The 238,335-nt window shown below is 39.2% G+C and overlaps 2 protein-coding genes across 10 annotated transcripts; one reads left to right on the forward strand and one right to left on the reverse strand.

Moving 5' to 3' along the window:
- Nucleotides 1–5,613: 5,613 nt before the first annotated feature.
- On the reverse strand, nt 5,614–79,817 carry IFT57 (intraflagellar transport 57). Its single transcript, XM_027567269.1, has 11 exons — nt 79,477–79,817; nt 75,565–75,727; nt 74,722–74,840; nt 61,278–61,368; nt 54,759–54,827; nt 38,140–38,262; nt 13,011–13,082; nt 11,594–11,725; nt 10,217–10,279; nt 7,400–7,466; nt 5,614–6,352 (listed from the first exon to the last, which is right to left on the reverse strand). Exons 1-11 carry the CDS (start codon nt 79,686–79,688, stop codon nt 6,174–6,176), a joined length of 1,290 nt encoding a protein of 429 aa, XP_027423070.1. The 5' UTR covers nt 79,689–79,817; the 3' UTR covers nt 5,614–6,173.
- Nucleotides 79,818–80,008: 191 nt separating this feature from the next.
- Nucleotides 80,009–237,180, forward strand: HHLA2 (HERV-H LTR-associating 2). Of its 9 annotated transcripts, none has more exons than XM_027513479.1 (12): nt 80,010–80,195; nt 80,618–80,775; nt 114,938–115,017; nt 116,017–116,071; nt 194,904–194,979; nt 221,055–221,144; nt 222,904–223,242; nt 224,226–224,495; nt 231,068–231,385; nt 233,640–233,765; nt 235,770–235,828; nt 236,457–236,576. In XM_027513479.1, the coding sequence occupies exons 6-12, from the start codon at nt 221,081–221,083 to the stop codon at nt 236,538–236,540; spliced, it is 1,260 nt and encodes a 419-aa protein (XP_027369280.1). In that variant the 5' UTR covers nt 80,010–80,195; nt 80,618–80,775; nt 114,938–115,017; nt 116,017–116,071; nt 194,904–194,979; nt 221,055–221,080; the 3' UTR covers nt 236,541–236,576. The 9 variants fall into 9 exon arrangements, with proteins under 9 accessions (XP_027369530.1, XP_027369280.1, XP_027369341.1 ...); XM_027513540.1 differs by having other exon boundaries at nt 80,663–80,775; XM_027513729.1 differs by having other exon boundaries at nt 80,009–80,775; nt 231,146–231,385.
- The last annotated feature ends 1,155 nt before the right edge of the window (nt 237,181–238,335 follow it).

The following is a 238,335-nucleotide window of genomic DNA, read 5'->3' on the forward strand; positions in this document are numbered from 1 at the left end:
GAATCAGAGAATTACATGTTTTCTCATTTTCCTTCACAGATCCACCTGTTCTAATAAAAGGTTGGAAAATAAGATTTGCACACTGATTTTCATACCCATTTACCTAAATCTACATTCTTAAAGGGCATTCTCAGTGAAGAGGGTCTGCTGTTACATTATTTGTGAAAAAGAAAAGGAACTACATTTGCTGCTTGCAGATTCACAGTGTAGATGAGAAGTCCTGAAGAAAATGAAACTTGTTTAATGTTTTTCAAATTTACTGGTTATAGAAACATTTGCTTATGTTTAAACTCATGGGAAATGCTGACCTAGGTTAATTAAGAGGGCAGTAGAGAAATAGTTCTTTAGAGGTGTCAGAAAGTTGTTCCTACTTCATCAATGAATAAATGATTATGTAAGTTTAAGACATGTTCAGTGGGCCATATAATTTTATTGGAGAGGTCATACGATTCACACAAGTTGCCTATTTGAATCAAAGGGAGATTTACTTTATATGAAGCATATCATTTCCAAGAACCATCATTTTTTTAGCTTTATACTTTGAAATAATTTCAGATTTATAGAAAAGTTCTAAAAATGCACAGTGGATTTCTATATATTTCTATATATTATTCTCTCAAATCTCAAAATGTTAACCATATTTTAAAAATCATTCTTCTTCTCTATGTGTGTGTGAATATACAAATACACACACAAGTATACATTCTTTTCCCTGGACCATTTGAGAGCAAGTTGCTGACATGATGCTTCTTTGCCTCCAAATACTTGTGTGTATTGCTAAAACAAAGGACATCCTTTTATATAACTCCAGTACAAATAGCAAAAAAATAATGTTGATTTAACACTATTATCCAGTCTATAGATCTTAATCTTACCTGTCTCAGTAATGTCCTTTTCTAACAAATAAAGGCTTTTTTATTTTTTTTGCCCAGTATTCAGTCTTGAATTGTTTGTTGCATTTAATTATGTCTCTTTCACCTCCTTTAATCTGGAGCAATTCCTCAGTCTGTTTTTCATGACCTTGGAATTTTTTTTTTTTAATTTCACAGCTTCTCTTGATTTTTTTAAAATTTATTTTTAATTGGAGGATAATTGCTTCACCATATTGTGCTGGCTTCTGCCATATAGCAGTATGAGTCAGCCATAAGTACACTTTTTGAAGAACATAGGCCATTTTGTAAAACACCCCTCCATTGGATTTGTCTGATGTTTTCTCATGACTATTAACAGATTCAAGTCATACACTTTCAGAAATGTGTGCTCTTTTCAGGAGAAACATGATATCTATTTGTTTTGCTGCTAGTAACGTTAACTTTTGATCCCTTAAAGTGATATATCCCAGGTTTCTCCACTGTCAAGTTATGATTTTTCTCTCTGTAGAATATCTCATGGGCTTTGAGATTATGTAGATACTCAGTTTTTCATTAAACTTTCACCTACTAGTTTTAGCATTTGTCAGGAAATGGCAACCCACTCCAGTATTCATGCCTGGAAAATTCCATGTGCAGAGGAGCCTGGTGGACTGCAGTCCATGGGGTCACAAAGAGTCGGACACAACTTAGCAACGAGACAACAACAACGTACATAAAGAAGGAAATTGAGGCCAGTTCAAATTACTGGTAATACTGTGCCATTTTTCTAACATGCTTTGGAAATGCTTATTTCATTCTCTGTGCTTCATTTGGGTAATTATTAAGAAAAGTTAATTCTTCAAATGTTTACTATTATTATTATATGATCAGTGATCTTTTTTTTTTTCCTTTTTGGCCATGCCATGTGGCATTTGGAATCTTGGTTCTTGACCAAGCATTAAGCCCATGCCCTCTGCAGAGGAAGCATGGAAGCCTAATCACTGGAACACGAGGAAATTCCCTGATTAGTGATCTTTTTTTCCTCCATCAAATTCCTTCTTATTTGCTACTCAAGATAATTAGCTATTATCCAAATTTGTCTCTCAATTTTCTGCTTGAAGAGTACTTTTCCTTCTTGACTATTTAAAAAGTACCAGCAGAAGTGGAGACCTTTCCTCTCCCCTCCTTCCTGTCTATCCTTTCTCAACCATCCTGGGAAGTGAAAAGTGAAGTGAAGTCACTCAGTCGTGTCCAACTCTTTGCGACTCCATGAACGGTAGCCTACCAGGCTCCGCTGTCCATGGGATTTTCCAGGCAAGAATACTGGAGTGGGCTTCCATTTCCTTCTCCAGGGAATCTTCCCAACACATAGATCAAACCCGGGTCTCCTGCATTGCAGACAGACAGTCTGAGCCACCAGGAAAGTCCACAATTTATTCACAGTTAAACTTCTTGTTCACAACCTGATGAGTGGGCCTTGATTCTATTACTATGACTTGTAACCTCAGATGATGGTTAGCAGTTTTTAGCAATACACTATTTTTTAATTAAAATATATACAATATAGTACAATGTAGTTTTAAAAGACAATGTTATTGCAGACAATAGAGACTACAGTTTATTGTGAACATAACCTTTACATGCTCTGGGAAACTAAAAAATTCATGTGATATACTTTATTGTGTTATTCACTTTATGGTGGTAGCCTGGGATTGAACCTGCAGTATCTGTGAGATACACCTGCATGGCAGTTGCCAGATGGTGATTTCTAAATGCCATATTTCTTTTACTTTAGCTGTTATTGTACCGGGAGGACCCTTCTCTTCTGCCATTGATTCATTTATCTCTACCTGTATGGACTCATCGGAGAAGACAATGGCACCCCACTCCAGTATTCTTGCCTGGAAAATCCCATGGACAGAGGAGCCTTGTGGGCTGCAGTCCATGGGGTCGCTAAGAGTCAGAGATGACTGAATGACTTCACTTTCACTTTTCACTTTCATGCATTGGAGAAGGAAATGGCAACCCACTCCAGTGTTCTTGCCTGGAGAATCCCAGGGACGGGGGAGCCTGGTGGGCTGCCGTCTATGGGGTCACATAGAGTTGGACACAACTGAAGCAACTTAGCAACAGCAATATGGATTCATAGTTTGTTGTTTTATTCTCTGGGTTATAACTTATTACTATAATTATTTGTTTTGATGCTCAGTTGTCCCAGATTGGCTAGTATGATATTCTACAGTCTATGTCCTTTAGCCATATCCTCATCATTTCTTTGCACATGTCCTTACTATCTGGCAAAGAATTCTGGGCTCATCTGTGCTTTCCCTGACCTAGCCCAGGAATTAGTAATTTTTCTAAGAAATCTGTTTTCATTTTTTTTTTCGTTAAGTAGAAAATTTAGAAACCAAGATCTAAGTGCTAGGTATTCTCATTGCTATCTACTGTGACTGTTTCTAGACACTCTTAGAGGACAGAACTAGTAAACACATGTATATATGTATTTGTATTTCTATATCTATAAATATTTATATTTTCAATTAATCTAAATGTATGAAAAATCCATGAGTTCATACTAATGCTGCCAATTCCAATCCTGGACCTATAATTACTGCCTTGAAACTGTGTCAGATCTCAGACTTGGTAACATTAATCTGCTGTAGAATAGGACCTGCAGTATACTCTGGAACTGCACGATACATCTACCCATTCACTTACTAACTCACACCCTATGTGCTAGGACCTGGTTCAGTTCAGTTCTGTTCAGTCGCTCAGTCATGTCTGACTCTTTGCGACCCCAGGAATTGCAGCACGCCAGGCCTCCCTGTCCATCACCAACTCCTGGAGTTCACTCAGACTCACGTCCATTGAGTCAGTGATGCCATCCAGCCATCTCATCCTCTGTCATCCCCTTCTCCTCCTGCCCCCAATCCCTCCCAGCATCAGTCTTTTCCAATGAGTCAACTCTTCGCATGAGATGGCCAAAGTACTGGAGTTCCAGCTTTAGCATCATTCCTTCCAAAGAAATCCCAGGGCTGATCTCCTTCAGAATGGACTGGTTGGATCTCCTTGCAGTCCAAGGGACTCTCAAGAGTCTTCTCCAACACCACAGTTCAAAGGCAGCAATTCTTCGGTGCTCAGCTTTCCTCACAGTCCAGCTCTCACATACATACATGACGACTGAAAAACCATAGCCTTGACTAGATGGACCTTTGTTGGCAAAGTAATGTCTTTGATTTTGAATATGCTATCTAGGTTGGTCATAACTTTTCTTCCAAGGAGTAAGCGTCTTTTAATTTCATGGCTGCAGTCACCATCTGCAGTGATTTTGGAGCCCCCAAAATAAAGCCTGACACTGTTTAGGAACACAGAAACAAGAAAGATTTTCTCCTTATCTTCAAGTAGCTCAATCTATTAGAGATGATGGAGGAAAAAATAATGACAATATAGTACAAGTTCTGTTATTCACAGGGCTCTATGGGAACTGAGAGGAGGACCACCTGGCCCAACCTGAGTAAACTGGATTATTTCAAAGGAAGTAAAAATAGGTTGCTTACACTAGTTATTGGAAGTTCTTAGATTATTGCATTTGCATGAAATAAAGAGTGTACTTTGTTTCTGAGTAAAAGCACATTTTATGGAGAGCTCTCATTTATCTAGAAGGGGTCTTTGCATTGATTGAATTTGTCACATTACTATTTAGCCAAGACAATACCTATGCAAATAAGTTCCAAGGAAACTGCTGTTAAGTTTGTGGGTCCAAATGTTAGGTTTTGGTCTTTCTGTTCTGTGCCTCCCAGTGACCATAAAGGACGGGAAAAATGTGGGACTTCATTTCAAACTACCTATTATCCCAAATTAAATAAACTGACTTTGCCACTGTATTGATTGCCACCCTCTTGAGTAATGGGCTTCCCTGATAGCTCAGCTGGTAAAGAATCTACCTGCAACATGGGAGACCTGGGTTTGATCCCTGGGTTGGGAAGATCCCCTGGAGAAGGGAAAGGCTACCCACTAAAGTGTTCTGGCCTGGAGAATTCCATGGAGTGTATAGTCCATGGGGTCACAAAGAGGCAGACAGGACTTTCACTTTCACTCTTGAGTAAAAGAATAGTTTATGCATACTGATTTATCTAAATGTAATCTTAAACTAGAAAGTTTGAAAGAAAATGATTTGTGTGTGTGAGGGTATATATATGGAAAGTAAAGGCTAAAAATAAAGCAGGGTGGAAATAAAATACTCGAATGAAAAATAAGGGGATTTTATTTTTTCTGTCATATATATATACATATATATGCATACACACACACATATATATAGTATTTTAATAAAAATTTATCACTAGATCCTTGTTTCCCCCTTATTTTCAAAAAATAAGTGTGGGCTGTCTTCTGGTTTGAGCACATCTCATCAGTTTCCCCCAGTTGCAAGTCTGGTCACTCTCATATTGCTTATGTCACCAACTTAGAAATCCCAGATGAGAAAGTTGCTCAGTAAGATATGTAAGTAAAGACTGCCAGTACCAGGAGGATGATTGTGACATGACTTGCTATCCTTCCTTCTGCTACAAAATGATTCTTTAGTATATCTGATACCACAGAAGAAAGTAGAACTGAGAAATGTATACACCTTTTAATTCACTACAGAAACATAATCAAACATGACTGAAATATTTATTTTTTATCAGGGAACCTTAGATCATAGTAGATATAAAATCAGTTTAGTCATGAAATGGTCATGGTAAATAATAAACTTCAAATGTTAATAAAGATACTGAAGTTTTATTCTAATGCTTTTTTTAAAAAAATGTAATTTTAGGTAACCATAAAGTTGAGGCAAGGGTAGTTTGGAATTTTGGAAAGAATTCCCAGCCATTGCTGGCTGCGTCTGGGAGCAGAAGCACTTGAGATGACTGTGTGTGTATCAAATGGAAGGGGCTGGCTTGTCCCAAAGGTCCACGTGCTGACAGCAGCAGCAGCACCTGCAGAAAGCATGGGTCCTACCCACTCTGCACCACGTTCCTCTCTCTCAAATGCAAGGAACCATAAGAACAGTGAGCCACCAGGTCAGGGCTTTACTATATGTAATGATTAGTGAAAGCTGCTTTGAAAGTGAGAATTTTAAATTACTTTATTAAATATTATATTCAATTTAAAAGTTTTGACCATCCATAATCATCATGATACAATATGTGTGTATATATGTAAAAAAATACCCATCAACATGCTTTAAGAGGAATAACTGTGCTTTGTAATCTATGCAACATGAAATATGATTTTCTATAAAAAACCAATAATCAGAAGCATGATAAATGGTATGTTTTAATAAGAGCCTATTGCAGATTCTGGAATGATTGTGGCATGCATGTCTCTTGTCATGTTGGACTTTTCCTTCAGTTTCGACTGGAGTAATGTGTGTTCCACAACACCGATTCTAATGTCCATCTGAACGGTTTCTTGCTTCAGCTTTGTTAAGCTCTGTTTAATCTTCACCAGAGGAGCTGCAGAATGAAAATAACATGGAATAAAAATTTTCATTTGGAGTATCAGTTTATTACAGAATGGTATGACATTTTCCTCACTTTGTCTTAAGCCAAAAATAGGGTTAAAAACAGCCAACAATTTACTGACATTCACACAGTTTTGCTGTGGCATTTTAAACACCTGAAATTTCTAGGCTGGGAAATGATGTAGCATTTGATGTACTGAGGCTGAACTTCTTTTCTAGAGGAAGAATTGCTAAAGGGGTGTATAATGATTTCTTCAGTATTTTTTAATGGGCTAGTATATTTGTCTAAGGAAAAAAGGATACTATGGGAGAAAGGAGATTAAAAAAGGGATGCAAAGGGAAAAAAGAATTACTTTGAGACACAGCTAATGGGCTCATTCAAACATACTGCAAACCCTCTATACATCACCTTTTGAAAGATCACTCAGTATGTACCATTAACACTCTAAAATCTTTCTAGAACATAGAAAGGCCTTTGGGCAATCACCACCAGGCCATGTCAAAGTAACTAGCTCACAATGGAGGATGATTACTGTCGGAATATTAATTCTTCCCTATCTGACCCTTGACTATCAGGCCTACTGAGGGTGAGTGAAAAAGGGAGTCATCACATTACCACCTACACTGACTGTTTTTGTACCATAAAATGGAATGATGAATCTCACTGGATGAAAACAGAACAAAATATTACTTTTTTTTTAAACAGGCATATCCTATTTCTTTCTTTCTTTTTTTTTTAAAATTTTATTTTATTTTTAAACTTTACATAATTGTATTAGTTTTGCCAAATATCAAAATGAATCCGAACAGATATAGTTTGAATAAAATCCTGAATGATAGTAAAAATGACTCTTCTCAGCTCATTTATAAGGAAAATAGTATACTGATTATCAGACATCATTTTTGTACCATGTACCCCTCCTTCAAACAAATTCATTTTAAAAAGGAGACTTCCTATTTATTAATACCTTCTAAAAAATACATTTCTTAAGGAGAGACACTTTTGCTTATTTTCTTCTTAAAATTCGTGTGTACTTACCACCGTCGGTCATACTGCTGCCTTTTTCTTCCATTTCTTGTTTCACCTTTTCTAGCTCTTCTGTAACCTTTCATTGAAAACAAAAGTTCTCATGAGCATTGGATTTTAAAGAAACTTCCAAATTTTTGAATGACGTATTAAGACAAATAATTCAGACATAATACACACATAAAGGGATACAAAGATATTAGCAGTATCCTGGACATAATTTGGGCTTCCCAATTTGAACAATAAGATAAAGTATGCAGACATGCTAAGCTTTTTATCTTCTAAGCATGCTCCTATTGTTCAGTCAGTTCAGTGCAGTTCAGTCGCTCAGTCATGTCTGACTCTTTGCGACCCCAGGAATTGCAGCACGCCAGGCCTCCCTGTCCATCACCAACTCCTGGAGTTCACTCAGACTCACGTCCATCGAGTCGGTGATGCCATCCAGACATCTCATCCTCTGTTGTCCCCTTCTCCTCCTGCCCCTAATCCCTCCCAGCATCAGAGTCTTTTCCAATGAGTCAACTCTTTGCATGAGGTGGCCAAAGTACTGTAGTTTCAGCTTTAGCATCATTCCTTCCAAAGAAATCCCAGGGCTGATCTCCTTTAGAATGGACTGGTTGGATCTCCTTGCAGTCCAAGGGACTCAAGAGTCTTCTCCAACACCACAGTTCAAAAGCAGCAATTCTACGGCGCTCAGCTTTCTTCACAGTCTAACTCTCACATCCATACATGACCACAGGAAAAACCATAGCCTTGACTAGACGGACCTTTGTTGGCAAAGTAATGTCTCTGCTTTTGAATATGCTATCTAGGTTAGTCATAACTTTCCTTCCAAGGAGTAAGCCTCTTTTAATTTCATGGCTGCAATCACCATCTGCAGTAATTTTGGAGCCCCAAAAAATAAAGTCTGATACTGACATCACCAAATTACTTTCTCATTAACTCTCTCAGGTTATAACATGATAGAATAAAAAAGATCTAAGTTGTTTTTTTTTTAGGCATTAGGCACTCAAGCCTTGCAGTTATCTCATAGCATCTACCATGCAAGTCTCTAATGACTAGTTATTAATTAAAATACCATAAACATCCTAAAAGCTTTGCTAATTCTAAAGATTTACTAGGTATCTTTCTTAATATTATAGTTTTGTAAGAGAATATGCCACCTCTTCCACTATAGGACACTAAAAATAACATTTATGCCATATGGCTATATGTAAAAATATTCTAACTGCTTTATCCAAACCATGAACTCCAAGAAGCATACTGTGCTGCTATACTGGCCCTTATATATACTCTACATCATACTCAAAATTGTACTATAGTCTCTGTTATTAGCAAACTTCCAAACTAGAATTAATATTGGTGGAAAGTATCACCTTTAAAAAACTGAAAAATTTTTGATACAATTTAGAACCAAACCATAATTATTGTAACTTAGTAGTCTTTATTTTTTATCATACTGGTGAGTAAAAACTTCCTTGGGAATAAAGTGCACATCCAAGTAAAGCAAATTAATTTTGTTCAGGCATCTGAAATGTTACAACTGGGGATAACTACATACTCCGAAAGAACTAAATGGTTCCCTGGACTCCCTTCCAGTGTTAATTTACCTAATGTAAGTGAGCACTTTAGTTCTGTATAATGTTTTATCTGCCTAGAAGCACCACAGGACTACAGTCTAAGTATTTCTAAAGTAATATTTTTATTATTTTAAAATAACTATTTACTCCTCAAATAATCTCCAGGAAGAAAGCTTAATTCTACTGTATAGAAATGTGTGTGTGTGTGGGTGTGTGTGTGTGTGCGTGCTCTGTTTGCTCAGTCATGTCAGACTCTTTGTGGCCCCATGGACTAGAGCCCACCTCTGTCCATGGAATTCTCCAGGCAAGAGTCCTGAAGTGGGTTGTCATTTCCTTCTCCAGGGGATCTTCCCGACCCAGGGATTGAACACGCATCTCCTGTGTCTCCTGCACTGGCAGGTGGATTCTTTACCACTGAGCCACCTAGGAAGCCCACTATACAGAAAAGTTTGTAACAATTATACTTGAGTATATCCAAAGATAGTCTTAGATTTTAGTCCCACACTGGCTACTGATCTTTTCAGGTCTTTTTTCCTCTCAGCTCTTCAGTGAGAAGTGGGAGTATATATTATTAATATATATATATACACACACACACAAATATTTAAAGGTAAGACCTAATACATAAAATATAATACATGTATTATTAATATAACTAATATATATTAGGTCTTCTGTTTCTTGCAAAATGATGAAAGTAAATACAACAATGTATGTAAACATTGTAAAAAGTCTTCTTTTTAGACTATTCTAAAAATACTCTAAAAATCCCTTCTAAAAAGTCTTTAGAAGGGAAAGGGTTAAATGCCCGTCTCAATTTGTGGACAGAGAAATAGGATCACATACAAGTTATCAACAACAATCATTTAAAAAATTATATCTTAAATACTAATATTAAAATTTACTATAGACATTTAAGTAAATACTTAACTCTTCTATATATTAATTATAATTATTATGTTTTTAAAAAGATTAAGGAAGGTTATAAACGTGCTAATATCATCAGCATATTTTACATTACATTTAGTAAAACAATTTTAGGCATTTTGTGGAAATAAGTAGGTATATAAATATCTAACTGATTCATTGAAAAGAAAATTTAGGGATTTTTCTCCTGAAGAAAAGGATTTAGAGCCACAGGAAGCAATTACTAAAGTAAACAACTGTGGCTGTAGCAGTATTAACCCATCCATGGCTGTCAACAGCAGGGCCCTGCTGCCAGGTGAGAATCTGGGTGAACCGTGCGTACCTCAGACAGGATTCTGGTCCTTTCAGTTACTCCACCGTTTCCCTGCTGGTAACGCTCCCTTGCCTGAGGGAGAAAATATTTTGTTTAATGGCAAAATCAAAACAAGCAGATTACTTAAATATGACCTCTTTGTATTTACAATTTCTGCATATCATTCTATGACAACCCCTTCCTTGTCTGTGAATACATTTGTGAAAAGCGACATTTTAACAGCGGCTATTTGAATGTTCCTAACAGGCACCATGTGTTTAATGAAAACACTATATAAGGCTGAACTACCTTAACCACCATGTACTGACTGTGTAACACTCAGGGCCACAGTTCACAATAAAAATTTGTCCTCAGCCATTCCTCAACAGTTTAGACAATGGCTCTTGGTTGATCTAATCTGCCTGCTATGCAGAGAAAACTCGTTCTCAGAAACAATAGAACATCAGAATCAGTAATTAGTAAGATTTAACAAGCAGTATGAGAATACAGAAATGTTCTTGGGAACTAATTTAACAATTATTTAGTATCAGTGTTTGAGAAATACAGGGTGGCTTTAATCAGAGACTTTTTACAGCATTTTAAAAATAAAAATACCCATGAATACGTGTGTATATGTGCGAACAGTTAATTAAACAAACAATAAAAAATGTGAAGGTTAGCTTCTGCTTCATCTTTGAGAACTCCTAAAAGTATTAATATAGAAGTATCTCCAGTTTATTCCCATTCTTTTCTCCTTCTAACCTTGTCTGCCTTCAACTGACATTGGTAAGTGCTCTTAGTGGTCTTCCTCAACATCAGGAAAGTGGGGAGCATAAATCCCAGAGAAAAGTCATTAGATCCCTACCGTTGGAACAAAGCATGGCTGCTTTCAAAGGATGAAGGTTTTTATTTTATTTTTGGTTGAAATTCTAAAACTTTGACAGGATCAAAAAATGTGCTCATTTAATTAATTAAACTGCTGTCTTTGAATGTGTCTTGCTTTCATATCCCTTATTATGTGGTTGTAAGCCATTATGGCAAGGCTGTCTTTTCCCCCGACACATGTATATGCATACTCTTCTACTTCCTCCTACTCAGACAGTAAATTAACAGCAGACTTAGAAACAAAACCAGGTGTCCTGACACCCTGTTCCTTTTCTAAGGAATATATGACTTCTTTTACTTCAATCAGATGAAGAAATGCATTTTAAAGACTCCTAGGATGTCATTTCTATCGCACGTAAAATGGAGATGACAAGTTCCGTTTGCTTCCAAATGCGGGCAGAGAATTACTGTGCTGCTGTTTGTGAAAAGTACTGCATGACCCTCTAGAAGAGAAGTGCTGTGTCAAGTTTAGGGATCAGAGTCATGAACTGGAATGAGCCCCAGGCATCACTCTTCAGTTACCTCACTCAGCTGGGCTTGAGCCGCACGATATTCCTGAACCAAGTGCTCCAGCTGATTGTTGATGTACTTTTCTCGGCTGCCAATCTTTTCCAGAGTCCTACTAATTTCATTATGAAGTCTGTCCAAAAATCCCTAGAAATTTCATGAAATTTTAATAGGCAAAGAATGCACAAATATGATTTTCCAAAGTAGTTTTAAATGGGTTAAATCTCCCTCTGTTCAGCCCACAAATTCTTAGTTACAAATAAAAAAGATGAAACAGTTTGAAATTTTCAGTAACAAAAAAGTCTGCAAGGAGAATTATTTTAGTCACACTCTGCAGAATGTTAAAATTAAAAAGCACCTGGTAGTGTTAGTTGATTTATTTGTCCTTATGCAAATCCAAAATGTGTGTGAGTGGAATTTGCTTTAAAGTTCACAATCAAAGTAGGTAAGGGAATAACATGATTTTCTTATAAGCACAATTCAAAGATGACTGGAATATTGCAGCTGGAAGTAGATCATTAAACTTATCGCTCTAGTCTGCAGTGACATCATTGGGTGACACAAAAAGGATGCCAGTTTTGAGTGGTATTCAGAGGGAATAAGGGGTTCTATAGCAGATTCATACTTAGGCATGAGCAATCTTACTATGATTGAATTGTGTTTTCCGAAATTAATATGATGATGCCTTCCTTTCCCCCATCTCCCCTCAAGTGACTGTATTGGAGCCTTATAGGAGGTGATTTTGATTAAATGAGGTCATCAGAGTGGAGCTCACAGAACTGGTGTTGTTATAATATGAGGAAGAGATATCATAGCTCTCTTTCCCCATGTGAGGACACAGTGAGTAAGTGGCTGCATGTGGCCAAGAAGAGAGCCCTCCCTACAACCTGGTCAGCTGGCATCCTGATATCAGTCTTCTAGCCTCTGCAACTGTGGGAAAATAAACTTATACCGTTCAAACCAAACCAAACCAAACTTATAGCTCCAGTCTGGGAACCAGAACCTTACTCCAGCTTGGCTTCCTTGTGGTAGTCTCCAAAAGTCCCTATTCCTGGCAGGGCAGCAAGCCTGGAAGCTGTAGGTTCTAGGCATTGCTGGCCTGGCACTCTGTTATTCTTCGGGATTCAAAGAGGAAAGAATGATGAAATGATTCTAACACGCCTACATATATAAATAAACTATATCTATACTATAAAGTATGCAATAAACTATATATATATATATATATATATATACACACCCACATCTTTTAAATAGTTACCTTTATTTAGTTGGTTTAAATCTTAGGGCTGCTGAAATATAATATGGTATATTTGATCAGTAAACTCCTCAAGGGTAAGGACTGCGCCACTTTTCTTTCATGTCTTCCCTTAACAGGTACTTCACAGATGAATAAATGGACTCACGGACTCATCTGAAGTAAGTCACATACCTTGGTTTCCTTTAGAGCAGATTCAATCCCACTTTTGTGCTGGTGCATTTGGTCAACATGGATTCTCCAATCCTATAGGGATAAGAGCATAGAGAAACAAGTGAAAAATACATTTCCTTCTTTCTTCTACAGTTTTGAAGCTATATTCTTTATTTTAATTACTTTGGTTGCTGCTCTGTTTCAGGTAGGAGAGGCCTATATATAGCCTGCAATCAGATTATAAGGAAATATGTGTAGAGCACTTCAGGATAAAAGGTTCTAAATAAATTTAAATTATTTTATGTGTTCACAGAGTGATGTCTGACAATTTGAATATAAATCATCCCTGCACTGCTGGTGGTTAATATTTATGACTACCCATCAAAATAGAAAAAAAAAAACAAAACTAATTACTAGAAAAGAAATACTTGTTTAAACAGTAACAATTATGTATAACAGAAGCAACTCTGGAATCAAGTTTTTTTTCAGTTGCTAAGTCATGTCCAACTTTTTGTGACTCCATGGACTGCAGCACGCCAGGCTTTCCCATCCTTCACCATCTCCCAGAGTCTGCTCAAACTTATGTCCATTGAGTTGGTGAAGCCATGGAACCATCTTGTCCTCTATTGCCCCCTTCTCCTCTTGCCTTCAGTCTTTTTCAGCATCAGGGTTTTGTACAATTAATTAGCTCTTCACATCAGGTGGCCAAAGTATTGGAGCTTCAGCTTCAGCATCAGTCCTTCCAAAGAATATTCAGGGTTGATTTCCTTTAGGATTGACTGGTTTGATCTCCTTGCAGTCCAAGGACTCTCAAGAGTCTTCTCCAACAGCACAGTTCAAAAGCACCAATTCTTTGGCAGTCAGCTTTCTTCATGGTCCAACTCTCACAACTGTACATGACTACTGGAAAAATCACAGCTTTGACTAGATGTACCTGTGTCAGCAAAGTGATGTCTGGGCTTTTTAATATGCTGTCCAGGTTTGTCATAGCTTTTCTTCCAAGGAAGAAGTGTCCTAATTTCATGGCTGCAATCACCATCTTCAGTGATTTTGAAGCCCAAGAAAATAGCCTCTCACTGTTTCCATTGTTTCCCTATCTATTTGTCATGAAGTGATGGGACTGGATGGCATGATCTTAGTTTTCTTAATGTTGAGTTTTTTTTTTTTTTTTTTTTTTTTAATTTCCAGGGCGGCAGGACGGAGTCTGGGGTGGCCATCGGGCCCCGGGCTTCGGTCCACAAGCTCGTCCAGGCTGTCGTCATCCATCGCTGGACATGGGCGTTCAGCTCCGGAACCGTGCGCCCCGCCGGCCGTTCCCCGCCGCTGCCGCAGGCGCCGCCACAGCAAGAGACACAACTAGGCCCGACCGCCACCGCCGCCGTCGCCTCCGCCGCGCGCTCCTTGACCCGGAAGTTAATGTTGAGTTTTAAGTCAGCTTTCTCACTCTCCTCTTTCACCTTCATCAAGAGGCTCTTTAGTTCCTCTTTGTTTTCTGCCATTAGGGGAGTATCATCTATATATCTGAGGTTGTTGATATTTCTTCCGGCAGTCTTGATTCCAGCTTGTGACAGATATATCCATTGCAGCATTTCACATGATGTCCTCTGCATAGAAGTTAAAATAACCAGGGTGACAATATATAGCCTTGACATACTCCTTTCCCAACTTTGAAACAGTCCGTTATTCCATGTCCGGTTCTAACTGTTGCTTCTTGACCCTCATACAGGTTTCTCAGGAGGCAGGTAAGGTGGTCTGGTATTCCCATCTCTTTCAGAATTTTCCACAGTTTAGTGTAGTAAATGAAGCAGATGTTTTTCTGGAATTCTCTTGCTTTTTCTATGATCCAATGGATGTTGGCAATTTAACCTCTAGTTCCTCTGCCTTTTCTAAATTCAGCTTGTACATCTGGAAGTTCTTGGTTCATGTACTGCTGAAGCCTAGCTTGAAGGATTTTAAGCATTACCTTGCTAGCATATGAAACGAGCACAATTGTAAGGTAGTTTGAACTTGTATCATATATCAAATATTAGTTTGTCCCTTGAAATTAAAATGGGGCTCTCTTGTTTAGACTTCAGAGTCTCTCTCTTAAGAAATCTCTATAATGATTATTAGAGTTCATATATTTGAGATATATTCTACTACTTTGAGACTGATCTAAATTTGTGTGCATATTTAAAATCTATCCCAACATTTTAATTTCCTAGAAGAGATTCTCAAAATTTTTGATTTATATTACTAAAGGTAACAATTTTAAGACTTGAGAAATATTCATCAGAAGAGAAAAAATATTAAGGTGAGTTGAAGTAAGTGATGGGGCCAGGCTATCCTTCAATCACACATACCTTCCTGCATTTTCTCCCTTCCTGCTCCCATTTTATATCTACACCACTTTATGAAGGAAAAACTCTTTTGTGAATAGTTCTAGTGTAATAATTTCTTAACTTTGAAACGTGTCTGTGATTATATGGTAAAAAATCCTTGGATATTTCACACATATCAATTATGAAATTACATTACATCTGCAAAGAAGCTCAAAGAGCATCTAGCCTGACCTTCATCATTTCACAGATAGAGCAAACAGACGCTCGGTGACAGAAAGGGCCGTGTCCAAGGCCCCAGAGGTAGTGGTGCATGTGGATCAGAAGCCCAGTGTACTAATCCCCACACAGTATCTTTTGGCAGTTCAGAGTTAATAAAAGGAGAAACTGGTTGCTTGACATCAGTGAAGGTGCTAGTGAAAGAAGTGTTTGTTGCTCAGTTGTGTCCAACTCTGCAACCCCACGGACTATAGCCTGCCAGGCTTCTCAGGCAAGGATATTAGAGTGGGAAGCCAGTCCCTTCTCCAGATCTTCCTGACCCAGGGATCAAACCTGGGTCTCTTGCATTGCAGACAGATTCTTTATTGCCTGAGCCACCAGGGAAACCCTAGAGCAGAGAACAAACAGCACTTTGCTGTGTCCTTAAGCATTTTTTCTGTCTCATGAGTGGAACGTATCTCAGAATACAAGCGTGGAAAGAATCTTGAAGATCATTGATTCACCCATCTAATAGTCATCTATAGCAATGCCTGGACTGCTCATGACCTATGACTATGGTTAGACAGACGTGACCTGGAAACAGGCCCCTCCAACTAAGCCAGTCAACAAAGGAAAAGGAAGGAGAAGCAACTGGCTGACCTCCTGCAACTAGATCTAATGTGGTTAAGTTTTAAAATGGGAACCTGTTTAAGCTCAAGCAAGCATCTTGATGAAAGATAATGAACCTAACAAGTATCATTATAATAATTTTGTAAAGAAGTACTCATCCTGCCTGATTAAAAAAAAAAATGTTAGAAGCTTAATAAACATCAAGCTCAAGTATTCCTATCAGTCTCTGTCTCTGTCAATAGATATATATGTATATGTGTGTATATATTTACATATATAAATGTATAAACATACACATATATTTATACATACATTTAAAATTTAGTGTAACTGGTGTTTAAAACAGTTTTGTGTTCTACTTTTTTCTACCTAGCACTGTTTTCGATCCAACAAATGTTTAAAACATGCATTTTTTTCATGTTTTGATATTCAAAGTATTTTGAGAGAAGCAAACATGCCTGACTCATCTGTGCATAACTATGATAACTTACATTGATGTTAAGCTCCATGGAGGAGCTGGCGTTTCATTGGAACCTTGAAACATGAGCACTAGCATTTCAACTTGCTGAAAAGGAGGGGGAGAGGAACAGTATTTTAGGCTGAGGGAGTAACAAGAACAAGGGAAAACAGAAAAATATATAGAGAACAGTAGGCCAGGCTGGCTAGAATATAACACACAAAGTTCTTAGGGTGGGGTGGTTGAATCACAAGGAAACAAAGCTGGAGATGGTAGGTTAAATTAGATCAAGGGCTTTAATTAAGGAGTGTGGATTTTATCTTGTAGAGATAATGGAGAGCTATCAAAGATTTTTAGTTTCAGTTTTAAAGACAAGTCTGTGTTTTGAGAAAGTAACAGAGTGAACGACTAATTAGAAAGGTTGAGATTGAAGGCAGGTAGCAGACCAATTAGAGAAGGCAAAGGCAACCCACTCCAGTACTCTTGCCTGGAAAATCCCATGGATGGAGGAGCCTGGTAGGCTGCAGTCCATGGGGTCACTAAGAGTCGGACACGACTAAGCGACTTCCCTTTCACTTTTCACTTTCATGCACTGGAGAAGGAAATGGCAACCCACTCCAGTGTTCTTGCCTGGAGAATCCCAGGGACGGGGGAGCCTGGTGGGCTGCCGTCTGTGGGGTCGCACAGAGTCAGACACAACTGAAGTGACTTAGCAGCAGCAGCAGACCAATTAAGAAGCTGTGTCATGGTCCACTTGACAGATTAGCAGGGGTTTATCAGAGCAGTGCTTGTAAGAATGGAAGGGAAGGGGTGGATTCCAGGGACGTTGCAGAGACAGACTACAAGTATTTGATTACTGACTCAGGGGAAGTGTGTTGATTACTAACTCAGGGGAAGTGTGAGGCGGCTGAAGGGGAGGTGGGCAAGTAGACAGATGTGGGCAAGTAGACAGATGTCTGCAAGGTTTCTAGCCTTAGGAACTGAGAGCATAGTACAATCACAGTGTGACAAGAACAGAATAGATTTCAGGGGGTCAGAAATACTGAAGAATTTGGTTTTGGACTTTCTAATTTGATAAGCTAATGGGACATTTGTGTATTCTTATTGCTTTTTAAAGTGGAAAACTAGTAATGATCTATAATTATCTGCCAGGCAAATTTGAATGCTTGTTTTCTTAAAATCTTTGAGATGGACACATTTCCTGACATACAACTATTTTTATAAAAGCCTTATAAAAGTGTTCTTATACTTTAACCCAGCAATTTCACCTCTAGAAATTATTCCCAAGGAAATAATTGGGATACACACAAAGGCCAATGTATAAGCTCTGTGTAAAATAGTAGAACACTCTCTAAATATCTTAACAGTAGAGGACGATTTAAACTAATTCTGCAACATATATTTCATTCCTAAAAACAACATCGTATGGTAACGTTTTTATAAAGCTCACAGCAAAAGTCAAGGATACACTATTTGGAGATGTACACACATGTTGTTGTGTTAGTCGCCAAGTCATGCCCGACTCTATGTGATCCCATGGACTGTAGCCCACCAGGCTCCTCTGTCCGTGGAATTCTCCATAAAAAAATACTGGAGTGGGTTGCCATTGCCTTCTCCAGGGAATCTTCCCGACCCAGGGATCAAAGCTGGGTCTCCTATATTGTAGGTAGATTCTTTACTGAGCCACCTGGGAAGGACACACATATATGTGAAAACACTAAAAAGGAAAAAAAAAAAAAAAAAAGAAGAGGCAGTAGCAGCTACTGGCAGTACACAAATCAGAGGACAGTGATTACCTATGGGGTGGGGGTGGGGAGGGGCAGCAGCGGGGCAGCACATGGACAACTTCCAGGGTATTGTAATGGCCCAGTTCTCTCTCAGGTTGGGTACTGGGTTCATAAGTGCTCATCACTGGATTTTAAAATTCCATATGATTTTATATTCAATTATATAACATATATACACACACACACATATATATACAATATATAATATTGTATATTAAAATGTTAAATTCATATCAAAAATATTTCACAGAAAAAAAAGCCTGTTTTTCACACATGTAGCATACAGTAAGGTGAAAAAACACTGCCAATAGAGTATATTCATTAGTTGTCCACGTAGTAAAAATTAATATCTGTGTATATTTATATGTGTTTATTAAAACAGGATTTGAATATTGGTATTTTAAATTTCTTCCTCTTCTAACAACACTTTCCCAATTTCCTATAAGAGAATCTTGTCAGTTTTAATCATCAAGGGAAAAAATGTCAAAAACTTTCTGGGTGCCCAAAGACATTTCTGAAAGGGGTTTAATATAGCTATAATAGAGGACATAAATAATTGTACTTGTAACATTTTAAAAACATGAATGTTGTTGTTTAGTTGCTAAGTTGTATCCAACTCTTTTACCCCATGGACCGTAGCCCACCAGGCTCCTCTGTCTTTGGGATTTCCCAGGCAAGAATACTGAAGTGGGTTGCCATTTTCTTCTCCAGGGGATCTTCCCAACTGAGGAATCGAACCTGTGTCTCCTAAGTTGCAGGCAGATTCGTCACTACTGAGCCATCTGGGAGGTCCCAAAACATGAATACATAGCTTTAAAAAACTACAAGTGAGAGAGTTAAAAACTTTAGAAAGGTTAGTGGTAAGAATGGAGAATATAGGTTTCAATGATATGTTAGGATCCAATCCTCCAAATAAGGAGCAGTAAGAAGAACTGTTAAACAATAACAGCAATTCTTAAATAAGAGAGAATCCATTCGGTTATGAGGCACTTTTAAATACTTTTCTCGTCTGAGACAACGTTTGAGAGCACTAGTAGATATTCCTTGTCCCTTCTTTTTCACCGCTCTCCTTGCCTGTAATAGGGTTATGTGACTTGCTGCTGGCTGTGGGGGAAGTGCACTTCATTGCTCTAGTCATGCTGGCCTTGCCCACGTGATTCTCTTTGGCCAGTGGAATGATGACGGACAGGGCCTATGCCAGGACTGTGCAGAAAATCTAAGGGGTATCGTCAACTCACTTGCCCTTTCTTTCAGCCATGATAATAGGCAAGCCCCACAAAGGGTTTATCTTATAGGTCTGAGAATAAGAAACATGGAAAGCAGATGGAGCAAAGCCACAGCTGAGCACACATTGGCAGATGCATATCTTGAATGAGAATAAATGTATGTTATTATTGTTGTAAACCACTGTGATTTGGGGGTGGTTTGTGATACAGAAATCTGACTATATATACATAATTTATAGGGAAGAAAAGAATCAGGTTAAACGACCTTTCCAAAGTTTCATGTCTGGAAAGTGGAAAGCATTCCATGCTGGTGCCTCTTAACATACTACATGCTGCTTTTCTTTGTCATAAACTGAACTACCAAAGAGTACTTAAGGTAAACCAAGACTTCTTTTGGTTACGTGTCAAGTGAGATCACACGGACTATGAGAGGTTACTGGTCACCTGTTCCAAAGTGCTCCATGTGTGTCTATTAAGCATCATTTCTCATCGCTATTGAAGGTGACCTTTTCATCTAATCTAGCACATTTCTTCTCTCTATGGAAATGAGAAAACTAATAATGATAGAGAATATAATTTCTTTAGACTTTCCTTCTATTTTACAAATCCTTTCATACAAAATCTTGTGTGTAGTTCTGTCACACAAAATCTTGTGAGGTAGATGGCAAAGGTATTGTTGAAACTATAATCCTCCTCCCTGTTCCAAATTCTTGAGTACCAAATTATATATCTCCTTTTTTCAGAAACTGGAGAACTGTGATAACATCTCTGCAGATGGTGATTCACGGTATACCATAAAATCAAAATGCATGAGATCTAGTTACAAAAGTTAAGGTGACTGGAAGACTACAGATCTTTGGGTTTTACTTCAACAGAACAACACCTAAACAATTTCCTTTGCATACATAGAGACATTTTGTTTTTTCCCAACTTAGTGCTTAAAGCGCCTCTCTGAAATAGCAGGGAAAAGAGAGTCTGAAACATGAGCTAGGGATGGCAAATGAAACTTTTATCTGTGTATAAGTTCTACTAATTTACAACTTGTGAAATGTCAAACTCTCAGTTTTTTTTTTTTTTTCCACCCAAGTTTGAGCTTCTTTATGTGTGGAAAGGCATTGTGCCAAAGACTCTTGATATAGAAAAGCTGAGGCAGGCACCTTCGTGTGTAGTGGGATGGTTTTCTTACAGGCTCAGGAAAAGTCCACGCCAGGGCACAGCTGACTGATCTATGGGCGCCTTTCGCTCCAGCCCCCAACGGCAGGGGCAGGCCCTGATGTCTTGAACTGCTTTCCATCACAGAATGTTACTTCTGCTGTATGTCCCACCTTTTCCCTCTATTCTTATTGTTCCTCCCTCAATTCTGTTATGAATAATTAGTGATGAAATCTTCATTCATTGTTCTGTTTTTATAGTTTTATTTTAATGAATATAAAACCATTTACAACAGCTTTTACGGGCTCCCTCCATGAAAAGTGTCTAACCCATTTTTTCTTTTTAAACCTTTGTTTCAACTCTGAATTCACTTTCTCTGGGAATTTTTAAAAATCACTCTGGGGAGGAAATCCTATGTACTTTACATCCATTCTGAGATCTTTTTAAGTCTAATAATAGCAACTTCAATGTTAATATTCAAGGAATGCTTTATATATGTCAGGCACTATGTTAAACATTGTTTCTAAAATGATCACATATGATTCTCTTAAAAACTTCATGAGGATATTGAGATGTGGCTACTTCAAAGTAGGCTGCCCAAGCTCACACAGGCAAATTGGGTAGAGCCTAAACCTCCGAAGACCACCACAGGATATCAAGTCGTGTCTCTGATGAAATGCAGTAAAGCACAACTAAAAATTTTATGGGGTGATGGTTAAAGGAGTCTTTAGTTTTATATTTAATATTTGAATTTTTATAAGAATGTATTTATATATCAATAGTATAATGAAAAAATATGAAACATTTTAGGATAAACATATGTAATTAAAAACTTTTTCACAAAGAAACAGCCACACCTACATGCTTTGCCTGTGTGTCTCGTTTTGTTTTTGGCCATGCTGCATGGCCTGTGGGAGCTTAGTTCCTCAGTCAGGAATTGACTCTGCGCCCTCAGCAGTGGAAGCTGGGCAACCAGGGAATTCCTATAGCTATATGGCATTATCAGTGAGTTTTCTCAAACACCTAAGAAAGAAATAACAACAACCTTATGTGAACCCTACCAGAATATAGAAAAAAAAGGGATAGCAACTGCCAACTTGTTTTATAAGAACTTCAGAGCATCACACGAAAACCTGACAAAGACATTTAAAAAACAAGAAAAAAAATACAGATCAGTATCTTTTGTAGAGATATAAAAACCTAACAGCCAACAGAATCCAGTAACATACAAAAAGATAATATAACATGATTAAGGTACATTAATTCCAAAATGCAAGGTTAGTTTAATACTCAATAAACCATTATAACATGAGAGAAAACAAGAAGAGAGAAAACAAGAAGAGAGAAATCAAATGGTCATTTCAATAGATGAATAAAGAAAAAAATCACTTGAAAAAATTTAACATCCATTCATAATAATAACTCAACAAACTAGGAACAAAAAACAAAGTTCCTTAACCCATCTTATGATATTTATAAAAGTCATAAAGCTAACATCATCCTTAATGGTAAAACTGAAATATTGAAAGCGTTCTCCTTACTAATGCAACGTATATCCAACATAGACTAGGATTCTTAAACAGTATATTTCAGACAAGATAAAGGAAATAAAAGGGATAAGGCTTATAAAGAAAGAAATAAGATGGATGTTATTTGCAGATAATATAATTGTATACACAGAAAATGCAAAAGAGTCTACAGGCCTACAGTTAGAATGAATAAGTGAGTTTAGCAAGTTTGCTCGAGATGTGTACAAATACACACATACACAGATAAATGTATTTTTAAATAGCAGCAACAAATAAACAGAAAATAAAATCTAAGAGATACTACCTAAACAAACAGACCAATGAAATAAAACAGAATGTCCAGATACAGACCCACAAAAACATGTTCTCTTTTTATGACAAAGCAGAGCACTGGTAAAAAGAAAATTTTTAAAAATAAATTGGGTCAATTGCATAAACATATGAAAACCAAATAAATCTTGAGTTCTGCCTTACACTCTCACACTGTATATAAGAATAAATGTTAGATGGACTGCAGATCTCAATGAAAAAGGTAAAACAATACAGCATCAAGAAGAAAACAGGAGATTATCTTTGTAATACTGGGAAGCAAAGATTCTTAAACCTAGATTTAAATAAAGATTATTGAAACAAAGATTAAAACACAAATATCAGCCATATGCCACTCTCTCCAAAACACATCATTTTGAGTATATTACAATTAAGCCATTTTATCACAGTACACCAATAAGAGTGAAAAGAAAGCCAAAAGGTAGGTATTTACAATACATATTAATATATCTGACAAAGGACTCATGTCCAGGGTATATAAAAAAAACTTCTTTAAATCAAAAGAAAAAGCAGGTAACCCAACAGCAAAAGACAAAAGGGAATACCCAATTGCCAAATAAGCATATGGAAATGGGCACAACTTCATCAGGCATCAGGAAAAAGCAAATTAAAATGACAATGAGACATCACAGGCAACTCACCATGGTGATTAAAATAAAAGAGACTAAAACTATACTAAATGCTGAAGAAAATGGGGAGCAACCGGAACTTTCAGACAAGGCCGGAAGGAGTATAAATTTGTATAATTACTTTCAAAAACTATCAATTATCTGGCAGGGTCTGCTAAAGGTGAGCACACGCAGACACTATGACCCAGCAATTCCATTCTTAGTAGAAACCGTAGGAGAAATGTGTACTTATGTTTCCCAAATGACATGTTCAAGAATTTTCAAATCAGCATTATGTATGTAAGTCACAAACTATAAACAACTCACATAAGCCAGATGTGGGTTACCCTGGCAGGGCATGAGCTTGGGTTAGGCAGCTCTGTATTGAAGGAGCTGACAGCTGGAGGTTGTCTGCAGACGGCACTCTCTGAAATTGGGCAGCAAGGCCTTGCTTGGAAGGGGACCTGGACAACTCATCTGTGTTTTAACCAGAGGGAGACAGACCTAGTTATTAAAATGATAACTGTCGTTGCAGTCATACAGAGATAGGGCCAAGGGTGAGCTGTGGTCCCAAAGCGATCAGTCTCAAGATTTCACTCTGGAATACTGATGTTCCTGTGACATGTTTAATATCCCATCCACAGTCAATGACAAAATTCTCTGGTAATCTGATAGCAGGAAATCAGGTTAAATCAAAGAGGCAGAGAAGACAGCTTGATAGAAGGAGCTGCATATGGCCAAGTTCACTGTAGCAAATATTTTTGGAATAGGTCAATAATTTATCATACTCTTTGCAAGGATATGAGCAGCATATTTCCCTCCTCCACCCAGAACACTCCCTACTCTAATGACAAAATATTATCTGTATTCTCGCTTTTTGCACTCTGCACAAGCAGTTTTGCAATTGCTTCTTCCTGTCCTAATTGTTACATTAATTTTCAGCTTCATTACTGCTCACATTTATGTATTCGTGTGTGTATGTGAGCGAGAGAGAAAAAGAGAGACACTGTGCATTAAATTAAATAATTTTTTCATGAGATTAAATTACTTCCTTAATGAAAAATGCCCACCAGGTTGCAGGATAATTGCAGAATGTGGTTGCCTTGAATTTTTAAATGGGAGATTTTTCTTTAATTGTCAGCAGCTTAAAGTCTTCTGTGGTACACCTTTTTGGTGTGGAAGCAGGATTTTTCTAAGTGTTCAAAGAACTAACCATATGACTTAGGAAGAGTTCAGTATGTATGTTCGGTGTATGCTATATGCTGCAGGGGGTGTGGGAATCATGCTAGAAATATGTATTTCCTTGGGAAAGTTCTTGCTTCCTAGATATTCCTCTTGTACAGAAAATAAGACGTGCACATAAAGGGTAAGCAAAGGCTATCATAACAATCACTGGGATCCTCACACCTGACTGTAATTGCACTGAAACTGGAGATCCATAATCTCTCCATAAAATACCTTGTTAGATAAAAAAATAACATCTCTAATGTGTGCTCAGAGATTATCTTTACTGATTACCATCTGCTACTAAGCATTTTCATACGTTGACTCAGTCTTATTATTCATGCTTACTCTATCCACAACCCTTTTAAAAGTCCAAATCTTCTGAATGAAGGCTTCCAAACTTTAGATAGAGTCATGACATGAGCTTTGAGAAGAGATTTGGCAAGGCAGAGAAAGGGGCTCTTCTTAAAATGCAGGAACACTCTCAGGCTGACTCAGAATGTCATTATTTCACAGGACGCTGAGGAACCATGGTGGAGGGCCAGAAGGGATGACCTTGCCAGTCCCTCTCAACCTCAAGAATTAATCATCAAAACTTTGATCTCATACTGATACTCAAAAAACAAAAACGGAAGTCATCTACATATTTGAAGAACTAAGAAACATAAATCGATACCATGGCATAAAGAAACAACCACATATAATGGGATAAAGACTATGGGGGTAACAATCTGTACAAATGTTAAGAAATTTGTAATAAAACATTCTGATGGTGAGAACTGCTCTATTGATTGGAAAAATGAGGCAAGGCAATTACAAAATGCATTTCATAGAGAGGTCCATATGATAAATGGTTTCTGCTTCAATTCATATTTTATATTAAGTAATTAAAAGGAAACATGAAATTATACTTTGCAATAATGAAATATTTAGGCAGTCTAGAAATTCCAGTTATAATCAATGTGTATTAACTCCACACTCTCAATCACAAACGTCTACCTGAGGTATATCTGCCATGAGGCATGAATCACTTTCCTCTACAGCATTTACATAACATGTAATTTTTATTGGTTATTTACTTAAAAATCTACCACTGTTGATGTTCTTTAGTTAGAGCTGATTGTAATCTCTAAAGCAAAAACTGTTTCAAATTGTGATAAAGGAAACCTTTCGGGATCCAGTTGAAACATTTATCACACTCAGGGTAAATAGGAAGGAAAGCATCATCAACCAAGTTTAAACACAGAATATCCTGAATGTTCAGCCACAAGCAGCTAAAAATCATTTCCAGGTGCCTAAGGATGGCTAGATTTTCCTTCGCCCCTTTGTAGTATTTTCAAATGCATAATTATGCCTAGTATACTTTGCTACGACCCTGTCCACGACCCACAAGCTACAAAGAAAAAAAAAATACAGCTGACCTTGAGAATACAACTTAAAGTCCACTAAATGACACCATTTTTTAAAAACAATACAAAAATCCAAAACAGTACTCTCTTTCGTGTAGTCTCCCTTAAAGAAAGTGTGCCTGTAAAAAAGTCCGTCAGTGAATATTTCCTTTCATTCTCTGAGACAACCTGCAGTTGAGTAATCACACTGGCTGCTCTAAAAATGTATGTGTGTCTAGTTAATTTAGGCCGTTTATTTTGATAGCATTCACCTCTTTTTGATTATAGTAGGTGTTTCAAGGATAAATTTGCTGAAAATTGTATTTTGTTTAAACAACAGCAGCATGTACATTTATGGCCTTACTATATTAAAAGGCATTTATTGTCTGGCAGCAATAGATACAATTACAAACATTTGTGACAGTAATTGGAGCTATTACTCCTGCATGGAGCCTCATGGAGATCAACTTATTGCTACCTGTATTTACATGTATTACTGGTAATTGCAAAATTTGGTGCCTTATTTTTTAAAAATTTTGTGAATATTTTTCAACAAAAGGTCTACCAGAAAATCTGTAAGAATTACAACTGTAGTTTCTCCATTATTCAAATAACAGGCAGAATCACATCTTCTGACAAATATGTATGTAAAATGTATTCCTGTATCATAGCTCACAGACTGTTCAAGATGGATTTAGAAAACGCAGAGGAATCAGATCAAACTACCAACATCCTGGATCATAGAAAAAGCAAGAGAATTCCAGAAAAACATCTATTTCTGCTTCATTGATTGATTACACTAAAACCTTTGACTGTGGATAACAATAAATGGTGGGAAATTCTTAAAGAGATGGGAATACCAGGCCACCTGACCTGCCCCCTGAGAAATCTGTATGCAGGTCAAGAAGCAACAGTCAGAACCGGACATGGGACAACGGACTGGTTCCAAATTGGGAGAGGAGTATATCAAGGCTGTATACTGTAACCCTGCTTATTTAATGTATATGCAGAGTACATCATGCGAAATGCCAGGCTGGATGAAGCACAAGCTGGAATCACAATTTCCAGGAGAAATATCAATAACCTCAGATATGCAGATGACACCGTCCTTTTGGCAGAAAGCAAAGAGGAACTGAGGAGCCTCTTGAAAGTGAAAGAGGGGAGTGAAAAAGCTGACTTAAAACTAAACATTCAAAAAACTAAGATGATGGCATCCAGTACCATCATTTGAGGCAAATAGATGGGGAAGCAATGTAAACAGTGACAGACTTTATTTTCTTGGGCTCCAAAATCACTGCAGATGGTGGCTGCAGCCATGAAATTAAAAGACGTGTGCTCCTTGGAAGAAAAGCTATGACCAACCTAGACAGCATATTAAAAAGCAGAGATATTACTTTGCTGACAAATGTCTGTATAGTTAAAGCTATGGTTTTTCTAGTAGTCATGTACGGATGTGAGAGTTGGACCATAAAGCTAAGCCCCGAGGAATTGATGCTTTTCAACTGTGGTGCTGGAGAAAACTCTTGAGAGTCCCTTGGACTGCAAGGAGATCAAATCAGTCAATCCTAAAGGAAATCAGCCTGGAATATTTATTGGAAGGACTGATGCTGAAGCTAAAACTCCAATACTTTGGCCACCTGATGTGAAGAACTGATTCCTTAGAAAAGACTGTGATGCTGGGAAAGACTGAAGGCAGGAGAAGGGGCCGACAGAGGATGAGATGGTTGGATGGCATCACCAACTCAATGGACATGAGCTTAAGCAAGTTTGAGAAGCCTGGCATTATGCAGTCCATGGGGTCGCAGAGTCGGACATGACTGAGCGACTGAACTGGACTGAGCTGAGCCCACAGAATATATAATACATTTTTGCTCATGTTTACAAGGATCCTTTCTAAATGTTGAGCTTTAAGCCAACTTTTTCACTCTCTTTCACTTTCATCAAGAGGCTCTTTAGTTCTTCACTTTCTGCCATAAGGGTGGTGTCATCTGCATATCTGAGGTTATTCATATTTCTCCCGGCAATCTTGATTTCAGCTTGTGCTTCTTCCAGCCCAGTGTTTCTCATGATGTACTCTGCATAGAAGTTAAATAAGCAGGGTGACAATATACAGCCTTGATGTACTTCTTTTCCTATTTGGAACCAGTTTATTGTTCCATGTCCAGTTCTAACTGTTGCTTCCTGACCGGCATACAGGTTTCTCAAGAGACAGGTCAGGTGGTCTGGTATTCCCATCTCTTTCAGAATTTTCCACAGTTTATGGTGATCCACACAGTCAAAGGCTTTGGCATAGTCAATAAGCAGAAATAGGTATTTTTCTAGAACTCTCTTGCTTTTTCGATGATCCACTGGATGTTAGCAATTTGATCTGCGGTTCCTCTGCCTTTTTTAAAACCAGCTTGAACATCTGGAAGTTCATGGTTCATGTAGTGCTGAAGCCTGGTTTGGAGAATTTTGAGCATTACTTTACTAGCGTGGGAGATGAGTGCAATTGTGCGGTAGTTTGAGCATTCTTTGGCAGTGCCTTTCTTTGGGACTGGAATGAAAACTGACCTTTTCAGTCCTGTGGCCACTGCTGAGTTTTCCAAATTTGCTGGCATATTAAGTGTAGCACTTTTACAGCATCACCTTTCAGGATTTGAAATAGCTCAACTGGAATTCCATCACCTCCACTAGCTTTGTTCATAGTGATGCTTCCTAAGGCCCACTTGACTTCAGATTCCAGGATGTCTAGCTCCAGGTGAGTGTGAGTGATCACACCATTGTGATTATCCGGGTCATGAAGATCTTTTTTGTACAGTTCTTCTGTGTATTCTTGCCACCTCTTCTTAATATCTTCTGCTTCTGTTAGGTCCATACCATTTCTGTCCTTTATCGAGTCCATCTTTGCATGAAATATTCCCCTGGTATCTCTAATTTTCTTGAAGAGATCTCTAGTCTTTCCCATTCTATTGTTTTCCTCTATTTATTTGCATTGATCACTGAAGAAGGCTTTCATATCTCTCCTTGCTATTCTTTGAAACTCTGTTTCCGAATGGGTATATCTTTCCTTTTTTCCTTTGCTTTTTGCTTCTCTTTTTTTCACAGCTATTTGTAAGGCCTCCTCAGATGACCATTTTGCTTTTCTGCATTTCTTTTTGTTGGAAATGGTCTTGATCCCTGTCTCCTGTACAATGTCATGAACCTCTGTCCATAGTTCACCAGGCAGTCTGTCTATCAGATCTAGTCCCTTAAATCTATTTCTCACTTCCACTGTATAGTCATAAGGGATTTGATCTAGGTCATATCTGAATGGTCTAGTGGTTTTCCCTACTTTCTTCAATTTATGTCTGAATTTGGCAATGAGGAGTTCATGATCTGAGCCACAGTCAGCTTCTGGTCTTGTTTTTGCTGACTTTATAGAGCTCTATCTGAAAAAATATAATCAATCTGATTTCGGTTTTGACCATCTGATGATGTCCATGTGTAGAGTCTTCTCTTGTGTTGTTGGAAGATGGTGTTTGCTATGACCAGTGCATTCTCTTTGCAGAACTCTATTAGCCTTTGCCCTGCTTCATTCTGTACTCCAAGGCCAAATTTGCCTGTTACTCAAGGTGTTTCTTGACTTCCTACTTTTGCATTGCAGTCCCCTATAATGAAAAGCACATCATTTTTGGGTGTTAGTTCTAGAAGGTCTTGTAGGTCTTCATAGAACTGTTCAACTTCAGCTTCTTCAGTGTTACTGGTCAGAGCATAGACTTGGATTACTGTGATATTGAAAAAGTTGGCTTAAAGCTCAACATTCAGAAAACTAAGATCATGGCATCCGGTCCCATTACTTCATGGCAAATAGATGGGGAAACAGTGGAAACAGTGGCTGACTTTATTTTTTTCATCTCCAAAATCACTGCAGATGGTGATTCCAGCCATGAAATTAAAAGACGCTTTGCATTGATCACTGAAGAAGGCTTTCATATCTCTCCTTGCTATTCTTTGAAACTCTGTTTCCGAATGGGTATATCTTTCCTTTTTTCCTTGGAAGGAAAGTTACAACCAATCTAGATAGCATATTAAAAAGCAGACATTATTTTGTCCACAAAGGTCCGTCTAGTCAAGACTATGGTTTTTCCAGTGGTCATGTATGGATGTGAGAGTTGGACTATAAAGAAAGCTGAGCATCAAAGAATTGACGCTTTTGAACTGTGGTGTTGGAGAAGACTCTTGAGAGCCCCTTGGACTGCAAGGAGATCCAACCAGTCCATCATAAAGGAGATCAGCCTGGGTGTTTATTGGAAGAACTGATGTTGAAGGTGATACTCCAATACTTGGCCACCTGATGCCAAGAGCTGACTCATTGAGAAGCCCCTGATGCTGGGAAAGATTGAGGGCAGGAGAAGAAGGGGACGATAGAGGATGAGATGGTTGGATGGCATCACTGACTCAATGGACACGAGTTTGGGTGGACTCTAGGTGTTGGTGATGGACAGGGAGGCCTGGCGTGCTGCAATTCATGCGGTCGCAAAGAGTTGGACACGACTGAATGACTGAACTGAACTGAACAAGGATCCTATCAATATAGCCTATCCAGCAACCAGAGTACAAGTCTTAAGAAATGCTCTTTATTCCAGAACTGTAATAACTGATAAATCTGTATAGGTAAGAAATATTTAGAAAGCTAAATTTTATTAACACTCTTCAACACACTGATGGCAGAAGATCAAAGCAAGTTGACCTTCCACTGCTTTGGAATGGAAAAAGTACCCTCTATTGCTTCCAGGTACAGATTTGTCTACAAGACTACAAAGAGAAAGCCTAGCATTGTACACTTCTGCAGGATTTGGCTTATAATACGAAGAGACTTAGAAATAATACAGCAATTCTGTGGTCCCTTCAGGTTCATTTAAATGGAATTCCACCTCCTGATTAATGCAGGCCTCTCTATTGCTTTTACGTTTTAGCTAGCACAGTGACTGGAGAGCCCAAGGGCTCAAGACTATTGTAATGATTCTACCCTTAGCACAAAGACTTCCTAAAAGGTTTCTTGCTGTGAATTACCCAAGGCAACATCTGTATGGTTTGTTTACATTAAAACAAAATCCAATTGCTTAGAGTTGAAATTTAAAGTTTAAGGTTCTTTTTACAAGTGCACCCTGACAAAGCCTGACTCTGAAGAACAAGTAAGGATGTAAAAAAGCAGTTCAGTGAATCAAAGGCTTGAAATAATTAGAAACACATGCTGCAGTACTACCTAAGCTTTAAGTAAAAAATCATCTCTTTATCTGAATTCCTTGTAATGAACCTGAAGATTTACATAATGACTAAAGACATTTTGGTAGAAAGAAGGGGTACCTAGCCAACTATCTTTTAAAGCAACAAAGCAGGAAACATTTAATTATAATTTGGAAAAAAGTCTATTTAAGTCATTAATCAAAATTCTAATTACAATATTCATAGGGCATTAAAGCACGATAGAACATTTGCTCACTGCATTAAATACCTAATATTAAATCATTCTAATATACAATCTTTTAGGAATAAATACTGCATAATTGAAAAAAAAGAATCTGTGTAAGGTTTAGTTGAAAACTGATTTCACACTTGCTGCTCTTCCTTATTTGTGAAATAAATATTATTAATGATTACTTGGATTCTACGTAAAAACTCTTGACTTGAAAAAAATCATTCTCCTGATAAAGATTAATAAGATTGATCATTTTAAGAAGATACTTCCCTTTGATTCAATGACTCAAGTTGAGAAACTGAACATACAAATGGACAACAGATAATAGCCAGACCATTACTCAAAATAGAATTCTGACCCACAGTCTGTGGCCACTACTTCAGGAAGCCAAGCCACAACCTGTGTACAAGTGACCAAAATGGTCAGCACTTAATAACTGTCGGCTTCTCCGATTTTTGGCCCCCGCTGCCACCCCATTTCTAATGTAGGCCCAATCAGACAAAGCCAAATATCCTCCCCTAACCGATCACGAGAGGCCCTGTTTCTAGTGACCCTGCCTCCAAATTTCCAGTCACATCTGAACATTTGAAGCCTTTCCTTTTTTGTACTATAATTCTTTTAAATATTCCTGCATGCCTTAAATTCTCTGCCAAATGCAAGTGGTGGTGGCTGATTCCTTGCTATAGTAAGCTCTGAATAAATAGACTTGCTCTCATTTAGGTGGGCTCTGTTTATTTTCATAAAGTCAAATAAAGGCTTGCTTTTCTATAGTAAAAAGAAAACTAAAAAAAGAATAATTCTCCTTAAGAAATGGCATTAAGTATTTCCTTAGCAATCAAAATTAATCAAAAATACAGAAAGTGAAATCTATATGAATATGCATGCAATTTTCTATTTTCCCAGAAATAGAGGACATGCAGTATTCTTTGGCATCTCAGCTTCAATTATTTTATTATTCAACGCAACAACTGTCAACTGATTCACTATGGCAAAAATCATCACAATACTGTAAAGTAATTATCCACCAATTAAAATAAATAAATACATTGTAAAAAAAAGTTTAAAAATTGCTATCATAGAAATTAAAATATTTCGATCAAGTAGGAAATATTATCCTTCAATAATCATCATAAAGTAACCTGGAGAAGAGCCCCTCACACAGTTAAAAACAGATAACAGCAGTTACAACCCATAGGCTTTTCTGACTGTACATTCTTGCATCAATAAGTAATTATGTAAGATTTCTAATTTCATTTTCTATTTAATCATCATTGGCTTTCTGTTCTCCATGTTTTCTCTTTCAACTGGATTTTCTTATTCAACAGCCACTTGTTCTCTAAAATGACTCACTAGCCAATCCACTTCCAGCTAGTGGATTGTGTTCTCAGATCTTATGGTCCTTAGGCTTGCCCATACCCTAACCACTAGCTCTTGTGTGACACTGCCCTGTCATTTCTCCACCCAGATCTTAGACCTCCTGGTTTGATCCTAACGTGCTAAACTTGGCCAAGCCATCTTGCTACCTGGTGCTTAGCTGGACAGTGATGGTAACCTTCTAGCACTACAGACAATCATCTAAAGTTATGCTTTATAATTTTTAAGAATATGTGGAAATATATGATGAAATGTTAGGTGAAAAAAAGAGGTATAATTTCAACACTATACACAAAAAGCACACAGCAACATGTATTAAGTGATTCTTCTGGCACCATTCTAAGTGCTTTAGATATGTTAATTCACTTAATACTTTTAATAACTTAGGGTTTATAATCGGAGAAGGCAATGGCAACCCACTCCAGTACTCTTGCCTGGAAAATCCCATGGACACAGGAGCCTGGTAGGCTGCAGTCCATGGGGTCGTGAAGAGTCGGACACGACTAAGTGACTTTACTTTCACTTTTTACTTTCATGCATTGGAGAAGGAAATGGCAACCCACTCCAGTGTTCTTGCCTGGAGAATCCCAGGGATGGCGGAGCCTGGTGGGCTGCTGTCTGTGGGGTCGCGTGGAGTTGGACACGACTGAAGTGACTTAGTAGTAGTAGTAGAGGGTTTATAATGAATTCCATTTTACAGACGAGGAAACTGAGGCATAGAGTGGTTAAGTAACCTACCCACAGGGTCCAACCGCTAATAAGTGTTAAGAGTCAAGATTATTATTCAAGCATCCTGGATTCAGAATTTGTGCTTTTAAACCAGTGTGCTATATAGTCATTAATTGAATAGGTAAGAACCCAGGTTGGAGGCTCAAATATTGTGTCTGTCACTTACTGCTGCTGCTGCTAAGTCGCTTCAGTCATGTCAAACTCTGTGCGACCCCATAGACGGCAGCCCACCAGGCTCCCCTGTCCCTGGGATTCTCCAGGCAAGAACACTGGAGTGGGTTGCCATTCCCTTCTCCAATGCATGAAAGTGAAAAGTGAAAGTGAAGTTGCTCAGTCGTATCCAATTCTTCGCAACCCCATGGACTGCAGCCCACCAGGCTCCTCCATCCATAGGATTCTCCAGGCAAGAGTACTGGAGTGGGGTGCCATTGCCTTCTCCACTGTCACTTACTAGGCAGAGGCAAATAACTTCTCCTTGTTTCAGTTTCCTCATCTGTATTAAAAGGTACCTGCATATCATAGGGCAGTGGACAGGATTAAATGAGTTAACAGATGTGAAGTGCTAAGAACAGCACGTGGCACAAAGCAAACACTGAGCAAATATCATTTACTACTATTATTTTCATCATATTATATATACCTTTACTAGGGAAAAACTAGAAAGATTTATTACAAAAATAATATGTATATGAATCCAACTATATCCTATTAAAAAATATAAGGCTGACAGTAATCAATATTCCTTAAATGATGGAAGCATTAGTGCAGAAATTTTGTAAACTCCTCCTGAACACTGATACAGACACAAAGAGGGCTATGATAGAACACAATAATATTACAAAACAATGCTGTAACATAAAAATAATCAATATTTATTAGGCAATAACTATGTGTCAGATACTGTTCTTGGTGCTTTACAACAACTCCACGAGGTGAGTAACATAATTAGTCCCTTTTTAGAGATAAGGAAAAGAGGAACAGAGAGGTACAGTAGCTTGCCCTGGATCACACAGATATTAAGTGGTAGAAATATGAATTTCGGGTGCCCATGGAAGGTGTGTGAGATAGGCTCCATCGTCCCTGGGTCTTTATAACTGCCACAGTTCTATTAAGTTTCTGAAACTTTGTTCAATAAAACAGGATTTGATGGTGGGACTAAATGTGTTCTCCCTAGCTTCTAATTCACAGCACACTGCTTGCCTCCTCTCCCCCTGAAATATTATTTCTGTATTACTTATATAATTAAAAATAAAACTTTATTTTAAAAAGACTCAAGAGATTAGGATAATTCTTGAGCAGTTACAGATTTAAGTCTAGTCTGAGTATAATCACAGATGTTTGCTCTTAAAGTTTTACATTCCATCCAAGTAGGTGTGCAACAGTTGTGGGCACTTATTATTGGATCTAATAAAGAACAATGGTGGCTTAGTGGCTAAGTCATGTCCAACTCTTGTGACCCCATGGACTGTAGCCTGCTAGGCTCCTCTGTCCATGGGATACTCCAGACAAGAATACTGGAATGGGTTGTCACTTCCTTCTCCAGGGAATCTTCCTGACCCAGCAACTGATCCTGGGTCTCCTGCATTGCAGGCAGATTCTTTATCGACTGAACTACCAGAGAAGCCCAATAAAGAATAAAAAAATAAAAAACACAGCAGAAAGGAAAGATTAGAGAAATAAAGAGGAAAAAAAGAACAATAAGATGTAGAGTTGCAGACTAATAGTTGTAGATAATTTTATTAGGTGGCACCAACATCTACTCTAGCTTAAGTGTCCTCAGACTGTCCTTCTAAGGAACTGATGCCCTAGCCTTACGCACTTGGCCCTAAATGAAGCATTAACTAGGGCTGAACGACCCAGATTTGGCTGAATTTATTGACTCTCTTGGCAGAACTTCTGACTGTGTCTTCAGACATATTTTTCCAAGTTGAGGTAGATCTGAGACGGATATACAGCTACTCTAGAAGTAATCACCAGGAGCAGTCTCTGTATCTAGCTCTAAAAAGGGAAACCGCTCATACAGGCCATTCAAGCCAGCATATGACAAAATCTTTTATCTTCAGTTGTGGAATATATTATTTGTAGTTTTGGCAACATATTTATTTCCCAATTGTAATTTGTTTAAGCTAATATTAAAATTTATTTGCTTTCTTTGGGAACTGGCAATAGTAACAAGTAGTGCCAGAAACAAGGATAAGCTAGTCTTGCAATAAAAACCTGATTACAAGATGACACATATACAAAATAAAATATTGGTGTATGACAGGATCTCATCAAGCATACAGACTGTCATATGCAAAAAGAACAGAAAAGATTTACTTTTTTTGCAGTTGTGAAGCATACAAGGAATAAACTGAACTTGTAAGAAAAAAAGCAAAACAAATGCTTGATCTGGTGCCAAATAAATATGCAACTTTTTTTACTTATAACACCAGGTCATTTTAAAGAAATTTATAATGGCTTTAAATAATGGAAACTCTGCATTACTTATCTCCTACATCTCTATGCTACTTAAAACTTAATCTAACAGTGATCAGTAAAACACATTGATCTGAAAGTAATTAATTTCTCACCACCCACCGCCAAACATGAAGTTGAAATCTTAAGAGGTCCTAAACAGCCTGCAGATGAGCAAAAGGTTATTGTTTTGTCCAAAAGTAAAGGGGAGGTTTTGGTTTTAGTGGAGTCAGGAGTTGAGGAAGAAGGGGATCTACCATGATGCTGGAGTCAACCTCTCCTGAAGAAGGAGGATAATGAGTCCATGAGAAACCACATATATTACCAGATTACTTTACTTTTGAGACATGAAAAACATTTCTCTATTCATTAGCACCTTATTTTCTCAAATCAATGTATAATTTTATTTTTCTTAAGTGAGCTGAATAAAGAATTGACCTTAAAGCTGCAATTCCCATTTGCTACAGCTGAAATACTTAGGGGAAAAAAAGGGTTTATGAACTAACTACTGGACACAAAGACCAAATTATCTAGAGAAGAATTCAGGAAAAGCAATCAAACATGATTTTACATCAGTATGTTTTACCACAAAAATCTAACTCAAAATGATAATTCACATATTCTAAAAAAAATACCAACCCCCCTAAAAACTTTATCTGACATTTTTGAGTATTGCCTGTAACAGGGATTGTATAGATAATTTAACACAGTATATCCTCGTAAGGTCAAGGCTGGTAATGAATGGCATGAGACTCAGTTTAACTCTGAACTAGTTAATTCTTCCCCGATTTTGTAAGAATCCAGGATTTTGATTACTGCTATACTGGTTTATAAAACCATACAGGTTAGCAGTTACATTTATATTCTCTCGTTTTTTATTCAATTACTTCTATTATATAGTGATCAAGACCATTAGTGTGGTCCTATTATTATCCTATCAAACATTCTATTGTGAGATGTTTGATTTCAAGAGTTTACTTACCTTGAAAGTAAACAAATTAAACTTGTTTACTCATGGAACTAAAATGTGCTTGAGAGCTCCCAACTACACAATTATTTTAACATGTTCTAATTACAGTCACAATAGTAGTGATCTTTAATTTTATGAAGAGAATTTGTTCTGACAAAACTAAAAAATGAGAAATTACATTTTAAGAAAAAGTTACATTTTTGCAAATTATGACTTTCAGCAGAGATCAAATCAGGAAAGAAATTCTTATTAATATGTATTTATATATAAGATATATAAACAGGAATTTACCCCCGATGTATGCAAATAAAAACTGTCCTCCATAATGACTGGGTAAATATATGGTAAACAGGGCTGCAGGATTTGCCATCTACTCTAGAGAAAGCTTGTTCCACAGCCCTTCACAGTCTCGGAAGATCTCTGAGGTCCTTATTTTAAGACTGCCCTAGGAGTGGACTGGCCCTAGGCCCCGTCTTACCTTCTCCAGGATTCAACTCTACAAGCCCAAATCCAGACAATCTAGTATGAATTAGCTTCCCAGAAACTGAGAACAGCAGTCTTTGCAAGGCTTCTACTTTGAGGATAGACACACAACCACATTTGCAGAATGACAAGTTTCCCTGGAACCTTGTTCCATAATTCTGGAGCTTGTCTCAGGTTCCAAAGATGAAAATCCTTTCTTTTTTATTTTTTTTTTAACCTAGATGTCTCTCTAGCTCTTTTTAGAGATTACTATATAGTATTGTCTAAAGAATAGAATTGTCTAGTCACTTATTAGCTTGTTCTGAAGTTCTTACTCATAAATTGTAGGTAAAAAAGCAGAAACTTTATTAAATGGGCTGGTTCATTTGGCCTTATCTTCAAATATATTTTGCATATGATTTCTTGACTATTTTCTTAATATTTAACTTTTAGTCACGTGTACTGAGTAGATTATGTAAGGTAACTTCCAGGACGTCTTCTGTTTTGCCATCCAGCAGAGATCTAAAACCACTTTTAACTCTACTCAGTTAGTATACAGTCACAGAATTCCAATTTCATTCACTATTCACCTAGACAAAATATGACTGCCAAGAAAATATATCAAAATATATTGAGAAAATACACCTTACTCCCAGGGAAACGTGATATATTCCAAATCATTTTAAAGATATATTCCTTGATTTGTGGACCATATAATGTTATATATTCATTCAACAACAGTTTACTAAATCTCTACTAAAACACTGGAAACTGAATCCCTTCTTAAATCATTTGTATAAGTGGGAGTACCTTTGATCCTAAATGGCCATATAAAAATCTATCTGACCAAAATGTGTTCTCTCTTCTATACCTTATTGTCAGTCCTGATCGTGACTTTCAGTTGTGGTAGTACACGTTCTACTTCCAGACTCCATTCCGCAGCATCTGTTGTAGATTCCAAAATATCTTCTTGTTTGGCAGACTCGTTCATATCCTAAGAAAGGAAAGATATCACAGGATTGAGAGTTTATAAAAAGAAATGGTAAAATTTTGAGGCATTTTAGCAGCACTGCACAATTTATATCAAGCACGGTAGTGTTAAAATTATAGCAGCAGAAGAAATTCTTTTCTGTCCTCCTATCCATGTTGAAAGAATATAATGCACCAAGCTGGTAGAATAGCAAAATAAGTATTTAGAATTATAAAGAAGCAAATTTGTGATGTAACTATTTTTTTTTACAAAGAATAAGGCTTCTGAGATATCAGAGTGAACTCAATAGGAATACTGTCAAATGGACAAGCCATTTAGGTATGTTAATAACAGTTGAAAAGATACAAACACTCACATGTTTGGTAAGAAAACACTGTCTTAGATTGAACTCACTGTACTGAAATACAAACCCCAAATCTGAAAAACAAGATAAAATTCCAGAAGCAAAGGGCACTTGATTTACAAATTTTATATTTATAAGGTGATATTTTGGTTAGGTTAAACCATAATAAGCTTAAAAATGTGATTTAATGCAGACCTATTTGAACTCAAATAGGGTCAACTTTCTGCATTTGATTTCTGCTGTTGAGTAATAAGATCATTCATGCCTGTTTTCAAATCAGAAAAGGAAAACTTTTCCTCCCCATTTTATTAGCCCTATACACTTCAGCATTAAGTGTGTATGGATCTGAAAACATACAGAACATAAAAACTAATGATTTAAAGATAAAGCTTATAGTCAAATCTATGGTTTTTCCAGTAGTCATGTACGGATGTGAGAGTTGGATCATAACGAAGGCTGAGCGCTGAAGAATTGATGCTTTCAAATTGTGGTGTTGGAGAAGACTCTTGAGAGTCCCCTGGACGGCAAGGAGATCAAATCAGTCAATGCAAAAGGAAATTAGTTCTGAATATTTATTGGAAGAACTGATGCTGAAGTTGATGCTCCAATACTTTGGCCACCTGATGTGTAGAGCCAACTTATTGGAAAAGATCCTGATACTGGGAAAGACTGAGGGCGGGAGGAGAAGGAGGGACAGAGGATGAGATAGTTGGATGGCATCACTGACTCAATGGACATGAGTTAGAGCAAACTCCGGGAGATGGTGAAGGATGGGGAAGCCTGGCATGCTGCAAGTCATGGGGTCAGAAAAAATCAGACATGACTGAGCGACTGAACAACAACAAAACATAAAGCTTAATATGTTAATTTTGGTAGTATTTTTCCTTTTATGCTCCCTTGAAAAATTATTTTAAAAGTAAGGAAAAATGTTAATGTAGAAAAAAAGAAACTTGAGGGACATAAACAGCCAAATACAATGTATAGACCTTCTATGGATTCTAATTTAAATAATCTGTAAAAGGATGTTTTTGAGACAATCAGGGAAATTGGAATGTGGGAGTATTAGATTATATTAAGGAATTATTATTAATTTTATAGGTATGATAATGGCATGGTGGATATGTTTTAAAAAAGACTTATAAATTAGAGATAAGTGCTAAAATAAATATTTTATTCAACAAGTGAATTGATGTAATGTCTGAAATTTACTTTAAAATACTATGGGGCAAAGAAAAAAAGAGGCAGGGGCTTCAAAGGAAACACAATCAACCAAATGTTAACTGTTAAACTGGGTGCTACTGCCTAAGGGTTCATTATCTCATTCTAATTGTGTATATGTTTGAAATTTCCCAAAATACAACATTTAAAAGACAAGACTATATAAACAACCTCACGGTGAAATTACACTCAATGTGAATTTATGTCACTAAAAGATATTTTTATCCAGTCTAACACCAAGTATAAGAATAACCTTATATCGGGATTTGATTTTATGGGGAGCTTGAGGTCTTTAGGGGCTTTGAACTCACTCCTGACTGAGTCTCTAGGGCACTGCTAACATGAGAAAGCCTCTCTCCCTCTCCTACCTCCTAGTTCATATCAGCAAGTTCGAAATAGGCTAAGAGCCTTAAAAGGAGCATATACTGCTTTTTGTTCAGAAAGTCTGGGGGCTATACAGTTCTAACCATGCAGTTAGAGGATGGGTAACTAATATATGCTTTTTCACTTCACAATATGTGGTCTGAATTTATTCAGTTACATTCTACTTTTAAAAAACCCAGAAAGTATGAAAAAATACAGGTATTACATTAAGAAAAGTAAAATGTGGAAACTCTAATTGAAAAATGTTCAAGATCCTATTTTAAACATTAAAGTGCTCATTTAAATATAGAAACATTGTATTATATTGAGCACCTAATATAATGCTATATATCTGTAAAAACCAAACCCAAGGTAGCACATAGCACCAAAACTGGGGAGTGGCGGTGTATTCACAAAACAGACATGTGTGAAGTTATATAAGGATGTATGTGACAGCATGAGAAGAGGTACTGGATCTCTCAGGGGAAATGTAAAGCCACAGGAAATGTTCTCAGTCATGTAACTCAACACAGATACTCATTAACATTCATATACTTGCACAATTACTGGCACATTCCAGTTCCCCTCCCTGGCTCTAGGAAGCCCAATTCTGACCAACTCATTGTCTGTAACAAACAGGGTGAGGTCTTATGAGGATGAGGGTGAGGGTAGGAGGGTGGATGCACTGCCAGTGGGATATGACCCCTGACATCTGGGGCGTGTGTATGGTATATACACAGGCTTGCTCCTGCCAGGATTACGAGGCCCCCACGTCCCAACCCTGCAGAGCCAGGTTGAGTCAAAAAGGGACATGTCCTCTGAAGCAGCAGTTTTTCTATGATTCTTAATAGATGTTCTAATCAGTGATTTAAAAATCAGTTGCTTTACAGACCCACTGTCTAAGTGAACTGAAATTGGTATTCTTGATGAAATACCCGAGCCATTGCTCCCCAAGACTATCCTCTCATCCCCATGCCCCCTTCCTCCTTTCCTTACAAGGAGGGTGGAGCCCAGAATCACCAAAGCCATCCACATTCCCACTTTCTTCAGGCCTGAACATAGGATTATTCAAGTCGTGCATAACATACATAAAATTTTTACTCAAGGAAGGGCACATTTTTCTGATTTTCACAAAGGCAAATGGGTTAGCATGGGCCCTGTCTGAATCAGACTCAGAATCCAAGAGTTAACAGAATACATGAAGATCAAACACCACATCAAGATAGTCCAGTGCATGAGCTACTATTTATTTTACACTGGGCCCTTCAGTAAGCTGCATTTACCCTTCTTAGCTTATTATTTGGTTCTGGTAAGCAATGATTTGCTAACTCCTACTCCCAATATCCTGAAGTGATTTAATGTAGTAGCTTGAAAGTTTTCACTCAGTCCTAGGCTATAGTTAATATACTTGGGGAAATAACCTAGGTTCCTAAATGAAAAAAAAGCAAAAAAAAAAAAAAAAAGCACATTAGATTTGGTAGAGTAGCATTAACGTATTCAAACTATACAGTCTCTTTCTACTTCCATCTTTGCACATATGTTTCATAGCTTTGTTCCTCACTCAAAATTTCCTAATGCCTAATAAGTGGATACATTCACTGAGCAAGCCCTACATATGAAGTATAAATCATTTTAACCATGCCTTGGTTATAATACTTTGAGAAAATCTTTCCTTTCTAATTGTTTCTCTGATAACAAATGGTATTTTATGTGAAGCTATTAGTAAAGAGAAATAAACTGCTGTTTCCACTTAATCAAAATTTTATATCATCATGACGAAGTCCCTCTCTGAAACAATATTAACTAAGATAAAGGATGCCTCTTGGGAAATTGCATTTTCTAGTTAATGTTGCTGAAGAAACAATTAGAAGCTCAATAATACATAGACTATCCTGAAGTCTCATTTATAATTAATTAATTTACCAATAAGCTATCTGTTAAGCTTCTACAACATGCAAAGTAAGAATCCAGGCACTGTGCTTAGTATGGGATGACAGAAGGATTTAATTCCTGCCTGTAAAGAGTTCATAGCCTATTAGAAAGCATCTGAGGCTAGTTAATGCAGGTAATAATTGGTCCTAAGAAAGAGAAACTGATGAGAACTGACCCTAAGACTGCCAAAGGAAGAAATGAAGATAACAGTCTAAGCCATCCCATAATGTAACCTTGATGCATATCACCCAAAGTCAGTTCAAGGATCAAATATGCAATGGTACTAGCCTGCTCTGAATCCTATTCCATAAAATAGTCTCCCCTTTGCCCAGAAATATGAATGGCATAGTTTAGCATCTGAAGAAATACTATGTTCTCTGTGTGTGCATTTATGTACACACACACACAAATATATACAAGTAGATGTGGTTTTGGTCATATGATGATAGAGAGGTAATAAGGAAAGGCCCTGCATATCAGAAAGGGAGATCACATGAGGGTAAATAAAGCTGTTGGATGGGTAGACCTGAGAGTGAAGCTCAAGGCTCAGGCACCCATGAGAACACATTTCTGATAACAGATACCTCAGGTCAGACACCACAGAGAGATCACAAGTTCAGACTGGAGCCTGCTGAGAGGACCTAGATCATGAAGGCCTGGGCAGAAACTGGACTCACCGACTTCCAGGTGAAAATGGGAGATGAAGGGAGATTTAGAAGATCCCAACACATAACTAGTAGTGAAACAAGAGCATGGGGAGGTGCTTAAGCCTGCAACTGCTGCTGCTACTGCTGCTAAGTTACTTCAGTCGTGTCCGACTCTGTGTGACCCCATAGATGGCAGCCCACCAGGCTCCCCCGTCCCTGGGATTCTCCAGGCAAGAACACTGGAGTGGGTTTCCATTTCCTTCTCCAATGTGTGAAAGTGAAAAGTGAAAGTGAAAAGTGAAAGTGAAGTCGCTCAGTCGTGTCCAACCCTCAGCCACACCATGGACTGCAGCCTACCAGGCTCCTCCGTCCATGGGATTTTCCAGGCAAGAGTACTGGAGTGGGGCACCATTGCCTTCTCCGGCAACTACCAAGCCCAAATCACTGCCTCTCAGGAAGATCAGACACCACTGTCAGAATGGATTTCAGATACGGGGAATGCTAACATGTACTGGCTGTAACTATTAAGTTACATAGTCTCTTATTGTACTATGCTGTAATACAACAATGCCTTAAAAGCAGAGAAATCTGGACTGACTGATCCCACACTAAACAATCCCAGATAACTGTAAGTTTTGCTTTCTAATGTCTGCTTTTAAATTGTTCCTAGAGCTGTGTTTATTATGATGATGCCAGTGGTCACCTGTGGCTGTCTTCCTGCTTGTCTGTAGCACCTCTCCCTTCTCCTAAGCTGCTGTGGATTTAGAAACCTACTAACCAACCTTGTTAGAATTTGGGCAACGTTGGGCTTCTCAGGTGGTGCAGTGGTAAAGAATCCACCTGCCAATGCAGAAGACTCAAGAGACCTGGGTTTGATCCTTGGGTCGGGAAGATCCCCTGGAGAAGGAAATGACAACCCACTCCAGTATTCTTGCCTGGGAAATCCCATGGACAGAAGAGCCTGGTGGGCTACAGTCCTTGGGGTTGCAGAGTTGGACATGACTGAGTGACTGAGCACAAGAATACAAGAGAAAAAAGTGAGCATTCAGGGATGAAGGGTAGTGAGGTTAGGACTCTTCACAGAAAAATTTTAAATGAAGTGTTTATTCTTATTTTGGTTGTTCAGGGGTCTTTTTTGAATTCTGCCTCATTTGCCGCATTTCCAAGATAGGCTAGATGGCCAAAAGGCTAATAGAGTATATATAGTATTACTATGGATTAAACAGGGTTTCTCCTAAGGGTATCTAGTGCCCTTCTTTCCCATCTATCAATAAAGTTAGAGAAAGGGGTAAATAAGTTATTGATATTTCAATCAGAGTATTTCCTCAAAATCTAATGATTTTAACAAATTATATTTAAGGCAGAGATAAAACCATTCATGTCGCTACAAGTCAATTCTTCTTCATGATTAAAGAAGCACAAAATGTGAATCTAATTCATTATTTTCTTTCCAAATTAGGTTTTACATGATTTAACACTATATTACTGTGAAGAAAAATGTTTAATACCATACAAAAAGTATCTTCAAATTTGCTCTGAATAACCAAATTAAACCCTGGCTAATCTATCAAAAGAAATAGACGGTAGCCTCCATCTTGAAATATATGAAGTTCACAAAAGTTTTAAGTTCAATTTTAAGACTATCAAAAGAAATTTTATTGAGTTATAATGTGAACCAAGACTTGAACAAATTTTGTTCCCATATACCCAAAAGGGTAAAAAGAAAGCTCCCCAAATTAACACAAAATAAATTTAATTTTCCAATAAAAGATCTGAAATTGTTTTTGAGTGAGAATTTAACCTCCAATATTATTTCTGTTTAACACATCAAACTACCTTTGCTACTTTAACTACTTTAGCTACACTGGTATACTAAGTGCTAAGATAAAATCATTTCCATAGACTTTTTATTTTCTCAAACTAAAACTAAAGAAAGTAACACAGGAAGTGCGTCTGGAGGAAATAATGTAGACATTATACTTGGTGTTGCAGAGTATGTAAAATAAGTCTAACTTTTTATGGCATAAACATCTGTAAGGCTTCTTTTCTTTGAGATGGCAACAACATGGATATATCAGTGCCCCAATACTAGGTGTTGCAGAGTATGCAAAATAAGTCTAACTTTTTATGGCAGGAATTTCTATAAGGTTTCTTTTGAGACTGCAACCACATGGATATACCAGCACTCAAATACATTTGAAGAGCTCAATTCAAACCTACTGAGAGGAATATTAAAATCCAATTAATTGTCAAGATTAAATATTCCCAGGACTCAGGGAATTAAGTTGTCTTAAGAATCACCACAGTATGACGTAAATGTTAAGACAATGAGTCAGGCATCCCATCTCTGTTCAAATTCCACCTTCATCACTTACTAGCTGCTAGTCATTAAATCTCAGGGTCCCCATCTGTAAAATGGAAGTAATAATTGTACCCTCTCCACATTGAAAGTGTTGTTATGGGGATTAAATTAAATGATGCATTTGAAAGGCTTTCATAATACTTGATACATAATAAGCCCCCAATATATGTTAGTAGTTATAATTACCATCACCGTTATTATATGCCAAGCATGGTATTAGACGCTTTTACACATAGGTTAAATGCCCAGTAATAAGACCATGAATCAAAGGAGCCTTATTCCCATTTTTTTGAATAAGAAAAATGAGGTAGAGAGTAGTCACGCAATTTTCCCAATGTCACATCATTAGTAAGTGGCAGGGCCCAGGCAAGGTCACCCTAGAGCACAAGCTCTGAAGCACCTTACTATATGGCTATCAATCCTTTGTCATATAAGTTACAACTATATTTGCCCAGTTTCTTACTTGTCTTTTAACTTTATGGTATTTCCCATCCCTCCATATATAAGGTTTTAATTTTTATGCATTTAGATTTATCAGTACTTTTCCTTTATGGTTTTTAGTTTTCTCGCCATGCTTTATCATGCCTATTTCAACCCATGAATATTACACTTGCCACTCATATCTTAGGCCTCATCAGTTTTTAATTTGTTGATCCATATGAGGTTTATTTGGGTGTAAGATATGAGGGAGGAATCCATCTTTTTTCTCGAAATGAACAGCTTGTTATCATCACCATTTAATTGAATCTCTGATTGATTTGCATTTCTTCATATACTAATATAACCATATATGTGGATTATTTTTTAACTCTGTACTACTTCAGTAATCTATTTTTGCATCAGTATAATTTTTTTCAGACTTATAAAAAATCACACAAATAGCATTAAAAATTCACATATACCCCTCATCCAGATTCACTAAATGTTAGCATCTCACTTGACGTCAGGGCAATTATGTGTAAAGGGATACAATGTTTATATCTAGGTGCTGAGATCTGAAGAAATTTTTAATTTTTTCTTTGTATTCTTTTGGGCTTTCATTTAAAAGAAACAAGGAATATATTTTACCTTTAAAAAGAATATAAAGTTTTTTTCAATAAAAACAAGTAAAAATGTAAGTTTGATTAACTTCCAAACACTAGCTGGTACAGGGGTGGTAAATGCTTTAGGAGTCTGAATAACAGAGAGAAGCGCATTTTAATGGCAATGGTGAAATTTAAGTTTAACTTTACAAGGATGTTTGGGATGTAAACAGGCAGAAGAGGCAAGTCAAGCATTTACATAGGCAGGAAAGCATCATAAGCCAAATATGAAATATGGAATGAACATAGCTTGTGAAGATCATATGAGATGAGAGACTAGGAGATTAAAAAGCTAAATATTGGGAAGCAAAAGAAAATTGAATATATCGTGAAGACCTCAGAGGCCAGGCTGAGGAATGTGAATTTTGTCCTCTAAGCCAGAGGACAAAGAAAAGTTACAAACAAGGTAAAATAATTTAATCTAACAAATCTTTATTTACTACCTACTAAATACCAGGTACTGTTCTACTCCAGGGATAGTGAATAAAATGATAAAAAATCCTCATAAAAGAATATTTTAGTTTTGTTTTATGAAAATTTATAGCTTGTAGATCTGTGAATCATAGGATTAAATGGAGCTGGGGTGATAAGGAAAGGTATCATTAAGGAGGCAGGATTTGAGCTGAACCTTAAACATTGAAGGGTCAGGTAGACAGATGACGGGAAGGCATTTTAGGTAAGAGACAAAAGAGGATGAGATAAGAGCAGATATACTCATGAGGTTACCTTGAAACCTCATGAGTCTACCTGGAAAAATTATCCCAGCAAAAGAAAATAAAGTTGGCTATATGGACAGTTGTCAAATTGCTAGGGGTTTTGAAAGCCAGACCAAAAATGTATTGCTTTGTTACCTGTCTAAACTTAGCTGTAGGCAATGAAAACCCAACAAAAGTTATTGGATTCAGAATGATCTGGCAAGTCATGTTTGGGGTAGTAACGTCAAAGAGTAAGAGGAAATTCTAGTGGTCCAGTGGTTAGGATTCCATGCTTTCACTGTCGAGGGCCCAGGTTCAGTCCCTGATCAGGGAACTACGATCCCACAACATGGGGAAAAAAAAGATTGAGGAATAAGAGGAAAAATATTTCAGCAAAGGGTGGAGATGGGGAAGGTGAATATGAGAGGGATTTCAAAGGCACCATCTACAGGTCTTAGTAACTAACTACATGTCCTGGATGAAAATGAATCAGTTGTCAGATATTCAAAGCACTAACACTCTGAGGGGTAGATGGGTGCAGGTGAGGGTTTTTAAGAATATAGGTTTATAGAAGAGCGAACATTCCGGGTACACATCTAATGTACTGAATTTTATAATAAATTACATGCTATTAGTGTTGACTAAGGAAGTAAAACCCATCCATTCATAAAATGACTGCTTTCAAATGATTCCTAGAAAAGATCCTAAAATTACAATACTTTTCATTAGATTCCCCTTAGTCATCTCTATAGAGGAGATCCTATGCGACAGCAGACTGAGTCCAATGGGCCTTCAGTAATAATCCAGCGACAGATAACAAAATTAAAGCCATGCTATCACCAGAGCTTCCTAATTTACATCAAAATGCAATCTTCCTTATAACTTACATGCTATATAAGCTTCTTACTCAAAAATATTCATGGTGGTCTAGAAATTTGTATTGTGAGACTGGGGCTTTTTTCTATTCTCCTATAACACCTAAGAATGTTTATAACTAATTACAATCTCTAAGAGAGGTGAAAATTATACAAAATAAGAAATTCATCAAACATACACTCTCTGCCAGCACCATGCTAGGTGTGGTCCCCAAGTTCTATTAATCTTAAAACAACCCTGGGTTGAATTATGTCCCCACCTAAAGATAAGAAATTGAGTTAGAGAGAGGATAAATCATGGCCACGTGGTCAGGATTTTCTATCTAAGGCTGCTTTTCCACTGTAGCACTGGCCTTAAAGGTATGGACTCAGAGTTGGAAAAGACCTTGAAAAGTCCTTGCTTCCTCACAATAAAACCAGGATGAAGATGAGGATCTTTCCTATTTCAAATGTGGATTCAAAAGCAACGCTAAAGATCAAGCAAAACTCTCTTTTAAACCCAGCAAGAACTGCCATTTGAGTCTCCTCTGAGCAGTGAGGGGTGCAGCTTTTTTCTCTAACCTACATTTCCTATTCACCTCCAGATGTGAAACTGCTGGGGTGGTACGGGTTAGTTAACAGAGAAATAAAAGCATTTGCTCAGCCATAACGCATTCCATCACACTCAAAACATGTGGCGTTTTAATTGTTTCTTCTGTGAAGTACCAATGATAGAGCACAGGCACAGCACAGAGAGGAGAACTCACCCCCATTGTTTTAGGAAAGGAGAAGAAAGAACATTTTCCTCAAGCAGGAATCAGAACCAGGGATAAACTATGGGGCATGTCATGTTGTAGCATGGTGTATTTTCCCTGGTATTACTCAGAAAGACACTTTGTTGAACAGTAAAGTGTAAACCATATGTAAAGTGAAGAAAATGTAAAGTATTTAAGCTATTACTCAAAGTAGATCTATCTTCTTTCCCTTTTTTATTACAATATTGCAGACTTGCCACAGTGACACCCTAAACTACAACTGAAATGATTTTTATCCTAAGCCCAGAGCTTTACTTCCTTACAGCTTTTGCCTTTTAAGCCAAACATTCTCTCATTCTTGCTACAATGAATTTTTTGCTAAGTAATTAAAAACCAATTGTGTTTAAACCTTTTCAGAGAGTTGGTTTTGTGCTGTATAACTTAGGATTTGGTTTCTAAAACCTTAAATTTAGCATCTCAAGGAAGAATGGTGTCTATGGCACGTTTGAAAAAAATGTTTTGAAATGAAGTGATGGGCATTTAAAAATAGAATTCAGAGAGTGTGCAGCTTCCCTCCCATTTTTTTTTTTTTTTTTTGCTGGGGGAGAAGAATGAGACATCTGCATTATGCTGCCAGATCGCTACTGCTGGGATTCTGTTGAGCTATAGAATGGAGAGGTTTTTCAGAGACCACTCATAATTACAGCCTAGTTACCATGAACATGCAGGCACTTTCCAATCAGCATGCTCAAATTTCAAATGGTAATAACCAGAACACCTGCCGAACACCTTGCTTCCTTCCCTGCTCCCACTCCTCACATCTTTGAACATTCTACCACATCACTAACCCTCACAGGCTCTGACCAACTGTCAGAGCTTCATTCCCCACTAGTGTCCCCCACTCCATGGCCAATCGCACAGATGCTTTTAACTCAATTTCAGACTTGGAAAACATTCGGAAACCACAGGGACTAAGAGAATGTGGAACTCCTGGGGGCTAGCATTTTTTTTTCTAAGAAAAAATTCAAAATTTAGACAAATAGCCTGCAAATCAAACTCTGGAAAAATAAAGCAATTCCTTACTAGTTTCAGGAATTGTTTTCTTGCACAGTATGGGCATAAACCTCTGTGATGTTGCAGGTTTGGCTTCAGACCACTTCAATAAAGTGAATACCACAATAAAGCAAATCACACAACTGTTTCCGTTTCCCAGTACGCATAAGAGATATGTTTACAATACACTGTAGTCTGTTAAGTGTGCAACAGCATTATGTCTAAAAAATAATGTACATGCTTTAATTAAAAAAGATTTTATCAATAAAAATGCTGTCATCTGAGCCTTTAGCAAGTTATAGCGGTAACATCAAGATCATTGATTAAAAAAAAAGATCACTGATCACCAATTGCCATAACAAATATAATAATTATGGAAAAGCTTGAAACACTTCTAGAATTATCAAAATATGACACAGAGACCAAGTGAGAAAATACTGTTGGAAAAATAACACCAGCAGACTTGCTCAATGCAGGGTTGCCACAAATCTTTGATTTGTTAAAAAAAAAAAAAAGGCAGTGTCTGCAAAATGCAGTATCTGCAAAGCACAATAAAGTGAAGTATCACAAGATGAGGTATACCTGTGTTATTGGTAAAACTATAATGCGTTAAGAGACTAGAGGAGGAAATCACAGCAAAAAATGGCTTCAAAGTATATTTTTTAAACCTCAAAGTAGATAACTATTCTGAAAAACACCTGCTTCCACACAAGCCAATGCCATCACCGCAAGCATTCATGATTGATAGGAAGCACCATTTTCTTAGAACCCCGATTTCAGTGTTCATGAAATGCTGCTGCCGCATCATGCTCTGATTAGGCAGACATTGCAAAGTTTAGTCAGTGGGCATATAGCATCTCTTTACAACTTCTTCAAATTAGCAGTTATAGGCTTCAGCTATTTAGTGGGAGTAAGGACGCTGGACCTTTGGATTTCTTTCAAGGAAGGACTTGGGCTCAGCTGGGCAGCAAGTGGCTTTCCTGCTGTCAGCTCCCTCGGGCTCTGTCCTACATGCAGAGCTACCGATCCTGGGGGTTGCCTCCTTCCCAGGGCAGCCTGCCTCCAGAGACCAAGCCCAGCAGGCAGCACTTCTCCACAGCTTCTCAGCAGGCTGGCCAAGGCTTTATCAGGCCTAACTCACAGTTCCGTCCACCCTCAGCCCAATACCGCTTTCTCATCCTGTCTTTTCACCATGAACATCTTGCATCCCAAACTGTCTCAGTGTCTACTTCCAGAGAACACAATCTACAGCGTATATCTGTTTCATTTGCCTTCTCTCTTGTTCCTACCACAAGTCTCAGGAAAATGCTCATGTAGAGCCAGCTTCTTGAGTTACCACCATCCTTAAAAGCAAACTTCTCAGGGTCTAGACTATGCTTTATTAAATGAACGAAAGGAATATAAGTAGATTTCTCCCTGCACGATCCTACATGGTACATAGAAGAGAACCCAATTATTGCTGAGAGATTCTCTTCTCTATGAAGATTAAACTATACTTTCTCATAAAATTATAAATATAAAATAGCACCCATTCACATGTGTTTTCATTCAATATTATTCAATATCAAGCATGTTCTACACAACAGGCACAGGTAGGTGAAAAAGCAGTTTAAAAAGTTTCTGCTCTAGAGGAGTTTGCGTTCTACTGGTTGAGACAGACCATAAACAAATCAGATGAGTGTGATGCTAGAGCCTGTGAAGAACCATAAAGCTGGGGGAGGAGACAGAGAATGACTGGAGAAGCATCTAATGTTTCAAAACCACAGGTAGAGGGGACTGCTGTAGCCACATGCTGCTGGGCTGGCATAGTCACGTATACATTAGGAAATCAATTTCCTAGACAGAATCCACCATTCTTGTTCTAGCGACGAATTCATCGCATCAACTTGAGTGACATAATATTTCTTCTGCATTGTGAGCCCACCTGCTTCATGAAACATAAAATCTTAAATCTGTGTTACTAACTATACAGCAGCTCTGTCTTAGGGAAAGAGCAGCCTGAGCCACTGAAAGCTCTAGTCAGATACAGCTGTCTCAGGCAGATGGCTGTAGTGGGCAACATCATAAACTTGCCAGATTTTTTAAAATATGAAAGGGTTTTCTGCCTCATTAGTACTTCATGGCTGACCATCCACAAACACCTGGTGTTCAGACTTTCTCCTCTTGTGAAAACACAACCATATAGTCTTAGCTCAAAAAAAGTACAGGTTATATATGAATACTATCCACCAAAGGAGCTAATACTTAGATCATTTATAAAGTCACTGGTAGAGCAAAAACCCATCCTTACACAGTTTAATGGAGGTGGAAAATTGAAATTAGGACCAATCAGGACTTAGAGTCATGGTAGAGGCAAGTTAAATTACTTTGCTCCTTCCCAATACTCAAACTACGTAGTCTAGAGAGAATCACAGGTGGCCTGCACAGGCTTCTATTTACACCATCAATATAAGAATGAATAGTACAAACAACAAATTCTTTATAAGAATAACTGTGTATGCAACTCTCCTTTTGTTTTTTTCTTCACACTTTAGAACTCTGTCATCACATCTTCATCACAAGAACACCAAGCACCAAAGCATCCTTGCTTAAGTTAGGAATCTATGCCATTGAACTCTTTGTTATAAGGTAAAGGAGAAAAAGCAATAGACTTGGGAGTTTGAAGAAACTGAGCTAAAATTAAGGCACTGCAATTTATTTGCTTTTTAAAAGATTAAACTGTCTCAAGGTTAGAAATTTCAGTTTTTGTATCTGTAAAAGGCAGAGGAACCAGAGACCAAGTTGCCAGCATCTGCTGGATCATCGAAAAAGCAAGAGAGTTCCAGAAAAACATCTATTTCTGCTTTACTGACTATGCCAAAGCCTTTGACTGTGTGGATCACAATAAACTGTGGAAAATTCTGAAAGAGATGGGAATACCATACCCCCTGACCTGCCTCGTGAGAAATTTGTATGCAGGTCAGGAAGCAACAGTTAGAACTGGACATGGAACAACAGACTGGTTCCAAATAGGAAAAGGAGTATGTCAAGGCTGTATATTGTCACCCTGCTTATTTAACTTATATGCAGAGTACATCATGAGAAACACCGGGCTGGAAGAAGCACAAGCTGGAATCAAGATTGCTAGGAGAAATATCAATAACCTCAGATATGCAGATGACACCACCCTTATGGCAGAAAGTGAAGAGGAACTAAAAAGCCTCTTGATGAAGGTAAAAGAGGAGAGTGAAAAAGTTGGCTTAAAGCTCAACATTCAGAAAACGAAGATCATGGCATCTGGTCCCATCACTTTATGGCAAATAGATGGGGAAACAGTGGAAACAGTGTCAGACTTTATTTTTTGGGGGCTCCAAAATCACTGCAGATGGTGACTGCAGCCATGAAATTAAAAGACGCTTACTCCTTGGAAGGAAAGTTATGACCAACCTAGATAGCATATTCAAAAGCAGAGACATTACTTTGCCAACATAGGTCCGTCTAGTCAAGGCTATGGTTTTTCCTGTGGTCATGTATGGATGTGAGAATTGGACCATAAAGAAAGCTGAGCATCAAAGAATTGATGCTTTTGAACTGTGGTGTTGGAAAAGACTCTTGAGAGTCCCTTGGACTGCAAGGAAATCCAACCAGTCCATTCTGAAGGAGATCAACCCTGGGATTTCTTTGGAAGGAATGATGCTAAAGCTGAAACTCCAGTACTTGGGCCACCTCATGCAAAGAGCTGACTCATTGGAAAAGACTCTGATGCTGGGAGGGATTGGGGGCAGGAGGAGATGGGGACGACAGAGGATGAGATGGCTGGATGGCATCAATGACTTGATGGACGTGAGTCTGAGTGAACTCTGGGAGTTGGTGATGGACAGGGAGGCCTGGCATGCTGCGAGTCGGACAGAACTGAGCGACTGAACTGAACTGAACTGAACTGAAAACGGAGGTAACATCTTCTCAAATACCTTAAAAAGTCAGGAAAGGATGTGTTTTAAAGTACTTTGAAAACTATAGTGATTGGCAAGTATATTGTTATAACTGAAGCTTGGCTGTATTTAAATGTTAACAGGTTATTTTGAAATAATTTTCAATTGGGCAAGAAAAGTTTATTTGTTGATTTAAGAAGCATTTAGTCAGTACCTTTTGTATTACACTATGGAGAATATAAAAAATGATAGTTATTCCTGTTACCAAGGAGCTTATACAAGTCAGATTTAAGAGAAGGAATGTAGGGGGAGGTGTGGTTTTGGTTTTTGCCAATAACTTGTAAGTACTTTCTATGTGCCAGACAGACATCGTATAAATGCTTTATGTGCAGTAACTCTTTTAATCTTTAAAAAATCTTTGTTAAAGGTAATAGTTTTATTCTGATTTTATGGATGATGAAGATACGGCATAAGAAAATTGGAAACCTACTCAAAGTCATACACCTAGTAAGTACTAAAAAGTCTCAAAGACAACTCACACAGTCAGGCAAGATAGCCACATTATATTACATACATCTCAAGTTGGGCAGAAAACACACCCATATTGTTAATAATAGTTACAAATGCTAACAATACTATGGCATTGAATGATAAATGAAGAGACCACCTTGGGGTGAGGTGGCCAAGGAAGTCTTCATGATATGTACCCAAAACTAGGTCCAAATTTGTTTGCAGAATTAAGATAAGAAAAATTAAATAAAGTACAAACAAGATTTTGTTTCATACGTATTTTTGTGGCATGCGATAAGTATCATTTTATTGAAATATAACATACATATAGGAAAAGACAAAAATCCAAACTGTACTTTGAAATTATTTCATTAAGTGGGTTCTCTTTTATAGACTGGGCTTATTTCCTAATTAAAATAAAGCAAAAACTGACTTGAAGCAACTGACCATCTATTCATATACCAGTCTTAATATAATCCATTTTATTTCAAAGAATTACCTACAATTTAAGTATTTTCCTATAATGAAGACCATTACGGGCCATTATAATGGAAAATAACTTGAAACTGACCCTGAGTTGATATTTCATGATATAGACCAGAGGCTGTTTCACCTGCCCCTCTGAGTTTTATATTTGCTAAAATAATTTCAAGAGCTACTTTTCAAATGACACACAGAACAATGGCCAGAACAATGATTTCTGCTTGCTTCCATTCCCAGCACAATACATGTACTGACTGCTTGTTGGTCCTGCATGTATCCTGTGTAACTCACCAAGCGATAGGTCTGGGCCTTCAAAACGTTGAGATCAATAAAGTTTTCTTCATTGTCTGTCTCCTCTTCCTTAGGAAAATAAAAGAGTTTAAAAGTTAATAATTATAAAAGTTGTAATTAAAAAATATATTTCCAGATTTTTTTTACAGTAGGTCCTTGTATGTTATATATTTTAAATATAGCAACGTGTGCATGTCAATTCTAAACACTTATGCTAAGCTCAACAGGAAGACTAAGAAAGGACATTTAAAGCCTAGTAGTGTGCATAAAGTAGGGCATTATGTTATCTGTTTTTTGAGGTTTTGATGATGCCATTTAAAAATAGGACCTGCTTTTTTTTACAATCACTTAAGAAAAAAAAGAGCTGTGAAACTGCTGCTGCTACTGCTGTTGCTGCTGCTGCTAAGTCACTTCAGTCATGTCCGATTCTGTGTGGCCCCATAGATGGCAGCCCAACAGGCTCCCCTGTCCCTGGGATTCTCCAGGCAAGAACGCTGGAGTGGGTTGCCATTTCCTTCTCCAATGCGTGAAAGTGAAAAGTGAAAATGAAGTCTCTCAGTCATGTCCGACCCTCAGCGACCCCATGGACTACAGCCTTCTAGGCTCCTCCGTCCATGGGATTTTCCAGGCAAGAGTACTGGAGTGGGGTGCCATTGCCCTCTCCAGCTGTGAAACTAGGGATAAATAAACATAAGAACAGAATAAGCAACAGTTAATGGAAATTTTGAGTAAGATGACTAAAATGGACAAAAATAAGAGGTTGATAGATATGGAATACTCTCACCTACTCCAGGGACCAATCACAGTAATGTATATTTTTGACATCTCATCTTCTATATGCTTAAGTTTAAAGATATTAAATATTAATTCTATATAAGGATGTAAGATATTAACTTTGTATCTTAGATATTAACTATCTAACAAAAGGATAATTCAGGTAGATTCCAAGCTGGTCCTGATTCTAAGCCCAACTTGGGGGACAGGGTCAGAAGAGACCCTTTGACAAGCAATCTCCTCCCCAATACACAGTAAATACAGAGTTTGAGCAGGCTGTATAAGCAGGTAGGACAAAATGTTAAAATGTCTTTGTGGTGACAAGTGACAAAGTGGGTGGAGCAATTTTAACAAGAATATCCAAAGCTTAAAGACATGATAATGAGGCCAATAGAGCTTGGTTCTAAAGTCTTGTAAAGAAAAACAAAAAAAATAAGTGAGAGTTGTTTGGTGGACACTTTCACATGTAGAGCTGCACAAAAGAGGCAGTCGTAGATTTCAAAGATAACCCTTGTCATTAAGCACTTAGAAGTATGTAAGACAGTGGTTCTCAAAATGTGGTTCTTAGATCAGCAGCATTAGTATCACCTGGGAGCTTGTGACAATGTAATTTAACCATCCCAGATCTACAAAGAAACTCCTAGGGGTGGGGCCACTAAGCTGAGACATTAGAACTATGTTAATCTTTGAGAAATTAGAAAGATTATAGTAAAATATGAAACAATATAAATGCAAATAACATACAATCAAATAACGTTCATTTTTTTAGGGATGGAGGCAGTGGGGCCTAGATGTGTAGACAAAACTGATGGGTTTACATCTTAAATCCTAAGCATATATGCACAAGCACATCTTTGAGAAACAGCTCAGTCTATCCTGTGTTTGCACTAATGATGGTGTACTTAACCAGAGCAAATGATAGAGATGCCAGTGACTCAGTGCCGATGGGAGAAGAGACGAGTTTATAATGCTTTTATAATAACCTAATCAGTACTGTTTACATAGGTGATCAATAAGTACTTGTTGAACTGTGGTCGATTGAACACTATTAGGCAAAAAGCTTTAAGAGTAGGTACTAGAAAAAGAATTTAAGTTATTAAAAATTATTAAGAAAGCAATCAAAATGAATTTGAATATAAACAGACTCAAAAAATAGCTTTAAATGAAGAGGATTTTAATCTCAGTAATTTAAAAGGTACTCAATTTCCTGTCATTTCTTTGCCTAATATGTGTCTTCATTCTCCTACTGCCAATCACTAAGGATATGACTGTATACTGTGAGGACATTCTGTGAGGACATTCTGTGAGGACATTCTTTGAGAACATTCTGTGTCATGATCCCAATCCTCCCTTCTTCCCTCTCGGCCACCCTCCCTCTCTCCTCCCTCCATCCCTCTCTCTCACTTTTCAGTTATCAATGTGTCCTAACTTGATTTGACCAGTCTAAAATGGAAGCTTTTGAGTTTCTTGTTGATCACAGAAGAACTTTACTTTGTCAGAAATGATCTTTGCCATCTGTGAGCTATCCCACAAACTCTGGCACCAAATTGAAGTAATATCGCACCATCCAGAGGCTTTTGGCATTGACCCAGCTCTCCTTACTAAGAGGAATGGGAGAGGTAAGAGGCCTCCTTAGAATAATATAACAACAAGGAAGAAGGAAAAGGAAAAAATTCAAGAGACATGATATAAGGGAACTAAGAGCCTCAGACACAACGCTTTGAGGAAGGCTTCAGCTTGGTCTTATGACAGCAGAAGGTCTTTACTTCACAGTTGGCAAGAAATGTGTGAATAGGATGCTTTCTAGTTTGTTTCTCTAATTTATACAAACAGCAATCCTGCTTTGAACTTTAAATGGTTCTCAGGAAAAAAAAAAAAAAAAAAACCCTCTATTTTGTAAAAGTTACAAGCAATGTTGTGACAGATGATTTTTTGTCAAATATTTAATGAACAGCTACTATGCACCAGGCATTGCATAATAAAATGGAGACAACAAATGTGCAAAATTGGTTTATGCCCTCATGGAGTTTTCCTTCTGATTAGTTGGTTTTTGTACTTTTTTTCCCTGACTAGCTGTTTTGAGTTATAGGTCTTTGAAGCTAAATATTGATGCATTAGGACCAGGTATCTGTAGATAAACTATTTACTACTAATAATAAACAGTAACTAAGAAACAAGATGAGGAAATATCTGAGTAAAATAAGTGAGATGAACAACAGGGACTGAAAGGAAAGATTTATTACACAAAGAATAAAGTCTAAACTCCCTAAAATGACCAAAATGATCTGGACCTGGTCTTTCTTCCCCGCTAACCCTGGAGACGGGAATGGCAACCCACTCCAGTATTCTTGCCTGGAGAAGTCCATGGGCAGAGGAGCCTGGCAGGCTATAGTCCATGGGGTCGCAAAGAGCCATACAAGACTGAGCAACTAACACACACAATCTGAAGTCACTCTCCTCCTCACTCAGGAGAGCTGGCAGCAATGATTTTCCCTCAGTTCCTTGATCATGGTAAGCGCCCTCCTTCCTCTGAGTTTTTGTACATGCAGCTCCACCAGGGTCTTGCCCAGTGCCTGCTACATAACAGGTGCTCAATAAACACATGAATGACTACATTTTTACCTTAAGTTTAAAAATTTATCACATTAAGAAAGATATCTTTTAAACTGGTTTTACAATGGTCTTTTTCTTTTTATAGATAGTAATCATCTTTTTTAAAAAAAATTTATTTATTTTAATTGGAGGCTAATTACTATATAATACTTGGTGGGTTTTGCCATACATTGACATGAATCAGCCATGGGTATACATGTGTCCCTCAACCCGAACTCCCCCCCTCCTCCTCCCTCCCCATTCCCATCCCTCTGGGTTGTCCCCGTGCACCAGCTTTGAGTGTCTTGTTTCACGCATGGAACCTGGACTGGTCATCTGTTTCACATATGGTAATATACATGTTTCAATGCTATTCTCTCAAATCATCCCATCCTCGTCTTCTCCCATAGAGTCAAAAAGTCTTTTCTTTACATCTGTGCCTCTTTTGCTGTCTTGCATATAGGGTCATTGTTACCATCTTTCTAAATTCCATATATATGCATTAAGAAACTGTATCGGTGTTTTTCTGACTTACTTCACTCTGTATAATAGGCTCCAGTTTCATCCACCTCATTAGAACTTATTCAAATGTACTCTTTCTAATAGCTGAGTAACATTCCATTGTGTTTATGTACCACAACTTTCTTATCCATTTGTCTACCGATGAACATCTATGTTGCTTCCATGTCCTGCTGCTGCTGCTAAGTCACTTCAGTCATGTCCGACTCTGTGTGACCCCATAGACAGCAGCCCACTAGGCTACTCTGTCCCTGGGATTCACCAGGCAAGAACACTGGAGTAGGTTGCCATTTCCTTCTCCAATGCATGAGAGTGAAAAGTGAAAGTAAAGTCACTCAGTTGTGTCCGACTCTTAGCGACCCCATGGACTGCAGCTTACCAGGCTCCTCCGTCCATGGGATTCTCCAGGCAAGAGTACTGGAGTGGGTTGCCATTGTCCTCTCCATGTCCTATTTGTATGGAAATACAAAAAACCTCAAGTAGCCAAAGCAATCTTGAGAAAGAAGAATGGAACTGGAGGAATCAACCTGCCTGACTTCAGGCTCTACTACAAAGCCACAGTCATCAAGAAAGTATGGTACTGGCACAAAGACAGAAATATAGATCAATGGAACAAAATAGAAAGCCCAGAGATGGATTCACACACCTAAGGATACCTTATACTTGACAAAGGAGGCAAGAATATACAATGGAGAAAAGTCAATCTCTTTAACAAGTGGTACTGGGAAAACTGGTCAACCACCTGTAAAAGAATGAAACTAGAACACTTTCTAACATGATACACAAAAATAAACTCAAAATGGATTAAAGATCTAAATGTAAGACCAGAAACTATAAAACTCCTAGAAGAAAACAAAGGCAAAACACTCCCTGACATGAATCACAGCAGGATCCTCTACGACCCACCTCCCAGAGTAATGGAAATAAAAGCAAAAATAAACAAATGGGACCTAATTAAACTTACAAGCTTTTGCACAACGAAGGAAACTATAAGCAAGGTGAAAAGACAGTCTTCAGAATGGGAGAAAATAATAGCAAATGAAGCAACTGACAAAAAATTAATCTCAAAAATATACAAGCAGCTCATGCAGCTCAAAATCAGAAAAATAAGCGACCCAATCAAAAAATGGGCCAAAGAACTAAACAGACATTTTCCAAAGAAGACATACAAATGGCTAACAAACACATGAAAAGATGCTCAACATTATTCATTATCAGAGAAGTGCAAATCAGAACCACAATGAGGTACCATCTCACACTGGTCAAAATGGCTGCAATCCAAAAGTCTACAAACAATAAATGCTGGAGAGGGTGTGGAGAAAAGGGAACCCTCTTACACTGTTGGTGGGAATGCAAACTAGTACAGCCACTATGGAGGAAAATGTGGAGATTCTTTAAAAAACTGGAAATAGAACTGCCTTATGACCCAGAAATCCCACTGCTGGGCATACACACTGAGGAAACCAGAACTGAAAGAGACACATGTACGTCAATGTTCAGTGCAGAACTGTTTATAATAGCAATCATCTTTTTTACACATATGGTTTAAAATATTTATACTACTGACAAAATACATTAAAAACTTTAAAGACAGAAAGCATGAAGAGAAAATAATCATCCATAATCCTCCCCACACATAACTAATGTTAATATACTGGTGTTAACTGTTTTTCTGTGTATTTTACATAGTTGAGTTTGTGCATAAAGTATGTTATCATCCCCATGTCACTAACATTTCTTTTAATGGCTATATGACATTCTACCATATGCATATGTCTAATTTATTTAATGGTTATTTTCAGCATTCACTATAAAATAATGCAGTGATTAGTATCTTTGCAGCCTACAGTAGCATAATAAATTACTTTTAAGTTAAAATACAGACTGTATGTATTATCTATTGATTAAAAAAAAAATCACCTGAAAAATGTAATTGGTCTATGACAGTAAAATATACTACAACATTTTTCTTCTCCACCATTTTCACTTTAAATCATATATACACTTTCTAAAATACTAGTGTCAACTCATCTCTGATTCTGAGGAAGAACTCTTCTTCTCTACCATTCTCCTAGTCCAGTCTGTTATAAAGATATGATCATTTAATTTCACACTATAGATAGAATTTTAAGAATGAGAATATGCCCAGAGGTTGCCAAACAACTTAAATAATGTTGATATTTATAAGTATTTTTTAATGTTCCTGCAGGGTAGGGTACTAATCATCTTAATTTCAGAAGCATAAAGGAGTTCCTGAGAAATGAATGGTATTCTTATGAAGCAGACTGTATTAATTCAAAAGTCTATTGCTGTCTTCTAAATTCTCTATTATTTATGGTCTATTTAAGATCATGAATGGTTAACTGTTTACCTATATAACTAGTGGTCGACCATTTTCTGTCTATATTTGAAGAACCTCTGCTAAATTCACACCATAATCATTAGTGAACATGAAAATTAATTTAACCAAAGGTTTAAATTACTGATATTTGGCACTCTATTCAAAAGCTTTTTTTTTTTTAATCTACAAACAATGAAATAAACTAATCCAGATAATGGAAGTCTAGGGGAATTCAGAGAAGGCAAATGAATTCAAAGGTGAAAATGGACAAAAAAGTTCAGCAACACACATACCACAAATTCTTCATCCACTTTATTCAATGTTAATTCTGCATCATCTTCTGCAACAGTTTCTTCTTCTAATTCTTCCACTGGGTATGCTGGTCTAAAATAATAAAGCTTTACATGAGATGAGGGAGAAGGCAGTGGCACCCCACTCCAGTACTCTTGCCTGGAGAATCCCATGGACGGAGGAGCCTGGAGGGCTGCAGTCCATGGGGTCGCTAAGAGTTGGACACGACTGAGCAACTTCACTTTCACTTTTCCCTTTCCTGCATTGGAGAAGGAAATGGCAACCCACTCCAGTGTTCTTGCCTGGAGAATCCCAGGGACGGGGGAGCCTGGTGGGCTGCCGTCTATGGGGTCACATAGAGTCGGACACGACTGAAGTGACTTAGCAGCAGCAGCACATGAGATGAGAGGGAAAAACAAAACATTTCAGCAGGGCAAAAAGGTACAATGTGAGTATTAAGGATCCTCCCCACTCTACGCCAGTTCTGGTTCTTTTTCACCTGCCCCTCTTCCCATAATCAGTTAAATGTTTCACGTATCCTTCCTGAAACTCTCTATGTAAAGAAGCAAAAACATTTATTTCCAAACTTGATGATTTAAGTAGTAATACATGAATGGGATGGTACCATGCATACTATTAGCCAACCTACTTTCTTCACTTACTAATATACCATATTTAAGTACATATACAGTTGACCCCTTGGAGAAGGCAATGGCACCCCACTCCAGCACTCTTGCCTGGAAAATCCCATGGATGGAGGAGCCTGGTGGGCCGCAGTCCATGGGGTCACTAAGAGTCGGACATGACTGGGCGACTTCACTTTCACTTTTCACTTTCATGCATTGGAGAAGGAAATGGCAACCCACTCCAGTGCTCTTGCCTGGAGAATCCCAGGGACGGGGGAGCCTCGTGGGCTGCCATCTCTGGGATTGCACAGAGTCGGACAGGACTGAAACGACTTAGCAGCAGCAGCAGCAGCAGCAGCAGCAGCACAGTTGACCCTTGAACAACATAGGTTTGAACTGTGTGGGTCTATTTAACACAGAGATTTTTTTTTTAATCTATAGTAAATACTAACTATTACATGATTCTTGGTAGGTTAAATCTACACATGTGGAACTCTGGATACGGAGGAACAGCTTATAAGGAAGCCCTACCCACTCCAGGATTCTTCAAAAATCCAAAGGACAGAGAAGACTGGTGGGCTACAGTCCATGGGGTCACAAAGACACGACTGAGTACCTGAGTATAAGCACAAGCACACTAAGTTACATGTAGATTTTCCACATCCTTAACCCATGCACTGTTAAAAGGTCAGTTGTGCATCTCTCTCTCTCCCTCCTCATCTCTTTTTCTTGCCCTCATGCTAGCTCTCTCTCTTAACATATTTGCACTGTTTTCAATCGAACAGCAGTACCATAGCAATATAACTAGCAACTTATGGATGAACATTATTTTTCATTTCCTTACTAGTTCAGTTCAGTCGCTCAGTTGTGTCCGACTCTTTTCGACCCCATGAATTGCAGCACGCCAGGCCTCCCTGTCCATCACCAACTCCCGGAGTTCACTCAGACTCATGTCCATCGAGTCAGTGATGCCATCCAGCCATCTCATCCTCTGTCGTCCCCTTCTCCTCCTGCCCCCAATCCCTCCCAGCATCAGAGACTTTTCCAATGAGTCAACTTTAGCATCATTCCTTCCAAAGAAATCCCAGGGCTGATCTCCTTCAAAATGGACTGGCTGGATCTCCTTGCAGTCCAAGGGACTCTCAAGAGTCTTCTCCAACACCACAGTTCAAAAGCATCAATTCTTCGGCACTCAGCCTTCTTCACAGTCCAATTCTCACATCCATACATGACCACAGGAAAAACCACAGCCTTGACTAGATGAACCTTTGTTGGCAAAGTAATGTCTCTGCTTTTGAATATGCTATCTAGGTTCATCCTTATACATCAAGTATAACGGCTGGGCCAACAACTATGTATATTTTGTTGTTTTGTTCAATATTACTAAAAACAACTTCCAAAATGTCACCCTAATTTAAACTCCCAACAGCAGTGATGCCTTTTCCATACATTTGCCAATATGGTAAATAAGCTTCAATTTTTGTCAATCATTAAGGGAAAAAAATCCCACTCTTATTTTAATTGCATTTCTTTCACATGAGAGTGGTTGAATGCCTTTTCATGTTTTAACTGGTTATGTGTTTTTCAGTGAAATGCCTATCAACGCCCTCTGCTTTTGTGTATATTAAGAAAATTAATACTTTGCCTAACCCTGTTAGGCACTTCCCTTGTAGCTCAGTCGGTAAAGAATCTGCCTGCAGTGCAGAAGACCCACGTTCGATCCCTGGGTTCGGAAGGTCCCCTGGAGAAGAAAATGGCAACCCACTCCAGTATCCTTGCCTGGAAAATCTAAGGGACAGAGGAACCTTGTGGGCTGCAGTCATTGGGTCGCAAAGAGTCAGGCACGACTGAGCAACTAACACTTACCCTGTTAAGATATTTTTCTTAGCTTATTACCTAAATATTAGCTATTCAGGACTGTTATAATTATTATTACATAGACTTTGCAACGTTTTCTTGCATGAATCCTAATTTTCACATCATATATCTAACATCCCTTCGTGGATCACAGTCTTGCTGTGACAAAGGGGCTTGCATAACTCAAAGAAGCTATGAATCATGCTGTGCAGGGCCACCCAAGATGGACAGGTCATAATGGAGAGTTCTGAGAAGATGTGGTCCACTGGAGGAGGAAATGACAAACCACTCCAGTATTCTTGCCTTGAGAACCCACGAACGGTGTGAAAAGGCAAAAAGATAGGACACTGAAAGATGAAGCCCCCAGGTGAGAAGGTATCCATTATGCTACTGGAGAAGAAAGGAGGGCAATTCCTATTAGCTCCAAAAAGAGGGAAGTGGCTTGGCCAAAGCAAAAACGATGTTAACTGTGGATATGTCTGGTGGTAAAAGTAAAGACTGATGCTGTAAAGAACAATATTGATAGGAACCTGGAATGTTAGTGTCATGAATCATGGTAAATTGGACATGGTCAACTTACCATCTTGTGTGGTCAAGTAGGAGACAGCAAGATTGAACATCTACATCTCAGGAATCAGTAGACTAAAATGGACAGGAGTAGGTGACTTTAAAACAGAGGATCACTATATCTACCACTGTGGGCAATAATTCTTTAGAAGAAATGGAGTAGCCCTTACAGTCAACAAGAGTTCGAAATGCAACACTTAGGTACAAACTCAAAAACAACAGAATGTTATAGATTTGTTTTCAAGGCAAGTCATTCACAGTAATCCAAGTCTATGCCCCAACCACTGATGCTGAAGAAGTTGACCTGCTCTATGAAGACCTACAACACCTTCTGGAACACCAAAAAAAATATCTTATTCATCATAGGGGATTGGAATGCAAAGTAGGAAGTCAAGACATACCCAGAATAATAGGCAAGTATGGCCTTGGAGTTCAAAATGAAGCAGAACAAAGGCTAACAGAGTTCTGTCAAGAAAATATGCTGGTCATAGCAAACACCCTTCTTCAACAATATAAGAGATGACTCTGGCTGTTCTTTGTAGCCAAAGATGGAGGAGCTCTATACAGTCAGCAAAAACAAGACTTGGAGCTGACTGTGGCTCAGATCATGAGCTCCCTACTGCAAAAGTCAGACTTAAATAGAAGAAAGTACAGAAAACCAGTAGGCCGTTCAGATATGACCTAAATCAAATCCCTTATGTTTGTACAGCAGAGGTGATAAATAGATTCAAGGGATTAGATCTGATATACAGAGTGCCTGAAGAACTATGGATGGAAATTTGTGACACTGTGCAGGAGGCAGTGACCAAAACCATCCCAAAGGAAAAGAAAAGAAAAAAAGCAAAGTGGGTGAGGAGGCTTTACAAATAGCTGAGGAAAGTAGAGAAGTGAAAGCAAGGAAGAAAGGGAAAGATATACCCAACAGAGTATATTTTTGAATGCAGAGTTCCAGAGAATATCAGGGAGAAATAAGAAGTCCTTCTTAAGTGAACAATGAAAAGAAAGAGGAGAAAACTACACAATGGATAAGACTAGAGATCTCTTCAAGAAAACTGGAGATATCAAGAAAACAAATCATAAAAGGATGGAGCAATACAGGACAGAAAAGGTAAGGACCTAACAAAAGCAGAAGATACTAAGAAGAGATGGTAAAAATACACAGAAGAACTATACAAAAAAGGTCTTAATGATCCAGGTTACCATGGATGGTGTGGTCACTCACCCAGAGCCACAAATCCTGAGTGTGAAGTCAAGTGAATCTTAGAAAGCATTACTATTAACAAAGCTGGTGGAGGTGACTGAATGCCTGTTAGCTACTTAAAATCCTAAAACATGATGCTGTTAAAGTGCTGCACTTCACACATCAACAAATTTGGAAAACTCAGTAATGGGGACAGGACAGGACAAGGTCAGTTTCCATTCCACTCCCTAAGAAGGGCAGTGCCGTACAACTACTGTAAAACTATGCTCATTTTACATGTACGTGATCAAACTACCATACAACTGCACTCATTTCACATGCTAGAAAGACAATGCTCAAAATATTTCAACCTAGGCTTTAGCAATATGTGAATCAAAAACTTACAGACTAATATGCTAGATTTCAAAGAGGCAGAGGAACGAGGGATAAAATTGCCAACATTTGCTGGATAGTGCAGAATGGAGAAAGCAAAGGAGTTCCAGAAAAATATCTGTGTCTGATTATTTAACTTATATGCAGAGTTTGGTTCAGTTCAGTCACTCAGTCGTGTCTGACTCCTTGCAACCCCATGGACTGCAGCAAGCCAAGCTTCCACATCCATCACCAACTTCTGGAGCTTGCTCAAACTCATGTCCACTGAATCGGTGATGTCATTCAACCATCTCATCCTCTGTTGGTCTCTTCTCCCGCCTTCAATCTTTCCCAGCATCAGGGTCTTTCTAGTGATCAAGTTCTTCACATCTGGTGGCCTAAGTATCGGAGCTTCAGCTTCAGCATCAGTTCTCCCAATGAATATTCAGGACTGATTTCCTTTAGGATTGACTGGTTGGATCTCCTTGCAGTCCAAGGGACTCTCAAGAGTCTTCTCCAACACCAGAGTTGAAAAGCATCAATTCTTAGGCACTCAGCTTTCTTTATATTCCAACCCTCACATCCATACTTGCCTACTGGAAAAACCATAGCTTTCACTATGACAGAGAAGGCGATGGCACCCCACTCCAGTACTCTTGCCTGGAAAATCCCATAGACAGAAGAGCCTGGTGGGCTGCAGTCCGTGGGGTCACCAAGAGTCAGACATGACTGAGCGACTTCACTTTCACTTTTCACTTTCATGCACTGGAGAAGGAAATGGCAACCCACTCCAGTGTTCTTGCCTGGAGAATCCCAGGGATGGGGGAGCCTAGAGGGTTGCCCTCTATGGGGTTGCAGAGTTGGAGACGACTGAAGCGACTTAGCAGCAGCAGCAGATGGATCTTTGTTGGCAAAGTAATGTTTCTGCTTTTTAATATGCTGACTAGGTTGGTCATAGCTTTTCTTCCAAGGAGCAAATGTCTTTCAATTGCATGGCTGCAATCACCATCTGCAGTGATTTTGGGGCCCAAAAAAATAAAGTCTCTCACTGTTTCCATTGCTTCCCTGTCTATCTGCCATGAAGTGATGGGACCAGAGGCCATGATGTTAGTTTCCTGAATGATGAGTTTTAAGCCAACTTTTTCACTTTCCTCTTTCACTTTCATTAGAAGGCTCTTTAGTTCTTTTTCACTTTCTGCCGTAAGGGTGGTGTCATCTGCATATCTGAGGTGATTGATATTTCTCTCAGCAATCTTGATTCCAGCTTGTGCTTCATCCAGCCCAGTATTTCGCATGATGTACTCTGCATGTAAGTTAAATAAGCAGGGTGACAATATACAGCCTTGACGTACTTCTAACCAGTCTGTTGTTCCATGTCCAGGTCTCACTGTTGCTTCTTGACCTGCATACAGATTTTTCAAGAGGCAGGTCAGGTGGTCTGGTAAAGAGATGGGATATCCCATCTCTTTAAAATTTCCAGGTTGTTGTGATCCACACAGTCAAAGGCTTTGGCATAGTCAATAGAGCAGAAATAGATGTTATTCTGGAACTCTCTTGCTTTTTCCATGATTCAGTGGATGTTGGCAATTTGATCTCTGGTTCCTCTGCCTTTTCTAAATCCATCTTGAACATCTGGAAGTTCTCAGTTCACACACTGTTGAAGCCTGGCTTGGAGGATTTTGAGCGTTACTTTGCTAGTGTGTGAGATGAGTGCAATTGTGCGGTGGTTTGAACACTCTTTGGCATTTCCTTTCTTTGGGATTGGAATGAAAATTGACCTTTTCCAGTCCTGTGGCCACTGTTGAGTTTTCCAAATTTGCTGGCATATTGAGTGCAGCACTTTCACAGCATCATCTTTCAGGATTTGAAATAGTTCAACTGGAATTTCATCACCTCCACTAGCTTTGTTAGTAGTGATGCTTCCTAAGGCCCGCTTGACTTTGCATTCTAGGATGTCTGGCTCCAGGTGAGTGATCATGCCATCATGCTTATCTGAGTCATCAAGATCTTTTTTGAATAGTTCTTCTGTGTATTCTTGCCACCTCTTCTTAATAGCTTCTGCTTCTGTTAGGTCCACACCATTTCTGTCCTTTACTGTGCCTATCTTGCATGAAATGTTCTCTTGGTATCTCTAATTTTCTTAAAGAGATCTCTAGTCCTTCCCATTCTATTCTTTTCCTCTATTTCTGTGCACTGATCACTGAAGAAGGCTTTCTTATCTCTCCTTGCTACTCTTTGGAACTCTGCTTTCAGACAGGTGTATCTTTCCTTTTCTCCTTTGCCTTTAGCTTCTCTTCTTTTCTCAGCTATTTGTAAGGCCTCTTCAGACAACCATTTTGCCTTTTTGCATTTCTTTTTCTTGGGGATGGTCTCGATCACTGCCTCCTATACAATGTCATGAACCTCCATCCATAGTTTTTCAGGCACTCTATCAGATCTAATCCCTTGAATTTATTTGTCACTTTCACTGTATAATCATAAGGGATTTGATTTAGGTCAAAACTGAATGGTCTAGTGGTTTTCCCTACTTTCTTCAATTTAAGTCTGAATTTGGCAACAAGGAGCTCATGATCTGAGCCACAGTCAGCTCCTGGTCTTGTATTTGCTGACTGTATAGAGCTTCTCCATTTTTGGCTACAAAGAATATAATCAATCTGGTTTGGTATTGGCTACCTGGTGATGTCCATGTGTAGAGTCATCTCTTGTGTTGGAAAGTAAAAGTAAGTATTGAACACTTATTTCTCTACCAAGATTAATGACACATAGGGCACTGGATCAAGATGCCAGAGTAACAGGATGTGCAGTTATCTCATCCTGCGAGGGCACCAAAATTGGAACTAGCTCTTAAACTACCATCAACAGAATGCTGGAACCCACCAGAAAAGACACCTCATGTCTAAAGACAGAGGAGAAGCCACCACGAGATGGTAGGAGGGGTGTAATAATGATAAAATAAGATCCTATAACTGCTGGGTGGGTAATGCACAAACTGAAGAACAATAATACCAAAGAAGTTCTCCTACTTTTGTGAAAGTTCTGAGCCCCAAGGTAGGCTTCCCAGCCTGGGGACCCAGCAAAAGGATTAGGAATCCCCAGGGAATCTGACTTTGAGGACCAGCACAATTTGATTATAGGACTTTCGCAGGAGCGGGGGAAAGAGAGACTCTACTGTTGGAAAAGAGAAACAAAATCCTATGCAGACCAGGACCCAGGGGAAAGGAGTAGTAACCCCATGGAGACTGAAATAGACCTATCTGCTAGTGTTGGAGTGTCTTCTTTGGAGGCGTATGTAAGCAGTGGCTCACTGTGGGGATAGGGGGACTGGCAGCAGCAGTCATGGGAGGTGCCCCTTGGGTGAGTCTTCTTGGAGATCTCCATTAACCCTAAAATAGAGCCTACAGACCCCAGGCCTGGGTTTCCTCAGGCCAAACAATTAACAGAGAGGGAATGCAGCCCTACCCATCAGCAGACAATCAGATCAAAGTTCTACTGAGCTGGGCCCTGTCCACCAGAGCAAGACCCAATTTTTCCCACTGCCAGTCCCTCCCATCAGGAAGCTCACACAAGCCTCTTAGCCTCACCCACCAGAGAGCAAGCAGAAGAAGCAAGAAGAACTACAATCCTGCATCTACCAGGATGAAAACCACATAACAGAAAGTTAATCAAAATGGAAAGGCAGAGGGTTATGTCCCAGATGAAGGGACAAGATAAAACCCCATAAAAACAACTAAATGAAGTAGAGATATGCAACTTTCCAGAAAATGAATTCAGAGTAATGATAGAGAAGATGATCTAGGAAGATCTCAGAAAAGAAGGAAGATGCAAGAAATGTTTATCAAAGCCTTAGAAGAACTAAAGAACAAATGAACAGAGATGAACAATACACTAGAAAGAATCAACAACAGAATAACTGAGGCAGAAGAATGGATAAGTGACCTGGAAGAAAGATTGGTGGAAATTACTGCCATAAAACAGAATATAGAAAAAAGAATGAAAAGAAATGAAGACAGCCTAAGAGACTTCAGGGACAACATTAAATGTACCAACATTCACATTATAGGGGTCCCAGAAGGAGAAGAGAGAGAGAGAGAAGACTCAAGGAAATATTTAAAGAGATAATATCTGAAAACTTCCCTAACATGGGAAAGGAAACAGTCAAACAAGTCCAGGAAGCAAGCACAGAAAGTCTCAGGCACAATAAACCCAAGGAGGAATACACCAAGACACACAGTAATTAAAAAGACAAAAAATTAAAGACAAAGATAAAATATTAAAAGCAACAAGGGAAAAGCAACAAATTACTTACAAGAAAACTCCCATAAGTTTATCAGCTGGTTTCTAAACAGAAACTCTACAAGACAGAAAGGAGTGGCTTTTTTTTTTTTTTTGGCATATATATTTAAAGTGCTAAAACAGAAGAGAACCTACAACCAAGAATACTCTACCCAGCAAGATTCTCTTTCAGATTTGATGGAGAAATCAAAAGCTTTACAGACAAGAAAAAGTGAAGAGAATTCAGCACCATCAAACCAGCTTTACCTACAACTGCTAAAGGAACTTCTCTAGGAAGGAAACACAAGAGAAAGAAAAGATTTATAAAAAATAAACCCAAAACAATTAAGAAAATAGTAACAGGATTATACAGATCAGTAATTGTCTTAAATGTAAATGGATTAAATACCAAAATATATAGACTGGCTGGTGGATGAAAACATGGGCATGTATGCACTTCCACTTACATCATCAGTCTACTTAACTCTCTAGATTGTATGTAATTATTGCAATTGTAATTATCTTTTATTTTTTGTCTGGCTATTGATTATGAAAACTGATAAAAGTAATCTACTATTGTGATTTTGATTATTTAACTATTATCCCTTTTTACCACTGCATCATGATTGGTCAACAGAAAATAACAGAATTCTAAATCACTAAAACTATCATTTAATAGGAAAACCCATAATCACTTTTTAAAATCCAGATGCACATTAGAATTATCTTGGAATTTTTTGAAAAAATAGAAATGCTCAGCTATTGTTTTTTCTCCAAAGTTCCAGATGTGATTCTAATGAGCAGTCATATTTAAAAACAACTGGACTATATAATGATCTTAAAAAAAAGAAATACATGCAGTTGGAGCTGAAGTCTGAGTAAAGCAGCCTAGTGGTCCTCCCACACCTGCTGATGTGATTGCTCAGGGGAAGGATAATACTGTAGTGATGATCCCCAGACAAGAAAAATGTGCCATTTAAACCACTGTTAATCTCATGAATAAGTTATTCTTGGAAGCTTGACTGTACTGTGGGTTGTCATCCACGCCTCAACCTTCAAGGATATGCCTTGATTAAAAAAAATATGAAGAAAGCTATAGGATAATCTTCAGCTGGAGAAACCTGAGCTGGACCTGAACTCGGATAACTTCGCTTATTCAGCAAACAAGGCCTGTCCTTTCTTAACTTTGCCTTTCTATGGACAAAATTGATCTGTCTGCTAGATCACATCCCATTGGTAAAGATACAGCTCAAGCCTTGAACACAAAGATTATATGCCAATGTCATGTGTTACTTTAATAGTTGTACCTTCTTACTGATCGATTGTGACAAGGCTAATGATAGACTGTAATGTGGAACAACTTCTTGCATGTGGGGAACCCTGCATATTGGAGAACTTCATCAACTATTGTGAATGGACTGTTTCCCCTAAAACCTACAGTATGTTTTTTGAAATCACTCCTCAATTAATATTATAACTGATGATGTAAACATTAGCTTAATGTATCACTTAGGAATCCCTTTCTCTGGATGCTTAATATACATTGATCTTTTATATTGGAACAGGACCACCTATTATTTCCCCCCCATACCATGAAAATTCAGATGTTACTGACTTCAATGTTATTTCCTACTTTGTCTGTTCCTAATATTAGCTTTTCCTTAGAACCCCTACATAAGATTTTGCAAGGAACCAAAGTATTAAAAGATTTCATATGCTGTGCTTAGTCGCTCAGTAGTGTCTGACTCTTTGCGACCCCATGGAATATAGCCCACCAGGCTCCTCTGTCCATGGGGATTCTCCAGGCTGCCATGCCTTCCTCCAGGGGATCTTCGCAACCCAGGGATTGAACCCAGGTCTTCTCCTGCATTGCAGGCGGATTCTTTCCCATCTGAACATAGGAAAACACAATTGTATCTTGATAGAATATTTTACTGGTTTACTACTGTTTTTACTATTATCATAGCTGATAAGTTAATGGATATAGGAGTTAATGTACAAAAACATACCTCTCATTCCTGGCGGGACTTTTCCTTTACTACATTCCCTATCACTCAGAAATGGTTTTTTTCCATTGTTTAACTCTTTGCTTGTTTTTTGTTTCTTTTGACTGTTTGGAATTGTAATTTGACCTACAGAATTAACAAGACTGTTCATGTTATTTTGCCTTATTCCTATGCTCTTAAGTATAAACAATCCTGAGGCTATTATGGAAATTAAAATGGAGGAAGCTTTGGTTCAGGCTTCAGAAGCACGAGAGGTCTCTGACCTTGCTTCTGATGTGCCTGGCCACAGCCTATATTCCATGGTTGTGTGCAAGCACAACTAGTCAGGCAGCACTTTAAATAAAAAAGGGAGTGGGCCTGGAATTCTTGAGCTCCTGGAGGCCTGGCCAACTGTGCCCAGGGTTTAATGGAATCCTATGACTCGTAAGATAAAACAAACAGCATTGTAAAAGTGTTAACATAAAACCAGAGCTTCATTTTTGCACACAAACTGATGATATTAGTTTGCACCTTGGGATTATAAGCAAAAGCCCCTGAAACTGCAATTTGAAGTCTCATTTGTGGCGTGGACATACTTTTCCCAAGCGGGACTCCAGACTGCTATTATTTGGAACTTCCCTAAGTTCTGGATGTTGGTTGGCCTAATTTGGTGATGTATGTGCTATTACGCTTCTTTATTGTTTCTATTTCTCTTTCCTTTTAATGACTGTATATTGAAATTAAGTTAAATAATCCTTATTAAATACTGAAATTTTTAATGCTTTAAAAAAAGATTAATGACACACATTTCTCATATTAAAAATATTCAGAAGTATTTGCATTTATTTCTGGAAACTTATAAAAATCCATACTTCAGAAAGGTTAACAAAAAACAAAAACTGACATTTAATATTACGGAAGGAAAGTACTACACACCAAATTAATCTTAAAGGATAAATTTCCTATTTTTGTTATTACTAACTAGAATTAGATTATATCTTAAAGGCAATGTTTTCCTAGGATTTCTATGTTTTCTAGGGTTTATTTTAGCATATTTAAATATACAAAATAAGCATATACAAACATGTAACTTCTTTGTCACTTACATATCACATAGCTGATATGTAATTCTGATTTTCAATGTTTTTCTAATCTGATTTTCAATGTTCCCTCCTCCTTCTCTCTCCATGTATATATGGTCCCTATAAATTATCCAAATTACAATATGTGGCCAAGAATAAGATATACTAAGAAACAAAGGAAGTACCAAATTAAATAGTAGCTGAAATACTAATAGTTCCTGAATTTAGAATCCACTGGGCAATAAATTTAAAAATTTCTAAAAATTACAAATGTAGGATATCTCATAACTTTTCATAAACTCTAATAAGGAAGTAATGTGGATCATATATACTCATTCTCCATATTGCACTAAGTCGTAATGTTTGAGTTGGAGCATATGCAATTGCCACTCTTTTTTAATTAAAAAATAGATGACTATCTGTAATTTCATATGGTTCAACTTGATGATAAGCTAAGTCAAGTAAGTGTTTAAAAGTATTCATTAATAAAGAGTAGACTGTTTTCCTGAGAGAATGTAATTGAATATACATTAAAATCTGTTGTTGTTGTTGTTTAGTTACTAAATTGTGCCCAACTCTTTTGTAGTCTCATGAACTGTAGCCTGCCAGGCTCCTCTGTCCAAGGGATTTCCTAGGCAAGAATACTGGAGTGGGTTGCCATTTCCTTCTCTAATACATTAAAATATAGAAATAATATATATACCTTTCCAAGAAATTAGTTCTAATTCAAAATCACTGTTTGCTCATGTTTTTACCTAAATAATGCCTTCCACAATTTTTAACCTATCAATAATCTCAGTCTTCAAAAGACAAAATTTATATATTTTCTAATTATAACCTATACAAATTGACAGTTTCTAAATATTTTATTTCCTCATCCATGTGGTCAACATTTACTGGGTATCTATGATATACCAAATGCTATGCTAACTGCCATACAAAGATTTCATAATTTCTAGAAAGAAAGACTTGTACATAAATGACTTTAATACCATGGGAAAGATATGGCAACAGAAATATAAACAAATCATAGATCAGAGAAAGAAGTAATGAACAATATCTAACAGAGTGTTTCTTCAGTATTATTCTTGCCTCGTCACTATAAACAAAGGAAAAAAATCCCACTTGAAATACTCTATTAATTTCCATTTTTTCCTTAAATTTGTAGGCTATCAGTTACTTCCCATGTATATACTATCTTTGTTTGTATCATAAATACATTCAAAGAAATTTCAAAAAAATATACTCAATTGACTAGGATATAGTTATAGTTAAATCTTTAATAACTATATATTTGAATTGGGAAGGGGAACAGTAGAATATCTAGTTTTGAAGATACTAGATATTTCAATTTTGTCTGTACTGACTTTTCTAATTACCTGTGGCATTTTTAGTTTAACGGTCAAGAGGAAATACTTCCTATCAGTTCAGTTAAATAGCTTTGAACAGTTAGAAGAAAAAGCTATGCACATAAAATTACTATTTCCAGGTTGGGTAATTTTTACCTTTTCCAAGTGAAACCAATATATTTTAATGCTTCTTCAGCTAAACAGTCAAGAACATAGCATACATGCTCTCCATAACCCGACTTTAATTTTGAAGGAGGAAAATCTGCAGTTCTTCCCTGAAATACAAAAGATAAACTGGGTATTATTTGTTATTTATATTGCAATGTCAAAATATTTTAAGCAAAGTACTGTTGAATAAATGTATCTCTTCTTGATTCTTCAAATGATTTAAAGTAACTGTAATTACATTGCTTCTCAGAAATCCATCTCTTTAGTCTTCTTTTAAAAATCCATTGGTACATATATACAAAAGGAAAATGAAGATGTTTTATTGTCAAAAGTATCAAATTAAAAGGCAATAGTATCAAATTAAAAGACAATAACCTCATGACAGCAGAACAAATCACTGATGTTATTAGGGTGAAAAATCAGTAAAACCACTAGGTTGGTATCATACTGTTAAACAACTATGTGAAGGATGAAGTGATTCACTTGTCAAAAATTAATAATGTGTGTGCCAAAAATTCTTACTGCTTGTCCCCAGGAAAAGTCAGAAATGAAAAGCACCACTGCTATCATGGTCTATTAAATCAAAGTTCTTTTTCAAAATACAGTGTTTCAGCTTTCTAGTTTTTAATCATTTTTTAGAAGGTGAACTAAGTATACATAAATTCATCTCTGAGACATATCAACATTAATAATGAACACACACTGAACACACACACATAGTTATTCACAGAGAATTCTTCTAAAAGGCTAGCATTTATGTTGCTGAATTATCAAGATTAAAAATGTCCTAACTTGCAAACATGCAGAAAGAAGGGAGTTGTTTATACTTACAAATGATCGAAGCTCAGATAATATGTTAGATATTATTGCATTAGGATCATCATATTCTTGAGGCTGCTCAAAGGGGCGTCCTGCTTTGTTAATTAACCAAGCAGCAAGGGTGCAAAACATGTAGAACTGTTCCCCGGGATTGGTAGGCAGTGCAAAATAGTGTCTGTTCCAAAACAAAGGAGAACAGAATATGAAATAACAAACAAGTCCATAGTAGTTAAATGAACAAAATCTGAAATTGCCAAAGGATTTTTTGTCCCAATGACTTTAACATCAAAAGACACTCACAATTCATTCTGAGATTTCTAGTAACCCACCACACTCTTATAGTAAAGATTTTAATCAACAGGATAAGGGCAATTTCTACTGGACACAAAATATTAGTTCAAAGACTTTAACTCAAAAAATGCACTGATGAATGCAGAACTTTGAACAAAATCATGTATGTGTCAGGATAATTAATAAGAGAATATCTCCTGAAATGGTAATTTGAAATTTAAGAGACTCTTGGAGTTTAAAATAAAGATAGTAATGATTATTTACTATGCATTTTTACTTTTTTTTTTTTAATACAGTGTAACTGTTAATCTTTATTTACTGTTTCTAACCTACTCACCATTATAGACAGTTGTTCTCAAATTGGCTGTATACTATATACTGTTCTCAATTGGCTAAATCACTTGAAGAGCTTGTTAAACTACTGCTATCTGACTAAACATTGCTTCTTACCTCACGAATTAAATCAAAACTTTTGGGAGTGAAGTCTGGAGTAGATATGTTTCAAAAGCTTCCTAGATAGTTCTAAGGTTCAGCCAGGATTAAGAACCACTGCCTGTGTATATCCCAGTCTAATAAACATTTGTGGACTTTAGGTTAAAGCCCCTAGCCTCCTAAAAATAGCCCTCTGAGGACCAACATGATTCACACCTAAACTTATAAGGAATAAAACCTGCAAGCCACAGCATTTGTTACTTTGATCAAAGACCTTATTTTGCTTTTATGTGAAGCTATTACTATTGTTTATACTTAGATTTATAGATACTATAACTATTTTTCATAAGCAATCTACTCCTTCTTGATTTTTTTTCCAGTTTTTTTTCCTTCCCAATTTTTTTTCTTGCAGGATAAGTTTAAATGTTCTGGAAAATAACAGCTGGGAGGGAAAAAAGGTCATGAAGTCTTTCCAAGTAGGTATATGTTCACCCAGTACTAATAATCCATTTTTTTTTTTCCTTATTAGCTGATAACAACTCCAGGACAGAGGAATGGATACTGATAGATACTGTAGACCCAGGACAGTTCAGTTCAGTTCAGTTCAATAGCTCAGTCGTGCCCGACTCTTTTCGACCTGATGGACTGCAGCACACCCAGGCTTCCCAGTCCTTCACCAGCTCCTGGAGTTTACTTAAACTCATGTCCATTGAGTTGGTCATCTGTCAGACCCTTCTCCTTCCACCCTCAATCTTTCCCAGCATCAGGGTCTTTTCAAATGAGTCAGTTCTTCACATCAGGTAGCCAAAGTACTGGAGCTTCAACATCAGTTCTTCCAATGAACACACTGGACTGATCTCCTTTAGGATGGACTGGTTGGATCTCTTTGCAGTCCAAGGGGCTCTCAAGAGTCTTCTCCAACACCACAGATCAAAAGCATCAATTCTTTGGCACTCAGCTTTCTTTATAGTTCAACTCTCACATCCATACATGACTACTGGAAAAACCATAGCCTTGACTAGACAGACCTTTGGTTCTCAAACTTAAGTGGGTATCAGAATCACCTGGAAGGCTTGTTGCAAAAGCAGACTTCTACGCCTCACCCTCTAGGATTTCTGATATATTGGACTCAGGAAAGGGCCTGTAGGATTGCACTTCTAATAAGTTCCCAGGTGATGTTGATGTTCCTAATCTGTTGACCATACTTTGAGAACCTTTAGACTAGGATCCTCCTCCTCCTCCTCCTAAGTCGCTTCAGTCATGTCCAAGTCTGTGCAACCCCACAGACAGCAGCCCACCAGGCTCCCCCATCCCTGGGATTCTCCAGGCAAGAACACTGGAGTGGGTTGCCATTTCCTTCTCCAATGCATGAAAGTGGAAAGTGAAAGTGAAGTCGCTGAGTCGTGTCTGACTCTTAGCGACCCCATGGACTGCAGCCTACCAGGCTCCTCTGTCCATGGGATTTTCCAGGCAAGAGTACTGGAGTGGGGTGCCATTGCCTTCTCCGTAGACTAGGATATCTCCATGCAAATCCATGACTCAAAGTACCCTCCTGAACTTCTGAGGAAATAACAGAGATTGTTACCAACAGAATCTTAAAGCCAATTTATTTTTGTTTGAAAAATATACTTGGAGAAAAAAAAAACACATTTTTATTAACAGAAAATGTTGATTGTTTATATTACACTATTCATTTAAGTAATAACTTCCAATCTTACAATTTATATCATGGATCAAGCAACATTATTTCTTCCTCTAACTTTTCTATTATGGACTGGCTTAGCAATATGGGCAGCTTACATGAAGCCAACATTATCTTCTAATGGAAGTTACTGGAAGAGAGTAAGGAATTAAATTTAAACTGTCAAGGTAAATAATTTGAACACAAGGAAAGACGAAGTTTGAATAGTTTCTTCTATCCCTGTCTCTCCCTCTTCCATTTGAAAGGACTCTGGGGTTTTTACTCTGTTAACTGATCAATGACAGAACCTTCTGAGGACATTCCAAGACAGTATACAGCTCTGTGGTCTACTTGGAAATCCGTATAGATAACATTTCAAGGGAGGTAACCCTGTTGGTGTTGACTGGATATTCGTATAAACTTTTTAAAGAGTGATAGAGCTAACCCTTATCTGTAAGTTTTGAATTCATAATGTTTCTTCCCATGTACAAAACCATTTTTTTCCTACGGAGTTTTTTTTATTTTGCGTTGGGGGGTGTAAAGGAAAGCAGACGTTTTATCATGATTTTTGCTTCAGCAATTTTGGGACAGATTAAAAGTCCTAGAACTCTGAAAAAAAAAAAAAAGAAAATAATTTGAGCCTAGGTATAGTCATTTAGAGAAAGTACTACAGATTCTTAAACTAAACTGCCTCTTACACAATTAAACAAACACAAAAATTTAATACAAAAAAAATAAGTATTAATGTGAAGGAAACTACAAAGTTTATGAGGCCTATCACTAGGCTACACTAATTTAAAGAGAAAGTGCTGGCTGTCCATCATCTTCAGCAACCAATACCAGCCGCGGCTTCAGAATATGATGGACTTTCCCCCCAACAGAACAGAGCAGAACTTCAGGTTCTATGAAAAAGATACAATTCCATTGTCACTTCATTTGTCTTGTTCACTTCTCAGTTTCCAAAAGTACTGTTACTGCAAAGACAGAAGTCTTTTAAAAGACGGCAATTAGTGAACAAGTTTACTAACCACTTATAAAATGCACAGGTAGGTGTCCGGTACGAAAGTTACAAGTTGTAGGGACAAATTCTGGAAAAGGAAAACAAAAACTAGAAATAGATCTAAATTGATTATGGTATTCATCTTTGAGGATGAGATCATGAGTGATTGCAGTACTTTTTTTACACATTGTAAGTTTTCTGAGTTTTATAAGAGGTTGTTTTAGTATATTTACAATCAGAAAAAAAAAAGTTTGCGTTTTATGAAGCTGCGTGAGTGCTCTAAGCAAGCTGCCTTCCAGTCCTTTTCTGAAGTTCCAAAACTTTACCCTCCCTACAAAAATACCAAGTCTAAACTCCGTGAGCAGTCCGGACCTCCGTCGCCAACTTTGGGGTGAAGTGCTCTTTCCTGCGTGGGAAGACAGAGGCAAGTGCTTGGTAACCCGCGCTCCCCAAAGGTCGGAGGAAGGCTTCTCCCCAGGGCCCAGCCGCATCCAGGCGCTCGGGGGACAAGGGCACCCACCTGGACGGGGGCTTCAGGTTGTTCTTCCGGAGGAGATTCTCCTCATAGCGGAGCAACTTCAGCTTCTCCACCAGGTCCTCCATCACCACAAACATGTGGTAGGCCGCGCCGGGCCCCAGCTCCACGACCATCTCCCCCGCTCCTTCGCCGCGGGACCGAGACACCTCATCCTCCAAACCCGACGGGGTGACCACGGCGGCGGCGGCTGCCATCACGGAACAGACCGAAAGAGCACAGCGCTGGCTCTGACCCAGAGACCTCCGCGGCCTGCGCTGGCGCAGCCAGGACCAGCGCGGCCGGTTACCCAGGCGACCCGGGCAACACCAACAACAGGAAAATTAGACTCCGCCCCCTTCCCCCGCTCCAACGTTCTAAATTTTCTCCAACCAGGGCGGGCTTCCTTGAGGGCGTCACGTCTGGCTCCTGCCCCTTCCCCCGCCCCTTCCCCCGCCTCTGGAGAGGCGGAGGCTGAAGCAGCCCCGCCCCATAGGCGTGGCGTTCTCCTAGTCACATTGGGCCACGCCTCCTACCGCTTCATTTTAAAGAGTGAGGGTCAGCGGGCGTTTCTGTTGTGCTTTCTTGATGGTCCTTAGGAGGCTCTAGGAGGCTTGGAACGGTCATCAAGGGCCTCTGAGTCGGCGTCTGAGTCAGCTGGTAGCAAATAAAAAGATTAAAGAGAGAGGGAGGCGTGCAGTATTGAAGGCTACCATAGCCCACTGGTATCTTTTTAATTTTTCTTTTCAAAATTGAAAGTTTTCACAGATGTAAAGATAGTCGGTATCATAGGTTTCCCTTTACTTCAGGAGTTTTCCAAAGAGAATTTTCCTTATTTTTCTTAATCTGTCTCTCATTCGGGAATGCAATATTTGATTTAACAGTATATTGCAAGATTTGAAGTATTATAATTCTCTGCTGTTATTCCAGGGATGGGAAAAGTTGTTGGTTGGGAGGGGAAGAAGAAAGGCAGAGGATAAGCAGAAAGGAGGCATAGGAAAGGGTTTGTTGTACCTCAGAAACAAAAATTCTAAACTCACATCCTGCTGCTTAATCTTTCAAGGCCGTTACATGTTGTGTAAAGTTTTGGGGTACCTTGTTAAAATAACAAAGGAGATAATCTTGAGAGGAATCCCCTCCCCTGTAGCTCTAAGTGTGGCTAAAGACAGAATGTTACCACTGTACTGTGCAGCTGTTGACCTGGAAAATACCAATACAAGGAAGGAGGCATAACTGACTGCTTTACAGGTCTCAAAAAAAGCTTGTGTATCAAGCAGTTTTCCTACCAGCTATATGAAAAATCAGGTAAGTGGTAGATGCTGGGGGTTTCCTGGGAGATGAAAACTTTTGGCAAGAGATTGAAACTATGTGTTTATGTGATTTTTGATCTCTGTACTTTTATCTGTTACTAGAAAATACAGAGGCCCATTTTTTGACAGAGCTGAAGTTTGAAATTTATTTGTAGTATCTTTTTGTTAGAAAAATGGGCAGAAGAGCACTTCTCATTTTTATATCAGCCTAGACCTAACCTGTTTCTGAGATTTATAAAGGATCAGAGTGAAAAATCAGAAAGGCAAATACCTTTACCTACTTACCGAAGAAAGTAAATGCATAAAGTAACTGATTTATGTAGAAAATAGCTCAAAGGGGGAGACCACTTTAAAAATAAATAGCATTGTTTGCCTATTGCAGGTCATTAACGGCTGCTTTTAATAAAAATGAGTGGGAACTTTGGATTTGATTCCAACCCACTGCCAAAAGCCCGCTGCCAAATTGTTTTTCTTTTCCCCCTTAGAACGGTGTTTCTCCCTGATATAGACCAACAGCAATCACCACATATGTGGGTAAGGGATATTATGATATGTCTTTGTAACTTTCAGAGAACAAGATAGATGCATAGTCTATTAGGATTGGAAGAAGAGAGTTAAAGCTCAGTCATATGCTTGAGTGACTAAACACAGCACATATCCTTTGAGGTCCTTGATTAGCAAGTAACCTGTGGCTTTTTAAGATGACTCTCAAAACAGTGTCAGACTTTACAGGTAAATTGATTATAATCAAGGAGATAGTCACTTGAAGGCAGACTGCTTACATAAGATATTCTGACATTTTCAGAAAATTATATATAACACTCAGAATGAAACAGTCAAACATTGTTTTCTGGCTGACAAATTCTCCAACAACATATGTATTTTGACTGGGGACATTTGCTGGGGATCGGGGGGGAGAATCTCTCCCAGAACCTAACCATTTCCTTCCCAGGTACAATGCTGATAACACTTTGGCTTGAAACCAGTATGAAGAATTATTTCCCCCTTAATTATGTGAAGAATAAAAAAAAGACATTAAAATATAAACTGTCCACTAGTAACTGTCACAGAAAAAAATGAAACAAAGAAAAAACCACTGTTCAAGGCTGAACATATTTTCCCACAGGGAAAAAAAGATAGGAAAGAATACTCTGAAATACTATTTCATTTTTATAAGGCCTAGAGATTATTTTTGCTGAATTTTTGTTTACCCACAATAGTTTAACACTTCAAGAGGCCTTTTGCCTGATGGAAGTAGTTCCCTTCACGTGTGTGAGAATACACACTCAAATCCTCCTCCAGCTTTCTCAACCACCCAGAAGTTTGGGGGTACATTTGTGTTAGTATTTTGGCAGGACCTGCTCACTGACTGCGGAGTTAAATAAGAGCTTGAAAAGAGTAGGATGTTGCAGCATGTGAGTACTTTCAAGAATCTTAGAGATTTATCCTTCATTATATGTGTTTGAGCACAATTAAGAGCTAGGCTTCTAACTTTGACTTTTATTTCTTGCAAACTGTCTGTGAAATGATAGAAGGTAATTTTTAAGGCCCTTAAGATATTGCTGTGAATGGGTTAATCTCTGAAAACTGAAGAGCATTCCAATCAAAGGTGATTTAAGCTAAATGGATTTCCCTGAGAGATGAGCAAAGCTAGGGGTGAAAAGGAGGCGGGTTCAAAGATGGAGGAATGCTTTCCATCTGCATCTCCGAATATAAGAAGTCCTCCAAGAAGATTCAACAGACTTAAAGAGCAAAGTTGCTTTGTTTTATAAATGGCTTAGTACCACTCATTCGGGATGTTAAAAACTTAGAAAGCCATTAACTGAATAAAACTTCTTAACCTGATAGAAAGTATTGGCCAAAAATCTAGAAGGAAAAAAGTAACATTTAAATGTGAAGCATTAGGTCAAAACCAAAGTGAAGATATCCACTCTTAAAAACTGTGCTAGAGATCAGAAAATTTACTTAAACCAAAAACTGCAGAAACAAACTATATATAGCACCCAGGAATAAGTCTGTCATGATAATTACAGAGTAATTGTTAAAGGCTTATAAAATCCAAATAGGGATATAATATTCATCAATAAGAAAAATCAGTTATCTTTAACCTATTCCATAAGCTCAGTGTAGTTGCAACTTAAAATTTCATGAGAGCTGATACTGAAACTCATGTAAGAGTAAAAGAAGTGTGAGGAAGAAATCAGATAGTAAGTTCCCTAATAAAATATATAATTTAAAATAATGGCATCTCAGGAATAAATAGAAGATAGCCTGGAAACAGGTGAGTTTATATGAAAATTCAGTATATGATAGGTTTTACCAACTAGTGGAGAAAGATAAACTATTCAATAAATGCTGTTGAAGCTATGGGTTATCTATATGGAAACAAAATTACATCTCTGAATTCCAGCATATAAATTCCATATGGATTGAGGATGTAAATGTGAAATACTTGTAGGATGGTTGCTGCTGCTGCTGCTGTTAAGTCACTTCAGTCGTGTCCAACTCTGTGGGACCCCATGGACTGCAGCCCACCAGGCTCCTCTGTCCATGGGATTCTCCAGGTAAGAACAATGGAGTGGGTTGCCATTTCCTCCTCCAATGCATGAAAGTGAAAAGTGAAAGTGAAGTCGATCAGTCGTGTCCGACTCTTATCGACCCCATGGACTGCAGCCTACCAGGCTCCTCCGTCCATGTAAGAGTACTGGAGTGGGGTGCCATTGCCTTCTCCATGTAGGATGGTTAGAAGGAAGCAAAATAATTTCAATGTAAGGGAGGATTTTTTGAAGGAAATAAAGAATAAACTTAAATGAGAAACTCTTCAAATTTTAAGAAATTAAATACCAAAGAGGACTCTAAACAATAAAGATAAACTTGTGATCTATTTAATGTCAGTGGATTGGTTCCAAGGACACACAAAGATGATAGATCATTGTAAGGCCTCTGTGCCATGTTGGAGAGTTTTAGAAGTATCCTTTTAGGTCTGGATTTCTTGACCTTAGCATGGTTGACATTTTAGGCTGGACAGCTCTTTGTTGTTGGGAGCTAGTCTGTGCATTGTAAGATTTTAACAGCATCCTTGGCCTCTACCTACTGGATGCCAGTAGCACCCATGCATAACTGTAACAGCCAAAAATATCTCTAGACACTGCCTGCTGGCCCCTGGGTGACAGTAGGCCCCTGGTTGAGAACCACTTCTCTGGATACATGGGTTGAAACAGCTAGTGCCTTTATAAAAACCAGGAGGGTAAAGGTAACTGAGTGGCTGAGTGACGTGTACATGTGGTATGGGGAATGGCGATAATGAACTAGAAAATTCAGAAACCATCTCAAGGAGGGAACGTTTTTGTCATATAGGAATTCAGCTCAATTTTGCTGTGTTTTATGATTTTACAAGGATCTGAACTTGGGTTTGTATGTCACTGAGATCCTAATGATTTTGGATCATTAGGATCCAAAATCCTGTGACCTAACACAGAAAATATTATTTCAGGGGCTACGTTAGTTGTTCAATATATTTGATTTATTAATGCATTGAAGTTCACAATGAGAAGCCTTACTCTTTTGATATTCAAATCTTATTCAACTTGTAAGTACAGTAAATTTGTTACAGCAGAGTTTAATGAGGGGATTTACAACTTAAATTCCTATAGAGGTATTAAACTGTAAGAAACATAAGCTTATTACATTGTTTTGATATTATCTGACAAACTATTGCAGATGCTATAAGATCTCCTGAATCTAAAAGTAAAAAATGGGAGAGGAGGGAAATAAGTTCTATTAAATATTCCAATACTGTTTGTAAAGGTAGGTGTCAATGTAAACCAAAAGTCTAAATCGGTTACTCAGAATCTCAAGTCTGTTTCTCTAACAGGCTAAACTTTGAAACATTAGATACTTAAATATCAAAGAAGCACGTATTTTTATTTAACGTAATTATACTACTGTAGGTTTGACTCTCTTCATTACTTACCCCCTTGGCAACTAATCATCCCTACCTGAACCTGTGAAATTTCCCATCCAGTGTACCAATTTCTGGGCCAGAGATACAAGAGATTCTTGCCCCAAACACCATAGGACACAGCAAGTCCTAACTTGCTGTAACAAACTCCCTAACTTAGAAGTGAATAGTTTTGTAACCCATTTCCCTGGATTTACTTCATTTTTTTTAGTTCTCTACTAAATGGAAGGAAGTCTTCTAACTCCAAGATTATTAATCTAATTATTAATTAGGATTAACTAACTGTTTCAGCTAACTTTGGCTTTCAAGATAGATAAATGTCATCCAATTACATTCTGTGTATTTCAAGATTTTGTTCCCTGGTTTCATTTTCTTGGAGGAGAAACGAAGTGCATGGTGAACTGAGTTCCATTTCCTCCCTCTGTGTAGATGATGGGGGTGTTTATTGAAGGGTTTCACGTAGATATGCATGTGCTGTGGGAGGGGTGTGGAAGATGATTATATTTGCATCTTCGAGTATTCAGGCAATATTGTAGAGGAGGGACTACCGATTTGGCAATTTGAATAGTCAGGTGAGAGATGGTTCTGAACTGGGATGAGGGGCAATTAGAATAGTGAGAAAATGATAGTTAAATATTTGGAAGGAGATTCAACAGAACGTAGTAACGGGCATCATGGTATGTTCCCTGGGGCACAAATGTCTCCATAGGATGTATCCACTGTGGGGCAAGAAGCCCTTTATACCCTTTCCTCCCTGGTTCATTGGCTGTAGGCTGTCCACATACATCTCTGGGTGGGGTGGCGTCTATTGGCAAGGGTAATTTTCTGGAAAAGAATGCAGCTGTGAACACTGAGCCCCAATATTCATAGCAACTGGGGAATGCACTATCAATCTGGTGAAAAGGGATGTGAGCAAGCACTGGCAACTTTTGCTGCAATAGTTGACATTAAAATGCAACATTTCTGAATTTCTTATGTGGTTCTGAAGTAGTGAAGAGGGTCCGAAGCTTTTTTTTTTTTTTTAAAGTCTGCTAAAGATTGATCAGCTATAGTATATACTGTTAGGTGGGAAAATAGGTAAGTAACTCTGCAAATATTGAAACATTCATTCTGGTTTTTTGATATAGCGTTCTATTGCATCATATATGTTAGTAACACTTTAATATATATTGGGTACTAACAAGAAGGATTGATTGGATTTGTCAGAGTTTTGAAGGTTAAATAGAAATAGGTTTATTCTTTAAGGTCTAGATTGAGATGATTCAATTTATTTTACAGTCTGGGACAGCATCTTTTCTCTCAAGGAAAAATTAAATTCAAGATGGAGATTAAATAACAAATGTCATAAAAAAATCATTCTTAACGGGGGTCCCTAGAGCCTAATAAAAGCAAAATCTGCTAGATGCCACGCTTTCATAGTGTAACCATAAGTGGCTGCTCACCACTCAAAAGCTAATAAAGAGGCTGGCTTGGTGAAAAGGAAGGTTTGCTTTATTTTGGATCCTGGCAACAGGTGAGGGGTGGAGGGTGGAAGGCAGATGCCTGCCCAAAGGCCTACCCACCCCCCCCACCCCTCCCCCACTGACAAACCATGGGCAAGAGTTTTTATAGGCTGAGGAAAGGGGTTACATGCAGACACAGCACAGCAGCCCTGACTGGCATCTTGAAAGTAGTCATCAGTGGCCTAACCGGCATTATTTTAATTGTTTTAAGTACAACGAACCTTCAGTTCCAGGATTGGTTTGTTTCCATTTCTTTGAGTTTTTGGAATTGTGGCAGCTTTATATCATGGCTACAGTCTAGTCTTCATGTAGTTAACTTCTACCACCTGGTGGAGGACTCAGTATCTGTAAGACTGAATATGGCTCAGAATATTATCTGTAGCCCTTAAGGTACTAAAGGTCCTTGATTATGCTTACATTATTATTACTTGGTCTTCTTTGACTGTTTACCTTTGTTTCTGCATTTTCTCACTTCTCTGATTAAACTTACTCTCTGGCTAAAGTTTTTCCAGAGACAAAGACAAACATAGGATATAGGGATGCAGGACCATAGGATCCCATTCTATTTCTGTAGTATAGCTCTGCATTGCAATACACAATACATCAGCCATTCTGATGGCTGTTTGTTGAACAGTTATTAGCACCTTGTCCTGAGGTTCTGGAACCCATTGCCCAAACCATTACATGATACTAAAGCATTAAATCCAAACATCTTATTTTTATTCCTAGGTGTTTAGTGGAAATGATTTCCTACTCCATACCTACATATTTTGGTGCCTGAATAGAACAACTAATCCATTCTGCTTTTGCATCTAGTGAGATTTTGACAAAAAGAGAATTTTTTCTTTCTGAAGGCAAGAATGCGATAGTCCAAACTGATCTAGAGATCAGAATTTTGCTTTTGACAGAGTAGTTTCTAAATTTTTATACAGCAAATACTTGAGTATGTGTCATGTGTTAGGCACTATGCTTGGGCGTGGTGATACAAAGACTTAGGAGCTTGGCCTCTGTGCTCAAACAGCTCATATGCTCATGTGGGATATATGTGTAAATTGGGAGGTGCAGTCTAGGATATGGAGAAGTAGAGAGTATTTTCGAAAAAGGCTCTCCAGACTTCTGTCATACCTCTCCACAAGGCAGAGTTGCTTGTGTCTCCTCTGTACATACTTTCTCTGGAGTCCTGTTTTTCTCCTAGGCTCTGAAGGAGTGTAAGTTTTAGGGGAAATTGGTAGGAGAATTTATATAATTGAGGTAGATCTCTTGCCTGGAGAGGTCTGTGGGGGTTGATGCCCTTTAGCTGAAAGGTGCAGAGGGGCTGACCTGACTCTTTTTACTTGGGAACTTTAGCAAGGGGTCTGCCTATAGAGTCAGGTATTTTCAATCTGAAGAAGAACATGCACCTCTGTCCAATTCACTAAGAATTCAAACTGAAATGTGTGTAAGTGCATTCTAAAGCCCTCACCCCAATATGAAAGTGTCAGTCACTCAGTCGTGTCCTACTCTTTGTGACCCTATGGACTGTACTCTGCCCGGCTCCTCTGTCCATGGAATTCTCCAGGCAGGGATACTGGAGTGGGTTGCCATGCCCTTCTCCAGGGGATCTTCCTGACCCAGGGATTGAACCTGGGTCACCTGCATTGCAGGCAGAGTCTTTATCATCTGACCCAGGCCTGAATCAAGAGCATAAACTAAAAACTTTTTGTGACTTTCTAACATCTTACCATTTTCAGTGTGTTTTTGTGCTTTATCTGCATGCCCCAATGTACATTTCAAAAAAATTATAGAGGGCAGAAGAATACTCATAAACTCTGTATAAAACTTTTCTTCCTTCTCAGCAGTACCCCAAGGCAGTGTATGGATTTGTCATAGTCACTTTCGGAGGAAGAACAAACAGTTATGATGATAATAGACTGTGTGGTTGTCTCAGCCGCCAGGAAGAATGAGTGACCTTCCCTACAGCTCCTACCTAGAGGAAAAATTGATTGTTTCCCCTTCATCCCACAGAACTGTGAAAAGATGACTAGCCATCTACCAGCTCATTCTCACCCTATTAATGTGGAATGTTTATACTTGGTCCATTTTCAAAGTTCAAACTTTGAACAGACTTCTCTTTGCTTATTCTCATGCCTGTGGAAAAAGCCCTGTTTTTTTGTGGCTTTAAAATTTACTCTCAGGTAGAACAACCCACCTCTAACTCCCTCACTCTTCTTGTTTATGATACATTCTTCCAGGTGAGCTCTAAATTTATTTAATGTTAAAATATGTACTCTTAGTATATTTTTTGTAACATTAAGTTTATCATTCAGGGATATAGCATATACTCTATTTAAACTTGTTCTATTTTCGATTTTTAAACTGACAGGTAATTTTAAAATAAATTCTTGCCGTTCTCCTTATGCTAGTAAGTTAGCATTGTTGAATATGGGAACTCCGTATTTTGCTTTCTGAAGGCCAGGAAGGATTGTTACACTGCAAAAGATCCGAATCTCCTCAGCTTCTTGAAGGAAGAATAATACTTCTGAAATGGGAGGCCAGAGCTTTTATAAGTAAAATTAGAAATGCCCCAGAGGATCTTGCTCTTTCAAAAGGAACACAGGTCCTTTTAACAAAAGAAAAAGAAAAAGGTCTTTATTCTTGCTTGGAATACAATGTCAGCTTCCTTATATTTTCCCTGCAAATAGGGTCCTCTTTCACATTGTTTCCAGAGTAATCTTTCTAAAATGCAAATATGGACACATCACTGTCCTGCCTGACATCCATACATGATCCTCCATTTGGGACAATATCCACATTTCTTAGCCTGCTATACAAGCCTCTGGTGGGCATATCTGGGCTTTGTGGAGCTTGAAGCTTATGGAATTTGGAGATGGGGATTCTTCCTAATATAAAGAAATATAAAATTTGATTTCAAAATGAGCCTCAGGGCCTTAGGAGGGATAACGCAAGGGGCAATGCTCCTTGGAACATAAATTTTACTAATTTCCTAGTATATCTGCCTCTACAAAGGGAATTGATTTGTCATCTCAAATGAGTTGTGGTTACCAGGTCAATAAATAATGACTGAGATAAAGTGTCCAGTAAGCTGAAGTTGAAAAGCACTTTTCCTCTGCCCTTCTAGCTTCTTTGGCTGAGGCCCTGCTGACAAGACAGATTAACAAGAGAAAAATAAACAGTTTGTTAATATGTGTGGTGAGCTTATAATGCAGGAGAAACTCAGTGATGAGTAACTCAGAGGTGGTTAGAATTGGGCTCATGTAGTATTTTTGACAAAGGACAGTAAATATGTTGAGAAGAGATAAGACAAAGGAAAAGGGTTTTAAGCTTCCAAGGTAAATATATGGGGAAAACCAATGGAAGATAAGGGTTATTTTGGTAAAGCATGTCATGTAGATTCTTCTCAGTGCTGGCTCTAGGTTGGAAGGCATCTCCAGTGATTGAAGAGTCTAAGTTTAGTTTTAGGCAAATGTGGGGGAGGGCAGAGAGTTAGTTTTGGGTTTTTTTTTTTTTTTTTGGCATCTGCTATGTCTCAGCTATCTTCAACTCAAAATAATATTTAAGTCAATGTGGCATATTTTAATGTATCATATTCAGATCCCCTACAGCCTAGAGATCTCACTAGAACTCAAAACCCAGAGGCTGCATATGGCAAGGATGGTTCTTAACGAGATAGATTTTAAGCCCTTTCTATGATCACTACAATAAGGAAAATATTAAGCCGTAGTTTTCACACTAGGTTTATTTCAAGGAGATTCAAGTTCAACTCTTAAATTACTAAATTGCATTACTTAATAATTACTAAGTTACTTCCATCTAATTTGAGATCGTAGCCATCTGCCCTCAGTAGTAACTGACGTCCTTCACTGATCCTTCATCCTGGTTGAAATATCTGTCAGTCTTCTTGTCTGGGAGAGCCACCAATCTTAATGCTGTTTTAACCATGGCCGTTTAGATCCTATATCTCTTCTGCCTTTATCTGCGCTTATAGTCAATACCACCAAAGTCATGCTCTGAGTAACTTCCTCACGCCAAATGATGGTTCTAGTTTCTTCTCAGTTGAGACAGAGGGTGGAATGGTGAGAATGGCTATACGTGTTCTCCTTGTTTCTTACCCCATGTGGCCATCCTCTCCTCACTGTATAAATTCAGTTCCTCCCTTTTGTTTCCTCTTGAGTTTCTTTTCAAAGATGGCAGTGGATCCTTATTCTTTAGGTGACTTTTCTCTAAAGCACTTGTGTTAGTTTGAGTCTTTACGGAATCAGAGGCCAAAATGTGATTGAACATGCCGTCTCGTTTATTAGTCTGTATGTCTTGGCTGGAAAATGGGAAGGGAACTGGCAAAGGCTGGGTCAACACTCAGTCTTGGTGCAAGACTGATCTATGTGCAGACTAAAGGGAAGAAAGCCCGTGTGGAAGTGCTCACACTTCACTGGACATGCAGTCCAAGGGCCTCCGTCAAAGCTGGAAGCCTTTTATATAACCCTGTAAATGGGTGGGGTGAATTTTCCCAGGTTTGGAATATGTCGCTTTCTTCTTTGTGTAGAGAATACAAAATATAGTGCTTTGTCTTCTTCTCTGGGGCATGTCCCAGCATACCTGTGATTACTGAATTCTCAAAACTTCACTGAAGGGACTGGCACCTGAACACCTCAGCAGGTCAATGGATCCTGCAAGGAAGGCTGTAGGAAACCTGCAGCTTAGTTTCTTGCCATTGCTAGCTTCCTGGATTTATGTTCATCATAACACACTTCACTTGTGTTATAATTGCCCATTTACTTCTGTTTCCATCTTCTTTGTTCCGCTGCATCTGGCACACAGGTGCTTAATAGGCATTCAATTAACTGTTCCTCCCTTAAACCTGCTTTGGGAGCAAAACTATGTAGGATAATAAAATTACAAGTTCATGTGGTTCCAGTTGTACGATAAGAGTTAAGTCTTCTTTTCTTCCTCATCTGAATTAAATCTGGGATGCTGAAAACTAGGAATTTTCCAAATAACAAACTGCAGGGAACTATTTCAAGATTCTTCCTTTTTCTGAGGTGGTTGATGGACATTTGAACCGTAGTCTGACATTTAATTCCAAAATAATAAAATCCTAACGCCTCCGGAAATGGCCTTTCTAAACTGGGAATTAGGGAGCTGAGTTCTCATCCAAAGGTAATTAAATGGCCTTAATAGGAAGCTAATGACTTCTTAAGGACCTTCCAGTGTATTCCAGCGCAGTGTTTACCAAGTAAGAAAACCATGAGAGAAGTGGGAAGAACGACAGGACTTTGTCCTGAAGGACATGCCAAACAATTCTTCAACCTTCCCCTATTATGTCTCCCTTTAAAAATATTACCAAAAAGTAAATGAAGAATATTAGATAATAAAATGGATCAAGTCTCCATCTATACAGTGGTTAAAATGCAAAGTAACAGAAGAAGCAAGAGGGAAATAAATGAGACCAAACAAAACTACATCTTACGGCTATGTCAAATTACCCCCGAGTTTGTTTAATCTCTATGTGATTTATACATTAAGAGCTCACTAATTTGTGATATTGTTTGAAGAATTCAGAGGTATCAGAGAGAAGTCGGGTTTTCTAAACTAAAATGAGTTGGGAAGATAAGAAAATCCACCATTTAAAATACACTGGCTTCAGGACTAGCAAAACTCAGTACAAAGCTCTGTCACGAATGAAATCCTTACTGCAAACTTAGCTCTGACCTGTCACTAAATATAAAATTCTTATTTTAGTTTTGTGTGGCAGTAGATATCATTTATTTATCATTTTGATTTTGCCTGTTACAATTTGCATAGCATGGTAACTTAAGAAATCTGCACAGTTCTAAAGAGAAAACAAAGATCCGTTGAAATTAGAAAAGGTTTTCTTACCAATCCTTGCTTTTCATTATGGATTTGATAAAGCAATACATTTCCCTTGTGATGTACAGAATCTAATTATTGCACTTGGGCCTGTCTTTCTTGAAGATGCGTAGGATTATACCTTTATCTTTCCTACATTCCGTTTGTTTTTGTAGTCAGGCTACCATAGAACAAAGTGGACTGCTTTCTCCATGGTCTCTCTTTCTCACTTCTGACAGGCCTGATCAAAGAGGGAATATGTATATAGAGATGGGGGATAGTTCTTTTACTTTGTTCTTGCGTAAAGTACTGGGTTGAAAGCTTAAAATAATAATGAAAAGTACCATGAATCCAGAAAAATCTGTTTGGTAGTTATATCCTGTTTAGAGATCATTTCTAAGCGTCATGGAGAGAGGGGTAGTAGGGCACCTATGTTTGATGTTAATTAAAGCTACAGAACTAGAGAGGAGATTCTTTTCATTTGAGAAATTAATTGAACTTATCTGAGTCTTAAGGTATCATTCAGTATGCACCAGTAAGACATATATTTTATATAATACCTGCTTGTCATTGGCAGTTTCTGGCTATAAAGTCAAGGTAACTGAGGATTAACCTTTTAGATTCTAAAAGTAATATTTAATGAGTCTTCCTAAATGTATGGGGTTGGCGATCCTAGTTGACTAAAGACTAGTTCACTGAGCAGCAGTTATGCCCATCCCCAGCCAACAAGGGTGTTTTGATTTACTGCATTTGAATGGAGCCTGTACATCTACGTGTTTACAATCTCTCTACAGTTGAATCTGAAATGCAGCTAGTAGCTATATCATCCTACCAGGAAAGTTACTGCTTCAATCTTACATCATATTGCTGTGGATTAAAAATTCAGAACTATCTTCTTTTTCACAAAATACCGCTTGTTGGATTGACTACACTACCTGTGACATTGTGCAATGTGAATTTTCCTCCCTTCATTATCATTTTGCTCTATCCATCTTGGGCTTCAGCTTTCGATCAGTACTCTTCAACCATACAATAAAGATTTTTTTTTCTCTCCTTTATGAAGAAGAAATAAAAACAAAATTAGCAGTTCTACTTCTTTTCACTGGATGGTTTTTTAATCCTATTCTTTAAGCAGGGAGTCTATCCTGTCTTTATTGCTTTTTCTTTGAAAACTTAATTTTGGCTTCCTAATGCAGTCCTTTCTTGTTTTTTTGATTATATGCCTGTTCCCTGAAACTGTAATTTGGGTTGTTGAATTTATATATGTGTTTCCTTTTTTCTTTCCTCTGTAACTTCCTAAATGATTCCAGAGTTTAGTTTGAGCCTCCTATCAGTCCTGAACTGTTTTTCAGAATAATAGACTGTCTAGCATTTATTTGAATGATCTAAGTGCTTTAAAATAAATTTTCCCAATATCTGGTATACTTTTCACAACGTACTTGACATTCTTTTCTTTGATTGTAATAGATTCTGAGGTGTTTTCACTTTCTTCCCAAGTTTCTATTACTTCTACTTCAAAAAGCATTAATGTGTGTTGATCAGAGTGAAATTAATTCAAGAGGAACAAATACTTACTTCCAAAAAAGCATCTTCTTAAAAATCCTGCTGCATTCTTTTCAGAAGGATTTGTCACACAAATCAAGAATTTTAGAGAACAAGTTTCCCCCGCTATCTGAAAGTAGAGCGTTCCTAGTAAACTTTTTGTAAGTTGAAATGGTGTAAAGCAAAGAAGCAATTATCTTAGGACCCATTTTGCTAACGGATGCACAAAGTAAATCAGGATAAATCACACGTGCTCATAGACACAGTTCAAAGCAATGGCGGCTCAAAGCTGAGAGGCTGAGTGTGGTTCCCGGAAAGGAGTTGGGCGGTGCCACTCTCACTGCCTGGGGCATGCAGCACCTTTATAACTGCTCAGCTGCAAAACAAACACTGAACACAGTCTTTGCTTTTTGCTGTTTTTTGTAAAAGCAAAAATCCTCTTTGGATTTCTTTCTGTTAGCAAAAACAGGTACTAATGTAGGTAATTTGTAAAAATGAAGTGTAAAGCAAACTTTCAAAAAGGTGTGTGTGCGGGTTACCTGTATATTCTTTTTCTCAATATCCCCTCTATAGAAAGTATTCCTTAATCAATAGTCAACTTATACAAAATTTTATGTAACTAGAATTTTTCTATTAGTTTTTACAGGACAAAAAAAATTGGAATCAACTAACATGTCCATTCTATTAAGGCTCTAATTTAGGTAACATTGCAAAACATGTTTTAAGATATTTGATGATGTGGAAAAATACTTATGCAATCAAAAAGTAGATCTGAAAATTGTATATGAGCAACATAATATCAGTGTTCTAAAAATATATGCATATAAAAATAAGATTAATCATGTTATTCTATAATGATTGCATTTTCTGTTTCTTTTTAAAATGTTCAGTCTCTATAATCATATATTCTTTAAAAACAAGGAAATGTTATTAGACCATTTTTAAAAAAAATTACATATACACTTCTGTTAACATGTCTGCTTAGTTGGGGTTCCTTGTCTCTTTTATACTTTGTTTTACAATAAATAATCACTTATCAAGGGACACATTATAGGGACAGAGGAAACAATTGCTTGCTAAATAATTGCTCTGATTCTTTCTCCTTTATGATAACTAACATTTGAGTACTACTATGTGGTTAGGCACCGTGCCCGAGGTTTTAAGTACACAGTGTTTTATGTATCTAATTTAGCAGTTATAAAGGTGCTTGCTTAAGCCTTGAAAGGAATCTAGTGTTTTATAGAAGAGGACACTGAAGGTCAGACTGTCCAAGGTCACACAGCTGATATGTGATAAGCTGTATCTGACCCAAGGTTTTGAATGACAAAGCCCATAGTCTTTCCACTACAAATTGAATGTTACCATGCTTCTTCCACAGTACTTGGATAATATAGCAGCCCCTAACAGAATTATTTCAGAGAAGGCAATGGCACCCCACTCCAGTACTCTTGCCTGGAAAATCCCATGGATGGAGGAGCCTGGAAGGCTGCAGTCCATGGGGTCGCTGAGGGTCGGACACAACTGAGCAACTTCAGTTTCACTTTCCACTTTCATGCATTGGAGAAGGAAATGGCAACCCACTCCAGTGTTCTTGCCTGGAGAATCCCAGGGATGGGGGAGCCTGGTGGGCTGCCATCTCTGGGGTCACACGGAGTTGGACACGACTGAAGTGACTTAGCAGCAGCAGCAGCAGCAGTGATTATCTCATTGTAGTTTTCCTTTGCATTTCCCCAGTGTCTAATGATGCTGAATATCTTTTCATTTGCTTATTTGCTGTCTCTGTATCTCCTTAGCTATAACGTCTCCTCATGCCTATTGTCCATTTTCTTTTGGATTCTTTGCTTTGTTGCTGTTGTGCTTTGGAAGTGCTTCCTATATTTCAGATACTAGTCCTTAGCCAGATATGTGGCTTACAAATATTTTCTCTCAGTCTGTAGTTTTCCTTCTCTTAACAGAGTCTTTTGCAAAGTAAAAGTTTAAACTTGTGGATGTTAAGTCTTTAAGTAGGATTTTGGATCATATATTTAGTGTCAAATCTCAGAACTTTCATCCAACTCTGGTTACTAAAGATTTTCTCTTATTTTTTTTTCCCCCCTGAAAGTTCTACAGTTTTATATTTTATTCTTAAGTTCAGGCTGATTTTCTGCCTTAGTCCTAGAATCAACCATTCTAGCCTACAGAGCAAAGAAATATATGTTACACTAACCCATACACTAAAACTTGCATGTATATATCTAGAAATATTTTTATATGTAACAATCTGTATCTATAACTAAGCTAAATCTGAGTTTATATTGACGTTTCCAACTTTAATCTGTTACCATATGGATCATTCTAGCTTCCTTCCCTTGTTGTTGTTCAGTTGTCAAGTCATGTTGGATTCTTTGTGACCCCATGAACTGCCGCATGCCAGGCCTCTGTCCCTCGCCATCTCCCAGAGTTTGCCCAAGTTCATGTCCATTGAATTGGTGATGCCATCCAACCATCTCATCCTCTGTTGTCCTCTTCTCCCGCCTTCAATCTTTCCCAGCATCAGGGTCTTTTCCAGTGAGTCAGCTCTTTGCATCAGGTGGCCAAAGTATTTGAACTTCAGCATCAGTCTTTCCAATGAGTATTCAGGGTTGATTTCTTTTAGGATTGACTGGTTTGATCTCCTTGCTGTCCTAGGGACTCTCTCTTCTCTTGCTTATCTGTAAATTCCCAACAATGAGAAAACTGGCTCCTCTCATCTGCCAACTACTTAATTGCTCAACTCCACTATATGTACATAGTGATATCAGAATTGTGCGTCTGTACCCCAGTGGGAAACAACTTGATCAGTGAGGGTATAGTGGTTATGTACGGTTTCTTTCACTTTGGTGTTACAGGGTCCACTAATTTCCACAGTTAAACTTTGTTCAGCACCTCTTCTACTTTTTCAGTAAAGTTGTCTCATACATTTGTAGTACAATTAGATTGTTTTGTCACAGTTTGCATTCCATCCTACAATCCTCTGACCGTCTAAATGATTTTTTAAATTTGCATGCATTACAGTTTACTCTTTGAGCTATGAAGTTCTATTGCTTTTGACAAATGCATAATTGAATGTATCCACAACTAAGTGATAATACAAAATGCATGCCTTAAAAATATCTTCCATGCCTCACCTACTCACCCTTCCCTCTCCTTGGAAAACACTGATCTTTTTACAGTCTCTACAGTTATACTTTTCCATAATGTCACTGTCTTCTTTCACTTTGTCTTATGCATTTAAAATAAATCCATGTTCTTTCCTGATTTGATAGCTTGTTTCTTTTTTTTTTTTAATAACTAATATTCCATTTGTACCTCTGTTTATTTATCCATTCACTTATTCAGGAACATTTTGGTGGTTTTTAGGTTTTTGTGACTATGAATAAAGTTACAAGAAGCATTCATGGCAGATTTTTGTATGAACATACATTTTTATGTTGAGTAAATATCTAGAAGTATACTTGATCGACTATATGGTAAATCTATGTTTAGCTTTATAATAAAACTTCCAAGTCACTGTCTTCTAAAGTTACTGTAACTTTTTTGCATTCCCATCAGCAGTGAACGAAAGTTCCTGTTGCTCTGCATCCTCACGAGCAATTCAGTTCAGTTCAGTCACTCAGTCGTGTTTGACTCTTTGTGACCCCATGAACTGCAGCACGCCAGGCCTCCCTGTCTATCACCAACTCCCGGAGACCACCCAAACTCATGTCCATTGAGTCAGTGATGCCATCCAGCCATCTCATCCTCTGTTGTCCCCTTCTCCTCCTGCCTTCAATCTTTCCTAGCATCAGGGTCTTTTCAAATGAGTCAGTTCTTCACATCAGGTAGCCAAAGTATTGGAGCTTCAACACCAGTCCTTCCAATGAACACCTAGGACTGATTTCCTTTAGGATGGACTGGTTGGATCTCCTTGTAGTCCAAGGGACTCTCAAGAGTCTTCTCCAACACCACAGTTCAAAAGCATCAATTCTTCAGTGCTCAGCTTTCTATACAGTCCAACTCTCACACCCATACATGACCACTGGAAAAACCATAGCCTTGACTAGATGGACCTTTGTTGACAAAGTAATGTCTGTGCTTTTTAATATGCTATCTAGGTTGGCCATAACTTTTCTTCCAAGGAGTAAGTGTCCTTTAATTTCACAAGCAATTAGGATGCTTGTTTGTTTTTTTTTTAAACTATCCATTATAATGTGTAGTAGTGAATTATATTTTTATTCTTAAAAATGTACTAGAAGACAGTACATTATTTTATTTTGCAATGCAGAAGAATTAATTAGAGGAAATGATACTGTCAAAGACACTGATAACCATAGACTTTGCCTCCTCCTTACTGAATGTGGCCTGGCTTCACAGCTAAGGAATTTGCTTCAAGACCCAGGAGAGCTCATGTTTGTAAAAATTCCCTGAAATCCATGTTTCTCAGTCCTGTCAGACACAGTGCACCCTTACAACAAATGTTTGTAATGCTTTCTTTTCTATGCCAAAATGAAATTATCAGTAATATAGCCTAACTACATGGTTTCAAAAAATCAGTATACTGTCCTGCTACATATAGGAGAAATCTTAAGAATTATGTATTCAAGCATATAAATGTCCAGTCATAAATACATTAAATATATTAGAACATAATGAAGTAGGCATTATTACCTTCTTCCTGAATAAGTGAGACAATCAGAAGTCATTTCATATAATTAAAGCAATGGTATGAATGGACACTAGAATACAATTTAAGTATTGCTCTTGTGCATAATTGGAAAAGAACTTATTTATGTGTAATGAGAAAGAACAGCCCCAGTTGAAGTAGAAATAATATGCCAAGATAAATTACAGACTGTTGAAGTGAAAACAAATGAGGATATATGATTCTCACAAATGAGTTCACTATAACAAGAGTGGTGTTAAAATTTCCTATATTGTGACATAGGGTGTGTTAGTGACAAAGTTCATGTGTTCTGCCATTTTGCAATTCTGCTATATATTGGAACACATCATAAGTCTCAGCGAAAACAACCTAGGAGGCTCTATTCTTCCATAAGAATAGTGACTATAGATTGGAAAGAAACTATGACTAAGAGGCTATAAGAAATTGTGATGAACCATGAGGGAATAGATTGTGTTGAATAGTAAGAGCTGAAAACAGGCAACCCCCAAATAATTTTAATGCTGTTTTCACAATGTAAGTTTTTGTCCCTGTACTACAGAAATATAATGTAAAATGATATGTGAAATTTAAAAAATATTTTTATAAGGAAATGTAGTGTTATGCTAGTGTAATAATACTTGGCATGAAGTCACAAAAGGAGTCCCAAAGCTATCATTTATTTGCAATCTGCCTTGTTTTTAAAGTTTTTACAGAAATTGCATTTCTGTGCTGAAACCATTTTTAAACTAATATGCATTAAAAAATGCTGTATAACAGTGAGTAGATAGAAAGTAGAGAGATAGTAAACTATTGAATAGCTTGAAAACGGTCTTTGTTCCATTTAAGCTTTTCTTTCTATAACAGCCTTCTCCTTAAATTATGTTGACTTTTTGCATAAATATATGAAAAATCTTTTTGGTATCTCATCTACTAAAGTATCATTAGTTTGTACTTGTAGTGGGTTTGACACCTGGCGTATTAAAATTTTGTTCCGGAAGATACTCCCTATGTGAAATTGTCATTTCTAGTTTAGGACATCTAAAATTCTTGGCCCCTAACCTAATTGCCTAAGAGCCTCCGTGTCTCTGTCACAGTCATCAGAAAAGCGAAAATGCTCCCATGTTTTCAGGATGTACCTTAGCCTATAGTACCAGCCTTGTTGAGAACCACAACTGAATCTATGGTTCCTAACCTTTCATGAGGAAGGAATATTGTTACTTTCAACTGCTTGAGCCTAGAGAAGGAAATGTACTTGAGGAGGAAATAGGCTGTTAGCAAAGAAGAAAACTAGGTCAGAGACTAATTTTGCTCATTTTTTTTGTTGCTTTTTAGTCCATAAAGCTGAATTAGGACTTGGGAAACAAGAAGTAAAGGAAACTAACATGCAAGCGTGTTAGTTTAATGTGCCAAGAACTCTACTGATACTTCCAAATCTAATCTCCATAAAAGCCCTGAGGAGGTTGCACTGTCCTCAATTAAGTCTCCTTAATAGTAGAGGAAATTGCGATCCTGAGAAATTACGTACTCTTTGATCCCTGGGAAGATCCCCTGGAGAAAAGAAAGGCTACCCACTCCAGTATTCTGGCCTAGAGAATTCCACGGACTGTATAGTCCATGGGGTCACAAAGACTTGGACATGACTGAGCAACTTTCACTTCACTTCCCTTCCTACTTCAGTTGAAAAACAGAACCTGAAATGCGCCAAAGAGCTAAACAGACGTTTCTCCAAAGAAGACATACAGATGGCTAACAAACACATGAAAAGATGTTCAACATCACTCATTATTAGAGAAATGCAAATCAAAACCACAATGAAGTACCATTTTACGTCAGTCAGAATGGCTGCTATCCAAAAGTCTACAAGCAATAAAAGCTGGAAAAGGAGTGGAGAAAAGGGAACCCTCTTACACTGTTGGTGGGAATGCAAACTAGTACAGCCACTATAGAGAACAGTGTGAAGATTCCTTAAAAAACTGGAAATAGAACTGCCTTATGACCCAGCAATCCCACTGCTGGGCATATACACTGAGGAAACCAGAATTGAAAGAGACACTTGTACCCCAGTGTTCACTGCAGCACTGTTTACAATAGCTAGGACATGGAAGCAATCTAGATGTCCATTGGCAGACGAATGGATAAGAAAGTTGTGGTATATATACACAATGGAATATTACTCAGGATGGGGAATACATGTACACCCGTGGCGGATTCATGTTGATGTATGGCAAAACCAATACAATATTGTAATTAGCCTCCAATTAAAATAAATAAATTAAAAAAAAAAAGAAAAACAGAATCTGCAAAAAAAGAGGAACAAAAAGAAAACTGGATGTTAGAAATAGAGCAGGTTGCCATCTAAGCAGGCTTTTAGATCAGAGAGATCAATGATTTGGAAGACAGAGAAACCCTTTGTGAGATGGTAGCGCAGGCACTCTGTACTATTAACCTGAGCTAATGTCTTTTGTCCAAGTGGTTAAGAACATACAACTATTGTACTTTGTTCCCTCTAGGTAGGAACAAAATTATACCACTCAAGGTTTAAACTCTGATTCAGATCTCACTTTGGTGAGACCCACGTTAAATAACATGCCCTGTGATTGAACAATAATTAAGAATTCCAAATTGAAAGATGGAAGAAGTTCCTGTTAGCTCAGATTAAAGATTTAGTGTGGGTGAAATGTGTTGCTTTCTAAGTATTTATGAACAGAAAATCTCTAAGTGTTAATGTGCCCCTCTTGGCAAGATCTACATTTAAATCAGTGGGTCTTTTGCTGTAATTCTGGAGTCTCAAAGGTACTGCTTGGAACATGCTCCTACCAGCTTGTGAGGGCCAAATGTTAAATTTTCTGGAGTTTTGTCATTGGTTTGTTAATTCCTTGATAGTTTGAAATCAACTGTGATGGCAATATTTACATCAAAAATAAGAGAAAACCCTACAAATCCAGCCCCTACTCCCTGCTTCAGAAGTAATTGTTAAAACTTGCATCAATATATACTACTGTTCAAAAGGTTATGAAATGATTCAACTATAGTCACTGGCATTTACTTGTGCTCAAGGGTATCTCCCTGTGGCTTACAATCACTGGCTATATGACAACTACTGAAAAAAATTATTTGCTCCTTTTACATAACCCACTTTTAGTTGGGATGAGGTAAGAAACAAATGACTTATTTACAGGGAGATCTCTAGTGCAGATGGTGGTGGTAATCAGTTTGTGGCTCATTATCATTAAGCCCTTTATTATTTCCCTTCATCCTCATTCTTTATTCCCATAAGTCCTCTGCTGTCATTGGCAAGCATTCTAATCAATTTACTGTCTATATTTTTTAATGTGTTCTTATAAAATGTGTTCTGTTTTGCAGACATATATTAACTTACAGAAATGGTTTTTCTCAATCCATCTTCCTCTATTTCATATGAGAATTAGTTTTAAAGAGTTTTAATTTGACTATGTTGTAACCAGTTGTCCTCTGGAAAGATTTCACTCATCACTTTCCCATCATCCATTCTTGAGGATCCCTGTATTCACACATTCTTGCCAATATTTGACAGTCATCCGGCTTTCTATTTCCAGGCTAATAGGTGTAAAATAATATCTTTTCTTAATTTACATTCCTTTGATTATTAATGAGTTTGAGCACCTTGTTATATAGTTGCTAGCTTTTGCATTTTCTGTAAATAGCTTGTGGGTATATAGTTTGCACAATCCTTTTTTCTTTGGTGTTTCTGTCTCTTTATTGTACATTCTAGATGTTAATTTCTTGTTTCAGATCCTACAAACTTCTTTGGAGGAACATATTTAAGTACTTTTACTATCCAGGTCCTAAAATTAGAAACTCAAATTTCATAATTTTTGGTGAAAGTGTACCAAGAAGAAAATTATAGTAATTGGTTCTTCTATCAGTCGGGATATATTAGATCATGTTTCAGTACCATACATTCCCATATCTTTATGGTTTAAACAGGCAGCATGCCTGAGTGAGAAAGAAATATGTCAAGTGTGGATCACCAGAGGGCTTCTGCTTGTCACAATAACTGAGGGACTGTCAATCAGACCCCCTCCCCCCGCCCTCCCCCGCCACCAGCATTGCTGGATGCTGAGACAAAGAAGAAGAAAGAATTCTGGAGCGTTTAGTGCCAACAAATATTGGCCAGGAGTTGGTCATTTCAGTTTAGTTAGTCGCTCAGTCATGTCCGACTCTTTGCAACCTCGTGGACTAAAGCACGCCAGGCCTCCACGTCCATCAACAATGCCCGGAACTTCCTCAAACTCATGTTCATCGAGTCGGTGATACCATCCAACCATCTCATCCTCTGTCGTCCCCTTCTCCTGCCTTCAATCTTTCCCAGCATCAGGGTCTTTTCAAATGAGTCAGTTCTTCACATCAGGTGGCCAAAGTATTGGAGCTTCAGCTTCAGCATCAGTCCTTCCAATGAATATTCAGGACTGATTTCCTTTAGGATGGACTGGCTGGATCTCCTTGCTGTCCAAGGGACTCTTAAGAGTCTTCTCCAACACCACAGTTCAAAAGCATCATCAATTCTTCGGTGCTCAGCTTTCTTTATAGTCCAACTCTCACATCCATACATGACTACTGGAAAAACCATAGCCTTGACTAGATGGACCTTTGTTGGCAAAGTAATGTCTCTGCTTTTTAATAAGCTGTCTAGGTTGGTCATAACTTTTCTTCCAAGGAGCAAGCGTCTTTTAATTTCATGGCTGCAGTCACCATCTGCAGTGATTTTGGAGCCCCCCAAAATAAAGTCTGACACTGTTTCCACTGTTTCCCCATCTATTTGCCATGAAGTGATGGGACCAGATGTCATGATCTTTGTTCTCCGAATGCTGAGTTTTAAGCCAACTTTTTCACTCTCCCCTTTCACTTTCATCAAGAGGCTCTTTAATTCTTCTTCACTTTATGCCATTAGGGTAGTGTCATCTGCATATCTGAGCTTATAGATATCTCTCCTGGCAATCTTGATTCTAGCCTGTGCTTCCTCCAGCCCACTGTTTCTCAGGATGTACTCTGCATATAAGTTAAATAAGCAGTGTGACAATATACAACCTTCACTTCTTTTCCTATTTGGAACCAGTCTGTTGTTCCATGTCCAGTTCTAACTGCTGCTTCCTGACCTGCATACAGAGTTCTCAGGAGGCAAGCAAGGTGGTCTGGTATTCCCATCTCTTGAAGAATTCTCCACAGTTTGTTCTGATCTACACAGTCAAAGGCTTTGGTGGAGTCAATAAAGCAGAAGTAGATGTTTTTCTGGAACTCTCTTGCTTTTTTGATGATCCAACAGATGTTGACAATTTGATCTCTGGTTCCTCTGCCTTTTCTAAATCCAGCTTGAACATCTGGAAGTTCTTGGTTCACATACAGTTGAAGCCTGTCTTGGAGAATTTTGAGCATTACTTTGCTAGAGTGTGAGATGAGTACAATTGTGCAGTAGTTTGAGCATTCTTTGGTGTTGCCTTTCTTTGGGATTGGAATGAAAACTGACCTTTTCCAGTCCTGTGGCCACTGCTGAGTTTTCCAAATTTTCTGGCATATTGAATGCAGCACTTTCACAGCATCATCTTTTAGGATTTGAAATAGCTCAACTGGAATTCCATTGCCTCCACTAGCTTTGTTCGTAGTGATGCTTCCTAAGACCCACTTGACTTCGCATTTCAGGATATCTGGCTCTGGGTAAGTGATCACACCATCGTGATTATCTGGATCATGAAGATCTTTTGTATAGTTCTTCTGTGTATTCTTGCCACCTCTTCTTAATAGCTTCTGCTCCTGTTAGGTCCATACCATTTCTGTCCTTTATCGAGCCCATCTTTGCATGAAATGTTCCCTTGGTATCTCTAATTTTCTTGAAGTCTTCAGTAGTCTTTCCCATTCTATTGTTTTCCTCTATTTCTTTGCACTGATTGCTGAAGAAGGCTTTCTTATCTCTCCTTGCTATTCTTTGGAACTCTGCATTCAAATGTATATCTTTCATTTCTCCTTTGCCTTTCACTTCTCTTCTTTTCTCAGCTATTTGTAAGGCCTCCTCAGACTGCCATTTGCTTTTTTGCATTTCTTTTTCTTGGGGATGGTTTTGCTCCTTGTCTACTGTACAACGTCATAAACCTCCATCCATAGTTCATCAGGCACTCTGTCTATCAGACCTAGTGCCTTAAATCTATTTCTCACTTCCACTGTATAATCGTTACGGATTTGATTTCGGTCATACCTGAATGGTCTAGTGGTTTTCCCTACTTTCTTCAATTCAAGTGTGAATATAGCAATAAGGAATTCATGATCTGAGCTACAGTCAGCTCCTGGTCTTGTTTCTGGTCATTGGTCATTTGTCATTTACCCATTTCTAAAAGGTCCAGGAAGTATAATACTGTTTTTATGAGAAATAATCAAGATGGAAATAGTAAAAATCTCTATTATCTGTCTTTCTGGCCATCAGATATGCAGGTCACCCTTTCTTTCTTGCAGCCAGAACACATTCCATCTTTCTTGAGAGATACTATGCAAAGTTTACTTTCAGTCAGTGCATCAAACTCAAAGCCCAGAATCTCTAAGTAATAAATAGAATTCTTTTCATCAGGTCTAGTTATGGCCCTTCATTATCTGGAAACCTATGAACTAAGAGGAAAATGTATTAATTTCTCACACAATCATTATACTTTGGTGGAAAAAAGAAAGGATAACTGAAACAAATAATTCTGTTCAGGTTGGGAAAGAATGGGAAATTTGAAAGTCAATGGCAGTTTAAAGATCTCCCTGGGAATGTGTTGTTTCTATTCTTTATCAGTGGATTGAGGATATTTCTAATTAGAGCTCAATTTTGCTTTGTGGAAAGGACTTCCAAGTTCATTTTTCCAAGGTCCTTGGCTTAGGCCCTGGGAAGTTTCTCCATTGTATCCGGCAGCTACATTTGAAAAGAACATTTGAGAATATATCTTCTTTGGAGATGAAGAAGCTTTCTCAGCTTGTGCTTTAGGGCCAAGAATCATTTTAAGTTTCAAATAATCATCGAATTTTGGTCTAGTCTTATGGTTCTTTGGACTAAAACTACACATTTAATTGAATCCTCATCTGTTTGATTCCATTCAGCAGCATGTGCCAATAGACATCCACAATAATTTTCAGTGCTGGGCTAAGTTCAATTAAATGCACAGCTTGAACCCGTGAAGATTTGGTGGGAGAATCATAGCTTTGTCTGTTTTCACTGAGTCATTTTGTCCTCTTAAAAATGATGTAGTGGTTGCCACAACCTTAAATAGATCTATGGTTTCTGATAATTATAACCATTCAGAAGTTTTCAGTTTCAGCCAAGCTTTTGGTTTAGTTCTGGCTATAAGGCTAAATTTTAATAAACCTTTCTTTTGGATCAGATGTCTTCTTATTTTTATCTTTTATCAGTTGGGGGAGAAGCATTGCCTTTCTTAACCCTGCAAGTCTTGGACTTTCTGGATCTGCTCTGTTCCCTTTCATGCATTCTTATAAATCAGCTAGCTCTTTCCCCAAGTTAAATAATTTCATCTATTTATTGTTTGTTGGCAGATATAACCTATGGTAATTAAAATTCTGTCTTCTAACCTCTTCGCTCTGTTTTCTAACCTCTTCTAACTTCTTGATGCAAGTGTATCAAGCATGTACATTACATACCTTCCAAGTATCACAGGTGACAGCTTCACCAAGTGTTTCACTTCTGTATAATATGGACTGTTACTCTTTCAGCTGCCAAAGTTAATTTTCTTTCTATCTAGCTCCTAGTCCAATGACAAATAATTTGAGATTTTTGTTAGGTGATATTTCCTTTTCTAAATACTTATATAATGATCTGGATATTCTTCTAAGATGAATGACTAATGTAACAGGTAACTTTGAGGTTCTGCTGCTTAATGGACTGTCTCCCTCTGGATACTGAATTAGAAGGAGGGAACAATTAATTGGTTCATTTTCTCTTAGGTTCATATTTCTAAGTCAGTTACCAAACATAATGTGCAGTTCAGTCAGTCATGTCCGACTCTTTGCTACCCCATGGACTATAGGACACCAGGCTTCCCTGTCCATCAACAACTCCCAGAACTTGCTCAAACTCATGCTCATTGAGTCGGTGATGCCATCTAACTATCTCATCCTCTGTCGTCCCCTTCTCCTCCTGCCTTCAGTCTTTCCCAACATCAGGGTCTTTTCTAGTGAATCAGTCCTTAGCATCAGGTGGCCAAAGTATTGGAGTTTCATTGTCAGCATCAACCTTCCAATGAATATTCAGGACCAATTTCCTTTAGGATAGACTGGTTGGATCCCCTTGCAGTCCAAGGGCCTCTCAAGAGTCTTCTCCAACACTACAGTTCTAATCATCAATACTTGGGCACTCAGCCTTTTATGGTCCAACTCTCACATCTATACATGACTACTGGAAAAATCACAACTTTGACTAGATGGACCTTTCTTGGCAAAGTAATGTCTCTGCTTTTTAATAAGCTGTCTAGGTTGGTCATAACTTTTCTTCCAAGAAGCAAGCATCTTTTAATTTCATGGCTGCAGTCACCATCTGCAGTGATTTTGGAGTACCCCCCCGACACACACACAATAAAGTCTCTCACTGTTCCCATTGTTTTCCCATGTATTTGTGGTGAAGTTATGGGACTAAATGCCATCATCTTAGTTTTTTTGAATGTTGAGTTTTAACACAACTTTTTCACTCTCCTCTTTCACTTTTATCAAGAGGCTCTTTAGTTCCTCTTCACTTTCTGCCATAGGGGTGGTGTCATTTGCATATCTGAGGTTGTTGATATTTCTCCTGGCAATCTTGATTCCAGATTGTGCTTCATCCAGCCTGGCATTTTGCATGATATATTCTGCATATAAGTTCAATATAATGTTCAAGTAACAGTAAGTATAAATATCTAAGTCATCAGTATCTAATATTAAGATATTGAATATCTGTTTCCCCCTGTTACAAATTGTTACAGATAAGGATATTTCTCATATGATTTACCTTCTTGCCTGATCCTTTCACACAGGTAGAAATAATAAATGGGTAACTTGGTTTTACCTGTCCTTTTCTGATATGCTTGCATAGTCAGAATTTTTCAAGGTATTGTGTTGAGGCTACTCAGGCTCCAGCTTCGTGTGTTTGTTCTTTCAAGGGATCCTTGAATAATTTTAGACACTAATGTTTTGAAGTACCGATTTGGAGGAGGTAGAAAAATGAATGATGCTCCTCTACTCTGGGGGTGGGGGTGGGCAACAGACTCTTCCATAAGACCTCAGGGAGCTGATACCAGCTTCATGTTTAGAATTTGTTGGGCGTTAAGTCTCAGACCCGTCCTGACTCCCAGGGCATGAGAGATGGATGAAGAGGATAAAGAAGTCTGGATAGGCTAGAGAGGGCCAAGGGGGTGACAGAAGATGAGATGGCTGGATGGCATCACCAACTCAATGGACGTGAATTTAAGCAAACTCTGGGAGACAGTGGAAGACAGAGGAGCCTGGTGTGCTGTAGTCCATTGAGTCACAAAGAGTCAGACACAGCAACTGAACAAACCCAACAACAAGTGCTTTGTATGTTTTGGCCTAAGGAGTTACAGCTATCATGTGTACCTTGGGGGCTAGGAAAAGGTATCTTATGATCTTGAGAAAATCTAGGACATATGCCTTTGGTCTTTATATCTCTCCTTTTGAAGGTCTTACTGAGGTTTTTGCACCTGGTAGGCATGTGTCAGGGCAGAGTTGTATAGGGTTTATGAGTCAGGCTGCTACATGGTGGTATAAACCAGGTCAGCAGTCATGGAATCTCCAGGGCCAAGGTGGAAAGTAACTCCAAGTCTAGTCTGTGGCTGTCAAGAGAGTGTGTTTACATCAACTTCTTGATGGCTTTTGCTGTCTTTAATATCAAGCCAGCCCAAGTCCCCTTGCCTAGTTCAATACTGCCTCTGTAGTACCTTAAATATTGGAGGTAAGGAAACTTGGCGCCCTTTTCTAGGGTGACTGTAGTAGGTGCTAATGGAAACAGTTCTGTCCTGGTTGGTCCCCAAGTGTATTCAGTTTTGTTTGCCCAGTTCTTGGTCAGTGTAGAGTCAGGCCAATAGTGGTTCTGGATATCTTATTCAGATGATTTGGGGCAGAAATATCTACTTCACTCAGTTGCCTGCTTCCTCTGAGGATCTTGAATCAGCAGTTGACTTGCAGTTGAATGTCATTTTAAGGTCTCCAGTAGTTGTAAATTTCTAGTTATGTTAAGAATATTTCCACTTTTACAGAGAGTTTGGGATTAATAAGAGCAGTGAAGTTTTCTGAATTAAGGACAACGCCTTTCATAAACTATGAATAATTGCTCCCCACCAAAATGTCTTTCCCTATCAGTGGATGGGGATAAATGTTAGGCTGACCTAGGTAGAAGTTATGAAAACTTAGTCTCTCTTTTTAAATTATGCTCACTGCAATTGCTGTGTCTTGGACCATCCAGAAAATAAATATTCTATTACTACTACTACATATTCACCTATGGGGTAAACCGTTTTATAAAATTTGTTTGGAGATGTTCAACTAATCCTGTCATTTGTAGTTTCAGTCTGTATTACCTTTGTCATTTTTTTTAGCATTATGCTAATTACAGATTGGAGCATAAACTGGGCATATCCTCTCTTCTAGGAAAGGTTTCCCATTAATATTTAATATTAGAAGCAATTTGTCTCAATTATAATTAACTGTTTCATGGAGGATTTTAGCAAGGTTCTTTGCAAGTTATCTGGTGACACCAGACATCTTTCCTTGATTTCACAGATTTTTCATGACTTTTAAAATGTGATGACTTCTATTTTTGCCCAGATTTTGAGGTCTAATTTTATGCTTCTATTGTGGACTCCTTGGACTTCTGCATAAGTTTTTTCCTTTCTGTTCTGTAAGAGAGTGCATTTGTACTAGAACTTTTGTTAACACCACCTATTAAGAATGGTGGTATACTATGGTTGTCTTTTTTATTATAGGCTTCTATCTTGATGATAGCAACTTTCTCAGGTAGAAAATCTTAGGGTTTCCATAGCATTTCAAAGTCCTGAACTATTTGGAATGAACTTCCAAAATCGTATCAGTAATGTGTGTGTATCATATTTATTGGCAATTTAACATGCCCTTTGTATGACTACAAGTTCGACTATTTGAGCTGATTTGGCTTCTTTTAAGGGATTGGGTTCTATGAGAGAGTCTAGAGTAATTGCTTATCCAACAATACCATTCTGGTATTATTACCTTTCACTTTTAAAATAAAACTTATCAATAACAAAAAAGTGTGAATCTGATATGGGCATATCCCAAAGATCTGTTCTACGATGGATGCTTTTCAAAGTATAGAAGAACCATGTGGTTCTCTTTCATTAGGTAAGGTTAATCATGTTGCTGGACTAAGGATGCTAAATCAGTAGATATGAAAATGAAGGGAAAAAAATAACAATATTTCATAATTGTTTCAGCATCAATAGAAAGTGCTAGATGTTTTCTGTTAGTAGTAGGGGCTGTGCTGCATGTAGTATCATCAGATTTATAGTTGACTGTTAGTTCAGAACCTCTGGGAAAGCAAATGTCAAGAAGTGCAGGATCTTCAGGTGTAGTCAACTACAGTGTTTAGACTGTGATCTAGGTCTGATACTTGTAAAAGAAGGAGAATTAAGAACAAAGCACTTCAAACTAGGTAAGTGTCAGAGAAAGTCATTTGGTCAACCTAACAGGGAGCTCTGGAGCAAAGAATGCCCTTTAAGGAAAAATGGCCAGGATCTTATACCAGAGTGCCTGAGCACAACCTGCCTGAGGAGATTTGAGTGCTGTGATAGATTTCAAAAGCACAGTCCTTGGAAGTTGTCAGCCAACTGTACTCCTTGTGGCAAGTTTTCTCTTTACAGGAGGTGCTAATGGAACTTTGGGCTTCCCTGGTGGCTCAGATGGTAAAGAAAAATCTGTCCTCAACACAGGAGACCTGGGTTCTATCCCTGAGTCAGGAAGATCCCTTGGAGAAGGGAATGGTAACCCACTTCAGTATTTTTGCCTGGAGAATTCCATGGACACAGGAGCCTGTTGGGCTATGGTCCATGGGATTGCAAAGAATTGGACTTGACTATGTGAGTTTCACTTTCAATGCAACTATACATTGCTGTCATAGTCCACACTTGTTCAGGAGATGGCTTCTCCAGGCTTCCCATGGGCTTCGCTGCCTGAGTGGGGACTTGGAGTAACCATAGCTTTACCATTGCATTTGATCTTGTGGCTTTAATTGGTAAGGTGAATCCTAGCTGATGGTCCAGATAGCTTTACCATTGCATAGCTTTACAATAGCTTTACCATTGCATTTGATAACTGTACCATAGCTTTACCATTGCATTTGATCTTGTGGCTGTAACTGGTAAGGTGAATCCTAGCTGATGGTCCAGATCTCTTAGACTGTGTTTGGACAGAGGGCCTTATTAAGTGAGGATATTGTTAGCTGTCCTTTAGGCAAAATTATAGAGAAATTTTGTCTGTTTCACATGAATGCAAGTGTTCTATTCTCATACCTGGTTGGATCAGAAAAAAAAATGTTATGTCTCTGGTTGTGTGCCATGTACCTGAGGCCTTATTAATCTGCTCTAGCAATGAAACCACATTCAGCACAATGGCTGTGACAGGAGCTACTAGTTGGTGAGCTTGCCGTGGTCTATAGACACTCTTTGGATGCACTCGGTTTCTCTAGGATCAGAGTGGCAAATTAAATAGAAATAGAATAGGGACCACCACCCTTGTATTCTTTTTGGAATATGATATTGTTGTATATTTACTATTACATGTAGTGTAAAATTATTTCAGAGACTTCCCCCCTGTTATAGCTCCTACCCCTAGGACAAGGACCCATTATGGGGGTTATGCTAACTGACAAATATGTCAATCCTAATTATCTGTTTGAGGACTAAGAAACTGATGATGTGTGGTTCTGCAAACCAAGTAGATGTACCGTAATCCATTATCCGTAATCAGTGTAATCCATTTCTTACCTGGAATTTGCATGTCCCCCTCTAACAGAGGAACCTTGACTGTGTTTTCTTATTATCAGTGTTCATAAAAATCTTATGCCCCAAAGTCTTGGGATATCTGGGTATTCTCCTTTCCCCTGTGTTCAAGTAAATGGCCATATTTTTCTTTGGAAAATAACTAGTGGAATCTTCACAGTACATATCTACTATGGTTTTGAGAAGTCCTTCATCCTGAGGACTCAACCACCTCTTCAGTCAGTAAGTTCCAGGAAAACCTGATTGAGTTTGGGAACTACACAGAAGAATGTGACTTTTAAAAGAGATGACTGCATTCAGCTTTCTGCTTTTCCATTCTTACCTTATTTTGTTTGTATGTGGTAGCAGCATCCTTACTAACTGCTGGTCTGTTTTGTCTGTAGGCACTGCAATCCCCTGTGGGATAAGCCCCTTAGCCACCCTTCTAAATTTGCTGGTTGTTAAGGTAATTTGGGGGTCTCTGGTTTATGGTATTTAAGCACCACCACCTCTCTCCTATTTTTGCCCATGAACCCCATTGCTATGAATGAGCCAAACCCTAATACCGCCTTTCCTACTCTTAGCTCTGACCTGATGAGGTTTTTTTGTTGTTTGTTTATTTTTGCTGGTAATGCCTGTGAAATATAAAGAGGAAAGTAAGCAGGAATAGGGAAAGCCTTCTGACTATGATGCAGATCTGACATTTATGAAACAGGTCAGGGAATGAAGGACAGATTGGACAGGAAAAGTGTGAGGCTGAGGTGTCTTGAGTTTGACAGAGAGCTCCAGAGCAAAGACAGCATCACAGAATGCTGGCATTGGCCAGAAGTAATCACATTCCAGTACTGCTGTTTTTCTGTCATTGGCTGGGAGCTGTCTGGGGAGGATTATCTTTGGCCCAAACACAACAGTAGATCCTGAAGATGCTACAGCTAGAGATTGTCAGTGGCTTGTATTCCTTGTTATAGGTTCTCCCTGAAAGGGAGATCTGAGCAATGTGCTTTTGTACTTTTATGCTGCCAAATTAGATGTGGGCTAGAGGCTAGACCTTACTTTTTACATTTCAGACCTTTTGTCTGTGATCATTTCCCTTCTTTTTGAATCACATTCATTAGAATTTACTTAATGAATTTATTCTGGTTGTAAAAAAACAGAATAATTTAATATCTTTTTTCTTCAAAATGTCTTTAGGTATGAATTGATGTTATCTTACATATATTATTTCTCCATCTTCTACTTTCCATGATAGTCTTTTAAGAGTTCAACCATTATTCTGGTGCCTTTATTTTATAGGCTGTCTTTCAACTTCTCTCTGACTAACTTCAAAATCTACCTTTCTTTAATACTTATGATGTGTCAATGTATGGTTTTATTTTTTTCTGCTTCAGACTTTTAGGAAATCTTGATATTTTAATACTTATAAAAATTATCAGCCATTATCCATCTCTTCCTCAGGTTCTCATGTCCTTCTGGAACTCCAGTTAGACATTCTATTCTATTCTATTCATTCTGTTCTCCATGTCTCTTGCTGTCTCCCTTATATTTATGTATCAGTCCTTCTAAGATGCATTTTGGGTTTTTTTTTTTTTTCAAATTATACCTCCAGTGTAGACAGAGCAAATAAAATTAGCTTTTTAATTCATACTCTGAACTTTACATTTTATGCACTATATTCCTTTATACATATTCTGTTTGATTGTGTTTTAAATCTCTTAGTTCTTATTCTTTGAAATCTCTTGTTCCTAGCTCATTCTCAAAGATCTCGTTTCTTTAAATATATTTGCTTTTTGTTCTCATTGATAATTCTGATATTTGAAATGTTTATGGGTCTATTTCTGACAGTTCTTACTCATAATATGTTTTCATTATTACTTTGTGATTTGTCTTTTGGTATGTGTAAGGAGGTGCTCAGTTTTCTTGGAGTTTTATCTGTGGGAATTCTTAAGAGTTCTGGGTGATTGTTAAGTTCCTATAGAGGATTGATATTTTCTTATCTTAGTATCCTGGAGGTACAACGAATCCAGTACAACTGCAAATTAGTTTTGTGCTTCGGGTTTCCTTGGACTACACAGGTAGCTTGAGTGTTGACAGTGAACTTGACAACAAGTTGATGTTTGTATGTTCTCTGGGAGACATTTGTTTTTATTTTCCCTTCACCTAGCACCATGTTTGAAAGGCATGTTTTCTTGATGTCATCTTTTAGGGCAGTGTTCTTTTTTTACCTTATATTCTGAAGGAGTCAAAATTTTATGCAGGATATTCTATTAGAGTATTAGGATATTTTGTTAGAATACTAGGGCTTTCCTGGTGGCTCAGAAGGTAAAGAATCTGCCCACAGTGCAGGGGACCCAGGTTTGATCCCTAGATCAGGAAGACCCCCTAGAGAAGGGAATGGCTACCCACTCCAGTATTCTTGCCTGGAGAATCCCATGGGCAGAGGAGCCTGGTGGACTGCAGTCCATGGGATCTCAAAGAGTTGGGCATGACTGAGTGACTAACACTTGTTCTATTAGATTCCCTAACTAGATGGGACATAGGACTTAGTTCTTCCTCATTTTCGCTCACAAAGAATCTCTTTGAGACTCTCTAGGGTTCCTCAGAAACTGACAGGTCAAGAAATGGATTTGGTGCCTATTTATTCAACATTCCTGGTTTTAAGTAATTTGAGGGAATTTTTTCTTATGTTCCTTAATTTTGTCTATTGACATTTTATAGAAGATTTTTAAAATATTTACATAAATTCTTAGATTAGGTTGTGAATGGTTGTTTAGGATATTTAATCTACCATACTTCTCAAACTGCAAATATTGATAGCTCTTTATTATACACTTTATTTAATTCCAACCTCCCCCCAAATATTTCTTATTCAAATTGCATATTTTCATAATTAGATCCTTTAAATAAAATCAACATTCAATAAAAATCTAACTTGCCCAAAAGTACTCCTGGGAGGAAAGCTCCCAGTGAAGGAGAAGGAAAAAAGTTAACTAGTTCAGGGAAAATAACCTGTTTGTCCCCAAATATTTCCTTTATTAAAGCCAACTTGCTGCTTTCCTTTGTTATCTAACACAAACTGCTGTTAACAAAATTTATTGCTTTCTGGTTTACCTGTTGTACTTCTAGAACCTTCATGTTTCTATTGATCTTCTGTCGTCTTCTCCTTTCTATCCCCACAGGCTATTTTGAATGCTCTTATTGTAAGGCAACATTCAATCCATTGAAAAGTAGAAATATGTATTTCTGAGGTACCCAGTTACATTATTTTTCCTGTGCTAGATTCTAAAAGACTAAACAATTTTCACTGAACTCTGAAAAACCTTAGCCTCAATTTCCTCTCCAGTTCTTACTAAACCAAATTGTCCCCTCAACGGCTGCTAAACCAATCTTGATGTCCTTGCATTTTCTTCTGTGATTATTAATAACACAACCTCAGTTTTCTCATACCCTTCAAGAACTTTCATAATGAAATTGACCTTCCTTAATATAGCCTATAAAAATCTTTTAAGTGTCTTGTCCCCCTAGAACACTCAGCTTGAGCACTCATCATAAGTTTTAAAAATAAATGCTTGAGTTAACTCCTTTTGTTTTTCTTCTCCTTTCACAGTCCTTTCATTCAATAAGTGCTTATTACTTTCCAGGTAATGAGGACCCTAGTTGCTAGGATGACAGCGTGAAGAAATATGATACTTGTCTTCAAGCCTTTTAAAAAAGTATATAGGTAAGTAAACAGTTTCCTTGTCATTTGAAACATTCTTCACATCCACTGGTAATTGAAGAAATACAATCCAAGTTTGGGTAAACTTGACATCTACAGATGAATAGGAGAAAAAATATGAGGACATATCTGACTCATATGGAGATGATAAATCTATGTTTCTGGAGATGGGAGATCCTTGTGTAACATGCAGAGACAAAATCCATTCCACAGAAATATACACACATCTGATCTTCAAATAAAATAGGCTCCTTCTAAGGAATTTTTATCCTTCAACTCTCCTTCAAAGTAGGTTGGAGATTCTGAATTTACATCTTCCAGAAAAATCTTTTAAAATGAGCCTGTAAAAAGTTAGATGGATTCATTTATTGTTTTTAAGGAAGTGTAAATGTTTTAAACAGACCACTGGAGTGGCAACCAAATCGACATACCTGAGGTTTCTCAAAACACATTAGATCATCTTCACCTTCAGATGACTTTAACTTGTCAGAATCTGGAACCTCAGGGTTATTGTCTCCTGCTCTAAATAACTATTTAATAACCAAAAGAAACTCTCATTGCATAGTCCATTGTTTTAGAGTTGAAAAATTATTTTAAAAGTGTTCTTCACTCAATGTGCTTTTGGAATGTTGTAGTTACATTTGATTATGCATAGCTCGCATCCAAGAATTTAGTTCAGGAGAAATAGGACTCTGTATCTGTACATTACACTATCTATGTCCCTGTATTGCTGTTCTACAGTGAAGGAAATTCTGGTTTGTGACTGCTGGGAGGGAAGCCTGAATCCTCCCTTGTGGTGTCTGTATGTAACTCCCTTACACAAGAGTCTTTGACTCTTCTGGTAACTGTCTCCTCTTCCGTTTTGCTGTCTTCACTATAATTTTACTTTCCCCTGCTGTGGAACAATGGTGGAACTGGGCAGGGGAAGTCAGGGAGAGACCAGTGATAATGGGAGGATTTTATTGCATTATTCTGGCAGTGTGCCTTTTTTTTTTTTTTAAGGTGTGGATATCATTCAGATGAGAAGGTTGGCATGTGGAGCCACTGTTCCTATGAGGTAAATATCTGGTGTCATTCCCATTCTGTTACTGGGGAAATGGCCCTATTGTGAGAGAATTTCCCCCAAGGCATTCCTAAAATTCACAATGATACTGGAGGAACTTGCATTTGAGTAGATGTTTGAGTGTCTGCTATAGACAAGGGGCTTTGTTAAGGAAATCACATCCCTATATGAAATAGCCAACTCCAAGGAGGAAAGGCAGGAATAGTCTTACTGGTATTGAGAGGATGTAAAGGTCTGGCAGATACTGATCCCTGGAACTAGAAGATTCAGAGGAAGTCTTGTAAAATGCACCCGAAAGGTCAGAAGGCTGGTAAAATAGTTTCATTTCAAAGAGAAACAATTCAGTAGTTCACTGTCTACAGTGGGCCACGCACCTTATATATTGTCTTGTTTAGTCTTCTGCACCACCCTATGAGGTAGGTGTTTCCCGGGTCTCACAGAAGCTAAAGTGACAGAGAAGGACTTCCCTATCACTGCTTCCAGGCAGACTAAGTGGAAGCACCTGTCTCTTTTTATTCCACTAAGTACAATAAAAACCCTGAACACTGTATATAGAATAATATAAGGCTCTGAAAGGTAGAAAGAGAAAGGACAACAGGCTAGGGCATCCAGGACCCAAGGAGCTACAGTGTAGAGAATTCCTTGGGTTTTCTCTTAGCCTTCCTCCTGACCCAGGAATCGAACCCAGGTCTCCCACATGAAGGCAGATTCTTTGCCGTCTGAGCCACCAGGGAAGCCCTTGAATCCTAGACTTTGGCAACTGGAAATGCCAACAGGCATAGATGAAAGGGCCAAAACAAAAGTCTGTTCTCTCTACTAAACAAGTCAGAAAGGGAAATCCTAGCAAGACAGAAAACTTAGACAATAGCCTCTCAATTTATACCAAACATCACAGAAAAATGGTGGTGGGAGAACTGAGGCTTATATTTTCTAGAGGCTGTAAGAAAGTGCCACACCCCCCTACGGAGGTGGTGGGAGAGAAGGCTGAATAGGAAACTGGAACTTTTGTCCCTTCTAGGCAGAAAGGAGAACTTTGCCCACCCCTGTGTGCCAACAGAGACTGTGTGGGACCCTGGAGTTCCACCCCACTCTGCAGTAGGGTTAGGTAGTTAGAATAGGAAAAAGGAATCCAAAATAGTGTTGGCTAAAAGACAAAGGAAAAAGCCCTCCAAAATGGAACAAAGGAAGGTCTGAGGACTGGAGTGAGAACCTCAGGTGAAACAAACAGCCCTCCTGACTAGCCCAATTTACATAGGGCAGGCTCAGGGGGAGGAGAAAAAAATATATAAAAAGAGGAGCCAAAATGAAGCCCCTCTCTTTTTTTGGATCAACCTGCCCTCATGCCTTGAGGATATATTTTCCTTTGTTTGTCAAATAAAACTGAGCTGTAAACGAGCTGCAACACTGGTCTACCACTTCAAATTTTTCCACGGCGAGACAGAACCGAGGAAATTACACACTCCCCGGACAGTACAGGAATGACATCCCTACCTTTCCCCACTGAATCTGTATCAGAAAAAATCAATTAAAATACAGTGTAAGAGTAAGATCTAAAGTCTCAAACTAAAAACTGTTGCTCTGCAAAAGTCTCTGTTAGAAGGATGAAAAGACAAGCTACAGACAGAAAATATTTGTAAACCATGTGTCTGACAAAGGACTAGTATTTAGAATATATAAAATGTGCTTAAAACTCAACAACAAATAAGCAAATCATTAGAAAATGAGGAAAAACATAAACAGACATTTCACTGGAATATATAAGTTAGCATGTGAAAAGATATTAACATTGTTAGGTAACAGGGAAATGCAAATTAAACTCAGAATGAAGTACTGCCTACCTATCATAATAGCTAAATGGTGACAGCACCACATGCTGATTAAAAAATAGTGACACCAAATGCTGGTGAAGATTTAGAGAAATTGGATCACTCATATTGCTAGTGAATTACTCATACTGCTGGAGGGAATATAAATGGTACAGCTATTCTGGGAAATAAGCAGTTTCTTAAAAAAACAAAATATTCCAGCAATTGCACTCCTGGTATGTATCCCTGCAAATGAACACTGTGCTCACTCAGAACCTGTTCATAGATACTTATGGCAGATTTACTGGTAACAGCCAAAAACTGAAGTCAGCCCTCATGTCCTTCAACTAGTGAGTGGTTAAACTGTAGTACTCACACTATAGAATACTACTTAGCCTTAGAAAAGGAATGCATTAGTAACACATGCAACAGCCTGGATGAATCACCAGAGAATTCTGCTAGGTTTAAAAAGACAATCCCTAAAAGTAATACACTATCTGTACCATTTATAAGACATCCTCAAAATGACAAAATTATAGAGTGGAGAAAAGATGAATAAATTCCGGGGTTAACGGGTTAAGTAGGGCGAGACTGCTAAGTCACTTCAGTCGTGTCCGACTCTGTGCGACCCCATAGACGGCAGCCCACTAGGCTCCTCTGTCCCTGGGATTCTCCAGGCAAGAATACTGGAGTGGGTTGCCATTTCCTTCTCCAATGCATGAAAGTGAAAAGTGAAAATGAAGTCTCTCAGTCGTCCCCGACTCTTAGCAACACCAGGGACTGCAGCCTACCAGGCTCCTCCGTCCATGGGATTTTCCAGGCAAGAGTACTGGAGTGGGGTGCCATTGCCTTCGAGTAGGGTGAGAGGAGGAAGATAAATGTGCCTAAAAAGATCAATATGAGCTAATCTTGTGGTGATGGACATGTTCTGTATCTTAACTGTATGAATATCAATACCCTAGTTGTTACAGACTGAATTTAACACCTCCCCCACCAAAATTCATAGTTGAAATCCTAACTACCAAGATCTCAGAATGTAATAATATTTGGAGATTCAGTCTTTAAAGAGGTTCCTACATTGAAATGAGGTCATTAGGAAGAGTCCTAATCTAATATGAGTCATTTCCTTTTAAGAAGAAATCCTAAGACACATACAGAGGGGAGACATAAAGACCCAGCGGGGAGACAGTCATCTACACGCCAGGAGAAACCAACCTTGACAGCAAAGACCTTGAGGTGTTCAGCTCACCTGAACTTTAGCTTCTGAGGTCTCTTGACCTCAGAAGGAACTAGCCTTGCTGACAACTTGTTCTCAGACTTCAAGCCTCCAGAACAGTGACAAAATAGTTTTTAGTTGTTTAAACCACCTAAACTGTGGTAGTTTGTTATGGCAGTCCTAGGAAACTAACACATTCATTCTAATATTATACTAGTTTTGCAAGATGTTATCTTTCAGGGAAACTGGGTAAAGGGTACCCAGGATCTCTTTGTCTTATTTCTTAACAACTGTACATTAACCTATAATTATCTCAAAAAGTGAAAAACAAAACACAAAAGTGGCTCTGTGGTTCAAACGTAGGTCTGTTGCTAAAGCTTATATCAAAAATCTGACCCAACCTTGACACAGTCCTGTGTCAGAGGACCATCAGTTCTGACACTGAGTCAAAAATCTAAACTATGAATTCAGACTTAGGTGATTGACATGGGTGCTGACCTAGAGGCTTAGTGGTGACAGGTCAGAGGTAGCATTTTGCACTGGGGTTTTCTGATTTTCTTAATTGTGGATCAATACTTACTGACTGCTTTCTTATAGAAAAGGCATTTCATAGACCCATACCTTAGAGTTGGGAGTGACTTCAAGTTCTGTTGCTTTCATATATAAGTGAAACTACCTCACCAAATCTTAAAGGTAATTGATACCACACAGTGTTCTGTGACTTTCTATAAGTCATATGTGTAGTTTTGAGTGCAGCGATTTCATAGTGATTAAGAATATCTCTGGTGGCTCAGTTAATAAAGAATCCACCTGCAATGCGGGAGACCTGGGTTCAATCCCTGTGTTGGGAATATCCCCTGGAAAAGGGACTGGCTGCCCACTCCACTATACCTGCTTGGATAACCCCATGGACAAAGGAGCCTGGCAGGCTACATTCCATGAAGTCACAAAGAGTTGGACATGACTGAGCAACCTTCACTTGACTTCACTTCAGGCATATATTGCAGGTATTTTTAGTACCACATAGACCTGAAATGCATGTCAATTACATTGGGTCCTCAAATGAAAAATAGTATTTTGAACTAAAGAAATAGTAGTCTGTAGCCATGCTTAAATAATAAAACTCTAAAAGACAAACTCTTCTGTTAAACTTGGGATACTTCTGTCTGTTTCTTATGTGGTAAGGGATTTTTGTAAGGACTTTCAGAGGTAATTTTGACTTTGCAAGTGTTTTGCTTTATATGCTGACTTTGGAAATTAACCTCCTCATAAAATCCAATCCCACTTTGCTATTTTGACACTTCTTTTGTCTGAAAGTATTCATTAACATTTCACGTAATTGCCCCATTTCCAGAGCAAGTATATAATTTCCTACAGAGTGACGACTTCATAATGCATATCCAATAAAGTCCATCCTGTCTCCCAGTATTTGATGCCTTAGTCTTACCATGAGCTCCAGAGAGATTTTTCTGCTGTGGAACCTGTTGAAACTTGTTGACCATTTGCACCATTACAAGGTGACCACTGGTGGTGGCTGTTTGTAATGTCTACTGTTCCTCAGTCATTGTTGTTCTGTGAACATCTGGCTCTTTTCTGTGCACTCCAACTGATTGTTGCCAAGTCAACATAGTATAAGATTTTAAGCAAAATTGATCAGAGCACTTTCATAATTTTGTTTTTACCAAGACAGTCATGTAAATATGAATCTAATTTTGATTATAATATTGGAGAATAGGGAAATACATGACAGTGTATCTATGGAAAGCTATGTTCTAGTGGAATACAAAGTGAAAAGATGGGCTTATTGAAACAAAGATATTCTATTTTTTGACTAAGGAGTGAATTACTTAGAGCTTCAATAATTTTTTAAAATTGTGCATCACCAATGCAATGGACATGAACTTGGGCAAACTTCTGGAGGTAGTGAGGGTTAGGGAGGCCCAGCATGCTTATATCCATGGGGTCTCAAAGAGTCAGACGTGACTGGGCAACTGAACAACAAAAACAATACATATTTTTCCTCAGGAATTAAAAGCAGTCATGAAAACTGATTTCACTTTATTATTTTTTCCACTGACATGACCTGTTATTTTTATGTTCAAGCAAACTACACTTTAAATGTTCTTTAAAAATTGTATTATTATTAATTATGTGGATAATTCTGGTGTTCATGGAAGTAACTGAGGCCTATTTATAGGTATATCTGCTTTAGACTTTGAGAGAAATAGATTCCTCAGCCACTCTGTATTGACTCTTGTGTGTACTTTTGGAAACCCTGGAAAAAATCCAGTTTTTCCACATTGATGAATGTGTCAGCCAGTATATCTGAGATTCATAAGCTGGGTCTTGATTTCTTTGCTTCATATTTATAACATAATACACAGCATCTCAATCTTTAGTGACAAGCGATCACAGCAATGTTTACATTCAGGTTGCTTGATTTCTGGTGTCTGTCAAATATTATAAAATGATCTTTGTTGGCTTTTAAATCAGAAGCATTGTGGCTAACTGATCTGATAGTCTGCATAAGCTGCATAGAACTGTTCCTTTTGGTACTACTACTTATACTTAGATTTTTCCTTTCCAAATCAAAAATAGTTTCACATTCAGCAGTTGGTTTTCTGAATACTGTGCTGATATGTGAAGCTGATAACAATATGGTACTTTGTCCAAGAGATTTTCTTAATTTTTTAACCAGAAACAGAGAAGATGATCATGTTCCATCTTTATAAAATTAGTGAAAGCAACCCCCATTAATACATATATGTATAGATAATTACAGTGGATAAACATTGGTATTATTGCTATTATAAACCTCAAAGCTATAAGGACATCATTGTGTTTTCTCCATTCTGTAAGACTGTAAACCATCAATATATACATAAAATAAGAAGCCATAAGAATTAAGTTTTTACTTTTTATTAGAAAACATAGGATGAAAAGAAAACAGCCAGGAAGGTTTATAGATGTAGAACTCTCTGAACTGATCCTAGAAATGTCACTGGGTAGTTATAGCTACTTCTAGCTATTTTAAGTCATCTGCAAAAGGGCAATTTATGTATTTCTTTTCATATTTACATATACATCATTCTTCTTAAGTGATCACTGCCTTAAAAGTAACCACAATTTTCCCTTATTAACCACCTAATGTGTGCAAGGCTGAATAGAATTTATGGAAGTTATACTTGATATTCAAATATTAAGTCTTGAGGCTGTTCTTTGTGATTGTAAGTGGAAAAAGAGTATTGAGTTTTAGCTCTGGTGATTGATAGGGTAATAAGAATGAACCAGAAAATCAAAAGAATGTTTTCATAGCCTTAAGTAATTGGGTTTCTCCAAGAAGCAGAGCCTGAGCTAAGTCTTTCATGCAAGTAGTTGAACTGAGGAAGGGAACCCAAATGGTGGAGGGCCCTGAGAAGAGTGAAAGAAGGAAGGAAAGAGGGAGGGTGAACCCAAGGGTGTTCTTGAGTTAACAATTCCCGTGGGTAGCTGGGGCTTTGTCCTGGTGGGGGAGGCATGTTTTAAGGAACCATGTAGAAAACTTTCAAAATTGTCAACAAGAGACCCTGAAGAAAGGAAAACCTTGACCCCTCCAGGCTGCAAATGAACATTGAAGGGTGTTAATTTTCTCTCCTTTATGACTCTCTAGGAAACAGAATCCCTGGGATGAACAAGATAGACACACAGAATGGAAGAATAGATGCACAGAATTGCACATGGAAGCAATTTTAAATGATAACACACTATAAAACTGAAAATTGTTGAGGCTGTTCTATACATGAGATGTGTGAAAATACAAGGAAAACAGAGAACAAAGAGGAGGTCACAGATAGAATCTTGAAGAATGAGAAGCCCCAGCATCCGATGTGACAATTCTGTAGCAGCCATGGGCCAGGACAGGAAGAAATGCACAAACGATGACAGACATCACGTTTAGCATCTAGGAAAACAAGGGTGTGAATTTAACAGATCAAATTTTCTACTAGCTAGTACTAGGAGATTGTTTCTTGTTAGAAATAAAAATTGATAGAACTGATTTAGCAAATGCCTAATATATAATGCTTAGTCTGCCTTTCAGACCAATTTAAGATTGTCTAAATTTTAGTCATGTCTGTCTACTCCTCCACGTTAGAGCTCAAATTCACTTTCTTCTGCAGTGTTTTGACAGTTGAAAGACTCTGGTTGGATTATTAATTTCAGCCGTATTTGATCTCTGAGGATTCAGCAGTAACTACTCTCCCATCCTCAAGTTACACGACAGTTATACTTTTATTTCTTCAGAACTTTTGCAAATTTAATAAGTGTTAAATGCCAGTGTTACTTTAAATTCTCTTCTGAGCCTTAGAGTAGGTGCATATGCATGATAGATACGATCAATGTTAACAATATTCCATATGCCATTTCTCCTCCCAGCAACTTGAAGACATTATGTAGGAACTTGGCAGAGGAGAATCCAAACTGATACATACTTGGATTGGTAACAGCTGTCAGAGTTTAACAATAGAACCTCTGCAAGCAGTGACCCTGTGGGCTTCCCTAATCTAGTTCCTAATGGCTCATCCTGCTTCCTTTCATGTACCCCTTCCTGGAGAGGCAGTGACAAATCCATCTCAAGGGAAAGGTGCATAACCTACAGCTGTTGATCTAGTCTTTAGTTATAGTATAAATGTTGAGTTGAGGTAACTTTCTCTGTGACATTAACCTCAGAGCAACCCTCATCTCTCATCTATTGATATTCTTAAAAACCGTAATTCTATTTTTACTTCAGCTTTAACAGTCTCTGCATAATAAATACCTATATGGTATTTCATCTTAAGACTTCAAAAATGTTCAAAGACTATCTGATTCTTCTATTTTGAGATTCTGTGAAAGTCTGTTCTCCCCATGTGTGGGCTTTAGGATCTTAGCTATTTCCTTAAACTAATATTAGAGTGGCTGTGATGTATAAGGAACTGTGTGGCCCTGGGGACTCAGAGGTGAAAGCTGGGATTGCCTGTGTCTTTAAAGGAAGCCCTTGTTTGATCTTATTTCATAATGAATCTTATTAAATAGTGATTTAAGTTGGCATGGGTGACTTTGGGGATCCTGGGAGGGGAACAGCAACCTCCAATTCAGCTTTCAGGGAGTAGTAAAAGACTCACCACTGGTGAGAGCTGAGTAGAAGAAGGAGGGAGAGGAAGTGGGAAGAGTTCTCCCTCCCGCAATGTACCTTGCCTTCTCCTCCAAGTGTCTCTATTGGCAGGCGGCTAAGTGGATGTGGGCAGTAATGCACAGAGGCTAGATAGTCAGCCAGGGCCACAGGATCAAGGACTTGGTGTGCCTTTTGATCAGACAAGAGAGTCCTGCTGAAGTCCTTTCAAAGAGTCTAATGTCCTGGTGAAGTAACAAGCAAATACTGACCACCTACTATGTGCTAGTATGTAGTAGGCACATTGCTAGTTGGGGTTACAGGAGTGAGTAAAGCATGATGCCTAGTGTCTTCCACATGCGTGAGTGTATGTGTGAGAGAGAAAAGTAAACACCCAATAATTATAATAGCAATAGCATAAATCAGAGGCACGCACTGCTAAGGTCTCCCCACAGAGTTCAGGGGAGTCTTTACAAAGAAAGCTATTCTCTGAAGCTGAGTGTGTTCATCTTGAGTATGCTCCCAGTCAGAACTGCAATGAGAATTGTAGGTGCAGATGTGCTGTGACTCTGTGCAAGGTTATGGCTCTTTTGCATGGCACCATCAGCACTCGCTGCAATCAGCAGCAGGTGATTGTAGTAATCTAGCCAACTAGATAGGCTTGCTCTGCACCTGGAGACCAGAGAGCAGTCCCACCCCAGGGAGGTTGCCTGGGTCTTGCTGATGGTGAAGGATGGCATGCAAAGCATGCTCCCAAAGGGGCCAGCTGCTCCATTATACTATCTGTAACTGGGCATCCTGATTTCTGGACTTTAAACATCTGTATTGACCCTGATCTGCGTAGGGTCAGGAGTCTTGCCTTACATTATTGGTTTCCTTGAACTATCATAGGCAGGTAATCAAATACACCTTTAGACTTTGCTTTCTGACTCAGACTGTATTCATCAGTACAACCTCTCACACCTGAATTCAACCTGTATTCTTATGGACTGCTTAGTGATATGGACTTCTGGGAGGCCTACACTTCTAAGTAAGGTAAGATTTTTTTCCTAAGTTGTATGTACCTAAAACTTAAAATAGGGCAAGAATGACACAAAAATTATTTTTCTGTTAATAAAAAATTGTGACTGTTTTTTGTAACTGTGAATTGTAGATTGATTTAGGGCAGATATCTACAGTTGCAAAAAATGTGCTTACTAAAAGGTTTTCTTGGAGGATCATGCTGAAATATTTCAAATAATTTGGCAAAAATGATAAAACACAAAGGACAGACATCATAATCTTCTGATAAAGTTGTGAAAGAGGGATGAGAAATGTTTGTTCTGAAAAGTATTTACGGAAATTCGTGTCTGAGAGTGTATTCTCACCTCTGATTATTCCTCTGGTTACACTACAGAAGCTTGTTAGCTGACCCAAGGATACATCTTTTCTCCCTGTGTGGGGGAAGAAAAAGAAATGTGGTTTATCTAGCAGAATCAAGTGACTTTTGAATTCTAAAATAAGAAGCTGAAGTTGGCTACTTATTTATACTGTCTCAAGGGAGTCATTAAGTAAAGCTCCTTTTTAATACCTAAGAAAGAACTTAACAAATTAAGATTTAATTCTCATTAGATTTATGTTGTTTGGGACTTGGGACATTAGAAAAAAAATACTAAAAGATAATTTATGTTTTTGTGTTGCTGCAACCTGAGAAGGAAAACTAGATTTTCCACATTTCCCCAAACTGTGGAGGAAATCCTTCTGTCTAAACAATAACTGGTGTCATCTCCCAGATTTATAAGCAAATTTTCATGAAAAGTTATAATAAGTTGTGGTGGTTAGGATCATAATCTCTAGGGGCAAATAATCCTTGACATGAATACCAGTTCCACCATTAAGCAATTGTATATTTTTCTCTGAGGCTTAGTTTCTTAATTTTTAAAGTGAGGTAGACAGGACTTCTGAGATTTGCTGTGAAGAAGCAAACTGTATTTAAAATGCTTAGCAACATGCCTGGTATGTAGAACATGTTCCATAAATATTGATCATTATTATTTCAGAATATAGATAAGACAAATAATTTCCTAATCACATTGTAACATGATATTTTAAAATACTCTCATAAAACTGAGAATCCTGAACTTAAGTAAATTAGGCTTCTTGGAGGAAAGTTCTGCCCAGTTTCAGTCTGTCCCCCCCAACCCACCCCCCCCAACCCACCCACCGCCCATTTCCCACCTCAGCGTGCTCTATCAGCTGGTTTGTGCTGGAGAAGGCACCAATTCCTGGATTTAGTTTTCTTCCAGACATGTAGACAAAACCAACGTTGTATGAATATTTTGATCAGTAACTGGGGATCCTGGGCAGCCGCTCCCTGCTGTGGTCAGTAACTAAGTATACATTGTATAGTAAGGAAATCATAGGTGTCTGGGTCAATGAGAAATGCCCAGACACTTGCAGGAGTGGAAATTTTGTTCTAAACTATTACATTACAGCCTCCTCTTGGATGCTTTAAATGAATATCTGTAACTGACTTCCAACTCCAGACATGTAGAGATTTCCCCAGCAGCAGTTCAGGGGCTACCAAACTGCCCAGTCACTCCTTGATTTAGTTTAAGCCCTAGGAAGACCAAATTGCCTGCTCAGGAAAATTCCAGTCCTTCTCAGACTTCTCCCAGGTGAGACTGGCCCTTGGGTATACACTCCCTAGGACTATGACCTGACTTTCCTAGGATAGAAAACTAGGGTCCAAGTTCATTCCACTTAACTGGAGCTATAAACATATGTCATCCTAAAACTCCTGCTATTCTTGCTTTGTTTAACTTTAGGTTCTCCTAACAACACACTCTCTTTCTCACATATGTACACCTTTCATTTGTATTCAGTTGTGTTAAAGCATTCAAAATACCTCAAATTTGGCCCAAAGCAAAGTTCCCAGTAAATATTTTAGGGTCTCTTTTACTCCATGATTTTAAAAAAATGTATGTGTTTCTTTTGCGATAGAGTTTACCCTTGGAGGCTTGCTTTTCTCTGAAATTCCTTTCCATCAGGTCTCTGTGATAATGCCCTCTATTGCATTCCTCTCTGTTGAAGAATCAGATGTAGCTAAAAGGGGCAGCTGTTTATCATCTCTTCAGAATTTTTCTCTGTAAAGCCTGCTAAATGTCCCTTCAGAGGGTTACTTTTAAATTTTGAGTAGTAGAGGCTTGCTCTTCCTTTAATGATCTTGGAACCTTGTATTTTATAAATTGTACATCACTCCTTATCAGCTGTTTAAGAGTTCAGACTAAGAATTCCCAATCAACCAGATATTGAGATAACAACCAGAGATATGTAAAAGTACGTTTACGTTAATGCTTTCTGTTTCATATGTGTCTTTGCCGTGGCCACCCAGATTCTGTCCTACATACCATCTTTGACTAATGGGGTTCTTTTTATCCAGTATAATATAGATTAGAGGCAGCGTGGAGACCACTTTCTAAAGAGAAAAGCTTTCTCTTTCTGCCTCATCTTCTATCTGCCTTAGCTGAAATCGCTAGAATGTCCTGTCAATTCATTGATTTGTACAAGATCAATGTTACTGACTTTAGTAATATTTCTATCTGTTGGATAATAAAGTTCAATATCATTTCAAATTAAGAAAGTAAGTATTCTCTTGGAAAACACCACTGTCTTACACAAAGTTCAGTACTTCACTAAATGTTCTTTCCCAGTAATATGTTTAAAAGTTTACTCATTGTTTTGGCACTACCTTAGCCATATTTTTCCTTTTAAACCCAGTCTGGTTAAACTGGGCCTCCCTTCTCATGCTATCCCAGATCACCTAATCTCTACCTCAGTCTGCATTAAGTATTTTTAAGAAACACATAAAATAGACTTTCTTAATTTATACATTCTTTGAATCATTTCATCTAATCATTTGATCTCGAAAGAATTTACTATACCTCTTTTTAAAGCTGTGCTATATTTTTTAAAACCCTAAACATTTAATGATCTTTTACCTATAATTATGTAAGCAATTTTTACTGTAATTTTTGATATAATTGCACAAATCCTTTCAAGCTGTTTCTAAGAAACACAGGCATCAAGCTAAAATATTTAGCAAAGATGTCTCATTTGTTTAAAGCATTATAAATGTAAATTAACACAAAACCAAGATGCCACTTTTTATTAGCAAAATATTGAAAATATCTAGTGCTGGCAGGTCTTGGAGTATGACAAGCACTTCCAAACCCGGCTAAGGTATATTGCAAAAACCTGTTTGAAAGCAATGTCTTAATAAATATAGAGCATATAACCCTGGGCTTCCCACGTCGCACAAGTGGTAAAGGATCCACCTACCAATGCAGGAGACTCAGGTTCGATCCCTGGATCAAGAAGAGCCCCCGGAGAAGGAAATGGCAACCCACTCCAGTGTTCTTGCCTGGAAAATTCCATTGATGTAAGAGCCTGGTGGACTACAGTCACGGGGTTGCAAAGAATTGGAGACAACTGAGTGCACACGTGTTGATAAATAATCCTAGAGTCAATTTCAAATTCATAAAATGCTAAGACATTGTAAAAAGCATCCTCTACCTAGTCAGTTACAGGAAAGATCATCTCCTAGGGGGTATATTGAAATAGAGTCCTAAGAACTAAGATGTGGTTGGTTATTAATTTTTTCCCTCTAAAATACATTTTTTTGCCTGTGGAAGCTTTCAGTTCAGTTCAGTCACTCAGTCGTGTCCAACTCTTTGCAACTTCATGAATTACAGCATGCCAGGCCTCCCTGTCCATCACCAACTCCCAGAGTTCACTCAGACTCACGTCCATCGAGTCAGTGATGCCATCCAGCCATCTCATCCTCTGTCGTCCCCTTCTCCTCCCGCCCCCAACCCCTCCCAGCATCAGAGTCTTTTCCAATGAGTCAACTCTTCGCATGAGGTGGCCAAAGTACTGGAGTTTCAGCTTTAGCATCATTCCTTCCAAAGAAATCCCAGGACTGATCTCCTTTAGAATGGACTGGTTGGATCTCCTTGCAGTCCAAGGGACTCTCAAGAGTCTTCTCCAACACCACAGTTCAAAAGCATCAATTCTTCAGCACTCAGCTTTCTTCACAGTCCAACTCTCACATCCATACATGACCACTGGAAAAACCATAGCCTTGACTAGACGACCCTTTGTTGGCAAAGTAATGTCTCTGCTTTTCAATATGCTGTCTAGGTTGGCCATAACTTTTAGGCAATAAAAATATGAGTATTTTTTATTCCCAGTACTCTTATCCTTTTTGATTATAAGGCAAAAAAGTCTTTGGCAACTTCTAAAACTCTATTTGATAGTTGTTGGTAAGGTGGGGTCAGGGCTCATTTCTGAATTCCAAGGCTTAAATAACAGTTAAAACTTATTTATGTACTATATGTTAGACATTATTCTGAATACTTTTATACACATTCATTTGCTTAATCCTCCAAACCATCTAAGAGATTTTCTCCATTTTTGTCCAGTGCCACAGAGTCAAGAGCCAGGATTTATGTCCCAACAATCTTATTCCTTATTTAAAGGGTGTTAGTTGCTCAGGTATGCTCAACTCTGTGACCCCATGGACTGTGCCCTGCCAGGCTCCTCTGTCCATGGAATTTTCCAGGCAAGAATGCTGGAGTGGGTTGCTATGCCCTTCTCCGGGGGATCTTCCCAACCCAGGTATTGAACCCTGGTCTCCTGCATTGCAGGAGGATTCTTTACCATCTGAGCCACCAGGGAAGCCCAGACTGAAGATGTTAGTTGCTCAGACATATCCAACTCTTTGTGACCCCATGGACGGAAGCCTTCCAGGCTCTACTGTCCATGAAATTCTCCATTCCCTTCTCCAGGAGATCTTTCTGACCCAGGGATCAAACCCAGGTCTCCTGCATTGCAGGCAGATCTGAGCCATCAGAGACCTTCTCAAACTAAGCCATCTTTTTTGGTCTTTCTCAATAAGATAAATCATGTTGTGCTTATATCCCTTCTGCTCAGGTATCATCAGACATAGATGACTGGTCATATTGTGACAAACTGGTCTATCCTATAATCAGTTGCCATAATTGTTTCTAGTTTTCACCTGTACAGTATGTATTTAATATTTATTCACAAGCAAGGGTATATTCAAAATATTTATAAACCCTTGAGGCAGGGACACTAGCCAGTCAGTGGGGACACCACCCAATCAGAATGCAAACAGCATTAAATAATCAGTAGGGTAGTATGCATATAAAAGGGATAGGTGTCAATCTACTCCACAACCAACTCACTATCCAGGCATGTCTGGGTACCTCAGGAAAACAAGCAGCTAAGTTTATCACTGACAGTGTACATTATGTTTAAAGATTGCATGTGAGATTAACCTTTGGAATTTGATAAAGACTCCATAATTATAACTGCAAAGCAAATCTTTCTGTATCTTGTGTTGTTTCCCCCAGGAATTGAAGACTCTAGTTCTCTTTGGACCTTCAGTTCACTTTTAGATATTCTTTGTTTTGTTACTTTTAGAGAACCATCTTTAATAGGAATATACTGGCAAGACTGTCTTAATTGTTAAATACATGCTCATCAGTACAGCCCGTCCTTCCTCCAGTACAAACTCCATATGTGGGTGTACACTTTGTGCTTCAAGGCCAAACTTGCCTGTTACTCCAGGGGATTGGAATTCACTCTTTCTACCAGATCTAATCTCTTGAATCTACTTGTCATCTCCACTGTATAATCATAAGGGATTTGATTTAGGTCATACCTGAGTGGTCTAGTGGTTTTTCCTACATTCTTCAATTTCTTCCTTAATTATGCAATAAGGAGCTCATGATATGAGCCACAGGGTTGAGCCATAGTCAGCTCCCATTCTTGTTTATTCTGACTGTATCAAGAGCTTTTCCATTTTAAGTTGCAAAGAATATAATCAATCTGATTTCAGTATTGACCATCTGGTGATGTTCATGTGTAAAGTCATCTCTTATGTTGTTGGAAAAGGCTGTTGGCTATGACCAGGGTGTTCTCTTGTCAAAATTCTGTTAGTCTTTGCCCTGCTTCATTTTGTGCTTCAAGGCCAAACTTGCCTGTTACTCCAGGTATCTCTTGATTTCCTACTTTTGCATTCTAACCCCCTGTGTTGAAAAGGACATCCTTTTTTAGTGTTAGTTCTAGAAGGTCTTGTAGGTTTTCACAGAACCACAGCTTCTTTGGCATTAGTGATTAGGGCATAGACTTGGATTACTGGGATGTTGAATGTTTTGTCTTGGAAACAGACCGAGATCATTCTGCCATTTTTCGGACTCTTTTATGGACTATGAGGGCTACTCAATTTCTTCTAAGGTATTCTTGCCCATAGTAGTAGATTTAATGATCATCTGAATTAAATTAACCCATTCTCATCCATTTTAATTTCACTGATTCCTAAGATATCATTGTTTACTCTTGCCATCTCCTGCTTGACCATGTTCAATTTACCTTGATTCATGGACCTAACATTCCAGGTTCCTATGCAATATTGTTCTTTACCATATCGGACTGTTCTTTCATTACAACTGAGTGTTGTTTCCACTTTGGCCTGGTCTCTTCATTCTTTCTGGAGCTATTTGTCTGCTCTTCCCCAATAGCATATGTATATTGGACACCTACCAACCTGGGGGACTCATCTTCCGGTGTCATATCTTTTTTGCCTCTTCATACTGTTCATGTGGTTCTGAAGGCAAGAATGCTGAAGTGGTTTGCCATTCCCTTCTACAGTGGACCGTGTTTGGTCAGAACTCTTCACCATGACCTGTCCATCTTCAGTGTCCCTACACGGCATGTGGCTCATAGTTTCTTTGAGTTACACAAGGCTGTGATCCATGTGATCATTTTGGTTCACTTTCTGTGATTGTTGTTTCTGTTCTAGAGGCTGTAGGATTATATTTCTTGCTTTTTCTATCTGCCCTCTGGTAGATGAGGCTGAGCCTTGTGCAAGCTTCCTGATGGGAGGGACTGACTGAGGGGAACCTAGGTCTTGCTCTGGTGGGCAGGGCCATGCTCAGTACACCTTTAATTCAAATTCTGCTGATGAATGGGGCTGTGCTCCCTCCCTGTTAGTTGTTTGGCCTGAGGTGACTCAGTCCAGGAGTCTATAGACTGTTTGGTAGTGAGAATGTTAACAGCCTCAGTAGGGAGGCCTGAGGTCCCCAAGGGGCAGGAGGAAATAAAACTGCAAATGGCAAACTTTTTTTTTTTTTTTTCTTTTCTCTTTTAATCCTGTTTTGTTATGGAGACACCTGGCTCCACCTGGACTTAACTATCTCAGACCTTGAGCTAACCAATGCATTTTTCTCATGGAAGTATCTTTCTTAAGCTATGTTAATGAACTATGTATTTGCTTGGAAATTTGCCTTTCTTCAAGGTTCCTGTCAATTGTTTTATGGCCCTGAATGACTCACCTTGTGCCAATGTTATCTCAAAGTGCATGTTGTGGGTGAGGGGCCTGGTGCAACTCTCAGTTTTGAGGCATTTCCTTTCTCTAACTAGCAGCTTGCTAAAAGGTATATAACTCCTTGCTAAAAACTAGCAAGGGGGCACTCTTTCTGTCCCCCTTCTTATGTCTATGTCAAAAGCTTTCTCTGTCTCTTTTATACTTTAATAAAACTTTATTACACAAAAAGCTCTGAGCAATCAAGCCTCGTCACTGGCCCAGGATTGAATTCCTCTCCTCCAAAAGCCAAGAATCCCAGGGTCATGGCTTGTAGCAGCAACCTTTCATCTTGGTGGCTCATCCAGAATTCTTCAGGACAAGGTAAAGATGCTCAGAGATTTAGTTCTTTGTTCTCCTAGTAAACACGTTTTCTGCTTTACCTTACTAACTCTACAGTGTGCCTGTGTGTGTGATTGATTGAAAGAGATGCACAAGCAAGTGCAAAGCAAGAGCTGTGTCCTAATCTGCGGTTCCACGGTGACCTCCTATGGTTTATGGCAGAAACCCTGTCAGGGGATTATACCAACCTGCTAATGTCAAGAGGCACTCAATGTTTCCTCCAGGGGAGCAGCCAGACGTAGATGAAGCCTGTGGACCGAACGATCCTTTCTCAGTGAAACTTTCTGGTCTCTTTGACCACTTCATAATGGTCTGGGAGTTGAAACTACTAACCTAATCTGTCAGGTCATCCACTTGCAAGGGACTTGTGATCCATGCTGTTACTGTGTACTTTTACTTAGACCCCAAGTATAGAAGTGCCTAGCCTTGCTAGGAGCTGAAAGTTACAAGAATACATTCAGGAGTGAGGTGGAGCTCTGGCTCCAGGAACGTCTCTCAGGCTAGAGGTCACTCTCTTGGCTGCCTGCCTCAGGGGCCAGCAACCTGAAAGAGAGTTTTTGTCATGGCTGTGCCTCTGATCTATGTAGATAGAGGCACTGCTGGTGACCATGAGGTTTTTGAGGGCACAGATCAGGGATTACAGGATCTAGTCAGATTGGATGTGCAATGGGCTTCTTCCTTTGGTAATGCTAGCTCTTAGTGGACCAGAGGAGGCTCTCAGGTGGCTTTTGTCTCAACTCCTTAGGTATTCTTTCTGTGGAATCTGTGGAAATGAACTGGAAGGATTGGCCTAATAGCTCGAGGACAAAAATCACTTTTTCCTCTCTGGCCAGCCCTCCAAAAGGATTTATGCCACCATGTGTTCCAGGAAGGAGGACCCCTTCCAGGGCCCGAAACTAGGCTCTTGTCTAACACTCGGAAATGAATTGTCTGAGGAGACACATGTGCTGACAAAGCAAGAGATTTTATTGGGAAGGAGCACCTGGGTGGAGAGCAGTAGGGTAAGGGAACCCAGGAGAACTGCTCTGCCGCGGGGCTCGCAATATCGGGTTTTATGGTGATGGGAGTAGTTTCCGGGTGGTCTTTGACCAATCGTTCTAATTCAGAGTCTTTCCTGGTGGCACACACATCACTCAGCCAAGATGGATGCTAGCGAGAGGGATTCTGGGAAGTGGACGGACACATGGTGTCTCCTTTAGACCTTTCCCAAACTCTTCTGGTTGGTGGTGGCTTATTAGTTCCGAATTCCTTATCAGGATCTCCTGTCATAAAACAACTCATACAAATGGTTACCTGGCCAGGATGGGTGGTTTCAATCAGTGTGCTTCCCCTAACACATACACCTCCCAAGATTGCTGCTGCCACCATGGTTGGCCTCTGCTGACCTATGCCTCTGCAGGAATCCCCCCAAACACTAAAGGCAGGTCTGACTCAGTCTCTTGTGGGGTCACTTCTCCTTTTCCCTGGGTCCTGGTGCACATAAATTTTTGGTTGTGCCCTCCAAGAGTCTCTGCTTCCCCAAGTCCTGTGAAAGCTCTATAATCAAATCCCACTGTCCTTCAAAGTTAGATTCCCTGGGGATTCCCAGTCCATTAGCTGGATCCACAGGTCAGGAAGTCTGATGTGGGGCCTAGAACCTTTGCAACAGCGTTAGAACTTCTTTAGTATTACTGTTTTCCAGTTGTGGGTCGCCCACCCGACGGGTATGAAATTTGATTTTAATGCAGTTGTTCCTCTCCTGCCATCTCTTTATGGCTTCTGCTTTGTGCTTTGTGCTTGGACATGGGTTAGCTTTTTTTTTGATAGGTTCCATCATCTTCCTGTCGATGGTTGTTCAGCAGCTAGTTGAAATTTTGGTGTTCTTACAGGAGAAGATGAGCACAAGTCCTTTTACTCCACCATCTTGATTTGAGGTTAATAGCAGGTGTTTTATACTTAGGCCTTGCCATTGGTTATGAATTTGCAATAAATAATTATTTAATTCCTTGCCCCACAGTGTACTCATCTATAAAATGGTCACATTAGTATGTACTTTATAGCGTTGTTGCTGGGATCACGTAAAGAAATGTTTATAACATATGTAGCAAATTTCCTGTCACATCAGGGAGAGTTACTGAAAGTGAAGTCAAAGTGAAAGTTACTCAGTTGCATCTGACTCTGCGACCCCATGGACTATATAGTCCATGGAACTCTCCAGGGTGGAATACTGGAGTGGGTAGCCCTTCTCTTCTCCAGGGGATCTTCGAACCCAGGGATCAAACCCAGGTCTCTCGCAAAGCAGGTGGATTCTTTACCAGCTGAGCCACAAGGGAAGCCCAAGAATACTGGAGTGGGTAGCCTATTCTTTCTCCAGTGGATCTTCCCGATTCAGGAATTGAACTGGTGTCTCCTGCATTGCAAGTGGATTCTTTACCAACAGCTATCAGGGAAGCCTACGAATTACTGAGTGACTTCTATTAAATACAAAGTGGACCACAGCAGAGCTTCTCATGTGAGTGGGTGAAGGAGGTCTTTCTCTTTGCTTAAGCTGTCTTTGTGGACAGCAAAAAAACCCAAAAAACCACTGAGAGCTTTGTAAGATCAACTTTTTGAAGTTGACTTTATTTACTTTATATATCTGAGTTTGAGTGTTCACCTGGAAGGCAAGAACATCCAGAAACCATATCACTCCAAAGAAGTGTAGCTGTAATGGTCACACCTGGACATGCCCAAAAGATGATTGGCTTCTTAGCCTCTTGATGATGCACACAGCATGGAATGGAAGGAGAGTAGGCTTTGGAATGGGACTCAGGTCCACTGCTGGAACATCTTTGTGACTTTGAGCAGTTTGCTTACTCTTTCAACCTCCACATTCTCATTTTAAATGGAGAGCAAATAGGGATTTAAATGGCAACTGTTAAAGTTCACAACTAATTACCCTGCCTTTTAACATCTTTTCAAAGATTTATTTGCATCGAAAAGGCCTCTTTAACTCCTCATCTTTTTAAGGTTCTATATAGATTTTCTTTTTGAAATTTTTTCTTTTCTTTGATTTATACTCCATTACTTTGATAGAGAAGTCAATAAAGCAGAAGTAGATATTTTTCTGGAACTCTTGCTTTTTTGATGATCCAATGGATGTTGGCACTGATGAAGGCTTTCTTATCTCTCCTTGCTATTCTTTGGAACTCTGTATTCACATGGGTATATCTTTCTTTTTCTCCTTTGCCTTTAGCTTCTATTCTTTTCTCAACTATAAGGCCTCCTCAGACCACCATTTTGCCTTTTTGCATTTCTTTTTCTTGGCGATGGTCTTGATCCCTGCTTCCTGTATAATGTCACCAACCTCAGTCCATAGTTCTTCAGGCACTCATTCTATCAGATCTAATCCCTTGAATCTATTTGTCACTTCCACTGTATAATCATAAGGGATTTGATTTAGGTCATACCTGAATGGTCTAGTGGTTTTCCCTGCTTTCTTCAACTTAAGTCTGAATTTGTCAATAAGGAGTTCATGATCTGAGCCACAGTCAGCTCCCACTCTTGTTTTTGCTGACTGTATAGAGCTTCACCATCTTTGGCTGCAAAGTATATAACCAATCTGATTTCGGTATTGACCATCTGGTGATATCCATGTATAGAGTCTTATCGTGTATTGTTAAAAGAGGGTATTTGCTCTTTTTGTGGATCTAAAATAACACCTTAGATCTATGAAAGATACAGAGAATACTATACCCAACCATATATGCCCCATCCAGCTTAATATAATTGACTCTTCCTAGGGGCCCTCCTGTGTAGGAGCAAGAGTCACTTCAGAAGAAATTTTGATTTTCATAATGAAATCCAGAGAAAGGTATAGTAGTGTACCCATGGGAAGACAGGTTTGTAAAGATCATTGTTGTATAATGTAGGTTGCCAGGTTTATCTGTAGATTTCAATGTGAGAGAAGGTGGAAAAAGAGTTACCCTTTCTTAAGAAAAAAAGAGAAGAAAAGGAAATGGAACCTTTGGGGATGAATCAGGTTTCAATTGAGGCTGGGAAACAGCAGAAATCTCAGCTGGTTATGGCAGGTAAAAGGAAGTTTAGTGTGGAATAATGTTTTCAGAGGGCACATGGGAGAGATTTGAGAGGGGCAGGTGAAGTAGGAGGCTTGGACAGGGGAGAAGCAACACAGAACCTAGGAAAGGGAATATGTGAGAAGATGAGTGTCTTGTTCAGAGGGAAATGCCAGCTTTTGCAGAAATATTAAGATGAAAAAGAACAATTCAGGAATTTCAAGGATAACCTGCCAGGGTGGTTCAGTACATTCATTTGTGTCTTAGGAAATATTCTACTACAAGCAGCTGCTTAGCTAAAGATTTAGGTACAAATGACTTAATTAAGATAGTACTCCCAGGAGAAACCAGTTAGGGAGTTGGGTGGCCAGCATGCTAGGTGGGATGAGAACGTAACCCAGGTGAGCCTAGGACATGCAAAAAGTAGTTGCCTTGGGCTTCTGGGAAATTTCTAAACAAGAGGTGCTGGCTGAAAATACTATTTTCACTGGAATTTGAAAGTGTGTGGAAGTCAAGCCCAGGAGACTTCTGCAGCTGTACTATTACCACAAGGAAAGCTGGACTGCATGTGGAGCAAAGCAGAAACATAGGACTCAGTAACATGATTCTTGGATGAAATTGGTCTGAGGCTTCCCTGATAGCTCAGTTGGTAAAAAAAAAATCCGCCTGCAATGAAGGAGACCTCAGTTTGATTCCTGGGTTGGGAAGATCTGCTGGAGAAGGGATAGGCTACACTCCAGTATTCTTGGGCTTCCCTTATGGCTCAGATGGTAAAGAATCCACCTGCAGTGTGGGAGACCTGGGTTCGATCCCTGGGCTGGAAAGATCCCCTGAAGAAGGGAAGGGCTACTCACTCCAGTATTCAGCCCTAGAGAACTCCATGGACTAAGCCACAGGACTGGAAAAGGTCACTTTTCATTCTCCTATCCCAAAGAAAGGCAATGCCAAAGGATGTTCAAAGTATCACAAATTTGCACTCATCTCACACACTAGCAAAATGATGTTCAAAAATCTCCAAGTCAGGCTTCAACAGTGAACCGAGAAGTTCAAGATGTTCAAGCTGTATTTAGAAAAGGCAGAGGAACCAGAGATCACATCGCCAACATATGTTGGATCATTGTAAAAGCAAGAGAGTTCCAGAAAATCATCTGCTTTGTTGACTATGCCAAAGCCTTTGCTGTGTGGATTACAACAAACTGTGGAAAAGTTCAAGAGATGGGAATACCAGACCACCTGACCTGCCTCCTGAGAAATCTGTATGGAGGTCAAGAAGCAACAGTTATAACAACTGGTTCCAAATTGGGAAAGGAGTACATCAAGGCTGTATATAGTCACCCTGCTTATTTAACTCATATGCAGAGTACATCATGTGAAATGCTGGGCTGAATGAAGCACAAACTGGAATCACGATAGTGAGGAGAAATATCAATATCCTCAGATATGCAGATGACACCGCCCTTATGGCAGAAAGTAAAGAAGAACTAAAGAGCCTCTTGATGAAAGTGAAAGAGGAAGGTGAAAAAGCTGGCTTAAAACTCAACATTCTGAAAACTAAGATGACGGCATCCAGTCCCATCACTTCATGGCAAATAGATGGGGAAACAATGGAAACAGTGACAGACTTTTATCTTTTTGGGCTCCAAAATTACTGCAGATTGTGGCTGCAGCCATGAAATTAAAAGACGCTTGCTCCTTGGAAGAAAAGCTATGACCAACCTAGACAACATATTAAAAAGCAGAGACGTTCCTTTGCTGACAAAGGTCCGTCTATTATGGATGTGAGAGTTGGACTATAAAGAAAGCTGAGCGCCAAAGAATTGATGCTTTTGAACTGTGGTGTTGGAGAAGAATCTTGTGAGTTCCTTGGACTGCAAGAGGATCCAACCAGTCAGTCATAAGGTAAATCAATCAGTCCTGAATATTCATTGGAAGGACTGATGCTGAAGCTGCAACTCCAGTATTGTGGCCACCTGATGTGAAGAACTGACTCATTGGAAAAGACCCTGATGCTAGGAAAGATTGAAGGCAGGAGGAGACGGAGATAACAGAGGATGAGATGGTTGGATGGCATCACCGACTCAATGGACATGAGTTTGAGCAAGCTTCTGGAGTTGATGATAGACAGGGAAGCCTGGTGTGCTGCAATCAGTGGGGTCACAGAGTCGGACATGACTGAGTGACTTTCACTTTCACTTTCCAGAATTTTCAGTTATGTTTCTCAGAAAATTTCCTTTGTTTTCTAAGCCAGTTTGTTCCAGAATTTTGCTGTTGTTGTTATTACTTGCAACAGAAGTCTAAATTCTCAGTTTAAGAACCATGCCATATTTATCTAAATGTAATTTAATCTTGGGATTGAAAGTAATCAAAAATGACTAATGACATTAAATAGTCTTCTGACACAGCTGAAATATTTCATAGCATTAAATGAAAAAAGTTTTCCATCCCCATTGACAAGGAAAAAGGAAATTATACATTCACCAATATCTCTTCTAATTTGTCTTCTGGTCTTGCAATTTGTCTTTTTTTTTTAATTTGACCTAGGTCCTCCAAACTAATTTTCCCCATTGAATTTAGCTTTTTATTTTATGTGCAAAACAACTCCATATCCTAAGTGTGGATATTGATTACAGTTCTAAGTTTTGTACATTCCTGTGCTTTTAGTGTTGCATACACTGACATAGGTCTGCAAGTTTTTCATATCTTTGAAGGGCCTTTTACCATTCATTTGTCTGCCCTGTGAATCCCAAAGATGTGATAGCAGAAATCACTGAATTCCAAGGATGCCCTTGCTTTGTTTTTCTACTTTTTTTTTCTGAAGAGTCAAAGCATATCTGTTGTTTTTAGGGGCATTTACTTTCTTTGACAACTATCTTCTTTCAGGTACCTCCTGAAAGAGGTACTCAAAATTTCAGGTAACTCAAAATTCTCTCCCTGTATTTATTTTAATTTTTTATTTTTTAATTGGAGCATAATGGCTTTACAATATTGTATTGGGTGGACACAGTGGGGGAAGGAGTGGGTGGGACAAATTGAGAGAATAACATTGAAACATATGTATTGCCAGATGTAAAAAGATAGCCAGTAGAAATTTGCTGTATGACAGAGGAAACTCAAATCCAGTGCCCTCTTCATATTTTTCTCCCACCATTTGATGTTGGTAGTATTTCTCTCTCCACCTCCAATTATTTGAAGTGTCCTTGTCTCTTACTTTCTTGCTTTCTTCCTTAGGCTAATATGAGAGACTGCATTGCTCCTCTTTCCCTTTGGACATTTTAAGAGTGGCCCACAAAAACCAAGCAGCCTTAAGATCATCTTGCCTCCTCTTCTCTTTTTGGCACTAATCAGCATATTTTATTTCCCATTTCTGCCTGCCTGCTGCCTTAAGCCTTGTCTCTTTCTCTTTTGCTTCCAGTTGTTTTTAATCTGAGTGACTCATTTGCTGAGAGCTTCCCTTGAGTTTAGTAGTCCTGGTGTTGCTTGCTCATTATAAAAGGTAAGGCAAATTTAATCTGTGTAACTGAGCCAAGATATTTGGATAGTACTTTCATTTTAGAAGAAAGTTGAGATATGTTATGGGTTTAGGAAATAATGTTAGTAAGAATTTGAGGTTTGATTTCTGTGTTACTGTTTATGCGGTAGCTGTAATTGTTGTTCAGTCCCTAAGTTGTGCCCTACTCTTTGTCACCCCAAGGATGTAGCATACCAGGCTCCTCTACTGTCTCCCGGAGTCTGCTCATATTCATGTCCATTGAATTGGTGATGCTTTCTAACCATCTCATCCTTTGCCACCCCTTTCTCCTTTTATCATCAGTCTTTCCCAGTAGCAGGGTCTTTTCCAATGAGTAGGCTCTTTGCATCTGGTGGCAAAAGTATTGGAGCTTCAGCCACAGTCCTTCCAATGAATATTCAGGGTTGATTTCCTTTAGGATTGACAGGTTTGATCTCCTTGCAGTCCAAAGGACCCTCAAGAGTCTTCTCCAGCATCACAATTCGAAAGCATCAATCTTCTTTGGCTCTCAGCCTTCTTTATGGTCCAGATCTCACATCCCTACATGACTACTGAAAAAATCTTAGCTTTGTACAGACCTTTGTCGGCAAAGTGATGTCTCTGCTTTTGAATACGCCGTCTAGGTTTGTCATAGCTTTCCTTCCAAGGAGCAAGTGTCTTTTAATATTATGGCAGTCACTGTCTGCAGTGATTTTTGGAGCCCAAGAAAATAAAATATGTCACTGCTTCCTCTTTTCCCCCTTCTGTTTGCCATGAAGTGATGGGACTGGGATGCCATGATCTTGCATGCTCAGCTGCTTCAGTCGCGTCCTACTCTTTTCGACCCTGTGGACTGTAGCACATCAGACTCCTCTGTCCATGGGGATTCTCCAGGCAGCAATACTGGAGTAGGTTGCCATTTCCTTCTCCAGGGGATCTTGCTGACCCAAGGATTGAACCCATGTCTCTTAAGTTTCCTGCATTGGCAGGCATGTTCTTTACCACTGAAAGTGAAAGTGAAGTCACTCAGTTGGGTCCGACTCTTTGCGTTCCCATGGATTGCAGCCTAAGAGGCTCCTCTGTCTATGGGATTTTCCTGGCAAGAATACTAGAGTGGGTTGCCATTTGCTTCTCCAGGAGATCTTCCCAACCCAGGGATTGAACTTGGGTCTCCTGCAGTGTAGGCAGACACTTTACTGTCTGAGCCACCAGGGAAGTCTTTACCACTAGCACCTCCTAAACAATGATTTTATTTTATTTTAACAATGTCAATATCTAATAGAGGATTATTTAACTTAATTTCAATATACAGTCATTAAAAGAAAAGAGAAATAGAAACAATAGAGAAGAGTAACAGCATGTACATCACCAAATGGGGCCAAATGTCATCCAAACTTAAGCAGCATGCTGGAAAGTCCAGAGTAACAGCAATCTGGAATCCCAGCTAAGAAAAGGTCCTGGGCAGTGTGCTCACTCCACGAGTGAGACTTCAGTTTTGGGAGTTCCTGCTTATAGTCCCAAACCACAAACTGATATCATCATCAGTTTCTGCACAAAAAGGTAGCTCTTGTTTTACTTTAACATTTTTATAATGCTGTTTATTTTATCTTGTGAGTCATAGGATTTTGTAAAAACCCTGGTGTGATTGGTCAAGCCTCCAAGGGCTTACGAATTCCATGGCCCACTTCCTTCCTTATCTAAAGTACTTACCCCTGACTTGCTGACCTTGCAGGCAGCAGTGGAATCTGGGCAGTGGCCAGGCAGGAAAAGAAACAAGATCAGAGGATTGCTCTCCTGCTTCTGAAGTCTGAACCAAGACTTCTTCCATTTTAACTTCCCAAACAGTTGACCTCATGATTGTGTATGCTGAAGAGCATAGGAATAATGCAAAGTATTATGAGTAACATGAGCAGTCTTGTTAATTATGTAGGACAAATAACAATTCCAGATGGTCAAAAGAAACAAGATAATCAAAGAAATAAGCCAGGGGTTAAACAATACAGAAAACCATTCCTGAGCAGTAGTGGGTGTAGTAAATAACAAGTCCCACCATAAATAAGAAGTATGTTTTGTACATTAACTCTTGTATCCATTAACTTATCAGCTATAATAGTAACAACAGAATGTTCTATCAAGGTACAATTATGTTTTTCCTTTTGTAATTGTAATACTTTGTAATTTTGTAGTTTTGTAATACTTTGGTTTCTTTGCAAAATCTTACATAGGGGTTCTAAAGAAAAGCTAATATCGGGAATAGATAAAGTAGGAAATAGCATTTAAGTGGATAACACCTGAGCTTTCATGGGGGATGGGGTGGAATAATAGATGGTCCCCTTCTAATATAAAAGATCAACATGTGTTAGGCATCCAGAGAAAGGGGTTCTTAAGTGATATATAGAGGTAGTGTTTGCATCATCAGTTATAATACGTACTAATTGAGGGGCTATTTTAAAAAACGTGTTGTAGGTTTTAGAGGACACAGTCCATTCACAATAGTTGATGGAGTTCTCCAGTAAGCAGGGTTCCTCAAATGCGAGAAGTTGGTCCACATAGCAGTCTCTCATTAGCCTTGTCACAGTCTACCAGTAAGTGGGTGAGACTATAAAGTGACACATGACATTGACATATTATACTTCTGTTCAGGCTTGAGCTGCGTTTTTACCAATGCTGTGTAATCTAGCAGACAGGTAAATTTTGTCCATAGAAAGGAAAAGTTAAGAAAGGACAGGCCTTGTTTGCTGGGCAGGTGAAGTTATCCTGAGTTCAGGTCAAGTTCAGGTTTCTCTAGCTGAAGATTCACCTACAGTTTTCTTCATATTTTTCTTTTAATGGTAGCATATCCTTGAATGTTGAGGTGTGAATGACAACCCACAGTACAGTCTGGCTCCAAGAATAACCTATTCATGAGAATAACAGTGAGTTCATGGTGTATATTTTCATTTTGGGGGGATGGGGGGAGGTCCAGGGATCGTCACTAATACAGTTTTATCCTTCCCCTGAGCAATCACATCAGCAGGTATGGGAAGACAACTAGGCTGCTTCATTCAGACTTTAACTCTGATTGCATGTATTTCTTTTCTTTTTTTTTTAAAGTAAAAGATCATCCTTTGTCCAGTTGTTTTTAAACATTGCTGCTCATTAAAGTCACATCTGGAGCTTTGGAGAAAACAACAATATCTGGGCATTTGTATTTATCAAAAAATTCAAAATAATTCTAATGTGCATCTGGACTTTAAAAAGTGATTATAGGTTTTTCTATTAAATGTTAGTTTTAGTGATATAGAATTCTATTATTTTCTGTGGACCAATCATGATACAATGGTAATAAAACAGATAGTAGTTACATAACCACAAACATAATAGTAGAGGATGTTTATCAGTTTTCACTATCAATAGCCAAACAGAAAATAAAAAATAATTACAATTGCAAACCATAATGGAAACATGATTGACCTAAAATATAAAATAATTACATACAATCTGGGGGGTTAAGTAGAGAGATGTGGTAAGTGGAAGTGCATATTTTTCTTAAAAAAAAAATTTTTATATATGCATATTTTTCATCCACCCAGCCAATCTATGTCTTTTGGTTGGTGCATTTAATCCATTTACAGTTAAGGTAATTATTGACCTGTATAATTCTATTACCATTTTCTTAATAGTTTTAGGTTTATTTTTTATAGATCTTTTCATTCTTTTGTGTTTCCTGCCTAGAGAAGTTTCTTTAGTATTTGTTGGAAAGCTGTTTTGATGGTGTTGCATTCTCTTCACTTTTGCTTGTCTCTAAAGCTTTTGATTTTCTCCATGAAATCTAATTGAGAATTTTGCTGGGTAGAATATTCTTGGTTGTGGGTTCTATTGTTTCATCACTTTAAATATATCATGTCATTCACTTCTGACTTGCAGAGTTTCTGTTTAGAAATCAGCTGATAATCTTACATGAGTTCTCTTGTATGTTATTTGTTGTTTTCCCCTTGTTGCTTTTAATATTTTATCTTTGTCTTTAATTTTTGTCATTTTCATTACTATGTATCTCAGTGTGTTCCTCCTTGGATTTGTCTTTAATTTTTGTCATTTTCATTTATGTATCTCAGTGTGTTCCTCCTTGGGTTTATCCTTCCTGGGACTCTCCATACTTGCTTCCTGGACTTGGTTGACTATTTCCTTTCTCATGTTAGGGAGGTTTTATCTCTTAAAATATTGTCTTCAGCTATTATCTCTTCAAATATTTTCTCAAGTCTATACTATCTCTTTTCTTTATCTGGGACCCCTATAATGTGAATGTTGGTGCACTTAATGTTGTCCCAGAGGTCTCTTAGGCTGTCTTCATTTCTTCTCATTCTTTTCTCTATATTTTGCTTTATGGCAATGATTTCCACCATTCTTTCTTCCAGATCACTAATCCATTCTTCTGCCTCAGTTATTCTGCTATTGATTCCTTCCAGTGTATTGTTCCTGTATGTTTTTATTTCTTCTAGGGCTTTGGTAAACAGTTTTCACATCTTTTCCATTCTTTTTTTAAAATCCTGGATCATCTTCACTATTATTATTCTGAATTCTTTTTCTGGAAGGTTGCCTATCTCCACTTCATTTAGCTGTTTTTCTGAGGTTTTATCTTGTCCCTTCACCTGGAACATAATCCTCTGCCTTTTCTTTTTGATTAACTCTCTGTGATGTGGTTTTCATCCTGGTGGCTGCAGGATTGTAGTTCTTGCTCCTTCTGCCTCTCCTCTGGTGAATGAGGATAAGAGGCTTGTGTAAACTTCCTGATGGGAGGGACTGGCTGTGGGTAAAACTAAATCTTGCTCTGGTGGGCAGGGCTGTGCTCAGTAGAAATTTAATCTGATTGTCTGCTGATGGGTAGTGATGCTCTCTCTCACTGTTAGCTATTTGGCCTGAGGCAACCCTGCCCTGGTATCTAGAGCTCTATCATAGGTCTAATGGTGACCTCCAAGAGGGCTCATGCAATGGGGCATCTCCCAGGACTGCTGCTGCCATTGCACCTGTCCCTGTGGTGAGCCAATGCCAACCCACAGCTCCGCAGAAGACCTTCCAACACTAGTAAGTAGGTCCGGTTCAGTCTCCTGTGGGGTCATTGCTTTCCCCTGGGTCCTGGTGTGCACAAGATTTAGTTTGTGACTTCCAAGAATGAAGTCTCTGTTTCCTCTAGTCCTATGGAAGTCCTGCAGTCAAATCTTGCTGGCCTTCAAAGTCAGATTCCCTGAGGATTCCTAATTCATTTGCCAGATCCTCAGGCTGGGAAGCCTGATATGCATGGGGCTCTCACAACAGTGGAAGAATTTCTTTGGTATTATTATTCTCCCATTTGTTGGTCGTGCAGCCAGCAGGTGTGGGATTTGACTTTATCTTGTTTACATCCCTCCTACCGTCTCACTGTGGCTTCTCCTTTATCTTTGGACATGGAATATCTTTTCTGATGGGTTCCAGTGTCCTCCTGTCAATAGTTGTCCTACAGCTAGTTGTTATTTTGGTCATCTCACTGGAGGGGATTTATGCATGTCCATTTATTCTGCCATCTTGAACCAATCCCCAGTGTGTATAACTGATCTTAGTTTTTTAATGTTGAGTTTCAAGTCATCTTTTTAATTCTTCCTTTTTACCCTCATCAAGAGGCTCTTTAGTTCCTCTTCACTTTCTGCCATTATAGTGGCATCATCTACATTTCTGAGGTTGTTTATATTTCTCCTGGAAATCTTGATTCCAGCTTCTGATTCATCCAGCCCAATATTTCTTATGATAATAAGTTAAACAGGGTGACAATATACAACCTTGTCATACTCCTTTCCCAATTTTGAACCAAATCATTGTTCCATGTCTGGTTCTAATGTTGCTTCTTGACTTGCATACAAGTTTCTCAGGAAGCAGGGAAGGTGGTCTGATACACTAATCTCTTTAAGAATTTTCTGTGTTTTGTTGTGATCAACACAGTCAGAGGTGTTAGCATAGTCAATGAATTAGAAGCAGATGTTTTTTCTGGAACTCCCTTGATTTCTCCATGATCCAACAAATGCTGGAAATTTGACCTCTGGTTCCTCTGCTTTTCTAAACCCAGCTTGTACATCTGGAAGTTCTAAGTTCACATACTGCTGAAGCGTAGCTTGAAGGATTTTGAGCATTACCTTACTAGCATGTTAAATGAGTGCAATTTTATGGTACTTGGAACTTTCTTTGGCATTGCCCTTATTTGGGATTGGAATAAAAACTGACCTTTTCAAGTCCCATGGCTACTGCTGAGTTTTCCAAATTTGCTGACATGTTGAGTGCAGCACTTTAACTGAATCATCTTTTAGGATTTTAAATAGCTCAGCTGGAATTCCATCACCTGCACTAGCTTTGTTCATATTGATGCTTCCTGCTAAAGCTGAAACTCCAATACTTTGGCGACCTCATGGGAAGAGTTGACTCATTGGAAAAGACTCTGATGCTGGGAGGGATTGGGGCAGGAGGAGAAGGGGAACGACAGAGGATGAGATGGCTGGATGGCATCACTGACTCAATGGACATGAGTTTGAGTGAACTCCGGGAGTTGGTGATGGACAGGGAGGCCTGGCGTGCTGCAGTTCAAGGGGTTGCAAAGACTTGGACACAACTGAGTGACTTAAATTGAAGAAAGTAGGGCAAACCACTAGAGCATCCAGGTATGACCTAAATCAAATCCCTTATGATTATACAGTGGAAGTGAGAAATAGATTTAAGGGCCTAGATCTGATAGATAGAGTGCCTGATGAACTATGGACTGAGGTTCATGACATTGTACAGGAGACAGGGATCAAGACCATCCCTGTGAAAAAGAAATGCAAAAAAGCAAAATGGCTGTCTGGGGAGGCCTTACAAATAGCTGTGAAAAGAAGAGAAGCAGAAAGCAAAGGAGAAAAGGAAAGATATAAGCATCTGAATGCAGAGTTCCAAAGAATAGCATGAAGAGATAAGAAAGCCTTCCTCAGCAATCAATGCAAAGAAATAGAGGAAAACAACAGAATGGGAAAGACTAGAGATCTCTTCAAGAAAATTAGAGATACCAAGGGAACATTTCATGCAAAGATGGGCTCGATAAAGGACAGAAATGGTATGGACCTAACAGAAGCAGAAGATATTAAGAAGAGGTGGCAAGAATACACAGAAGAACTGTAGAAAAAAGATCTTCATGACCCAGATAATCATGATGATATGATCACTCACCTAGAGCCAGACATCCTGGAATGTGAAGTCAAGTGGGCCTTAGAAAGCATCACTATGAACAAAGCTAGTGGAGGAGATGGAATTCCAGTTGAGCTATTTCATATCCTGAAAGATGATGCTGTGAAAGTGCTGTACTCAATATGCCAACAAATTTGGAAAACTCAGCAGTGGCCACAGGACTGGAAAAGGTCAGTTTTCATTCCAATCCCAAAGAAAGACAGTGCCAAAGAAAGCTAAAACTACCGCACAATTGCACTCATCTCACACGCTAGTAAAGTAATGCTGAAAATTCTCCAAGCCAGGCTTCAGCAATATGTGAACCGTGAACTTCCAGATATTCAAGCTGGTTTTAGAAAAGGCAGAGGAACCAGAGATCAAATTGCCAACATCTGCTAGATTATCAAAAAAGCAAGAGAGTTCCAGAAAAACATCTCTTTCTTCTTTATTGACTATGCCAAAGCCTTTGACTATGTGGATCACAATAAACTGTGGAAAATTCTGAAAGAGATGGGAATACCAGACCACCTGACCTGCTTCTTGAAAAACCTGTATGCAGGTGAGGAGGCAACAGTTAGAACTGGACATGGAACAACAGACTGGTTCCAAATAGGAAAAAGAGTACGTCAAGGCTGTATATTGTCACCCTGTTTATTTAACTTATATGCAGAGTATATCATGAGAAGCGCTGGACTGGAAGAAACACAAGCTGGAATCAAGATTGCTGGGAGAAATATCAATAACCTCAGATATGCAGATGACACCACCCTTATGGCAGAAAGTGAAGAGGAACTAAAAAGCCCATGATGAAAGTGAAAGAGGAGAGTGAAAAAGTTGGCTTAAAACTCAACATTCAGAAAACGAAGATCATGGCATCTTGTCCCATCACTTCATGGGAAATAGATGGGGAAACAGTGGAAACAGTGTCAGACTTTATTTTTGGGGGCTCCAAAATCACTGCAGATGGTGACTGCAGCCATGAAATTAAAAGACGCTTACTACTTGGAAGAAAAGTTATGACCAACCTAGATAGCATATTGAAAAGCAGAGATATTACATTGCCTACAAAGATCCCTCTAGTCCAGGCTATGGTTTTTCCTGTGGTCATGTATGGATATGAGAGTTGGACTGTGAAGAAAGCTGAGTGCCGAAGAATTGATGCTTTTGAACTGTGGTGTTGGAGAAGACTCTTGAGAGTCCCTTGGACTACAAGGAGATCCAACCAGTCCATTCTGAAGGAGATCAGCCCTGGGGTTTCTTTGGAAGGAATGATGCTAAAGCTGAAACTCCAGTACTTTGGCCACCTCATGCGAAGAGTTGACTCATTGGAAAAGACTCTGATGCTGGGAGGGATTGGGGGCAGGAGGAAGAGGGGATGACAGAGGACGAGATGGCTGGATGGCATCACTGACTTGATGGACGTGAGGTTGAGTGGCTGGATGGCATCACCGACTTGATGGACGTGAGGTTGAGTGAACTCCCAGAGATGGTGGTTGACAGGGAGGCCTGGCATGCTGCAATTTATGGGGTTGCAATGAGTCAGACACGACTGAGCGACTGAACTGAACTGAACTGAACTGAGCGACTGAACTGAACTGAAGGCCCACTCGACTTCACACTCCAGGATGTCTGGCTGTAGGTGAGTGACCACACCATTATAGTTATTTGGGTCGTTATAACCTTTTTATATAGTTCCTGTGCTCCGTTAGGTCCTTGCCCAGTCTCTCCTTTATTGTGCCTGTCCTTGTGTGAAATGTTCCCTGATTTTTATATTCACATCTAATTCATACAAGAATATATATACTTTCTAGTTACACTGATCTGCTTTTTACATCTATGAAATGGATTTTAATATGAAGATCTGGTTCAAGGAGAAAATCCCTCACTTTATTTTCTGTCACTATATAATTGGTCTGAAATGATAAGCACTGGGTTAACTGAAATCTAAATACTTTTCTGTGCATGTGTCCAGCTATCTGCTTTCATTTTGGACACAGTTTGTTGAGACAGACAATATTTTATTGACAATTTTGCATCTCCCCCAACTTTCATGCCTTGCTAATTTACTTTGATTTTTTCAGTTTACAGCTTGAAGAGTTTTTGATTTAGACAATTTAAGACATTCAGTTCTGTTCAAGACAAGTAATAGATTTTTTTTTTTTTATTAGCTTTTTTCTTTTCTCCAATTCCGTTGTGGTCACTTCCTTAGTATTTCCTTTCTGCAAGGGATTTTTCTCAGGTGAGGAAAGTGCCTTTACCTAGTCTGGTAACTCAGAAGAGAATGTGCAACAGCATGTCCTGCAATTGAAGAGAGAGGGAATAGAAAGGAAGAGGTGATACGGTGTTCTTTTCTTCCACTTTTCCTTCTGAGGCTCCATTTCCTTCCAATTGGCAGGAAAATAGCACAAATTGATAGGAAAGAAAACCTCATGGAATCTGCACTCTCTATTGTCTTCTGTGAACTAAAAGTCCTCCTTTTTTCCTTTTCTTTATCCCTGTCTCTTGGTTGCTTGATTGGTTTAGGGGGGAAAAAAAAGTAAACTTTCACCTCCCCTCCCCTTTTAATATGCAGCAGTTTAATTAGGGTATATCTTGGTCCTGAGTATTCTGTATCACTATTTCTGGAACATAGGATGTTCTTTTAATCAAAATTCAATTTTATCTTCATTTCAGAGAATTTTTTTGTTTTTTTCTTTGATTTATCAGGATATCTCAAGTCTTTCTGTACTATGGTATGAAATAAGAGAATGTTCTAATCATGATGTCATCTGCCTCTGATTCCTGGCACAGAGTCCTAAAACCCTTGTAATTTCCTAGGGAAAAGGAATACTAGGAGTATCTCTAGTTCTGATACTTGTCTTTGATGTCCTTTCTGACATAGAACTCCTGAAACCCCTGCAGATTCCTGAGTAAAAAAAATACTAGGAATGTCTTTTGTTCTAATAAGGCATCTCTTGGTGGACCCTTAAATGGCTCTTGGATAGGGACTGGTCCCCAGAAAGATCAGCAAGACTAGAAAGCCTGGCCCCTTACTTCACTGAGAGAAAAGGCAAAGGCCAAAAATAGTTAATCAATGATCATACCTGTGTAATGAAGCCTCCATAAAATTTCCAATTCTGTGGGGATCAGAGAGCTTCCATATGGGTGACCACATTCACATACCAGTAGGGGTGATACATCCCAGCTCCATGTGGACGTCCCAGAAGCTCCTGCACTTGGGGCCCTCCAAGACCTTGCCTGTGTAACTCTTCATCTGACTCTGTGTTCTTTATCATATCCTTTCATCAACTGACCAAGATGAGTGTTTCCTTGAGTTCTGTGAGTTACTCCACCAAATAATCAAATCCAGTGCAGAGGAGGTTATAGGAATCTCCAATTTATAGCCAAGTCAGACAGAATTTATGGGTAACCTAGGGGCCTACTCGGAGAAGACAATGGCACCCCACTCCAGTACTCTTGCCTGGAAAATCCCATGGACGGAGGAGTCTGGTAGGCTGTAGACCATGGGGTCTCGAAGAGTTGGACACGACTGAGCGACTTCACTTTCACTTTTCTCTTTCATGCATTGGAGAAGGAAATGGCAACCCACTCCAGTGTTCTTGTCTGGAGAATCCCAGGGACGGGGGAGCCTGGTAGGCTGCCCTCTATGGGGTCGCACAGAGTCGGACACGACTGAAGTGACTTAGCAGCAGCAGCAGCAGGGACCTACTACTGGAGATTGGCCTCTGAAGTAGGGGACAGTCTTGTGGAACTGAATGAGTCCTTAACCTGTAGAATCTGACAATATCTCCAGTAAATAGGGTTAGAATGTTAAATCATAACAGTACCCAGCTGGTATAACAGAATTGCTTTGGTGAGGCAAAATCCCCCACACATTTGATGACCAAAAGTATCAGCAGTAGTTTTCTGTGTGAATAGTATAGAAGGCACATGGGGAAAACTGTAGGTTTTTTAAATTTTTGTTTTTGTTTTTAATTAATTTATTCATTGGCTAATTACTTTACAATATTGTAATGGCTTTCACCATACATCCACACAAATCAGCCATGAGTGTACATGTGTCCCCCATCCTGAACTCCCTTCCCACCTCCCTCCCCATTCCATTGCTCAGGGTTATCCCAGTATACTGGCCCTGAGTGCCCTGTTTCATGCATTGAACTTGAACTAGTGATCTATTTCACATATGGTAATATACATGTTTCAGTGCTATTCTCTCAAATAATCCCACCCTCGCCTTCTCTCGCAGAGTCAAAAAGTCTGTTCTTTATCTCTGTGTCTCTTTTGCTGTCTCGCATATAGGGTCTTCATTACCATCTTTCTAAATTCTATATATATGTGTTAATATACTGTATTAGTGTTTTTCTTTCTGACTTCACTCTGTATAATAGGCTCCAGTTTCATCCACCTCATTAGAACTGATTCAAATGTATTCTTTTTAATGGCTGAGTAATATTCCATTGTGTATATGTACCACAGCTTTCATATCCATTCGTCTGCCAATGGACGTCTAGGTTGCTTCCATGTCCTGGCTATTGTAAACAGTGCTGCAATGAACATTGCGGTACACGTGTCTCTTTCAGTTCCGGTTTCCTTTGTGTGTATGCCCAGCAGTGGGATTGCTGAGTCATATGGAAGTTCTGTTTCAGTTTTTTAAGGAATCGCCACACTGTTCTCCATAGTGGCTGTACTAGTTTGCATTCCCACCAACAGTGTAAGAGGGTTCCCTTTTCTCTATGCCTTCTCCAGCATTTATTGCTTGTAGACTTTTGGATAGCAGCCATTCTAACCTGTGTGAGATGGTACCTCATTGTGGTTTTTAATTGCATTTCTCTGATAATGAGTGATGTTGAGCATCTTTTCATGTGTTTGTTAGCCATCTGTATGTCTTCTTTGGAGAAATGTCTGTTTAGTTCTGTTTCCTTGATTGGTTCGTTTATTTTTCTGATATTGAGCTGCATGAGCTGCTTGTATATTTTTGAGATTAATTCTTTTTCAGTTGCTTCATTTGCTATTATTTTCTCCCATTCTGAAGACTGTCTTTTCACCTTGCTTATGGTTTCATTCATTGTGCAAAAGCTTTTAAGTTTAATTAGGTCCCATTTGTTTATTTTTGCTTTTATTTCCATTACTCTGGGAGGTGGGTCATAGAGGATCCTGCTGTGACTCATGTCAGAGAGTGTTTTGCCTATGTTTTCCTCTAGGAGTTTTATAGTTTCTGGTCTTACATTTAGATCTTTAATCCATTTTGAGTTTATTTTTGTGTATGGTGTTAGAAAGTGTTCTAGTTTCATTCTTTTACAAGTGGTTGACCAGTTTTCCCAGCACCACTTGTTAAAGAGATTGTCTTTTCTCCATTGTATATTCTTGCATCTTTCGTCAAAGATAAGGTGTCCATAGGTGCATGGATTTATCTCTGGGCTTTCTATTTTGTTCCATTGATCTATATTTCTGTCTTTGTGCCAGTACCATACTGTCTTGATGAATGTAGCTTTGTAGTATACTCTGAAGTCAGGCAGGTTGATTCCTCCAGTTCCATTCTTCTTTCTCAAGATTACTTTGGCGATTTAGGGTTTTTTGTATTTCCATACAGATTGTGAAATTATTTGTTCTAGTTCTCTGAAAAATACCATTGGTAGCTTGATAGGGATTGCATCGAATCTATAGATTGCTTTGGGTAGTATACTCATTTTCACTATATTGATTCTTCTGATGCATGAACATGATATATTTGTCTCATCTTTGATTTCTTTCATCAGTGTTTTGTAGTTTTCTATATATAAGTCTTTAGTTTCTTTAGGTAGATTTATTCCTACATATTTCATTCTTCTTGTTGCAATGGTGAATGGAATTGTTTCCTTAATTTCTCCTTCTGTTTCTCATTGTTAGTGTATAGGAATACAAGGGATTTCTGTGTATTAATTTTATATCCTGCTGATTTACTATATTCATTGATTCGCTCTAGTAATTTTCTGTTGGAGTCTTTAGGGTTTTGTATGTAGAGGACCATGTCATCTGCAAACAGTGAGAATTTTATTTCTTCTTTTCCAATCTGAATTCCTTTTATTTCTTTTTCTTCTCTGATTGCTGTGGCTAAAACTTCCAAAACTATGTTGAATAGTAATGGTGAGAGTGGGTACCCTTGTCTTGTTCCTGACTTTAGGGGAAATGCTTTCAATTTTTCACCATTGAGGATAATGTTCGCTGTGAGTTTGTCATATATAGCTTTTATTATGTTGAGATATGTTCCTTCTATGCCTGCTTTCTGGAGGTTTTTTTTTTTTTTTTTTCTTCTCATAAATGGATAATGAATTTTGTCAAAGGCTTTCTCTGCATCTATTGAGATAATCATATGGTTTTTAATCTTTCATTTTGTTAATATGGTGTATTACATTGATTGATTTGTGAATACTGAAGAATCCTTGCATCCTTGGGGTTTTAAAGCCCACTTGGTCATGATGTGTGATCTTTTTAATATGTTGTTGGATTCTGTTTGCTAGAATTTTGTTAAGGATTTTTGCATCTGTGTTCATCAGTGATATTGGCCTGTAGTTTTCTTTTTTGTGGCATCTTTGTCTAGTTTTGTTATTAGGGTGATGGTGGCTTCATAGAATGAATTTGGCAGTTTACCTTCCTCTGCAATTTTCTGGAAGACTGTAAGTAGGATAGGTGTTACCTCTTCTCTAAATTTTTGATAGAATTCACCTGTGAAGCCATCTGGTCCTGGGCTTTTTGGTTTGTTGGAAGATTTTTGATTTCAGTTTCGATGTCCGTGCTTGTGATGGGTCTGTTAAGATTTTCTTTCTTCCAGGTTCAGTTTTGGAAAGTTATACTTTTCTAAGAATTTGTCCATTTCTTCCAAGTTGTCCATTTTATTGGCATATAGTTATTGATAGTAGTCTCTTATGATCCTTTGTATTTCTGTGTTGTCTGTTGTGATTTCTGCATTTTCATTTCTAATTTTGATGATTTGATTCTTCACCTTCTTTTTCTTGATAAGTCTGGCTATGCTATGCTATGCTATGCTAAGTCACTTCAGTCGTGTCTGACTCTGTGCGACCCCATAGACGGCAGCCCAACAGGCTCCCCCGTCCTTGGGATTCTCCAGGCAAGAACACTGGAGTGGGTTGCCATTTCCTTCTCCAATGCATGAAAGTGAAAAGTGAAAGTGAAGTCGCTCAGTCGAGTCTGACCCTCAGCGACCCCATGGACTGCAGCCCTCCAGGCTCCTCCATCCATGGGATTTTCCAGGCAAGAGTACTGGAGTGGGGTGTCATTGCCTGGTTTGTCTATTTTATTTATCTTCTCAAAGAACCAGCTTTTAGTTTTGTTGATTTTTGCTGTAGTCTCCTTAGTTTCTTTTTCATTTATTTCTGCCCTAATTTTTAAGACTTCTTTCCTTCCACTAACCCTGGGGTTCTTCATTTCTTCTTTTTCTAGTTGCTTTAGGTGTAAAGTTAGCTTATTTATTTGATTTTTGTCTTGTTTTTTAAGGTAAACTTGTATTGCGATGAACCTTCCCCCTTAGCACTGCTTTTACTGAATCTCATAGGTTTTGGGTTGTCGTGTTTTCATTTTCATTTGTTTCTATGCATATTTTGATTTCTTTTTTGATTTCTTCTGTGATTTTTTGGTTATTCAAAAGTGTGTTGTTTAGCTTCCATATGTTTGTATTTTAAATAGTTTTTTTTTTTTTTCCCCCTGTAGATGACATCTAATCTTACTGCATTGTGGTCAGAAAAGATGCTTGAAATTATTTCAATTATTTTGAATTTACCAAGGCTGGATTTATGGCCCAGGATGTGATCTATCCTGGAGAATGTTCCATGTGCACTTGAGAAAAAGGTGAAATTCATTGTTTTGGGGTGAAATGTCCTATAGATATAAATTAGGTCTAACTGGTCCATTGTATCATTTAAAGTTTGTGTTTCCTTGCTAATTTTCTGTTTGGTTGGTCTATCCATAGGTGTGAGTGGGGTATTAAAGTCTCCCACTATTATTGTGTTATTGTTAATTTCCCCTTTCATACTTGTTAGCATTTGCCTTACATATTGCAGTGCTCCTATGTTGGGTGCATATATATTTATAATTGTTATATCTTCTTCTTGGATTGATCCTTTGATCATTATGTAGTGTCCTTCTTTGTCTCTTTTCATGGCCTTTATGTCAAAACCTAGTTTATCTGATATGAGTATTGCTACTCCTCCTTTCTTTTGTTCTCCATTTGTGTGGAATATCTTCTTCCCACCCTTTGCTTTCAGTATGTATGTGTCCCTTGTTTTGAGGTGGGTCTCTTGTAGACAGCATATATAGGGGTCTTGTTTTTGTATCCATTTAGCCAATATTTGTCTTTTGGTTGGGGCATTCAACCCATTTACATTTAAGGTAACTATTGATAAGTATGATCCTATTTCCATTTACTTTGCTGTTTTGGGTTCAAGTTTGTAAAACTTTTCTGTGTTTCCTGTCTAGAGAAGATCCTTTAGCATTTGTTGAAAAGCTGGTTTGGTGGTGCTGAATTCTCTCAGCTTTTGCTTCTCTGTAGAGCTTTTGATTTCTCCTTCAGATTTGAATGAGATCCTTGCTCAGTATAGTAATCTGGGTTGTAGGTTTTTCTCTTGCATCACTTTAAGTATGTCCTGCCATTCCCTCTGGCCTGAAGAGTTTCTATTGAACAATCAGCTGTTATCCTTATGGGAATCCCCTTGAATGTTATTTGTTGCTTTTCCTTTGCTGCTTTTAATATTTGCTCTTTGTGTTTGATCTTCGTTAATTTGATTAATGTGTCTTGGGATGTTTCGCCTTGGGTTTATCCTGTTTGAGACTCTCTGGGTTTCTTGGACTTGGGTGGTTATTTCCTTTCCCATTTTAAGAAAGTTTTCAACTATTATCTCAAGTATTTTCTCATGACCTTTCTTTTTGTCTTCTTCTGGGACTCCTATGATTCAAATATTGGGGTGTTTAACATTGTCCCAGAGGTCTCTGAGGTTGTCTTCATTTAATTCTTTTTTCTTTTTCCCTCTCTGCTTCATTTATTTCCACCATTCTATCTTCCACCTCACTTATCCTGTCTTCTGCCTCAGTTATTCTACTGTTGGTTCCCTCCAGAGTGCTTTTGGTCTCAGTTATTGCATTATTAATTATTGATTGACTCTTTTTTATTTCTTCTAGGTCCTTGTTAAACATTTCTTGCCTCCTTTCAATCCTTGTCTCTAGTCTATTTATCTGTAATTCCATTTTGTTTTCAAGATTTTGGATCATCTTTACTATCATAATTCTGAATTCTTTTTCAGGTAAGCTGCCTATCTCCTCTTTTGCTTGGTTTGGTGGGCATTTATCATGCTCCTTTACCTGCTGAATATTTCTCTGCCTTTTCATTTGTTTATATTGATGTGTTTGGGGTGGCCTTTTCTGTAGGCTGGAAGTTTGTGATTCCTCTTTATTGTGGATGTTTCTCCCTGTGGGTGGGGTTGGATTAGTGGCTTGTCAAGGTTTCCTGGTTAGGGAAGCTTGCATCTGTGTTCTGGTGGGTGGAGCTGGATCTCTTCTCTATGGAATGCAATGAAGTGTCCATTAGTGAGTTTTGAGATGTCTATGGGTTTGGTGTGACTTTGGGCAGCCTGTATTTTAATGCTCAAGGCTATGTTCCTATGTTGCTGGAGAATTAGCATGATATGTCTTGCTCTGGAACTTGTTGGCTCTTGGGTGGAGCTTAGTTTCAGTGTAGGTATGGAGGCTTTTGAATGAGTTCTTGTTGATTAATGTTTCCTGGAGTCAGGATTTTTCTGGTGTTCTCAAGTTTTAGATTTAAGTCTCCTGCCCCTGGCTTTCAGTCTTAATTTTACAGTAGCCTCAAGACTTCTCCATCCATACAGCACAAATGATAGAACATCTAGGTTAATGGTGAAAAGATTCTCCAATCAGGGACACCCAGAGAGGTTCACAGAGTTACATGGAGAAGAGAAGAGGGATGAGGGAGATAGAAGTGACCAGGAGGAGACCAGAGGGAATCAAAAGGGGAGAGAGCAAGCTAGCCAGTAATCAATTCTCTATGTTGTCTCCACAGTCTGGAACACCCAGAGAGATTCACAGAGTTAAGTAGAGAAGAGAAGGGGAAGGGAGAAGATAGAGGTGACCTGTGGGAGAGAAGGGAGAGTCAAAAGGGGAGAGAGCAATCAAGTCAGTAATCACACCCCTAAGTAAAAATGGTTACTGAAGATTAGATTAAAATGTCCAGAATTGATAGCAAATACCAAAAAGCAAAGATTAAAAATCAGGAGTAGAGATTAGACTCTGAAAAATACAATATTAAAAATACAAAACAAAATCAATCACAAAAATTGTAAAAAAATATATGAAATTAGCTTCTAAAATAGTGTTTCTTATTTTTTTGCAAGATAATAATAGGTTATAAAAATTAAGATTAAAGGAGTAATAAAGAACTTCACAATTAAAAAAATGACAATAGTAAAAGTATATCTAGGAATTTCTCTGGAGTGGTTGAGGGCAATGTGGGATTAGTTCAGTTTCAGATAGTTCCTTACTCCATTTTACACTTCTTCTCAAGGTCTATAGGCCCTTCCAATGCTTCAGATCAGATCAGTCGCTCAGTCGTGTCTGACTCTTTGCAACCCCATGAATCTCAGCACACCAGGCCTCCCTCTCCATCACCAACTCCCGGAGTTCACTGAGACTCACGTCCATTGGGTCAGCGATGCCATCCAGCCATCTTATCCTCTGTCGTCCCCTTCTCTTCCTGCCCCCAATCCCTCCCAGCATCAGAGTCTTTTCCAATGAGTCAACCCTTCTCATGAGGTGGCCAAAGTACTGGAGTTTCAGCTTCAGCATCAGTCCTTCCAAAGAAATCCCAGGGCTGATCTCCTTCAGAATGGACTGGTTGGATCTCCTTGCAGTCCAAGGGACTCTCAAACTACAGGGTTTTAATCTGTTGCCCCTGTCACTTCCAGAGCGGTTCCCTGTTTGTTTATTTTGGCTTCTCTGTTTGAAAGTCTCTTCAGTGTCTAATTTCCGTCCTGACACAAGGGGCAACGGTGGTAGGTTTTAAAAATAATAATAATAATAATTTACTTTCAGTAGCATCTCTTTTGTATTGTGTGTGCACATGTGAAGTCACTTCAGTCATGTCTGACTCTTTGTGACCCCACGGCCTGTAGCCTGCCAGGCTCCTCTGTCCATGGGATTCTCCAGGAAAGAATCTCCTGGAGTGGATTGCCGTGCCCTCCTCCAAGGGGTCTCCCCAACCCAGGGATTGAACTCGCATCTCCTGTGACTACTAAATTGCAGGCGAATTCCTTACCACTGAGCCACTGGGGAAGCCCCTTTTGTATTTGTGTGTGTGTGTGTGTGTGTGTGTGTGTTAGTTGCTCAGTTATGCCTGTTTTTTTGCAACCCCATGGATTGCAGCCACCACATTTCTCTGTCCATGGGATTTTCCAGGCAAGGATACTGGAGTGGTTTGCCATTTCCTTCTCTACCTTTTGTGTTTAGTTAGTTCTATATTCTTATTGTCTCTCAGAGTTTTCATGCTTATTTTGTTTCCTTAGAACTGCAATCCCATTTTATCTTATTATTTCATTTATATTGTTTTTTTTGTGTGTGTGTATTTATTTTATTGTATACATATTCTGGGTATTACTTTCAAGAAGATATGGACTGAATGTGTTGGGTTGGTCAAAACGTTCATTTGAGTGAAAAACCCAAATGAACGTTTTGGCCAACCCAATAAGTGAAGGCTTTCTCTTCTTTGAACTGTTTTATTTTAGATTGGACTTTATCTTTTAGTCATTTGTATGCTATTCTTGAACCCCCACTCCTTCTTGGACTATGATATATATTACATATTTACTGTAACAGTTCTTTATTTTGCTCAGTGATTAGTCAGATTGCTCTAACTGGTATGTGTGTGATGCAGTCTCAGTATTTTTTTTAAATCTAAGATCTTTGATACTGTCACAATCACAGGATACCACCTTGCATCAAGGAACTCTTTGAAGGCTGGGTATTTTGTATTCTATTCTTATTTTCTTGGTCTGAGTTATTAGCCAAGGGTAGACGTTAAGCTTTGTGCAGTTCTTTTTAGGTACTGGGCTGAAGTCTTTTAACCTTCTTAATGTTCCATTCCAGTGTTTATATCTGTTAATTAAAGTGTGTGTGTGTGTGTGTGTGTGTGTGTGTAGTTTTCTAAGGGAGAATGTGTCAGAAAGCTTGGATGGTTTCTTTCTTTTAAAGATATAGTTGTGTAAGCTCTATTTTTATTGTAGGGTCAACTCCATTGTTTATGTTTGGATTTCTTTCCTACTACTCCTTAGTCAAGGAAAAAAAGGAGAAAAGTGGTTTCTCTCTAAATTCAGGTTTGTTTCCTAGGGCTCCTATAACAAATTACCACATGGTAGCTTACAATAACAAAACATTCTCTCACAATCCTGAAGGCTGAAAGTCTGAAATGAAGGTTTCTGCAAGACACAGTCCTTCAGAACCTCTAGGGGAGAATCCTGCCCTGCCTCTTCCAGCTTCTGGTGACTGCTTTTGTTCCTTTGCTTGTGAGTATAACTCCAGTCTCTGCCTCTATCTTCTCATAGACTTCTTCCCTGTGTGTATATCTGTGTCCTTTCCTGTATCTGAGTTTAGGACATAACCTAATCCTACATGATCTTGTCATAATCCTTACTCTAATTACATCTGCAGAGACTCTATTTCCAAATAAACACACATGGTAGACATGAACTTTGTGGGGACATTGGTTAACCCACTATAGGTATGCTAGAAATAACTTTGAAGATTTCGTTAATACACCCACAGATCTACTAGGTTACTGAGGGTTGGCTGTATCCCCTCTATTAAAGGCCACAGATCATGTCCTGCAGGGGCTTCCCCAGTGGCTCAGCAGGTAAAAAATCTGCCTGCAATGCAGGAGACACAGGAGATGCTGGTTCAATCCCTGGGTTAGGAAGATCCCCTGGAGGAGAAAATGGCAACCCACTCCAGAATTCTTGCCTGGACAATCCCATGAACAGAGGAGCCTGGTGGGCTGCAGTCCAAAGGGTCACAAAGAGTCAGGCACAACTGAGCACCTAAGCAAGCAAGCAAGCACACACGCATGTCTGGCAGACCCCAGTCTCTCTAGATCTGGTAAATTGCTCCTTCAGCCCAAGGTAATAAGTATTTTCTTCTCTGTTGCTAGCCGTGGGGTGCAGCAGCATCCTTCGTAGTTTCCCTTAACCCTGCCCATAGTTTTGTAAACAACCTCATTATTAAATTCTTATTGACTGCCACAATATATTGTCACATTTGTGTGATTCTTACAATGGATTTTAAAGGTAGTGTTTCTAATTCTTAATTTCTAAGAATTAGAATGGGTTTTTCAGATATATGCTTTGTCACATTAAAAATTTTTTACTCATTTAATGAGATTTTTAGATTATTTTGTGTGCTATCAAGTTTTTCTTGATGTATTCAGATTGGATTTTCAACTTCAATCTTTAATGTGCTGTAGTGACCTGAGTTCTCTAGGAAACAGAACCTGAAGCAAGTATTAAAATGTTGTTACTTTATTTGGGACATGCCTTCCTGCTAATATTTTTGAGTCCCTATCCTGAATCGAGATCCAACCAGTCCATTCTGAAGGAGATCAACCCTGGGATTTCTTTGGAAGGAATGATGCTAAAGCTGAAACTCCAGTACTTTGGCCACCTCATGGGAAGAGTTGACTCATTGGAAAAGACTCTGATGCTGGGAGGGATTGGGGGCAGGAGGACAAGGGGACGACAGAGGATGAGATGGCTGGATGGCATCACTGACTTGATGGATGTGAATCTGAGTGAACTTCGGGAGTTGGTGATGGACAGGGAAGCCTGGCGTGCTGCGATTCATGGTGTCGCAAAGAGTCGGACACGACTGAATGACTGAACTGAACTGAAACCCAGGGTAGTGAGAGAGCAGAAAACTGGAAAGGAGACAAGGGAAAATGGAAAGCTCTGTGAAGGACTGGATTACCATGTTGATCACTTCATGAGTAGCCAGAAAAGAGACCTGGCAGTTCTCTAGGTAGTTGCATTCATTTAGCATCAGAAACTTCCTGAGTGGATTGCACAGTGATCTTTGTCACTAAGCAGTACACAGGAGGATGAAGCATGTATCTGAATTCCATCATCTGGCCCCTTTGATGGCAGCTCAGGATGCCAGGTTCCATGCTCTGCAGTATGGCATTTCATTCATACCTAGAATCACATGTCAAGAATCCTGGTAAGTGGCTGGTTGGCTCCGTTCTGCATGACAGTCAAAAGGGAGGGCCTGGAACTCATTAGGGAAATGACTAATGAGGTCCTAATGGTGATGGTGACATCTGTGCAGCATTAGAGCTGAGGGGACCTGAAGAGGCACACGCGATTTGGGTCCAGTGCGTGTGGTGAGTTTCATTTTTAGATCCTTTGGATTCCTGGAGAAAACTCAACTTGATCACTGCAGCAGCCATGAAAGTATAGGGCTCAGATCTCCTGCTTTGCAGAGTATAATTGACAGCCGCAGTTGCTACCCTTTGAGTTGTGGCCATGCTAACCATGGGGCATGGTTGAGCTCTTCAGATGCTCTGCCATTATTGACTCAGCCGGTGATTGATACAGGCTCATTCCTGAGGGACATGAGGGTCCTCTGATGGATGACTAGCTGGAGCACAGGCTATGGACTGCTCAATGGCCTTGTCAAAACTTCCTGAGAATAGCACTGCAGTCTGACTTTTTTTTACTCCATTTCCTCTTTTCTCCCCTCCTTTCACACCAGTCTGAAAGCTCTACTGCCTCCTGTTTGCTCACCTTTACCCTCCACAGGAATTTCCCTCAATAAACCTCATGTTCATATTATCCCACCGTGATGTCTGCTTCTTGGTGGATATGTGATTAGTACAGTCATGCTCTGTTACCTGTTTAAACATTGTTAGATTTGATGTACTAACATGTTATCTAGATTTCCCTATCTATTTTCATATGGGAGCTCAGTTGATTATATTTTTCTCCTCATGCTGTCTTTGCTTGGTTTTAATACCAAGGTGATATTGTCCTTGAAGTTTGGTAGAATTCATCTGGAAAACCATCTGGGCCTGCTGAGTGAGTGAGAGAGAGAGTGAGTATAGGAAGGATTTAAAGTACTACTTTTTTTTTTTTTTTTACTAATTATAGGATTCTTTAAGCTTTCTATCTGTGTATGTGTGTGTAGCAGTTGTTTAAAGGAGAAATTCCTGGAAAACTTTTCAAATTGATTTGCAGAAGGTTGCTGATACTATCTTTTCAAATCTCAGCTTTATTCGTAGTTAGGTCACCTTTTCCATAATAATACTTTTTCTCATTTAAGTTTGCCAGAAGTCTATCTGTTGTTCATTTTTAGACTTATCTATCCATCAGTTTTTTTACTTTTCAGTTTTATACATTCTATTTCATTTATTCCTATTTTCCTGTTACTTTCTTTGTTCTTTGGCTATTTTTCCAATTTCTTGGATTTATGTTTATTTCATACATGTTTAACATATTCATTTTTAATGTGTCTATGACTATAAATTTCCCTTAAAGGACTACTTTTATGGCTTTCACATGTTATATATGTTGTATTTTTTTGTTTGGTTATAATGAAAATTTTAGTTTGTAGTAATTTGAGAGTTATAGGAAAGTTACAAGAATATTAGTGTTCTTATTTACTTTCACCCAGTTTTCCCTATGTAAACATCTTACATAGTTGTGGTTCAGTTGTCAAAACTAAGAAATTAACAGTGGCAAAATACTACTAACTAAACTACAAATTTTATTTGAATTTCACTAGTTTTCCCACTACTATTTTCTGTTTCATCCAACATAGAATATCACTTTACATTTAATAGTTATGCCTTCTATAGTGTTTTGTAATGTGACAGTTTCTCCCTCTTTCCTTACTTTTTGTGACCTTGAGAGTTTTGAGTTGTAATGATCAGATATTTTGTTGACTTCTCTCAGTTTGGCTTTGTCTGATGTTTGTCTCCTGATCGGGATTGTGAATTTTGTGCAGAATATTATACCAATGAAGTGCTTTCTTCATTGCAAGAAGAATAGCAAGAAGAGATAAGAAAGCCTTCTTCAGCGATCAATGCAAAGAAATAGAGGAAAACAACAGAATGGGAAAGACTAGAGATCTCTTCAAGAAAATTAGAGATACCAAGGGAACATTTCATGCAAAGATGGGCTCGATAAAGGACAGAAATGGTATGGACCTAACAGAAGCAGAAGATATTAAGAAGAGGTGGCAAGAATACACAGAAGAACTGTACAAAAAAGATCTTCACGACCCAGATAATCACGATGGTGTGATCACTGACCTAGAGCCAGACATCCTGGAATGTGAAGTCAAGTGGGCCTTAGAAAGCATCACTATGAACAAAGCTAGTGGAGGCAATGGAATTCCAGTTGAGCTATTCCAAATCCTGAAAGATGATGCTGTGAAAGTGCTACCCTCAATATGCCAGCAAATTTGGAAAACTCAGCAGTGGTCACAGGACTGGAAAAGGTCAGTTTTCATTCCAATCCCAAAGAAAGGCAATGCCAAAGAATGCTCAAACTACCGCACAATTGCACTCATCTCACACTCTAGCAAAGTAATGCTCAAAATTCTCCAAGCCAGGCTTCAGCAATACGTGAACCATGAACTTCCTGATGTTCAAGCTGGTTTTAGAAAAGGCAGAGGAACCAGAGATCAAATTGCCAACATCCGCTGAATCATGGAAAAAGCAAGAGAGTTCCAGAATAAACATCTATTTCTGCTTTATTGACTATGCCAAAGCCTTTGACTCTGTGGATCACAATAAACTGTGGAAAATTCTTCAAGAGATGGGAATACCAGACCACCCGATCTGCCTCTTGAGAAATTTGTATGCAGGTCAGGAAGCAACAGTTAGAACTGGACATGGAACAACAGACTGGTTCCAAATAGGAAAAGCAGTACATCAAGGCTGTATATTGTCACCCTGCTTATTTAACTTCTATGCAGAGTACATCATGAGAAACGCTGGACTGGAAGAAACACAAGCTGGAATCAAGATTGCTGGGAGAAATATCAATAACCTCAGATATGCAGATGACACCACCCTTATGGCAGAAAGTGAAGAGGAACTAAAAAGCCTCTTGATGAAAGTGAAAGTGGAGAGTGAAAAAGTTGGCTTAAAGCTCAACATTCAGAAAACGAAGATCATGGCATCTGGTCCCATCACTTCATGGGAAATAGATGGGGAAACAGTGGAAACAGTGTCAGACTTTATTTTTTTGGGCTCCAAAATCACTGCAGATGGTGACTGCAGCCATGAGATTAAAAGATGCTTACTCCTTGGAAGGAAAGTTATGACCAACCTAGATAGCATATTCAAAAGCAGAGACATTAGTTTGCCAACAAAGGTTCGTCTAGTCAAGGCTATGGTTTTTCCTGTGGTCATGTATGGATGTGAGAGTTGGACTGTGAAGAAAGCTAAGTGCTGAAGAATTGATGCTTTTGAGCTGTGGTGTTGGAGAAGACTCCTGAGAGTCCCTTGGACTGCAAGGAGATCCAACCAGTCCATTCTGAAGGAGGTCAGCCCTGGGATTTCTTTGGATGGAATGATGCTGAAGCTGAAACTCCAGTACTTTGGCCACCTCATGTGAAGAGCTGACTCATTGGAAAAGACTCTGATGCTGGGAGGGATTGGGGGCAGGAGGAGAAGGGGATGCCAGAGGATGAGATGGCTGGATGGCATCACTGATTCGATGGACTTGAGTCTGAGTGAACTCCGGGAGTTTGTGATGGAAAGGGAGGCCTGGCATGCTATGATTCATGGGGTTGCAAAGAGTCGGACATGACTGAGCGACTGAATTGAACTGAACTGAACTGAAGTGCTTTCTTATCATATCAGTGGTACATGATATTCTGGTACCTGCTCACCAGGCTAAGGCGATGTCTGCCTCATTTTCCACTGTAAAGTTCCTGTTTTCCCTTCTCATACTCTGTTTGTTGTAAGTAATTGACTAAATCCAGCTGACACTCAAAGGGAGATGAATTAAGCTTCACCTCCTGAAGTGGGGGTGGTATGTACTCTATAGTCTTCAGAATTCTTTGATAAGGAAAAGTGTTATCTATTCAACCATTTAAATCAGTATGGACACACAAATTTTTTTTTTTTTAATTTGAGGTTACAATCAATCCAATATTTAGTTTGCTGCCTAAATGTTCCAGCTTTGCCCATTAGGGACTCTTTGAGGTCCTTTGATATGCTCCCACTTTTAAACCTAGTACCTTATTGTCCCTCTCCATCAACCCCCAAATCAGTATCCCTAGACTACTCATACTTACCTAGAATAGAGCAAATATATTTCTCTAGAGAAAAATTCTAGACTAAATATTTTATCATAAGTTTTGATCCATGTTTATAAGAAAAAGCGAGTCTCACATGGATAAAAAGCAGTTGTATATCTTCAAAATTGCTTTCAGACAAAAAAAATATTTCAAGAATGCAAAATTTGTCAAAAGTGTCAGTTAATATACTTGTGTTATTTTCATCAATCATAATTGTGTTGGAATTAATAGCATAGTGTTCCCCTCTTACCTGTTGGAAAAAATCAGCTGACTTAATTGTTTTGAAATTTCTTGGCAAGTCTAAGTAATTCATTTGGATTATCAAGAGACATTTTATAGTATAATGGTCTGAATTCTGATTCTCAAAAGTTGTTAATCACTGGAAATTAACTACGTCCAACATCCATATTGGCAATGAGAATGAATTTGCTTGTGTGTTATGATTATAGATTTGATTTCTCATCTCAGCAGATACAGAACTGGTGCATCTCAAGATTGATTTGAAAGCTCAAGAGAGCATTTAAAATTTGGATTTGAGGAAGATAAGAGTACTTGGTATGCTATTATATTATAAATATTTGTCTCTATGTCATTTATCCCAGTATACAAGTATTATACACTATTTTAATGCAACATTTAACAGGCATATTTAGTCATTTTTATTTTAACAAATGGAGTTTTGGCAACTGTGTGCTAATATGCTCACATACAAATACTATTTCTTGTGTAAGATTTTACCATTCATCAAAATGCACTATGGATTTAGTAGAGGGCTAGAGCTTATAGATCTTCCAGGTTATTTTAAAGAAATAGAGTTGATAACACTTAGAAAACCCTGCCATTTATTTTTCTCAGTTTACTACATGGAAACAGGTATCTGCATACAGTATATATACTTGGAAAATTGTTCCTCTCCTAGCAAACCTCTATTTTTTTTCCAGTTATTTGATTTGCAAGTGGTTGAGAACAACACCTGGGAGGCTTGTCTTTCTGTGTTTTCTAATAAGCCTATAATCACTTTGTTAAGCCCCTAGGGGAAGCTTTGCCTAAACTGTCTCTTGAGTGGTCCCAAGTACTGACATAAATTGACAAATAATTAGACACATGTAAATATCCCCACTAAATTTGGACCTTGGGTTAATGCTTAATTATGTTATTTACTGCATGGTAAAACACTTCAGATGATGACTAACATTTTGAAAATATCAAATAATATCAAATATTAAGTATAATTTACTGAACCTAACTGAATGGATAAAGGGGAAAATGGAAATACTAACAGAGGGAAAGTCTTGCCAAGTTAACCTGTGCCAAAATTAATAATAGAACTGAATTCTTAATGTTACCTTCAAAATCATCCACATTTTCCCTATCTTTTCTTGTTCAGTCACTCAGTTGTGTACAACTCGTTGCGACCCCATAGACTGAAGCACACCAGGTTTCCCTGTCCTTCACCGTCTCCAAGAATTTACTCAAACTCATGTCCATTGAATCAGTGATGCCATCCAACCGTCTCATCTTCTGATGCCCCCTTCTTCTCCTGTCCTCAGTCTTCCTCAGCATCAGAGTCTTTTCCAATGAGTTGGCTCCAATGAGTCCCTATCCCTTTGCCTAGATTTAATTTCGGACTGGGAATGGACATAGGGAGGCCATCAGATTTGGTCTCTTCCAACTAGAGACTGAGCTGGAACACACAACACTTACTGTACATTTCATTTCATCAACTAAATACCTGACATGAATTTTATGACTTTGAGGTTAATCTAAAATCTAAAGAGATGTCTATGCCCAAAACTGATTTATTCTATATAATAGCAGAGAAAATGGATGACATCCAGTTGTTTTGGTGCTTATAGCTCACTTGGTATGAACGGAAGTGTGGTGTATGCTCTACTGGCTTATCAGTCACCTGCCTGTTGGCTCCTGTTCACTTTCTGTCCTCCCCTGCTCTGCATCACAGGAGCGATATTTCCCTGGCTCTCTTTCCCTTTGGCTTTTGGTAGGTTTGACTACAAGGAAGTACAGGCAGAAAGTTGAAGCCCTAAAGGGGAGAAGCCGGACTATTTCCCTCATCCTCACCTCCTGGAGTGTCTCCTCTACCTCCCTGTGGGACTCCGGCCCCTATGCCCCTAACTGCTAACACCACCTTCCTTTGGTCCTCCAGTCCGAGAGGTTATAGCAACTTTTTGTTACTGCTCATCTCTGGACTTCCTCTCTCATCCCAGTTGTTTCCCACCTCTCCCATCACCCATGCGGCCAGTTCCATATAACTGATTTCTTCTTTGTGAAATACCTACAGTGCTTGCTGTTTCCTGGCTAGACTTTGTAGATTGCTATCTATGTCAGTGGACAGGTGTCAGTATGAGCAGTAGCCCCTGCTGATGTCCTGCTCAGAACTTGTTTGCCAGGCAGGTGAACCCCACTTATGACTGTACTGTTGGCTCATGGATGCACTCTTCTCCAGAGAATTGCCCTTGCCCACAGATACTTGTGGATTCTCAGGTGGTTCAGTGGTAAAGAACCTGTCTGCCAGTGCAGGAGATGTAAGAGACTTGGGTTTGATCCCTGGGTTGGGAAGATCTTCTGGAGGAGGGCATAGCAACCCACTCCAGTATCCTTGCCTGGAGAATCCCATGGACAGAGGAGCCTTGTGGGCTACAGTCAGTAGAGTGACAAAAAATCAGACAGGACCGAAGCGACTTAGCACCTGTGCGTAGTTCCCTAGGATGGCCCATGGCAAACGACTGACTGATTTGAGGATACAAAATGTTGATCCTTTGCCTCAAGAATGAGCAAAACTGTGGTGCCATTCAGGTTCCAGTGCTTCCAGTGTTTCTTGTCAGAGGTCAGACTTAGCCATGCCCATCTTTGCTTTGCTCCTTTCCCGTCTCTGTCCTCCTTCCTTCACTTCCTTACAACTGTTTCTTGAAAGTATTACTCTTAGCAAATTGATTGCATGAGAATCTCCATCTCTGGCAGTGCTTCTAGGGAACCTGACCTGAGAAAGTATATTTCATAGAAGAAATGGAGAAAATCAGTTAATCTTCTGAGATGGTTAAATGGGTATTATGAACAGAGCTTCCACTACAGTTCCTAACAGGGTAAAGATTGGTGACAATGAAAAAAAAAAAAAGTGGGAGTCTTGGAAGAATCTGCAGCTGTTGGAGAATTCAGAGTTTAAATATATAGAAAAAGAATGCATTACAGAATTTAAAAGTTTTAGCCCTCACTTTTCTCCCCAGCCCCTAGCTGAATTCTCCCTAATTTTATTGTTTTTTAGTTGCTAAGTTGTGTCCAACTCTTTTCAACTCCATGGACTGTAGCCCACCAGGCTCTTCTGTCTATAGAATTGTCTAGACAAGAATTCTGGAGTGGGTTGCCATTTCCTTCTCCAGGGGATCTTCCCAACCCAGGGATTGAACCCACATCTCCTGCATTGTCAGGCAGATCCTTTACCACTGAGGCACCAGGACTTTTCTCCCAAGCCCCCAACTAAATTCTCCCTAAGTCACAAGGCACGATTCAGATAATATATTTGAGAGGCTATGAATGGCTTCACAGAAGTGGTGTCATTTTCTCTTGTGAGCGTACGTTGATCCTAGCAGAAGTCTAGCTGGTCCCACGTTTAGTGTAGTTGTGTATCTCTTACTGCTGGACTGGTCAGTGTGGAACACAGGTTGATTTTTGTCTTTGTGCCCAGAAAGCTGGTAAGTTGACAGTCAAACTGTTATACTAACAAGTACTACTAGTACAAACAGAGAAAGAGACTAGAAGGGAAAGTAGAGGAGGTTTGGGGGCAACCATTGAACAATACTCCTTATTTTTGTGAACCTTTACTGTCTTGCCACCATGAGCAAAGCAAATCTATGGTCCTCTACTGCCTCTTTGGAAAAAAATTTTCTCCACTCCCACATCCCTACCCTTGTCTTTTGCCATTTAGTGGATTCCTTCTTCTATTGAACCTGTTCTTGAAAATCACTGCTTCTCAGTTTTTATGTATAACAAGAATACTGTTGGGAGTTGGGGAGATTGGCAGGAGGAGAGGAGGGGCTTGCCTTGGCCCCAGATTTCGGCATGGCTATACCCACAGCTCTTTCCTCAATGGCTCCTGCAACTTCTTCCTGTCTTAAGACAAGCTGGAAAGGCAATAGAAGGTAAGGAGAGGATGACAGAATGTGAAAAAAAGTATTTGTGTACCTACTGTAGAGCTAGGCATTTTACTTCATCATGTTGTGGGGATTTCTATCCACTGCTACACCCAACCTCCATTTTACAGCTGAGGGAAGAGTTTAAAGACTGTTGTATTATCAAAGTCCTATAATTATTAAGATTTGAAGCTGTAAGTAAAAAACCAAGCCTAACTCACTCCAGAACTCATGCTCTCACCTGCCTCCTGCTAAAGCAGCTACTGGTATTGATGACAAGACTCAGGTGGCCCCTGCCATGGAAGGAACCCACCATTCTGAATTGGATCTTTTCCTCCTTGCTCATCTGAATACAAAGATTTCTTGCCTACCTGAGAAATGTGCCAGACTCTGTGCCAAAATTCCTTTCTAGCTCTTCAGAACAAATGCCCTTTGTTTTCCTAGACGGGTTGTAACTGGGGCCTTTGTACTCATGTTAAGTCTTCCTTCAGAACCTCTCACTCTATGGAATTAAATTGAAGGTGGCTTAGCAAGTGTGTGCCAGGAGTGCATTCTGCTGCCTCTCCACCCTCGGGAGAGTCTGAGATCAGAACTGAGCCCTGGATGTTTCCTACAAGTGCCTTGCACACTAAGCGTATGCTGTGTCTTTGGAGACAAGGACGTTGGCAGTTGGAGAATCCTCAGATGTAAGCAAGAGAACATGGCCTCCTCCTACTACATAGAATGGGGGTACCGTTCTCCTAGAGCTGCAGCATGTGCCCAGGGTACATGTCAGCGTGCCGCCTCATAGCTATGGGCCTCCCCTTTGCCACCTCACTCTCTAGTTCATCCTCCTGGTGAGTCAGTGTCTCTCACAGAGGCTGCAGGTGCGGAACAAGCACTTTGTCCTCACCGCTGTGTCCTCACCCTCTGTGTGGTCTTGGGCAAGTCTGTTAACTCCTGCTACAGTTCATGTGTCATGTCAGAGAACAAGACTGGCTAGCATTCCAAGAAGCTTTCACTGTTGAGGTTTCTAATCTGTTTGGGTCGGCAAGGTATTAGATAAACTGAGATGATTTATCTGAGGGCGGGAACTTTCTCTTCTAGAAACTCAGGGGGTTGTGCTCTGAGATGATAAAAGCTCTGCCAGACACAACAGGTGATGGATTCCTTAGCTGAGTAATGAAGCCAACCAGGGATTGTTAGCCTATGTATATTTGGGGTTAAATGCTTTTTGTTAGAAAATGAGGCAGAATTAGAAGATTAATTGATATTTGGCCCAGTTTTAAATACTATTTACCAAACTCGAGATGGCTAGTCTGATCATTTTGAATGTTAAAAGCAGACCTACAGAAACTGTTTTTTTCCCTGTGGGAGAAAGAGTCTTGATGCTTCTTCAAGTTCTTTGGAAAGTATGTCAGCTGACAGCTGGCTTTTCTTGATGTTTTAAAAGGGCACATAATAAGCATAAATATAAATATATGTGATGGTTTCTTAAGCTTGGTTGTTTTTAAACTAGAATGACATACCTTGCATTTTCTTTTCTCTTGATTTTCAAGTACATATCTGTCCCAGAAAAGTACCTCCATTCAAAAACCTGATCTATTTGTGTGGTTTCTATGTGACTGATGTTTATTTGGGTAATCTGATGTAGCAGAAGAGGAATATATTTAATCATCTAACCTTTACAATAAGAAACATTTAAAATGTCAGCATTTTATTTCAGGAACAGGTGAGCTATTGCACTGTAAAGCTTTATTTATTTATTTACACCCCACATCTTTCTGAAAAGGAACTCGAAGCAGCTTAAAGCAGCTTATAATAAAGGGTAAAATAATATGAAAAACAGGAAAGAGGAAACAGAGTAAATATTCCAACAACAAAAGTCAACATAGTTGCCGTGATGAAATATAAACCTCTAAGATTCTTAGAAACTGGGTAAGGTGAGAAGCAAATTATATCATCTTTAATATTCAGAAGAAGAGAACAAGTTCTTCTGCTTCAAAACTCAGATCACTACGAGAGCACATTATATAAGAGATGTTGGTTTAATCCCTTCAATAAATATTCAAGCACCTATTATGTAGCCAGATCTGTGTCTACGTAGCTGGGGGCAAAGCTATGTAGATTTTGAGTGCTCTTTTCATGAAGCTCACAGTCTGTGGGTGTCAATAAATATTAAACCTATTGATCTATAACCAATTATACTTTTATTTTGCATCAGTTAGGATTCCCAGGCAGCTCAGTGGTAAAGAATCCACCTGCCAAAGCAGGAGATACAAGAAACATGGATTCAATCTCTGGTATTGAATGGTAGTGTACTCCAGTATTCTTGCTGGGAAAATCCCATGGACAGGGGAGCCTGGCAGGTTACAGTCCGTGGGGCCGCAAAGAGTTGGACACAACTGAGCATGAATGCACGCATGCTTTTGTATCAGTTAGTGAAATAGTACTAATTCTTAAATTCACTTAAATTTCTCTAGCTTATAATTCTTCCCTGATTTTCCAATCTAAGACCTGACAGATGAGTAGGCATCAACCAGGTTAAGAGAATAGAAGGAGAAGGCTGGGTGGGCTGGAGAAGCTGAAGCGGGGCAGAGGAGACTTCAAAGGCAGGTGGTGGCAAGCATGTCAGCAGTTCCCCAGTGCACTGATTCAGCTTTACTTTACCAAAGCGAAAATGTGGGTCCAAGTAGATAGCTTTTATTTCTTGAGAAATATTGGGCTTTTATTTTAAAATTACTGTGCTCAGTAAATTACATACTTTGAGTCTTATTTCTTTCAAATAAAACTTGGCAGCCCTACATCAGTTCCCAAAATAACTTTAAAGAAAATTGGTCCCTGAAATCCAAAAAGCTGGGAAACATTGGTCTGCATAGGACCCTTAACAAATATGACTGGTGAGTTGTCTATAAGGATAATAAATGTTTAAAGTTGAAGCATGATTCAGTGACAGGATTTTCTCAGAGAACTAAGGTAATGTCTTCTAAACACATAAGCCATGGCTGCCCTGGACGGTTATTTGAATACAGCATACCGGGGCATCCCTCTCATAGGATGAGTGGAGATTGAAATCTAATCCTCATTCCTCTCCCCAAATTATATATGCTGGTTTAGTGTAGGGTCTTCCTGGAAGAAAGGGAGCCTTTTTTTTTAAATAGGAAGACACTGTGGCCATTGGCAATACACATTCACCTTTGTCTTCACTCTTCACCTTTTTCTTCCAGTGATCTAGTTTGATTCAAGGATAGAACTTAACAGGCTTGTAAATGGAGTGCAGTTTAGCTCTGTGATGTTGTTTCAGCCATGTATGTTTTTAATGTGTACAACTCTTCTTCAATACCCTCTCAGTTCAGTTCAGTTAAGTCGTTCAGTGGTGTCCAACTCTTTGCGACCCCATGGACTGCAGCACGCCAGGCTTTCCTGTCCTTCACCATCTCCTGGAGCTTGCTCAAACTCTTGTCTATTGAGTTGGTGATGCTATCCAACTGTCTCATCCTCTGTCATCCCCTTCTCCTGCCTTCAATCTTTCCCAGCATCAGGGTGTTTTCCAAAGAGTCGGCTCTTTGCATCAGGTGGCCAAAGTATTGGAGCTTCAGCATCAGCTCTTCCAGTGAATATTCAGAATTGATTTCCTTTAGGAATGACTGGTTTGATCTCCTTGCTGACAAAGGGACTCTTAAGAGTCCCTTGACATCACAGTTTGAAAGCATCAGTTCTAACATCACAGTTTGAAAGCATTAGTTCTTTGGTGCTCAGCTTTTTTTAAGGTCCAACTCTCACATCCATACATGACTACTGGAAAAACCATAGCTTTGACTAGACAGACTTTTGTCAGCTAAGTAATGTCTCTGCTTTTTAATACGCTGTCTAGGTTGATCATAACTTTTCTTCCAAGAAGCAAGCATCTTTTCATTTCATGACTGCAGTTACCATCTGCAGTGATTTTGGAGCCTAAGAAAATAAAGTCTGTCACTGTTTCCATTGTTTCTTCATCTATTTGCCATGAAGTGATGGGACCAGATGTCATGATCTTAGTTTTTTGAATGTTGAGTTTTAAGTCAGCTTTTTCACTTTCCTCTTTCAAGAGGCTTTTTAGTTCCTCTTTGCTTTCTGCCATAAGGGTGGTGTCATCTGCATATCTGAGGTTATTGATATTTCTCCTGGCAATCCAGCCCAATATTTCACATGATGTACTCTGCATATAAGTTAAGTAAGCAGGGTGACAATATACAGCCTTGAAATACTCCTTTCCCAATTAGGAACCAGTCAGTTGTTCCATGTCTGGTTCTAACGGTTGCTTCTCGACCTGCATACAGATTTCTCAGGAGGCAAGTAAGGTGGTCTGGTATTCCCATCTCTTGAAGAATTTTCCACAGTTTTTTATACCCACACAGCCAAAGGCTTTATTGTAGTCAATGAAGCAGAAGTAGATGTTTTTCTGGAATTCTCTTGCTTTTTCTGTGATCCAACGATGTTGGCAATTTTATCTCTGGTTCCTCTGCCTTTTCTAAATCCATCTTGTGTATCTGGAAATTTTCAGTTCTCATACTGTTGAAGCCTAGCTTGGAGGATTTTTGAGCATTACCTTTCTAGTATGTGAAATGAGTGCAATTGTATGGTAGTTTGAACATTCTTTGGCATTGCCCTTCTTCGGGATTGCAATGAAAACTGACCTTTTCCAGCCCCGTGGTCACTGATGAGTTTTCCAAATTTGCTGAGACATTGAGAAATCATTGGAAAAGACCCTAATGCTGGGAAAGATCAAAGGCAGGAGGAGAAGGGGATGACAGAGGATGAGAGGGTTGGATGGCATCACGCACTCAATGAACATGAGTTTGAGAAAGCTCTGGGAGTTGGTGATGGACAGGGAAGCCTGGCATGCTGCAGTCAATTGCATGGGATTGCAAAGAATCAGGCACTTCTGAGTGACCGAACTGAACTGAGTACAGCACTTTAACAGCACTTTGAAATAGCTCAATTGGAATTCCATCACCTCCACTACATTTGTTTGTAGTAATGCTTCCTAAGGCCCGCTTGACTTTGCACTCCAGGATGTATTGCTCTAGGTGAGTGATCACATCATCGTGGTTATCCAGGTCATTAAGATCTTCTTTGTATAGTTCTGTGTATTCTTGCCACCTCTTCTTAATATCTTCTGCTTCTGTTAGGTTCATGCCATTTCTGTCCTTTATTGTGCCCATCTTTGCATGAAATGTTCCTTTGGTATCTCTAATTTTCTTGAAAAGATCTCTAGTCTTTCCCATTTTATTGGTTTACTCTATTTCTTTTCATTGTTCACTTAGGAAGGCTTTCTCATCTCTCCTTGCTATTCTTTCAAACTCTGCATTCAGATGGATATATCTTTCCTTTTCTCCTTTGCCTTTCACTTCTTTTCTTTTCTCAGCTATATGTAAGCCCTCCTCAGACAACCATTTTGCCTTTTTGTGTTTCTTTTTCTTGGGGATGGTTTTGATCATTGCCTCCTGTACAGTATTACAAACTTCTGTCCATAGACAGAGTGCCTGAAGAACTATCAGATCTTCCCTTGAATCTATTTGTCACTTCTACTCTATAATTGTAAGAGATTTAATTTAGGTCATATCTGAGTGGCCTGGGCTTCCCTGGTAGCTCAGCTGGTAAAGAATCTACCTGTAACGCAGGAGACCCTGGTTTGATTACTGGGTCAGGAAGATCTGCTGGAGAAGGGACTGGCTACCCACTCCAGTATTCTTGGGCTTTCCTGGTGGCTCAGACAATAAAGAATCTGCCTGCAATTCGGGAGACCTGGATCCGATCTCTGGTTTGGGAAGATACCCTGGAGGAATGCATGGCAACCGACTCCAGTATTCTTAGTGGTTTTCCCTACTTTCTTCAATTTAAGTCTGAATTTTGCAATAAGAAGTTCATGTCTGTATAGGTCTAAAATCCAGGAGTTGGTGATGGACAGGGAAATCTGGCTTGCTGCAGTCCATGGGGTCTCAAAGAGTTGGACATTGACTGAGTGACTGAACTGAAAGTACTAGTTGATGATAATTAATGATGGAGCTAGAGATTTTAGAAATTAAGCCAACAAGTGGAAATACAAGTAGCAGTCAGGAAACAAGGGGATATCTACCTGTCCCAGTCATTGAGATAGGTACTTTTTAACATAAATATACTTTTTAAAAAATTACATAAATATAAAATTACACTTAAATTACATAAATGTATTTTGCATAAATATACTTTTTATGTATATTTACATATATACATAAAGGTACATTATTATTTAACATAAATAGTATGTCAGTTTATCAAAAGAATCCTGATGAGTCATGTCCTTGAGAGGGTAAGGTGGCCTGTAACGCAAGGAGATTGCTTCTTGTGAAGTGTTAGCTTTAACTGTAGTCAACTTGGAATTTAGTCCTTATTGGAGCAGGATTTTTCTTAAGTCCTCATTATAAAGTAAAGTAGAGATGGTTCTGTTTCAAAACTTTTTGGAGAGGGTATAGCTGCTGCTGCTGCTGCTGCTGCTGCTGCTGCTGCTGCTAAGTCGCTTCAGTCATATCTGACTCTGTGCAACCTCATAGACGGCAGCCCACCAGACTCCTCCGTCCCTGGGATTCTCCAGGCAAGAACACTGGAGTACGTTGCCATTTCCTTCTCCAGTGCATGAAAGTGAAAAGTGAAAGTGAAGTCACTCAGTCGTGTCCGACTCTTGGCGACCCCATGGACTGCAGCCCACCAGGCTCCTCCATCCATGGGATTTTCCAGGCAAGAGTACAGGAGTGGGGTGCCATTGAGGGTATAGCTAGTTGTCATCAATAGCCACAGGAAGATAAATCTTAACTAAAAGGTCTACTTTCATTAATATGGTCTCCTAAATATGCCTCACAGGATGACTTTACTATAAAATGCATCCATAAATTACAGGGTAAATAAACCTGTTCTGTGGAGTTCCTTTATAATTGACCAATTATGTCAGCCACTGTGCAGAAAACAATGACTTGACTTTTCTAATATTCAGTCTAATTGCTGGAAATAAATAATTACTCTAATTATTTTTCCCCAGAATGTTTTTCTTTCTGGGAAATTTCATGAATATTATGCCAATTCACGTTCGTTGTAAACAATTAGAAAATAGAGATGAGAAAAAAAAATCATTCATAACCCTGTCCTGTAAAGCAACAATACTAGCATTTTATTCAGGTTGTCAAATATTTTCTACTCACATATATTCTGTGTCTGTGTATATTTTTAACTAAGATGTCAGTTGTGCTGACCCTGCCTCTTATGACCTACATCAGATTAGCTTCTGTTACTACTGCACCCCCTAGGTCATGTAGGAAGTTCAGGGCACGTCCTAAGATCTCTGGAATTGCTCAGGAACTTGGTTGCCTTGGTTATAATTTCTTTCTTCATCTTGTAGACTTTTCCCCATCTTCACTGGGCATACAGCATCTTTTCCTCATTCTCCAAAAGAGATGCAGGGTCACTTACAAGGCAGCACCAAGCCCTCTGACCTCTGAACACCTCATTAATATTTTGCTCTTTCTCTGTTTCTTAGCATTTTTCTTCTTCACACCTCCCACACCAAAAATTCCTGTTTCTTACCGTGTCATAGGAAAAGGCTGTGATAAGATGGTTACATGTGGGATTTAAGACCTGAGGGCCTGGATGGGAAGATAGCAAAGTCCCTAAAGGAATTCTAGTGATAGTTAATAAGATACTTTAAAAAAACCATCATATGATGTATCAGTAATTGACGTTAAAATAGTGGGACCATGCTATGGTTACCTTGAAACCACACATACACACATCTAACTGTATTAACAGATTTAAGCAAATTTGGCCTTTTTATAACCATCAGGTTCTTTTTTCTAGTTGTCCATTGTGGCACCCACAATCTCTCTTTTAGATGGTTTGTTTCTGTCTGAATTCTGCTGCACACACTGTGGCAGCCATGAGAATACTCAGGTCTCCTGCTGGTGGGGGGTTGTAGTCGCCTGACAGTGCCAGCTATTGCTCCTCTGGATCTACCACCTCATTTGTACTGACATCATGCTTCCCATGGCTGCTCCCAGTCACTGAGCACAGTTGGAGTTATTAACACAGACCCTTTGCTGCAATACGCGTGACTTCCCAGATGGATGGCTAGCATAAGAACTTCAAATCAGACTGGTTAAGGCTTTCTTGGAACCCCACTGTAATCTGAGACTTTTCCCACTTAGTCTTCCTTCCCTCTCTTCTGCACAAGTGTCAGAACTTCATCATCATGTGGTCTCCTCTTCCTTCTCCAGCTCTCCTCCCTTTGCCTTCATGGGTGTGCCCCCCAAGTAAATCTGTGATAATCCTCTTTTGGCATCTGCTTCTTAGAAGTACTCAAACACATACAGATATTTAGCAAATGACTATAAAGAGTCACAAAACCTGTTCCTGCAAGTCTGGTGAAGTACTGGAGCTCTGGTCCTGTAGGTACTCAAAGTCTCTTGCCTGACATGTTTATTAGAGGCAGACACTGAAAAATTCTAGTGCTAACTGCTCTTGTAGGCATAGGCTGCTGTTACCCTCCTGTTTATGCAACAGCAGATATTCTTGTACCATTCACCAATGAATAAATATCTTTAGCATCTCTTGTGTTAGTTGGCATGTCCTGCAGTGCAGATGGAGTTAGTTATCTCTGAGGCACTGGCAGTAGCTGCTTCTGATACACAGGCGCCCAGAGTGCCTGCATTGAACACGGTTCCTCAAATTATTAACTAACCATCCCTGGGGAGTAGATTAAAACCAGTGCATACACATATTATATGGTCTATGCTTAATTATTTTAAACAGTGTGCTCAGTCGTGTCCAACTCTTTGTGGGCCTTAGACTATCACCCGCCAGGTTCCTCTGTACATGGGATTCTTCAGGCAAGAGTACTGGAGTGGGCTGCTATTTCCTACTCCAAGGCATCTTTCTGACCCAGGGATCAAATCATGTCTCTTGTCTCTCCTGCATTGGCAGGTGAATTCTTTACCACTAGCACCAGTTGGGAAGCCCATATGCTTAATTATTTTAAACTCATGACAGTGTAATGTAAACTTTACCCATGTCAGTGTATCAGTAAATGCATCATATTTAATGACTGCATAGTGGTCAATTGCATAAATATCCCACTTATTTTAATCAGTTCTGCAAGAGTTGGTGTTTTGGATTTCTAATTTTTAACTGTTAGTTTCTCATTTAGCAAAGCCTTTATGTATACCTTGGAACATAGTCCATCTTTTCGTAGAATTTTTTTGGAAGTAGAAGTATTGGGTCAAAAAACACATACAGCTTTAATATTTTTGATATTCATTGCCAAACAGTCATCCAGGAAGTTAGTTCTAATTTATAGTCCAGCCATTACTGTATGAGTAGACTTATTTCTTTATCCTTTCTTTTCTGCATGTATAAAGTAAATGTTTAATACAAAAAATAGCAACAATAAAAAACCTTTGAATCTTCCAGCCAGGTTTCAAATTAGAATTTAAAATGCTCCTGTGTTTGTCACATTGAAACCTTCCTCACCATGCCTCCCCTTCCTACATGGGGCAAATACAAAGCTAGTTGTGGGAGAGAATCCAAGACAAGATAAACCCAGTAGTCTCTCACTCTTAGACTTCAGCTTCCTGGGAGTTTACAAAAGCACCTTCTGGGTTAGGCAGTGGGAGAAGGCCATGCATGAGTTCTGGGAAATCTGAGGCTCACCACAGTCTATGAATTTGGAAGGGCTGTAGTATAAAACAGGTGCTAAACATCTGACCTGTGGGAGTGAAGTGAATTGCCCTGAATTTCTTGCTTCTAGGCTCACCATCGGAGAAGGCAATGGTACCCCACTCCAGTGCTCTTGCCTGGAAAATCCCATGGATGAGGAGCCTGGTGGGCTGCAGTCCATGGGGTGGCTAAGAGTCGGACACGACTGAGCGACTTCACTTTCACTTTTCCCTTTCATGCATTGGAGGAAATGGCAACCCACTCCAGTGTTCTTGCCTGGAGAATCCCAGGGACGGGGGAGCCTGGTGGGCTACCGTCTATGGGGTTGCACAGAGTCGGACACGACTGAAGCGACTTAGCAGCAGCAGCAGGCTCACCATGGCCTTCTTTCAGCTCTCAGAACTAAGTAGAAGCAGGAAACTTCAGTGGGATGAAATACATGTCCACAGTGAGTATAAGCAGCACATCCTGAAGGAAAAGAGCAGACTTATCAGCAAATTGTCAAGATCACCACATTCTTACCTAGGTCAGATTCTCCAGGGCATCTATCCAGGTGTTAATTTTTAAAAAGACTGCAGTAGGGATTGTGGTCATACATCCTACAGCATGTCTGTGTGGATTCTTTTCTACCTGATTGTGACCCAGTCTGGTCTAGTTTCCAGCTAGCATCTTGGGATGTCTGTTCACTGTCCTCCAAGGAATTCCTTCATCCCTCTTCTATTTGGAACTCTATTTTTTCTGTACCATGTCTTGCTTTTCCCTTGGATTATACTTTCATTCTGATGGAACACATTTCCGGTAGCTTCTTGAGAAACAGAGTGGGTAGTAAATTTATTTTTTGAGACCATCCTTCTACCTTCAGAAAGTTTGAGAGTTTGTAATTATATGTTACAAGTTATTTTCCATTAGGATTCTGGACATAACTCCATTTTCTTTTTGCTTGCAGTGATACTGTTGTGAAGTCTAAAGTCATTATAATTCCTTATCCCTCTGATCAGCTTTTTCTCCCTAGAAGTTGATAGAATCTTCTTTTCCTCTAGTGCTTTGAAATTTGAGATATCTTTGTGTAGGTGTTGAATACTGGAGAGGGTTCCCATTTCCTTTTCCAATTTTCATCTACTATTTGGATTCAGTAAGATTTTTTTCAGTAATAGCATTTTACTTTCTATGGTTTTGAGAAACTTTCTTTTCTTTTTTTTGTTAAAGTATAGTTGATTTACAATGTTTGGAGTAGGAAATGGCAAGCCACTCCAGCATTTTTGCTTGGAAAATTTCATGGACAGAGGAGCCTGGTGGGCTACAGTCTACGGGATTGCAGAGAGTTGCACATTACTGAGCATGCACCCATCACTTATATGTGGAATCTAAAAAACAAAACAAATGAATGTAAAAAACAGAGAGACTCACAGATGTAGACAACAAACTAGGGGTTACCAGTGAGGAGAGAGAAGGGAAACAGGGCAAGATAGGGTAGGGGATTAAGAGGGATTAAACTACTGGGAAATTTTCATGAATAATTTTGGTGGTTTTTTTTCTTTCTTTTTTTAGTGACTCAAACTTTTATTTATTTATTTTACTTTACAATATTGTATTGGTTTTGCCATACATCAACATGAATCTGCCACGGGTATACACATGTTCCCCATTCTGAACCCCTCTCCCACCTCCCTTCCTATATCATCCCTCTGGGTCATCCCAGTGCACCAGCCCCAAGCATCCTGTATCATGCATAGAACCTGGACTGGTGATTTGTTTCATATATGATATTATACATGTTTCAATGCCATTCTCCCAAATCATCCTACCCTCTCCCTCTCCCACAGAGTCCAAAAAACTGTTCTATACATCTGTGTCTCTTTTGCTGTCTCGCATACAGGGTTATCATTACCATCTTTCTAAATCCATATATATGCGTTAGTATACTGTCTTGGTGTTTTTCTTTCTGGCTTACTTCACTCTGTATAATAGGCTCCAGTTTCATCCACCTCATTAGAACTGATTCAAATGTATTCTTTTTAATGGCTGAGTAATACTCTATTGTGTATATGTACCACAGCTTTCTTATCCATTTGTCTGCCAATGGACATCTAGGTTGCTTCCATGTCCTGGCTATTATAAACAGTGCTGCGATGAACATTGAGGTGCACGTGTCTCTTTCAATTCTGGTTTCCTCAGTGTGTATGCCCAGCAGTGGGATTGCTGGGTCATAAGGCAGTTCTATTTCCAGTTTTTAAAGGAATCTCCACACTGTTCTCCATAGTGGCTGTACTAGTTTGCGTTCCCACCAACAGTGTAAGAGGGTTCCCTTTTTTCCACACCCTTTCCAGCATTTATTGCTTGTAGACTTTTGGATAGCAGCCATTCTGACTGGCGTGAAATGGTACCTCATTGTGGTTTTGATTTGCATTTCTCTGATAATGAGTGATGTTGAGCATCTTTTCATGTGTTTGTTAGCCATCTGCATGTCTTCTTTGGAGAAATGTCTAGTTCTTTGGCCCATTTTTTGATTGGGTCGTTTATTTTTCTGGAATTGAGCTGCAGGAGTTGCTTGCATATTTTTGAGATTAATTCTTTGTCAGATGCTTCGTTTGCTATTATCTTCTCCCATCCTGAAGGCTGTCTTTTCACCTTGCTTATAGTTTCCTTTGTTGTTCAGAAGCTGTTAATTTTAATTAGGTCTCATTTGTTTATTTTTTCTTATATTTCCAATATTCTGGGAGGTGGGTCATAGAGGATCCTGCTGTGACTCATGTCAGAGAGTGTTTTGCCTATGTTCTCCTCTAGGACTTTTATAGTTTCTGGTCTTACGTTTAGATCTTTAATCCATTTTGAGTTTATTTTTGTGTATGGTGTTAGAAAGTGTTCTAGTTTCATTCTTTTACAAATGGTTGACCAGTTTTCCCAGCACCACTTGTTAAAGAGATTGTCTTTTCTCCATTGTATATTCTTGCCTCCTTTGTCAAAGATAAGGTGTCCATAGGTGCGTGGCTTTATCTCTGGGCTTTCTATTTTGTTCCATCAGTCTATATTTCTGTCTTTGTGCCAGTACCATATTGTCTTGATGACTGTGGCTTTGTAGTAGAGCCTGAAGTCAAGCAGATTGACTACTCCAGTTCCATTCTTCTTTCTCAAGATTGCTTTGGCTATTTGAGGTTTTTTTAATTTCCAAATTGTGAAATTATTTGTTCTAGCTCTATGAAAAATACTGTTGGTAGTGTGATAGGGATTTCATTGAATCTATAGATTGCTTTGGGTAGTATACTCATTTTCACTATATTGATTCTTCCAATCCATAAACATGGTATATTTCTCCATCTATTAGTGTCCTCTTTGATTTCTTTCACCAGTGTTTTATAGTTTTCTATATGTAGGTCTTTAGTTTCTTTAGGTAGATATATTCCTAAGTATTTTATTCTTTTTGTTGCTATGGTGAATGGAATTGGTCTTTAATTTCTCTTTCTATTTTCTCATTATTAGTGTATAGGAATGCAAGGGATTTCTGTGTGTTGATTTTATATCCTGCAACTTTACTATATTCATTGATTAGTTCTAGTAATTTTCTGGTGGAGTCTTTAGGGTTTTCTATGTAGAGGATCATGTCATCTGCAAACAGTGAGAGTTTTACTTCTTCTTTTCCAATTTGGATTCCTTTTATTTCTTTTTCTGCTCTGATTTCTGTGGCCAGAACTTCCAAAACTATGTTGAATAGTAGTGGTGAAAGTGGGCACCCTTGTCTTGTTCCTGACTTTAGGGGAAATGCTTTCAATTTTTCACCATTGAGGATAATGTTTGCTGTGGGTTTGTCATATATAGCTTTTATTATGTTGAGGTATGTTCCTTCTATTCCTGCTTTCTGGAGAGTTCTTATCATAAATGGATGTTGAATTTTGTCAAAGGCTTTTTCTGCATCTATTGAGATAATCATATGGCTTTTATTTTTCAATTTGTTAATGTGGTGTATTACATTGATTGATTTGCAGATATCGAAGAATCCTTGCATCCCTGGGATAAAGCCCACTTGGTCATGGTGTAGGATCTTTTTAATGTGTTGTTGGATTCTGATTGCTAGAATTTTGTTAAGGATTTTTGTATCTGTGTTCATCAGTGATACTGGCCTGTAGTTTTCTTTTTTTGTGGCATCTTTGTCAGGTTTTGGTAATAGGGTGATGGTGGCCTCATAGAATGAGTTTGGAAGTTTACCTTCCTCTGCAATTATCTGGAAGAGATTGAGTAGGATAGGTGTTAGCTCTTCTCTAAATTTTTGGTAGAATTCAGCTGTGAAGCCATCTAGACCTGGGCTTTTGTTTGCTGGAAGATTTTTGATTACAGTTTCAATTTCCGTGCTTGTGATGGGTCTGTTAAGATTTTCTATTTCTTCCTGGTTCAGTTTTGGAAAGTTGTACTTTTCTAGGAATTTGTCCATTTCTTCCACGTTGTCCATTTTATTGGCATATAATTGCTGATAGTAGTCTCTTATGATCCTTTGTATTTCTGTATTGTCTGTTATGATCTCTCCATTTTCATTTCTAATTTTGTTGATTTGATTCTTCTCCCTTTGTTTCTTGATGAGTCTGGCTAATGGTTTGTCAATTTTATTTATCCTCCAAAGCTTTTGGCTTTGTTGATTTTTGTTATGGTCTCTTTTGTTTCTTTTGCATTTATTTCTGCCTTAATTTTTAAGATATCTTTCCTTCCACTAACCCTGGGGTTCTTCATTTCTTCCTTCTCTAGTTGTTTTAGGTGTAGAGTTAGGTTATTTATTTGACTTGTTTCTTGAGGTATGCCTGTATTGCTATGAACCTTCCCCTTAGCACTGGTTTTACAGTGTCCCACAGGTTTGGGGTTGTTGTGTTTTCATTTTCATTCATTTCTATGCATATTTTGACTTCTTTTTTTATTTCTTCTGTGATTTGTTGGTTATTCAGCTGTGTGTTGTTCAGCCTCTATATGTTGAAATTTTAAATAGTTTTTCTCCTGTAATTGAGATCTAATCTTACTGCATTGTGGTCAGAAAAGATGCTTGGAATGATTTCAATTTTTTTGAATTTACCAAGGCTAGATTTATGGCCCAGGACGTGATCTATCCTGGAGAAGGTTCCATGTGCGCTTGAGAAAAAGGTGAAATTCATTGTTTTGGGGTGAAATGTCCTATAGATATCAATTAAAGGTCTAACTGGTCTATTGTATCATTTAAAGTTTGTGTTTCCTTGTTAATTTTCTGTTTAGTTGATCTATCCATAGGTGTGAGTGGGGTATTAAAGTCTCCTACTATTATTGTGTTATTGTTAATTTCCCCTTTCATACTTGTTAACATTTGTCTTACATATTGCGGTGCTCCTATGTTGGGTGCATATATATTTATAATTGTTATATCTTCTTCTTGGATTGATCCTTTGATCATTATGTAGTGTCCTTTAACGTCTATTTTATCTGATATGAGTATTGCTACTCCCGCTTTCTTTTGGTCTCTATTTGCGTGGAATGTCTTTTTCCAGCCCTTCACTTTCAGTCTGTATGTGTCCCCTGTTTTGAGGTGGGTCTCTTGTAGACAACATGTGTAGGGGTCTTGTTTTTGTATCCACTCAGCCAGTCTTTGTCTTTTGGTTGGGGCATTCCACCCATTTACGTTTAAGGTAATTATTGATAAGTATGATCCTGTTGCCATTTCCTTTATTGTTTTGGGTTCGAGTTTATGCACCCTTTTTGTGTTTCCTGTCTAGAGAATCTCCTTTAGCATTTGTTGAAAAGCTGGTTTGGTGGTGCTGAATTCTCTCAGCTTTTGCTTGTCTGTAAAGCTTTTGATTTCTCCTTCATATTTGAATGAGATCCTTGCTGGGTACAGTAATCTGGGCTGTAGGTTATTTTCCTTCATCACTTTAAGTATGTCCTGCCATTCCCTCCTGGCCTGAAGAATTTCTGTTGAAAGATCAGCTGTTATCCTTATGGGAATCCCCTTGTGTGTTATTTGTTGTTTTTCCCTTGCTGCTTTTAATATTTGTTCTTTGTGTTTGATCTTTGTTAATTTGATTAATATGTGTCTTGGGGTGTTTTGCCTTGGGTTTATCCTGTTTGGGACTCTCTGGGTTTCTTGGACTTGGGTGATTATTTCCTTCCCCATTTTAGGGAAGTTTTCAACTATTATCTCCTCACGTATTTTCTCATGGTCTTTCTTTTTGTCTTCTTCTTCTGGGACTCCTATGATTCGAATGTTGGGGTGTTTAACATTGTCACAGAGGTCTCTGAGGTTGTCCTCATTTCTTTTAATTCATTTTTCTTTTTTCCTCTCTGATTCATTTATTTCTACTATTCTGTCTTCTACTTCACTAATCCTATTTTCTGCCTCTACTTATTCTACTATTTGTTCCCTCCAGAGTGTTTTTGATCTCATTTATTGCATTATTCATTATATACTCTTTTATTTCTTCTAGGTTCTTATTAAACCTTTCTTGCATCTTCTCAATCCTTGTCTCCAGGCTATTTATCTGTAACTCCATTTTGTTTTCAAGATTTTGGATCATTTTCTCTATCATTATTTGGAATTCTTTATCAGGTAGATTCCCTATCTCTTCCTCTTTGGTTTGGTTTGGTGGGCATTTATCCTGTTCCTTTACCTGCTGATTATTTCTCTGCCTTTTCATCTTGTTTATATTGCTGTGTTTGGGGTGGCCTTTCCATATTCTGGCAGTTTGTGGAGTTCTCTTTATTGTGGAGTTTCCTCACTGTGGGTGGGGTTGGACAGGTGGCTTGTCAAGGTTTCCTGGTTAGGGCAGTTTGTGTCAGTGTTCTGGTGGGTGGATCTGGATTTCTTCTCTCTGGAGTGCAATGAAGTGTCCAGTAATGAGTTTTGAGATGTCAGTGGATTTGGAGTGACTTTGGGCAGCCTGTATATTGAAGCTCAGGTCTATGTTCCTGTGTTGCTGGAGATTTGCATGGTATGTCTTGCCTGGAACTTGTTGGGCCTTGGGTGGTGCTTGGTTTCAGTGTAGGTATGGAGGCGTTTGATGAGCTCCTATTGATTAATGTTCCCTGGAGTCAGGAGTTCTCTGGTATTCTCAGGATTTGGATTTAAGCCTCCTGCCTCTGGTTTTCAGTCTTATTTTTACAGTAGCCTCAAGACTTCTCCATCTATACAGCACTGATGATAAAACATCTAGGTTTATGATTAGTTTAATGATGAAACGTTTTTCCACAATGAAGGACACCTGGAGAGGTACATAGAGTTACATGGAGAAGAGAAGAGGGAGGAGGGAGATAGAGGTGACCAGGAGGAGAAGAGGGGGAATGAAAAGGGGCGAGAGCAAGATAGCCAGTAATCACTTTCCTATGTGTTCTCCACAGTCTGGATCTCTCAGAGATGTTCATGGAGTTACACAGAGAAGAGAATAGGGAGGAAGGAGACAAAGGTGGCCAGGAGGATAAAAGTGGGAATCAAAAAGAGACAGACTGATCTAGCCAGTAATTAGTTCCCTAAATGTTCTCCACCGTCTGGAACACACAGAGATTCACAGAGTTGGGTAGAGAAGAGAAGGGGGAGGCAGGAGTTAGAGGCGACCTAGTGGAGAAAAAGGAGCATCCAAAGAGGGAGAGAGCAGTCAAGCCAGTAATCTCTCTCCCAAGTAAAAATGGGTACTGAAGATTGGGTTCTTACAGGTACAAAATTGATAACAAATACCAAAAAGCAAAGATTAAAAATCTAGAGTAGAGGTTAGATTCTCAAAAATACAATATTAAAGAAAAAAACAAAGTCAGAAAAATTATAAAATGTATATGTATGAAGTTTGCTTTAAAAATATGGTCTTTTTTTTTTGCAAAGTAATAGTAGGTTATAAAAAATGAAAATTAAAGGAGTATTCAGTTCAGTTCAGTTGCTCAGTCGTGTCCAACTCTTTGCAACCCCATGAACCGCAGCATGCCAGGCCTCCCTGTCCATCACCATCTCCCAGAGTTCACTCAAACTCACGTCCATCGAGTTGGTGATTCCATCCAGCCATCTCATCCTCTGTCGTCCCCTCTTCCTCCTGCCCTTATTCCCTCCCAGCATCAGAGTCTTTTCCAATGAGTCAACTCTTTGCATGAGGTGGCCAAAGTACTGGAGTTTCAGCTTTAGCATCATTCCTTCCAAAAAACACCCAGGACTGATCTCCTTTAGAATGGACTGGCTAGATATCCTTGTAGTCCAAGGGACTCTCAAGAGTCTTCTCCAACACCACAGTTCAAAAGCATCAATTCTTCGGTGACCTGCCTCTTGAGAAACCTATATGCAGGTCAGGAAGCAACAGTTAGAACTGGACATGGAACAACAGACTGGTTCCAAATAGGAAAAGGAGTACGTCAAGGCTGTATATTGTCACCCTGCTTATTTAACTTCTATGCAGAATACATCATGAGAAACGCTGGGCTGGAAGAAGCACAAGCTGGAATCAAGATTGCCGGGAGAAATATCAATAACCTCCAATATGCAGATGACACCACCCTTATGGGAGAAAGTGAAGAGGAACTAAAAAGCCTCTTGATGAAAGTGAAAGAGGAGAGTGAAAAAGTTGGCTCAAAGCTCAACATTCAGAAAACGAAGATCATGGCATCCGGTCCCATCACTTCATGGGAAATAGATGGGGAAACAGTGGAAACAGTGTCAGACTAGTTTTGGGGGCTCCAAAATCACTGCAGATGATGACTGCAGCCATGAAATTAAAAGACGCTTGCTCCTAGGAAGACAAGTTATGACCAACCTAGATAGCATATTGAAAAGGAGTGTTAGAGGACTTAAATTTTTTTTAAAAAATGATAAAAGTAAAAATATATCTAGGACTTTCTCTGGTGGTGTTGTGGACAGTGTGGGGTCAGTTCATTTCAGTTAGTTCCTTAATCCAGCTTATACTTCTCAAGATCTATAGGCCCCTTCCTATGTAGTCAGTGCTAAGTGCAGGGTTTTACTCTATTTCACCTGTCACTTCCAAAGCGGTTCCCTCTGTTTATTTTAGCTTCTTGTTTGCTGGCCTCTTCAGTGTCTAATTTCCACCCTGACACAAGGGGTCGCTGGTGGTCACTTTTTTAGGCTTACTTGTTCCGTTGTGCTGTGGGGAGGGAGGAACACTGCAAACAAGTATCCCTGGTGTGTGTGGGGAGTGCTCCCAGTGTCCCAGCCACACTGGGTTTGCCCCTGCTCCTGGCGTGTGTGCTTTCCCAGTGTGTGCTACAGTGTTCAGGCACTAGGTTGCTCTGCTGGGAACTATCTGAGGCGGGGCCTGGTTTGCATGCACTTCCCAGGTCTAAGCCTCTCAGGTTCAGGTTCTTGGGTACTCCACAAAGGCGCAGACTTGGTTGGGCCTGCGTTTTGTGCCCTTCCCAGATCCAAGCAGCTCAGGTGACCAGGTGCTTGGTGAGCGCAGTTGCCCCCAGTCGGGGGCTGTGACTTATCTCCTCCCCTGTCCCTGCTGCTTGGTTTTCTGGATGTACAGCTGGCATGCCTTCTCAGGTGTGCTGTATGTCTTTTCTGGAGAGCTGATCTCTGGCTGTGACCGTCCCAGCGGATGTCGACCATCCAGAATCCCAGGAAGTCTTGGTTAGCAATGAAGCCTGCTTGCAGTTTGGTAGATGATGCTTCTCTGGGGCCGTGATTGCCCCCTTCCAGCTCTGGCTGCTCTTGCCTGCCTGTCTCTGGTGGGGGATGGGCTGGTCTGCAGCCAGCTAGCTCTGCTCAGTCCTTTGTTCTGTGATGTCACAGAACACAGTCCTGGCGGTGTCTTAGGTTAGGGCTTTTCACAGAATAGCTATCCTACAGTCTGGGCTGCTATCTCTAGTTAGTTCCTTCAGATTGCCCTCAGGGCATTCATGCCTGGTCCTTAGCCTAAACAATGCAGCCTGCGCCTCCCTGTCCAGTCCCCACTTGCTAGTGGCCAATGCGAGCATCTGCCCTGCTTCTGAACGTTTATTTCTTATGAATTATTTATTTTATAGAAAAAGCAAGAGAATCCCAGAAAAACATCTATTTCTGCTTCATTGACTATGCTAAAGCCTTTGACTGTGTGGATCACAACAAACTGGAAAATTCTTAGAGATGGGAATACCAAACCACCTGACCTGCCCCCTGAGAAACTGTATGCAGGTCAAGAAACAACAGTTAGAACTGGACATGGAACAATAATAGACTGGTTCTAAATCGGGAAAGAAGTACATCAAGGGTGTATACTGTCACCCTGCTTATTTAGCATATGTGCAGAGTACATCATGAAAAATGGGTTGAATGAAGCATAAACTGGAATCAAGATTGCCAGGAGAAATATCAATAACCTCAGATATGCAGATGACACCACCCTTATGGCAGACAGCAAAGAGGAATTAAAGAGCCTCTTGATGAAAGTGAAAGAGGAGAGTGAAAAAGCTGGCTTAAAACTCAGCATTCAGAAAACTAAGATCATGGCATCCAGTCCCATTACTTCATGGCAAATAGATTAGGAAACAATGGAAACAGTGACAGACTTTATTTTCTTGGGCTCCAAAATCACTGCCCAAGGACAGTGACTGCAGACATGAAAATAAAAGACACTTGCTTCTTGGCAGCAAAGCTATGACAAATCTAGACTGCATATTGAAAAGCACAGACGTTACTTTACCGATAAAGGTTCATATAGTCAAAGCTATGGTTTTTCCAGTAGTCATGTATGGATTGGACCATAAAGACCATAAAGAAGGCTAAGCACCAAAGAACTGATGCTTTTGAACTGTGGTGTTGGAGAAGACACTTGAGAGTCCCTTGGACTGCAAAGAGATCAAACCAGTCCATCCTAAAAGAAATCAATGCTGAATATTCATTGGAAAGATTAATGCTGAAGCTGAAGTTCCAATACTCTGGCCAGCTGATGCGAAGAGCTGACTCATTGGAAAGACCATGATGCTGGGAAAGATTGAAGGCAGGAAGAGAAGGGGATGACAGAGGATGAGACAGTTGGATGGCATCACCAACTCAATGGATGTAAGTTTGAGCAAGCTCCAGGAGATGGTGAAGGACGGGGTAGCCTGGCATGCTTCAGTCCATGGGGTTGCAAAGAGTCGGACACAACTGAGCGACTGAACAACGACAACAAGGTGGTTTAAATAGTGAAAATTTACTTCTTATGGTTCTGGAGGCTAGAAAGTCTAAGATCAAGTTGCTTGCAGATCCAGCGTCTGGTGAGGGCCCACTTCCTGATTTGTAGCTGGCTGTCTTCTCACTGTGTCCTCGCATGGTGGAGAGCAGAGAGAGAAACAAGCTGTCTTCTTATAAGGATGCTATTCCCATCTGGGGGGCCCTGTCTCCCAATACTGTTCCATTGGGTATTAGGGTTTCAGCATATGAGTTTTGAAGGGATGCAAACATGCAGTCCATAGCAGAGAGGAGGATCCTGTCAAACTGCATTAGATGACTACAGGAAATAGCTTTCACAGAAACTAGTCTTTCTTTTCTTATCAGTCTCTGAGATAGTTCCTATGCCTTTGGGTTGTGGTGTGGATTGTGGTGGTGAAGAAGACTCTTGAAAGTCCCTTGGACTGCAAGCAGATTAAACCAGTCAATCCTAAAGGGAGTCAACCCTGAATATTTATTGAAATGACTGATCCTGAAGCTGAAGTTCCAATACTTTGGCCACCTGATGCAAAGAGCTGACTCGTTAGAAAAGACCCTGATGCTGGGAAAGACTGAAGGCAAAAAGAGAAGAGGATGACAGAGGACAGGGTGATTGGACGGCATCATCAGCTCAGTGGACATGAGTTTGAGCAAACTCTTGCAAACAGTGGAGGATGGGGAAGCCTGGCATGCTGCAATCCACAGGGTCACAGGACTAAACAACAACATGCCGTTAGGCACATTGTGGTATAAGTTGTCTGGCCTTCACACATTTCCAGTACTAGCTAGAGATTAGATATCTTGGGCGTATTAAGTTAATTCTTGTCCAACTTTCTCTAGCTTCCAAATTTGATGACATTTTTCTCTCTTCTGTTTTTCCGATTTATATCTTTCTCTTTTTAAAAAAAATTTTTTTTCCCTAAATTTTATTGACCTAAGGAGGTAAAAAATAAAATTAGAAACATGTGTTCAACTGCTGTTTTAACCCAGAAATCCCGGGGAGCTCACTTCTTGACTTCTAGACAGCAGGCATTTTCTTTTCATTTGTTGCTGAATTCCTGAAATGTATCCTGCATTTAGCTCTAGTTGCTCTGATAACTCAAATTATTCATATTATTGCATTCTGATCAGGTCCTGTGTTCATATGACTAAAAACCTAGAGTGTCGTGATTTATGGCAGATTCTTAAATTCAGCCATTCAGTTTACCCTAAGTTTGCTTTTTGTTCTTAGTAACACTCCATTGTAATGCAGATAGAAGGCTTCTATCAACAGTCTAGAAACAAGTTGAAATGAAAATGAATTATCTATACCTATCTCTACTCCGTTTGCGTGGGAGAAGTGGAAAGATAATCAATTCGTGGATATCTTTTTAAAATGAAAGCCACATTTCTTCCCTTCATGGTTGTGAAAATTTGACCCATCTTTTGAACAAATTGAGCAATGATTTAAAATTCTTGGTTATACATTGCAGATTTAAATTAAGATTTCAGAATGCAGTTGTTAATTTGAAAATAATGACCTCATCAAATGCTACTCTTGTTTTGGCTTCACATTTGACTTATAGGTTGGTAACAAAAGAATTTTGTTAAAAAAATTCAGAAGTTATGTTCACAATAAAAGCATATAGATGAAAATTAGCCTCTTTCTTCCATAAACTTCACCAGAGTCTAGTTTCCCCTCTTAGAGGCAAGAGGCCGTATTAAATTTACTATTTATGTCTTGAAAAATGATCTGTGTGAATATAATCATGTATATAGTATGTGAGCTTTTTTATGCTAACAAGATCATAATATGTATGCTGTTGTATGCCTTATTTTAACTGTGTATTTCTGAAGATTATACCATATCAGCATATTTAGATCTCCCTTATCCTTTTATAATTTTTTTTGTAGAAATAGAATAAATACAGAGAAGTACACAAACATGCATGTAGTTAAGTGAATCAGCAGAGAACAAAAACCTATCAGGTAACCACCACCTGGCTAGCCAAGCAGTCAGACAGTACTAATCCTTCATGTTCCCTCCAAGTTACTACCATCTCTCTCCCTCAAAGAAAGCCTCTTCCAAATTTTTATGATATCCTTCTCTTTCCTTTAGTTTTAGTACCTAAGTATAAATCCTTAAACCTTATAATTTTGCGTGTTTAGAATTTTTTGCCTGGGTTAGAATATCTGACAATTTAAATCATGCAAATTTAGCAAGGATTTAAAATTCTTGATTCTACAGGAATTGTTTTGTGTCTGGCATATTTAGTCCTTTCTATTTGTCCCATTTATTTTATTTTTTATCCACCCCCCCCCCCCGCCCCCGCCCAAGAGTTTCTTCTTTCTGGCTTTATCAAAAATTTATTACTCATTTTTTTTTCTTTACTACCTTGAAAGTTACAGAATTTGGTAACCAGTAAACTGATAAACCATAAAATTATGACATACATTTTTGGTTTTCAAATCCTTATATTCTTGGTATTTACCTTCTTCATGGGCAATGCAAGAACCTGAGGCTCCTTTTAGATATATCAACTCTTTAATCTCCTCTGATTAGCCCCTCTCTCTTGGGGCTTCCCTCATAGCTCAGTTGGTAAATTATCTGCCTGCAATGCAGTTGACCTGGCTTCGATTCCTGGGTCAGGGAGATCCCCTGGAGAAGGAGATGGCAACCCACTCCAGTATTCTTGCCTGGAGAATCCCATGGACAGAGGAGCCTGACAGGCTACAGTCCACGGGATTGCAAGAGTCGGACACAACTTAGTGACTAAGCCACCACCACCTAAACTTTTAAGCCATTATTGTTATGTTCTTTAGTTCTGCTTATATTTTGAACACTATCATCATTGTCATTATCATCATTATCAGTTTATTTGTTTAAATTCATGTTTTCATTGCTTTTCATTCCATTCTAAATCTGGGTCTCCTGGTACTATTTTCTGTCTGCTGTAAAGCATGTCTTTAGTATCTTTTTTGGCTACAAATTCTGATTTACTGATTAAAATTATTTATTTCATTCTTATTGAAATATTATTTTGCTAAACTTCTAATTCTAGGTTGGGAGTTATTTTCTTTTAATATTTTGAACATATTATTTTGTGTTTTCTGGTTCCTATTAAGTCTATTAAAAGTTAGCTATCTGCCTAATTGTTGTTCCTTTAAAGGCAGTCTGCCTTTGTTACGTCCAGCTGCTTTAAAACTTTTTCTTTGGTTTTTAAAGTTTCACAGTTGGATCCCTGGTGTTTTTCTCTTTATTCTTTTTAGAATTGTTTTGGCTTCTAAGTTTGTATATTGATGTCTTTCATTTTGGGAAAAGTTTTATCCATTATTTCTTCAAATAATTCTTCTTGCCCATTCTTTTTCCCTCCCTAGAATTCCACTTATATGGTACCTTCTCACTGTATCAGTTTCTTCCTTTCTAATCTCACTCTTTCATTTTTCTTTGCTTCATTTGGGATAGTTCTTTCAAGCCAATCCATATCCAGGCTACTAATTCCTTTTGGCTGTCTAAACGGGTATTAAATCAATTTATTAAATTGTCACTAATTTTGGTTATTATTTTCCAGTTCTTGTCATTTCTATTTATGGTTTTCAACCCTCTACCAAAATTCTCCATCTTGTCCTATCTCCTTAATCTAAGGAAGTATGGTTATTTTAACATCTCTGTCTAAAAACTCTAGCCTTTAAGGTACTTGTGAGTTCTATTTGCTGTTTATTATCTTGTCTCTGAGTGCCTAGTTATTTTTTATTGTGTGCCAGAAACTATATTTGCAAAAATGTTGTAGAAATGATTTTCAGCTTGGGATAATATCTTCCTGTAAAGAAGATATGTGGGTTTTTTTTTTTTTTTTTTAGTCATATGGGGATACCAGTACTCTGAAATAACCTTAATTTGATTTCTTCCACAGCATGTAGAAGAGTACAAATGCTACACAAGATGTGATGGTGATACTTCTTTTGAATGATGCTGAAGTATCTTCTGTGGTAAGTTGGGAGATAAACAATCAGATTTTAATATAGTCTGTGCTGGCTGTTTGTTTAATACTTCACTGTGTACCAGGTAGTATTAAAAGTGTTTTTGAATATCATTAAATAGTTCTTATAAAAATGATCCCAAGATGGATATTACTATTATCCCTATGTTATAGATGTAAAATTGGACAAAGAGGAGTTGGGTAATTTGGCCAATGATACATGGCTTTAAATGGAAAACCTGAGCTCTGAATCCAAGTAGTCTAATTCTAGAGTCTCTGATCCTAATCAATGTGATAGAAAACTATCTTTAGGGGAAAAAACTGCTGGGTATTGTTAGTACCAATTTCTCTGAGCTCCTTTTACTCAGTTCCTGGATGCTGAATGTATTGAACCAAATGGCAAACACTATTAACAGAATTACTTGAGTTTTTCTAAGGGCAGGTTTTATGAATGGTCACTAGGCTAAGTTAAAGAAATTGATTTGGTAAGAAATAATGCTGCTGAGGTGAATTTAGAGCCTATACTACTATATTATTCTAGGAAATGACAAAATTAGGAATTATGTGGGGAAGGGAAGTTAGGACTCGGCCTCTTGACTTTGTTTAATGATTATAAATTTCAATTTAAAATGCATTATCTGTTATTTTGGCAGCAGTGCTGGTGTCTAGAAGAAAATCACAATAGGATTGTTATGTGGGTGAGGGGGCTCACTAAAGAGGTCTCGTTCTATGTAAACTCACTGCTATGGTTCAGAGTTGGGAGGAAGCAGAGTGAACAGTGGGTTAACTGTGTGGCCTCTGTAGACTCCTTTGCACTGAGACTAGATGGAAAAACTGCCTCTCAGAACTCAGAATCTTTGCTCGATTCATGCGTGGGATTTGTTTATTGTGTTTCTTTTCACAACGACTGCTCAGCCTGCTTCAGCATGAACAGTTGGCTTGGTACCCAGAGAGTGTTTGATTAGCTAAGTTAGGAAGCAAGATGCCATACACTATAGAGGAAATTTATCCTGGATAAATGTAGATCATTTAGTCAAATTGCTAGACTCTCAGCATGCTCTGGCTTCCCTGGGAGAAAATGCCATAGGCACTTTCTTAGAAACACAAGAAAACAAAACTTATTTTCAAGGAACCTGAAGAGCATGACCTAACATACGATCCAGGGCCATGCAATATGACCTTAGAGGGACAGATGCAATAAGAAAATGACCACAGTGACACATGAAACTAATCCTACCAGGGCTTTTGAATCAGAACTCCTCCCAGTTGCAAGTGACAGAAACCAGATTTCAGCCTAATCATAGCCATCACGAGATGGGGAAGAGGAACAAATTATGGTCTTTGGGCTGACTACACTGCATATCAGTATATATTTATGCTTATTTATTCGATGGACAGAGGACCAAAATACTTTCAGTAGGACTAAATGTACTTTGGAAGGCTCTGAACTTAAAGCGGGGAGAAAGAATTCATTGGCTCATAATACTGAGAATAATAAGCATGGGACTAAATTAAACCTGACTGGATCCAAAGGCTGAAAAAATACCACTGCTGCCCTTGCACCATCCAACCTACCTTTGATCTCTGCTCCTCTCTTTATGGGCTTATTAACTCCTGTTGCATATGTGCTTCTCCTGTGTTATTAGAGAAGAGGAACACATGTTTGTTTCTCTCTCTAGATTAGTCAGGCCTGGGACAAGTATTGCATTGGTTACCTACTGATGCATAACAAATAATCCCCCAACTCAGCAGCTTAAAACAACAAACATTTATCATCTCGCACAGTTTCTGAGAGTGAGAAATCTGGAAGCAGCTTGAAAGTGAAAGTCACTTAGTCATGTCTGACCCTATGACCCCATGGCCTATACAGTCCATGGAATTCTCCAGGTCAGAATACTGGAATGGGTAGCCCTTCCCTTCTGCAGGGGATCTTCCCAACCCAGGGATCGAACCCAGGTCTCCCACGTTGCAGGCAGATTCTTTACCAACTGAGCCACAATGGAAGCCCAGAAGCGGCTGAGCTGAATGTTTCTGGCTCCAGGTCTCCCATTGGATTGCAGATAAGATGTAAAATGTTGGCCAGGGCTGCAGTCATCTGAAAAAGCTGGAGAAATTGCTTCCAGGCTCATTCCTTTGGTTGCTGGTTGGGAGAGTCATTTACTTGTCAAGTAGATCTCTCCACAGAGGCTTCTCATACAGCGTTGACAGCTGGCTTCCCCCAGAGTGAACAATCAGGGAGCAAGAGAAACCAAACTGGAGGACACAGTTCTTCTATAACCCAATTAGGAACATATCATTTCTGCAGTTTTCTATTGGTAAGACAGACCTGTGCCAGTCCAATGTAGGATACTAGAGTCTGATCTCTGAGGGTCATTCAAAGGCAGGCTCTCACAGTGGTCAAACTCTCTGATGGCCCCAGGATTTTTGCTTGCTGGTATACACACTCTATAGAATTCCCTTTGAATGTGGACTAGGTCTGTAAACATGATTTGGTAGTCACAGCCTTGATTAGAATACACTCCCTGACAAAGTTGATTTTTCTTGATTTGCAGTTGATTTTGAGGTAACCAAGAGACAGAATTCGGAGTAGGACTGACCCTAAGCAGTGAGTCCTTTAGCAGAGGTCAAGAAGCTATGTTCTTGCTGGCCTTGAAGCAGCAGACCACCCTGTGGTGGAGAGGACCCCATGCCAGTGGATGGTGTGGGGGGCCTCAGCACTACAGCTGCAAGGAACCAGATTCCACTGACAGTCAGTGATCTTGTAAAATGACTACAGGCCTCAGATGAGATAGCAGCCCCGGCTGACAACCTTGACTGCAGCCGGGTGACACCCTGAGCACAAAATTCTGTTAAGCTATTGTGATTGTGAGATAATACAAGTGAGTTGTTCTAAGCTAGTAAATGTGTGGTATTTGTTATGCAGCCTAGGACCTAACACAGGTGCCTACCTGTGAAAGGCAAGGGCCAGATGGGTGTCACCTCTCTCAATCTCTCCTCATATTGTGAATTAGGAAGAAAATCCCCAAGGAGGGAAAGATGCTATTAGAGAAATGACACAATGGCAAGGACTGCTAGCAGAACAGATTAACTCTCAGAGTTTATTAGACTATTTCAAGCCTGGAGACTCTAGTCATTTGAAGGATATCCTTCAAACAATATCCTCCACTAACATCTAAAACATTGTTCTCAAATGTGATCTCCGTGCAACCTGAGGTGGAACTCTCTGGAGTGGTTTGTGAAAATGTAGCCCTCACTCCAGATTCAGTGAGTCAACCTCTGGGATGGGGAGCACGGGAAGCATCTAGCTTAGGATTATGCATTATTTTTACTTATCATTTCACAGAGTTTTTTTCTTGGGAAGATTTTTGAAATCAGAAAACAGAAACGAATCATGGTAAAATCCTGACTTGCATTATAAATTTCATAGGAGAGCTTCCTATAACATGAAATATCAATCCAGCATTTAAAATCATCTGATAAATAAGGTACCTTTATATACTGTATTTTATTTCTCCCTATTATTATTCTAATCTTCCCTTGATTGGACATGTAAATTGTTTCCATTTCTTCTCTGTAACAGAAATTTCTATCCATACATCTGTTATATCTATGATTATTATCTGTTCAGTCACTAAGTCATGTCTGACTCTTTGTGACCCCCATGGACTGCAGCATGCCAGGCTTCCCTGTCCATCATCAACTCCCAGAGCTTGCTCAAACTCATGTCCATTGAGTCCATGATGCCATCCAACAGTCTCACCCTCTGTCATCCCCTTCTCCTCCTGCCTTCAATCTTTCCCAGCATCAGGGTCTTTTCCAATGAGTCAGTTCTTGGCATCAGTGGTCAAAGATTGGAGTTTCAGCTTCAGCATCAGTCCTTCCAATGAATATTCAGGACTGATTTCCCTTAGGATTGACTGGTTTTATCTCCTTGTAGTCCAAGGGACTCTCAAGAGTCTTCTCCAACACCACAGTTCAAAAGCATCAATTCTTTGGCACTCAGCTTTCTTTATAGTCCAACTCTCACACCCATACATGACTACTGGAAAAACTATAGCTTTGACTAGACGGACCTTTGTCAGTAATGTCTCTACTTTTTGATATGCTGTCTAGGTTTGTCATAGCTTTTCTTCGAAGGAGAAAGTGTCTTTTCATTTCATGGCTTCAGTTACCATCTACAGTGATTTTGGAGCCCCCAAAAATAAAGTCTGTCACTGTTTCCCTTGTTTCCCCATCTATTTCTCATGAAGTGATGGGACCAGATGTCATGACCTTAGTTTTTTGAATGTTGAGTTTTTAAGCCATCTTTTTCACTCTCCTCTTTCAGTTTCATCAAGAGGCTGTTTAGTTCCTCTTCACTTTCTGGCATAAGGATGGTGTCATCTGCATATTTGAGGTTATTGATATTTCTTCCAGCAATCTTGATTCCAGCTTATGCTTCCTCCAGTTCAGCATTTTACATAAGGTACTGTGCATATAACTTAAATAAGCAGTGTGACAATATACAGCCTTGAGGTACTCCTTTCCCAATTTGGAACCAGTCGATTGTTCCATGTCCGGTTCTAACTGTTGCTTCTTGACCTGCATACAGATTTCTCAGGAGGCAGGTTAGGTGGTCTGGTCTCTTCCAGAGAGATAGTGGTCCCATCTCTTCCAGAATTTTCCAGGTCAGGTGGTCTGGTCTCTTTCAGAGAGATGGTGGTCCCATCTCTTCCAGAATTTTCTACAGTTTGTTGTGATCCACACAAAGGCTTTTAGTGTAGTCAATGAAGCAGAAGTAGATGTTTTTCTGGAATTCTCTTGCTTTTTCTATGATCCAGTGGTTGTTAGCAATTTGATCTGTGGTTTCTCTGCCTTTTCTAAATCCAGCTTTAACATCTGGAAGTTTTTGGTTCATGTACTGTTGAAGCCTAGCTTGGAGAATTTTGAGCATTACTGATTATTATAATAGAATCCTAATGGGGTTCTGGGGCAAAGCTTATAGTAGGTGCCCACTAGGATGTGTGCTCAGCTCACATCCACTCCCTCAGGGGCTCTGGCTGTGTCTTCATTCTCAGTCATTGTGCCTTATCATTCTGACCCAGGAATAGAACACCCAGATTCAGTAGAGTACCCAAATGATTTGGAAATCTGACAGAGGTGGAAAAGTAGGGGTCATCTCAAATAGGGACCTGGTGCAGTGACCTCAGGCTTCTGCAGCTGGGTTTTGACATCTCACTGCTCCTACTCCTGTCCTTCCTGAAGCTGGTTTGTGCAGCCCTTATTTGATTCACGTGAGCAACTTTAACTCCTTCCCTTCAAAACCATGTTTTGCTTGTTATCCTGGGTTCCTTTCTATTGCTACCAAAAACAAAACCCCCAACTGATCCTGATGGTGGTTGCATACAACAGACACCTAGAGAAAGGTAGTATTTGGAATTAGCCATGGGCCCTTACTGGGATAAAAGGCAGGGAAGCTCCCTTCTGTGATCTGGGACAGAGATGTGAAACCTCATGATAAGAGGTTGCCAAATATTTCACTAACCTCTCCCACTCAGGCAACTGGGCATCTCCTTGGGGGCACTGCTGAGTGTGTGGGTAGCTGTTGCCAAAATTAAGAGTGGAGGCTGATGAAGCACGCTGACTGCTCAAATTGTGTTCCTGGCTCTGGTCCAAGATCAGAGGCATTAGGTGGAAGTGAAACGATTCAAATGTAGGCAATCTCACTGTCTAGCCTTAGTTCTTAACCACTTCTCTATGTGTGTGTGCCCCTGCCAAAGCAGCCAAGTTGTCTTCATATGAGAAGAAGCTAATGCCAGCTGCCCCCACAGTGCAGTTGCCTGAATTGACAAACAGAAACACAAGACTCCCAGTTCAATCTGAATTGCAGATAATCAGTAAATGACTTGTTTTAGTATTAGTGAGGGTTCCCAGGTGGCGCTAGTGGTAAAGAATCCACCTGCCAATGCAGGAGAGGTATGAGACACACAAGTTTGATCCCTGGATTAGTAAGCTCCCCTGGAGGGAAAAATGGCAACCCACTGCAATATTCTTGCCTAGAGAATCCTGTGGACAGCAGAGCCTGATGGGCTACAGTCCACGGGGTCACAAAGAGTCGGATATGACTGAGCGACTGAGCATGAGTATGATTATGTCCCAGACATACTTGTACTAAAATATTATTAGTCGTTTATCTGAATTCAAGTTTAACTGGGTGTCCTATGTTATATCTGGCAACCCTACACGGCTCAACATCTTATCTCTCTTTTCACCATTGTTCTCTGAGTAACAAAGTAATTTAAATTCAGCACATACATGCCTTAGAGGATACAGTGAAGAAAACATTCTCAGAGGAGATTTAAGAAATTCAGATCTGCTGAAATCATTGCAGCAGTCCTCACCAGGTAGTCTGTATTCAATGAGCTAGCCTACGCAGCCAGCTTTAATTTCAAGTTTGATGGCCTGGTGAGTGCAAACCATTTCTGAGTACTGTCCTACACTAGGTAACATTGAGTGCCTTCCTCTTTATCATTCTCAGGTTTTCTTTGCTGTCAAAGTCTACAAAAACTAAAAAGAAAAAAAAAATAGTTTGAATATGCATGTGTCTGGCCTACCTACCTCTCATTTTGTTCTGCTGTTGGAGCTCAGAAAAATCTTCTTTCCTAAGAAACAGATTGCTGAGCCAGGCTGCAGAGTCCTTTAAAAATGCACATTGGCAACTGTTTTTGTAGGCTCAGACTGCGGAGAAGATGCAATGAAAATGAGATCCCTAAGCTCAGCAGAGTTAAGAATCACGCTGAAGCCAAGTGTTTGCAGCCCAGGTGGGTGTGGTCAGAGATCCAAAGGCAGCGCAGTAATCAGGGCTCAGGAAATATCAGACAAGCAGAAATCTTTGGCTCAAATCAAACATGAAATTTTTAGGAATTAAATTGATGATCCAGCCCTTATAGTCTAGTTTTTGTTTTTTGGAGTTTTTTGTTTGTTTTTTACTTTTTTTTTTGAAATTCAATTGCTATCAATGTTTGCAATGACTACACTAGGGAACTAGATGAAAATAAAGTCTGACTGTCTACATGTATGGGCTTCCGTGGTGGGTCAGCAGTAAATAATCTGCCTGTCAGTGCCGGAGACAGTTTCAACTCCTGGGTCAGCAAGATTCCCTGGAGAAGGAAATGGCAACCCATTCCAGTGTTTTTGCCTGGGAAATCCCATGAACAAAGGAGCCTGGCAGGCTACAATACAGTCCATGGGGTCGCAGAGTTAGATACAACTTAGCGGCTAAACAACAACAATCCACATGCACATCTTTCAAGCCTTTGAAAATATCTCAGGATGTGATATTGCTTTTGATCACCTGTTTTGAAGGTACAGGGTATGCAGCTAGTTACCATTTGGCTTTCCTACTCTAGGTGGCCTTTACAAGTAAGAGGTCAAAGAGCTGATGTAAAAGATAGATAGTTCTGGAAAATGTGATAATTATAGACATCCCAGGGACTAGTGTGAGTGAACTTATCCACAGACAGCCTTTCTGGGAAAATAGCATCCATTTCAAGTGTTTACAACAGAGAGTATTTAATCCCTGAAACCAGGTGGTAGAAAAGTAGGGAAATCAAATAGAAGAGAGTGAGGAACTTAGGAAACAGGAGGACGCTACCTCTGTGATGAAAGGAATTGATGCTGTGGGATCCCGGGAATGAGGTCACCTTGTGGAAGCTGGAACCTTGGCAGGTCTGCCCAGTGGGAGCATGACCTATGGAAAGGATGGAGCTGGAGCCAGAAAAGCTGCCCAGCACATCAGTCTTTGCTCAGGTGGTGATTCTCATATGCTGTTCAAATGTTGTTTACTGGCAGGTGAGCCTCTACTCATTTCTGTGTTTCTGTAGCTAGAAATTCTTCTGTGGAGGCTTCTGGGTTCAATAGACACTGGCAAATTCAGGCAGAGAGATAGAGGGAGATACCAGCCAACACCGCTAAGAGGGTTTTCCAAAACGAGGCATCCTTGCCCGTGTTCTCATCTGTGTAGGTGGTGAGTTCCAGGCCCAGCATGATTCACTATGGGATGATGGTTCTGCTTCTCCTCATATGGGCCTCCAGTCCCTACTCTTCAAAGATTGGCTACCACTCTCTTTGAGAAATATAAATTCTCTCATCTATCCGCATCTTGAGCAAACCTGTCTTCTGGTAATTCCTCCTTGTCTCACCTCTGCCCCCTCTAATCTTTCTCTAGACCCTAGCCCTTCCATGGATGCACCGTCACCCCTTCCTTCCCTCTTTTCCCAGGCCCACAAACACACTGAACAACATTCCTTGACCCCATTGTTCTCTTCACTTATGATCCTAGTTCCCAACTACCTTTTCATTCCAAGTTGTTTCTGGAACCGTATCTATTTGCTGCCCCTTCTCTCTGCATACTGACTAAAGCTCTGTGAACCAGACTTCTCCCCCTAAACAGGTGCTGCATCCAGGAGTAGTAATAGCTTTGACAAAGCCAATGCTTATTAAAATCAGTGATTCTCAGCTCTATAGTTAAAGGAACAGTAAAGTTTTGTTTCTAATCTGTCATGGACAAATTCATTGGGAAGATGTAATAAAAATGAATTTCTACAAAAATGAAATTCAAAAGAACATAAAATGCAAGCCTCAATTTTTTATTATTACATACAATAGGCATAAAGATTTTGATACCAATTTGACAGAGTAATTTTAAATACTTATTCTGTATTCCTATACTTTTGGTGTTATGAACCAGTAATAAACAGCTCACTGACTGGCACCAGCCTGCAGATCCCCCCTGCTCTGAGTAGCTCTGCTTTAGCTGATATTCCCCTTCAAATTCTGTTTCAGTCTATGGTCCTAAAGAAATGCTTTACTACCAGCAGTACACACTGCATAAAGTATGGATAGAAGAGAAGACTTTTTAGTCTAAGTCACAGCATAGGCTATGGTCATTCTTTCTTGCTGCTTATCCCCAAGCCAGAGCTGATACTCATGCCTTCTTTTTGCTATTACTCATTCTGTGGTCTTACCTTGAGCCCACCTCTGTACTATTTCCCCAGCATGGTAGCCTGAACCTTGATTCTTGAGCTGTTTCAGTTCTTGGTGCTCTTCCCTATAGATAGTCCCCCATTAACCTCACCCACAGCATATCAAAAAAAGAAAGGGATCCACTAAGTTCCTATCATATTCCTCCTAGTTGTACAGCAATAATTGCAAATTGTCTTATTAGTCATGGTCAATCGGCCCAGCCAAGACAGTATCCCACTTTTATGCTTTTTTTTTTTTTTGGCATGAAGAGCTCAAATGACCAGTTTTAGCTTCCAATTCAGAAGAACCAAACTGTGTTCCATGGTAAAAGTCTTTCCTTAAGTTTAAAAGAAAGGATGAATGGACATTAAAGGGACAGTGAGTTAAAAATGGGAAAGTGGGTTAGTCAGCTATCATTTTTAGACACTATATGGTTCTTAGATCCACATCTTGTAACTATGAGGAGACAGTGCCTTATTCAGCACGCAGTTCAGAGCCTAATCAGTACTCTGCCAAGTAGCTATGTCAAGTAACTTCCAAGGTGGAAGAAGCCCTGTGAGATTGCCGAGCTAGGTTCTTAGAGACCACTCCAATGTGTTAAAAGGTTAACAACTTCATTGATAGGGAGCATAAAATGGGGAGTTACATTTGAATTAGACCCTGGCTTTTGTTTCTGATCAAGGAACTCCCTTCACAGCCAATGTAGGTGGGGTAAAAAAATGGCACATGGAGTGTTCCAGAAGTCCTCAGTGGCAATCTGCACTGGCAGTCAGCTGTAGCATAGCCTGGTTCGCTTTGATGCAGGAAAGGAACAGAGAGAAAGAACCTCTCTCCCTGAAGCCACAGCTGCCTTATTTGGGTTCCATGCGAATGCTCACCAGAAAGGGTTCACCACAGAAGAGGCTCTCAGTTACATGAATAAGTAACGACGGAATCAGGTTAGCTTGGCCTCTTTTTTCACGCTTGCTCAGTAGACTCCTGATCAACCTCATGCTCTGGATCCATTCCTAATGTTCTGTATTCTCATCATTTCCTCAGTCTTCCAATCAGCCTTTTTCCATCGCCTTGACCAACAAGTCCAAAACATGGTACAGAGCCTGGCCTAAAGCCTCATCTTTGTTCAGCCAAAGCTATACTAGGCACTACTCAATGTCCTACCGAACTGGAGATTTCCCTTACTCCCTTGTCCTTCAGGCTTACCTGTCAGGGTCTCTAAGCCTATAGAGCCTACTCACAGGGGACAACAGTTCTTCTCCTGCAAAACCATTCTTGGTGTGTGTATGCATACTTGGTTGCTTCAGTTATAATTGATTCTTTGCCACCCTCTGGACTGTAGCCTACCAGGCTCCTCTGTCCACGGGATTCTCTAGGCAAGAATACTGGAGTGAGTTGCCATGCTCTGCTCCAGGGGATCTTCCCAACTCAGGGATCACGCAAACCCACGTTTCTTATGTCTCCAGCATTGGCAGGCGGTTCTTTATTGCTAGGGCCACCTAGGAAGCCAGCCATCCTTGGTACTCAACAGCTTGTTAAGTGAACCCCCTTTGAGGCCTTAAGCCCTGGTTGAGGATGAAACAGCAGTGTGGTAGGCTCTGTGGGCATGTAAACAATCTGCTTGTACAATTTATTTGGTCTTTCAGAGCTTGATGGAATTCTGGAAGGTGTACTCAGCTTTGTTTTTACATTGTGGTAGATATTGGATCTCTGATCTGTACAGTCTAAAACTCAAGTATCTTCTTCAGAAACTCTGTGTTATCTGATCCTCCTAGACACAATTTGTGAAAGAAAAATCCCTTGCTAAAGGAAACAAAGCCTTTCTTCAAAACCTAGGAGCTTTTATTGCAATTCTCTCACTAGGAATTGCCCCAGGCATCATTTAATATCCAGATCTGTCTCCGTCATCACATTACCTGGCCAGCTTGGTCTGTGAGGGACCAGTATACTCATGTGCCCAGATGAGTCAAATGCATGTACTCTGTATTTTAAAAGTCTAAAGACCAACATAAAGCTTCTATATTGTCCCCTCTTTACTCTTAACTCTACACTTTACTCTACTCTTAACTTTACTCTTTACTCTTACTCCTAAATTTAACAATAAACTTATGACATGGAAGTACATATAATTATGTCATGATGTGTCCAATGTATTCTTTCTATAAATATTCATGTCCTTGTTGTATCATACACTGTGAAGTTACTTTACTGTTTTATAAACTTATTTTTAAAGGTTTCTTGAAAACAAGTATCTACTCCTTTTGTTTGAAAGAAATAAGGAGAAACAGGAACCCTAGAGAGTAAAATTAGCCAGGCAAACTCTTTCTAGTTGTATAACAGAAAACTCCCATTATTTGCAAGATAAAGCTTCAGCTGAGAATCAGTATTTTCCTTATAATGTTGACTCTAAAAAGAAACAGGAATTTTAAGGTTAATGTGGTTCTGCTAATAGAAATCTATTCCTATAAAAAAAACTGAAGGCACGTTAAACTTACTACAAAGTTCCAGTGGCTCATAACTAATGTTTGTTTTGGCTTCAAGATTAAAAGTGGTTTTGTTACCATTAGCAAGAAAATGCATATTTCTAACTTTACTCTGCTAAGACATAATACAAATTCTTTTAGTATTTTGATGTAGGGAGAACAGACTTTTTTCTCTTTATGTAGACAGCAATGGAACCTGCTTCCTGTGTCAGCAGCTCTTCATCAGGTAAAAAAAAGTTATTTTGTGTCACTTTGGATGTTCAGAGACATTTGAAGACCTAACTAACAGCAACTTAAACTTAATTAACAGGAACTCTAAAGATAGAAAATCCATAACAGGCACGTATAAGGACTTAAAAATACTATTTCAAACCCAGATCCTTTCCATCCTCCTGCTCTATTATTCTTATTTTGTTGATTTTTTAGTCCTCCTATGTGTTTCCTCACATCTGTAGGGTGGCTGCTGCATCAAATCATCAAATCAATGCTCAGAAAATAGAGAAAGGGCGGCAGGGGGGTTTATATGAAATTCTCCTCTTGCATCTATCCCTGTTACAAGGATTCCATAGAAATTCTCCCCAACAGATTTTTGTTTATGTTCCATTGTCCAAAAAAAGTATCAGTATTTGTTTTTTTCAGTTTGATTTTAGTAGTTAATTTTGGATACAAAGAACCCTTTTGTCGTTGTCTTTTAGTCTCAGAGCTAGGAGGAGGAAAAGGTGTGGACATACAAGCATATAATTGGAGTTCAGTATTCAAGAGTGAGGTAAACATGGTTAGCTGTTGGATTCTCAGTTGCAAGAAAGTTGGAAAGTTCTGACTGGCTTCCACCCCTGACATAGGCCCAGCTTTTCACAGTGGTCACCCCTAGTTTCTCCTTTTCCAAATATAGAGGACTCCTAACCCATGCTGAGTTGTGATGGTCATTTTATTTATCTTTTCTGAACCCTTTCTCAGTCCTCCTTTTAACTAGAAGTGGTCATATCCTGCACAGGGCTGGGCAGAGAAGGGGTTCAGTTAGCAAGAAAGAGAAATGGTACTAGTAACTGTCACAGGGTCCTTTTCACTTTATCCATTTCACACTGTTTGCTTTTAAATTGTTTTCTGTCATATCTACTTATTTGATGTTTACAAGCTGGCTTCTTTTATTCATCTTCTAAAACACAAATTTGACTTCATCATTAACTTTCCATTTCCTTAGTATGGATTACAAGAATGGTCATGATTGAGCCCTTGCATACCTTTCCAGCATTTTCTCTTCCATGTGGCCTATTTGGTTTCTGTGTTCTCTAGCAGCTGCACATTTGTTCTACTGTCTGCCTAGAATATCTTCCCTCTTCCACTTCCCTATACTCTTCCTTACAAGTCAGTTTCTCCTTGTCTTTCAAAACTGATGCTTCAAGAAGCTTTCCTTAAAACCCTGTTCCCTCTTAAGCTCCAGTATTTTCCCTCTGTCCTTCCACAGCACCTGGGCAGGGGATTCCTTAGTGCTGCCTGTATCTGTGTATTTGGATTTATTTGTTTATATAATCCATTTATTTTTTGGTTCCAAACTAGGCTTTTTGAGATTAGAGACTGTCTGACTTAAGGTCCTGTGATATGTAGGAGAGATGTTCAAATTGTGTGTTTTAGTGGCAAAAAAGATGGTAGGCTTGCTGGATGACTGGGTTTCCTTACAAAGAAAGATCTAGTCCTGTTACCTAGAAGGTAAGGATAAATTTGAGATATTTCACTTTCTCTTGTTCCTCAGAATTTTAACGTTTCTGACTTTAATTTAGAAATGGTTTGTGAGGAAAAGATAGGGCTGAAGCAATAGAGCTTTACAAACAAAAGTTGTTTGGCAGGATTGACTCTGAGCTGTACAGAGAGCTTACGGATACAAAGCCAACCTGATAACCACTGTACTTTCGAAATGACCCATTGAGCCGTGCACACAGAACTAGGCCAGCAGTCTTTTCTTTCCTTCTGCACCAGCTAGTCAGGTGAGCTACAGCTTTAAATTCTAAGGACTGAAACCCACCAATTCAGGTATACAGGGACACAAGTACCTGGCAGAAGGCAGTGCATTGTAAATCATCCCTTAACAAACAAGAAGTCTCGCCAAATTAGGTCATATGGATCCCTGCTTGGACCCTAGCCCAGCCAAGGGCCCCTCCCTCATTCAGAAGGGTTCTTTTCCCATTCAGGTTCACACAGTCAAAAAACAAAATCAAATCTGAGATTAAAGCAGCACAAGCTTTATTCAGTGGCCAGAGAATGCAGAAGCAGAAACTTTGTTCACACATAACTTCTTGCTTGCGGGACCATTAAGGTAAGATTTGAAGGGCAGGACTAATGAGAGGGAGGCATACACATTGGATTTCTGGGAATAGGCGGGGTTCTTCCTGGAACTGGGATGCCACTTCTTTTCAACCCTTGTACGGTCCTTTAGCATCAGGTTGGGAAGCAGGTTAAACCATCTTGGTGCACACAGACATTCTTACTGTTACAGTGAGATGGTAATGAGACACAGGGGGCCCTTTGTCCCACTTTCAAAGCTGAATCAGCTGATGCAAGTTACAGTCTTATTCCTGCGCTGTGAACACAGCCAGAGAGTGTGGTTATGTGTGGTTTTCTGTGGGTTTACTGGAGGGAGGAGCCGGGGTATGGTTCTGGGGCAACGGTGTTAGTAACATGGCAGCTAAGAGTCTTGTCAGGATTGAGTTTTTCCTCTTCTTCACACTAAATCCTGGATTCTGATATTCATTACAGGTCACTCAACCCTAACACCCTGACAGGTAGATACAAAGAGGAGTTCTTTACTTCTGTATTTGAAAGAATGATACAGGGACTGAGTTAGAATAGTTAATTTCATTCTAAGGAATACTGAATATATCATTTACCACACAGTAGGATATTTAAATATGACAACCATGACCATCATGGAGTGGGATTCTGATACCAGACTTAGGTGATCAACCTAAACCAACATTAGGAAGGAAGCCTTCTACTGATTAGCCCAGACTGTTTGACCTCCAGGTGCTGTCGCCACCCCTCTGATATAAAAATGTCATCTCAGGTTGTCTGAGGTGAGAAGTCACAGTATCATTTTAGAGCTTTCATTATTTATGAAATCCTTACATCTGACATAATCAACCCCAGCAGTTAGTGTGGTTAAAAAGAAGTGAGATACCCAAATTCCATATTTTTAATGTTTATTTTTTTTAAGTTAGAATACACTGTTGTCCATTCATTTTCTAGATTTGTTGAGTGGAGGGCACCAAGGCCTTTCTCTGAGTATGGGGCCACTGTTTGATCTTCTATATTATCTTTTTTACACAAACTAATCAATATCTCACCGTCTGATATTTCCAGTTTTTGTTTCTTGAAAGTGGCTGGAGAACTTTGTATTCAAATTGTTGAAAAGAATCCAACTCCTCCCAGAGCTTTACAATTTGTTTTCAGTCTTTATTGACTCTTCCACACCTAATCCAAACAGCTGAATTTTCTTGCTCCTTTTCTGTGCTTTATTTAGCCTCTCTGAAGCATTCATCTTATTTAACTTAGTTGTTGGAGAAACACCAAGTATGCCTTGTCCTCCCATGTAATCAATTAACATAATATTTAGTTAGATTTTTAGCTGATGACAACATACGTTCTGAACTGAAGGGGGTAGAAGTGGACTGGCACAGCCAACTGGCTCCCGAGGCATTTGATGTGTCATAGACATCTGTTTAGGGTCTGTTAAAGAGGGAGAGGTGACTGTTTCCAAGAAGTCCTTGGACTTGTATCTGTGCATGTTCAAAACTCACTTCACTTAATGGAGTCTTGTTCAATTCCTTACTATCTTTATGTGACTGACAAAACAGCTGCTATTTGCCTGTTAACCCTGCCTTTTTTTGCCTGTTGTCTTGGGTTTGCAGCCTTCTTGCTAAAAACAAAAGACTCCACTCTATCTAGCTATATTCTTTTTTGTATAGAGCACAATCGAGGAGGATTTATGATCTACACTTTTGGCAAGAAGAAACATTCCATGATAGAATTCTGAACTGGAAAATGGTCCTTGAAGGTTAATAAGTGCCCTGGCCCCTTCGGTGTAGTGTGGTTTCCCTTACACGTGCTTTGTCCAGGGCTCCACTTCTGGGAGAGCAAACCCTTTGGAGATGCGGGTTTGTGGACATGTAACGAGGTGGTGTTTTCAAAGGAAACCTGTGAGGAAGTGTGGGAAGCAGGATGGAACAGAAGACGCTAAGCAAGGATGGGGCTTTAGGTGGAGTCTCAGCCTTGTTCCCACAGTGGGGCTCTGGAGCACAGAATAGCTCTTGCCTTGAGGCCACCACGAGGGCACAGAGTAGGGAAGGAGTGTGACTCCCAGACCACAGCTTCCATTATCTAAGGGCGAGACTCTGAAAAGGCTGCAGTGATGTGAGCAGGTAGCACCAACTGAGCAACGTGTGCATGAAAACTGAATGGTTAAAAGTGATCCCAGGGGATCTGAGCAAATGCCAAATGGTCTTGTTGCTGTTGTTGTTGTTTAGTTGCTAAGTTGTGTCTGATTCTTTGTGTCCCCATGGACTGTAGGCCGCCCTGCTGCTCTGTCCATGGGATTTCCCAGGCAAGAATACTGGAGTGGATTGTTACTTTCTTCTCCAGGGAATCTTCCTGACCCATTGACCTTCTGTCTGCTGCATTGGCAGACAGGTTACCATGAAGCCATCAGGGAAGCTGTGTTAACATACAAAATATCAGATATTAAATATGTGGCATTTTTGAACTAGCTACTTTTATTGGGCCTGATTTATGAGCCTCCCTAGATTTTCTTGGGAGAAGGCAATGGCACCCCACTCCAGTACTCTTGCCTGGAAAATCCCATGGACAGAGGAGCCTGGTGGGCTGCAGTCCATGGGGTCTCGAAGAGTCAGACACCACTGAGCAACTTCACTTTCACTTTTATGCATTGGAGAAGGAAATGGCAAGCCACTCCAGTTTTCTTGCCTGGAGAATCCCAGGGATGGGGGAGCCTGGTGGGCTGCCGTCTATGGGGTCGCACAGAGTCGGACACGACTGTAGCGACTTAGCAGCAGCAGCAGCAGATTTTCTTGGCCTTGCCTATTTCCTGAGCCTTCAACTGGTTGGACAAAGAGAGCCCCATCCCCAATGCCACTGACTCCAAAACATCAACAGCCTTCCCTGGGGAGGCTTCAGCACGTGCCCCATTGATGCCTCCATAGTGAGAGCTGCCACCATTACAGGGTCCAAACATGACCTAAGGAGATTCCCAGAGGTGGTGGTTTCCTTTGCCCCATGTTTCCATATTCAAAGTATGATACTGGGAGGCATTAGTCTGGCTTCCTGAGTGGTGCCCCAAGGGGACCAGGAAGAGCATGGGGGTTAAAGCCCCATGGGGAAAATTTGCCTATGGAGAAAATCTGTCGATGAATCCCTTTTGCTCTCTTCCTCTGATGGATTGTTCTGAGGTGCTGTGGTTCTGCAGAGGAGGCCTGGAGAGTGTCCTTTATGAGTGAGCGAGCGCCCCTGTGTTCTGTTCTAAAGCTGAGGCCAATAGGGCACCACCACCTAATGCCTGCTTTTCTTCCTTTCTTGTTTCAATTTTGCTTTGCCTCCACTCTTGCTGCTCTGCAGCTGCACCTCTTCACCTCCCTCCCAGATGTGTTGAACACACTTTTAACCTGGTTTCCAAACAAACCAAGAGCTACTCCCTACACCTACCTGCACCCCGTACTCAAAAAATGTGCTTGAAGCAAAGACAGTACATGTAGAGATTCAAAATTTCAACCCAATATGTAAATCCTCAAGTGGAGGATTTTCACTATAAAATATCAAGGAAGATTTCTTTTGAGTAAAGAGTGGGTAATCCTAAAATTGTTCTTTTGTTCATTTTTCTATCTAAACAAAGTCAATCCTAGTAAAATCTAAGTGGATGCTAAGGAGAAATGCCTAGGATGCTACAGAGTTTTCCTTTATTATGACTTCTTTCCCAAATTGGCACAGTGCCCTGAGCATTGTGAGAGGCACTGAATTTAAAACAACGCATAGGAGAGAGGAGCTCCTTGGAATCCGTTTTTCCTGAAGGAATTCATAATGTGAACTAGCATGATGCAAATGATGTGAAACATTCTTGTTTATTGAACAAGACAACTGACCTTCTGTGTGCATCTGGTCATATCTAGGCCAGCAGTTATGAGCCAAGACCAGTCTTTAATGTTAGGGCTGGAGAACCTGACCTGAACACAAGTAAAGTTTGTTGTTGTCACAATTAGTGCTGAAGGCCTCAGTCAGTGTGCCGTGCTGTGCTTAGTTGCTCAATCGTGTCTGACTCTGCAACCCCATGGACTTAGCCTGCCAGACTCCTCTGTCCATGGGATTCTCCAGGCAAGAATACTGGAGTGGGTTGCCATGCCCTTCTCCAGGGGAGCTTCCTAACCCAAGGATCGAACCCAGGCCTCCCACATTGCAGGCAGATTCTCTACCATCCGAGCCACCAGGAAAACCCTCAGTCAGTGTGGTCTGTGGCTGTTAAGATGAACACAGGGGTAGCCATTCTGTTCTCTTTATTTTATGCTTGTAGAATGGCTTCAGCTTTTTCTTCTGTCTTGATTAGTCTCAGCATCTGGATTTCTTTTTGCCATGTTTCATTATGGAGGCTGCTTTTCTTTGCCTTCTTTCCCCACATCTGGAAATCAGCCACAATGTACCAGAACAAGGCGCTTCTAACATTTGAGCCCTTTTGTAAGGGTGCTGATTGCAACTTGGGTAGCTTCAATTTAATCCAAGGTGGAAGATTTCGGCTGCTTTGGGGGAAGAAAATAAATGTCTAAAAATAAAACTTAGGCATAAAAATAGGGCCAAATACTCATTAACTGCCTCACTTAGCTGAATGCTGAAATTATTTCCAAAGCGCTAAATCAAGCATTTGTGTAGAAGAGGTTGAGTATGTTTTTTTATTCATAGTACTTCATCTTAGATGATAAATGGGTTATGGCAATTTGTCATTTTATCCAAAAGACATGAATTAACCAGTTTTCAAGGGCCTAATTTTCAGCTCACGCTGACCCTTGAATTGGAGCATTTGTGCTCACAAGTCTTTTGGAATGGATTTTGTGGGCTGTTATATGGGAGGCTGGAGAGGCAGGCAGGACCAGGAGCCAGAGAATGCATCCAAGGCTTGGTAGGCTAGGGTTAAGAATTTGATTTGACTGTGATGGGAAGTCACTGCAGTGATTGAATTAGAAGGCTGTTATAGACCTATTTATATTTTTAAGATATGACCTTGAATGCTGCGTTGACAGTAGATTATAAGAAGGCAGGAGTAGAAGAGTGGTAACCATCCAGATAACTATTTTTGATATCCAGGTAAGAGATGATAGTGGCCTTGGGGTAGAAGGTGATGGTAGAGTTGGAAAGAAGTGCACAAATAATGGAGTTTTGTTTATTTCATTAATAAAAGACTGATTAATAGATTAGATGAGGGACATGAGGGAAGGGAAGAATCAAAGTTGATTTCTAAGTTTCTAGACTAAACAGCATGGAGGATATTGAGATAAAAACTGAAGGAGAAATGGGGTAATTTTTGTTGTTTTGTTCAGGGTGGACTAGAGAACAACTGTAAAGGGAATGAGGCATAAACCAAAGGTTCATGTTTGTTCTGTGATGCCTATAAGGCATCTAAATGAACAGGTCAAATGGGCAATTGAATATATGTCCTTGACTCAGTAGATAAATCTAAGAATCCTTGGTGTACAAATGTCATTCAGAGCCATGAAACAGAAGGACTTGTAAGCAGCTCTTTGCAGGAAACCACACTCAGCAGGAAACCCCTTGGTCTTGTCACCTTGCCTAACCTGGTGTTTCTTTCCATAGATCAAAGGAGTAGAAATGAAGAATAAGTAACAGATGACCAGATCTCTTCCCTAGCTTCTGCTTCGGTAATCTTATAAACAAAATGTGTGAAGAAGATAGCATCTAAATAAAGACCACAGTGCACACAGTGGGGGATGGTGATGACTCTGACCCCACCTCAACAATTAACTGAGATTGTTACTTCCCGTTTTCCCTTTAAACATTTTCAGGGCCAAGCAGAATCTTCGGAGTTGGTTTTGGGGGGATACGAGTCTGCCTTCTTCCCAAATTAATGGCTTTCTAATTAAAAGCAGGTTTCTTTTCTACCAACACTTGTCTCTCTCTCAGGTATTGATTTTCAAACAGTGAGCAGCTGGATCTGTTGGATAACAGGCTTACCAAGGGAGTGAGTATAGAGAAAGTTTAACTCCTGAGAATGTCCTGTACTTTTACAGAAGCAGGACAAGCAAAGGAGGAGGCTGAGTAAGGAGGACTAAGGAGGAGCGGCCATGAGGAAGGAAAAACTAGGAGACTGTGGTGGCCTAGAAACAAAGAGAAGAATCCTTAATAAAAAAAGATAACAGCCATGTTGAGTGCTCCTGTGAGATTGAATAAGATGAGGACAAACCGCATCCACTGAGTTGGCAACACAGAACTTCTTGGTGACACTGACAAAGGGCAGTTTATGACACTTCTTGGAAACAAGAGCCTGGAGTGGATTGAGGGGAAATGTTAAGGGGAAAATTCAGTTCAGTTCAGTTCATTTCAGTCACTCAGTCATGTCCGACTCTGCGACCCCATGAATCGCAGCACGCCAGGCCTCCCTGTCCATCACCATCTCCTGGAGTTCACTCAAATTCATGTCCATTGAGTTAGTGATGCCATCCAGCCATCCAGCCATCTCATCCTCTGTCGTCCCCTTCTCCTCCTACATCTCGTCCCAATCCCTCCCAGCATCAGCGTCTTTTCCAGTGAGTCAACTCTTTGCATCAGGTGGCCAAAGTACTGGAATTTCAGCTTTAGCATCATTCCTTCCAAAGAACATCCAGGGCTGATCTCCAAAATGGGGGTGGCTATTTAGACAATTATTTTAAGAAGTTAACAGAGTTGAGAAATAGGTATATAGTTAACCAAGAGTCAGTGGAGAGTATTGTTTTTTCTCATGTTCTTAAGATGGGATAAATTGGAGCATTTTTGCTCAGGATCAATCTAGTAGAGAAAAAGAATTGAATCATAGAGTAGAAAAGTGATGTAATTGCAGGGACAGATTTCTTGAAAATAAAAAGTGATGTGAGATGCAGAGCAAAAGCGAAGGGTTTGGATTTGGATAAGAGGAGGAGAGGAGTCAAAAGAGTAGACAGCTGTTAACGGGTTGGTTAAATTGATGCTAGGGGGATGAGGGAACATCCATAGTTAACTTTAACTAATTAATGAATCAGGGCTTCCCTGGTGGCTCAGCTAGTAAAGAATCTACCTGCAATGCAGGAGACCCAGGTTCAATCCTTGGGTTGGGAAGATCCCCTGGAGAAGGGAATGGCAACCCATTCCAATATTATTCTTGCCTGGAGAATTCCACGGGCAGAGGAACCTGACTAAGTATAGTCCATGGGGTCGCAAACAGTTGGACACAACTGAGCGACTAACACTTCAACTTTCAATTAATGAATCAAGAACATCAGCTGAAAGGAGGTTGGGAAGCGGGGGTGCTGGAAGTTTCAAGAAAAGGTAGAAAATATTGCAGTCATCATGGAAAATGGGAAATTGAACCTTTAGTACAATAGTGGAAATGGAATGTTCTGAAGTTACATTAAACAAGGTGGAGTTAATTCTTGCTTGAAAGAGATTGATTAAATCTTGAATTGTTTTTTAATAGCCTGTAAAGGTGAAATGCATCATTACATATTTACATCTATTCATGGCAGAAAATGAATTTAATGATTACTTTTAATCTTACTGGGCTTCCCTGGTGGCCCAGACGGTAAAGCGTCTGCCTGCAATGTGGGAGATCCAGGTTCAATCCTTGAGTCAGGAAGATCCCCTGGAGAAGGAAATGGCAACCCACTTCAGAACTCTTGCCTGGAAAATTCCATGGATGGAAGAGCCTGGTGGGGTACAGTCCATGGGATCACAAAGAGTTGGACACAACTGAGCAACTTAGCTTCACTTTCTTTCTTTTCTAATCTTACTATTAAAGAGATAAGCCTTGTGATATATATCTTTTCATACATTATACAATCAAATACATCTATAAGAAGAAATATGAAGTTCTTATTTTTATAACTACTCCTGTTTTACATGTTTACTTTGCCAAACACTTTATTTTATGGTATGTTAGTTTACTACTATGTTGGTTCCTGTTATGTAACAGTGATTTAATATTTCCATATATTTCAAAATCATCACCATGAGAAGTCTAGTTATGATCTGTCATATTACAAAGATATTATATAATTATGTACTCTGTTTCCCCCACACTGTACATTTCATGAGGCTTCCCAGGTGGTGCTAGTGGTAAAGAACCCAGCTGCCAATGCAAGAGACATAAGAGATGTGAGTTTGATCCCTGAGTTGGGAAGAGCCCCTGGAGGAGGGCATGGCAACCCACTCCAGTATTCTTGCATGGAGAATCCCCATGGACAGTGGAACCTGGGAGGCTATAGTCCATATAGTCTCACAGGGTTGGACATGAATGAAGCAACTTAGCATGCACGCGTGTACATTTCATACCCTGACTCAATTATTTTGCAGCAGGAAGTTTGTACCTTTTTAAAAAAAAGCATTTCTTTTTTAAAAAAAATAGTATTGTTTAGCTATTCCACGTCATGGTTGTGGCAGAGGAATCTGGTTATGGCATCCAAACTCGTAGTTGTGGCATGTGGGATTTAGTTCCCTGATCAGGGACCGAACCCAGGCCCCCTGTGTTGGGAGCGTAGAGTCTTAGCCACTAGACCACCAGAGAAGTCTCAGGAATTTTGTGCCTTTTAACCTCCTTCATGTACATCTTTGTTGTTGTTAAGTCGCTTCAGTCGTGTCCGACTCTATGCGACCCCATAGACGGCAGCCCACTAGGCTCCTCCGTCCCTGGGATTCTCCAGGCAAGAACACTGGAGTGGGTTGCCATTTCCTTCTCCAATGCATGAAAATGAAAAGTCAAAGTGAAGTCGCTCAGTTGTGTCCGACTCTTCACGACCCCATGGACTGCAGCCTACCAGGCTCCTCTGTCCATGGGATTTTCCAGGCAAGAGTACTGGAGTGGGGTGCCTTCGCCTTCTCCACATGTACATCTTTCCCTCCCCCTAATCCCTTCCCCTGTGGCAACAACCTGTTTGTTCCCTGTATCTATCTATACCTTGTTCATTTGGTTCACATTTTTTTTGGTGTGATTCGCATATGCGAGAAATTATACAGTATTTTAATATCTCTGTCAGACTTATTTCTATTACCTTAATACCCTCTAGTTACATCCATATTGCCGCAAATGGCAAGGTTTCATCCTTTTTATGACTGAATAATATTCCATTGTATATGTATATCATAGCTTCTTTATCCATTCATCTATTGATGGGCACTTAGGTTGCTTGTATATTGGCTATTGTGAATAATGTTGCAATAAACATATGGGTCCATATATCTTTTCTGGTTGTTTTTTTCTTTTTTTTTTTTCAGTAAATACCCAGCAGTGAAATTGCTGGATCATGTGGTAGTATTCTTAATTTTTCAAAGAATCTTCATACTGTTTTTCACAGTGGCTACACCAATTTCCATTCCCACCAACAGTGCATGAGGGTTCTCTGTTTTTCTACATCCTTGCCAACACTTATTATTTGTTATCTTTTTAAAAATTCTTAATTTTAAATTGAGTTATAGTTTAGGTACAATGTTACATAAATTTCAGGTGTACAAAATAGTAACTCACAATTTTTAAAGGTTATGTTCCATTTATAGTTGTTATAAAATATTGGCTCATTTCCCTGTGTTGTACAATATATTCCTGAAGCTTATTTATTTTATACATACTAGTTTTTACCTCTTAATCCCCTACCCCCATGTTTTTCTTCTCCCCTTCCATTTCTCCAGTGGTAACCACTAATTTGTTCTCATTTCTGTGAGTCTGTTTCGTTTTTTGTGGCACTCAGTAATTTAAGATTCCACATGTAAGTTACATCATATGGTATTTGTCTCTATTCATCTGACTTATTCCACTTAGCATAATACCATCCAAGTCTAACCATATGCAAATTCATTCTTTTTTTATGGTTGACTAGTTTTCACTGTGTACAATGAAATACACACACACACACACACACTACATCTTTTTTTATCCGTTCATCTGCTGATGGCCATGTAGTTTGCTCCCATATCTTGGAAATTATAAATAGCGCCTGTATGAACATTGGGCTACATGCATATTTTCAAATTAGTGTTTTTGCTTTTTTCAAATATATACCCAGGTGTGAATTAATGGGTCACACAGTAGTTTTGGCTCCGCTGGTAGCTCAGCTGGCAAAGCATCCATCTGCAATGCAGGAGACCTGGGTTCCATCCCTGGGTTGGGAAGATCCTCTGGAGAAGGGAAAGGCTACCGATTCCAGTATTCTAGCCTAGAGAATTCCATGGACTGTACATCTATGGGATTGCAAAGAGTCGGACACAACTGAATGACTTTCACTTTTCATGGTAGTTTTATTTTTAGATTTTTGAGAAATCTCCATACTGTTTCACAGTGGCTGCACCAATCTACATTCCCATCAACAGTATAGGAAGGTTCCGTTTTCTCCACATCCTCATCTACATTTGTTATTTGTCTTCTTTTTGATGATAGCAATTCTGACAGGTGTGAGGTGCTCGCTCATTGTGGCTTTGATTTGCGTGTCCCCGATGATTAGCAATGATGAGCATCTTTTCATGTGCCTTTTGGCCATCTACATTTCCTCTTTGGAAAAATGTCTATTCAGTTCTGCCCATTTTTAAATTGAATTTTGGTTTTTGATGTTGAGTTGTATGAGTTGTACTATATTTTGGATATTAATCACTTATTGGTCGTATCACTTGCAAATGTTTTTTCCCATTTGATAGCTCTTTTCATTTTGTCAATAGTTTCCTTTGCTGTGAAATAGTTTTTAAGTTCAATTAGGTCCCATATGTTCATTTTTGCATTTATTTTCTTTGCTTTAGGAGACATATCTAAAAAATATTGCTATGATTTATGTCAGAGTGTTCTACCTATGTTTTCTTCTGTCAGTTTTATGATTTTTGGTCTTATATTTAAATCTTTAATCCATTTTGAGTATGACATTAGAGAATGTTGTAATTTCACTCTTTTACATGTAGCTGTCTAATTCTCCCAACACCACTTATTAAAGAGTCTGTCTTTTCTCCATTGTGTATTCTTCCTTCCCTTGTCATAGTTTAATTGACCATATGTGTGGAGTTTTGTTTCTGAGCTCTCTATCTGTCCCACTGACCTATGTGTCTGATTTAGTGCCAGTATCATACTATTTTGATGGCTGTATGGTCTGAAGTCAGAGAGCATGATATCTCTAGCCCTTTTCTTCTTTCTCAAGATTATCTTGGTTATTCATGGTCTTTTACCTTTCCATACACATTTTAGAATTAGGTGTTCTAGTTCTGTGAAAATGCCCTCAGCATTTTGACGGGGATTGCAATGACTCTGGATTGCGTTTGGTCGTTTGGTCATTTTAACAGTATTCTTCCCACCCATTAACATTGTGTATCTTTTCATCTGTTTGTGTCAGCTTCAGTTTCTTTCATTAGTGTCTTATAGTTTGCCATGTACAGGTATTTTACCTCTTTGGGTAGGTTTGTTCCCAAGGATTTTATTCTTTTTGATTCAATGGTAAATTGGATTGTTTCCTTAATTTCTTTCTGATACTTCATTATTTGTGTATAGAAATACAACAGACTTCTGAATATTAATTTTGTAACAAGCTCTAGTAGTTTTCTGGTTGCCTCTTTAAGATTTTTATGTGTATATCAAGTCATCAGCAAATAGTGACAGTTTTACTTCTTCCTTTCTGATCTCAATTCTACTTTGTCTTGTCTGATTGATGTGACTAGAATTTCCAATACTATCTTGAATAAAAGTGGCCAGAGTGGGTATCATAATCTTAAAGGAAAGGCTTCCAGCTTTTCACCATTGAGTATGATGTTAACTATGAGTTTGCCATCTATGTACTTTATTATGTTTTGGTATATTCCCTTTATGCCCAGTTTCTGGAGGGTTTTTATCATAAATGGATTCTGAATTTTGTCAAAAGCTGTTTCTGCATTTACTGAGATGATCATACAGTTTTTATTCTTCAAATATCCAGAGAACCACCATTTAATGTATACCAAATCTTTATTCATTCAACACCCATTTTTCAGAATCTGTTATATAGCAGGTACTGCCTTAGATGTGAAATCTCTTCTTCAGAGTTAACATCCTGCTATACATTTAGTGATATGTCCTGTTGGCCTCCTATGTGCAGAAACATGTGTACTTTTAAAAGGGGATTGTGCTACTTAAAAGTTGCCTTGTAATCTGATTTTTCTCCTATAACATTAAGAGCTTCTTTCCATACCATTGAACTGTCTTCTACAGTATTTAATTTTAAAGATTTAATGGTTGTAGAAGAATTATTTGTGTGAATGCAGCAGAGTTAATTTAATGATTCTCCTATAGGCAGAGACATTAATTCTTTCTTTTCCAATTCCTGTCTGCACTTGAAATCTGTAACTTGCATATTTTGCTTCTCTTTGATAGTATCAGTAATATGATCTCCACGAGACATGAAGGCACAGGCAGTGCTGGCTTTCTTCTTCACTCTTATACCGTCTCTGTGTGGACCTCAAGGTAAGTGCCTTTATACTATACCCAAGTGTTGGTTATGTGTATCATTAGACGGGAACATGAGCCACAATACAAGGGGGCTGTTTCTTCTGTAGCCATAGCATTGTCAACTTTTCTAAAAGATCAATTAATAATAAACAGGAGGCAGACGGAAGTCTGCATGAAGATTAAAAATAATGTTTTCTTCTGTCTACTCTGATTAAGGCTCTTTCTAATCTGTTATCCATTACCAGATATAAAATCACTATAAAGGCAAATTTGATTGGTTGGTTGATTTGTTTTTAAGTGTTAGCTTGGTGCTTGACACAACAAAAGGTACTATCAGCTTTGCTAGGTCCTATGACAGGCACTTTTAATTACCCAATAAAATACTAGAGATGTTTAGTAGGACAATTAGGGAAGTCAACAAAACCACTCCTTTTCTTTCCTACCTTTCCACATCTCTCAGCTTAATGCCACATTCCTCTAGCCTTTGGACAGACTGTTTCTCTGAGGCAAAGTGGGACATGGCAGAATGGAAAGAGCCTCAGAAGAGAAGGCCAAGGGAAAAGACTTTGTGACCTGGCCACATGAACACCCAATTCTCCCATCACAGGTGGCTTTGGCCAAGGTCAATGGAGTAAAATAATGTCCTTTCCAGTGAAAATATCACAAAATTCATAGATAAGGCATATGATCTACTTTTCGTTTTGTCCAGGAAAAAGTGGCTACCTGCAGTGATTATGAGATAATAAGTATATTTTCTTTGCAAAAACCTGATTGTGATGAGTCCATTTGCTTTTTAAGATCACTTTCTGAAGCTGACTATATATGGGCTTCCCTGGTAAAGAATCTGCCTGCAATGCAGGAGACCCGGCTTCGATCCCTGGGTTAGGAAGATCCCCTGGAGAAGGGAATGGTTACCCATCCAGTTTTCTTGCCTGGAGAATTCCATGGTCAGAAGATCCTGGCAGGCTATAGTCCATGGGGTTGTAGAGTCAGACATGACTGAGTGACTAACACTTTAACTTTACTTCAAACATATATATAAACTTATATGTATTAGGAGGATTGGACTTCTACATTTATATCTAGAATAATATTTCTTAACTATATTTTAACTGACTCATAGGATACCCTGTGAGTTGTCCTAAAGCCAAAATAAATGAGTCACTTCATGTCCCCTTTTGGACTCCTCCTATGTGTGCCATTTCTTGAAACTAATGTCTGTTTATTCCCAACAGATGCCTGAATGCAGCATTATCTTTTACATGTCCCAAATATTTCCTAACCCAACCAAGTTAAGATTTTTCTATTCTGTAAGAGTCTGCTGGCTCCAGAAGCTGAATAAACTATTTAATAACTTGTTATTGTATAGTAAGTATTAAAGATATATGTTCAGGGATAAAAATCAACAGGAATCTTTAATTTATATAATATAATGTAATATAATTTCCAGTAACTGTGTAGGCCAAGATCAGAGGAGCAATGAGACTATTGATCAAGCATCAAGCAAGGTTTCTATGCTTCACACTGTTGTCAATTCTAATAGTTACATTGAGTCCAACAGACACTCAATTAAAATTGCAGACACTCAAATACAGCTCAAATACAGAGCTTCATGGCTTGTTTCTGAGCATTGGACTAGCAAAGGTTCTTGATAGATAGATAGATGATAGATGTTAATGATCAGGCTGCTGACCTAGGATAGTTCTAGGTAGCCCTGATACAACCCTGATAAGCACCCATCACTAATTCACTTCATAACTGCTCTTGTTTTCAGATGCTTCCTTCAGTCATGTTAGTATGAATGAGCAAATCGTCACTGGAAGACTAGGTGAAGATGTCATTCTCCCTTGCTCATTTGAGAGTGGACCCAATGTCGTAATTCACTGGAAGAACCAAGATACCAATGTTTACTCATACTACAGAGACAGCGACCAGTTGGAAAAGCAAGATCCCAGATATGTAAACAGGATATCCCTCTTCCATGGTGAGATTCACAATGGGAATGCCTCCCTGTCTTTCAGAAGATTAACCCTTCAGGATGAAGGAATCTACGTATGCTATGTGGGAACATCACTTGGAAAAATCACAAAGAAAATAGTCCTAAAAGTGGGAGGTGAGTGCACATGTAAGCTTTAACAAACACGACAGTGGTACCATTCTATGTTGCCTGGAATGCCTTCCTGTTAGTTGAATAAGCTGTGGGCTTCCTTCTAAGACAATGTGTACAAACTACCTCATTTTTAATGCATAGTATTTTCGAGTATAGCATTGATACACCCATTATTCCATTAATAGGTATTTGGGTATTCATAGTGTTTTACATTACAAAAAAATGTTGTGATGAACATCCTTATATTTAATATTAGGAAATGGTCTGAAACAAAAGGGTCAGGAGTAAAATTATAATATGTCACGTACAGCAGCAGCATAAGAGTATCCATTTCCCCTTAACTCTTATATCAGCACCTAATATTACCAGTTTTAAGAAATTCTGCCAATATGATAGCTTAAAAATATTGAATTATTGATTTAAATTACATTCCCTATTTTCTAAATTAAGTTATTTGTAATATTCTATGCTTTCCCCTATCTTTATTCACTTTGCTTATCTAATCATTTATTTGTTGGGGGGAGGGGCGTTTTCTAATAGGCTTTGTCCTTTCTCCCTCTGTTCCATTTAGCTGCTTCAAACCTTGACTCAGAAATCTAAGAATTATGGGTAAATGAAGAACCAAAAAGCCTCTGAGTCAGTACCTGAGGAGTACAGAGTGCTGCATGAGCTCCACTTTATCAACTTCTGACGCTCACATTTTAACTGCTCACTGAGGCCAATTTTTTTTCTAGAATTCTTTCTAGAGAGTTGAGCTTGCTAGTTGCTGTGTATCCATGCATACTTTTTGTTTTTCTTGTCAATCACCAGACTATATCCTAAGATTCTACAGAATTTTTGTAGTTTTTCCTTTCAGAAACTGCCAAGTTTTACTCACAAAGCTCGGCTTTTCGGTTCACAGGTATTAAAATACTAAGTGTTCTGCACAGGCAGCCTAAAAAGAAACTAATGAGAGTTCCTCACATGCCCTTCTTTTTCCCTCATAGCTTTTGTCACACCTGTGATGAAGTATGAAAAGAATACCACCAACAGCTTCTTAATATGCAATGTGTTAAGTGTTTTTCCTTATCCAATTATCACATGGAAAGTGGATAATAATACATCTATCTCTGAAAACAATGGGAAAGAAGTTGGATCTTTGGGTCCTTTTCATATAAACAGCAGAGTAAATATTACAGGATCAAATTCATCATATCAGTGTGAAATTGAAAACCCACTGCTGAAGCAAACATGGACAGGAAGATGGACAAGGAAAGGTAGGCTTTCTGTGTGAACGTGCTGTCGGAGGTAGGGAGGGAACGGGGATTGATTTACAGATAAAGAAAGGAATACAAAAAGGAAGGAAATGCATTTGCAGCAGTCAGAAGACCAGACTGAAGTCCCAGCTCTAATTAATGGCTCTATTGCCTCAAGCAATCATTTTTATTTGTGAGTGTTGGTTCCATGTTGGTAAAATGGAAGTAATCCTTACCTTGCAAGGTGTTTATGAGTTAAAGGAAAATGTGTGAAATGAAAAGTATCAAATATATTTGTATGTATTACTGTATTTCTCTATGGTTCTTCTACACAGAATTTTCTACCTGCATTGCACTTTAAAAGATCAGAGGAGAAGGAAAGGATGCTTGTCTACTAGCAGGTCACAACCTCTGATTCTTGCCAGTTTTTCAACCAACAAAAATTAGCATTGCTTCTGTTTAGTCTCCTTAAGTAGCATTAGCCCATTAATCTTTATAAACACATCTGCTCCTTCCTCTCATTTATTTGAACAAACCCAAACTCTGATCAATCTATCTATAGCATACTGTTTAAGAAGAGTTTAAAGAGAAGAAAAATTAAATTGACACCATTTATCTATTACTGAGGAAAATTATTTGTTTTATAGTTCACTAGAAGTAAAGCAAATTTTTTCTGTAAATCTCCATTATATAGGGAAAGTAGAGGTAACCCACTCCAGTATTCTTGCCTGGAGAATCCCAGGGACAGAGGAGCCTAGTGAGCTGCCATCAATGGGGTCGCATAGAGTTAGACACGACTGAAGTGACTTAGCAGCAGCAGCAGCAGAGGTTAGCTATCTTTTTTGGGCCTTTCCTTCCCCTGAATTTTCTTAACTTTCAAATATATTGAAGTACAGTGGACTTACAATATTATTTCAGTATAAAATATAGTAATTAGATATTTTATAGATTACACACCATGAGTTCAGTTCAGTCACTAAGTCGTGTCCGACTCTTCACAACCCATGAACTGCAGCACGCCAGGGCTCCCTGTCCATCACCAACTCCCTGAGTTCACCTAAACCAATGTCCATCGAGTCGGTGATGCCATCCAACCATCTCATCCTCTGTCGTCCCTTTCTCCTCCTGCCCACAATCTTTCCCAGCATCAGGGTCTTTTCCAGTGAGTCAGCTTTTCGCATCAGGTGGCCAAAGTATTGGAGTTTCAGCTTCAACATCAGTCCTTCCAAAGAACACCCAGGACTGATCTCCTTTAGGATGGACTGGCTGGATCTCCTTGCAGTCCAAGGGACTCTCAAGAGTCTTCTCCAACACCATAGTTCAAAAACATCAATTCTTCGGCGCTCAGCTTTCCTCACAGTCCAACTCTCACATCCATACATGACCACTGGAAAAACCATAGCCTTGACTAGATGGACCTTTGTTGGCAAAGTAATATCTCTGCTTTTTAATATGCTGTCTAGGTTGGTCATAACTTTCCTTCCAAGGAGTAAGCGTCTTTTAATTTCATGGCTGCAGTCACCATCTGCAGTGATTTTGGAGCCCAGAAAAATAAAGTCTGACATTGTTTCCACTGTTTCCCCATCTATTTCCCATGAAGTGATGGGACCAGATGCCATGATCTTCGTTTTCTGAATGTTGAGCTTTAAGCCAACTTTTTCACTCTCCTCTTTCACTTTCATCAAGAGGCTCTAATTTAGTTCTTCACTTTCTGCCATAAGGGTAGTGTCATCTGCACTTCTGAGGTTATTGATATTTCTCCTGGCAATCTTGATTCCAGCTTGTGCTTCTTCCAGCCCAGCGTTTTCATGATGTACTCTGCATATAGGTTAAATAAGCAGGGTGACAATATACCGCCTTGACGTACCCCTTTTTCTATTTGGAACCAGTCTGTTGTTCCATGTCCAGTTCCAACTGTTGCTTCCTCACCTGCATACAGGTTTCTGGACAGGCAGGTCAGGTGGTCTGGTATTCCCATCTCTTGAAGAATTCTCCACAGTTTATCATGATCCACACAAAGACTTTGGCATAGTCAATAAAGCAGAAATAGATGTTTTTTCTGGAACTCTCTTGCTTTTTCGATGATCCAACAGATGTTGGCAATTTGATCTCTGGTTCCTCTGCCTTTTCTAAAACCAGCTTGAACATCTGGAAGTTCATGGTTCACATATTGCTGAAGCTTGGCTTGGAGAATTTTAAGGATCACTTTACGAGCGTGTGAGATGAGTGCAATTGTGCAGTAGTTTGAGCATTCTTTGGCATTGCCTTTCTTTGGGATTGGAATGAAAACTGACCTTTTCCAGTCCTGTGGCCACTGCTGAGTCTTCCAAATTTGCTGGCATATTGAGGGCAGCACTTTCACAGCATCATCTTTCAGGATTTGAATTAGCTCAACTGGAATTCCATCTCCTCCACTAGCTTTTTTGTAGTGATGCTTCTTAAGGCCCACTTGACTTCACATTCCAGGATGTCTGGCTCTAGGTGAGTTATCACACCATCATGATTATCTGGGTCGTGAAGATCTTTTTTGTACAGTTCTGTGTATTCTTGCCACCTTTTTTTAATATCTTCTGCTTCTGTTAGGTCCCTACAATTTCTGTCCTTTATTGAGCCCATCTTTGCATGAAATTTTCCCTTGGTATCTCTAATTTTCTTGAAGAGATCTCTAGTCTTTCCCATTCTGTTGTTTTCTTCTATTTCTTTGCATTGATCGCTGAGGAAGGCTTTCTTATCTTTCCTTGCTATTCTTTGGAACTCTGCATTCAAATGGGTATTATCTTTCCTTTTGTCCTTTGCTTTTCACTTCTCTTCTTTTCACAGCTATTTGTATGCCTCCTCAGACAGCCATTTTGCTTTTTTGCATTTCTTTTTCTTGGGGATGGTCTTGATCCCTGTCTCCTGTACAATGTCACGAACCTCTATCCATAGTTCATCAGGCACTCTATCAGATTTAGTCCCTTCAGTCAATTTCTTACTTCCACTGTATAGTCATAAGGGATTTGATTTAGGTCATACCTGAATGGTCTAGTGGTTTTCTCCACTTTCTTCAATTTCAGTCTGAATTGTTCATGATCTGAGCCACAGTCAGCTTCCAGTCTTGTTTTTGCTGACTGTATAGAGCTTCTCCATCTTTGGCTGCAAAGAATATAATCAATCTGATTTTGGTGTCGACCATCTGGTGATGTCCATGTGTAGAGTCTTCTCTTGTGTTGTTGGAAGAGGGTGTTTGCTATGCCAATGCATTCTTTTGGCAGAACTCTATTAGCCTTTGCCCTGCTTCATTCTGTACTCCAAGGCCAAATTTGCCTGTTATTCCAGGTGTTTCCTGACTTCCTACTTTTACATTCCAGTCCCCTATAATGGAAAGGACATCTTTTTTGGGTGTTAGTTCTAGAAGGTCTTTTAGGTCTTCAGAGAACTGTTCAACTTCAGTTTCTTCAGCATTACTGGTTGGGGCATAGACTTGGATTACCATGATATTAAATGGTTTGCCTTGGAAATAAGCAGAGATCATTCTGTCGTTTTTGAGATTGCATCCAAGTACTGCATTTTGGACTCTTTTGTTGACCATGATGGCTACTCCATTTCTTATAAGGGATTCCTGCCAAAAGTAGTAGATATAATGGTCATCTGAGTTAAATTCACCCATTGCAGTCCATCTTAGTTCGCTGATTCCTAGAATGTCAACATTCACTCTTGCCATCTCCTGTTTGACCACTTCCAATTTGCCTTGATTCATGGACCTAACATTCCAGGTTCCTGTGCAATATTGCTCTTTATAGCATCGGACCTTGCTTCCACCACCAGTCACATCCATAACTGGGTGTTGTTTTTGCTTTGGCTCCATCCCTTCGTTCTTTCTGGAGTTATTTCTCCACTAATCTCCAGTAGCATATTGGGCACCTACCGACCTAGGGAGTTCATCTTTCAGTGTCCTATCTTTTTGCCTTTTCATACTGTTTATGGGGTTCTCAAGGCAAGAATACTGAATTGGTTTCCCATTCCCTTCTCCAGTGGACCGCATTCTGTCAGACCTCTCCACCACGACCCGTCCATCTTGGGTGGCCCCATATGGCGTGGCTTAGTTTCATTGAGTTAGACAAAGCTGTGGTCTGTGTGATCAGATTGGCCTGTTGTCTGTGATTGTGATTTCAGTCTGTCTGCCCTCTGATGCCCTTTCTCAGCTCCTACCATCTTACTTGGGTTTCTCTTACCTTGGATGTAGGGTATCTCTTCACGGCTACCCCACGTCTGAGGTAAGGAGCAGCGGCTGCACTTTGCTGGAGCAGCTGTGAAGAGATACCCCACGTTTTAGTTCACTGATTCCTAAATGTCGATGTTCACTCTTGCCATCTCCTGTTTGACCACTTCCAACTTGCCTTGATTTATGGACCTAACATTCCAGGTTCCTGTGCAATATTTCTCTTTACAGCATCAGACCTTGCTTCCATCACCAGTCACATCCATATTTGGGTGTTGTTTTTGCTTTGGCTCCATCCCTTCATTCTTTCTGGAGTTATTTCTCCACTGATCTCCAGTAGCATATTGGATACCTAGCGACCTGGAGAGTTTATCTTTCAGTGTCCTATATTTTTGCCTTTTCATACTGTTCATGGGGTTCTCAAGGCAAGAATACTGAAGTGGTTTGCCATTTCCTTGTCCAGTGGACCACATTTTGTCAGACCTCTCCACCATGACCCATCCATCTTGGGTGGCCCTACACGACATGGCTCATAGTTCCACTGAGTTAGACAAGGCTGTGGTATATGTGATTAGTTTGGTTAGTTTTCTGTGATTGCGGTTTTCAGTCTGTCTGCCCTCTGATGGAGAAGGAAGAGGCTTATGGAAGCTTCCTGATGGGAGAGACTGAGGGGGAAACTGGGTTTTGTTCTCATGGGTGGGGCCATGCTCAGTAAATGTTTAATCCAATTTTTTGTTGATGGGTGGAGCTGTCTTCCCTCCCTGCTATGTATCTGGGGCCAAACTATGCACAGGGTTCCCTTTTGTCCACATCTAACCAACACTTGTTGTTTGTTTGTTTTTTTGATAGTAGTGGTTCTGACAGGTGTGAGGTGATAGCTCATTGTAGTTGCATTGATTTGCATTTCCCTGATGATTAGTGATGTTGAACTTTTCAGGTGCCTACTGGTCATATGTATGTCTTATTTGGGAAAATTATTCATTATCCTTATATGATGTTAATAGTATGGGCCACTAATATTCTCTCTTCATCAGCCAAGTAGCAATGGAAATGTGGGAAAGGGTTGAAAATATTAAATTGTAAATATTTTATTTGGAAAATCATAATTTCTCTTGTTTATTCAGAATTGAGTATCCTGAAGTTCCATTGGTTCCTTACGTTTAGTGCTGTTTTGTCTTGTTGAGGATCCATTATGTGCCAAACTTTGTCACTCAGCCTGTGAACCTCAGAACCAGCTGTGTACTAGATGCTGTGGACTCTCACTTATGGATCCACAGTATCTAGTACAAACATGTAAAAATAAAACTAAACCGGGCAAGTAGCATACAAAAAGAGTGATTAAATCTGTTCACTACGGTTCGGTATGGATCAGGTTGTTACAGGATATATGCTTAAGGAATTGCATACAGGCTGAACTTTAAAGGAGTAGTAGGGAATTTCAGGAGAACATAGGCATTCCAGGTAAAAAACATACTATATGCAAAAGCAGAGATGGGGGTAAATATTGCCTGAATTTGTGAACGTAAAAGTGGTTGAGAGTGAAACTGAAGTATCAAGAGTTAAGCCTAGAGAGGAAGGCAAAAACCAGATCAAATGCCTTCATCTTGCTAAGGAGCTTGAGCTGGCCTGGAGGTATTTCGGAGCCAAAGAAGGATATGAAGCATCGGAGAGACTGGAAGTTGTATTTTAGATGGCTTCTCTGGTATCACTCTTTCACAGGTGGACTGTTGTGTTTTAGATAGCTTGCTTTGGCATCACTCTCTCGCAGGTGGACTGCAGAGTAGGTGAGTCTAAAACCAGGGAGGATAATTCATGGCGGTCCATAGAAGTCAGCTGGCAGAACAGGAAGGACAATGGGCTGCTAACTCTGGAGGGGAAGCCGAGAATACCCAGCAGACTTCCTGCTCTAAAAGATCGGTCTGGTAGGGAATTCTTGCACATGGTTAGAATACTCATGTTCTAGGAAAAAGACTTTGTTCAAAAAGAGAGATTAAGAAGTGGCTGAGACCATGGAAGTAGCAGAGACTACTAGGTAGTACATGGTGACAAGAAGGCAGCCTGGGGAACACCAGCATTCAAGAGGTCAACAGAAGATTGCTGAGTTAAAAACGCTGGTAACTGGTAGCAGCACTCGAGTGATCATGCTCAGGTTGTAGGAGTTGAAAACCAGGTGTGTCATCTCCTTAGCTGGCCCAGGCTTGGGCCTCCTTGAAGCCTAAACTTAACCTTGGTGGGTGACTTTAAAATAGTGGTATAAAGCTTTTAAGAAACTCCACAGCACAAATATCTCACTACTTTCCAAAAAGTGTTTTCAAAGATATTTCTAAGTATAACTTAGAAAATTCATTTGAAAAATTTTTCATTTATCTTTACTTTTCTATTATGTTGTTAGATGTCCTTCATAAAATGCAAAGTGAAAACGTTTTACTCTCGTGTAAACCTGAAAACAGTTTTTTCCCACCAAATCAAGACTTCACAGTCACTTGGTACAGAGTGGAAAGTGGGAGTGCCTTGCTCCTGGCTTACTTTAAGAACTCCTCACAAGAAACACTTATCAATCAACCTCGACTTTCATGGAAAGAAGAGCTGATAAACTCACGTGACTTCTCTTTAACTGTGAAGGATCTTCATCTTTCAGACAGTGGGGAGTATTTGTGCGATATTTCATCAAATGAAAGTACCTTACTCACCAGCCAAACACTGCATGTAGGTAAGTTACAAGTAGGGTTGGACATGGGTTTCAGGTACAGCAGTAGAGATTGTGAACATCAAATAGGAAATTAGGTTGGCATTTCAAGAATACCTTTGAATAGAATTTCTGAAAATACTGTTTACAGGGATACTCCCAGTCAAAATGGTAGATAGTTTCCTTTCTTGAACCACACGAAAGCCTTGCACTGAAAAATAAAAGGAAATTACTTCCAGAAGATTTCCCTTTTAGGGTTTCAGAGCTTCAGAAATGGAAGACAGAACCTCTATGTTTTGTTACTCTGTGGGCTGAGCATCTTCAATTCCTGCTTACCATTGTGCTGATATGTGCCTTAGGGTCTGGGTCTGGGGAGAGAAAGCTGTGCAGGCATGGTGGGAAGTTAGAACTGAAGCTTCTGCTGCAGGCTATTGAAGCATGGTCTGTAAACCTGGTGAAAACAGTCATCAGAGGACATTTGAAACATTAAGGTTGTGCCTAATTTGGCTCATTTTTTACCTCTCAGTTCAGTTCAGTCGCTCAGTCGTGTCCGACTCTTTGCGACCCCATGAATTGCAGCACGCCAGGCCTCCCTGTCCATCACCAACTCCCTGAGTTCACCTAAACCAATGTCCATTGAGTCAGTGATGCAATCCAGCCATCTCATCCTCTGTCGTCCCCTTCTCCTCCTGCCCACAATCCCTCCTAGCATCAGGGTCTTTTCCAGTGAGTCAGCTCTTCCCATGAGGTGGCCAAAGTATTGGAGTTTCAGCTTCAACATCAGTCCTTCCAATGAACACCCAGGACTGATCTCCTTCAGAATGGACTGGTTGGATCTCCTTGCAGTCCAAGGGACTCTCAAGAGTCTTCTCCAACACCACAGTTCAAAAGCATCAATTCTTCGGCACTCAGCTTTCTTCACAGTCCAACTCTCACATCCATACATGACCACTGGAAAAACCATAGTCGACTAGACGGACCTTCATTGGCCAAGTAATATCTCTGCTTTTCAATATACTATCTAGGTTGGTCATAACTTTCCTTCCAAAGAGTAAGCTAATTGCCACAACTCATTGTTTAAAATATTTCTAGTTCAGTATCCATAGAATCAAGGAATGTGTACTCATGAAGTTGACTGTCTAGGGGGGCTGATCACCTTATCCTTCAGCAGTTGACATCATGGGAGACCATGGCACCTCTCTATATTTATTAAAATGAGTCAGTGGAACATATGTTTTATAAATGTACTTGGCATTCTAGTTTTGAATGTTACCTCCTATAATACAAATTATAACAATTCTAGTTCCAATCAAGAGGCTGAAAAGAGTTCAGGTTCCTCCAGTTATTCCTGAGGAACTCCAAGCACCATTGGTTATCTTGGTGGTCACCTGTCACTTTTTACTCAAGATCATGGCTCCTATTCAGCTTTTCTCATCATCTCTGTACCTCTTCTCTCTATTCCTCTAGGATCCTGCCTTTTCCAAGCCAAGGGTACACTGTGCCCTACCTTCATCCCCCAAGGAAAACACTAGGCTGCAGTTAGTTTGTAGTCATAATTACTCCTTTGTAAAAGGGCATGGCAACCCTTCTAGTATTCTTGGAGAATCCCTTGGACAGAGGAGCCTAGCGGGCTACAGTCCATGGGGGTCACACACACAAAAATATGTTAATTCCCTTATTACAATATAAAACAAAGACTTAAAATGCATAAAAAACTCATTGCCTCTCAAGTTTTCAGACTTTTTCCTCTCTTGACTCCCATCCCCACTATGGCCCAAATTGTTTAATATCAGCTTTGGCAGATTCCCCCAATAGATATATTAGATGGGGTGATGTCCTAAGTTGCTTCAGTCATGTCCAACTCTTTTTGACACTATGGACTGTAGCCTGCCAGGTTCCTCTGTCAGTGAGATTCTCCAGGCAAAAATACTGGAGTAGATTGTCATGCCCTCCTCCAGGGGATCTTCTTGACCCAAGGATTAAACATTCATCTCTTATGTCTCCTGCATTGGCAGAAGAATTCTTTACTACTAGCGCCACCTGAGAACTGGGAAGTATTATTTATGCTCATGAAAAACACTGATCCAGACAGGGCTGTTGTTTGTGTCTTTAATGGGTCTTTTCATTAGGAAAAGTCTTTTCACTAATATGATATCTGCTTCCCATGCAGAATGCAGAAATAGCTACTTTGAATAAACATACTCACCCAGCTCTACATTTTCTTTTGTTGTCTGGTAACTTTTCTTGCAGCTATAGACTTTCTGTTTGTCTTATTTAGAAGCAAGCCCAAGAGCGCCTGCTGGGATAATTGTTCCAGTTTTGGTGGCCGTTGTATCGGCAGTTTTGTTGCTGTCGGTGGCCCCTCGAGCTGTTAGATCAAAAAGATGCATCGGTTTCCACAGAGGTACTATCTCATGGGGGCTTTGGTCTCATGCCCAGGGGTTCAGGTGGAGGCATATCCAAGATGGCAAGTGAGTCCATGGAATTCTCCAGGCCAGAATACTGGAGTGGGTAGCCGTTCCTGTCTGCAGGAGGTCTTCCCAACCCAGGGACTGAACCCAGATCTCCCACATTGCCGGCGGATTCTTTACCAGCTGAGCCATCAGGGAAGCCCTTGTTAATAGTTGCTACTGCTCAAAACAGCATTGTCCTTGATGAGCCATTTTATTTTAATCATGGGAAGTTTTTTAAAACTTTTTCTAAATTTTCTGCTAGAAAACTTACAGTAATTTAATTACTTGTAGTAATTCAACATGATACTAAGATTCCACGGTCATAGGACTTCTTAAAAGACTTTGCTTTTATCAACAAATTTAGATTGGTGAAAAACTTAAGATTTACTTATTTCCACATTTTACAGGTCAGAAAATTAGAATCAAAAAAGATAACGCAAATGCTAAATAAGCATCTGAAACAGACTTACAGGCAGCACCTGAGATGACCCAGGTAACTAGTGGCAGAGGTAGATCTTGGCCCCATGAAGCTCTCACTGATTTCATCATCTCTCTAAGAAAGCTCTGAGTGTCCTGGGAGGTTGAGACAGATTCAGTGTCCCTTCTTCCGATTGATATTTTCCTATTGCCCCTGCTGAAGTCAGGGTTATTTGGTCATTGTGGACACCATTATTGAAGGTAGTGCTTTAAGGGTGATAGTGAGCAAGGATTTCATCTGTTGCAGCCCTGTGATTGTCTATGTGAATAAGCAGGCCATTGCCCTTGATGTTCCTGTCCCTTAGCTGCCAGAAGTAGGGAAAAAATGGGAGGTTTCAGGTAGTCTAGTTTGTCTTCACCATGCAAAACCTAATATCATGGTACTTGAGATTGGGTTCAAGTTCTAGGAGAGGGGGCACTACTCAAGAATGACGGTTTAGTTTCTATAGTGGAAGTGTGCACAAGTGAAGTTCCAACACAAAGCACCTGGCACACTCAAAACTGGAGAAAGGGGAGCACAGAAGAGACTGCACCCCTCAGAGCTTTGCTGGAAGCCCTCAATCTAAAGGGACAAGGAGGAGGAATAGTGCCCAAAACCTGAAAGGAGAGAGTCACAGGACCAGCTGTGTTGTAAGGAAGGTGGCTTCACATAGAGCACACAGCCAGAGTAAGGTGACCTGACACGGAAGGAGCTAGGAGAAGAAACACCTGATTTTGCCCCTCCTGCCCTCTGATCTCCACCCCAGATGAAAGCAGAGGGAAGAGAAGCCCTGCAGGTAGAACCCATCCAGGTCAGCATCCCAAGGCAGAGAGCAGGACGGATTCTGATTCTGGAGGAGCAGTCAGATGTCAGCAAAAAACACATCAGGGCGTGGGCCACTTAAAAAAATAAAACAGAGTGTTCCATAGTTTGTGGTCTGAATTTTTTTATGCCCCCTTTTGCTGTCCATCACCATCTTGGCTCTTTCCCATTGTTTATAGTTAGTAGGCATCAGGCCAACCATCTTAGAGAGCCAGGAGCTTCTGGCTTGCTTGAACTGCCTTTATCCCTGCTTTGGAGCACCTGAATTTACTGCTGTGTGTTTTTGATGAAGTATTTATACATTAAGGACATTTTTAATGCTGTTTGTTGGAAAAAGATACAAAGAGGGGAGTGACTAATGTGATTCTAATAACATAATCATACTCAGGTGGGGCATCCCTGGTGACTCTCATGGTAAAGAATCTGCCTGCAATGAAGGAGACCTGGGTTTGATCCCTGGGTTGGGAAGATCCCCTGGAGAAGGGAATGGCAACCCACTCCAGTATTCTTACCTGGAGAATTCCATGGACAGAGGAGCCTGGCAGGCTACAGCCCATGGGGTCACAAAGAGGTGGACACGACTGAACAACTATTTGTTCTTACTGAGGTGGGAATAAGGGAGAATTGGGGTGTTGGCAAAAAGATGTCTTTTTAAGTTTTGTTTTTTTTCCTGTAGAAAGGCATCCACCTACTAATCAGGACTCTAGCAGTGCTGGTACTACAGAAGAAAATGTGGTAAGGCATTTCCTTTATCAAACTATTTATAAGAATGCTATGGTAAAAAGCTAATTGAACTTTTGACTGATTCACACATTATCTTGCAGGACTTTTACACAGATAAAAGGCAGGAGGGGTTGCAGGATAATAGAACAGGAAAAAATACACTTAGGCTCTGCCACTGTCTGTAATTAAACTGGTCCTAGTTGCTTAAATAAGTGCTTGCTCATCTCATTTCCAACTGTTACTTGTAAAGACCTCAAATGGCACTATGCACCAATGTACTTACTCTTCGCTGGAAACATGGGGTTGTATAGAAGTGGAAGGAAATACAGATAAAGTAGAGAAAAGCAAACTACAGTTTCTGCGCAGACTCAGACTACTGACCTTCTACACTTTTCCAGCCAACTAGGTTCCTTTCAGAACTGATAATTCACTTATGAATTTATAGCTTGCTTGTATACTTTTTTGCTGCACACCTTTTATTATTTATGACTTCCATTAATCAGGATACATAACAGCAAAGAGTGGGATAAACTTGTTTTTCTATTTGTTAAAATCTCAGGAACATCTAGCAGGGAAATTAAAATTGATAAGATCTAACTTCATAACTACTTATAACTGTCTCATGGATCTCTGATTACAGATGCAAACAGAAGCTTACAGTTCCCCACCTCCAAAAAACCAAAACAAAACACTACTACCGTTAATATTAAAATGGCTATTCTGACATAAACAACAACTATTTTGAGTCCATGTTTCTTGATTCTAGGCTCTTTCAGATTATCTACCCAATACAGGAACTGAAGACAGAAGTTGACAACACAGCACAAACATCTGTAATATCCTATGACCTCACCTCCCCTTTCTTCACTGTGATTCCAGCAATGGTTTGTCATGACCTGACAATTCTACCATTTCAAAAACCTGTGATACTGTAAAAAGAATAGTCACATTCTCTCTTCAAAAACTAAGACTCATTCTCAGGCCCCCCACCTGCATCAAGATTATAAATGCCTGGATACCAAGGATTCCAATTCAGCTTGGATAATAGAACTCTCTCATTTATTTACATTCCTGCTGCAACCAAGTTTCTCAGAAGAAACAAATCACTAAGAGATGATTCAAAATCTGATCAACTAATGATGGGTGAGTGGTAGAAGCAAAAATCATCTGAGTGAAAAGGTGAAAAACCAGGGCCAAGAAAACAAAGCAATTGACGTGCTAAAGTATTGTATTCTAGTTTTATATGAATGGTTAATATCAGCCTAATCTACTAGATTTAGTATGGTGGATCTTAGGGACCCCAAAGAGTAAGAATGTCAGTGTCTCTAAGACAACCCAAGGTGCAAAAGGCCCTATCAACTCAAGAACTGACATCCCTGGGGTTGGGTTGTACTATCCAACACCAGGGTTTCATAGCTGAGTGACCCCGGTTATTAAGATAATTTACTCTTTGGCTCAGTTGTCATTTTGTTAATCAGATTTCTAATAAATCTAAATTTTCATATACATTTTTATGCAAGGAGAGAATGGATAACTCAGTTGACTAGATGATCTGTTCTCCTTAATGTTATTATCAATGTGTTAAAAAGGAAGCCTAACTAGGACTTTTATGACAATCACATTTTTAAGCCTATAGTTCATGGGAGAACACCAACCCCAGTTGTGTGTTAATGCCACTTGGTCCAGTTTTCTGTATCAGCGGACTCATTCACAGTCTGTTTTGCACAGAGTTTTGTTGACTTCAGGTATGTGCTGCAGTGTTGTGACCAGTGTCCATCACAAATTGTAGAGTACTAAGGACGCATAAAGAAAATCTGTAGAAAAGGACATAGGGCACTTGGTGAGGAGAATATGCTCAGAACTGAATCTTACTGTGATGAGGGTGACAAATTTAAAGACCAAAGCCAGCACATTGAGGATGGCAGATAAGAAGGACCCTGTGTCTTTCAACACTGCTGAGCTTAATCTTAGAGTCAGGTTGGATCGGAGAGGCAGAGTGCTGAGAATGACAGAACAAGGATTTGTCATAGACGTTCAACACTGTACCACCGTGGGCAGCGGTGAAGAAGTCTGCGCCAGCCTGCCCCCTCCACATCTGGTGCTGTCCCTGAGGTCGCTGTTGGGCAGACGTGCCAGTGTCAGGAAGGAGAGCTGGACATGGAGTGAGGATGAGCTGGAATTTATAAGAACAAACTGGATCCCATGCTGTCTCTTGGAGCCTCTAGAGTCTATGCTGGGAGTGACCTGTAAGACAGGCCAGCGCCTACTGCCATGGAGCCACAGGCCTGCCTGGTGAGGACTCTGACAGGAGCTGCGGCCCATCCCAGCTAGCTCACCCTTTCAGCCTTGAGGAATATCTGCCAGCTATCACTGTACTGGGACCATACATTGACTGTATGAGCATAAAAACAATATCTTCTCCCTCACTTCTGCCTCTCAAATCGGGTGCATTTTTCTTTTGTGACCAACTGTAATCCAGAACCACAGAGAGAAGGGAATTCTAGGAAACGTACCTCCAG

The sequence above is a fragment of the Bos indicus x Bos taurus genome, chromosome 1, assembly GCF_003369695.1.
Source record: "Bos indicus x Bos taurus breed Angus x Brahman F1 hybrid chromosome 1, Bos_hybrid_MaternalHap_v2.0, whole genome shotgun sequence".
In the NCBI taxonomy this organism is placed as follows: domain Eukaryota; kingdom Metazoa; phylum Chordata; class Mammalia; order Artiodactyla; family Bovidae; genus Bos; species Bos indicus x Bos taurus.

What these genes read in the sequence shown, in the direction of transcription:
- IFT57 (XM_027567269.1), bottom strand. Translation starts at nt 79,688, where the DNA reads ATGGCAGCCGCCGCCGCCGTGGTCACCCCGTCGGGTTTGGAGGATGAG. An exon ending in AACCTGAAGCCCCCGTCCAG is followed by an intron (nt 75,728 to 79,476) that starts GTGGGTGCCCTT and finishes GTTTTGGAACAG; the next exon opens with ACACTATTTTGCACTGCCTA. An exon ending in ATTGGTTTCACTTGGAAAAG is followed by an intron (nt 61,369 to 74,721) that starts GTAAAAATTACC and finishes TTATTATTTTAG; the next exon opens with ACCAGCATACCCAGTGGAAG.
- HHLA2 (XM_027513392.1), top strand. Translation starts at nt 221,081, where the DNA reads ATGAAGGCACAGGCAGTGCTGGCTTTCTTCTTCACTCTTATACCGTCT. An exon ending in CAGCCAAACACTGCATGTAG is followed by an intron (nt 231,386 to 233,639) that starts GTAAGTTACAAG and finishes TGTCTTATTTAG; the next exon opens with AAGCAAGCCCAAGAGCGCCT. An exon ending in ATGCATCGGTTTCCACAGAG is followed by an intron (nt 233,766 to 235,769) that starts GTACTATCTCAT and finishes TTTTTCCTGTAG; the next exon opens with AAAGGCATCCACCTACTAAT.